Below are 259194 nucleotides of genomic sequence, written 5' to 3' on the forward strand. Positions count from 1 at the left end.
GTTAACGACACATTTATATTTACACGTTTTAACCCAAAAAAATCCGTATAATAGATGTTAAACTTGTTTGTACATTGGCTTTCACAACCAATGAATTCGTTACTTGTGTAATATCGTACAGGTATAACACCAATTTTTAGCTATACCCTCCACAACACAACTGCGTCGATCAAATAAAATTGTCATGTGGGGGAATATGCTATTTTTTTTACTGGAATGCTGAAAAGCAAACAATTTCTTTTTTACAATTTTATACCAAACTTGTTTTCTTTTAATAGATGTGCGAACGTCAATGAGGTAATTAAGAAATAAAAAAAAGTTATTTTCTTATTTAGGAACTACTGTACTTTGGACAAGTTCGTTTTTAATTTAGAAAAAAAACTGGAGAAAAACATGTACATTTCAATAAAAGTGTAAAAAAATGTTACACCATTGTCATCGCAGCACCAGGCCGAGTTGTCTTTATATAACGCCTTATGTTTTAATTACAGACACCCGTGGGAGACTTAGTCCCGAGTAAAGTTTGTTTGCTCCTCCCCTGTTGGAGCCCCAAACTTTCTATAACATGTGGGGAAAGCATTCCAAGGTTTCTGCCTGGTGCTGCCATCTGGCTAAACTTGTTTGAAGAAGAAAGAGATCCCTTGTGCTGCAGTCACTCGGAATGCTCAAAGCCCCCGTGAATTCCAATTTCGTCCACCGCATCGTCTCCTATGGTGGCAAAAAGTAAACCCACGGACTAAAATATTACTGAAAGCATCAGCATCTACTCCAACTAATTCCCCTTGCGTTTCCATAAAGTGATATTTTTGTCTCAAAAGCATACCAAGAGTTTATACGTCATGTTTTGAGTTGGTGGTTTATGTCGAAAAGGCTCACTTGCCTCTCTCTGCACAAGCAGCACAGATTTTAAATTTAGTTCTTGTGGTTGTGAAATTGCTCATCCTCCTGTGATTTTAAGGGAGTATTGAATTAGTTTTTTGTAAACAAAATCTGAACATTCATCAACACAACGCTGCTTAAATATGGGACATGCCGCAAGCCCAAAAACTTTACACGCTTTAGGGAAATATTTGTCGTGCCATTTATAGCCAAGACGCACCTATATACATACATTTTCACTGGCAGCTAGTATTAGACAAGGCAGCATGTTGCATCTCAGCTTACTTCCATGGTAAAAAAATGGTAAAAAAAACCCATGACGCTAATCTACTGCACCGTATCCAGTAGAATGCATTACATTGTGCAGGGGCTATCAACGGGAAAGCTGTAGAAGCCATGAGCTTCCTCCGTCTGAGCACGTATGAAAACGGAAAGAATTGCGAACACATAAGACAGCCTGCAGCCCATCCGGAGCCAAATAAAACACTGTAAAAACCGCACACATTTTGTTTGCATTAACAACACGGATATTTAAAGCCTAATGAGTGCTTTGGACATCACACGCTGAAATGCACATTTAGGAACCAATACTTTATTGAACATAGCTCCTTTAATTCGTAACACATCGCAAACATTATTTACACAAACTTTGAAACATAAAATACTGCATATAAAATATATAAAAATTGGAGTATAAATAGTTACTTACAGATGACAAACATGTCCTGGCAGAATAATACTGACTGTAGATGGAATATTACATATATACGTTGTCTAAATCGCAAAGCAATTTCCGCACGCTGAGTGGAGGGGAAAACACGATTTACATTCATACTAGAAATGCACAAGCAGCTGTTGAATTAAATCTGGCTTTAGGATCACTTTATGGCTTTAAGTACAAGAAAGTTAAAACAATAATCATGCAGTAACCGTTTGCAAATGAAACACTTACAGGTACAATGCAACTTAATGCAAAGCAGAGCTGTGGATGCAGAGTTATAAATGGAGTTAATTAAAACATTTAAAAAAGCTAAACTTGACTTCAGGTGACAGTCACCAGGCGTACTTCTGTCTCTTAATAAAACAGCCTCTAATCACATTAAGACAAAATACTGTATTACATTAAATGCAAACTTACTTTTTCCCTCTACTCTTTAGACAGAACAAAATGTGGGATTGACCCAAAGTTGTGACTAGGAACGTTTTGGGCCTCACTAAAGTTTTTATTTGCAGGGCTCCAAAGCTTTAAAAGGCAAAATGGGTATTTGAACAGTCAGGGTAAATTCTGTTGGCAAGTGGAATGTGCAGAAGTACATTGAAAGGGTGTACATCCCTAAAATGCCTTTTTGGCAAACTTTGTCAGCAAATGCTTGTGCAGGTGCAAACGCAAAAGGGAATCTGCGAGCCCTTGAGGGTGGCAATGGAAAGCAGGGGGGTGAAGCTTGAGGGGTGGCCCCATAAGGAATAGCCTAGGCTTGCTAGTCATGTGGATCCTCTGAAAGGACACTGAGCTTGGCGACCACAGTATAAGTGTAGATCTTGTTGTTACCTTCACTTGAGCGCATGATCACAAAAAACACATGCCGCCTGAGCCACATGGTTGCAAAATAAGAAAAGGGTTTTTCTTTCAATGACAATAAATTCCTTACTTACAAACTGTCCATTAACCTTTAAAGAGCATTCACATGACAACATCAGATGCATTGTTCTGCATAGTAGCACCAATAGCGCATAGGATTGTACACTATGAATCCACTATTGAAAGACAATGTTTTGGCAGCGACAGGATTGTTGCATTGTGTAGATGGGGTGTGCAGCAAATCAAAGTAGGATATCTAGCCCATTAATATCTGCGGTAAATTAGAATGAACACTAGATATTCAGATCTCTTAAAGCACTGAGTGACTTGTGCACTCCATATTCTGACCACAGATGCATAACATGTTGTGATTGGGTAGAACACCAGAGCTGTTTTGAAAAAAAAATGAAGGTCCGTTTGAAGAAATGCTAGCCAAAACATCTGGCAGCTGGTATATGCAGAATTAACAAAAGTGCGAACAATAAAACAAAACAAAACTGCACACTCAGATAAAGCGTGCTCTCATTTTTAGTAATAGGCTGCACATTTAACTATGTCCTGTGCTGATGTTTGAGCATTTCATTGAAATTTGGGAATTATGCATAAATACCATATTCATGTAGCACATCCGAAACTTCAAAAATGACACATTCCTTTGACAATTCATCACATTTAGGCAAACATGTGTACACATATATACTTAATTGCAATGCGACCGTGAAAGCAAATATAGTATGTTTTGTGCCAGTAACATGAAATCAATACTACATTTTCATTCAACGGTTCACTGCCCTATCTTTATCACCACCATTTGCTCCTATTCCATCTCCCTACTCAGAAAGCAGGTGTTTTCTTCTTATTATAAAAGCACACGCTTCTTTGAAGCAAAGCTGAACTTCATACAATCTTTGTAAAGGCGCTTGCACAACGAAAGCAGTATTATTTGAGTAACCCACCACTGACCCAAGACGTGTAACAGGGAGCAGCATGAACGGCTGTAAAACATGTGCGTGCACAGGCCGAGAATACAGTAAATATCACCGGGATGGCTTTTTTGCAAGTTGACTGGGAACACATCAGGATTGTCTTCAAGCTAAAAAGTTCTCGCTCTTCCACCTCCACGTCGCAAATCCGCAGGTAAAAGTTCAACACGATGGCCGCCAGTGCCTTCTGTTTAAATTCTTGTATAGTTTTTTTTTTTGCTTCTCATACTTTTAACTACATCTCACTCTCTGTAGGATCACATTCGAATCTCTCATCCGTCCATGCACTCCTCATTGCATTTGTCGTCCTGAATGCTCACCCGCGGCTCTGACTCAATCACACTTTGGTCTCGGGGAAGTCAGTCTTTGGCTTTTTAAAGGAGTCGCGTATCATGGCTACTTTGGATGCGCACAGGTGACCGAACACCTTGTTGTACCAGTCCAGCGATCGACCCCTGGAATGAGAGAACGCAATCCACCGTAAGCACTGGTAACAATTAAAAGTCAAACATGGCACTCGCCCACACAAATCTTTACTTTTCTTTGCCCACCAACCTGCTTACTTTCAAAATTGGTGTCAAGAATCAATTTCATAGAAATGGATACAAGGTAGAGCCCGGTCACATGCTGTGTGTTAATAATCATCATGTGATGTACATTTGGTTTCCAGGTGTTGTGCTTACAATCAAATACTAGATTTTATTTCTATACATTGACGTGTTACTCGTATTCTACTATTTTAACTAACCAACAATATTATGGGTGGAGTGGTGGTATAGTGGTTCACGCACAGCATTATGAAACTGGGAACATCAGTCGTAAGTGATTTCGGAACCAGTTCTAGGCTGCCCCTTACACCAACCCGCCCTGACAAGCATAGTAAAGTATGATCAATCAACCCTCATGACTAACATAGCATGGGAGACTTCATACAGCTATCGATTGACAAAATACCCCATTACAATACTTACAATACTTTGCTTGTGAAATGCAACAGGACATTTTTACGCAAGGGCCTAAGTTTAATTCCAAAGCCATTTGTACTAAGCGTGTCTCTACAAATACAACACGGCTTTAAAATAAAACATCTCTCAATGAGAGGGCACTCGGCAAGTAGGCCCTAGCAACCATGCTGGTGAGACAGGCGAGTACAGCCGAGCGACCGACCTGGTGTCGATGCGGCACACATGGGTGAGGCGGGATCGATTGGCTCCGAGCGGCTCGATGAGGTAGCGTGACGCGAGCACGACAGCGCGCGCCTCCCCCACACAGGGCACCTCTTCATGCTCCACGGACGTGGCCACGAGCACGCACGAGCCCTTGGGCAGGTCCGTCCTCCACGACCTGTGGCAACGCAAAGTCGTTCCGTTTCAACAGATCTGCTTGGCGAAGGGCAGACATTCGTCACTAGTACAGCACTGATATGTTTGGTGGTGCGTGAAAAGAAGGTGGACTGTGCTGGGATGGCAAATCTGCATCACCAAGGGCACTGAACAAAAGGAAGCAAAGTGCCCACCTGAGCACCAGGTAGTCGCGCGCAGGGTGCGGCGCCATGCTGTTGAGTACGTAGTAGAAGACCTCTGTGTTGGGGTCGAGTGTCTCCACCACCTTCCACTGCAGCAGATCTTCGTCCCAGAGGTGGCGCTCCGACCTGATTCGCTGCAGGACCCTTGGGGGCGGGGCTTCCACTTCAACGGTCGTCTTCCACAGACGCAGCAGGTGCCCGTCTCCGACCTGGCACGCGAAGGGGAAGGCGGGGAAAGGGTGCACAGCGAGCGATGTTAATTTCCTTCTCATTGGCGGAGACAACGCAGTCCCATTTTTGCCATATTAGCAATGGGACCATTCGAGTGGTGGGTTTTATAATTTCAAGTCTGTGTTTGGGGTATAGTTATAAAACTGAATTTAGAATAATTGTTTCTCAAAAAAAATGTATGAACACAATGTGTCATTCAGAAATGGATAATTATATAAGTGTATATTTTTACTGCAAAAAACTATATGACAGCCTCCTAGAAGTATACATATTATGGGTACTGTGTCACCCTGCAGTGGCATTTCGATCCTATACGAATGTATATTAACTAAAATTGTATAAAAGACACAAATGCTCACTTTGTGCGAAACAATCACACCACGAGGAGGTAAAGGGCCATCCATTTAGTACGTACGCAAAAAATCTGCCAAAACTTGACCCCTCCCCCTGTATGCACACGTTCTTTTTACACCCCCCCCTCCACCTGCTTACGTACGCTTAATGCACCCCAAGGCCCCCGAATCATATAGAACGGCCGATTTTTAATCCACGCAGAAACGATCAAGGATTAATAATATTAACGTGTTTAAACAAACAGATAGTCCACCGCCAGATTATCTAACTCATCTGAAGGCCAATGTAGACAAATTATTATCGAGGCTTCACCCCCCGCCCCGCCCCCCCGTTCCCTAGGCGTACATTGTCAGTAGACCCTCCATACGCAAGCGTACCCATTTGGGTTAACCCCCCCTCCATGTGTGCGTACGTACTAAATGGATGGCCCCTAAAACTCGGTCATAGATAAGTGAATACAACAGCGAGTACATGACGGCACCAGTTCTAATGGGCACGTGCCACCCGCACGTCACGTGAACACGAGAATTCACACACCTTCTTGTAGGCCACCTCAGTGCTGCTCTCCAAACTGGAGCACGTGACCCAGCCCTTGAACTTGTCACGAGCCTCCTTGAGCAGCCCTTGTATGCAGCTCTCGAGGTGAGCCTGGTAGTCGGGCCTGGAGATGGAGCTCGTCGAGGAGGACCGCAGCTCCTCAGGGCCCAGCACGGAGCTCTGCGATGTGGACCGGTGGCTGGGGCTGGCCGGCGGGGGGCCTCCCCCGTTGGTGACGGGAGCGCCGAGCTCAGCGAGGCTCATGGGCTGCGTGTCGTGCTCCATGTATGAACTCCGGCACTGGCTCACCATTTCCTCGGGAATCTGTGCGAGCAAGTCCGTGCACACGTGTTGAGACACGTTACAGCCCTCCCTCAGCGCCGAGCGGTTTTCCACCGTTATATATATATATTTTTTTTTAAGAGGTGAAGACTTAAGCGTGTAAGAGCAGAACAATTTCAAGAATGTACGAAGGCCCTTGACTTTAGCACATCTGCCTTGTCAACGTAAACATCCGGTTGTAGCTTTGCCCCTGAAACAATGGTACCTCTATTAATTACTGTCACGCACGAGACGACTTAAATATCGTGTATTACAATGAGAATTGTTGCTATTGCTATTAGTTTACATTTGTAAGCCATCGTTCATACGTTATCCAAATGTCATACATTTTTCTATTATTCTTTTTTGTCATTTTAGTTTACGTACATTTATTTCATTATTTCGTGAGTTTGTTTTTGGGGTAAAAAAATAGAGTGAGTTCATTTTAAAACTATTTTGGACTGGTTTTGCTTAACACGATCAGGTTTCTTTACAAAAGACACTTTAACTCATAAATTAATATTTCAAATTCATTCCAATACTGACCTTGAAGAGCTTCTTGCACTCTGCAATCATGTGAGCCAGGCCTTGGATGGCAGCCAGATTCTCACTTAGGTCCTTCTGATCCGGCTTGCCTGTGCTGTACTTCCTCTGTCGCACCCTGACAATCACATGAATTTACGTCACTCCCTTTGCACTGCAACTCCACGGCACTAGCACGAACTAAACAAGGCAAACGTTTAGAATTTATCTAACAGTACTTGATCATTTTAGCCACAGCATCAGCACACAGTGGCCAACCCCTTTTTAATTATGCCCACTGGATCTTTAACATCTGCAGCAGCATGTGGGCTACTGAATCCATGCACATAAACTCCGTGGCCATTTAAGAAATAAATAGAATGCCTAACTGGGCTCCCCATGAGCAGTGTCACAACCCAGGTATGGTCGACCCATCGTAACCCCAGCTGCATTGGCGCTGCTGCAGTAGCAGAAGCAACTGACCTGGACGTCGAGTTGTCGCGCTTGACGGTGTTGAGGTGAAACAGCGAGGGTGCCAGGCACACAGCGAGGTTCACGGAGCTCATCTGGTTCTCGCCCACGGCAGCCGCCACGTCGCTCAGGAAGTAGAGAAGCGTCTGTAGCGCCTCGCGGTTCTCGTCCGGCAGCAGCATCGTCCCGGCCTGCAGCGCCTGCAGCTGCTGCTCCTTGGGGACGTCTGTCAGGAACAGACACGGCGGTGGCGGCGGCATCAAGCGACGCTCGTTAAGAGCATCAGAACGGCGCAACAAAAAAATGTTTAAAAAAACAACCCTGGAAGCAACAAAAAATCACGGCAAAAACATCTACAAGGGGTAAATGGTTTCAGGCTACTAGGCCGTGTTACTCTATTCATGTACTCATGGGCTGCGGAAACCCAACACCACTTCAATAGCACTGTGTTTGAATGACGTTCTGAAGTTGGTGGTGCCATGGGCATTGACGCAATGCTATGTGGAATGATCGTTTTTGCCTGTGCTGCAGCAGATTTTACAAAATAAAGCAGTATGTATTCAGGTCAGGGGATCCAAAAGTTCTGTAACCTTCCAGACAAACCTCAAGGCTCAATTATACATTCGTATTTTTTTCTAAGCTTCTTAGAGGCAATACATTTCCAGAGTTTGCGCAGAGCTGCCTTTACAAATAAACCTGTGAACTGTGGCTTCCAGTAATTTTTTACATTGGACAAATTTTATTTCATCAAACGGCATTAAAATTGTCAGATATCATACTTTCATACTTTGTATTGTTTTTTTTTTACAAGACGCCACGTTTTTAAAGAAAAGTTTTCTCCCCAAAAAATTGCGTGTCCGATGTTGCACTGCTCCTACTTTGCCAAAAGATACCTCAACTTTTTTATGGTCTGCTTCTAACAGAATTTCACCCATGGGGGAGGGCGCGTCTCTCTCTCTTGCGTGAGAACACCGAGCCACGACCTTTTAATACTCCTTTGGCTAAGTCACGTGGCTCCTATTTGGCTTTTCGGACCAGCCACGCCTCCCCCAAGGGGTACACCGAGTGCTTGGATGCTCGGAGTAAATGTTTAGTGGGTTAAACATTCAACTTCAGCATACACCATAGGGGACTAAGAAAATGGGGAACGAGGGAAAAAAACTATCCTTGAACACACCTGCGTTCGTCCCTGGTATGTGTGAACTCTGTGGCTTCCAGCCCGTGTCTAATAGGAGTGCTGTTAAGAACCTGTCCAAGTGCTTTTTTAAGGAGTAATCCTTGTGGCTCGAACCTCTGAAGGCATAATCACACCCGTCCATGCCATATGTTGGACTGTTTTATCCATTTTAGGCCAACAAGTATGAATAATCCCGGCACTATGTGTTGCAGAAGTTAACATGCAAACATATTACAACTGCCGCAGATGACATCACTAATGGGTATGGGGATCCACCCATCATTCCCAAACTTTCTAAAAAACCCTTTTACTTTATCTTCATCACTGTGAACATAATAATCGATCACTGTGTCATTAGTCAAGTGCTGATGTTTTGAAATCTATTTCCATGCCGAGGCAAACACTTTCGGGGAGACAATGGTGACATTTGAATCACTACAATTGGTAACCAAATGCCAAAATTTTACGCTAAAACCGGACCTCAAACACCAAAATGGAAACCGCACGCTCGCTCACAGCTTTAAGTTAAAATGCGAGGCAAGCTGCGCTCGGAGCCAGCTGCATAAACGGTTTGTGCACTCACATTGATAGATCTGCAGGAAGGTGTCGGCCAGCTTGCTGGTGAACATGGGCTCAGGCAGGTCCCGGAAGTACTGCTTGAGCATGTCGGCCACATCGTACGCCGACTGACCCTCATAGTTGACGCTCTCGGCGCCGGACTCGTTCATCTCCCGCAGCGCCTGGATGCGGGACTTGACCCCCGACTTCCGGAACAGGCCAACCTGTTTAGTAAGAAAATTACAACAACAAAAAACAAGTGAGAGGTTTAATTACATTTCTACATCAATCGTGCTAGGATCTCCTAGCACTGACGGTGCCAGTGGTAGAAATACAAAGCCAGTTAATTTTGTTATGAGATGTATGACCATGTGATATAAGGCCAATCATTTTTAAATGCTAAAATTATAATTATACCTAAAGCTGGTGGATACATTTCTTACATATGAAGTGTATTTGCATATTTATATTTTTTAAAAATGACACTGAACGTACAGAATGTAACAGGCTAGTAGACTGGGTGCCATTTATAAATACATTTACAGCAGCATTGTTAGACGAAATTATGGATTACACATTTAGAAAGTTTAATTGTAATGAACCTCTGGGTGGTCTAAAGGGCAAGAATTGAGGCCAAGCACACACAGGCCAATCTGGGGTCTCCAAGTGGCGCCACCTGGGCCTGTGTTTTAAGCCGACGCGGCATCCAGAAAAGCGGAGAGAGCCCCTCACCTGGTCGAGGCACTGGCTGCGAAGGTAGCGCATTGCCTGCTGGATGCTCTGGGGCAGTGGCTGGCCCGTTCGCTGCACGTTGAGCAGCAGTGGAACGCCAAACACACTGCGGTCCTTGTAGTCTGGAGTGCGCATTCGCCGCATGAACTTGGGAACACCCCTGTCAGCACAGGAGACACAAACCAGCCGCTCACTTTAGCTTGTGACGCGAGTGTCCGTCGGTCCAACAATTTCACGTTAAACTAAAGTGAAAATGCAAGATTATCTTAAAATCTTAATTTATTAATGTTCTTAGAAACTTTGAATGTATCTAATCTCTATGTATATAGAACGTGTATATATATATACACAACAGCGTTTGTGATTGCATTCACTGCAGTTTTTGTAATTGACTGTTACCATGGTAAAAAAATATTCATGTTAACAACAAGTGTTTAATTAGCTTAGTATGTGAACCCCACGTCGACTTGTGTTACACTCATTAAGATGGAATTATAACATTCAGCAAATGTTAATAGCTTTTTTACGTAATTATTGGTTGTTTAACAAGTTCTCACTTGTTACTTTTTTTAAATATTGGTTTTCAAGTTTAACTTAAAAGTGTTTTTGTTTATAATACTGGTGGTATAATATGAAATTTAAAAGAGAATATCATTCATTCAACCCTTTTATGCTGACAACATTATCAGGCAAAGGAGGCGGAAGAGCACGTGACTTTCCCCACGTAAATCAAGGAGTATCATAAATACTTTTCGCAAAATCCGATTAAGGCCTTTTTGAGGTCCTGATCCTTTAATGCAGACTCTTTCCAGAGAAAATAATAAAAGTAATAATTTCAAACTCTCCCTGGCAGCTGCGAGTGGCTTAAAATCTCGTTTAATTTCCAGGAGCCGAGGGGAAAGCCGCTGACCCTTCTTGACCAACGGGACGGGAAGTGGCGGCACCCCGCGGAGACAGCATTAATAACGGGACTGGGGCAGGCTCATTAAACACGGTCACCCCGCCAGCCAGGGGCGGCACAGCCCAGCAGGGCCACCTGCCACAGGCGCCGCCGCCACCGCCACCGGTGTCGTTTCAAGTCGGGGTAATTAAAGTCGACGACACCGTCGACAGCACTGAGGGCAAGGAATCGCGGCCCTTCTGCACTAAAGGATCAGAAACCAGGAGTAAAAGCCACGAATTAAAATTGACGATGCAGAAAAGTGAGCGGTGCCAGAGGTTAGAGCAACGCACGCACTGTGAATACAGTGACCGAAGTTGAGTTCCCGGTAACAGCTAGCATCAGTGACGGAGTGTAATCCGAACTGTTCCTGGGCTCCCACACCCTTCACCAACCTGCACTGACAAATATGGTGAAGTATGCACAGAAAAGCCCTTTTACTGACACGGCGTGAGGAGCCTATCATCCTGCAGTGGATTGATAAAGGAACATAAAACAAATGTATGTATGTTGAACTTTTTTTGCAGCGTACATAACGAGCCATGCTAATAGAAAGTGCAGGGGAAGGACAACGAACTTAACACAAGAAGATATTTGTCATCCTCTCATCAACAAAGGAAAGACTTTTCTCAACTGCTTTTGAAGTGACGTAGTTGCAAATGAAGTACATTCCAACCAGGAATTGTACATTTTTATCATTGCAAGTATACACTTCAAACTGGCTGATTAAATTAACGCACAGCTCAATTCTGCATTCACGTCCCTAATCACAACGTGACTGACTGATGTTTGTGGGTTTTTAGGGAATCCAATTACTCGTTGTGCCTTAATGAGAACCACTGGTGTAAAAAAAATATAAAAAGAGCTATAAGACTCGGAGGTGGGCTTAGGGGCCATGTGCTCAGCGATCCGTGCTGGATAAAACCCAGAACATGGCTCCGGTAATCAGTCAAGTGGGATGAATTCCAGAAGGCATCTGCAGTAACAAGAACCAGGGGGGAGAGAATTTACGCGCACATGTACACGTTGGCGCATCCATGTGGATGCGAGTGCACATGTCGGCGAGTGATTACATGTCCAAAGCGTCAGGTTGGACATTTGCGAAGCAAAACAATTTTCGTAAAAGGAATGCAAGAGGTTTTCCTGAGCAGCCTTCCCCATCCGCTCCTTCTCGCTCACTCCCGTACCCATGTTCCATTATATAACGTAAAGTATTAGCGACTCAATTTTTACTTAAAACTTTTGTGACTGCAGGAATTTATATTCTTTGGTTCTTTCGGTAAAGTGACATAGATAGAAAAAAACATACAAGTAAATTAAATAAAAACTACGACGTTTCGATCACAACACAAGCAATCGCCTTCAGGAGGATGACAATCTTCAGGAGGAAGACGATCGCATGTGTTGTGATCGAAACGTCGTAGTTTTAATTTTATTTACTTTTATTTTGTTCTATCTACGCGGCTTTACCGAAAGAACCAAAGAATATTAGCGGCTATTTGAGATTCCATGAGCAACCAGTTTAATAACGGAGCACCCGGAATGCGTCGTCAGCCATGCCAGCCACGAATGCAGTCTCGATTATAATGATACTTCAGCATTGGCTCATCTTTTCCCCAATGACATTGCGCTCCAACTGTCAAGGTAACAACATGTACCAAATATGATCAAATATCCAGTTCGCTGTGCAACCTGAATAAATATTTGAGCCAAATAACAAATAATCTAAGTGATCCCCATTAAAGAAATTAGCTGTCAAATTCTGATGGTACGCGAGTGTGAACTTTGATTGTGTATTCTGTAATCCCAAAATGTACTTTTTAAAATTAAAAAAATTTGACATGAATATAAAGTGTATCTAAATAATGTAAAATGTACTCGTATGTATAAACACTAGATATGTGAAAAATAATATCCGCCAGAATACAGGCCGACTAAATTGTGAACAACACTTTAAAATATCCTAATCTTTTGGATGGTTTGCAAGTATCCGCTTGCCACCTGGTAAAAAAAAAAATATTTTGTGAACACAACAAGCTGGGCCACTGCTACTTTTCCCAGATAGTGAGTCTTAAAATAAACTAACAAATTAATTAAAAAGTAACTGGATCAATTTTTCTTTTTTTTGCAACGCGATGCCCCTGGAGGAGAGGCTTGAAGTCGGTGAAGGGCCTTGCCGCCAGCATTCCTCTATGCCCCCCAGCTCAGACGGCTCGGGCCAAAGAGAGCTGTTATGCAGCAGGGCTAATGAAAAACAGCTGCTCCAGAGCCTGGCTGCACTTCCCCCTCCCTCATTCACAGCCCCCTACTAAAGCCCCCAGCAGTTACACCACATCCCCCTCGCAGAAACTCACCCACCCACCCCCACACCAGCACCAACCACACACTCCTCACCCCCCCCCCCCCCAATGTGTTGGGGCAGAGTTATGAAAAACTTTTAAGAAGAATGAAAAGGGAATTTGAACCCCCCCCCCCACACACCCAACCCTACCCAAAAGGCATATTCCCAAATCCTTGTCTGGCCAATGGAGCTAGAGAAAAGGGCAGGCCTCGGAGTTATTTTTGAGGGATTCACCATGTAAGACCTTGCTACACACTAGCCTCTCAAACTACTCTGCCAACAAAATAAACAACAGGTAGAAATAAGGATGACAAAAACTGTCTATGTAAAGTGTTTTTTTTTACATCCATTATTGTCGTGCTACCACCATTCATCATAATCATTATTTCCAAACCTGTTACACTACAAATCTGTCCTTTTAAAATAACCAATTAAACACTCATGGAATTTCAGCATATGGAATGCTGAGACCAGTTACTCCCCCAAATGTGGGTTCTCGATGGCTACTGCGACTGAAGAAGCCAAACTCCTTCCCCCGAGGTTCCTGCGGCATTCACCTTGTGACTGGCGGCCTCTGCCGTGTCGTGCACTCTTTTCACAATTCTCGCGTCTGTGTAAACAACGAAGATCTCACCAAGGCAACCGCTGATGTGCCCTATTGGGCCACGCAGCCGCTGGTATTATCGAGGAACACATTCAATGCCCAGTTGGCATATTTGATGTGTAATGGACAATTGACACTTCTCCACCTTGCCCCGTCCGCCTCTCCAATGTCGATTGTAAGAAGTGACAAAGGCCATTCAACCCGGGACGCTTGTTTAACCATGAATAAAACCACCGGATGCACATAGTTTGATGTTTTACAGCATTAACTCATTCTTAGAGCAGTGAATAAACAGCGTAACATTAAGAACAGTCAGGCTTGAGGTGTAAATGTCACCCCGGGTTATATACTAGCATAATATCGTGACTACTCTTGCATGCCATTGGGTTGAGCAACCACCCACCACATTCTGAACTCTGTACACACATAAACCCATAGGAGTGTCTGGGTTCATAATCATCATCGCCTGCACTGGAGAAGCAGGGTAGGAAGATGCGATTGGTCCCCAGGCAAAGAGAAACTTAGAATAATAAGTGATGATAATGTGAGGGCAGCGATGCAACCTTCTTGTTGAACGCATTCCAAGTTCCCTTTTTCGCTCACCTTTCTGAGTCTGTAAGCAATCACAATGCCCTTCTCAAAGTCCTTTCCGTTCCAGCATAACTGTTAATATTTAGCCCTCTTCATGTGTTTTTTTACGGAACGTTGTTTTCTGGTGCTCTTGACTAGAAACCACCCTTTACTTAGCTAGGGGCCGTTGTGGTGTGTCACTGGGCATTCCTTGTTAGGCTCAAGCTTCTTGAAAGACCAAAGGCAAATAAATAGAATATTAAAATAAAATTTCCATTCCCACAGGACGATGATAAATTTTCCTTTAAAATGCAATTCGCCCGAGTCAGAAGCAATGCTTGCAATAAAATGAATTGGATCACACAGAGCACACATGGGACACAGCAGCGTGACTGGTGCTCACCACCTAAATGAAATGTAACTTCCGTCCAAGCCAAAAAACCTCAACAAATATTTGAAGCAAACGCTGTAAATAAACAACCGCAGAGCCACAGAAAACATTATTAAATGTGAAGTACTGACTGGGTTATATGAAGCCCCACATTCATGTGGCTCACATTCCAAATGTTACAGAGTTGGCTTTTTGTACTACAAAAACAAGAACAGATTATTTCCCAAAGGATTGCTGTGCGTATATATATATTGCAACAAGTGTGGAATTTATATAAAACACACCTAAAGGTAAAACAAATATATAACATACACAGCACTAAGCCAAAGATCACCCATTTAGTTCTAAAGACTACTGGGGACGTTAGGAGAGCAGCTTCTATGGCTGACATGGCACATGGGCGAGTGGTGTGGCCACAAACACTCAAACCCACCTTTCTCTCTGTTAACATGGTACCATGTGCTTGTTTTTGGCCGAGACCACAGAGGAGAGATCCAAGCCAAATCAAGAGACGAATTGCCACTGCTGTGTAAAGCCACAAATGGAATTCGTTTTGCAGATATAGTTTGGTAGTGCACTAATCACTAGCATATGATCCGTGGTCACAATTGGATTCAAGAATAATTTTTTAACGTAAGTGGTGCTGTCTCCTTTGAATTGTTTGTCTCATTTGTTCTACTTTGTTCCACTTAGTTCATTCCATGAGCTTAAAAGGCTAACATTAGCATATACATTGCATGAATCATATACAATTAAACCGTTCCCACCCACATGAAATTCTGCACACATTATTCACAATAATTGATATGAATCACTGAATTGATGAATCATTACATGCCTACCATACGTACACATATAGAGCTGTGAACCGCACATCTGTATGTACTGTGCAGGCAAACGGTGAATACATGTTTTGGTGGATTGGACTGGTCTGGCTTGAGTTGGGGATAATTGTGGGAAGGAACCATGTCCGGCACACTGGGAAGGCAGCTCACTCGCTCTATAACAACGTGAAATCGGAGACGCTCAGAGCGAGTGATTTGGGCAGGGGCTCCGTGTGAGCCAGGGGATGTGAGTGGAACAAGCGTTCCCAGAGAGAGACTGCGCATTTACTACCACCACCACTAAGGCAATTGCTCTCAGCACAATCACTACCACCCCTCATCAGCACCACTCAAACCACCATGACAAACATCACTAATATCGCCATCACCAAAATCACAACCATCCACGCATCTGACGTCACCATCACAATTACCATCACTAATATTGTTATTACCATCACTAATATTATTATCAACATCACCACAATCATCATCACTATTTTCACCACCACCAGCACCACTTAAACACCACCACACTACTCGCATTCTACAAAGCACCATCATCACCATACCACGATCACTATCACCACAATCGAAACTAACATCACCACCGTCGCTGCCCTGCCAACACCGCCCGCTATGACGATCGCGAAGGCTCACGCGAGGAATCTCAGTCTCCGAGGCTACAAGGGTCATCATCAAAGGGCATGGTGACCAAAACCAGCAGGAGCGTAAAAGGCGGACGGAAAAGGAGGGAAGAAAAAACCAGGCATGATGAACTGTCGCGTCTTTGCTTTGAAGTGGAGACAGCTTGACTAGCACCAAACGTCCCGAGGTAACATTCATTACGGCCTGCCGGGGCCTGTTTCCACATTTCCCAACCCCCGAACGGAAGAGCCTGAAATGTGCTCCTACTTGGGACTTATCAGTGCCCTTTCTTCTTCTTAATTTATTTATTTTATTGTCGCTTAGAACACAACTATGAACAGCTGGGAGCTTAACAACTTAGTGCTGATGATGGGTCGATTTTTCTCTTATTTTTAAAGTGTAAACATCACGTTAAGTGTAACAGCAGGCCACATGCTTCACCACCATGTGAAAAAAGTATAATCCGTTTGCTTACATTTTGCTCAGCCTTTTAACATCTTAAGATCATTGTTTTAAAAGCTTGTATTTGTGTTAAGACAAATACACCTAAATCAAGACCGCCCTGATTCATTACTCAGGCCAAAACAATGTAAATTAAACAGCTCTTCTTGAAAGACCCACCATCTTTGTTTACACAGTGATAAACCACAGAAAAAAATAGCAAAATTCCACAAGGAAAAAGGCACGAATCTACACACCGACACGAGCAGGGGCCATGTACAGCAGCGTCAGAAAATCACCACAATTGGCTCCGCTCTCTCACCAGTTCCAGCCCTGCTTGTTGGAGGGCGAGTACCGCTCCATGAGAGCAGTGAGCCGCAGCAGGGAGAACTTGCGCACCAGGCTCATCTGGGCCACCGACTGGCTGTTTATCTGTAGTGATGCCGAGTTGAGGCTGGGCCGGTGCGATGTCTGGAAGCTGTGCCAGCGCAGTCGCTGGCGTCTGTGGGTCCAGGACGCAAGGTGGGGGTCACAACGGGGTCAGGCGATTAACGGTGCCGAGCACGGTACTAGCGAGTCAACGTGACAGTCGACCGATTTTTTTACGTTCATTTTATTTGACAGCACAAAACTTCAATGGTGGTGTATGTTTATGAAAATTATTCTCCACATTTTACGATTACTGTTCATGATGCGCTCGAAATGGTGATGGTAAAGGTGCACCCCTGCAATTACTTGCTCATGCTACTGCTGGTGGAAAAGCCTTCAGCAGAGGGATCTCTAGAGATCTCCTCTCAAGAGTATTTTGGCCTACTCGTCCACGATAGCCAGATGTCTTGGAATAAATGGGAGTACCCACACTTTACCCCACCACACTCGACATGTCAATAAACTATGGAATACCCATTTACATTTCTGGATGGGCATAGATGGGGGAGGCTCTCATTCAGCAGTTGTTTGACGAAAGTAGTAGCTATACATGTCTCATGGTGTCAAACCATTTGTACTACGGATTGGATTATTGTGTTTGTGGCTCCTCTGTCCACAGACTCGCAGTTCCTCACGAGCAACGGCGAGTGGATTGACAAAGGTGCTGTGCACGTGTGTTCATGCACAATGCAGCAGCACTGCGTGCCCATGTGTTAAGTGGGGGAGCGGTGCTCTTGCTGACCGATTGGGCCTGGCCACGGACTGCCCGGTGCTCGACTCGCGCCGGTCCTGGATGCCCGAGTCCTCAGAGTCGATGAGCGACGTTCCCGTGCTCTCCAGGTCGCTGGGCGGCGTCGTGCGCCCGCTCGTGCTGCGCGACACGACATGGTTCTCTCATTTAAATCACCGTCGCCCATGTGAAAAACACTGCTGCTCAGAAAAGTAGCGCTCAAGCCAGTGGGGAGAGCTAACGTTATCCCTAAAGCCAATGCTCTCCGGCAGCCTTTTCATTGTGAAGCTTACGACCTGCAACTTAATTTTCAGGGCCAGGTGATGCCTACCGCTTTGAAATGGTCCGCAAAACGTAACTTATCTGTCGCTGTAAACGTATGAACCACACTAATCGGGTACTCGAGAGGGTAATATATTTGATCACCCTCTCGACCCCAAAACCAATTCTGCTTGGTGGCGGTATTTACTTTACTACAGCATCATGCGAGGTGAGAGAAGTGCACTTGGTTGGCTTCAAGCATGGATGGCATGAAGACAACCCGCCCTTCCTTCAATGACCCCCATAAAGTTTACAGAGCCATTCCTCGTGTCTTTTTTTGTACTCTTCGGAGGTCACACTCCAAAAATGTTAAACGCCATCAAATGCTAAGCACGTCGCTGTGGTATGTCGCTGTGGATGAAATTGCGATGGATAGGCGTAGGATAATAATTGGATTTCTGATTGTGCACCTTGGGATGGATTCCAGACACTCACACGAGACTTCCAGCTAATGCTGGCTAAGTGGTTGGCATGAGGCGTGTCAAGTCAACCTGCTGGTATGCACACCAATGCAGTCTGCAGATCTCTGAACTATGTGAAAGGTGGCATTGCAAATTTGCTGACGTGTTTGTGCTTTATTCCATGACATCCTTTTCTAGCGATTCCAAGTGCCTCACCCCCTTGGGTTCGTTGTTTTAGAAGCCTGTGCGTGCGTGTGTTGTTTCTAAAGACAAACACGCCTTAAACAGGGCTTTGGTGATTCATTACTGAAGCCAAAACAGCTTGAAGTCAACGGCGAGCATACGTCTCTATTGATACAATGGTAAACACGTGCACGAACATTAAGCAGCCCGTGGATCTGAGCTCTCCTTTAAGCCGCGTGTCCTTTGCCGTAACCTATGCCCACCCTACACTGTTCTTCATCCACCCTTGTCGACTTTGCCACATGACCCACTGTAACCTGCACCCCAAACCCCATGTTCTGTACCAACCAATGTCTACCCATGACTCATGCCTAATTGTACTCGCTCATACAATACTCGCCCTCACATGCTACCTGTGTCTTATGACCACCACGTGCTGTGTTCCCAGCTATGCGCACCCATTCAGGGTGCCCTCCTATGCCTACCCACAACCCCGTGCCCACCCTTACCTGTTGTACGCGTCGCCATCGAGCTCCATGTGTTGGTGAGGTGACGACGCGGGCGAGTTGCAGGTCGAGTCTCGAGCCGAGTCGGAATCCTCGGGCTCGTCGGGCGAGAGGCGTTCCGTCCAACGGCTCACCATCTCCTGGAGGCCATTCACCTGTGGCACCACAGGGGCATAACCGGTCAGCGTGTTCAGCTCGTGTGCGGTAGTAACAATCACGTAAATAAGAGGGTGGCTTTTGAAATATCTCATTACCTGCTGAAGAATGTCGTCGAGCTGCGAGAAGACCCGTCCATTGTTCCCCGCGTCGCCATCACCGTCCTCAGCCCCCGAGGAGGAGAGGTCCCCGGCGGCGGCGAGCAGCAGCAGCTGGGAGGCAGGAACGTTGTCGTAGACGCTGAGCCGGCTCGCCATGGAGCTGCACGAGTTGGTTCTCCGCCGGCGCTCTCCGCGCTTCGGCTGCTGCTGCTGCTCGTCAGCGCCAGCGCCGCCCTCGCAGGAGGCGCGACTGCCCGAGTTGAAGCTGCCCGTGCGCCAGGTGACGGACGAGAAGCTGTCGCTCGTCGCTAGGCTCTCGTTGGACAGCGTGCGTGGGAACGTGCCGGGCTTGTGATCCTTAGGCAGGTGGATCACCACGTCCTTTGGCGAGCGCGGCGGCCTCGCAGCCGGGTCCTCGTCGCCATCACACAGGTGGCCCGTGAGCGCGTCGAAGTCTCCCAGGTACATCCCACCACGCTTGCTGCTCGCCCCGCGGCCCCGCACCGACCCGCTCTGCCCGGCCACATAGCTGCTGCTCCTCGCCGGCAGCTGCGCGGTGCCATTGCCGTTACCGCCGGTGCCGCCGCCACAACCGCCAGGGCTGTGTAGGAGGAAAGACGACTCGCTTTGGCTGCGGTCACGCGCCACGCCGGCACTCTTTGCCTCGGCGATGTCCACGCAGTTGAGGCGCCGCAGCGTCTCCTCGGTGGGGCCACCCTGCAGCGACACCGGCCCGCTGATCACGAGCCCCTCCACCTTCCCGCCACTCACGCGCCTCTTGTGGCTGTGGCCCTTGGCGCGGAAGTTCTCCATGCGCTTCAGGAGGCTCTTGGTCCTGGAACGCGGCTGCGGTTTATCGGCAGCCGGGGTTGGGACCGAGAGGGTGAAGGCAAGCACCGGGTGGTTGGTGGCATCCTTCAACACCTGCGCCGCGTCGGCGGCCTCCGACGGCCACTTGGAAGGGTGGACGCCCGCAGCCATGCCGGCCCCGGGCCCACCCTGGTGGCCGAAGCGGCAGTCGTCAAGCAGGCCGTTGTTGCTGCTGCTGCTCTCGCTGTGGATGGAGGTGACCTCCTGCTGCTCGCTCAAGTCCGTGAGGAGGCTCTCGTGGCTCGGAGACGAGTCCTTGAGGTGGCCGCTCTCAGAGCAGCTCACGTCCGAGGACAGCGAATTCTGCGAGAACACCTCGAAGTCCTCCAGCCTCGACCACCTCCTGCTGGCCCGCTGGAACATCCACTTGTCACTGATGGCGCACAGGTCCTCGTCGTCTGAGTCCTCACTCTGAAACAGCAGCAAAAGAAGCCGTCATTCACTCATAATGGTGGTGGTGGTGGTGGTTCTGCAAAGCTTCCAAAACATTACTGCAGGCTTTTACCTCATCAGAGACACCAGCCTGCAGTCTCGTGTTTTATTCAAAGTTCAAATTAAAACGTAGCCACGTGCTCACACATCACTAAGATATTTAAAATCGAACTGATCGATATAAGCTCAAACCAATCTTTATGAGAATGACAATTAGATACATTTTTTTAATAACAAAATCATAACATTTGCAAATCTTCAAATCTAAAAATTTGCAAATGAACTTTGCAATGTATCTCCGTAGAGACCGAGCCTGAACAAGCTCCGATTTTATTTGGCCGGATTGGAAGCACACGTGTAAGGAGGTAATGCGTGCTCAAGTTAAGCACTCGGTATTTACCCGTTTTCTTGGCGAGCCTCGGTCTAGCTTCATGGATGCACAGTTGTTGAGGGTATTCAACCTCCTGCAAGAGAAGGAGATGCATGATGAGTCTCGGGAGAGAGTGAAGTAACTGCTTACGGACTGGTCCATGCAATCACAGGTGAGACTCGCAGGTTAAACTCATCACACCAGTCGATGCATCGACGGCCTCTGCAGGTTGCTTTTGTTAGGCGAATCAAAACGCTGTGACGTGTGGTGCTGCGGTCGTGGGAGAGATCAGCCCGACACTGTAATAAAACCCCGACTGAAGCCGCATCGCTGCACAAACGGGCATTCGCACCAACAGCTGCCCGCACATGGTGCTGGCATCAGCTCACATCACTTCTGTAAACACCATCCACACACCCGTGAAGCCGCGAAAACCACATTATTTAACAAAAAAATATATACGCGACTGCAAGAAAAACGATCACACGTGAACGGAGCCTCTATTTCAAGACGAAGGACGTCACTCATCCCTAGCGCCACGAACAAGGCGTGTTCCAAACACACGCCCGTGGACGTGTATTGTTTTTCCCGACGGAATTTTGGGACGCTGTAAAGGGCACGCTTCGCGCTAATGAGCCACGCTCGGAGCCCGGGCCGCCAAGCGAGGTGTCTCTCCCACCGCGCCGAAACACACACCAATCACGCTGCAGCCTTCGGCTCGGAAAATGGAGCGCTCGGAGCGTGCAAGGAATGTAAATATGGCCCTGACGAGAGAGAAAGGCCTCCAGTGGGTTTAGAGGCCCCTCTCTCTCCACGGTGTCAACGGCACGTCCACACGCATTCCCCTTTTCTTTTAGTTTCCAAGCTCCTCCAGGCAACAGCCCCAACGAACGAGAATCCAAGCCTAAAGCAAACACGGCGTGCATTTCGAAATTCCAAGGCAGCAGTGGCCTTTATTTCACCCAAGCAAAATGTGGACATAGAAACAATAAAATATAATAAACTAACGCAATAAAACCTGACACAATATATAACTTACACCACGGTGTATGACAGCTGTATAGTTAAGCAATGGTGCTAGAGATGGGGGAGATGATAAGTCTTTCCTGTTAGCTATGCAAAGAATCTTTATGCCTCCACCTCTGGCCCCTTGTGCCCAGAGTAAACCAGTGCGGCACATTTGAATATTTATGCTGTAAACAAAAGGCGAATAAATGCAGTTACCATTAACGTGGCTTACAAAAGGCTCCTGCAATACTTGAAGAAAAATACTCTGCAGATTTTATTACGCAGAAAGTTGTACCACCTGTACTCAAACAAAATGTGCTTTTACCTGTGGGCAGGCTATTAAGATTCACAATTGAAATTCCTCTAGGCAACCTATGTTACTGCTGTCAAATGACTTTCCACTGGGTCCAGGACACAGCAGTAATTTTAAACCAATCTCTAGTTTTTCCCACTTACCATAAACAAATGTGCCGACTCTCAGAAATCTCAGATAATTTCATTACTCTCTGCGGTTAAATTTTGCTTGTTATTTTTACTCTTTACGGATGTCTTTGTCTTTAATTCAATTCCAATTCATAAGTCCCAAGGCAGGTTGGGCTAGCCAGCCAAAGTTGAGATCGAAGTAAAAAAAAGGGGTTTCCATTCGCAGCTGTGTTTGTCTGCTTAATGTATGCCGACTTTCTCCGTGGGTATAAATATTTCAGCGAGAGCTCTGCATTTGACGTGCGCACCTGCAGAGGGCCTCGATGGAGTCGCTGTCCAGAAAGTCGTGGTCCTTCACCACGGACCTTATGCTGATGGGGAACTGTGAGTCTGTAGACAGAATAGCCACAAACACGACAACAACTCGTTAGATATGAACGTTGTGATGTGGACAGAAAGGCAACACTATTTGTATATGTACAGCCACTTTTACGCTGCTGCAGAAGGGCCTCCCTCCATGCTGTGCGGGTCATGGAGGTTACTGGACCGTACTTCACCACGCTGCTCAGTGCGGCTTGGTAAACCAAGAGAGCATAGATGCGTGAGCTATAAGAATGTATTTTCTGCACTGCCCTCTGCTATCCACAACATAGCTCACAAAGCGTACAACACCTGTTATGGATGATGTTCGCCCATCCAAGCACTATCCAGGCTCAAGCCTGTCTAAATCCTGACATCTGACGAGATCCAGCGCATTCCTGTTGATATGGGCTATAGCTCAAATACTATAAACTTAATCTAAAAGACAATTACATAATGATACATTCTTTTGTTTTTAGTTGTATTGAGCATGCGAATCCCCGAATTAACACATCGCAGCTCCAGTGCTGAAAGCTTTGTTTTGCTGGGTCATCATTGCTCAGTCAATCACCGCAAGCTGTCATGCTTGTGTCGCCCCGAGTGTGTTACCGTGTACGTTGCCGCGCGTTACCACGTGCGTTGCCGCGTCCACACCTGCACATGCATTACACGAGCATGCTTTTGTTTGTGTGCGCATCTTACCCTCATACAGCTGTGCATACTGGGGAAACCCAGCTGCTCTCAGCCAATCGCACGCCTCCTTGGCCTCCAGCTCTGTAGGCACAAAGAGACAAGACAAAGATCCCCCGTTTAGCCATTATGCTTTCACAGGAGATGGTTTTAAAGAGCACTTATATTAAGGGCTGCGTGGCATGAGGGATGTATGGCCAGCATTATGTACTCCTAGCCACATTTGCATATCCCATTCTAATGTCGATCAAACTGCCCAAAACACTCATTTCAAGTCTCACGTGGGTAGAGAAGGTCCCCCAGTTCATAACGGCATGGTCCCGTTCACAAGGTGGTAAGAGAAAATATTCCCAGGCAGCATTAATTGGTGCACAAACCTCTGTGTAAAAAATAATGCCCCAGTATTAACCCAGCAGACGACCCACGAGAAAATGTAACTCTTTGAAATGAAATGGGACATTTTTAGCCAGCTTGTTAGCTCCCTTGCAACATTCCTTTTTTTCTCCCTGGGTACAGGACCCAGCACACTTGAGATGCATGGGTGGCACATGGAATATATTCTCATGCGCCGACTTATTTACACAATTGCCAAGTGCCAGGCGAGGAGCGGCATTATTCCAAGGTGACGGCAATGTTTACACACAATGCAAAAGCCTTTACATGGGCATAGAAGAGAGGGGCAGTGCGGGGGCGTGATCCTCATAGCCAGCATCCCTACTTTAAGCAGGGCAGATTGCAATCTATAAATCCATTATGCACTTCCTAATAAACAAAGGCTGCAATGCTAAGCCAAACAGTACAGGGGATATTTTTTTTAATCTAAAAGTTTATTTTTTCCAATTTTTTGTAGAAGGAATTGCGCTGTAGCAGCCAACCGCACAACTACTGGTCCATGGTCACCCGCCCCCCCCATGTCCCCTCCCTGCAGAGGTTGCACCCCCCCCCCCCCACCGCGTCCCCGTTCTCTTTTATCCTGGCCCTGCCGGCAATGTCAGAGTGCGAGTTTGAAGATCACAGCGTTGACACTGCCGTGCCGATGGGTTGGGGTTGACGGTCATGCTTCACTTTACTGCGCTCCCGTATCGAAGCCCACACAGCGCACAGCTCGAGGGCAACTCGCAGACAAACCCGAGCCATGGTGACCCATGAGCTTCTGAATTTTCAAAACAGCCGTGTCATTCAGGCCCATGTATTTGGTTAGTAATGGATGCAATAAAAACAGGAGCCGGTACATGAATGGCTTTCACGCGAGCCTCTGCGTTTAGTGGAATTCACTACGTCGTGTCCGATTGCGTTGTGACCCTGGAGCCATTTAATTGAAACAAAGCGTCGCTTTCAAAGTGGCAAGCAGAGCACTTAACGTCGATGCCAATGCAGCTCGCACCTCCTCAATAACGAGGTCGTGTCAACAGCTGAAGTGACCCACATGTGACTTATTGCATAATATACACTGTGCATTTGAAAGGTAAAGGTGCAGTCCTGCAAAATCTCGCTCAACTCACTCGTGGAAAAGGGCCTCCACCAGAGGGAGGTCTATAAAACCCCCTCTGGAGGGTGTTTGTCTACTCCATGCCGACCAAACGTCTTGGAAGAAGTGGCAGTACCCACACTTTACTCCACCACAAGGCCTGCCGATTTGACCATCTGTGGTGTACCCTATTTCTAAAGCCGAGCGGACGGAGGTGTTGGGATTAAAGAAACTTGCCCCATTGTTTCGACTGCTGAGGGCCCAAACTGTTCAAACCGGCAACCTCTGGATTGCAAATGCAGTGTTAAACATTACACCACGATAACATACTTACTGTACGTACGCGTGCATGAACTTTGCATGTTGGTTACACAAAGTAAATGCATGAGTGCATAATATTCATACAAATTTCTCTCGCTTTTGCCACCATTGTAAATCTATTCAAAAATGCTTACTAATGCGCCCATTAAAACAAACAGAGATGGCGAGATGGGCAGAGAAAGAAAGGAAATAAAAGGAAATCTAAAACAATACCAGTTAAAAATGTAAACGTGAAACATGCCTTTGTCTCGCCGGCTCTACTTGTGGCCAGGACCTCCGTGGGTAAAGCGTTCAGACCGAATGTATATTTTTTCCCGCCTGCTATTGTTCAAATGCTGTTATTTTCTGCCATCCGGCTGGCGCTCTGGAATGTCTCGCAGGAGTTTTACTTAAAGAGGAGAAGGAGGAGCTTGGGAAGATGAGAGAGTTCACGGAGAGCTGCCCGGAGAGAGGCAGCAGTTCACCCCGGCCCAGCTCCACCACGAGCCAGGGCACAGGGTGTGTACGGGGGGGGGGGGGGGGGGCAGCAGGAACCGCACATAAATCACATCCAGGGCAGGAAGGTCGACCACGGGCAAAGAATTCCATCATAATAAGACATAACCGAATTAAATAATTAATGGAGAGCAGGAAAGAAATTTAAATAGGGAAAAAGAGTAAGAGAATAACAAGACGATTTCAAACTCGGCCTTGTAAGTAGAGCAGGCCAAGTATTAGCAAGTGTGCGACTGCCAAAGCACACACGTATTGTTTCCCATATTCAACTGCCAATGAGTAAAAATGAACAGTTTGTTTTTAAACTACTTGCAATCGAGAAGGCTGAACTTCAGAGTTCGTCCGTGAAGAAGGGCAACGATGTGAAACATTGGCATTCATTTCATAAAATATATTCAACATTAATGCGATGCTGGTGGCAGATTTCATGCGTCTTATATTACATAAACTGGCACAGACAAAATAATTTAAAAGTGATAACAATACTTTTTTTTAAGCTGCCAGAAAAAACAAGTTATCTGTGCAAAACAACCAAATCTGGACTGGTTAAAAGAGCGGATTCTGTCTTGTAAATGAATATGGATTGTTGAAATGTCATCATTGTTATAAGGCCAATAAATATATATTGAAGTCAAATAAATAGATCGGATAAGCAATGGGGAAAGGGCCCCAGTGGTTGCTCATTTCAAACAGCGTCACCCTGCGCTGCGGGAGGGCCCTGACAGGTGCAGATGTCAAGTGACACTACTGGAAAGCAGGGGCCCCCCCGACGACTGCAATCGAACCGAGATTCATGGAATCGAAGCTCACAGTTCAAGGGAGAATTTCATAGGATTAAAGTAAAAAAAGGAAAGGGACTGCTGGCTCGTGGCATGGACAGATAGTGTGGAAAGAGAATGCATTCCGTGCTCTGGATAAAGAGACACTAATATACGTCTCAGTCTGTCCGACTTTGAAAGGTGCACACTTCAATGAAAACCCACTTTTCCCCGTCGAAAATGAAAACCACTTGCGTGCGAGCTGGTGAAGGACTGCCGGTCTGGAGTGCGGTGGAACGTTTAAAGTCAAGTGAGCAACGAGGCCCGGTAAAAAAAAAAAAATTGCCATAAAACTGTCCACAGCTTCATTAAAAAGAAACTGGAATGTGCCTACACAGTTGAAGTTAAGAATTGAAAAAAACAATTTAAGACGTCAAATTAAAACTGCATTTATGGGTTCGGCAGCACGCGGTGGAAAGTTTTAACGCAAAAACACGTTGACTGAAATGACGTTGAGTTTCAGTGAAATATTTCAGTGTGAGTTTGGCCTGGCTGCATGTGTCATTATCGTGCTTCCTCTCCTACCTACACAGCTCATTTATCATGCGTTTCAAAGAAGCTCCATGGCATCCGCTTTCTTATGGCCAGTTTGACCTGAAATTCCCAAAATTCTTATTTTTTTCTTGGATATTTTTTAGGGGGGGGGGGGTTCCAGAGAAAACCCATTCAGGCATGCACTGAGGGCAAGTAGTAAGCTTAAAGACTCACGGAAGGGTGGTGGCATTAGAAGCACATGTCCATTGGCGTGAGTTGGTGAAAAAAAATGCTCTTTGCAATGTAAACAGCGAGGTGGAACAAAAAGGAGTACTCAGCCAGAGGAGAGGCTCCGGACGGGGCATTACATATTTTAAATGCCTGCCACGCACAGCTTACAGCGCCCGTGTGTACACAAGAGTACTAATGCACACTCGCAAGAACACAAGCGCACGGGCGTACCAATGTGCGAGTGCTTGCACGCCCGCGAACACGCACAATTATGCGAGTGCACGTGTAGTGCTTGCGCACGTATGGCTGTAGGAATGTATGTTCAGACACACAAATGCTGCGTTACGATCGTGCGTTGTTTTTTGGAAAATTTACAGAGCTGTTCCAAAGGCTTGGTCGTTGTACTCTCTTAAATGGAGACCAACTTTTAAAACGTACACACAATATGGTATTTAGACTATGAGGAATGAGCGAAATGGTACGTAGAAGTTATGCATTACCCGAACTTGGATGCAATGCCAGAAGTACTGTACATCATCAGCCAGCACACACATCGTTTTGATTATATGCAGGCCAAAGGCATTAACAAGAGATGCTTAAAATCTAGCGGTCAATGACTGATGGGGGTTGGTGGCTTAAGGGGGATGAAACACCTGTTTGGCACATGGAAAAGAATTCCAGACGTTACCAAACTCAAACCTAAACACTGCAAAGCACATGGTTACAAGACGGCTCAGAAGCCAATATATTTTACTTAAACGCTAAATCACCCAGAATTTCATGTGTGTGACCTAAGGAGATTATGCCCCATGGAACTACATTGATAAAGACAATGATCACATTGCCTTTATCAATCGCACATTTATTATTTACAAAGCTTTCAATCTCAATTCACCATTAAAATTGTCATAACTTGTATAACTTTAACATCATCATCAACCTAATTCTAAAATATCATCAACAGAAGCCACTATTTTCTATATACTATGAGTAGAAACATTCTGCAAAATATAATACATCAATCCTATTTTTAAGGATGCAAGCTATTATTTTATGAGACAGCACATGAGAGACTGCACAAGTGCATTATACACATTTTTTACAGATCCTATTTAATACCATTCACCTTGGCTTTTTCGTTGCTCATTTATAAAACGCCAAAGCAGATGTTAATGTACAAAACGATCTTACGTCTGTCCTCGTGTGCCTCCGCCGCCAGTCGCTAAGAGATCCCACCACCGCATACAAAACAATGGCACGATAGCAACCCAATGATGCCACGTGTCCTCCAGTTCGCCATCCACCCACCTGCTCACTCCCTTTTACCACTCACTTTCCCATATTCTACCTCAGATCTGGCTCAGCCCCAAACAAACAAACCAGAAGAGAAACGGCAATAAACCTGACCGACAGTGTGCCGCCCATCCGAATCTTAGGAAACGTCCGAGCCCTCTGTCAAAGTACACGGTGTTCCATTCTTCATACTTTATTGGTGCAATTATACTGTCATGGGGCTGAATCAAAACACCCCTAATTAAAAGGCAGCAGGGAGGGAAAGAAATGTGAGATGTATAGGAAAATTAATAAATATAGTTTTCTGCAATCAAACTGTAAATTAAGAATATTGGGCTTCAGCTCTGATATTCCAACCGCAGAACAAAATGTTTGAATTTTACAAAGCTGTAATGACACATGCCAGCGAGCCACAGGCATTTTTATGTCAACAGATATGGGAAGCCAGGCAACGTGTGTGTGCTCTCCAATATAAGAATGCTTGAATGGTGCCAGTTATGGCAACCTAAAATATGCATGTAGAAATGAGTCCCAATTTTAGCGAGTCGACAAGCATAAAATATTTATTTTGGAAAGTACTCTATTATGCAGTCACTATGGTACATAGTGTCAATTTGTGAATAAATATATAAACACCCCTTAAATTGTTTCAGATATATGGATTCACTATTAGGCAATATTATTGTCACCTACAGAACATTCTTGCACACAGAATTGTGAATTATTTGTTAGATTTGAAAAGCAGATGGGTGGGCAAGAAGCAGCTTAGAAGCCTCCCAAAGACAGATCTCTGCTCTTTCACACGAGAGCAAAAATGCAGCACAATGGCAAGAAGGCCCAACATTGTGGCACTTAAAACCGCATCTTTGGTTTTATTCGATAACTTCTTTCATTTTTAAAACTCTTATCTTAGCTTCCCTGTAGTGGTCAAATATGATGGTGGTCAAACTGGACGGTCAGGGATGAAATGAGTTCTGAAACATTCATAGGTTCCATTCGCTTACCCAGTTATTCTTTATATTATTTAAAACAAATGCGTTCTACACATGAGACGAGCACAATCATAGAAAGCGAACCGCCGTACGCAGAAAGCGTGCGATGTGTGTTGCGCACTAAATTTGTAGTGAGGCCCCTACGACCTCCTCCTGCTGTCGTGACACACCAACCCCAGAATCCTCCTCTCTGCTTGACTACTCATCACCGGTGGTGAAGCAGGGCAAATACGTGTAACACATTAACACAGAAAAAACCCAAAACAAACCCTTCGCTATGTTTCTAGTGCAGAGGCCTTGGCACCAGCTGAGCAGTGATCATCACAATTGGTGGCCAATTAGATAATTGGACATTCTGGAAACCATGTAAATGTATTTCCTTGATCGATCATTGCACATTTTAGATGTGTTATTGTGGCTACATAACACAGACTTGGAGGTGCAAATTGCAGTCACTCAGGAATTACATTACACGGGTCTCAAGATTTTTACACAGTTTTTTATTTGTATTTAAGAACAAGTTATTGTTGATCTCATTTTCAGTAAGTTCTGCCGTGGGTTTTGTGTAAATAATTGTTGTTTCCACTCATGTTAGTTTGCACATTTTCCCCTTGCAATGTGCTGTACCTGTCGCCACCACCGACAACCTTGTGCTAAGGTCGTCCTTGTGAAAGAGCTGCTAAGCTCAAAGGATCCCCCCCCCCTTACCAGCTGAAATAAGTCAAACTCTGAGTCTGTCTCAGCAATGTGGATTTCAGTTTTTTTTCCAAACATGTGGTACGAATATGTTTTTGTATATCATAGCAGTAAGCATAAACCCAGGCAGAGCATTTTCTCTTTTCTCAAGCAGTGCAGCTCAATTGTTGCTTATATAAAAGCCCCAAAAATAGGGCAGCTCTGGCAATGTTTTCTAAGACAAACAAAAAAACACGAATACGAATTCTTCTGTTTTGCATACCTCCCACCAACAAAAAAGGATGACATCACCAAACAGTTGCAGCCACAAACAGGTTTGTCAAAAAAGATAAATAAACAGCACAAACAAAATGAAAAACAAGACATGAAACATTTGGGCAAATGGTGAACAGATGTCTGCAGGCGGTTTCTGTCGATAAACCCTCAGGCAACAACCAACAACTCAGCCCAGCCCACCACCCTCCCTGCAACCTCCCTTCCTCAGCACAGCTGACTGCCAAACCTGGGCGCCCAGCACAGGAGGGGGGTCAATTAGTTCAGCTGACCCCACTGAGAGGGAGGGGCAGGGGGGGGGAGCCACAGGGAGCGAGACAGGGCAGACACCAAAAAAAGAGGGATTAACCTTACAAAATAAAATAAAAATCCTAAAAAAAATTGGGGCAAAAAGCCCGTTATGGGATAATGAGGTTGAGGTTGGCGTGTGGCGTTGTAGGGGAATCGGCTAAGATAATTGGGGTGTGGTGAAGCGTGTGGCATTTTGATTGGCTCTCTCATAAGTACGCTCCACAATGCTTATCTCCAGCCACTGTCCGGAGTGGGTATGGCGCTGGCACAGAAGCGGAGGTCAGTTGCCAGCGGTACGCAGCAGAGACGACTTGGTGCCATGCCGCAGTGACACGGCAGAGTGCCGCTTTGTGGCACCGCACAGTGCTCGCCACGAGTTGAAAAGCAATTGGAAGACAAAGGGAGACATGAAAGTTGGAGATGGGGGGGGGGAGTTTGAAACAGGGATGGTAAAAGGCATGAAAAAGAGTTGGCTGACATTCCATTTTACAGGCGTTACAGCCAATTAAAAATACGCTAACCAAAGCCTGTCAACACAGCTTGGGATGTCAACAGCTGCCCGTAATGAGCACTTTTATTTTGCACTGGTGCAGCTGATAAATTTCAGGATCAGTGGTGTTTGCCGAGGTCCAAGGCTGGTGCGAGTCCCGTGCTCCGAGACTCTACCTTGGTGGTTTGCGGCCAAACTCGGCTGAGACTGTGCCGTCTCTCCAAGAAGGAGGCAGGGCCTTCATTTACCAACTGCCAATGGACGTTATTGCTTTCACAGCTTTCCTGCAGGTAGAACGCTATGTGCTGAATGCAGTCAAAATCCACCCCCAGAAAATGACTTGTACTTCCTGAAACATGAAAAATATGGTCTGCGTGTGAAGCAACTGTGTGCAGCCTAATCCATCCACGTCCAAAAAGCCATAAAATTAAACAAACATGTCTACCTAATAGACAGACCCATAATTCACTCAGCACATGACAGCAAAGCAGGCGCATCAAGAGTTATGATCCAACTCCCCGCACCTTCCCACACTACCTGTCCCTTCTTGTTCACCAGTATTCTGCACCGAAATATAAAGTTGGCAGTGAAAAACTGCAATATTTTCTTCATTGGTACGCATAGAAACATAGGTAATTTTATTTAGTTTTCATGTGCAGAAAATGTGACAATCAACTGCTGGATAAAGGCATTCTCACACCGTGTCAGTCACAGAGGTTGCTTAACCATACTTCACCGCACCGATTAGTGCGGGTTGTTGAAAGGCAGGCCTAGGACCGGTTCAAACATCACTCACCAATGATATTCGCCGTGGCTGGGTTTATAGCATAGTGCGCTAAAAACTTGTGCCACCACATTACCACATTCGCTAAACCGGTGGCAACTTCACAGATGCAGCACAGTGTCTGTACTGCTCTGCAATGATCGTTGTTTGACAACTAAATGTCAGCGCATGCACGAGTCAGAAGAACGCACACAAAATATGCAAGTGCTCTGCTGAATGCAGGGCGAAGGACACGCCACCAATCCAAATGAAAGACAAAGGGGAACAAAACCATCTGTGTCACTGCAAGGGGCCACGGGACAGCATATGGGGCAATGTCACCACTTCCAGGCGCTCTGCGCACCTATCCCTGCATGTCTCACGCTATGTGGATGTGCCCCCTTAGTACCGGCTACAAGCCACGAAAGCTCAGAAGAATCCAAGGAACCTCTCACGTCACGATTGAAATGTTCCTTTGCAATTGTTATATTTTTTTTATCAATACACGAGATTATTGAACTGAAATATATTTTTTCAGGCATGTACAGTTTTTGCTACAGAGAACGAGACCACCTGCAGTGACTAATTGGGTTTTTGGGAATACGGTTTTTGGTGATTATTTGTTCAGCTGTATACAATGGGAAGTGTGTGTTTTTTTGTTGAAGCTTTACATCCACCAAGCTTCGGCCTGGATGTTTTCAATTGGACATCGTGACTTCACTGCCGCACCATCTGGTGACTCCCTTCACACACACTGGCATCCCCTAGCCGGCCCATCCGAGAAAAGCATTCATCACTGCATGTGCTCACCACATACTCGCACACAGACATGCTTATACATAGATCCCTCGTTCAGCCTCATACACTGTTTGGACAAGTGAGGTTAGGGAGCACCTATTAAAGGTTAGAACAGCATATGAGGATGTGGTGTGACCAGTATCACAACAGGCCACCCTTTGTCTCTCTAGTGCCGATGTTCACACATTGGTATCAGGTACTCATTTGAGGTGGAGTTGACCTTGGGAAAGTCTAGCCATGACAGGAAATTGAAACCGGATTACCTGTTTTCGTAGTGCAGTGTCTGAATTTCTGAATTACTGAGCCACCTTTCCATACATACACACATATGTTCGTAAGCACACATGCATGCGTTTCCACATTCCCTCATATTAATTTACATACACTGAACAAACCTGCATTAAACCAGAACAGATACAGAATATTATGTATTTACACATGAATGTAAATGTATTATTATGTACACACGCAAAAATTACATAAACGTGCACAGGAGCACACACGCGATATGACTCGGGACAAAGCAGCTCAAAGAGCAGAGAGAGGCAAGCAGAGGAAATTAAAGATTCACAAAAGAATGCTGGGGAGATCAAGTGAACTACAGAGGTCACCAATAAATCATTACATGCTGTGGATTAAAAGAAAATCCCCTTGAAAGTGCAGTAGAGAGATTCCAGATGGCAAAGACAACCAACGCTATTTAAAATTCCTGCAAATAATAAAATGTAGGAAATATAACAGAGTATGGACGAACCCATATAAGAGAGTGTTATGTAAGAGCAGACACTACTTAAATGTAATCCTCTCCCTGGTGACAGCTCAATGCGCAGTTTAATAATTTGTCTATACAATAGTGCAATGAAAGTAAAAGTACATTCGTTCACAGAGGCAGGAATGCGCTAATACGATTTGAAACATTCCACACAGAAAGTGCCGCCTGCTTAGTTACTATTCCGTGGCCTCATATTTTTTTTCTCTTCCTCTCCTTCCTGGGCACGTGCTGGGAGCACAATGTCTAAATTAACAAATGCAAGAATGAATGGCTGATTTGGAGTGAAAGAATGAATGACAGAACGAATGACTGAATAATTGAATGGACTGCTAAACGGCCAGAGCCACGGCAGGACAACGCAGGGCACAATGAGCAGCTCGCCCTGGAGCTTGGCTGTCCAAATAAACAAGCTTTCTTGCTGAGCTCCCGACAAAGCCGAAGGATTTGTTCCTTCTCCACACAGGAGGGGAGAGGGGATGTAGGGTGGGAGGGAAGAGACAGGCAAGGCTAGGCCCATCCTAAACCCCATGCTTTTTTTGTTAATACAGATACACTCACAAATACCGCAGCAGCAAGGCCCGTGGACCGCCGTGCCCTCAAGTCCCCCTGCCATTGCAAACCAAACAGATAAAAGCGGAAAGGATCAGCCCAACAATTGTGGGGCCCGGAGAGCAAACATTCCGCGGCTCGTGATGGGGCGTGCAGCGGCGAGTCTTTGCGCAGGTGGCGCGTGAAGTCTCGGCGTCCAGCCAATGTCCAGCCGTGCTGCTGCGCAAGCCCACAAAAGCCACCCACCCGCCCGCTTGCTCATTGAGAGACACACCAGAATGTGGCTGTGCTGGGCAATTCTGAGATAACTTCTTAGCCCTCCCTGAGATAACCTGACCCTATCCATCGTGGAGGAGGGTACATTGTGTTGACTCGCTCTCACCGTTATGGTTCACGCTGTAATTTGGTGGCTTGGTCGTTTTTTTTTTTAGCAAAAACGACAATAATAATAATTTGCTTTGACTTTAAAAGGCTGCGAGGATAGACTATGAAGACAGCTACTCAAACGTTACTTTTTGTATCGGTAAACTAATTCACAATATTCATGCACAGCCAGAGCCCGTTTTCAATGTCATGTCAGTGAAAAACAGATATTATTTTGATGGGGTAGCACAAAGGCTTGTCTTGCGCTAAAAAAACAAGCACTCTGCTAAATTACGGGTTTGCGTAACTTGAGCGTGCTTTGTTGCTTGCAGCTCACTTACAGGATTAATTTCCGATAATTACCACTGCGCCCCCCTTCACCCACATCTACTCTTTCTGCACCCAAAACACCAAACGCTGCTGCCAATCTTATCTCGCCATCTTCACCTGCCACCCAAGCCGGCCTTCCCACCTGCCAGCCAACCAACCCTCCTGTCACCTCCTCCCTGTGCTCAATTCACAGACCGTCTTGTCTTCTCTTCAGTTGTCCCCTTTAATTTACCTGCTGTATATTTTCCCCTACAACCGAGTGATTGATATTTAATTTGTACCCAATTTATTTCCCTGTTCCACCCGTCCCGACTCCCTAAAGTCCTATCATTCGCACTGCCTTGGACACTGCCAACACAAGAGCCCTGCGGGAACTTGATTTGTTTTGCAGCCCAGAATAAAACAAACGAGATATTCTGTGCAGTGTGCGGAGTTGTTGTTTTGTTTGGGATTCTGTTGCAGACATTTTGTGTTTGGCCAAACGTCAGAAAATGTGGTGTTTTGCTCGGGGTCAAAATGTTTCACGGTCAAAATGATCGCCTTATATTTATTTATGGATGAAGCTGCCCAAATAAGACTGAAAACATTTCGAATGTTTAACTCTACAGAGATAAGGCACCACACAGGGAAAGACAAAGGGACTGTGAGAGTTACATGTTCTGCCTAGATGTGACTGCATTCCAGCACCCAGATATCAATCAGAATAGCGTTTGCAATATAAACACAAAAATAAGACGAGAGAAAAAAGGAAAGAAAATAAGCACTGGCAATGCCACGGAGGGGAGTAACCACATGTTGCAATCAATAAATGCATCTGTCTCAGGATTATTAGCATTCAGAAAAAATGCCCGAGGCTCATAGGGCCAGACTAAGGCACGCTAACGTAACACAGTGGGGAGATTGAGACTCTGGAGACAAAGAACTCATGCAACCAAAACAGGCATCATTTGTTTTGAACTCCTGCACTTATTAATGTATGAACACTCTTTTAGGTTCCAATGCAGACTACTGACGATTATAAAAAATAAAAAATCGAAATAAGTATGCAACCTTTACAAGTGCAGTATTTTTGTTTGGCTTTAGTGCATGTTCTGTATGCTCACATCTGCCTGAGGCAGGCGAGGTTGGAGAAATAGATGGGATGGATGATTTTAGCAAATGTGAATGACCTCTATGCATTGCAAGCACAATAATGTGATCCTTGAGTATATGAACTGTAATTCTAAGTCTCTTAAAACAAACTGCCTACGGGCATGTACACATGTCACACACATCAGACTACGCTCATGAAATATGTTAACACCAAGCAAAGTTGAAGTATAACTTAATACAAATTGGCGCAGTTTAAAAATAAATACTGGTGCGGTAGATAAATAAATGCCCCCCCCCCAAGAGTAGTTCTCCTGGACAATGAGAGAAAGTGCTTCGAAAAGGCCACTTGTTTCTCAGGCCAGCGCACACAGGGTGGGGGGGGGGGCTCGGTAGTGAGTACCACGCCCAGCCGTCTTTATTGCCTTCCCCACACTCGCAGGCACCATCGCACACTCATTTTGTGCCAGACACTGGAATGCATTTAAACCGTTATCATAGGGGTCACAAGCAAAAGTCCCCAAAGCAGACGAGGCAATTACTGCAATAATTACAGTCTCAGCCAAGCCACTTTTTATACATTCTCTGCCCACTAGCCCGGGTCAGATCTGTGCTAGTACTGTGAGTGCTCTGATGCCCTCAATGGTGTTGACTGATAATGAATTGATTTATTTACTTTTGGGCTTACAGGAATGCACGCTCCACAGATCAATGGCCCTCCATCAAGTGTCCCTGGCTAAGCAAAGCAGGGCAGCTCCACACACGTGCAAACATACAGGGGTTGCCGGCATGGGGTCCCGCTGGCCGCGGTGCGCTGGCCCGGATATCAGCAGTGGTGGCGTTGGCTACCCTGACGCAAGCGCGCCGCTTATCGCGAACATCTGGAATCCGGCCTGTCTTCCTCCCACGATTTCATGATGGCAGCGGCTTTCGGCGCGGCTTCCGATCCGTGGCGTGCAACATCGCATCACCGCCCCTTCTCAACCACCCCACCCTCTGGCCCAGCAGCGGAACCTCGGACCGCACACCACCCACCCTCACCGCTCACCACTCATTCGCACCGCTCGGGCCAACCCACTTGAACCGCACACCACCCGCACCACTCACCACCCGCACCACTCACCACCCACCCGCAGCGCTCACCACCGACCCGCAGTGCATTGCCTGACAAAGATACCCCGTGTACCGTTTAGCAACTGTGGGGAGAAATGCTGTTAGCGAGCACCTATTAAGGCTGGCACACAAGGGGGAGGAGTAGCAGCACCACCCACGCCCACCTTTGTCTCCCCAATGCCGATGTTCACACACACAAAGTAATTAGGTACTCGTGAAGGTTAAGTTAACTTAGGAGATGCCCAGGACCGGTTCATCTATCTCTAGCCGTGGATGTAAACCATTGTTGGGATTTGAACCCAGGATCCTCCTGATAACCAATGCACACCAGCCCAAACATACCCAAACATATACACACACACAAATCTCCTGCACAAGACACTGCAAGCTATGCTAACCCTACCCCTCTGCTTTTCCACAGAGCAGATCCAGCCCACATCACCGAGTCACATTCCAGAGCCCATGAGGAAATTCCTCCCTGCTCCTCAGCCTGATGCTTGATAGTGGTTTTTGCCTTCAAAGACCAAGTGTAATTAAGCTCATTCACTAGTGTACAGTATATATACACAAATTAGTCACATACTGGAATGCCCTGTGCGTATATATATTTACACTATATAGGACTGTAGTTCATAAATGTAATATACTGCGCACACACACGTAGATTACGTAATATCCTGTGTGTACATATATTCCATATACACGCACAGGTCATGTGTCCTATATGTGTACGGATATTTCATACACACAATGGATGCTGGAACACATTGAGAGATACTAAATTTTACAGAAGGCTTAAAGTTAAGCTTTGTTCAAAGGCCTCTTATTAACCAAGCATTCGTATAATAGAACGAGTGCATTGATGATGATGATGCAATCCAGACAGAGGTTAATAGGTTTACACATTATACCAAAATGTGGAAATTAGAATATCCTAAAGTTAAAACATTTTCATTTCGACTCATTTACACGCTCATTACTGTATCTGATTTAAACAGTACAATGTTTTTATGAAATGTTCCCACTGCACACAGTAGCCGTAACCCACTCATGGGACAAGTGCTGTTAGTGAGCACCTATGAAGACCGACACGGCACACGAGGGAGTAGGGGGTGGCTAGCACCACGCCCGGCCGCCTTTGTCCCAGGATTGGTTCAGATATTCGTCACCGATGTTGGCAGTGAGCGGGACTCGAGCTCGGATCGCCCGGTTCGTAGCGCAGCGGCGCTAGCCGCGACACACGCAGGAGGGAATACACCCAAGGGGTCGACCACTGCAGAGATGGAGCCGTGACATCAGCTCGTGTGCAGGAGCGAGACAAATCGTTGCATCGCGAGACGATGAGAGATGGCTACAACTTGGGACGGGAGTCCTGTATCCAGCAGTGGATAGATCAAAGCTGATGATTTAGATCGTGAGTATATAACCCATATATTGACACCTACACGACCACGCATTACGACATCAACAGGACTTGCAGCAGGACCAAGCCCTCCCCTTAAAACACCGAGGAGCACAGCGAAAATAACCATCATTAGATGCGCTGCACCATCACGACCTAATAACAGGGTAGACGTCTTTGTTTCTCCTTCTCGTGCACCTTCTGAGCGACGTTTATTTATTGTTCCTTTTATCGCTAAATTCGCACTTCTCCACTTTCTTCACTGCTCGGTTGATTCACCACAGAGGGTTCTCACAGAAAAGAAGGAGCAGCAACTGAAGGGACGGGGAGGGATTGAGGATCTAACAAGGGTGAATAAGTGATGAAACGGTGTTCAGGGGACCATTAGGATGTCAACTCCCACTGCACCGGGGTTCGGTTACACTGGGCTCGGTTTATCCTACCTCCTCCTCATGGCTCGAGAATCGCCAGCATGACAATCGCAGCTGTACCAACGGGACTGCGCCCACAATTGTAGCAGCAACAAAATAAAAGCTACCAAGATGTGACTTGTGAGTGAAACGGATGTGGCTGCAAATGCTCTGGTGGTATAAAAACACACATTGTGTTCAACTGAACGCATCATTATCAACATCAGCAGCCATGGTCAACCTTACTGCTGGATAAAGGCCTTCCAAATTCATCACGATCACTTAGAGATTAGCGATATAACAATTAATCCAGTACCCATACACAAGCTGAATGCATTGCTCAATTGATGAACTTTTGGGACACGTTCCATTCCTTGGCTGTTACTCCATAAATATTCCTGACCATCAGCCATTGACACTTCGTGCGATGAGTCCTGCCCAAGCTTACGACTTACTTTTCTTTACAGTTTGAACGTTGTCTCTATCCTGCACAAGTTCTCTAATCCGCATGTTTCTCTTTCTGTCACTCAGTTTTAACTCCAAGCACGCATCTCTCCACGCTTCTTTGCAGAGTTGTTGAATTGCTACTTATTTGCGTTCTTGCCCGCTTTTGAACGACGCATTTTGCGTGAAATTCGCCGAGCAAACCTAAAGGGTTTGTTTGGCGTAAATAACAAAAGGGACTCTTGACCCAAAGTCAATTCCCGACGTGCCACTTCTGCGCTCCGTGTGCTTGCCCGAAGACAGCGGCCGTGTGGCCACGCACGGTCAAATCCCAGAGGTCACGTCCCCACCCCCTCCTACAGCCACCACACACAGGGTCACGTCCCACGCGATACCGATCGCATCGAGCAATTTTCTCAGAGGAAGAATTTTTTTTTTTCGAAAATTACAGCCAAGTATCTGCGCAATTAAAGCGCTCACAAATTAAATAGTTTTTTTTCCCATCGCATTTTTTGGACGCTTTCCCAACAAGTCAAGTTTTTTTTCAAAGTCACTTAATTCAAATCTGTTGAATATCAATGACTGTACTACACGCTTTGTGAGGCAAACTGCTGAATAGTGAGACAACACAACAGATGTTTTAATGTCAACATTTAAAGTGTTAAAAGTACTTACAAGGGACAGAAAGTCGATTATATTAACGTTACAAGCCCCTTACATTACTCGCAAAGGGCCATTTCTTAACCGTTGATTTTAAAAGTCTCATTAGACCTTAAAATAACGAGTATTGAACTTCACACATGAATTCTTGCACAGAACATTGCTGGCAAGCCTTGCAAGACTAAACCCACCGCCCCCCTCGTTGATCCTTTAACGCGATTAAAGTGAACGGTATCGCGCTATTTCTTAACTTTTATTCGCCGCCCCCCCCTCCCCGTGCATCTTGACAGCTGGCGAAAGGCACATCTTAAAAACGTAGTAAAGCAAACACACGCGCACACAACAACAAAAACTCCACACACGAAACTAAACAGTCGGTCAAATCGTGAAGGTTGGCCCCATCGCGAAACATTTTGGGGTCCCAAGCCAGCAATTGTTACGGCGAAAATATCCCAAACTGCACCCCTAAGCACCACCCCTCTCCATCCTCCCCTCTAACCCCTCCATGACTTCAGCAAGAAGCAAGAAACACAGGAATAGAACACTCAAGCATCCTGTTAAGAGATTGGACACGGACCCCGAGCGCACGAAGGCCCTGTGGGGTGGAAGGAAACGGAGGAGGAGGTCACACATCAGTATTCTTAGGTTTTTTCGGTAAAGTCACGTAGGTAAAACATCAAAATTAAAAAAATAAAGATCACGACGTTGCCTCCGAAACGTCGTGATCTTTATTTTATTTTTTATTAATTTTGATGTTTTACCTACGTGACTTTACCGAAAAAACCTAAGAATATGAATCCTTGCAGTCACGAAAGCTTCAAGTCTAGAATGTCACACATCAGCTTGAGCCCATGAACGAGATGCTAATAACAACGGGGCGGTTAAAACAAAAATTCGTGATGAAGTTATGGGACTCGAGCAATGCGGAGGGGGCTCTTACGTGAGTTTGGAAGAATCATCGCGGAGCAGACGTGACCCAGGGAGCGTGACCTCCTCACGCAGCCGTGAGGAGAGACGAAACCGGCGGATAGCAGGGCTCCGGCAGACATTCACTTGGACTCGCTCGTGCCCCTCTCTCCTTCCCACCACCAGAAGCCACCGTCGGAAACGCTCCCAACACTGCAGCGCTTCCCAGCGCCACGACCCCAAATCAAAACCTTCGCCCTCTCGAGATGAGGATTGGAGGTGCTTTTGCAAAAAATATTCCCAAGTCTTCAAACGTTTTCCATCGCAAGGCAACTTTTCCTTCTCAGTTGGGACTGGTTTAGGTCGGGGGTGGGGGGGTGTTAGTATTTACTGCCTTTTCATTAAAAGGATAACGAATGTTGTTGTCCCCTTTGGGGATTTATGTATTTTAGTACTTGGATTTAAATCAGAAGCTGCATAAAAATCTTTACATAGAGGCAGTCACACGAATAGCGCAGCACACCCTCCGCACGGCTTGCCATCTGTCTCTGATCTGCGAGTTTGTAAGCCCAGCGAGTGATAATAAAAAACACCGTGGGCCATACCAAGTCCACACTGCAGGGGTGGTAAGTCAGAGAGCTAAACTTATTTCAAATTTCAGAACACAAACATATGATGGTAAATTATTTTCATAGGCGTACGGATAAAGATAAATACCTTACATATGTTGATATTTCACGTGTTTTCAAACAAACTGACATTTCTTTAAAATGCATTTCAGACCATTCTACCCCCTGCTAAGGAATGGTATAATCCACTACCATAGCTCAGAGCACGCCCCTCTAGCTGCCCTTCAACATCTCTCCTCCTCCACCCCCACCGCCGGTCCTCCCTCCCAAAAAGTGAACGAAGATTGAACAGGAAACAGCCTTGAGCTGCATACAGCCATGCAGCAGTGTTCAAATGAATATATTACACATTTCATTGTGAAGCCAGCAGTCGACTAACGCGAATAGAGAACGGCGTAAAGCACGCGAACAAAAATAAAGTAATTCTAGATTTGAAGCTTTCGTGACTGCAAGGATTCATACTCTTTGGTTTTTTCGGTAAAGTCACGTAGGTAAAAAATAAAATAAATGAAAACTAAATTAAATCACGACGTTTCGGGCTCAACACAAGTATAATGATGTATGAACGAATTTTCATCACCATCATAATATCGATCAGGTATCAAGGTGCTTTTGCCTTGAGGAGAGTCCCGCTACATTGGGATGTTTTGCCAGTTGCGATAATGAGTTTTTGGCTTCATGTGGGAGGAAACCGGAGTAAAGTGTGGGTGGAGGAGTGAAAAGGAGGATGATTAAGATCCACAGCTCACTCGGCGTTCACTTATGTTTGTTTGACCTGGCAAGAGGGCACATTGTAAAACTGCGCGTAGTTGGGAGTAAAAGAGGTCAACATTTAAGCCTTAATTATTACACGCTCTGTTTTATGATAAATGCATTAATATTTAGTAGCGATGTACTACTTTAAGGTGTCCATGCCAAGCTAGCATCAAGTATAACCCAAAAAGTACAGTATTGGTTGTGGGAAGTCATGTGGTTCTGTATTAGTCGAGGCTCACTTAACCAGCAGATTTAATCGAAATTCACTTATATTTAGGCAGAGGTGGGACAAAGTCATTGTTATGCAAGTCCAAGTCGAGTCTGAAGTCATCAAATTCATGACTCGAGTCTGACTCGAGTCCAAGTCACATGACTCGAGTCCACACCTCAGAGGTGGGACAAAGTCATTGTTATGCAAGTCCAAGTCGAGTCTGAAGTCATCAAAATCATGACTCGAGTCTGACTCGAGTCCAAGTCACATAACTCGAGTCCACACCTCTGCTATACACTACTATACACTACACTATACACTATTATACACTACACTATACACTACTACACACTACACTATACACTATACTATATACTACTATACACTACACTATACACTGCACTACTATACACTACACTATTCACCAGAGGTGGGACAAAGTCATTGTTATGCAAGTCCAAGTCGAGTCTGAAGTAATCAAATTCATGACTCGAGTCTGACTCGAGTCCAAGTCACATGACTCGAGTCCACACCTCTGTATTTAGGTATTACATTACTTATACAACAAGGCATCACTTTAAATTCCACAGTACTGTATTACTCATTGACCATAAAGACACAAAAATACCCATCTTTTTTAAATACAAATCACCTACACAATAAGACTTGAGCAGCAACAAAAAAACTGGCATTCCAAATAAAATCCGCTAAACACACGAATAGTGTGCATGTCCCTGCTGCCAATGTAAACTTACTCTGGAGGACAATGGGGCCTGGTTTGGCCTCATTAGCATTTGTTAAAGCACAGGTTACAGTTAATGGAAGGCTGCAATCGTATGCAGTGCGCTGAATGCATGTGAGTGGGTGGAGGGGGGAGGGGGGCATGACTAGCAATGGGCTCTGCATTAACAAGGGACGCGGTGGCCCAAAGGGATATGTCAATTGCTTGGCTGTGTATTTGTGGCAATTTGTTTATCCTCGTTAGAATCCCCAACAGCTGTAGCATGCGCCACTGTGGAAGCCTCTGAGAAATGGGACGCTGTGACACCCGCTGCCTTGCATGTGTTATGGCCGGATCCGAACACATTTGAGCGATTTTTTTCCAACTGCGTAGAAAGCCCTTTGGTTTGGGTGAATTTGGACCTTATACACGGACAAATATCATTCGTGAGCACAGACTCATGTATGCATGTGGGGAAAAACTGTAAGCAACTGGGATGTGTGTCACATTGAGTACAACATCTTCTGAACACACTTGGTTGTGGAGCCTGACATCCCTTGGCAAGAGCCTTCCAGAAAAGTCTTGAAGACTCAACAAACTAAACAGATTCATCAATAACACTGTCCTGAAGAGTAAAACCGACATTTAATAATATGTAATTGGTGACGTTTCAGCCAATAACAGGAGGTAGATATTTAATAATGGGTAATATGCCAATTATAACACTGTTAATCACGAAATATTCTTCAATTGTATTTCTATTAGGGTCCTATAGTATGTATAGTGTCGTCTACAACTATTAACCTACTCAACATTTTGAGCCTCTCTATCTTTCCTGCTGAAGGGTTATTGCCTGAATTGTCACCTTTTATAGAATGTTCAACTTTAGGGCAGAATTACTGACGGATTGTATTGTGCTTGTGTTATTTTGCTTGTGCACCAGTACCAATCCAGTATCACAATAGTTCCTAAGACTCGGTGAGGCTTTCCTGTGTGAGGAATTCATTTTGTTGTGGGTGCCACCAATCGAGCACCGCTTGCAGTCTCCTTACGAGTGTTTATAAATATTTACCCAAACGTCAACGACAAAGGGAATAAAGCAACACAAAGGGAAAAAATAGTGCACAATAACATTCCAGAGGCCAACAAGAACAAGAGGCATCAAGCTGGAAATATCAAGAAACATTCAACTCCCACAGTCTTGTTACCATTACATGTTGTGCACCATGTAACTAACCCTAGACGTTGATCGGGACACCATTTTAAAGGGCTTCACGAAGAATATACGGAATGTCATGAACCAAAAAGGGCTTGTCCTTGAGCAGCTGAACATTGCATCTTACTTGTTTAAGTGTCATGTAAATCTCTAGTACATTTGCTTATCTCTTAAGTGCCGTCTTATCAAATGGAATGTGACCCTTAGACAGAGATTCAAAAGCATTGTAGACACAGGCTGCATTGCACTTGCATTTCTAAATACATTAACTCTTTAGTAAGCATGGAAAATGTACGGCTTGACCGCAACAACAATTCCGATCACTGACGGATTGTAACAACGAGATGAGCTGCTATATGTATGCAAAGATAAGCAAAGATAATTAAAAGACAACACAAGCTCACATGGACATTCAGAGCGACAAAGACACACACGCACGCTTGAAACAGCTTGAAACAGAAGTAAAACAGTGATGCTCATGAGCAACGGTGATGGCGAGGGTCAATTAGCCCAGGCAATCACGGGCTCGTATTCCTTCTTCTCGGCAGCATGTTAAGGACACCGCATTAAAAAAAAGAAACCTTTAAAGAAATTCCTCATTTATTTAATGAGTGAAAACATTTGGGCATCCCTCCATCCTGCTAGGTGCAATTCACAGACAACAAACACAACTTTTAAAAGGAGATTAATTAGCGGCCATTCACTTCAAGCAAGTCGCTCAGCCAGCCGGCCCTGGGGCGTCCTCGTCACTTGTGCCCCGCTCGCTCACTGGAAATCGGCGCCCTCAAGCCACTTTCACGGTCCCGTGCTAAGGCGCTGAGCATTCACAGGCGTCTATATTACTCCATAAAAGCACCTCCTGCCTCGGCGTAAATTTGGTGATTCACACGTTCAGGCGCTCTGAGATGCGGGGAGGGCAGTGCATGGGGCCAGCGTTTTTGCATCTCACTACTGCGAGCCTTGATCATTTTCTACTTATAGGAGTACTCAGCTAGGAATAGGAATTGGCCCAGTGTTCCAAGCAGGAGCCTCTTGAGAACTAAGTGTGGGGAAGTGGTGCTTTCCCATGTGCAGATTTAATCTTGTAATTAATATTGTACAAAAATAAGTAATGTATTGGCCTTAGTCAATTTACTGCTTAAGAACGCCCTCCCCAAACCATGTCATGTCGTCCCAAACCATGTCATGGGGGGTATTTGACCATCCCTCATCGTGATAATGAATGTAGATTGGTGAAAGGGTGAGTATAGAACTGGTTGAGACATCAACACTGATGTTAGTCATGAACGGAAATCGAACTAAGGTGCCCAGGTTCATAACGCAGTGAACTAACCATTACACCACCTCTCTACCCCAATACTGTAAAATTAATCATACTTGATTAACTCAGCGAGGTCTTCATTATTCTCGAACGTCCTTGTTGTTTTAGGGTCCTGTGGAACATTTCAAGGTGCGGAGGCTATGCGAATGTCATTCGATATGCGGCTGGATACAAAATGTTCCGTTCAAAAAAGTTTTAGTAGAGTTAAACTACATATTTTCAAACGAATTTAAACAAATTACATACCGTTTATAGAAAATAACAAGTAGAAATTATAAAAAGGTGACAACACATCTGTTAAACGGATGGGATGTTTTTGTAGCAACATAATCGTGCCTTGTCCCCTTCTCTTCCACACAATGTTACAAAAGAAATTGCAATGTTAATTTCATTAATTTGTTTGTGCTTGCACAACTATTCAAGTACGGTATTATGCGCAACAAAATGGGTGCCATAGGAATTTGGGTCTCATCGGCATTCCAATCTGGTTGGCATTTTCTCGTTTGTCGGACCAGAGACCACGCAGTCTAGAGTTACCGCTGCCTTTTGCCGACTCCTGTAATTCGGTCTTACAGGCACAGTCCCGCCTATTGTGCGTTGCCACCAGGCGAAAGCAGCCCCTAAAGCCAGACACCTCAGACAAATGGCGCTATAATGCCGAACAGAAACAGGACCTTGATAAACAATGGCTAGGGGGCAAAGGCAGGGATCCAGCAACAATGTGCCGTACCCCCCCCCCCCCCACCAAAAAAATAAGGACACTTAAAATAGGCAGCAATTAGCGTTGGTGACAAAAAAACGGAGGCCGTTTCAACAAAGGGAGCTGGTACGGTACGTCCGCACTGACGACAGTGCGGACATGCGAGGGCATTCACGTGGGCAGCTGTTGGCCCCATGCGCTCGCATGCAACAGTGCGGTGCTGTTGTACACATCAGAGTTTTTTGTAATTTGTTGTTATTTTCTTTGAACCTATCTAGGTGACTTTACCGTAAGACCCAAATAATTTTTCTTCATTAGATACCACAGAGAAGCCAGACTTGTAAGTCATAAATTGATATGTTAGTGTCTATATATTAGTTCAAGTCAAAGCAAGGAACACACCCGGGAGGGCAACAACGCAACAACCGCAGAGATGGAGTAATACGACGAGCTCATGTGCAGGAGCGAGATGGTTTGTGATGCATGTGAGATGGTGACGGCACGGGAAGACCTTCGCCCAGAGCATTGCCGAGGAGTACGATGACGTTCAAGTCAGTTTCTCTGGCTGCGTGTGAGCCCCAAGCAAGGCACCAGATGTGAAGGGCCATGAAAACGCATGCCATGAATCGCGGGCACACGCCTGCCATCACCACTCGACCGCCCACATGGTAAACAAACAAGCAGGCAAAACAAACACGCACCGCTCACTTCTCGCGCCAGTGTGCTTCACCTGAAACACCAGCCCACCTGCTCGGGGTGCACAGGGCGCAGACCAACTCTACCTCCAGCACTGACCCACCAGCACTTACCCACTAAAGTAAAAACATATATGAAGTCGCACATCTAAACAACTGATCATCAATTAAAACATTTAGGCTTCCATTTGCTTTTTCTGAGCCAACAAACATGACTGGTAAATGTTAATTAAATTGACAAAACGTGCCTGTAAAACCCTTTACATAAGATGACTTCTTCTGGGTTCTTTCGGTAAAGTCACGTAGAACGGAAATAATAAAATAATAAAAATAAAACATAATTAAATAATTCGGCCACAACACAAGCAGCCGTCCTCAGGTGAAGAACAGGTCTGTCGAGAAGACAGGCAGACTCTGTCGTTATTATTTCCACTCTACGTGACTTTACCGAAAGAACCAAGAAGATGAATCCCTGCAGTCACGAAAGCTTTAAATCGAAAATTATAAGATGACTTATGGGCATAATTTCCAATGTATGGTTAAGCTACTCACCACCAAAACCCTGAGGTATTCAGATGGTTAAGTAAGTCAGTGGAATACGCGTGTAAATCTCTCACAAGCGCTTGACGGTTCCTTGAAGCTGGCAAAATAAAATCTGTGGGCTCAAGGTCCGACTGTACCTTGTCTGCCAGAATGTCCTGTGTGGAAAATGGGGCCCCTCACATTCTAAGAAGAGCTCAAGGCCCCCCTCGACCACAAGCAACTCTATTAAAATACACCGCAAGGTCACCTCTTGATGACTCTAGAAAAACAACAAGGTCACTTGCTGCTATTTGTAGGTACAAGCTTAGGATGTATAATTATTTACGAGTAAAATGCATGCATATATGGATTTTTAAAAATAAAGCACTTAAATAGACATCAGTCTCACTTCCTGGGCCACAGTTATGAAAAAGTGAGGCTGGTAAACTAGTTAGATTAATTATATTACTTACAAATTCAGCACCTCCGATTAGCATGGTTGGTTAGGTACAGTGTGAAAGAAGTTCAACATACAATCTAACGACACATATTTACACGATCTAATCCAAAAACCCTATATTATGGATACATACATTTTACAATACAATCTGAATTTATAAAGGGTCTACATGCAGCTGCATCTCCAGATGCTATACATGCATATGGGCCCAGTGATACACAATCAGGATCAGGAGAAATCATGTTTCTGACCTGAAAAAATGCCTGTATAACACAAGACAGTGTAACCCAATGAGGGAAGAACATTTCAGCTCACGGAACTCCAAGACAAATCTGGAAGGGCTATTCTGGCGAGCACGCTCACTGGACAAATTCGCCTTTTTTTTTCCCAGCCTGTATTTAACTCCCTCATTATTCGCTCAGATGAATTAGGTTCAAATGCCGTGAAATGCAGATGCAAAAAAAGGGCATAATTTCTTGTTGGCACTGCAATGGATATGGCAGTAATGAGCAGTCTGAACAGAGCATGGGTTATGCCCGTGTGAGGGATACGTGTGTTCGAGCCACGCGTGTCATCCCACATTTCAGGACAAATGCTCAGGAGGCGAGGTCACACAGTTTCTTGCAGGTACGAGGTGGCACTATTGCCTTACATGATTGCATACCCTGTACAGTGGTCCTTGGTTAAGTATATTAACTGGTTTCATAAAAACCATCGTTAATTTAAATTATCGTTAATAAAATAGAGGAAATACATGTGAAAGACTTAATTTGTTCTAAGACGATCGGAAGTTGATCATTTTCACCCTAAAACATAGTTTGTAACATTTGAATAAATAAACGTTACAAGAACAGATTAGGAACACTTGTTTTTACACCTCTTTCGTGTTTTTCAATAATTTCCTTGCTTATTTTTCACACTAATTGTTTTCCACACTTTGTTGTTTTCCTTCACATTCATTTCATGGGCCATTGCTATTGATTTAACCTGAAGTAAAACACACGAAGTATTCAAGAGAGACGTTTCCATAATCAACGCACATCAAATTGAAAAGCTAGCAGCCAATTGCTCTCAAAACGCTCATAAAAGGGCGTCGCTGATTGGCTGAGGTCTGCTGAGTCCACTCAGGAGCGCTTCGATTGGTCGAAATTGGCGGCCGCGTATTATCGTAAACATATCGTTAATCGAAAATGTATCGTTAATAGAAACAATGTGACCCTATGGGAGGTGGATCGTTCATCGAAATATCGTTAATGGATGGCAACGAAAATCGAGGAACCACTGTAGTTGTAAAAATATACTCTTTAAATAAAAATGCATGAATTCCAAATTAATCCCGATAACACTTCAACCAGTTGACAGCGAATTGAGACTCATAATCTCTTTCTCAAGGGCAGCATGCGTGACTGAAATTACAAAGAGACAGTTATTTTTCTTAATTTGGTGGCAGCTAATTTTTCAGACGTGACATTATGAGCACAGCGAGGCCAACTGGAGCATTCATACGGCGACTGACATCACACATTCTTTTACTTTCCCCTCACTGCAGTAAGCACACATTGGTAACACCTCGTGTAAATTACTGACAACTGAGCCTGCACGATGACTCGAGATAGCGAGTGCGCTGGCCACTAGCCTCACCCTGCTGACCACACGCACTTAAATAATACACTTCACGTGCGGTGCCCTGCGAACAGACAAAGATCCCCCGTGTAGCCTTAACAGACTGTTGGGGCAAGTCCTGTTAGCGAAGGTCGGCACGGCACACGACGGGGTGGGTGGCCAGCACCACGCCCGGTCGCCTGTATCTCCCCAGTGGCGAAGTTTACACACCGCACCAGGTACTGAGTTGAGGCTGAGTCGACCTAGGGGATGCCCAGAACCGGTTCAGATAATCACCGGTGGTTGGCTGGGAATCGAACTCGTGTCATAGCCGGGCTCGTAGCCTAGCAGGGCGCGCTACCACACCGCCGCGACGTCACACACGCGCATCTCGAGTTGCTCGGGGTGGCACGTGGAGGGGACATCGCAGCCGCGCGTCAACACCTCGACCGGGCATTGGTGGCCACGGCGTCACTGCCACGGAAATTGTACCACAGGTCAACACCTCGACCGGGCATTGGTGGCCACGGCGTCACTGCCACGGAAACTGTCCCACAGGTCAACACCTCGACCGGGCATTGGTGGCCACGGCGTCACTCCCACAGAAACTGTCCCACAGGTCAACAACTCGACCGGGCATTGGTGGCCACGGCTTCACTGCCACGGAAACTGTCCCACAGGTCAACAACTCGACCGGGCATTGGTGGCCACGGCTTCACTGCCACGGAAACTGTTCCACAGGTCAACAACTCGACCGGGCATTGGTGGCCACGGCGTCACTGCCACGGAAACTGTCCCACAGGTCAACAACTCGACCGGGCATTGGTGGCCACGGCGTCACTGCCACGGAAACTGTCCCACAGGTCAACACCTCGACCGGGCATTGGTGGCCGCGGCGTCACTGCCACGGAAACTGTCCCACAGGTCAACAACTCGACCGGGCATTGGTGGCCGCGGCGTCACTGCCACGGAAACTGTCCCACAGGTCAACACCTCGACCGGGCATTGGTGGCCACGGCGTCACTCCCACGGAAACTGTCCCACAGGTCAACAACTCGACCGGGCATTGGTGGCCACGGCGTCACTCCCACGGAAACTGTCCCACAGGTCAACACCTCGACCGGGCATTGGTGGCCACGGCGTCACGGCCACGGAAACTGTCCCACAGGTCAACAACTCGACCGGGCATTGGTGGCCGTGGCGTGACTGCCACGGAAACTGTCCCACAGGTCAACACCTCCCCCGTGGCCGCGGGCGACGCGTTGCGTGCGACTCTCGGGTGACCGTCTCACGAGCATACGATTTCAAGCACGGCGCGAATATAAATATCTCAATTCCCCGAAATGTATTCTGGGCGACAATCAATCGGTGAATTATCAACAGCGTTGAACCGCGTCGGACATTTGAATCGGAAAAGATGGCTTAAGTATAAATAGGTCATTAACAAAAGCCATGTACACAATAAACTCACGTAGAGAAAGACACAATGCACTTCAATGAATGTTTACCGTTGCTACAACACACTGCAAACTGGCGTTACAAAAAAGGTAAATAAACATTTGGTTATTTTGATCAAGAGCCACCAAAGTATCAACGAGATTGTTTTTCATCACGAAAGCATTGCCAGCGTCATATACATAGACAACAACTCGGGGGAGGGTGGCGAGATGGAGGCTAAGAGACTTTAAGATCGAGGGCTCAACAACTTTCAGCCTGCCACGCAAATCATGAGCCACGTGCAATGACTTCATGTTCATTTGTACGGCGAAAACCGCGAAATCGTGGACATCAGACGCGAGCGCTAGCTATCAAGTTGGAGAAGCTCTGTTCTGAATGCCGTGCGGCAATGGGGAAGGGATTACAGGAGGGGGGTGGTGGTGGGCTACAGGAGACGCCGATGGGAGGAGAAGCCGAGATGGCTGAGATAATCGCCGGGGAAAGGCAGCCGGCTCCTCGCAAAGTCACGCACGGCACGACGCGAGTCGCCACCGCCGCCGCCGTGCCTCGGCAGATGGCTCTATCGGCGGAAGAAGACGCGCGGCAGCTGTCTCACTTCAGCCACGGAACACTTTGTTCTGGGTGCTTCAATTAAAGAAGGGGGGTGTGGGAGACAAAAACAACATGAGAAAAATAATCCTCGCCTCCCCCACTACCGCCGCCTCTGTCTCTTACATCGCCCTGCCCTGCCGCATTGTTCCTCCTCCTCCTCCTGGGCGCAAGAATGTTTGCGATTGCAAACGAGGCGCAAAAAAAAAGAAACCCTTGGGCACATAAGGGCCTTATCGGGATTCACATTTTTGATAACGTTACTGTGTCGGGGATCGCCAAACTTTCCTTTGATCTCGCATCCGTGGTGTTTATTTATTTACTTGTTCACTCAGCGTTGTGGGCAGACGCGGGCATTTCCCCTGCGCGGTTGGTTCGCGCTGCGCATTTATTAAATACCGTCGCGCTGCCCGAGTCATAAAAAGGGTATAAAATTGTGTCTTCTGTTGACCAGCGAATAATGTCACTGGCAGGCTCTCACGCCACCAGATATAAATCAACAATGTGAACACATTTTACGATGCAGCCGTGAGCGCTATCGTCCAACGGAAGGTGAAACCTTGGCAGCGGCGCAGAGCGGCACAGGCAGCAAGGACGAAATAGTGACATCTAACCCGACCTCAAGAGGACTTAGTAAATCTAGATTTGAAGCTTTCGTGACTGCAAGGATTCATACTCTTAGGTTTTTTTTTCGGTAAAGTCACGTAGGTAAAAAGAAATAATAAAAGTAAAAATAATAGAAATAAAATGATAAATCACGACGTTTCGGAGGCAACACAACTGATGACGGAGACTTGTGTTGCCTTCGAAACGTCGTGATTTATAATTGTATTTCTATTATTATTATTTATATTATTGTTACTTTTATTATTTATTGTTTACCTACGTGACTTTACCGAAAAAAAACCTAAGAGTAAAGTTACTAAAAACATTACCATAACACCTATTTCTATCCATGCACACACTGTTCCTAAGCTGACGGGTATACTCGTCAGCCGGAGTGGGGACACTGGTGCGTTCAATGCGTAAAGCGGCGACGACAATTGTACCTCGAAACATTATCTGACGACAATACGGCGAGCAAGGAAAGTAACCGATGCCAACTAGACGCCACTTCCAGCCGCATCCAGACGGTGCAAAGTGATACGCAAGTGTCGACGGCGCTGGAAACGCATCTATCTGCCCAGCGATTTGCTTACTCCTCTCTCCGTGTGAGCTCGGGTTAGGGTTGGGGGTTCGATGGGTGCATTACGATTTGACGTCCTGCATTGCAGATTGGCTCCGTGTATTCCCGAGGGAAGGGGGGGTGGGCTCCTATCGGCACTGAAATGTTTGCTTTTTGTCGAGTCTCGCATGAAAGCGCCCGCATCGCGGAGAGATGAAGAGATGGGTGCTGCAGGAAGGAGGTCGAGCAAGGGGAATACCAATGGTAACGAGCATGGGAGACGCTGAGTGCGAGAATATCTTTAAGCTTGGCTCGCAAGTCTCAAACTTTTAAAATGACCGAATGACAACCAACAGTCGGTCTATTGTGCATAGCAGTTCAGCTATATGTGCATTCTCTTTGGTTTTTTCGGTAAAGTCACGTAGATAGAAAATTGATAGATCTATTCATTTTCTATCTACGTGACTTTACCCAAAGAACCAAATAGTATGGATTCCTGCAGTGAATAAAGCTTCAAATGAAGATATATGTGCATTATATACAATATTTTTTCAACGATATTGTTTGATTCCAGGTCTCGTTTGAAAATAAGAACATCTAACTCCTTAAATATCTTTATTAAACTCGACACATTCACCAAACACGCGTATTGATCGATCTGTCTGGCGGCTGACTGACAACTGCTTAGACAAGAACCCACACCGCGATCCACCACGGATTTCTCAAGGCCACCAATGTAAAAATTCTGAAAGTGGGACGCACAAGAGAAAAACCGCACAGACAAGAATGTGGCGGCGGCGGTGGTGTTGGTGGCGGCAGCGGCGGTGGTGTTGGCGACGGTGAAAATCGACTCACCTTCCTTACCACCCCCACCCCACCCACCATCATCATCATCATCGCTGCCGCCACCTCCTCGCTATCAGCGTTCGCGGTCTCCGTGGCCACCCGGCAGGGGGCCCAGTCCACGCGTGCCGCGCCCAGCCCGGCGACCGCCAGGCCGGGCGACCGACAGCCGATCTCCACCCGAGTTATGACTGCGGCGTCTCCGCGCGTATCGCGTCCCGGCATCAGCGCACGCCACTCGCCGCCGCAGCAGCCGCCGCCGCCGTGGGATTTCAAACGTAAATAAGTTGTTTGCTTTGTTTATTTTTTCCCCCTTAAAGAAACCCCACGTCGACTACCGCGCTGCGGAACATCGCGTCGTCATAACATTGGGGACGAGTAGGAGGTGGAGGTCGCGCCGTTGTGGATTTTTTTTCCCCCTCTCTTCGTTTGGACGATAAAAATGACGGAACAAAAACGTATTTTCGTGATGTGCTTTGATTGTTCCCGTCATAGGTCAATGCATACCCAAGGCTGCTTTTAATGTTTGAATATATATTTTTTTTTCATGCAGTATGTGTTTATTTTTAAGTTATTTCCCTTAGCGTGACTGAAGATTTGAGATGCAATTGCTAAGGAGTGTAAGGCACATGCTGTTCACAGTACAGATGAAACATCACTGTCATTATGCGTGTTGTTACGTGGGCCACAGCGTTCAACTGCCAAGAAAGCAGGAGAGCGCTACGAACACATTAAACTAGTATAACTTTATATCCAGGCATGGAAACATCATCATCATAATCAGTCATGCTCGATCCACTGCTCAACCACTGCTCATGCTTTCGTGATGCAAAATACCACCGAGCACCTGCATGTGAGCTGATTTCATCACTCCATACCCACCGTTGACAGACTCAAGTGGAGTTTCCTCCAAATGAAAATTCCATGTCAACATTTACTGAAAGTTAACCAAATACAAAATTATTATAAAGTGTGGCAAGGCCAACATGCAGCAGTAGATTTACACAAGGGCTCCACGCGTCCATATGTGTGTAACACATTTAAAAAAATGACCCACACAGAAAGAAACCCATTGTTACCCTCGCTACCTTGTCACAATCCCGAGGGACCAATACCCACCAGGAGCTGGCAATTTCCCGAGCGCTGGTGTAGTTCCCAGTGGGGTCCGGCGCAGAGCGGCACAGGTGCCGGAGCACGGTGAGCGATAAGGAACCGAACCAACTTTGCTTTTTCTCACTCGACGCAAACTATCAGCCAGCGATCTCGCCGCCGCCACCGCCACTGCCGCCGACGCAGAGCAGTGTCTGTGTTACCGCTTGTACCGCGCTCGCCCACGAGCCTGGCGAAGCCGTCCAGACGCGGCAGGCGTCTGCTGTGTGGCGCTCGCTCACAATGGTCGGTGAGCATCAATGGGCATGGACAGCGCGGGACACTGTCTTAACAACAATAAAAAATCATGATGACAGTTTAAGGCAAAGTGTCTCCCTATTAAAATGTGCATGGGAATGTGTTGGGTGGCCCTGAGCCATAGGTGGAAATTCCACATTCCTATGGCGAGGGCTAATGTATGCATAGGATGACTGCTTTTGAATTACCACAGATAGTGTGTACATGTAACAGCCCTTGTGTTGATCCATTGATAGATAAGCGTCTCCCCACCACGTGTGCTATTCACACTGTGTGGCGCTTGTGGTCAATTCACAACCTGGCATGCATGGTGGTCACCCAACCAGGGACTATCCAGGCATAAACCTGCTTAGGTTCTGAGATCTGATGAGATTAGGCACATTACAAGGGATTTGGTCATAGGTGCCCAAAAAGTAATTATTTGCTTACCCAGTCAAACGCCTCTGTCCCTTTATGCATAACCATTTTGATATAATTTTTTCTAAATTCTGATTCCCTCCTTGACGTGGATTGTAATTTTTTTACCTTTAGAGAAAAAAATATTTTAACCTTGTTTTACATGAATGGTTTATTAAAATCAGTTGTAGTGGAATGGGTTATTTCCCTCCATGTAAAATGGGTCACCGAGTGTCAAGACTTTCCCAGGAGGGTCTGGCTCGGGATGTTTGTGTGTGGGAGGACACAGCCGGAGAATGCTCATGCTGACTTCACAGACACGCTGGCACACCATGGTTTCAGGTCTATTTTTGTCTTAAATACTTTGGCATCAAGGAATAGCAACCGTTTGAGCGGAGCCATTTTCTGACATGATTGGAGGTGCCGAGATGAACTTTAACGAGCCCACATTAGATTTTTGTGAGGCTTCCTCGATTGGGGTTTCTTCGGATGTACTGTACACCACCTCATCTGGCCTCAACGCTGCCCCCTTTCTCTCTCGAGCACTCCCGCGCAGCCGAGTTCCCACCCCCACCTTGAAGTCTTGAAGCAAAAACAACAGCTCTTCCCCTAATCTTCCATAAACTAACTTTTTTTCTCTCTAGAAGGACCCTCTGGACAAACAAACCCTAGCCCGATCAAAGCCGCTGGCCCCCTTTGAGCAGATAGCGTTGCCTATCTGGCGAAAGTCCATCGAGAGGGCCAGGGATAAAGCGCGTGCCCTTTAGGACACAAGGAGGCCCCTTTGAATCTGGGCGCAAGCATTCCTGAGCAGTTGGCGCAGGCTCAGCTGAGCTCGCTGTTCCTTGGACAGGACGTGAAGCCGGATGTCAAAAGTCACGTCCGTTTGCGGGCCCCCCTCCGATCCCACCGTTGTGGCCAAATTAGCAAGCGGCCTCCGTGAATGGTCTGTCTCTCCCTCCCTCCCCCACCACCACTGTCGCCGCCACCATGCAACCGCTAAAAAACACAAGCCTGGCACAAACACGCTGCCTTGTCTTGTCACCTCCCTGCCCAGAGTTCAGACTGGTAAGCATCGATGAAGTACAACATGCAAAGAATAAGAAACAATAAAAGCGGTGACGAAATAAATTATGCATTTAACAAACAATTATTAATTCTGCATGCCACTGACAATCCACTGCTGGATGAAGGCCTCCCCATGTTGAGTCGGTCATGTTTTTGTTTTACCATACTACACCACATCGGTCAGAGTGGGTTGACAAATATAACAATGTTATTACTACAATAACTATATTTTCAAATATAAAATTAATGCATGTATTTATTTCAAAAATATATAAATTACATGAACAGCTAATCACCTAATGAGCAAAATATTATGGTTACCGTTCAAATTTGCACACACACAAACATACGTATCCATGGAGACATGTACATATAGATGCACAAAACTTACAAAGATCCCCTGTATAGCATTTTGCAGGCTGTTGTGACAAGTGCGGTTGGACCAGCAATTCAGGCTGGCATGGCGCATGAGGCGGTGGTGTGACCTGAAGCACGCCCAACAACATTTGTCTCCCCAGTGATGATGTTTACACACTGCTCCACAAACTCAATTAAGGCTGAGTCGACTTAACAGAGGACCAGGGCCAGCTAAGATATCACTCGCCCCTGATGTAGAGATGCAAAGACTAAGAGCCACCGTATAGCCATAACAGACTGTTGAGGCAAGTGCTGTTCGTGAGCACCTATGAAGACCGGCACAGTACAAGAGGGGGTGGGTGGCCAACACCACACCTGGCCACCTTTGTCTCCCCCGTGCCAACGTTTACACATTGAGGCTGAGTCGACCTAGGGAAGGCCCAAGACCAGTTCAGATGATGGTCACTGGTGTTGGCCGTGAGCGAGAATCGGACTCGGGTCTGCTGAGTTCGTAGCGTAGCGTGCTAACCGCCACACTATCGCTCCCTACAGATATGCACACATGGACACACACACACACAGGCACGAAGTGCTTTGATCACTGTGAACCATAGCTTGGTGATATTTGGGCCCCGTCCATGTGGCAAGCGAGCACAAAACATGGAATCCAGGCCGAAGTTGACCTCTGGGAGGCAATCCCACAATACACTGGACAGATATATAAAGACCAGAAAGCACAACAGAACAGGAAACTTGAGAGCATGCTGCTGCTGCTGCCTGGACACCAAGGCACCTTGCTGCTTGCGTCTTGGGTGGGAGGGGCCACGGAGCTAGATGAACGAAGGAGGGGCTTCGGGAAGGAGGGGGGAGGGGTGATGTGTGTTGCTCACTAAAGGATTTGTGAATTTACTGCAGAGGCTCAGCCAGTGAATTAAAGGCATAATTTATCGTTGGGTTGTGCCCCCACTGCCAATGCGGGGTCAATCGCTGGCTCAACCTGGCAATGCAAGTGGTTCACTCCCGGTCGCTTAAATACCTGCGGTTTAGATTTGTGACCACAAAGTTCCTGCAAAATTGGGGAAAGCAACCGCAGGGTTTAGTTTCAACATCTTGGCTTGAGCAGCTCTTAGCTGCATGCGTCAACGCAGGTCCAATTTGAACACAAGGGCTCCCAGCTGCTTATCGCTTTGTTTCATCAGCGAATATAACAAGTGCTCTTGCAAAATAAAAACAGCGATGGCTCAGCCTGAGGACGATCCCGCTTGTGAATAGGATCCAAGCGATGGAGATCACGTGCGTGTGAGTGTCTGTCCGCCCCCCCCACCTCCTCCTCCTCGGCTCTCCGTAGCTTATTCTTAAGCGACAGATGGTATACGGGGCCTATTCGTGGTGCTATTTTAGATGTGACATGTTCGCCATAACGACCATGTCAGCTCAGTCTGAAGTAAGTAGGACGAAAAACAAGGACAAGCATTTAAAAAGTCCAATTCTTGAACTTGTTCTGCCCCTTTAGAAGAGTAGGACAACACCAAGGTTTCAGCCCGTGCGGTAAGATTAGTGCATAATGGACAGGCAACCTTGAGAGGCGTGCAATTCCGAGATCACAGTCATTTAGCGGCTAAGCTCATGTTTACATCGGCACACAAACCCCTCACGATCCACAACTCCACCACTTGCCCACTGAACAAATGCACCTTAGGAACGCAATTGTAAGCGCTGTTGACATTCATCGTTTGATGTGTTTTAACAGACGAGGATGTCCTGATGACCAGGCTTAATTCACATAGAAACGGGCGACATTGGGAAAAGCATGTCGTCACGACCGACAGTGTCCGGACAACACAGTAATGATGCCGAAAGCACCACGCATCAGGTAACAAACACCACTATCGCCAGTAGCGCCAACACGAGTGGTTGTGCCGGGAAAGGATGAGCATGGGAGCACTGATGCGTTTCCACACACCACTCCAGCAGTGAGATTGTGGAGGCGACACGGGTGACAGTGATGATTGGGGCACAAGGAGAATGTGTCGCTACTGAAAGTGACATTGACGCCAGGTGCCACGCTGTCATGGCTCCCAGCCTAACACAGCCATTAAAATGGCGGCAGCAGCAGCCAGAGGCAGCACGTTACCAGTCTCTCAACCTCGCCGACCTTGGGCGACGTTTTGCCCTCAACTCTACAATAAAAACGCGACATCCAATGCGCTACAACCCGGAGGCTGTGACCCTTCCTGACACCTGTTAAATTGACGAGCGCTGGAATTGAAGCTTTTCAGGATGATAGCTCATTACCCAATAGAGATGGGATCAGCGAAGAGTCACCTTCAGCTAAATTAAGTTCAGGTGCTAGATAAGACAAAGAGAGCCGTGGTGACATATAACAGCGAGTCGGAAGTGTTGGGCGACATTTGGACATACTTTTACGCAATGCGATAGCGTTGCAAGGCATCACTTTTGCATGCCGCGCGTGACCAGCGCACCCACGCACCATGTGACAGAGTATTCCCAGCAACAGAACAGTAGGTCCTGTTCTGTCATGGGGTTTTCAGAAGTATGGGGCGTTTCTTGTAAAATAAAAAACCCCAAGCAATTACCCATGGCAGACGATTGAGTTAATCCGACATTTGCAAGCAGTGCCAAACAACCCCAGTTTGGAAAATTAAGTCAACGAAATGACTCGGGTGAAATTGAAGCAGGACACTGGTGTGCTTCAAATTTGTAAAAACGCAGAATTTTCGAAATGTTACGCAAGTACTGGAAACAGCGGCTTCGCATTTATTACATTCCGTTTCGCAAAGACACATTTAGCCACTGTGCATCATCCCGCCCCCAGAGATATTGCATCGAACAACGTCGGCATTGTTTGTCACCAAATTCAAATCAATTGCCCACAAGCCGATGTGTTTCAAATTCCAGGCTCACTCAGAAGCACTCGGACCATTAAAATTCTAATAAATAAAGAAAATCACAATAATTGATATCCCTTTGTCAATCCACTGCTAGCTGAAGGCCTGCCCCGCCATGCCAGTCATAGGGGTCGTTTTTTTGTAATCAACCTTCACTACGCTGGTCAGTGCGGTTTGGTGAAGTGGACGGAGGGACCCAGGACGGGTTCATATTTCACTCGCCTCTGATGTTCCCGTGGCCGTGAATCAACACGCAGCACAGTGCGCTAACCACAATGGCGCTGTTCTCCAGAGCCATTTGAAAGCAGTATGCAAGTTATATAAGAAGAAATGCGATGAACATGGAAGCACTAGACCGAGTTCAAGTGGCAGGGCCGAGAAAGAAAAGTTTTGTTTTGAAGCGGTGAATGAAGGTATGAAGGACTGCGGAGTGTATGTGGAGATGGCACGGGACAGAAATGAGTGGAGGAAGAACACGAGGAAGGCAGACTCCCACGTGAGTGGGGAAAATTCCAGGAAGATGGAGAGGAACATATGAATGTTAAAATACATCAAAGATGAGCATCTTCATTTGTAGTGTTCTACCCACTGCTCGATAAAGTAACCCTTATTCTGGTAACGTTACATCTTTCACTAGAAAATTACGTACCTTTTATAGAAATCAATATCACTTTCTTCTCGTGTATATATTAGAAAATATAGTGCTTTAAGATAATGGTATATATGTATGACCTAAGAGACAACCAACGCCCGTTATGTTCCGTGCTCTCAGAAGAATTCGCTGCGTGAAAACGCGGCCTCCGCTGACGCCATGCTAACCGAATCGGACTGGACACAAGGGCGCACAGTAATGCTCACAGTTGCGACCCCAAAATCTAGCAGGCGAGTAAGTAAATAAAGAAATAAGCGAGACCGATTTATTACAAACAAAGGGACGGCAGCACAGACAATAGAAACGCACTGGACAGTCCCCTGTGGGTTGCCCCTTTCCTGTTTTTAATGTCGCGCCAGCTATCCCAACGCCACTCTTCCCGTCTCCCTGCCCCCCCCGCCCCCCGACATTTTTCTGTGAGCAAGTCGCCTTCGCTACTGGCTCTTGACGCCGGTGTGGCTTAGGTGGGCCAGTGGCAGAGAAAGAGGGAGGAATTAATACAACACAATGCAATGTGGATTTGCAGAGCGTGTAAACGCCGCAAACGCATCCCACGACGCTGTGCACAAACAGTGGGCATGTTTATTTTACAAAGCAGGAGGAGGTCAGTCATAGGAAGGGGACAAAATGAAAAGCCTTGAGCCTGGACATGCACAGGGGCACGAATCAACAGTAGGGTTTGCTGGGTGAAGGGAGTTCCAGACAGCAGAGGAGAATGAGCAACCTCCCACTGAGTGAAGGTTGACTGGGTGCTTCAGTCAACCTGCTGCAGTAGAGAATACAATGGGGGGGGGAGTAGAGTGAGCTGAGAGGGGATAAGCAGGTAGAGGTAATTCCTTAAAGGATCGTGAAGATGGTGAGTGCGAAAATTATCTGAGATTGTATTGGGAGCTGGAAGTAGACATTCAACTTGTGCTTGGAGATAATGGTAATATTAAATTTGGATGCAGTGAGAAGTCTGGCTGAGGAATTCTTGATCATGTGGAGTTTGTAAATGAGGGATTTGGGAATGCCACAGGGGAGAGAGTTGCAGTCGTCGAGTCAGGATGTGATGAAGGCATGGACCAGGGTCTCATTGGCAGCTTGGGTAAGGAATTGGTGGATATGGTCGTTGTGTGGATGGAGGTATGGGGTCCTGCAGAGTTTAAATATGTTGCAAGAGAACAGGGCAAGGGATTCATTACAACTTCAAGGTGTTCCACAGTCTTTGCCAGTGTGATGTCAGTATAAGAGGTGCATGCCCAACCTGGAGTGTTTACCATCAGCGGAATTGTCTATGGTGTCAAAAGTAGCCGAACGGTCTAGGACAAGTAAGAATGGCAGGGATCCATGGTCTGAAGAGAGAAGGTAATTGACCATAAAGAGGAGAGCAAAATGACCTTTGTGGAAACCAGATTGTACTGGGTCATGGAGACCATGGATCATGACTTTTATGAGGAAAGGAAGGTTAGAAATAGGACACAAATTTGCAGGAATATTCGTGTTCAGTGTAGATTACTTCAAGACAATTAAGTCCTCCATTGTGGGCATGTGGTCCTCACAAATTCTGGCCTTGGTGTGGGCCACAACTCTATCTGACTAAATTACACAACCGATAAGAATGTATTTGTTCCATGTTTTCACATGCTCATTCACTTACTTCTGAAGGTACGGTTTTACAAGCAGTTGTAAATGGGTTGGAGCTGGACTGTAACCGCGCCAGGGTCAAACTGAGCCAAACCTGGGCCAAGCCATGTCCTCATTAAGTTGTGTAAAATACACTCAACTGGCACTGCTGAGATCCTGGAATTGAATCTGGACAACCACCCATAATTAAATATGGTTCTCAATTGTAGTGAGATGACAGTATTAGCCCGGTTACCAATTAATGCACCAAACAAATGTGCGTTTTTTTAATCTTCATTTCATTCAGTTTATCCATTCATGTATGTCAACGGTGAGAATCAAAACAAAAATCAGCTTGACTGACATGTAATGGCAACTATTTGCAGGGCATATAAACTCTATGCCCCAAGCGTGAATAAAAAGGCCCGTTAAATTTGAATGTCTCAGTCTTTTTATGCAATGCCATGAGTACAATTGCAATAAAAATTGGGGGGAAAGCCCCCACCCCGCACAGGCACCACACACTCTTCCCCACCAGAACATAGACGTTAAAACTCGTTAAGAGAAAAATGAGACACGATTTACTTATGAGCCTTACTTGTAAGTAATGATTCACCTATTGAGCAACCGTTCCTGCTTGCTAGCATTGGAGCAGAAACTAGGAGAGCATGCCAATCCAGGCAATGTCTCAAACATTCTTTCGAAAAAAACCCATCCAAATCATAAAAAAGAGTCCCATAAAAAGAAGCATTAATAACATCAATGTTTCCAAACATGCTAAACAGTTGAAACATTCGGTTGGGCTGCCTTGTGTGCAATGGTTAGGTAGAGGGATTATGCTCAATTAAATATAACATTCTTAGCAGAACGTTGTTTACAAAAAAACACGAAACGTCGTGTTTTTTTTTATTTTGATTAATTTTAAACCTATCTACGTGACTTTACCGAAAGGCTCAAAGAATAGGAACGTTGTTTACTTGTACCATTACACATTCGGCATGAATATTAGTCATTGTAATTGATCATCAAAGTGTTCTGATGATGCGGATTACTATAACGTCTGTCAACACCCACATCTTTAGCAAATAAACATCTCAAGTGGTCACCTTTTTAAATTCAACAAAAACAAACTCCTGTTGATGTCTCTGTATGCGTGCGTGCCTACGAGTTTGTGAATCGGGTGTGTGGCTGTGTGTGTATTGGGAGTAGCAGTGGCACGGTAGTCTAGCGGTTAGCGCGCTGCGTTACTAACCTGGTGAGCCGAGTTAGATTCCCGCTCATGGCCAACACCAGTGACGATTATCTGAAGCGGTACTGGGGCTCCCCTAGGTCAACTCAGCCTCAAATGAGGACCTGGTGCGGTATGCGACCATCGCCACTGGGGAGACAAAGGCGGCCGGGCGTGGTGCTGGCCACCCACCCGCTCGTGTGCCGTTCTGGCCTTCAAAGGTGCTCGCTAACAGCACTTGCCCCTACAGTCCGGTAAGGCTACACGGGGGATCTTTGTCTTTGAGTGTGTACGTTTGTGTATGATTATGCGTAGGAGAACGTGTATGTTAGTGTTTAGATATGAGGGTTCGCGTGAGGATGTGTACGGGTGTGTGTGTGTGGGTATGATGGGGAGCGGTGGTGTAGCGGTTAGCACGCTGCGCTACGAACCAGGCGACCCGAGTTCGATTCCCGCTCACGGCCAACACCCAGTGACGATTATCTGAACCGGTCATGGGCCTCCCCTAGGTCGACTCAGCCTCAAATGAGTACCTGGTGCGGTGTGTAAACATCGCCACTGGAGAGACAAAGGCGGCCGAGCGTGGTGTTGGCCACCCACCCCCTTCGTGTGCCGTGCCGGCCTTCATAGGTGCTCGCTAACAGCACTTGACCCAACAGTCTGTTCAGGCCATACGGGGGATCTTTGTCTTTGTGGGTATGAGGGTGAGTGCGGGTGAGTGCGGGTGAGTGCGGGTGAGTGCGGGTGAGTGCGGGTGAGTGCGGGTGAGTGCGGGTGAGTGCGGGTGAGTACGACACTGCGAATGCACATTTGAAATTGGCACAGTTTGGGAGAAGAGGCCCAGACGCCCATTCTCTCTCTCTCTCGCTTTGTGCGGCGATGCTCACGTGGAGTGGGATGAGCTGTGTTTGGTCAGCTGCTTGACAGGGCTTGAGGGATCGCCAGCTAAGCAGTCGTCGACCTCATCAAGGACATGATGGGAATTGGCCGAGGCTGCTCCAAGAGATGTGCCCAGCACTAGCAATTCATATATGCAGCATCACTGTCATTCTATCCCTGGGTGAACGACTCATCATTCCACAAGTGATTGACATTGAACACTTTGCCCTGGTTGCATGTCTATCATGGTAGCATGACCGCTATATAATGAGGTGATGGATTTCAAATAATATGGTTATAATTAGGTGATATAATACTGGCAGAAACCATAATAAACTTCCATAGCCATAGGAATGTTGAGTTTCCAGTTCTGGCTTTTTTTAAGCTGCCAACGTGAGATGAGTACCAGGCTCCAGTGAGGAGAGCGGAGAACCACTCTGATGTTTATGATAATAATACTTGTAATTACAAGTCATTCGATTTTTCATCTGGAGTAATGGTATACATGCACACACATATACATGCAAATATGAATGTACAATTCAGTAGATAATGCTTCATTGATCTATAATTCCATAACACATTTTTTAAAATCACAGGCATTTGTCCCATAACTGAGAGAAAAATAATATTCTAGATTTGAAGCTTTCGTGACTGCAAGGATTCATATTCTTAGGTTTTTTCGGTAAAGTCACGTAGATAAAAAATTTAAATTAATAAAAGTAAAATAAAAATTAAATAAAAACGTCGTGATTTTTATTTTATTTTCATTTTACCTTTATTAATTTTTATTTTTTGCCTACGTGACTTTACCGAAAAAAACCTAAGAATAAGAAAAATCACATCTTTATCCTGCAAATTTGAATAACAGAGAAATGCAGCAAGTCCAAAACCATCTCAAATGAATCCATCGATCTATTCTTGTACCTCAGTAGACTTTGCGGCTAATCAAGCAGCACCTAAACGTGCTGCTCGCGATGCCCTTACACAGCAAGCAAGGAAACGCACACGCGCGTGCACTTGTTAAGTTTTACGCGACTCGATCATCCACATACCCTATGGAATGGCCCTTTAGAAGCAACAGCCACCTCTGTTCCGGCAGCACATCTCAATGGGCGCCATAAATGTAACCTGCAGCCAAGCGCAAGTCCCTTCCATGTAAGCCCTGCCCAGTGATTTACTCCCAAACGATCGTCGCCACAAAGCCTGCTCTCATTCACGGTGGCGCTGACCAACCACCCCTTTGGTCAAAGTTACCGCAAACAGTGGCCACTGTGCGGCTCCGACTCGGCCCGCTTCAAACAGGACGAACACTACTCACATTATATCCGCATCTGACAATTGGGAGCGGCACCAGTTCTTTAATCCGCGTGCTAAAGCGGATGCCCGTGGCAGTGTTGGCACGGCGGACGATCCTTGAAGCGTTTCGGCTGTCTCTGATGTTCTGCGACGAGACGATGTGCTTCACGAGTTAGGCAAGAGAAAACAGGTTGCCGGTCAAAAGAGTAACTTGTTGCGCGTGCCGGCACCCTAGGGCACTGGAAATCTTATCAGGCCGCTTATTTGCCCGTGTCCTTTCATGTCAGAGGAACGGCACGCGCGGCGCACCAACGACCTTGTTTCCATATCGCGCTCAGCAAACAACGCTCGCTGGGTCCAGGAGAAAAATGCGCACGCTCTGCCAATTACATTCAAACATTTGTGCAGATATTTTTACTACAATGGCGTACGTACGCGTTCCATTCAGTCGACCTTGTTTATTTATAGCGACGAAAGGGCTCAGTTTTGATAAAGGTAACAGTCAATGTGGCACGACACGAACCGTTATAAAACTTTGTTGCAATTCCTCTGCCATTCGCTGTAAATAAGTTAATTTATAATAATGCTGCACCCACAATGTTGTGGCAATGAATGTGGTTTTTATACAAACTTGGAATTAAAATATTTTAATTGCAATATATGAATAATTAAAACCCCATGCAAAGAGAGAAACAATGAATTTGGCCAAAAGGTCTGCAGTCAGACATGACTTAAAAAGCACACTCACAGACAACAGTCGCAATGCAGACAGATCAAGAACCTACTTGATGTACTGCCTCCTGCAGAAACCTTCATGGCCATAAAGATGGTAGACTCGTACTAATGCTCCCTGTGCAACGGTTTAGTAGTTTTTACACTGAATGTCAACCACTGCGAATTAGCAATAAATGTACAAGAAAATCCAAGGCAATATTTTTATTTATTAATATAGCATCTGAATAAAACACGGGAAAATGGGCATCACAGGGACACAACGAAAGGTGTGTGAAGAGATTTAAGTATGATGCAGTTGGAATCTCACTAGGTGTGCAGCTACGCAGAGCAGCAAGGCCGTCAAGTGTTTAAAAAAAACAATTACACATGAAAAATCTCAAATTTAGGCTCTGACAGGTTTTGAATTTCACTATCTCCACGCCCATGACTAACTCCCACGGAATGCACTCGATCTCGTCAGACCTCAGAAGCCAAAGCAGGATAGAGTCGTGACTGCTTGGATGGACAGTGTCAACAATGAAAAGCAGATTGTTATAGTATAACAAACTCAATTTATTGTACTACACGTCTATGTCCCCCGCCTTCACAAACCCGCACTGAGCAATATGCTGAAGTACGCTTTTTAAAAAACCCTACAAGCCGTACAGCACGGGGCAGGCGTCGTCAAGCAGCCGACTAACAAAATGGCTGTACGCACGTGCCATCTGTGGCGTGGCCTACGAGCAGCAGCGGCCCTGCGATGACCGTCTATCCACAGCCACAGCAGAGCAACAGCAGGTGAGGTACACAGCTGTTGTCAGGCGTTTACGAGCGAAGCGGGCGGACGGGGGGGGGGGGGACGTGGGGGTGACGGGTTGACGTGGGTAGCGTTGGGGGTGACACTCCAAGGTTACAGAAGGAAGAGTTGTGTTTCACCGGAGCTGGGGGCTGGGAGGAAACCATGCAGGTGCTGTGCTATTTATCACTCTGGGTGTTGGCATTGTCACTGTTGTTGTTGCTGCTGCTGCTGTTGTGGTGGTGGTGGTGGTGACGATGGTGATGTAAACAATAATAATTGAGATGAAGGAAATTGCTGCCAAAGAACAAATCATTTTTTTGTGTCTGATCTCGTCGTACCTCGGAAGCTAACAGAAGGCTTAAGTCTGATCAGACTTGTGTGGGAAACTGCCCGGCAATACAAGGTGTTGTCGTATGCTACAAGGTGGCCATCAGATAGCACTAAAACAATGCATTTTTTAATCTAACTGTGCAGAGGATGGAATACAACCACCTTTTGTGTGGTGAGGTTTACACATTGTGTAGCAAAATACTTGCAAAAAATAAAATGTATAAAACATCCTGAGCAGGAGCCTCTTTAAAAAAAAAAACTAGACACTCAGTTAATGGTTTCCTATTTAATCGTAAATGAATATAATTTTTTCCAATTGCGACCTGTGTTCTTCACGGTCGAAGGCCACCGTTCAAAAACAACCTGTTACCCAGCAGCGCGTGAGCGAGCGGCCATGCCAACGGAACGCCATCACATCCGGACGTCTGCGGTCCAGATGGCCCCTTTTGAGCCGCGATTCTAAAAAAAACGTCCCGTAAAGTCAGCCCGAACGTCCGTCGCTGGCGAACACGCATCGTACTCCACCTTACCGCTGAGGGGGGGGGGCAGGGGATGGATTTTCGCATGCCACCCCAAATGGGCAGCTCCACTTTGTTTTCTGGAGGGCAGCGTACTTGCAATTCTTCGCAGCCAGACGCATCTGTTTATTGTGAAATCAAACGCGCGCATGTGTTTCGAATGCGGGCGTATGCCTCGGCTCAGCGGAGGAGAAATTTACTGCGAGCGCTTTATTTGCAGGAATTCCATTCAGAGGCCGCAGGGGCAGGCAGGAGGAATCCCAGTGATATCTGAAAGGGGATAACATTTATGAAAACGCCCTTCACTGCTCTTGCCAAGTTCTGCTTTCTGGCCTTGTCTTTCATTTTGAAATACAACCATTTATTGGTAATATCTGAAAAACGTGAATGGAATGTTTTTACTGTCCAAAAACTACTTTTTTTACTATCCGAAAACATGTGCACTGTGATATATATACACGAACTTGCATTTTTGACATTTACAAGCGTGAGCAAGTCTTACTTAACTCAAAGCATCAAATGTTTTGAATGCTTACACTATTACAACACACATATATGAATGCTTGTCCAAGTGTTGACGCTCCCACCTGATCTATCCCTACGTATAAGCTGCACAGGGCCCTGCAAGTAAAGAGTCTCACGCATAAGGTCGTAATGCCCAAAAGGCCATCCACAGTTTGCTATTTTCAAAGGTTTCTATAAAGAGAGTTATACATGTGGAGTGAGCAAGAAGGTCAGAGCTCACTCCGAGAGACAGTATGCTCCATGATTATTGGTTCACTGCACGGCACAGATGGAGTGGTGAAGGCTCGTACCAATGAAAGTGAATCGTGTGGGCGATGAAGTTTTCATAGTTAAACCTGTCTCATTACTCAGCTTAAATTGACACATGCACACTTGGCCGATCAAACCGTGCCTTCCCTTCAAACTCTTAACATTTCAACTCGACTACCATGCAAGGCGTACTTACAGAACTGTTCTGTACATTTCTAAACCCAGGTTTGTTTTGGTGAAATATAAGTTTTAAAAAATACGCGTTTCACATTTTATTACACAATGGCAAAAATAACTGCCATTTTCCACTACATTCATCAAAAGAACCACGCAAATGCAGCCAGAAAAGTTCAGCGCTTGCCCTTATCTCGTGCCATCGTTAACAAAATAGACCACGTGATGTTGCAGCTTTTAAGTTGCTCTGTGCAAAGGACATATTGGGAAAATTGAGTTTGTGGGAAAAAAAACAGGGGGCTTTCTGTCCGTTGGACCTCATTTCCTTTGGTAATTGTTTCTGACCTGTGCTGCCCTCCGACACAGCAGGCCCTTTCATTGCTGAGGGCACGCGCAGGCCGGACGAGGTCAATAAAAATCCACAACTCCCGCTTCATTCACTCGAGTTTTGTTGATTTCTGGGAATGATGCTCTTTATTTTCCAATTTTATTTATTGCTCTTTTTGCTGTTAGTTTTAAAAACCCTCATTAGGCCAACCCATTCAAGAGTCAGGCTCATAAATAATTCCGATTGCAAGTGGTATGCCAGTTTTAAGTTTTAATATTTCCCTGCTTTGGATGTCTGATTTGTAAGTAAAACTCACTTGGCTGCATATAAACTAGACTTGAAATGTTAAGCAAAATGCAATAAATAATCACCTGCAATTGAAAGCAATAACATGTTCAACACATTTTCGACTGACAGTAGATCCATGTTATCAGATATTTCCATAGATGTGGATAGGATGTGTTTTATTTGATATCATAACTTGCACTTTTATTAAATACAAATCTATGTTTGTCACCGTGACCCAACATAAACAACAGTGACATTTTTAAGCACGAAGAAATACCAATGAATTACAAACCATTTATCAGACATTGTCAAATGCCTTTAAATAAAAAAAACATACAAACGGGCTCCAATCGACTAATTTATTGGTACTCCATAAATGTGCCATTTGCCCTGAGTGAGAAAATTTAAGAGCCACAATGTTAGTCTACGAATTTTGTTGTGTTGATGCAGTCACAGTGCCGTGACACCGAATTAGCAAGGAGCAGGGAGATACGGGGAGGGGGCTGTTTATTTTTCCGGACAGGGAGGGGCCCTGGGGCTGCAGGTAATATCCTGAAAAACTTGCAAACAGATACCCACAACAGATAAACAACGAGAGAGGTGGATAAAGGACACCAGGGGGAATTCGTTGGCAAGATTCGACCCAAAACACAACAGCCCAACGCAAGCGAGCGGAACCGCCAAATTGCACGTCAACACGAAACCGTTGTTGTGCGAGGCATCTGCTTCTTCCTGAAGGACCCCACACGGACTGGGATCTGCTCAACGTCGTGGGCGATTATGAATTTGATGAGGTTGTAAAGCAGTATTTCTGTAAACAAATCACCGAGAATGTGCCCAATCTTGTCAAATCTCAGATGTTAAGCAGGGTTGAGCCTCAATAGTGTTTTAATGAGCAATTCCTATGCATAGCAGATGTTATAGGATATGTGGCTACATGGTGGGCCACAGATGTGCAATATTTTCCATTGTTGCTCAAAACTTCTATGCGCTTACGTCGATGCTCCACACCTTCCACAAAGTGCATTGACCAGCGTGGTGAAGTACGGTAAAATATCCCCTACGGTCCGCACGACGTAGGAGACGCCTTCATCGGGTCTGCCAAGCAACGTGCAGACACTGCTGCAGTGTTATAGGGCAGGTCATAGCCTCGACGGCGATGCACCACCAAGGCTTCGTTCACACACTTATGCATCTCAACAGGCGTTGCAATGCAGTGAGACATCCGTTAAACTATGGCAAGAGTGAGCAGAACGTTGAACAAGAGGAAACCACTATCAATCTTCATCGGAGTCTGAACATTTTCATCGGAGCATGCCGATTATTGTAGTCCAAACCACTGCCGAGCGTAGATAACAACTTGCAAGCATAGAGGATTATATGTAAAGCCATGGTAAACCGTGTAGAATTTGTGTAAGTCGTATTAAACTACAGCTTTACGATCAACCAACCATGGCATTTTAATATTAAGCTGATCAAACCAAAGGGTTGTTTTCCTGGAGTTTTCAAAAAATGCCGAACTTTTTTTGTCCTTTAAGGATTCCTAAAGCAGCAAATCGGTACATTCAACGTACAAAGTATGCAGAAAACACATCGCCATTTCAGACCTAATATCTCTGTGGTTCAACTGTCACTTAACAGATGCAGGCTGAAGCCTACTGAATAACCTTTCAAGTGGTAAAATTATGACAAAATATTAAAAAAATTCATTGTCGCATAACAGCGCATCCGAAATAACCATGCGAGTGTGGCGTACGCACAAAGGTAAAAAATATATAATTTTCCTACCACAAAACTAATAATCGGTGTAAAAGCACTAATTTCTGATGTCTTCTGATAACTTAGAACACCTGGACTCGTCTTGTCCTGATGTTATGAAACAACAAAAAACTATTTGGAGCTGCACTGGCATAACAGTGCAAACACAACTCTAAAGCACCTCATCACATCCTTCATTAACACAGAAGATAGGCAACTACACACCTCCAATTAGCACGGTTACCTCCGTATGGTGCGAAAGAAGTTCAACATACGTACGTACATATTTTCTGTTTGCAGGCAGTATAGATTGATGATGAGAGAAAAACAATGTGTTTTTTTCAACAACAGATATGCGGTCAGGTTACATTCACTTGCGATGGAAAACACATGCAGCCGATGATCACCGTTGCCTTGCCGCCTCTGCAGACAACTATCATGGTGTCTGGCAGGACCTGCTCTCTCCTGCCATCCTGGGTGGCTTTTTTCACCGTGCACTTACCTCCACATCCAAGGCTCGTCTCGCCGTCAGCCCACCCAGGTGAGCCGAACGGTGCGCGCTGATCTTGCGAAGGGAGCTGCCTGCGTTTGCTCGCATGATACACCCCGGGCTCGACGCCGACTAGCGATCTTCGCGGCGTTGGCGCACCATGCGCCGCTGCCATGGTCCAGCGAATGCCTTTAGGGCTTCGAGTGGTCAGGAGGAGCACGCCAGCTCCGCTAAGCTGATCGGCCATGCTCGTGACAGTTTTATTTATTTTGCACTCAGCGAGGGAGGATACGTATACGCTTCACAAGCAGCTCGGACTATATACGTGAGCAATGCTGCTGTCACATCCAGCTCAGCTGTTAGATTAGCGATGCTCACCACTGTGTTGGGTTGTGAGGTCAGGCTTGTTCCAAGGTCAGCTGAACCTCGTCAATATCGACTGCCCTGAATTGGCCACATGAGCCTGTCCGTTGAAGCTCCATCATTTGGTAGGAATCCAAATGTAATGTGTGATGGAGAGACTGGTGCCGATCATAGTAACGTGGAATTACCAACACTGTTTAAAATCACCAAAGAAAACGAACACCTTCCAAGGCTCATTTGACCACATGATTGGGGTGGGTTATCACATAACTGAAAAAACAAGTAGCTCTTGCAACAAGAAAGGCATGTGTGATCATTTCTAGTCGACGATAATGCATGGCCTTCCAAATATTCAGAGAATGGTCCTTGTTGCAGACGGGGAGGATAGCCCAGCACACAACGAATGGGAAATTTCAGTTACAATCACTGTGGAATCTTTGAGAAAACCCCATCACCCAATGCAGATTATGTGGAGGCGGTGAAGTTTCGTGAATCGTGAAAGTATGGGCGGAACGCAGGCAGTCGGGGCCAATTGGCAACGCGGTGCGTGCGAGCGAATGCGACAAAACATTCCGCACATTCTGCAGCTAATTTACACCACAGCAACACATTTATCTCAATTGCCAGCTCCACCTCCCATCAGATGCCTATGTTGGCAATCACAAAGAAGAAACCCAGCAGCAAGCCGACCATTCAGGGTCACGGTCAAAGTCGTATCGTAATAATGCCCACTAAATACTATACTGGGCTAGTAAATGGGACCACAGGGCTTCTGTCCTAATGAGCAGCACACTGCATCATGGCTACTCCCCTGCAAAGAAATCTAGAAGTCCCGAGACTATTTAAGAGTTATGGTCCTGCTATTGGATGTCTGACCTATTACTTTTTGAGTGCATTTTTATAGAGAGGAACCCAGATTCCCTGGAGAAAACATATATACGCACGAGGGTACAGCACTCGGAATTAAAGACCTAAATGGGCCTAACCCGAATTACAATCCAACGCTAAATAGTCGTAAATGGCAATAGCATTTTTCCACAAGGAGCGACTTTAAAAAAAATTATTGTGTCTGTTTTTTTTTTCCCCCAAGCCACACAGCGAGTTGGCGGCAGGGCTCAACGCCTCGCCTGGCAAACCTCAGAGCTCGCGCACCGACGCTCTTTTGGGGAATGTGCACAAAAAAAGCCGTGGCGTGTGCAGCTGTACAACCGTCGGGCACCAGAGAGGCAACTCCACCAACCTTTGGCAAAAATAGGACAAGCCGGGTCACAGTAGTTCGCTGACGGTGTGTCTCTCGATCATACGTTGAACGCTCTTTGCCAGCTATGTGCCCTCCACTTCTTGTATTTCAGAGAAAATTACACACGAGGTAGGTGGTTCAGTCTGACTGATTTGCACAGCCATCTTCCCCTTGAGACTAAGGCACGTGCTTAATAACGACAGGCCATGAGTGAGAGCGTTTCAGTGCCCAATGGCAGGATGGTGCTTACCTCCTTTGTCGATCCCAAGCCAATCGCGGATATTATTTCACCCTCGTATGCCCAAGGACCAAAGTCTCTGTAGAACAACCACTGTTGCTTTCTCATCGAGGGGCATAAGCCCGGTGGTACTCAATCAACTATAATACCGGAGATAGATAATTGACAAGCACGCTTTTTTTTCCGGCTTATCTCAGCTTGTTCGTTTAATACCAGTAAACTGTTCCAATCTAATAAGACATACGCTACCTCGTTATGGCTCCCCGAGCCAAGGGCAATATGCATTGGATGCTGCCACTGTCACGAAATGCCAGCTGCAACGCGACACAAGATAGGCCCATGAGCTGCAACTCTCTGGAAATCCGAGCTCCTCCAAGCCTGCCATCCCAGATGCGACTTATCTCGAGGCGAGCATATGGGCCGTGCTGGAAGGCAGCCTCCATTTGTTCCCCCGTTGCGAGAGAGAGAGAGCGCGCGCTGAGTGGTGCAGAGTGGCACGGCGATGATGTCGCTTTTCACCACGGGCTGCGATGGACGCTCCCGTGTTTGTTTGGGATCGAGTGGCAGGTAAGTGACCCCCGTGGGGTCGGGGGTCAGTGCCTGAGGTTAAAGGGCGGTAGAGCCATGCAGCACCACGCGCGCCGTTTTGATGTCAGATACCCGAGCGTGCTTCTGTCTGTATAGCATTACGCCGATGTCTGTTCCGGTGGAGACTTAAAATTTGCGAGTATGACGAGTGCTGCTGGTTCCTACGGGTCACATCAACACAATCCCGTCTGTCCTCGTGGCCTAGCTTGCCACACAACAACCGACTGCTGCCAGGACTTCAGTCATCCCATCAGGATTGGTCACGCAGTTTGGGAAAGTCCTGTGAGATTTGGTTTGGGGTTTATGATGATTAGGAATGAAGTGATGTCAGAGATATATTACAATCGCGTGAGAATTATGGGCTGGATATATACTTAAACGTGATCCAGAGTATATGGGATATTTATCTTAATGCTGCCAACAAAATGAAAAACCTCGTAACTTAAAGATGGGTCTCTGCCTTCCTACTCCTTTGAAGGTATTCCATGAATTTCATGGTAATGCCACTGCTCATCATGGTATGGTGACAGAATTATACACGAACATGCATCGACTGGGTGGAGCGGTGGCACAGTGGTCAGCACACTGTGCTATAAAATGGCGTCCTGAGTTTTATTCCCAGTCACTGCTATTATGTAACTTGCTGACCCATCCCTACTGGACATTTGTGAAAAAAGAGCTTCATAGTTCAGTCTAAATAAATATTCAGACTCAGTGGCGAGGAATATCCAAATTAGAACTGGGCAACCTCAACACCTACACAGTAAAGTATGGTCGAACAACTCCCATCACTGAGACTGCTTGATGAAAGGAGGCCTTCATCAAGCAGTAGATTGATATTGGGCTGTAAATTATTAATAATTATTATGCACATAAGCCATCATTAACGTTACATGAAATAAGCAGATTACAATTAACGCGCGTGTGTCATTTACTTAATTGGTTTAACCCAACTGAGATTTAACATCGTTTTGAATTTGAGAGATCAGAGTTGTGCAGGGACTATCATTGAGCTTGACGCTGCAGTTGTGGGTAATTTAAGAATTTTTGGTGTGTGAGTTATGCCCCACGGTATCTTTAAGATGCCCTCCAGAACCCTCTGGTTCATTATGCCTTTATTAATTCCCTTTATAAACTCCCTGTTCTACTATTAGGCAGGGGGACAAAAAAATTAACGTACTGAACTTTAATGAAGTCATTTAATCTTCACGCAGGAATAAGCCTGCACTTAATAATGTAAAGATACAATAGTACATTTCAGGTTTAATATTAAGCGAATGGCAGTTATAATCGTTAAAAGTTGCAGTGCAAATTATAAGGAATTTGGTGAAGAGTATCGATCCTTAACGGGGTCAACCGATCCAAACTGAATCCGGTTGTTTGCGTTACCCAATGAACAAATGCACAGCGGTGTGCTTCTTGGAGTTTAACGATAGAGATTGCATTAGCTCGGAGATTAAATGCCGTAGCAATCCAGAAAACACGGACCACCAAAAGCATAAATGGGGAAAAAAGCAGAAAAAGACAACAACAAAAAGCGCGAGAAATTTGAGACGACACAGGAGCGATAAACAAGAACGACATTTGCTCACACACACACAGGGGCTAAACAGCCGTCGAAGTTTAGTGCCTTTATGATTGGAAAATGTGAGCCAATTTTTTTTTATCCCTGACTGAGTTTGGTACCATGAGACATGGATAAAAAGACCTGTCTCATTTTCCTTCACATTGCGAGCTTTTAGACATATATAAAGCCTGCTAATGCATCTTAAATAACAAAACATTTCTGGGTAAAATACAGTTTCTGTAAATGCTCAACAAAAGTGCTGCACGTGTTGTGGTGGTAGTTATATAAGCCTGTAGCTACACTATGGATGGATACAGAACCATCTGATAAAAGCCACCACATGAACGGACTCACGCACGCCTACTGAAGTCATAAAGTGAAAAGACGTTTATCTATTGCTCGTCCGTGACATTTTCAGAGGAGGAATATAACTTATTGAATGGCTGAACAAGAAAATGTAGCGATTGGCAAATACAGGCTTTGAAAATAAAAATGGCAAAGAAAACTAAATCTACGAAGGGCTTCCACTAGTGGGAGCTCTGGAGAGCCCCTCGAGAGCAGGAGTCAGCAACCTGCAGCTCCAGAGCCACGTGCGTCTCTCTAAGGGCTGCTTCGTGACGTTTTATTTTATTTATAAAGATCATCGTCTCGTATTGACATGCATTGCGGCTCTTGAAATATCGAGATTTTTTTTTTTTACGAATTCGCAAAAAAACGGCTCTTGTTTTTATTTTGGTTGCCGGCCCCTGCTCTAGAGGGCATTTTGGCCGACACTTTCACACTCCAAAAAGTTGTAAAAGGTGGAAGTACCCACACTCAACCCCACCACACCGTGACCTGCAGATCGACTGACCGCGGTGAGCCCATTTAGACTGCTGGGTGGACAGAAGCGGAGGGATTTAAGAAACGTACCCATTGTGTCAACTGCCGCACCAGGAGATCGAACCGGCGACTTCTGGATTGCAAGTCCAGCGTGCTAATGATTACACCGCGGCAGCACCCCCAATAATATTATCATTAAAAACTATAAGCTGAGAAAAGAAAAGGTTGAGTTGGAGCAGCCTGTACCATCACGGGCCGGTGCCACCTCAAAGGAGACCACAGAGAGACAAGGAGGAGAAGACAAAATTAGAGCTGTCAGTCATTTTCACGAGATTGCCAAGAGCATGTTATTGCAGGCACCGGTGAAAGAAATGAAAATATTTAGAGAGGAGGCAGCTATGAGACAGAGCTTCTGCCACATAAACTTCTCTAGCTCTGGCATAGCCTCGAGTGGCATGCAGATCACCGGGCCCTGTGTACACATGTGGGCCGCCCCTAAGTTCCCTTTTTTCAGCTCGTTTTGCTTGCTTAACCTCCGCTAATAGAATTAGGCACCGAAAGTGACAAATGGGTCGCAATCACAGCAAGCAGCACGCCGCGGGTTCAGGAGGTCACAACGCGGAGTGCTGTCGATAAGCACCGAGCTACTGCGAGCGTCGGGTTCACTAGAATAAAAAATGATTGAATAAATGTATAATAGAGGTTTTTGGGTTAGATCGCGTAAATATATAAATGTGTCGTTAAAATCCGCCACCACCCGACACAGCCAACCAGTAAGGGTTGTCACGTAAACAGAACGTGCCAATTCGTCACTAGTACAGCACACCGGTGTGTTGGAGAGCCAAGCCACAACACGTGGCTTGGCTCTCCAACACACCAGTATATTTACGTGATCTATCCAAAAAACCTCTATTATGGATGATATTGGTCGCGAAAGCCGACGTGTTAAACTGAATAAATGTAATATAAAAAATCAACAAGGCCTAAGATTAGGGTCGGCTGTCGGGAAAAGAGGCTTGCAAAATGAGCTGCTTCACAAACGATGCCAGGGCGCTGGAGATTGAAAGCAGGTGCCACGTAGTTTTTGCTGAGACGCGCGTTCTCCCGTCAGTGCAAAGTCCCTTTCTCATCTGGCCCCATTTTACGCAGCACCGCCACACCGTACCAGGACAGGAAGCAAAAAGCAAATTGGTCGGAACTGAATCACAAACAAACGTCGACTGCTGTGCCCTACAAATCCGAGAGCTTTTTTCTCTTTAAGCTTTTGTTTTGTAAGCGACGTCTCAATCCACACGTCGGGCCTTTATGAGGGCCGGCCGGTGGCTGAGTGACACCCACTTCCCACCCCCTCAATTTCCAGCTGCGCCAGTTGACGTGGTCATTCGGCAGGACGCCCCTCCCTGCCGACGCCGCTCAAGACTGACCTGGCCTGCTGGGTCGCGACCCCCGGCCATTTACGGGGACTTAATTACGAGCCCTCCAATGAGGAGGAATGTTAAGCCGAAGCACGGTCAAGACACAGGCCCCTAAGCCACCGACAAAAGATAAAGGGTAGCGAAAAACAATATGGCTGGGCGTGCGCGGTGGCAGGGCAGGACGCGTTTCGAAGGCTTTGATGAGTGCGCGCGCACCGCGTGTTCCTGCCAGGAGTCGAATCGCGCTTTATAGAGATGCTGTTTGTTTCAACACTGGTAATTTACTGCCCACGATTGGTGTGCACGGAATGCAGTTTGATCTCCCAAAAGGGGGTGACTTGTGGGTCAGACTCACGCACGCACATGGTTCAAAATCCAATTCCACCCATGCTCAGAAGTGTGCAAATCACGCACGCATGAACCTGCATGACCGCACACGTGCTGTGGCTAAAATGCCGAGTGTGCTCTGTGCGCAGCGTGAACCCAGCCCACTGGGAGTTGGCCTCCCCTGGGCTTGCTGACCTGCACTTCTCTCCGCACCCCTTCTCCCCTCCCATGAGGCTCTCCAATACAAGCGTCGTGCTCACATGGACGGGGCTACATGCAGACAGGTGTGGGGCGTGCTCGGTTAGGTCAGCTCAGAGGAGCGTTCCATTAAGATTGTCGAATGGGAGGGCAAGGAGGCGAAAACAGGCACTGGGAAATCCATCCGTGGCAGGCTTGGTGAAGGGGGACCGGTGGTTGTGAGTCACATTGGACGGTAACTTGGCAGCTGGTGTTACGGTCCTAGGAGCCAGCTGTGCATGAGTGATTGGGGAAACCTGGAGTCCCAATGTTGAGTAATGTGCACGCTTTAATATTATATTCCTGAGTCACCAACGGAGAGTTCCCAGCATTGGTGAGGCATTGTGACATAGAAAGCTGGGTAGCTTCAAAGGGTTAATAATTAGCACACATTCTTTCCCAGGATCAGTTAATAAGTCTATCTGTTAATTTTGCACTCCTATAGCAACCATAACAACAACCCTAATGAGGGAAATTCACATATTTTATTCATAAAATGTAATCAAAGTTAAATACTTAAAAATTACACACAAACTAATCTCCATCGGCATCTGTACTTCAGTTATGATCGTAACTTTGACAATAAATACCCTTGAAACAATCACAGTACCGTCGTGTTAATAGTAAACGTGAACCACTCACCAGCCTTTTCCTTGTACAGCCTCACAGCCAGAACCTACAGGGAGCAAACACACAGCGGATGTTGTTAGTTCGATCAAACTTATAAACCGTTTAACTTTTGAGGCATCTCAAAATGTGATACAAAGCAACCATAGAGAGGACTGCAGAGCTTGGGCAATTGTTGCCAACAGCTCACCGCGTGGCTGCTGCCTTCCAGCTCGCCTGTGATTCCTCGGCGATTGTGAGATGCGGTTTGCATGGACGATGACGCTTATATAAAACTGAAAACAATATTATTCAAATTAACCATACGATACACGTAGAAAAATACGGACAACAACAAAATAAGAAAAATCAACAAAAACAAGAAATGAAGCGGTGGCAGCGCACACCACGCCAGGATGATGCCAAGGGTACTCAATGGGAAAGGACAGACTGATGCAGCAACTTCCCGACGTTTTATCAGATTGGTGATTGGTGGGGGCACTAACTAGAAAAGGGATGGGCTGGGAGTGATTTGGATGGGGGTGGGAGGGCACAAAGGTGGGACATTTGTGAGAGAACATTGCAGTACTAGCCTTTTGCCCGCCCAAGGACGGGTGCGTTTCAGTAAATCTGAAACTTGCAAGCGAAAAGCAGACCGCCACGTGATATCCATTGCATCAATTCGTGTGCAATTTGTAATGCTGCGGTGATATAGACCTATTTAATTTAAAGGTGATAATCCCTTGTTCATCATGACGTCCTTTTTACTTCGATGTCTCAACAGCGTTACGGAGATCGCGTGACGTGAGGGTTCTGCCTTTGTAGTGAGGGTTGTGAGTTGAAGCCGAGGAGGCGCATCGGCCCCCCATGTGGAGTCACGTCACCCGCTAATTATTATTAATGGCGGGGGGGGGGGTAATTTGGAGGACGTCACCTCTTCATGATTATTAATAAGGGGGGCTGTTTGATGTGGAGTGACGTCACCTGCTCATGATTATTAATGAGGGGGTGGGGGTCCATGTGGAGTAACGTCACCCGCTCATGATTATTAATGAGGGGGGGGGGGTGCTACATGTGGAGTGACGTCACCCGCTCATGAGTATTAACGAGGGGGGCTAGTTGACGTGGAGTGACGTCACGCGCGGGACACACAGACATTATTGGCTCATTATAGTAGTAAATGAGGGAAGTAGCTACTAAAATCACACGCTCTCATGCCTGAAGAACATGTGCCGTCAGTCTACACTGCGGAGGCTTTCGCGGTTGTGCCGTACAGCTCACCTATGTGTTTTCAGGTTTTACGCGTGTTGTTTTCCGTATGCCGGCCAATGGAATTCACTTCCTGAAGAAACTCCCATTGTGTGGAACAAAACGTTTGGACGGCACGCAGAGCGACACAACCCGAGAACGCACCGGAGAACTACACCGTCAAGTCTCCGTTGCGAACTGTGCAATGAAACACACTTGGCTAAATACATCAGTATTTTTTAAATTAATTAACATCAAAGGATCCCTGCAGCACCCATGTGTTTCAAGTGATCGGAAACCTTATGGGGGGGGGAAAACCCCGTGAGATTGAACGCGCTGATGTTTGTTCGTGGTCTTGTGTGTGCGTGTTTGCGTGCGTGTGGCGACTCACATGCCAGTGTCAACACTTAGCAGGGAGATAAAAAAAAACCTGGAAGAAACCGTGACATCTTGGAGAGATTTTGACGTTGCCAAGCCACCTCTTACATCAGCAATATCATCCTCACCCATCCAACTCTCACCCAGGGCCCCTAAGCAGCCCCCCCCCCCTCCCCCCAAGCAACCCCTCGTGTCCTTTTCCCCGTCTTCCTGTCCCTTTACGACCTCCTCCGCTCCAGCAACAATCCCTGCGTTGGCCTCCCCTTCCTCCCACAACGCCGGCAACTATCTGCCCTCAGCAGCTCACCCGAGACCCAGGCTCGAGAGTGAGACGCACACAGAAAGACAAAGATCCCCCGAACAGCCTGAACAGATTGTCGAGGCAAGTGCTGTTACCTTGCACACAAGGGGGTGGGTGGACAGCATCACGCCTGGCTGTCTTTGACTCCCCAATGGCCATGCTTACATAACCACACTCGGTACTCATTTGAGGCTGAGTCGACCTAGATAAGGCCCAAGCCAAGACCTGTTTAGATAATCGTCACTGGTGTTGGTCGTAAGCGGGAATCGAACTCGGGTGGCCGAGTTGGTAGTGCAGCACGCTAATTGTTACACTACTGCTCCCCACACACTACCACACACAGACAAAGATTCCCCCCTATATAGCCTTAACAAAAAGTTGGGGCAAGTGCTGTTAGCGAGCACCAATAAAGGCCGGCATGGCACACGAACGGGTGACAGGCACCACGGTCGGGCGCCTTTGTCTCCCTAGTGCTGATGTTTTTACACACCGCACCAGCTACTCATTTGAGGCTGAGTCGACCTAGGGGGGGGGCAGGTTCGGTTTAGACATTCGTCACTGTTATTGGTTGTGAGTAGGAATCAAACTCGGGTCGCCCGGTTCATAGCACAGCACACTAACCACGATGCCACCGCTCCCAACAACCACTATGCCACCGCTACCACAAAGACACATATATACACAAGCACTGATCTCCTGTCCAAGATCCCAGAACAATAATAACAATGTAACTTACCTTTGCAGGAAACCGTGACTAAGTGTCAAGCCTTTTTCAAGAAGGTACTGACTTGGTTGGGATGTTTGGCCAAATCCTTTTTGAACTAAGCACGGCATGTGGGTGAAAACCAGAGGAGCTGGGGCTGAATAGAAGCCACGTGTACGAGGGCAAAACACTGGAACGTGTCCCTGTTTGCCCCAAGCTCACACGCTGCATTCCGTGTGCGCGGTTTGTATAAGACCTGTAAGTCGGTTGCAAAGAAACACCTGCTTTATTACCAAACCTTCCCGCTTCATGTGACAAATATCGGTAATAATGTACAGTCCTTGGATGAAGGCCTCCCCATGCCATGTTGGTCACAGAGGTTGATTTACCATAATTCACCACGCTGGTCAGTGTGGACTGAAGGTCTAGATTTGAAGCTTTCGTGACTGCAAGGATTCATATTCTTAGGTTTTTTCGGTAAAGACAAGTAGGAAAAATAATAATAATAATAATAAAATAATAATACATGAAAAATAACTAAATTAAATCACGACGTTTCGGAGGCAACACAAGTCTCCGTCTTCAGGTGGGACCGTCACATTTAGATAAGCTCCTCCCCCCTCCCCTTAACCAGTATTTAAGATCTTGTCTCTTGGATTTCTCTTCACTTGATACAGTAAATTTAGCTGTGACGGTCCCACCTGAAGACGGAGACTTGAGTTGCCTCCGAAACGTCGTGATTTAATTTAGTTATTTTGCATTTATTATTATTATTATTTTATTATTATTATTTTTACCTACGTGACTTTACCGAAAAAACCTAAGAGTATGGACTGAAGGTGGTGGATCTGGGATCGGTTCGGATATCACTCGCCACTGATAAGTCATGGCCGGTAATCAAACTCAGGTTGCTACGTTTAAAGTGCAGTGTGCTATCAACTGCCCGACTGCTACTCCATTTATATATATACTGTGTATATACAAGGCAGTAGGTAAAGATGCAGTCTTGAAATTGCTTTCTCACGCCAATCTTGGCAGAAGGGCCTCCATTAGAGGGACCTTAAGAGAGCCAATGTCCAACTGGACATCTGTGAAAAAGAGCTTCACATCTCATTGGATTCCTCCAGTCTAAATAAAGATATTCATTCTGATTCTGCCAATCTACAGGGTTTTCTGGCCTACTCTTCCATCATGGGCAGACACACATATATATTTGACAACCGAAGGGAAACTTCCACCTAAAGGGTTTTTTGCAAGCAGATTCTGGTCTCTCACTGGCCCCCTGAGCCCCCACCCTCCATCTCCTCTTCCTCACACACCCCCCTCCGTGGCACAGCAAACAGGAAGGGGACCCGGCTGGTTCATCGCCGTGAAGAATGATCCTCCGCTCCACAGCGGTCCCCTCTGCTATAGCCACGCACGAGTCACAGGTCCCCTCGGAGGAGGGATGACCGCAGTCCCAGCCACGCGAGTCTCGTCAAGCCGCCCAAGCGAGGCACGAAGCAGCAAGAAGCAGCAGCTGCTTTCGGCTCACAGCAAGGCGACTCTTGCATTGAATCGTGGAAACAAAACAAAAAAGCACATTTCGGAGGAATTGAACATTAGACGCCAGACGGGTGGATCGAAAATGTGTTCTAAAAACCCGACACTTGCAGGATTAGTTCAGTTGCTATGCTGGGCTTAGAGGCATTCATTGCTGCTTGGCGCGAGTAGAAGAGACGAAATGAAGTTATGCACGGAAAGAGCGATTCACGACGGGGGAGCAGGTATATTTATTTAGTTCGATTTAGATACGCAGACTAAATACATTTACTTTATTACGAGGTGGCGGTGCATTCAGCTAGTTGCTCTTTTCACGGATGACCGAAGAAGGTAAACTAATAATGAATACGACGAGCAATCTCTATTCATAAACATCAACGCAACAGCGAGCGAAACGAACTTTCACAACAACACAACGTCATTAGGGCAGCATGGTTTTGCAGTGGTAACACTTGTGTCACGCCAAGGGTTCGAAGCCTGACCCCGGCGCCTTTCTGTTTGGGGTTTCTGTGTTCTCTCGCTGTTCTGCGTGGATTTCCTCTGGTTCCCCGGTTTGCTGCCAAAGCAAAAAAATACAGCGTAACTGGTAGTGACCAAACATCCCGATGCTGAAAAACAATATCTACAAAGTACTATTTGAGATTACGCACAGCAGCATCGCCCCCTACTGTCAAAACTTGGCAGGACCCATATGAAATTTGAGAGGCTTTCCCTGGGGATACATGCATAATATATAAAAGTAAGCAATTACTTTTATAATATTCATATAATGCTACTGTCAGTTTCTATTTGGCTCACGGTGAAGGCATTTGCTGCCTCCAGTTGAGGTTTTCCACCAGGTCAACTGAACACCGTTTTAAATATAGATTTACATTTCAAATCTAGATTTAAAACTAATTTCTTTAGAACTGCTTTTTGTGTTTCGTTTGTTATCGTTTCGCCGCACCTCCGACGAGTACGGTTGGCTACTACGTACAGCGCGAAAGAAGTTCAGCATACATAGCGTGCTGGAATCACACAACTTACAGATATAATTACAACAATACACACATCCCCGAATTGCTTTAATGGTGCAAACTGCACACGTGTTTTCTATGTATGTAAATTGCAATTTTACAAGACGTATTTTTCCAATTCTGTTCTGGTTCTGACTAATGGAATATTGCCCATTTAAAGTGGTCAAAATCTCTCGCAGATTCCACGGTATGTTGGGGCAATGCCGTGAAGAAGAAGGCATCTCGCAGTTGATATTTCTGCCGACTGCCATCCTCGCAGCCTGTGGTCACGTGAGACACGCCAATAAGAATCCAGCACGTGTTAGCCGGCCTTTGCAAAGCCAATTGCGGGTCTTGTTTTGTCTACTCTCTGGGTGCTCTCACAATAACGGGGCCCTATAAACAAACTTGATAACTTCTCATTGATAAGGCCCCCCCACCCCCTCCGCCTGAGCAGTTCTGCACATGCAACACAGCCGTCTATTTTTACTGCTGGCCGCCCTTTGACAATGGCATGCAACAATGGAGTGCAAGCTTGGCACGGAGGAGCGGTATTGTTTCGAGCAGGGGGTAGGCTCGCACTGCGAAAGGGCTGCTGCTGCCTCGGGGGGGGACAGATGATGTTTAGGACGGCTGACCTACTGTGACTTTCACTCCTTTGACAAAACGAATGCAGCCGTTGCAACACAGTTAATGTCTGTTGTAATATTGAGATGCGTTAGCTAAAAAATAAGGGCTATCGAAATGAGACAAATGTAATCGTCGCCGATTGGCTCAGAGGTAAAAAAAAAAAAGCATTGAGTTGGTAATATTGAGATCCTTGGTTCAAATCTAGATATCAACTTCCCATCATTGAACCCAGGTTCGCAAGTGTAGACAGTTAATGGTTTAGTAAGCCTTATCCACCAAAGCCTGCACGTAAACATAATCATGTTAAATTCAGTTTTTATGCAAATTGGGAAAAACATCCAGTTCTGAGAATGAATATTTTAGTTTTACTGCCACCTGACAAACATCTCTAAAGCAGGGAACGTAAGAAAGTGCAGCGCACCTCGTGTACATAAGCAGTCATTTGACGAGATCTCCGACGTAGTTTTGTGATATCACCTTCCACATGCTGTTCTCTAGCACGGAGCGATGCACTGTTCTGTGCGAGTTCATAATGGACACACGTGTATTCATGTCGTGAGAGGACATGGCCGAAGTAGCACGACTGGAATAACACTGGGAAAATACAAAACAAAAAAATCTGATAAAAATGAGTAAACATTAAAGTTGTAGGATAATAGAATAGTGTACAGTGTGAGTGTGATGTGTATACATTAGAAAAAGGAACTAAAATTGAGGGCACTGTCCACGTAGTAATTGAAGACTTGGAATAGAATACAAATATTTTAACAAGTATACGATCCTGACTATGGTCGTAAAAGCATTGGTTTCATTATGTAATTCAATTATGAACATAAATAACATAATCGAAAAACATAAAAATGTCATGCAATAAAAAATATACTTTTACTACAGCAGTTACAAATGTCATTTGTACATTGTCTTTCTGTTCTGCTTTAGGGAGCATCTCTAGTGATGGCCAAACATGCCCGACGCCGAGTAATCGGATTTTTACAACCTACGCACGCTCCCCCCCCCCCCCCCCCGATAAGAAGCTTCTCGTTAAAATGCGCCAGCACTTCAGAGGAAATTCAATTTAGCAGCCATCGCGTGTGCCAGCCGGGGCCTGTTACTCTGCGCCGACCTTCTGCTGCAAAAACAAAATGAAATCTGAAACCTCAACAGGCCCGAGGGATACGAGAAAAAAAACTAAATCGCGAATATTCGGTAGAGAGTTCTGTTTGATTTAATCCTCCAGCCTTAATGGCCAAAATCGCTCTCGTGTGCATTTATTATGGTCGCTGTAGACAAGCCCGCTGACATCTGCATCGAATAATTCGCAGATAAAGGAGCAGCAAGGAATGTTGGTTTTCCCCGAAAAAATGTAATAAGCGAGTGTGTGGTTTTATTCTCAGGCTGAGAGTGTCCTTGCAAATACATCTTTCGCAGCAGACGTAGAATAAAAATCATCTTTACGCAATTGTTTTTGCTTTATTTTCATCGCATGTGGAACGCATCTCTGTATCAATAGAAGTAATCGGATTGATGGCACGGACCCACCAACACTGACCGCGTGCGAAGACTTCAGGCAGGGGTGATGCAACTAATGATTGCAAAATATCCATTGCCCTGAACTAACTTAACACTCCAATACAATCCATCTTGACACTCTTACTCCCTGTCTTACCGCCCATCCACACACTGAACCCCAAAACCACAAATATTTCAGTTTTTAAAAAGCGACTCAAAATGTTTAATATACGTTTTGTTTACGCAGAACAACCTCGCCGAGTCCCAATACTTTTACAAGAGGATCTGCTTTGCAAACTTTTTCCAACTCCTTTTTTGGTATTTTTTGCACATGGGAGGAAACCACAGCGCCTAGAACCTCTTCCCCCCTCGCCCCCCCACGCCACTCCACCCACCACCACCCAGCCCCACACAAAATATAGAACAGCGCTCAAATGCTGCATGCAAAGTGCAAAACATAGTTGCCGTACTTCCCTCTCGAGATATCAACTCATTGGCCTGCAGATAATAAAATCATGATTCCCACTGCTCACCGTTGCATGAATTGCAACCGCATTACTGCCAGTGCTGCTGCTGCTCACGCTTTTAAACTACGGAGAAATGTTTGGACTTGGGGATAGACTGCGATCAAAACTACAACTTAATAATTTACAGCTCTCTGTTAATTTACTGCTGGATGAAGGCCTTCCCACAACATGCCAGTCATGGGGGCTGTTTCGTCATACTTCACCATGCAGGTTGGTTATGTCCGGGATTACTTTGCACAAATAAAATAAATAAATATACCTGGTCCCCCATCGCGAATCGCTCTTACCGTGCATAACTTCATTTCATCTCTTGTACTCACGCCAAGCCGCAATGAATACCTCTAAGCGCAACATAGCTCCTGAACGAATCCTACAAGTGTTGGATTTTTAGAACAATTTTTCGTTCCATCCGTCTGGCGTCTAATATTCAGTTCCTCCGAAATGTGCATTTTTTCGTTTTAAACTGCATGTGTTGTACGCACATGTGTAAATACCATTGCGCGTATGAATTCCAAGAAGACTTAGACACGCTCTCAAGGGTGATTTGAGCTATGCCTTCCAGAGGGCTGAGAATTTAGTGCTGCCTTAGAAAAATAAGAAAGGGAATTCACATCGAAGGAAAAAAACGACTCTGCCAAGAGCTAACCTGCTTGATCAACAACATTCGGCACATGACCACGTCACCCACAATACTAGCAGAAACCCTGCACCTCACTCAATTATCATCCTACTTACTATTGTTTCTTGCTGGTTATCCGAATGGCATTCATCATTACTGCTTACACTTCATGTCGGTAGATTTCAATGTAGGGGTACTCATGGTCCACCCTAAATCGCAAAAAAAAAACATGGCGTATGCAGATTCCTGATGCACAAATGGAAAAGTAAAAACTCTCCAGTGTGCGACTGTGGTCATCCAGTGTATAACGACGCATTGCCCGATCCCGAAATATACGAAGGAGACATCACAGCAATACACTCGGCTGATGCTCTGCATCTACATCAGCCATACAACAGAATAATACAGGGAGTCACGTGACTCCATTATCTCAAACATACAATGTGAAAAATAACCCGATTCTTTGACGCACGATTTGACGTGTGGCTGAATAAGACGATAACCGTGAGAATTATGAATTGATTTCGATCAAGGAGTCAATGTATCTTTACACACAGAGCGCTAAGTCAATCATGGTTAAATATTGACTTCAAGCTTTCGTGACTGCAGGAATTCATAATCTTTGGGTCTTTCTGTAAAGTCACGTAAATAGGTTAAAAAAAATAACAAAAACCTACGACGTTTCGATGTTGTGATCGAAACGTTGTAGTTTTTTGTTATTTTCTTTGAACCTATCTAGGTGACCTTACCGAAAGACCCAAAGAATAGCAATCATGGCTGCCCTATGAAGACCAGGGTATTTGCCATAGATACGTGGATTTGACACAACTTGCTCAAGACCACTAATGGCGGCAAGCACCTCCGTTGCCTGTTTTGAGCATGGATTCTCAGTGAATTGCTCGGACCAAAGCTTTGTTGGTCGGTAAGAAGGTGAAGTAAGTACTTATCAACATATGGTTCACTCGAGCTCACCTCCTGTAAGAGCTGCACCTTCAGTGCCACAGTGGCGTTCACAAGTCGCGAGACCTTAAACCGACGTGGCCACCCCACTAAGGGCAGCTTGTTCCAATCAACCACTCCCTCCGCTGGCCCTCTTCCCTATCACTCGGATCTGCCTCCCGTCCCCCGTCCATGGCACCTCGCGTGGCTCACGCATACATAACACGAGCCTCACACATGAGCAACCTGAAAATAATTCAAGGGGTGGGAGGGGGGGTACTTAGCAACGAGAGGCAACTTCACATCTTTCAGAGATTGCGACGAGGTGATCGCAGGTATATCACATCTGTCTCCATCACAGCCGAAACCCCCAAACCAGGTGCCGGTGCGTGGGCGTCGATTACATTGGCCACAGCTGGCGCGGGTCATTTATAAGACCCGTGACAAATTACTGGACAGCTGCCAAGAGCCAGCACGAGTTGCAGCTCAACCACCACGTATACCCCGACCAAAAACCACACCGAGGGGGGGGGGGACGGCAGGCCGGTGAGCATACATGAACCGCAAGGACCGAAATAATATAAAATTTAAAAAGGTCCAATCTACAGCAATTTCAATAAGTGTAACGATAAATAAGCTGCAGCTATCCTCATGTTGTCTCTGTTACGGGTGCAATGTTATTGCTAGGGTCTTTGGGACAACAAACTGTCACACCGGCTCCTGAGGGGACCTTTAGACGATTAGCAAGTGGACCAGACTCTCAAACGCAATGTCAGTGAATATACCACGATCTTTGTTGGAGGGCCATGCACGTGGAAAATATAAATATAAAGGGAGCACCAAAAACACCACATTACGGCATCGGGATGCAATTTTTGGCACAATTGCAAAAAAAAGTCCGGCTATTTTAGATCGGGATTTCACGGCGCCCGCCGTCACTTTTTGTGCGTCCTGTGTTTGAAAAAAAACGCATTTCCAAACATTTCCTCTGCTGTAAAAAGGCATCCCACAAAATCGGCGTCTAAATAAAAAATAACAACTGGGACAAAGGGGGGCACAGATGGACCTCACACAGCAACATAATTCCGTCGCCAGTCACTCGTTGGGTTTAATTTGCCGCAGTTATTGTTGTTGCTGTTAAAGAGGGTGGCGCTGACGAGCATCCCCGTTGAGGCTGGGAGCTGGTGGGTGCTGGGAGGACAGTGGAGGAGGAGGAGGAGGAGGAGAGGGGCTCAGAAGCACAAAGAGTGGAAGTGCTGGCGACGAATGCTGCTCGCACCTCTCCAGCGCGCCACGCGGCTTTCCGGACCGCCGAGCACCGCCAAGATGCTCTAGCAGGGGCCTCGTTACGCACGAACACAAGCATGTGTCTGCGTGTGTGTGTACGTGCATGCTCTTTGTACACGAATAGGCGCTGTGCAGCTTGTGTACGGGTAACTCATCGGGTTTGGCAGCACTGTGAAAACCCAGGATGAATATATTTTACAGTGATCACAAGCAACAAAAACGTCTCATTGCAAACGAATATATGATTTGGTTTGTACAGTTGCAAAGTAGTTTTTTTTCATTGAATGAAGATGGTGGAATGTTCAGCCTTAATACGTACAGACGTTAGACCGGTGGTACAATGCGTGCAGGCTGTTGGGAAAGCCAATTGCGGAAATGAAATACCCACCCCAACACAAAATGTAAGCCTGCTATTTAAAAAATGCATTCGCATATATAGAATGAGAGGTCACCACGGCCAGCGCAGGTGATGCCATCGCTGAAAAGTGCGCAAAGAATCATGGAGAGGTATATACTTGGGATTATGCTGAGTGATCTTAGAAGTATAAAAATACATTAATAAGCATACAAAGGTTATAGATATAATATTGAGCGTTCATATAAATAAATAATAAATAGATTGGCTTCGGCAGGACCCGCTGAGAGAAGGGATGATGGCCGGTGGTCGAGACTCACTACGGAGTGGCAGGTAAAGGAGAAAACGCGTCTGAGAGGACGTCCACCGAGGAGAGTGAGCAATCAAATAAGAAGCTAGATGAATTGTTATGGCTCGAGATTGTGAGAGCTTGTGGTAGTTTGGGCAGGCATTCATTCCACAGCAGCAGATGATGATGATGACAATGAAAGGCATGGATAATAGCAGTTATTCTCACAAATAATAATGAATAATAAGACCTTCCCACAGCGCCTCCCCATATCACAAAGGATAAGGCTACTTCGCTGTAAATTACTTTCAGTGCCTACATTAACAACAAAAGCAGTTGCCATTCGCTAACAAGCAGCTGTGATGTTACCACAATCCTTGGTGCATTACATTAGACACACACACACGCATATTTTACGTGCTATTTTTGAGCTGGTAGTTTAAACAATAATATAGCCACACAATTAGCTCTCTTTGAGCTGGTGGTCTAGACCAGGCCGAGATCATTGTACATTGTACCTGCAGTGTGGTGGTCACATGCATGCAATGCATGATGGGAGCAGTGCCTTCCTGCTGTTAGTGAGCGCACCCTTGCACGTTGTTATTTCGACACAGAGGTAACCCCCAAACGCAGCGCAGGCGAACCTTGACACAAATTTGTCCGAGTGGACACCGGAGGAGCTCAGAGTTTGGAGCATGTTCGGCCTTCGGGGCCCCAGTGATTCGCGGGAGAGGAGCGCCATGCGGTGCGGGCGGTGGCGCCGACGCGAGTAGATGGGAGGATGTGGCCCCTCCGAGTGGTGGGGCGGTGGCCGTCCATCACGCGCGTCCCCATTGTTGTGCGACGCTTGGCACTCACGGGCGCGACAGCTCCGGCTCCCGCCGTCCCTTCCTCCCACCCTGCGTCCCAGAATAGACGCCCTGCGCTCTCCGCCTCTCTTCGTGACCCATTGTGCACTCGGTCTTTCTTGTAAAAAAAAAAAAATTGCTAAATTATTATTAGTATTTTATTAAATTAATATTGGAAGGATGACCAGGAGATTAGTTATTCTTAACACTGGAATTTTTCGTGTTTTGTGTTGTTTGGGGTGAAAGGGTGAAGGGTTTTGAGGGTGAGATGAGACTTCCATTGTCCACTTGATTTACGTGTGTTTTAGTGAAAAAGCCCATCTCCATGACAATCATCATCTTCATCCATGATCAGTCCACTGCTGGACATAGGCATCTCCATTTCTCACGGTACTGCGACGCAGAAATTAAACGAGTATCTGCATACGAGCTGAATTCATCGCTCCATCTCTGTATTTAATCTGGGGACCGTTCCCTTACTCGACTGGACTTCAGGCCATAACCCTGTCCTGCAACTTATCCTACCCAAGGCCACTGACTTCTCTTAACAGTCACAATGACGTATCTAACCTGTACTTCCAAGCACTGGCAGAGCCAGCGGGGGGGGGGGGGCACGTGCCCCCCCGATGATCCGATTGAAATCCCTAATTTCGATCGGATCATTGGGGTTTATTAGTAATACATCGGCATTTTGCGACCCCCACTGCCACTGTGTAGCATATTATTACGTGCCAGGGACTCTATGAGATGATAGGACAATAGTCTGAGTCCATAATTGGCAATAAGTCACGGCAAAGTAGTTATAAGTGACTCAGAATTGTGCGCAGTTGCGTATCCAGTACACGACTTCCCTGAAGGCATCAACACCTTCAGCGAGCGCGATGCCGATCACACACGCGGTTCGAATTCGACCCTCGATCGATGGCTGCGCCATCGCCGTACACGCGTCGAATAAAAAGCAAGGGACAAGTCCTTACTAACAACTCCTCTATCATTTTTCATTGCAGGAGGGGTTGCCCCCTCCTACCTGAAAATCTCGGCTCCGCCATTGGTTCCAAGCATGCATCTCTCCATGTTCAGTTGTGCACTCATCAGATTTTGTTCCATTTTCACCGTTAAAGTCAATGTTTTTAATTCCACGTCATAGCAGTTAATACGCACTGATTAAAAACACTCTTAATTTGGCACATTGATCAGGTTCAACTTTCCAAAAGCGCTCCAACCCACTCTCCACCTCAATTCACGCCCAAAAACAATACGCCTGGGTTTTCCCATTCAGCCTTATTGAAAGTCGTAAAATAGCGCGAGGGAAGTGACACACAGTACGGGAAAGTCTATCTGGATTTCTTGTCAAGCTAAACACAGACACAATGAACCTCGTGCAGAGGTGTGCCCCTGAAATCCACGGTGACTTGGTGGTGGGGTTAGCGAACCGTGATGGGATGGGGCCCACACAGCACCGCCCACCTGCTGCGCAATGAGGAAGCAGGAGAGCAAGTAGGTGTCAGACAAACAATACCCCACCTTGGCGGATGGGGTTTGAGTGATTTTTCCTTGGTTTGTGTGTGTGTGGGGTTTTTTTTTCTCTCCCCCTCCTGGAATATCCTCGCACATGAAACAAAAATACACTCTACTCAAAGAAGGATGTGGCTGCACACACTGAAAAAAGGGTTTACTCAAGTGGGGCTTCTTTTGGGGAATAAAAAGTACGTATATCTTTACAACGTACATCAGTATACAATGTACATGTGTAGCTCTTTTGGTCAAACCTTTGCTGGTCGGAAGGGTTGTTTGACCAGACGGCGCCAGTATGCGAGGAGCATACATGTGGCAGCATAGGGGAGTACTGTACAACAAAGTATGTTACTCTTCTGCCCTCTGCCACTCGCCACGTAGTCCCATAGACGCATGATTAACATACTTTATGAAAAGCATCTTATTTTTCGATTTAAAGCTTTCGTGACTGCAGGGATTCGTCTTCTTGGTTCTTTCGGTAAAGTCACGTAGAAGGGAAATAATAAAATAATAAAAATTTAACATAATAACGCAAGCAGTCGTCCTCAGGTGAAGAACAGGTCTGTCGGAAAGACACCTGAGGACGGCTGCTTGCGTTGTGGCCGAAACGTCGTGAGAATAGTATTTTATTATGTTTTATTTTTTATTTTATTATTTCCCTTCTACGTGACTTCACCGAAAGAACCAATAAGAGCGTCTTATTTATGACCATGCAACGAGCGTGGCTCGTTTTGTACGGCGCTGAAATCCTGCTGACATAAACAGAGCCATCGGAGTTCGTAAGCAAAAACCAAAACACCGTCACACCGCAGCTTAGTGACTTCCACGCAGAGGCAGCTCTGTTATCCAGGTGCCCTGACAACGGCAACCAAACGCTCACGACAACCCACGGCTGGATCGCGTGTTGTCATTCGCATCCCCGGCCTGAGTGACAAAATGCCATATCAAAGTTGCCGTTAAAAAATGTTTACAGCGGCGAGTGAAAAACGGCCACACTCAACTAAACCTGCCAAACGCGACCGCAAAACCCACACAGCCCCAAAACGTCCCTGCGTGGCTGTCTCGCCACGGGGGGTCAGGTGAAATATCGCTCCGTGGCGGTGGCGGCAGCACGGCACGTCGAGCCACGCCACGGCCGGTTGTTTGGACATGTGCGGCTTACGGAGACGTAAATGTTTAGGTTTGGCCGGGGTCAACAGATGGAGGGGGTGAGCGGTAATGAGGTTACTTGAAACGTGCCCCCTGTAAGCCTAGCGGCCAGGTTCCCTGGCTCTGACTGGAGGCCACGTGCCCCCCTGGCCCGTCCCTTCTGCCGGCGCAGCTTCCATTTCATAACTCCCACAGCGCCCCTCTGCTGCTACCGCTGCCACCGCCGCGTTGAACGCCAGATCGATTCCAATGGGCGCGTTGGATTTGTTTTCTCAACTAATCGTCGCACCGAGGACAGAAGCGTCCCTTTGAGCGGGTCCATTCTGCGAGTAAGGGCATCAATATTTTTCCCCAGAGGTGGCGCTGCAAAGCCCCGTTTTGGGAATTCTGGAGAAGGGATTCAGGCGGGCGTCCCAAGAAGTGAAGGATTTACTGCTGCCCCCGGTGGATGAGAGCGGCAGGATGTGGAGTGGGGGCTACTCAGGCAGAGGCACGAGGCAGCGAATCCAGCTGTGACATCAGGCGCACGGAATCCACGTAATCTCACGTGGAAAATTCGCTCGGGCTTACCGAAGATTGTTTTTTTTTTAAAGCAATGTGGTCTGGCTACGGGATGATATTCTGAGCCATTATTTAAAAAGCTATCATATTTAATTTAGATATTAACTTAATGTAATAAAGCGATGCTAAAATTGCAACACAAGTCATTGTTCCTGGCCATTTTCAGACAGGTTTTTGGTTCGTAGAATTGTATGCGCTGCATAGCCTAAAGGAATCAAACTTTCAATGTATGCAAATAAAACGGAACAAACAGTGGCGCAATGGTCAATGCATTGCATTGTGAACCTGACAGCCAGAGTTTTTGCCTAACATCAGTGGCTCGAAATATCTTAAACTGGTCGTGGGAACCCTTCACCAACCCATACTGACCTGTGTAGTCAAGTATGGTGATACAACCCCCATGGCTGACATGACATGGGATGGCTACCAACCAAACAATTTTCAATTTGGAAGAAAACCTGTACAGTTTCTATATATTGCATAAGCAACTGTGCAATAAAACACAACTACAATTTCATAAAAACACATTCAGTAGTATTTTTTCCTTAGTTGATAATGCCATACTTTAAATATTACTTTGTTTAGTTGGTCATTTGGCCCTTAATCGGAACGTTTTTTGGACGGGATTTATACATTATACAAAATTAATATATACACGATTTCCAAAAATGCCGAAGTGATGGTATTAGGCGTGCGATGAGACACATAACAGGTGGGCTGTATGAAGGCTACCATCTCCCACCCAACCACAGTGGTGTGAGCAAGTAATTTGAGGACTGAACCTTTACCTGTTTTACCTTGACATTCCACAAAAATTCATTTTTCACAATCACGTGCGGAGCACGGAGCAAGGAAGGATACATTCAAAACACTAATTTCACTGCTCTAATTCGCACTGGGGATTGAAGCAACGCTATACATCTGGGAATTCCTGGCCAGTGCCCCTGGCTGTAAGGCTACACCAAATTCCCACAAGGGGTCACGAAATCCCACCAGAAATTCTATTCTCAAGGGCTGGGACAACATCGGGAATTCTAAAATTCCGACTTGGGTCACCACTAAGGAAACCCACCACAGGTGGCTGACCGACCTGTAAGGCTAGGATTTCAAAACACGGGAATAATACGTGAATATGCCCTCTCCTATTTATTGCTGTGACTGGCTTAGTATTTTATTAGCAAACCCATTAAGGCGAGTCCCGCTCGGAAAATTCCCTGGAATTAAAACCAAACGTTATTTTCCCGTCAGGAGCCAATATCCACCTCGTATGACGTTTCCACCGTCTGCAACGGTGTAACGCACGAGCCGCTTCCAGCAAAGGTTGTCCTGGCAACCGTAATATTATGGGATGGCTGTCTATATGAAAAATGAACAGCCTCAACAAAGCATTGTGTTTAAAAGTCATTTACGCTGCCTTAATAAACCAAACGATCTCTGTGTACGTACACAGTGCACGTTTCTATGCGAACGGCGCCAATCTGGTAACGAGCGGGGCGCGATGCATCCCTGCGAGCCGGCTCAGCGTGGGCGTCTTCAGAAGACGGCACCACACAGGACCCATCGTTCCCCCGATCGTGAACGTCGTATTATAAAAATCGAAATATCCCCATGACTAATAAATGAGTATTGGGCCGTGCTGTTGGGATATTGGAGGTCCTGAGTCAGTGGTTGAATGTTCACATTACTGTGGCGGGAACCAGAATGTTTATGGAAATGAACACTCTTCTTGGTTCTTTCGGTAAAGTCACGTAGAAGGGAGATAATAAAATAATAAAAATAAAACATAATAAATAATTCTCACGACGTTTCGGCCACAACGCAAGCAGCCGTCCTCAGGTGAAGAACAGGTCTGTCTTGTTTTATTTTTATTATTTTATTATTTCCCTTCTACGTGACTTTACCGAAAGAACCAAGAAGATGAATCCCTGCAGTCACGAAAGCTTTAAATTGAGAAATGAACACTGTTGGCTTTCCGTGTGCCAAGCGGTGCCACCTCACCCACCGATACTCATTTTACTAACCACACAGGGTTGTTGATGATGATGATGATTGTGACAGGATTAAGTTGGCCCTGGATGGGTTTCATTATCGGGAGACGTACTGCCACTCTCAGCCCATGAACATCATAACTAAAGTAATGTATATTCCATGTTCAATCAATTGCTCTGCGATTAAACGGCAGTAATCTCAGAAATCCTCAACAAAGCTTAGGCTCCAGTTTATGATTTCACAGATTTTCACACGTGCTGTAACAGATGCCAGATTTGTATGCTTTAGTGGTCTTCAGACTGATGCAAGCATGTGGGAGCCACATAATCTACGCGTTCAAAAACACTGAAGTAGGATTGGCTACTTGTATGCACCGTATCATGAAAGGCAATATTAATAATCATACCAGATTTAAACATATCAGCATAATGAAGTCTCTTGAAGAAATCATTTACGTTGAACTTCTTGGCCAACCGTACTAATCGGAGGTGCGATTATATAATGTAAATATATTTTGATATGACAAAGGTTAAATTCCAAAAGTCATAGGAGAGTAGGTAATGACCCTCAGAAGAGGCTCTCTAGTAGCGATACCCATCTTGGTGTTCCTTCCACCAGCAGTGATATGAGCAATAATTGCAGGGCTGTACATTTACTTCTAAACTATTAAACTAAGAACTTTTTATTTTACCAGGTAAGGCCCACTGAGCTATATAGATCTTTTTAAGAAGCGACCTGGCCACAAATGATAGCTCAACGAAGTGGCTTATCGCGTGGAATTTTATAGCAGCCAAATACTCTAAACTCATGTTTCTAAAAGTGGAGGGAAAAACTTGAGGACCCACAGAAAAATGCACACGACCATGGGGAGAAGATGCAAACTACAAATATACAGGCGCAAAGGTCGGGATCGAACTCACGGACCTCCTGCATACCAGTTGCATTTAAAACCAGAGCCTCAATATGTGTGTTGACCAAAAAAAATGTCCTCCCATCCCTTCAAATTACGTGAGTAGCCATCGCCACTGAAACCCAATAACACTGGCTCATAATCAAAGCACACGCATTTTTGAGGTGAAAACCCATCTTGCTAACCTCCTAAAAACTGGAAGACCCCTCGGAACATCCAAAAGTTATTTAATTAGAAGGTATGGCTAGAATAAGTTGTTTTTGCATTGCGTGTGACGAAATGATCTCACCATGAGCCATAATATTTCTCTAACTTCACGCAGTTGCTGTGGAAACGATGCAAAAAAAATGTATTTTGGGTGAGAGGAGCTAAAAGAAATAAATTATGAAATGAAAACGTACGCTACTGCCGGGAAGGATATCACACTGCGCTCATTCTGCTAATCGCTGGAATTTTGCCACAGCCATGAGAGATACGTTTCCAGCTCTTATGACGGGAGCCGACAGGAAAGTTGAGTGTTATCAACACTGCTGTGAGCGCGCACGCGGCTCTGTTAATTATAGTAGCTACACGGCTGTCTCAACAGGATGGAGGACCTGGAGGAGACAAGGTCAAAGGTCTTGTTTCGTCTACAAATGCTCACCTCCCAAGGAATCTGCTGTTTTGGTTTAAATTAACAAAAGCAGTATCATTTTCAGTCCTCAGCACAATAAAAAGAGAATTGGCATTGAACATAATAAAATAAAATAATTCGTCACTTTGTTTTTGATTTACACATATTTAAAAAAAATCCCACCAAAGGAAAGATTTGTGTCTGTCTAGTCACGTGGCGCAGGGGTCTGTTTTCAGTATGTTTTTGTACCCAGCAGTGATGATATAATAGAATTTTTAAAAAAATATTTAGTTTAAGTATTTTTTCTTGAGTAAATGGACTTGGGAGGTAGAAAGCGTGAGTGTGCAGTCCTGCTGCCCTTGCTTGGAGCAGTGAATTCCATGCCCACATTCTCAAAATAACCTTTCGGCACTTTCCAAATTAACCCTTTTCATGCCATATTAATTTGGAATGACAAGAATACTGCATAAATTAAGGGAAGTGGAACGTGAACCCTTTTTAAAGCCGATGCAAGGATGGGACCAGCCACCAGACTTGCAAAACTGTGAGCTCGGTTTTCCTGTTGACATCCAATGTGTGCCAGCCCAGCCACTGCGGAAGCTAGGAATGACAGATCACAGAGGGCTTTGAAAATGCTGGCTGAGCAAAAAAAACTAAACAGAAATGATCACTACTCAATTAAGATTTAAGGGTTGGAGCACGGGTGCAGTGGCTAGCAGACTGTACTCTGAACCGGGAAACCTGTTTTTAATCAAGGGGCAAGGTTAACATCAGTGGCTAGTGAGATCTGAACTTTACCAAACTGCACCGACCAGTTTAACGACGTCTAGTCAAACAAACCCCCTTCACTGACAAAGTCTTTTACATAATTACAAAATGTTGATGATGATGAATAATGCCTTCATCTGAGTTTAATCTGAGCTTGAAATTCACACAGCGTCTTAGCAGAACTGGTCTGCAGACACCAACCCAGCAAGCGTTGTACTATTTCTAACCAATGCTGCCACATTCGAATAATCACGATCACGTGCTGCCAAACAATGAAGAAACCGAGGCATGCTGCACGAATGCGCAGGTTTTCAGTTGTGCTGTACAGCTCTCCAGTTGTGTTTGCGGGCTGCGACCGTGCGTTCTTCAACACAATATCCGATGCAAACTGAATTCTTCAGAAGCTCCCTGCAAGTGGAGTGGAACATCAAACATTGTGCCGAACAATACGCCGCGGTGCAGCCTCAAGAAAACACATCCTATGCATGCACGTATGTACGTTGAACTTCTTTAGCACCGTACGTAGCCAACCAGCTAATCTGAGAGCTAAAGCAGAGCTTGTCGTCCACGGTGGGCCGTGTGGGCCCGAGCTGCCACTGCTGACACGGCGCCACCACGGCTCAAAGGCGGAGCGGAATAACCACACTCGCTTCTGCATGCCCATTAATCGTGACATCGCCTGGCGGCCGACACGGCTCTGTCTGGCAGTACGCAGCCGGCTTTGAAGTCGGGATATTCTCCCTCCCCCTCTTTCTTCTTCTTCTTCTAGCACGGACCCTCCAACTCCACCTCGGGAGCAGATGCGCGAAGTAGAGACGGATGGCAGCGGGCGACGCTGCGAGTGACACCGCTGTGCCGTGCCCACGTGGATGCCTCCAATGTCTCTGATCTCTGGGCGACCCCGCGACCCCGAGGGAAGGGGGGCGCAATGGCGCAGGCGGCACCAGGCACCAGTGAGAGCTCTTCTGAATTTCGTCCAATGATGAAAATGATTGAAACATTAGCTCTCAGATTGGATTTCTGGTTTTACCGCGTAGTGTTGGGAATAATGTCTGACGTTTCAATCCACGTGCTGGGAGTTTCTGACAAATGCTGTTTGGTACAAGCAGTTATACAGCACAACTGCAAATTTCAACGCAGCAGGATTATTTATACATAGTTTACTTTTTATATCTTATACAGTTGTATTTGCTCCATCACCCAAAATGTAACATTATATAATTTCCAGATTATTTATATGAAATGTAAATACAGGATTCCCTCGCTTTGTGTGTTTTGTTTGTGCGATTTTGCGTATATATGCGGCAAACCTATTTCTACCCAAACTTCTCTATATGCGGTTTGAATTCCCTCATATGCGGAACAACCTTGTGTGTGTACTGTGTGCACTATTCGGCAGGCAGCCGCCCAGTGCATTTTGTGCTTTGTGCACCCTTTTTTTGGAACACATCTACCACATAGAGGGAGGGAAACCTGTAATTGATTCTCACATGCACCATTTGTTGCATGTATCGCAGAGTTCGCAAACGGGTTTTGATTCCTTACCCGTACCTGTACCCGGCCGCACCAGGGTCGCAAATGGGTACCCGTACCCGTACCCGACCGGGTACGGGTACCCGTTCCCTACCCGTACCCGTACCCTACCCGAAATGAGTGACAAACGGTTACTCACCAGTGACTCACGGCCTACCCGTACCCGGCAGCACCAGGGCCGCAAACGGGTACCCGTACCCGTACCTGGCCGGGTACGGGTAGCCGGGTATCGGGTAGGGTACGGGTATCGGGTATCCGGTTGCGACCTCTGATGTATCGTGATGATAATAAACTACAGTATTTTAATAGATGCATTGTAATATTAGTCTGTTATATTACCAATATAAGATTTACATTTAATATAGTAGCATGGAAATCTTCATACGTAAATTCCTACACGATACATTGGCCTTTGAAAAACAGCATGCAGCCGATGAAGGAGACAAATGAGTGGGAACACGGGTAGATGCTGCGGTGGGGAGATGTTATCTACCTCACCTGGGATACAGGAGGTCGTGGGTTCGATCCTGACTCTGATGGCTGTATATTTGGAGTTTGCATGTTCTCCCCCGTGGTCACGTGGGTTTTTCTCTGGGTCCTTCGGTGTTTCCCTCCACATTTAAAAACATGCGTTTAGAGGATTTGGCTGCTTTAAATTTCCATGTAATAAGCTACTTCGTTGAGCTAGTATTTGTAACCAGGTCGCTTCTGAAAAGTAGTTATATCGCTCAGTGGGCCTTATCTGGTAAAATAAAAATAGTTTAAATAGTTCTTTTTTGTTTAGACACCGAGACAAACACAGACAGACACATACTCGTTTGAGTCCTTCATGCCGGAGCATGTTGTGGAACATAGTTTTTAGCGAATGCCCTAAAACCACTCAACGAGCAACTACTCTACAATCACTCATCTTCAAAAATTCAGGGAAGCCGTTTCATTCGTAAAAAAAAAACACTTTTCTCGAGTCGAGTCATATTTTCCAAAAAATGAAGCGGTCGGAAAAAAGCAATTTTGATTTTGTAAAAATAGAAACTTTTCTTCACATTAGCCCTTTGGATAAATACGAGTGCCTCATTACCCGTTCACACCCCCTCACTCCTTTCATTCAGCTCCCCTCCACCGGCAACCCTCTGCCCCCTGCACTGACTGGTGAACTGTGTTCAAGAGTTGTAATTGCAGCCCATTGTAATGTCAAATACTACGCATTCCATACCATAATGCACGCTTTTACCGCTAATGAACCTCAACTAAAGCATTGGTCCCAGTGGTTCTACAATCAACGCTCAGTGAAATGAAGGGTGGAAAAACACGCAAAGGAATTACGTAGAACTAGAATAGAAAATGATATATATTTATTTATTAAAGACATGCTCGCACCTGGCTGAGGAGGCCCGGTTGAGGAGGCCCCTCTCAAAATGCCTCACTCAACGAATCGGAGTGAGGGGCTGTAATCGCCGCTTCACGCTGACCGGACAAAAAAAGCCATGCCCTCTACAGAGTCCTCGAGACAATGGGGAAAACTCAGGGGTTAGGGGTGCCCCGTTATATTCATATTTCTACAAAGACCGAATTATTGCACATTTTGAGCTGAACATTGCATTTATGTTGCTTTTATTACATTAGTAAGATATAAAATGTAGCAAAAAAACAAAGATCACTGAAAATCACCCGTGTATTCTGGAATGTACAACCAATGCTACAGCGGTTAACGTGCGGTACGATCAGCTCAAAATGAATTGGGCCTGCGTGGTGTTTCCACGCTGCGCATGGAGACGCTGATGACAACACGGCGGCCTTTTGCGTTCGGGCGCTCTTCAAGCGTTGATCTTTGGGAGTGTAATTATTAAAGAAATATAACCCAGTTATATAACCCAGTTATATATTTTTTTTGTTTAACCCTGACGCGATTTATTTTCCTTCACTTCTTTCAAGTACAAACTGTGTCAGCTCCTGAAGTACCATGTGACCAATAATGGGTTGTGATTGGTTCTCGATGAGAGAACGAAGATTAGGCTGTAATTACTTTCTCATGACAAGTGCTTGCTAACATCACTTTCATAACCTCACCTATTCCACAAAGACAGGTAATTAATTTAGACGATATAACAAAGAGTTTGGGTATGATGTGTATGGTTCTGTGTGTGGTTCTGGTCACCCACCCCCTCGGTGCCGTGCCAGCCTTCATAGGTGCTTCTCGCTGACAGCACTTGCCTCAACAGTCTATTAAGGCTATGTGGGGGAACTTTGTTTTGTATATGCATGTATAAAAAAATTCCTCATATTGGCTGACCCAGCCTGAAATACGTTCCTGGTGCAGTGTGTAAGAACATCAGCACAGAGGAGACAACGGTAGCGGGTATGGTGCTGGACACACCACCTCTTCATGTGCCATTCCAGCATGAATAGATGCTCGCGAACAGCACTTAGCACAACAAGCCCCTCGTGCGCCGTTAAAATCCTTAATAGGGGCTCACGAACGACACTTGACCTGACAGGGTTCGCAAGTCTAAAGCGGGACTCTCCGTCACTGTGTGCAGAATGAATACTTTATAACAAAACAAAAAAAGTATCAACGCGCTGTGTCTCGCCCACACATTTAATGGGAATGAGTGGCACTCGAAGTCAAAGTAATGGGCTGTCAGTTCAGTATTTGCTTTAAAAAGAGCCCAAGAATGGCCAGGCCGTTTTTTGAAAGGCTCCACGGCTGCCACCGCACGCCGCCGCACGTGTGTTCGTCCGAGTGTTGCTGGTGGGGGGGGATGTGGTTGTCGCCCGCCGCGGGGGTCGGCCGGTGGGAGGTAGGGTTATGCACACAGAGTTGCGGGATGGGGGGGGGGCATGGGTTTTCCAAAAAGAAAAAGCAGAGGCACGTGTGTCAAACGGCACGGCCGCCAATTCGCCAGGTTATGCGGCTGCAGGCCAAACACACGGAGGCCAGGGACTGCTAGGGACAAAGGCAGGATCAATTAGATTACACGGGTGGCTGGGCAGGCTTACTGCCACTCTAACCCGCACTCCTGCAAGCCGGCTCGCCTCCCTCCCTCCTCTGTCCCCCGCTGCATGAAACCAATTCCTCTCCATTCCCCGGGCACGTCAAAGTGAGGAGCGAGCGCGAGCGGCTGACTTTGCCCACCCCCCTCCGCCGCCGACTTTTTTTCTCCTTTATTTTTTTTCTAAAAGGTTCCAATTGCTGGCTGCACACAACAAAAGGCGGCACTTGTGTGGCAACAAAGCGAGCGTGTCCCCCGCACGCCACGCTTCATTCCGCGCCAGCGAACCAAGCGCGGCCGCCCACCGCGCCGGACACAAGCATCGCCGCTATGCTGCGGCCGCCGCCGCCACTGCCACCACTGCCGCAATGAAATAATCGCTCCTCTGCCAGCGGCTCTCTCGCCTGTGGGCACATATTCGTGGGTGCTGGGAGGACCCAGAGGTGGTGATAGGGGGAGGGAGGCACCCCTGATGAAACAGGAGTGTGGATTAAATCATGAAAAGCATTTGTAATAAATTTCACGGCCACATCGCCAATCCATTTGTTGGATGAAGGCCTATCGATGCCGTGTTGGTCGTAGCGGTTGGTTGACCGTACTTTACCACGCTGGTCAGGGCAGATTAGTGAAGGGTTGGTGGGGGGGGGGCAGTCTCATGACCAGTTCAGATGTCTCTCACGACTCATTAGCCGTAGCCTGGAATCACTCTCAGATGGATAGTTTTATTGTGCATTGCGCTAATTATTGAGCCATCACTCCACCCCCCCCCCCCCCCACCCCCTCTGTATTTCCTCTCATGTGATTTGCCCAGGAAAGACTAACTGAGTCTCAAGACTTTTTTTCAGAAGGCGACTGCAACTGGCATGTTTGGCCAAATCCATTTTAAGGAGTGCTTTGTGTGTGCATGTAAATTGGAGTGACCAGAAAAAAAAAACCCATGCATGTGACAGGATAACGCTTAGAAATCTGCAAGGATAGGTCACGCACTACTTGCTGTATTGCCATATAACGGCCACCTGGCAGGCCGAGGAGGGTTTTATAATTTCACAAAATGTTTCAGTCGATCACGTAGATTTGTGAAACTAGGTGCAGGTGAGTGCCACCATGCTTTGTTCTAAATTTCTGATTCGTTAACATACATATTAAGCATCTGTAAGCTTTAATAAGCATGGAATATTTATCTAGGTCATCCTGAGGCAATTATGGAAAATTCCACATTCCTTTAAATCAGATCAGTATGTCAATGATACAACCACAGATATTTGGTGGCTGAGGCTCTATCATTAGTTCCCGTCGTAAAACTTGAAAACTCTAAGATTGCCGCTGTCCACAACATTCTTCTGAATCTCAACAGACGTTTATTGCTAATTTACGTGAAAATTTGCATTTTGCTGTTTGCATTTATGTAACATCTCAGATGCATGTACAGGCTCTGACGTGCTAGAGAACCAGTTATAATTTTAAACGCCATCGTAAATGTTTGACAAGTTCTGTTTTGCATTAACGGGCTCCCACTAAAGTTTCACGGTCAGAAAATAAACATGTGCCCATTGTTATTCGGTCAGCTTATTGTTCGTAATCTTTCCACAATAGAGGAACGGTGTTGACATGTCGTCAATGAGGAAATATGCCACTCATGCAAATGAAACGATGGAACAGCATATTTTACATTTCCAGACTATTTTGGAAAACTGAAGGTAGAAGTGTAATTGCTTCAACAACAAATTCTTTCCACCGTGGAAATCACCAAAAATAAAATAACGCCACCTACGCACTGTGCCCACGGTGTGAATGAATGTATTGTGCCACGCTGGTCACCAGAGAAATGCCTGCCCGTCCGTTAAAGCCACGATACACTCAAGCAATTTTCTGGGAATCAATGTCGGCAACAGATGCTGTACCATTTTCTAAAGTGAAAAATGTAGTCATTCAAATCTGGACAAACTGGTCGCTGCTCCCCTTAGTGAATAGTTGGGATGACAACTTCCAATCAGAACACAGACAGAGCTCGCCGGACTACCCAAGGATGTGTGCTCTGCACACGATCATTTTTCCTCAAACAGATTTTTCAACAAATTCTGTTTTCATTGGGTAAACAGAACTCCGTCACTCAATGGCACTGCCGTACCAAGTTGCCCCAACTGCCAAAGAACTTCCCAAGCGTATCCCATCCTCGAATTATCGTGCAGGACTGTTCTGTTCGGTCGGTAAAACTGGCGCCATCTCATCTTTGCGAGCTGGTTACCACGGGGTGTCCCGTCACGTCACCCACGAGGCTTACCGGCGCCTTGGGCCTGGCTCCTGACGCTTCGGCGAGCGACGCGGTTGGCGGCATTGGCACCGGAGCGCCACCGGGAGGGAGGCCTTGTCGCTCGCCCTGAGGCCCCGGTGTAAGCGTTGTGTCTATTTCGGACTCGACCTGTCGGCGCGGATGCAGCAGAAAAAAAAACAACGTGTCTTTTAAATTTCGATTTAAAGCTTTCGTGACTGCAGGGATTCATCTTCTTGGTTCTTTCGGTAAAGTCACGTAGAAGGGAAATAATAAAAATAAACCAATTAAATAATTCTCACGACGTTTCGGCCACAACGCAAGCAGCCATCCTCAGGTGAAGACCAGGTCTGTCGGGAAGACAGCGTCTGAATGAAACACCACCACGCTGTTTTATTTTTATTATTTTATTATTTCCCTTCTACATGACTTTACCGAAAGAACCAAGAAGATGTCTTTTAAACTTCAAAGTGCAACTTACAAACGCTCTGCAGGTGAGCCGAATATATCTGCTCTCATCGAGGTGCAAGGTTTTTTCTGTCCTTTCCTAAAGAGAAAGTTTAATATAAAGCTTTATTTAAGTGCAATGTCAAAATATAAAAGTACCTCTAGTGGTTTTACAAGAGCATAACAACATGTTACAGATAAAGTAAACGCAAATAACTCAGATGCATAAAAAGGAAAACATGTAAAGGGAAAATAAGTATAACCCGTAAAAACAAAGTTTTTCACTATAAATCCTTTATATGCGTGGCGGCTAGAGTCCTCTCGTCCTCTGGCTTGAGATGGCTGCCACCTATGGGTCAGATGATTGTCAGTATTAAGCAATTGGTAATTAAATATTTAATTTGTTTTCCCTAAACTGTAACATTTTGGAAAAATTTTTTCATGAACATTAATTGTCTCGCACAACGAGTCTGTGTGCAAAATGTCAGCTCGATTGGATCACGGGAAGTGGGTTAAAAAACGACCGAAAGATTTGCACGGTCGCAAGCAAGCACGCACGCAAGCAAGCGAACTTAATATAAAGGATTTAAAAAAGCTGCTTTTGTGAAGCAATCTGTCGAAACATTTCCAGCAATGTGAGCCAAAGCGGTTTGTGTCCCTTCATAAACGCAATGCTCTTTTTTTGTTTATGGAGACTTTAATCTTTTATAAATAACACTTTGGCCTCAGCCAAATCCACATGCATATTCTCTGCTTGTGGTGCCTCAATAATGCCTCAAGTTGGCAAAACATTACTGGCGGCTCAAGAGGGTTCAACGAGCGAGTGGACGTCACAAAGCGCTCCGTCAACCGAGCATATTTTAGCAATAATAAATAATCCCTTGCCAGCAAACCCGTACGGCAACTATCCCACGAACTTTGCTCCCGATTAAGTTCGCGGCCGGAACAGGGTCCCTGGCCGTAAACCGCGCGCGGCCATGTGATGGGACAGAGACGAAAAGCGCCCGCAAAGGATGGCAGGCGCCCGCGCATCAGGGAGCGAGTCAGCGGCACTCACGGAGCAGTGTCGGCGCTTGGGGGTGTTGGTGGGCGTCGAGGACGAGGAGGAAGGCCCGGACAGACCCAGCGGGGCCCCCACCTCCAGGTCGAGCTGGGCTAGCTTCAGCATGAGCGCCGTGAGGGAGTCGATGCGCGGATAGCCTCTCCCCGCGGAGCTCATCTCCTGCAGGGCGCACAGCACCGGCACCACCAAGGTTAATTCACGGCTATAATAATTTTTAGCGTCTACAAGAGGATCTGACACTCACTGATTTGCTGTAGGCACTCTTACTGCGTTTGGTCGCTTCTCTGTCACTCTTTTATCGCCACTAACACGGTCGTTGTTCCCTTGAATGTAAGGGCATAATACATCTGCCAACATCAATGACTTGTTCTGCTGGAATGGCCCTTTCATTTCATCGACTCATTGTGTTCATCGACTATATTGCAGGACAAGGCATTTATTTGGATCTCCCCCCCAATTGCCTCAATAAGTTCTAATAAACTTGCTCAATGTAAAAAATGTGTGCATTCTTAACTGTTACACCACCATTGACACTCTAAGTTACTGGCTGCTTTCTGTTGTAGGCCTTCGCGCCTGCGCTCAGCACCGTCTGTGCATCCACATTTAAATAAACCCAACCATCGCATCAACGTTGCTACTTCAACTGCAACGCAGCAGTGGCTCTGCCTCAAACGCTCGCCCACATCGAGAGGTACCATCGCGGCTGACACCGCGTAGGGCCGTGACAAGGCGCAGTTGTTAACTTTTCCACCTTCAATTCCCTGAATGCGGGGGGAAACTCAATCGCGGCATTACGGTTAGTCAAGCTACGTTTGTGCTCCATAAAAGCTGACACTGTGACAAGTTACTTATAAGCTGAAGTGCTCTGGTAAAAATCTATAAGTGGTAACCAATTCAGGCTGCTTTTTTTTGCTTCACTTAAAGCAACATCAATAAAGTGTATTATGAACCAGCTCAAGAACACTTACAGCCTCTTCCCGGTGGGGCGAGACAAGGGAATACCAGCAAGGGGTGGCCGGAAAGGTGAAATGGAGAGCTTTCGCCAAGCGTGTTGGCTAAAACGCAAAATAACCAAAAGCTTTCGCACAGCATATTCATAAAAACTTCATATTTTTCAGCTGCGATGATGTGGAGTAAGTAGAACCCCCAATCGATGTTGGTGGTGAGTTATAAATGCAATTTATGCACCACTCCCAGCCAACATTTCTCATAAAGGGTGGTCTCCTGTTCTAAACAGAAACCACACACCTTGCTGGTTTGCATTTAACCCAGTCACCTCATCATGCCAATGACCGTCCCTATAAACTTCACTCTCTGAGGGACGTACTACAAACGTCGACATCGATCTAACTATAGGCGCAGAACGATGCATGAATTAATCCATTAAAATCCCATACGTGGCAATCAATTTCACATTTGGGAATTAATTGTTCACGATTTATGTAAATTATAAGGTTTTACAGTTAGGATAATTGAGCAGACGAAATTGCACAGGTTTAACAGAAATTATTCGAACCAATACAAAAAATTATTGCAAAAACTAAAAAAGATGTTGATTAGGCAACACAAATTACGACCTCGACTCGTAGCAATTGACCAATGTTGCCGAGAGGAGTGAGTCATTACATGCATACCCACAGAACCCTGCCACTCGTCAAAAAACATGGGACGCACCAGCGTGAGGGTGAAACCCACTGCTCCGTCTCACCGAATTGGGCTGGGAAATTCACATGAAGAACCTGTCTGCTGCTCTGGGTGTATCCGTCACCGTTTTGCAACGCAGGTGCGTTTTGCAATTAAGCAGACGCATATAAAGCTCAGCTACATACACACAACCTTCTCACGAGCAGAGAGTTTTGTTCATCAACTGTTGAGCCCATTGCAGCGAAAAATGGCAGTAAATGTGGCATGGAAACCTATGTTTTGCGTCAGCAGTTATACAAGCCGACAGCACAGCACAGTCGACCATGCGCCTGGGATTTGGAAGTAAATAATCACTCATACATCGGTCGTGATTGGGCACAGTACGGGGTGTGTCTGGGACTGCCATGGTCCAATGACAATTTCTGTCGCAGAGCAAAAACGCTGTTTTAACATGCGCCTTTCAGCCCCGAACAAAACACAAATATTGTATCGCTAGGCTACTGCAGTCATGTTACTCCAGGGCAAAGTATAAAAATGTAAACGTTTAAATCGAAGGTTTTTTTGCAAACAGTTTAAAATGTACGTACATCTCACGAGGAATACAGTAGAATTTCTGCTTCGGTGGACATATACGTGGAAACGCTGGTTATAATAACTCAAATGAATAACTTGGTTTTCTGCAGTCACTGAGAAGAAACACCTTCATATTTTGGCTAAGTACCCATAGTCAGGTGGTTTGCAGCAAGATAGTTGTAAATGTTGTGGGTTTACTCTCCAACACACCGGTGTGCTGAATAACGAATTGGCATGTTTTGCCTACGAAACAAACCTTACTAATTGGATGTGTCGGGTTGTGACGGGTTTAACGACACATTTATATTTATGCGATCTCACTAAAACACTCTATTATGAGCAAGATAGTCATAAACACTATAAAGTTTGAGTGTACAGATGCTTGGATTGATCGATTCATATCGGTTCTCAAATCTCATGGCACACAAGTCGCATTGCATAAGAATCAATGTTTCTATTGGTGTATGGTGTAACTGGTTCTTGTGACCCTGCAACAGCGAGAGGCCAATCCTTTCTTCACAAAGTCAGAAAAAAAGGTTATATTCTCGGAAAAAATCGTGGCTCAACTATATTAAATCACTGGGAGAGATGAATTGTTCTAACCCTATGAGTAAGATAAAGCCAAATTAATGCAAGTTTGCAAAGGGGTTCTGTTTGATCCAACTACATTTCGGTGAACGTGTACCATTAACGATGAATGATATACAGGAAGGGTAATTCGCCACGGACACCAAGAACACACTGGCCTCCTCTTCCAACTCTTAGCATCCAGTGTAAGAGGCGACACAAAGAGTTCTACCAAGTCACCATGGCCTAAGGACACGAGTTTCAACACAACACAGCGAGGGACACAAGGTGCAGACGAAACGTGCAATAAAACAAAGCACAATGATGTTCGGGCCAATAATTTACTTGAACACGACGGAAAGCTATTCTGCAGTTCTTGACGACAGACACAGGAGGCCTTTCCAATGCAAGAACACCCCTCCATAGACGGTGGTGGTACACTCCCATCACTAACAACCAACACGTGCGTGTCCCCGTTCGTGCTGGCGAAGGCCACGCAGCCGGCAACAATCATTGCGGACCACTTCACGGCTCATAACGTGGGAGGTTCTGAATTCAAATTTAGCTTTGGATAGAATGCATTCCATTTGTGCCAACCAATGCAGCCAACAGAGCACGTCAAAGAATACACATCAAAGAGTTCCATATTCGAAGAGTTCCATATTTCAGGGACTTTTAAAGCTGAACAGTAGGCGGAAAATTTGCTCGGTTTCAGGGTGCCGCAGCCCCATGTCTCCCCGTATAACATCCCCCTTCCCGCGCCACCACCACCACCACCGTGCAAAATGGATTTAGTAATCGTGGAGGCTATGCAAGGCCACATCAGGCGCCTCATTGTGAGGGATCTTGTAGACAAGGAGCAGCTGATGGAGCGGCCACTTTTGTTTCAAGAGGATCCCAGCTGAGCCTTTGAAGCCGCACTGATGTCGTGGCGTTTAGCGCTCTGCAAAAAATGCCACGCGTTTTGCAGATGCTGCAGTCTGTTGGCTGCCAGCTCGATAAGAGCCACCGATGCGCAGCGCTGCAACTGGACGGATGGGTGGAAATGAGGGCTTTGTGAAGGGACCCGTGTTTGCCGCCCACCCAAAGCCAGCTCCGACCGTGGGTGCTGTGGCCCCCACGGCTGTTTTCTGCTTGTCAGGCAGTTTCAAAGTGTAGCCCCTTGTTTAGGCGCACTCAGGACCCGAAGGTTTCCGAGGCTGTTATAATCGAGCCGGCACAGCCGGCCCTGCAAAGTGCACTCAATTTACCGATGTTAGCATGAGCTGATCGACGATTACAGATCTCATTTGCCTCGTATGAACATCCTTTTTTTGACACGTTTTTATTTAACTCGCTATGCCTGTTGTTGTTGTCGTTGTTAAATCTAGATTTGGAGGTTTCATGACTGCAGGGATCCATACTCTTTGGTTCTTTCGGTAAAGTCCTACGTGACTTTACCGAAAGAACCAAAGAGTATGTTGTTGTATCCTCAAATCTTGTAACTCAATTTTAACCCACTTCCAAATGTGGTATGGACTGCAAACTTGGTATACTTATGTTATACTGATGACAATACTATATTCTATCATAAATATTTTTTTTTTATTTAATTTTTTTTAAACATTCTTTTTTATATGTTATGTTTCGGCTTTGGTCTAATTGTCCACGGTCAACTAACGTTGGCTGTAATTGCCCACAGTCCCTTACGTTATGGCAAGCTTCGGGGCCACTTCCTGGAACCGTGGAGTTCTTCCATTACTACAGTACATTCATGTTTATGATGTGACCATCGATCTACTGCTGGATGGAAAAGCGTGTTTTTAGAAAAGTTTTTTTAAATATATATATTATTAGATGCTAATTCACGGGAAGTGGCTGTAATCCAGATATTTTATTGTTTGCTGCTGAGCACTGCTAACCAAAAAACCTCCCAATATGAGGAACCAAAATATAAAATTGTTAACTTTCTTCTTCATCATCATCAGACATCTATCTACTGTTTGATGAATACCTCCCCAAGTAATTTCATGATGCAACAATCCATCAAACTCCTGCACACGCGCTGATGGATTCATCATCTCTGATCTCAACTCCTTCACTCCTCTCCTCCTCCACATGGAAAAGAAAATTTATGTATGCACACTATTAGCTTACTTTGTTCCACTGAGTCTGAATGCTAACACAAATCCCACCTGATTCATTTATATGGCATGTAACAATGCACTGATTCATCAATTAAATTTGAATCTATTGGTATATTTTGTTCAATGAAGCAAACAAAACTATACAGCGAAATCGAAAAAAAGGAATCAATATTAATGAGACAGAAACGAGCCGAAAAAATAATCCAATCTTTAGTGGCATCGTGACCCCGAAACGTGGCATTTCATGGGAATCACTGGGGTGTGTGAAAGTTTAAATGCCCAGTGTTTACACAGCAGCTGTCTGTACTTAAGAGTTTAATAAAAACCCAAGCCGCAAACTGCGAATATTTCACTCAAACAGCAAAAGCCGATGCAGCGGCGCGATTGCTGCCGTGCTAACAATAAGGGAAGGTGCCAAACTCTGATCACCTCCCGGAGGGACTCTGTGGTAAATTGGTTGAGGGTCAGATATGCGACCTTCTGACTTGACCTTTTGGAGCCGCCCCCAACGTTAGCTGCTGGGAAGGAGCTGGCGCTGCAGTTTGGACCGGCGAGGTTGAGTGGCACGGCACACTCCCGCGCGGCTGAGAGGTCGTCCTCTAAGGCTCCACGACGGCTTACAACTGCAGCCCTCACACTCGCCGTGCCACCGCTCTCCAGTCGGCCACATCAAGGCACGCTCATTCAGAAAATACACGTGGTTGTGTTGAACACAAGCTCCTGCAGGATTTGTCTGGCAGCAGGAGTGATTGAAATTGACCTAAATTCCTACAGGGCCATAGGAGTCACCAGATTAGTGTATGGGAGCGTTTAGAGTTATTTAAAAGTCAGTAAGAATCTCACCTGAACTAACGCTTCAAGCGTGCGCACGCCAGGGAGTGTGCAGGGGTTACCGTTCCTGCGTCAGAGTGGCTGTCACATGACCCTTGCTCTCTACAATAGAGCAAACTCCCTCTTATCCACGGTGACATGGCAGGGGATTGATATTGCCGTGTTTGCGGAAATTACTCCTGTTATCCACATGGCTATTTGTGGATAAACAAGAACAGGATACATTTTTCTGGAATTTCTGATTTATGGCTCTTTTCCACCAAAACAAATATAATTTTCCATGGATCGATTCGGACACGTGGATAAAAAGTAAGATAAGTGGAGGTTTCACCGTACTCCAATAGAGTGGGGCATCTTCAGACTACGGTTGAGAAGGTCAAACTGAAAGGATCATGTTCCTGATTGAGGAGCTCCCTGCTGAAAGTTTTCGGCAATAACAGAATCACCCTTCTGGTGAAACTGTGGATAGGAATTCTGCAGCATAGGAACCCACGGGATTTTGCTTGAGAGCATGTCACGTGGTAATGTCATGCCTGTCGTACACTCACAAGTGCATTGGGAATGCTGACTAAATTCCCCATTTCAGGTCAGTGCAGTTGGCAGTACCATACCTGAAGAACAGAATTGTGGACTGGCAACAGACGTCAGTCATATTACTTTAACAATAACGCAACTACTAACTTTATTAGTAGGAAATAAAAGTCTATAAAAATGATATGACCAGTATCACATATTTTTCCAATTATCTACGGCCAAGTAGGTGGTGATTTAATGCATTTGCGTACAGTACTTATTTTGTTACACGCGATATTTTTTGTTTACACTTTTGAAAGCCACTCATTTTGTTAGACGCACAAGAATGAGAAACAAAAATGTGTAGAGTTATATTGCAAACAAGAAATGTGTTTACAATTACTGACAGCCACGTAAGCACTCGGTTACATGTTTCGTTGTTAATGTCATGTATAATATTTGCTTTTATCGCTGCAGAGTATCATCGAGTTTTAAGGATTTCAAGAGGGTACAGTTCACGAAGTTTTGGCCAACTTAAAAAAAAAAAACTTTGATGCGTAGAAGAAAAATCCACAAATCCCAATAGAGCATTCTCACTCTCGACACAAAGAGACACACAGCTTAGTTGGTGTACTCGCATCAGCATTGGCACTTGATATTCCTGGTACATTATCTCTGTGCGATTCACCAACACCACGTTCCACTCTCTGAACTAGAGGCATTCACCACTACTTCCCATGTTCGTTTTCCTCGTGAGCCAGACTACGGTACTGGCCCATGCTAGCTCGAGTCTCGCCTTGCAAATGGCCATTCAGCTTCCTTCTCTGCTCAACAACGCGTTCAACAAAATGGACCGGCATTTCAGAACTGAGAAGGCCACCACTTGCCGCCAACTTCCTGCAAATGCCCCCCCCCCCTCCACCGCCCTACCCCGCAATTTATGGTTACACGGAATGCGGCAGAATTATTGCATGTTAACATATACATCGGTAATTTAGCGAGCGTGGCCGGTGCACATACGTCCTCTGCTAACACGCGATATGCGAGTCGCTTATTAAAACAAGACCGCTGCCCTCACCAACCGCTTTCCTGTTCCCATTTATCTTCATTTTTTGGCACTTTTTTTTTCTTATTCCCTCTCCTGACTGCAGGCCACATGGAGGCAATTATTCGTGGTCCTGTGTTACGTTTCCTCAGGCATTCTGACGTCTGGCGCTATGCGCCTTTATGACAAGGCCCCCTGCACTGCCACCCCTATACAACCACCACCTATGCAATACAGCCCCCCGCTGCTGCCAACTCCTATATATACTCCTATATTACCTCCCCCGCCCCCCGATACAGCCGCTCCCTATGCTAATGATGGCTCTGCCGCCAATCCTTACACTGCCACCCCCTACACCACCGCCACCCCTGTGGGTTTGCCCGTTTCTCCCCATGGAAGCTCAATCAATTTTCCTTGGAAACTTCTAATCCATCTAAGTCCGATCCATGGCCCCCATTTCCCCGGTCAGTCTCCCCTCTCGCGTCCCTCAGGCCTTCGCAACAACCCTCCCCACTACTTACCCCCAGCTTCACCCATACCTTAGCCACGCCGTCTATTTTTTGTGATATTAAATAATGAAACTATGTGTGTGTGTGCGGTTAGGGCGATTATTATTGCTGCTGCGAGTAAATCCTGTTTATTTTCCAATTTTTAATTCAATTTGTATTTTCTTGGGATGATTTATGCACCAGCACGGTGTAATTTTTATTCGTCCTGCACGGCTGCATTTTTTTATTGTGCAAAGCTGGAAAATTCTATTGGGAATCCATTGCTCAAAATGCTAGTTAGCGCAGTCAGCTAGAGTAGCATTTTTGTGACCTGGTGCTGAGAGGAACAATAGATTAAGCGAATAAAACATTTAAAAAAACATTCAACGTTGTACATATAATATATTAATCGGGAGCCATGAAAACAAACATTTCCCAAATGTAATTCCGATTGTGTTCTCGGGGTCAGGCCATGACACCAACCATGTATACAGATCTCTTGCGGCACAACCCTTCATGTTAAAGAATGGCCACAGAAGCAGATATTAGAGAACTACTTCAAAACGCCTTTCAAAGTCACCTCTGTTCCACACTGCAGGGGCAGCACTTTTCCACTTGACCTTCCACTGAGAATAATGTACATCGCACAACAGTCTACAAACTGATATTTTTGATCTGCAAAGCTGAAATTGTATCCCAATTAATCGAAAAATGACAGACACCGGGCATGCGGCCTCCAAACCACAGGAAACTCTCCGCAGTGCGCACAAAGCATGACGACGCAATAAGGACGAGTGATGACAACTATGGTGTCATCAACGTCAAATAAAAGAAGACTGGGAACTTTATCGGCATTCTGCTGCCATTTAAAAACTAAATGCTGCATTAACAAGCACCTACAGGCCAGAAATGACACAGTGAGACTTAACGGGGATTATATATAGACGATAATCAGAAGGGCAGTAACAAAGCGTCTGTTGATCAAACATATATTCATATTCTTGCAATACACGCACATAATTGTGCATGTAAGAATTTTGGTTTTTAATTCATACACGTTGCACTGAATAAAAACACGTCACCGCTGCAGCCACCAACTGGAGGCACTACCATTCACTTCAATCTTAAAAAAAGAATCGATTCTTGGAAAAAACGCAACCCTAAATTGCGACAATGAATCAATTGGCTGACAGTGAGAGGAGGGGGTGAATCGGTCCACTCCCGTTGCATATCGGTACAGCTACAGCTCCCTAGTCAATCCACTGCTAGACGAAGGCCTCCCCACACCGCACGGCTCATTGGGATCACGTGACCATATTTGATCATGCTGGCATTGTGGGTCGGTGAAGGCAGGGATAATAGAATTGTGTAGTGCAGCACAATAATATATTTTTCTGCACTGCCCTCTACTGACAACGTAGCCCCACAGCAGCCTATAGCATCTGTTTTACGTTCAGTTGTCACCCATCCGAGCACTATCCAGTCTCTAATGTGGTGATTTCATCCCCACTAATTATACAATTGAATTGCAATTGAATTGCGTCTGATTAGACGTAAGTCTTGAGAAACAGGCCCAACGTTTGAATAAGTAAAGCAACCTACAGTGATTGCCTGCCAGCTCACGTTAGCCAAATACAACCTTGGCCAATTGTGTGAACCTAAATGGCGATTAAAGTTAACTGTGTCTAGGGGTCACTAAAGTAGGTTAACATGTTCACAAATTCCTCTTTTGTTCGCGCACAATGCTCTCATTATGAAAGGCCACGGCTGATTTCCCAGCGGGGACATCAGGCTCTGGTTGCGAGGAGACCCAGGGGGCAACATGAATTTACTATTTTTAAGATAGTTTCTAACAATGAAAATAAACCTTTATTGGGGGGGGGGGGAGTAGGAGGAGGCGGTGTTATTTTTACAGCGGTGCTGAAATTTACTCAGGTTATCTGGGACGAGCAATTTACAGCTGTGGCTTGTGCTTATCAAATCCACAAGAGTCACAAATGCCGTGGCCTTGATCTCATTCAAATTAGCCGCGGTGTGCGTACGTACACGGATACCCACATTCACTCAGAGGGTCTGGGTTCAAACTATGCTGTTGATTCATTAGTTCCGCATTTCGTTTATTGTTTCAAATAACGCTTTATGTGCAAAGTGCTCTGAGTGCATCGGAAGCTGCCTACGTTTCTGCTTAAGCTCTTAGCGAGCACACGCGCACGCTCAAGATTTGTCCAAACAGCGTTTCATTTCTTCAGGATGTTTATTCAAGAACAGTCCAACTGTTCGTTTGTGTGTTGGCGCAACATTTTTTGTGACGCACGGTCCTGCTTTTCATCTCGAGATGGTTTTTGTAGGAAGAGCGGGAAGAAAGCTCATTCAGGTACAAAGACAGACGCGAGGGGATGCGCGCACATTCTGGAGCGGCACTTCAACTTGTGACGCCACAACCAAGGCCCAAGCACGCAATGATAAAGTCATGGCTCTGGAAGAAAATATGCCCAGAGTTGTTATGATATACAACACATTAATAACAGACATCCCTTTGACAATCCACTGCTGGATGAAGGGCCTCTCAATGCCATGTCAGTCATCACACGGTGAGCGGAGGAGTTTGTGGTAGAGACCCAGGACAGAGTCGAGATATCATTCGCCACTCTTGTTAGCCGTGGACGGGAATCAAATTCAGATCACGTGTTCATAGCGCGGGGCGCTAACCACTGCGCCACCGCTGCAAAATAGACAGTCTTAGTACACCTGGTTAAATAATAGTCATGATGACCTATCACGTGCTGATACCGAAATCATCCAGGACAGGCAGGTGTTGGCACGCCGCTTCAAACAATTCGCCAGGAATGTCAGTCTCTCGCGAACCCCATTCCCAATTATTAGGCTGTAATGATGCTTTGATTCATGGATTACAATTGATCCCTTGACTGGAAATACAGGCGTGAAATAATACGTATAAGATACTATTCATAATAACAGTTTTTGGTTTAGCCTACGTGTTAAACCGTATAGGATACTATTATTTACAACGTACGCATTAGGTTAATGGGACTAATAAGCAATACAAACGAGATTGTAAAAAAAAAGAGAAACAACTAAAATTATTAGATTCTTGAATAAAAAAAATAATGGCCTTGAATCGTGACAATTCATTAAATTGCTGGGGGTTTGGAGGTGAATCGTTACATAGAGGGGGAGCCACAGGGTCCTAGTCCGCTCCCTGTGAACGCACTTTTGGGGCCCTCCGCCTTCAAGAGTTGGGGAACTTCTCACGTCAACAGAGCAGGGGGAAATACGCCACCTGCTGCTCAAGAGGGCGTACTGCTACCGGGCCTTCTGTCCGTGACACAGGCGGGTAATTATGATTCTTTATGTCTCCGTGTATAATTATTTACTGTGGCTCTGTGGCTCTGACCAAAGGGGAACTCTGTGGCCACTCGCTTTGCTTGGGGTGTTCAAAAGACGCTCAGCGTGACACCGTCACGGCAGTGCGCGACAATGCGACGGGCAACGAAATGTTTTGACAACCCTGGACGCTATAGAAAAAATGTCTGTCTGTTGTAAAGTTGGGCATATTGACAACACATTTTGATGTACCGATTTTAAAGGATTGCAATATAGAAATGACTCCTGGGATTTGGTAAGCCAAATCACTCTAACATGTCAGAGTCTGTTCTAATAATGCCCCATTATTGAAACTCTCTGGTTATATTATCACCGTCATAACACTACAATCGGTCTTAAACTTGTAAATATGGTGTATGAACGTAATCATGAAAATCTACTTTTAAAGGTGATGTCATTGCGACATTTATTATTTAATTCCAGTATTAGTCGACAAATCAGCAGCTGTAGAAAATGAGAAATAACAGTTACACCGCTTAGTTTGGCGGTGGCATGCTGCAGAAACATTCAAAATAGTTCAAACTCTCAATTACCCATCGGTGACAAAAAGTAATTTTGGCGAAATGTTGTTTACAATGGTCAAAAGCATCATTTATAGTTTTAATTCGATTAGCCTCCCGTCATCATTTTGCGCACCGCCAAACGTTCTCGGTTTTTTTCTGGTGACTTTAAACCGCGCTCAGAAACCCAAACCGCGTCGTTCACAGACACGGGAGAGACAACTCCTCTCGCGCGAGTGTCACGCGCGGGTGGACGCCGCGACACGGGACAGCTATTCCATGCATCACCTGCTCGGGCACACATGTCCTCCGCTCCTGCACGTTCCTGCAGCGCCTCTTCAGCCACGACACCAGCACCGGACGCGTTCGACCATTAAACACGCGATGCGGCTAAATATTAAACTCACGGTCGTCGTCGTCCCCCCCCCCCCCTCTCTCTAACTAACTAACAACAAAAACTAAAAATAGAGCCCCCTAAAAAAAAGCCACGATAATTTAACGAAAGTGTCGACATAGAACAACGCTGAGGATGAATTCGCCTACGTTAAGCGTGCGAGAGCGTTCGCGGTGTTCGAAGATAGAAGTTAAGGAAGGTGCACCGATAACGCGTCGACGAAAGAAAGGAAGACTGCTATGTGGCTTCGCTTGCCAGGGTAGTGAACTTTACCCAGCAGTTCTAAGAATGCACCGGCGAACAATAAACCCCAAGACTGCCTCAGCCGCCAGCCCCTCGTGATTGGGGGTGCGGGGATCGTGAAGCTGTTGTCTCAACAACACCTTCCACGGCCACCCAATAAACGACAACCAGTTGCACAAACCACTGCGCTCGCGGACAGCATGGCTGTGTACAGAATATTTCCCCATTCAAGGTGGGGTTTTTTTAGACGGATTGTCCCCGAGACTGACAGTGAAGGACCGGTTAAGTGAGCGGTTAATTGATTGGTGATTTGACTGCCCGGCTGATTGATTAACTGGCTGACTGAATGACTGCCTTGTTAATCGTTACAAGGTATTTGTGGTCTCTCATGAGAGCAGGAAGTTCTCTAGTTTCATGGCGACGCAGGAATTTGGTGTGTGTTTACACTAAAGCATTTGTTTGTATACACATATGTGACCAGCATTGTTTACTTTACACGTGTATCTGTACGCACAAAGGGACAAGACGGTTGAATAAATGTATGGATGCAAGCATTGCTAGCCTAAACAGTAACCCTACGTCATAACCCAAACCCTCGCCTAAACCACAACCCAAGTCTAATCCCTAGCTTACAACTTAACACGGAAATAGAATCCCAGCCCTTACCAAAACTGTTCGTCTTTATTCTACAACTGGCACGAACCCTGTCACTTAACCAAAACCTTGGTCCTCATCCTGACCCAAACTCGAGCTTTAGTTTTGGGTCTAGCCTCAACCCGTCAGATTCCACGGAATGTTTCCCAAAAACCTTTGGTACTACAGAAAATCAGTGCCAGCATCTGCTACCGTTACAGATAAATAACAAGGCTCTGAATTTCGATTTAAAGCTTTCGTGACTGCAGGGAATTATATTCTTGGATCTTTCAGGTAAAGTCACGTAGAAGGGAAAACATAAAATAATAATAAAACAGCTTAAAAATACGCTGCCAAGCTTAGCGGTGTTCATTGGGGCGCTGTCTTTCCGATAGCTCTGTTCTTCACCTGAGGACGGCTGCTTGTGTTGTGGCCGAAACGTCGTGAGAATTGTGTTATGTTTTATTCTTATTATTTGATTTCCCTTCTACGTGACTTTACCGAAATATCCAAGAAAACAATACTCTGATTAAGGCACCACAAAATGGCATCATGTTTTTTGTTCATATTTGAGTTAAATGTCTTTTCCCAAAGTATATATCTAACTGTGCCATGGAATCGTGTCGTAAGTGAATTTCCATTTTGAACTCTCGCAGAAAGCACTGCATCACCCCATGGTCATCGAACGACTTCTGAGATCCATTCAATTGCATGTTATCCACACGAGGAGCATTGCACCTTCTGGCATGCCCTTGCTATCGAAGTGTTCATCACATGGCAATCAAACCGCCAATTATTTTGTTGTCAGAGCTTAATTTTATTTTGATTTAAGTGAAATCTAAACCTTAACACGACATTATTTCGTGCAGTCATTGATGACCACGCCGAGACCATCAAACCGCTACGCACGAGAACCCAGTGGAATAATGCTGCTTGCCTGGACTTGAACCCAGGGTATCAGCCAGGCTGGCTCAAGTTCTCCGACCTGGCACACGAGTCCTGTGAACCGCCCAGACACATCGCCATGTGTCAATGGTGACCGGCGCGTCGTTTCCCTCCTCCCCACCCCCCGCGCCTTGCACGCAGATCATCCCACCATTGCGAAGCGCATGCACGCTAATTTGAGGATTGGGCAATGGCAGGAACGCTATGTGGAGCGTCCGGGAATCCAGACAGCCCAAGTTCAAATGGCGGTTATGCAAACACCACGAGATAACTAATGGCACGAGGAAGAGGAATGGCGTCGTGGGTGATCTAAAATGAAGGTCTCTTTGTGAAGCACGTTGCTGTCTCTGAAATGGATTCTTGATTCATTCCACAAATTGGATTACACCCCATTCATAATGGATTATAACACATTCCACCAATTCCTTCTCTTCTGTCGAACTGCACGAGGTGTATCTGACACATAATGGGTAAAATGTGCCATGCGGGCAGTGCCCGTGACAACGACAGGCAAAAGCCTTCTCTTCTAAATGGGAATGTAATCGGTACTTTTCCAGCTGCTGGCTGGAGTTGGACTTACCCACCCTCCACCTCACCACACTTCACTGGACCTCTGCAGCTTCACCCATTCATTGCTGGGGTTACAGGGACAGCATCAGGCTATATTCTTAGGTTTTTTCGGTAAAGTCACGTAGGTAAAAATTTTAAATTTAAATTAATAAAAGTAAAATAAAAATCACGACGTTTCGGAGGCAACACAAGCTGCCTCCGAAACGTCGTGATTTTTATTTTTATTTTACTTTTATTAATTTTCATTTTAATTTTTTACCTACGTGACTTTACCGAAAAAACCTCAGAATAGGAATCCTTGCAGTCACGAAAGCTTCAAATCTAGAAGCATCAGGCTAAGTGATTTTTCCCTGAAGTGAACACTGCCCTAACCAAGTTGAAACCTCAACGCTTCCTCGTGGCAACGTGTCGTGATGCATCGATGCACATCGTCCTCAGTCGTAATCAATCTCAAGATAGTGTGATGTAACAATCCGTCAGTGTATATATTCAAACATGAATTCATTTATACATACATGCATTAATTAATTCACTGATATACTGTACGATATATATTGTACGCTGCAAATCGAGTGGACATTGTAAATAACGGAGATTGTCACCTTCCTTAATAAACTACAAGATACGCTCAGCCATAAAGTGAGCCACACACAAAGATCTCCTCCTATGGACTGTTGGGGCAAGTGCTGTTTGCGAGCACATATTAAGGCCAGCACTGTATGTGGCCAGCACCACACCCGGCTACATCGATTACTCGTTTAAGGCGAAGTAAACCTAGAAGAGACCCAGCAACGATTCAGATAATTGGCACTTATGTCATCCATGGTGAGGGAACTGAACTCAGGGTGCCGTGTTCGTAGCGCTGTGCGATAACCACGACACTACCGCTTCCCCGCACACAACAAAGAACGTGAACAGACTGTTGGGGCAAGTGCTGTTAGCGCGCACCTATGAAGACCGGCATGGCACACGAGGGGGTGGGTGGCCAGCACCACAACCACCGCTCCCCACGGACACACGGACACGTGGGCGCGGAGGAAGAATCGCGTGGATGGCGAAACAAATGGAGTGTATATAAATACATCGGATGAAGGACAGGCAGTGTAATGTGAGCGACACTGCGAGGCGTTTACAGCGGTCTCTGGGGGGCATCGGGGCCGTGTTTACGTTCGCCCTGGCGGACCACACACGCACGTTTACAGCGCACCGCGTCGCGCACGGCGCTCGGATCTGCGCACTCGCGCGCGGAGCCTTGCGAGCCAGGGGACCATCGGCCACCGACCCAGAACGCGTAAACAAACACAAAGCAGAAGCCCCCACGCGCTCTAAATCGCCGCGTAAAGACGGCCTCGCCACCAAAGCTACGAGGAATGAAAAAAAGAGCCCGGCGTGGCCAATTTATTTTGCCGTGACCCCGTTTTGAACAAGCGTCTCTAAACTCCCCCATCTCTCCTGCGTGGCTCAGAGTGGTGATGTTTAGACCGCCGGGCGTCTGACGACCAGAGGGGCAGATGTGGAAACGTGGCCGGGGATTGGACCCCCCCCCTCTCCTCCTCCCCTTGCCGAGGATGGATAGCCTCACCGCCGTCTCAACGCACGCACCTTGAGACGTAGTTTACGGAATTAATGTGAATCGCGATGAATTTCGGTCAAATACGTTGTTAACGTTTGTTTATTACCCCAACCCCGCCCGCCCGCCCGCAAGGCAACCGCAAGCGAGTCCCACAAACGCACGGCAGGGTTGGACCATGGTGTTCTCCCGCAGAGGAACATTGAAGTCCAACAAACGTTCATAAAACGTTTATATAACCCCCCCCCCCCCCCCATTTTTGTTGTTGTTATGTTGTTGTGCAACGCTGCGACGCCCACGTTCAAAGTAATCAAGCGCTCGCAGCGGTGCTGTGGGGGGCCACCCAACGTCTCTGTCATCTTGGGGAGATCCCACGAGAAATGGGAAATATTTCGCACTGCACAAATCATAACAACTCGTGCGCCTTCTTTGGAGCGAATAGCAGGCAGAAAGGTCGACTGAATTATACCGGGGAAACGCGCCGGACTGTGGAGTGCGGCTCTCAAAACCAGAAGTTCTTTCAGCCCTCTATCCGCTATGAAGAAGGGCCACTTCCTGAAACGTTGGCCTTCTATATTTTTTTGTTATAAGAGTGTACATGGCGAAGCTGTAAGCACGATCTTAGCTTGTGTTCCACTGCCAATTGTCTTTTTTTTTACTTGCTGCACTAGCAGGAGAGCAATGCAGGACAGTAAAAAAAAATTTACATCGATATGCAACCGCATCTCAAGACCCTACGTACAACAGTGTGATACGGGTATCCTGGGTAAATAGTCTTATTTATTTTATATCGAGAAAGGAGTTTGTCATTGGCTCAGGAAAATGTAAAGATTGTGAGCCTGGATTTTACCAGCGTAAGGAATGGGGGAAGGGAGTTCCAGACCGCAAGGGCAGCAGGGGAGAAAGGATGGCCTCCCACTGTGCGAAGATTGACCGTGGGCTTTGAGTAAAAATCTTGGTTGGGGAAGTGGAGAGTGCATGGAAGGGAATAGAGTTAAAGGAAAAGAAAGAGGTACGCGCAAGATAATCCATGGAGGTTCTGAAAAAAGGTGAGTCCGATCTTGAAATCGACTCAAGACTGGATTGGGAGTCAGTGGAGGGATCGGAGGACTTAGGGTGATGCGGGCATGGGTGAGAATTCTGCCAGTGGCCAGAGAGAAAATAAATGTGCAGCGATCCATCTGTTCAGTGCAAATTTGTCTCGAGCTATTCACTTGCCTCACAGCTCCGCATCTCATTACTTAAAGAAGCCCCACGTTAATAAACATTTTGTTCAGCAGAGTTAAATGCAGTTAAACAAATAAGTCAACGCCTGTGTTGTAGCCAGAAAAAAGGGGGAAAACCTATTATCAAACAAGTCAAAGTCGTTACTTCATCCACAGTGAAGCTGACAGGATAAATGACCTAGCGTACATGTACACGTACTCACTCAGCTCAGAATGTTTTAGCTGGGATTATGGCATTGGAGGACCCTGCGCAACGTCAACGCTGGCGGCCACGCACAGCTCACACGGGAAAGGTCACAAGACGGCTCAATAAACGTGCAGTGCCCCGCTTATCAAGTACTGGACTTTGGGGTCATTGGAAGAGCAGGTAAAGCAAACAGGGCAACAATGCACAATGTGCTGCTATGTGATGCCACCCGTGCCTGTCCATTATTGGCCCAGTAGTGTCGGTAGGCGGTTTACAATTCACGATTTATGGCCAATAACTTTTTTTCCCCACTGCAAAATCTGCCACTGGTTATAGGCCAATAAGAAGGGATTTTACATGTGCAAACCCATACATTTAGTAGGTCAGCAATTAAATTGTATATTTGGCGTGAGAGTGTTATTGTGCGAGTCCACAGTCAATGCCACAATAACATTTGTGAATGTGCAACATATCTGAACCAAGCCCTTTCGTTAGAAAGGTAACGCGCATTACTGTGTTTACCAAAAAATAATTTGCAATTGCTATGCAGGCATTTGTGGTCTCTGGTGTGGTTTTTTTCTTTTCAATTGCTTCATGAAACCTGCCATCACAAAATAAAATGTGATGACAAATGCCAGACGGTAAATATTTTACATGTAATAATAAATCATGAATCATTCATCATTGTCTATCAACTGCTGGATGAAGGCTTCACCATGCCATGGTCATCGTCTCTCACGATCTGCGATGCGACAATCCAACTCGCTCCTGTGTATGAGCTGATCTCATTGGTCCCTGGTGGTCATCCTCTCGTGCGTGTTCCCTCCTGTGGTTGCTATTCCATGACTAGTCTCGCATTCATTTTACCTGTATGTGCTGTACAAGCCCAAAAGCTTGTATTAACATTTAACAAGATATCGCTGATATGCATTTTCTCTCCGATCCACGCGTTTCTCTTTCTATCTCTCCATGCTTTTTTGCGCACTTTAAAGTTTTGTTCCACATTCTTTTTGTCCATGTTTCTGATCCATTTCATGACAGATAATATGCATCGATGAAAACTTGTTGTTGCTTTAAATGATCAAATTTTACCGAAACCACTCCATCCTTCTCTCGTTCACCTCTATATTTCATCACATTAATTCCCGTGGGATCGATCCCGACCCTGTTGCCTGCTGCATATTTGGAGTTTGCATATTTCTCTTCCCGTGGTTGCGTGGAATTTTCTCTGGGTCTATCATTTGTAGCCATGTCGCTAGTGAAAAAGAGCTATACATGTATAGCTCATTGGGTTTACCTGGTAAAATACAAAATTGCTTAACTAAATAGTTGAATATTTTTTATTCGGCTTGTGCTTATGAGAGCTTGGATGACGACAATTTTCCTTTGAAAAAAAGGAATGAAAATGCCAAACAAAACAGAATACACAGAGTTCTCTACAACCATAAAGGAAAACATATATGAGGACAAAACGGAGAACACAACAAAGTATGATTGAAGATGTCATAATGAACAATGGGAGCAGGAAAATATAAAAATAGAAGCTAATATTGGTAAATTAAGATGGAAGCATAAGGCATGATCGAGAGAAAAATCATAAAACTAGTAGAGGTATTCTACATAGAACTTTATGGAAAATAACTAAATATATACATCTGTAGTGATATATTCTTTGGGTCTTTCGGTAAAGTCACGTATATAGGTTCAAAGAAAATAACAAAAGAAAAAAACTACGACGTTTCGATCACACATCAATCATCAAAACTTTGACTATGAAAACTTAGACAGGACCCTCCTGAAAAAGAGTCGTGAGATTCAGTGAGGCTTTCCTGGGTAAACAAGCATAATACATCATGTTGTGAGCAATGGCCCTTATTTACATCCTAGAATTCAAATACACTACACTATATGTCAGGTTGTAACAGATTCTTTGGTTTAAGGGCAGTGTTTGTAAATGACATCATTAAAATATAACTTTTAGCTAAATACCAAAACATGTGAAATAGAGCTCTCTAAGGACACAGAAAAACCATGACCGAATGGTCTCTTCCGCCCCGCGCTCACAAAACCCTCCCCGAACATCTGCACATCAGAGCGGGCGTGCGTCCGTGATTGTTTTTAAAATGATTTAAGTTTTTAACGGTCAGCCAGACACCAGCATTCATTCTCGAGCGGAACACCAGAGAGGGGGGAAAGACATGCGCTACCCCACACACTTGGGAAGGCGCATGATCTCATTAAACGCGGCCTGAGCAACGCTTCTCATGGGAATCACACATGTTGGGCATGAATCACAGATAACCTAAACATTGAGCAGTGCACAGCTGACGGCTAGATGATCATAACTAATTGGCTGCTTGCGAGCGGGTGCAACGCAGCCGAGGTGCCTGCCCGCTTCCCCTGCTCTCCCGCTTCAAGTGAGTTTACGTTTCACGTTTTTTGCCGACTCGTGTTGTAAACGCAACTCGGATGTCCCCCGAGCGGCGTGAGCACTCCATCAAGTGGCTCTTATTTAGAAAAACGAGTGCTCCCTAAATTAATCACTACAATAAAATGCTCCACTATCAAAGTGCAAAGGGCTTTGCCGATGATTTAGCAAGTGAAAACAAAGCTGCCAGACTTATTGAAGAAAACAAACCAAAGACATAAGACAATACTTGTCGAGTGACGTATATTGAGTCACTGGTGTTAGTACTAGCCACTGTGAGAAGAATGTAACTGTGCGTCTTAGAGCCACTCACTGTCACCAGAGTACGTATGGCATATGGGACAGGCTAGATGAACCCGAGAGGGCACGTGACCAGGAGAGGATAAGGACGGGGGCCAGAAGGGGACCGAGGGGACACATGATGTGAGGTCCCAGAACCTTCTGGGAAGATCCCGAAGGGGGCGTGGCCGAGGGCAGAGCAAGGCCACGATAAGAAGGGGTCCTGTGAGCCGAGTGGGGCTGTTCTCTGGGATCAATCCATCGTGCTACAGTCTTCGCTCTTCGGTCTTCGCCACGACATCGTGGACCAGGCAGCATGTTAACTGACCTGGTCCGATTATATAGTTATCCCGTTAAGAGTGTATATAATTACGTAGTTACCTTGTTGGGGTGTGTAATAAGCGTGTTGCCTCCAAGTTAGAAGTGTCCGCCTCCGTGGAACCCACTACATCTGGCGTCAGAAGTGGTTCAGAATAGCTCGGTGATAGCCCTAGTGTAGCGTTATGTTTACGCAGAGGAAGCAACTTGCCAGGACGTCTTCAGGTGATGAGGACGACGGGGTAGCAATCCCATGGACAGCCCCGGGGATGGCCACCCCGGAGAGTGAAGGCGAGACGGCTCTACCGACGGAGCAGCGATGAGAGCGGGGTCTTGCCGCGTCGCCGTCATCAGGAGAAGAGCGCTGGTCACGCGACGCCTGCCTCGCTGATGTTCAGTCAACTGTGGCAGCGTTGCTCACCGAGCTGCGGCTGGAGAAGCCCAGGGAGATGTTGGTGTGTCAGAGCCGCGGGAAGAAGGCTCCATTGTGGCTGTTTCCCGCATGCGGGAAACCATGGAGATGCAGCCCGCTCGCGCGGCCGCCATTTTGTTGTACAAGCGGGACGCGATTCCCGCCAAAACAGACCTCCCGCCAAATTTGCTTCAAGAAGTTCCCAGACTGAGGAAAAGGCTCCCTTTGTGAAGGAGTTTTCAGCTGCGGGTGCTGACTGGGCAGCGTTCCGCAGATGCTTCACCGCCACCTGCAATCTTGCGGGATGGATGGACAGAGGTGGAGGCGCTGCGGGCGCTCCCCACCTCTCTCGATGATGACGCCTTGGCGGCATTCAATGCCATCCCGCCGGAGGACAGGGGCACGCTGCCTCGGGCTCTCGCCGAGATGGGGGCAATTTTTGACCCGCCATTCAACGTGCGGCACAGGTTTACTGCGCGAAGGCGAGGGGAGGCTGAGATGCCCCTCGCCTTCCGCAGCGCACTTATGGGCTCGACTCCCTGGTCCTCGAGCACATGCTGTCGCTGGCCCAGGAATTCAACGTTGTCCTGCCAGCCACGGAAGAGGACGACTTGTCATCACTCAGAAGCGCACGGTGCCTCCAGGCACACTTCAATTTGAAGAGGCGGGCGAGCGTGGCTGCATGTGCCGGACCCTCGGAGGTGGCAGAAGTGCCCGAAGGCGCGGAGCCTTCCCAAGCTTGCACTTCACTCGGTGGCGGCAGACAGAGGAAGGACGAGACATGGCGACAAGGAGGGCGAAACCTGCCGAGGGGGACCTTTTCTTGCCCAAGGACCGACCCCGTCGTCTGCTTCAGGTGCAGCCTGCCAGGACACGTCTCAAAGGGATGCCGTGCCGAACGAGGGAGACCCTCCACGGTGCCATCATCATCTATCCGGGCATCCTCCACTCTACTGGGTCCTCGGGCAAGTCGCAGCACACCACACACACGGTCCTTCCAGTCACCTCATGCTTCGTGTTCGCGTCCGGATTTGCATGTTGTTGTTTCTCATCGAGTTGCGAAGCGAAAAAGTTCGATTTTGGCGGGAAATGGGTGGCCGCGCCATCCTGTTCAGTGGTCGGCGTTGGGCCACCATTTTGTTCCTGCAGTAGGGGGATCATCTGCCGTCATTGGTACCGTTCAGGGTGTAGAGGTGTGGATGCTCATTGATACCGGAGTATACACTACCATTATATCTAAGATGATTTTTGACATTTTGCCGCCAAAATCGTGTGCCATCTGGCCCGTGGAAATTCCGTGTTTTGCCGCCAATGGCGAGTCCTTGGAGATTATTAGTCAAATATCGACCACGATGTGCATTGGGGAAATCCAGTTGACAAGGCTGGTGCTTAATCCGAAATCCCTGGTCATGCCCTGCCTATTAGGAACTGATTTCCTAGGGAAAATGCCCCTAAAGATCCTTGTGGAACAGGGCTGCATGCATTGAATTGCCATAGGGCCGCTGAATGGCGTTTTTGTCCTCCCCGACTCGTATGTGCATGGCTAATGCCACAGTCCAAGCGCTGGCTGTGGAAACTGTGAAAATCCCCCCCCCCCCCCCCCCCCCCGGTGTGCAGATGCTTGTACCTTTGAGACTGCGGAAGCAGCTCGACCGAGAAGCGACCGCGGGAGGAATCCTCTTGGCCCACTCGAACAAGGCGGTTCGGGGCCTTACATTAGTGGGGGCACAAGCGCACAGGCCTTGGTGTCAAATGACCAGCAACCTTTTATTCAGGTTTTGAACGCTGGTCTGCATACGCCCGTCATACAAACTCGCACTGTTCTGGCTCGCGCTTTGATCACGTCTTGTGAGGTTGATGATGCGGGGATGCGGGAGTTGCGGCGACTGTGGAGCAGGGAGAAAGGTGTAATGACTCATGGTTGGAGGCGCTCTGCTGTGAAAGCCCCGAGTTGTCTTATGCACAGAGGGCTGAGTTGCATGCTCTTTTAATATAATTTTCTGATGTTTTTAGTAAGAGAAAATGTGATATTGGCTGCACAGCTCTGTTGCACCACCACATTGATAAGGGGAGTACCGCCCCCATTCGCCAAAACCCTATAGACTCAGTCCCAAGGAAAAGGACCACGTGCGTCAGGCGGTCGACGAGATGTTGGCTGCTGACATCATTTCCCCCTCTAACAGTCCGTGGGGGGCTCCCATTGTTCTAGTCAAAAAGCACGATGGGAGGCTGAGGTTTTGCATCCGTGGCTGAGGCATACCAGCTCCCACGAATGGATGACTCCTTGGATGCTTTGTCAGGAGCGCAGTTCTTCTCCACCCTTGCTTTGTTGTCTGGGTTCTGCCAATTGCCTTTGGACGACAGTTCTAAACCAAAGACTGCGTTCTGTACACCCCAAGGGTTGTTTGAATTTAACCGGCTCCCGATGGGGCTCCATTCGGCTCCAGCCACATTCCCGAGGCTCATGGAACTGGTGTTTGCAGGTCTCCAAGGGGACGCTTGTTTTATTTACCTCGACGACGTCATTGTGATTGGACGTATGTTTGAGGAACATCTACAACGCTTGCGTGCAGTCTTTCTCAAAATGCGGGCTGAGAACCTCAAATTTAAGCCACAAAAATGTCATCTGTTACAAAGGTCCAGGTCAAGGTATTTGGGCCACATTTTCAGTGAATTTGGTTATAGCGACGGACCCGGAAAAGACTGCGTGCGTGCGCACATGGCCAACTCCCAAGTCGGTAGGTGAGGTATGTAGCTTTGTCGGGTTCAGCTCCTATTATCGACGATTTGTACCTGGGTTCACCCCAATCGCTAAATCTCTCCATGTCCTCACTGCCAAGGGTCAGAGATTTCGATGGGGGGAGGAGGATGAGGCTGTGTTTGTCACGCTGCAGTGATGGTCTGGTCAATGGACCTCCCCTTCGATACCCTGATTTTTCCTTGCCTTTCGTCCTTGACACAGACGTCAGTAACACCGGTATTGGCGCAGCTTTGTCACAAGTGGCGGACGGAGTGGAGAGCGTGGTAGCATACGGAAGCAGAGTGCTGTCCCCGGCTGAGCAGCGCTACTGTGTGACGCGCCGAGTGCTATTGCCTATTGTTTATTTCACCCAACAATACCGTCCATACCTCTATGGCATACCTTTTTATGTGCGCATGGACCCTGCGGCTCTCCAGTATGCGTTGCGGATCGAGCAGCCATCTGGACAGCTCTCCCAATAGCTGGAAGTCCTTCAGGACTACTCCTTCAATATATCATACAGGAAGGGTGTTCGTCATGTCAATGCGGATGCACTGTGACGACTGTCACCAAGTGACCGCTGTGTTTGCCTTACGGGTGCTGGGCGGTGCAAGCCTGCTGAAGCGGGACCGTCCCCCACTGTGGTAGCTTCCGTGGACGTCCTATACACAGGGACGGCTGAGACTTTGGATAACACAATCGGCCTCACCCATTCAAAATGGGGGCGACACCAAGCGGAAGATACCTCCTTGATTAAACTGAGGCGTCGTGCCGGGAACTAAGAGGGTGGGGAGAGCCGATGAGGGTTGTCCCCTCTGATCCTAAAAAGGGGTCTGCTAATGCGGTGGGATGGTGAATTACAATGGCATAACATTGTGGTGCCCACCGTTCTGCGGGGCAAGGTTATATGGGCTGTGCAACGAGTGATTCACCTTGGTGTACGCAAAACATTGTCGACTCTTAAACTCGATTTGTTCTGGCCTAGGATGCGCGGAATGCGCCCGCTGAAAACCCCCCTCCCGAAAACTGATCGGCCTCCTTTGAAATCGATTTCTGTGTCCTGAGTTAACGAACTCATCGTGCTCGACGTCCTTGTACCGTTTCCCACCACCCCACGGGGTAACAAATATTTATTAGTAGGGGTGGAGTACCTCTCGCGTTGGCCAATCATGGACGCGTTCCTCCAGGGGGCCCCGGAATGCCTCCTTACTGACCAAGGCAAACAAATTTAATCCAACCTATTAAAGGAGGTATGCGATCTGTTGGGCACCAAAAAGGTTTGTACTTCGCCTTATCACCCCCAGACTGATGGTATGGTGGAATGCCTACACAGGACCCTGCCTTCTATGTTGTGTTAGCAGGTCAATGAGGCCCAGTCTGACTGGGACCTGCACGCTCCGGGTGTTCGTGCTGCCTATAGATCGGCCCCACACGCTTCTACCGGGTTTTCCCCATTTTTTCTCATGTACGGGAGGGAGCAGGACCCCCGATTGAGATTTAATTGGGCTCGGTGCCAACCAACAAAAAGATGCCTAGCCCCATGCGCCTTAACCTGACACGGTTGTCCAAAGCACGGGAATCTTCCCGAGGGAATTCCGCCTTGCGGCAGGCTGCTAACGAACGGCTTGTGGGGCTCCGAAAATCGGTAACTAAATGGACACCAGGTGATAAAGCTTGGCTTCACTGCCCCCAAGTTCCGGTGGGTACGTCCCCCAAATTGTTTAAACCATGGCATGGCCCGGTCGAAGTTGTAGAGGTTAGGAGTCCACAGTGTGTGCGAATCCAGTCCGGGCGCTGGCTTTGGTTCGTTTATCCGTCGCGACTGAAACTGTTTGTTCCGTCGGGCGAAATCCCTTCATCTGGTGTGTCCGGGGCACTGGGGCATGCATCCGCGGAGGTTGTGCCCCAAGGGATTTCTGATTCTGCGTCCACAGGATGCCAGCACATAGCACCCTTCGAGCCGCAGGTCGCACCGACCGGAGGTGGATTGAGGAGTATAGAGCAGCCGTCACCCACTCCTTCTTCTCTTGCGAAACTTCTGTCTACTTCCCGGGAGGGGCCGTACCCATTAGGCCATCTTCAAGTTGTCCCCGGGACCTCCTGGGAGCCCACACCCACCCCGTCCGGCGACAAGGACCCGTTCAAAGACCGTTCGATTTAAATGACTCTCCCCCAATGGGCAAATTGCCCCTAAGCCATCTGTTGGTGGTCACACACGCGAGCCAGATGGGTTATTGGATGATCCTGGCTCTTCTTGTGCTCGCGGGTGGTGACACGCATATGCTTTGTCTGGAGGTTTGGTCGGCCATTGTACATTGTTCACATTTTTCTTCTTTTTCCCCTTCTCCCTTTCTAGCTGATTGTACATATTGTTGTTTTCGTATTTATTGTTCATTCCACGGTTTTTGTTATTGTTGTTGTTCTATTTACAATTTTTGGAGGCTTGTTTCTGTTGATTTACAGCCCTTTGCTAATACACTGCAGGATGAAGGCCTCCCCACATAGTGTCAACTTGTGGTGGTCATTTGACGGTTATTCACCACGCTAGGCAATACGGGCTGGTAAAAAAAAGGAACCAGGACTGGTTAACATATCACTCCTAATCAAACTCAGACCATCAGGTTTATAGCACAGTGCGCTTGCCACTGTGCCACCACTCCACCCCACTAAGAAACTAAACAAATGTATATATATATTTTTTTTAAATCTACAGTAAAGTAGTGAAAATGATTTTTCTTCCAACTATGTATATTTATTTGAAGAACATTCCTGACCACCTGTGTCAGTAGCAGCAGGATGAGCAAGGCGCTGGTGGTTCATTTAGTCTCGTGAAAGTAACATTCCTCTAATCCTAAAGGGCCCCCTTTGTCTGCCTTGAGGGCCCGGGGCACGGCGCCCCTGCGAGGAGGACGCCTTCCCTCACGCCGCCACTGCCAACGCCGCTACAACCGCTTCTGAGAAACCCCCAAATCGCGCTTCTCCACAAAGAGCCCAGCGTAGCCATCGTGAGCAGTGAAAGGGCCCACCTGCCGTGAAGGCACGATTCACCGCTCCCCGCATACACCTCTCAGCGATTCAATGAATTTTCATGATTTGGTAGTTGTAAATCGATTAAGAATCGATTATTTTTCTTGTTTTTATTGCATTGTTCACAGGGTTTAATGTTCTCACTAGTAAACTGAAAGTAGTACGTTACCGGTAACTACAGCCATACCTTGAGGTGTCTTTGATGTCGTTTGCTGAGTGCAGAAATGTTTCCTGGCTTACCTACATGGATAGATCCAGCGGAATCAAGCTCTAGTTATTTGTATTGTTTCTTCTCGTTCATTCACGCAGTTTTGTTTGCTCATTTTGCCTAAATGTAACATTTTCAAACACGGCCAGCCACACTCTCGTCCCCATGGCTTGTGTATCAAGGACCACAAAGCCTATCAAGTCAATGTAGGGGTGGTCTGGCTGAGACTATGATTGGAGTTGCCAGAGTCCGATTAAATCACTTGGCTGGTAATTCCAGTAGGCATCTCACAGTTGGGCTTTTGCAGCCGGGTTTAACATCCCCCTCGACCCAAGTGTGACTCCAGGCCCATCACCAGGCCCACCATCAGCCCTGTGATCAAATCCATCACTCGGACCCATACCAGTAACCACCGAAGTACATGGCTGGGAACGGGGCCCGGGTTGGTTGGCAGTGCAGCGCCGGGCACCGACCACCCCACCCAATCACGACCGCAAAATCACGAGGACCGCACCACACAGACAATTACAGCCAGAGGACGCATTCTCCGGATATCTCGACCCACGCGCGCAGCCACAGAGGCGGTCTGCACCGTGGAGGATGAAGCTATCGCTGGCATTTAGGTTGGGCAGGATTAGTTGAAGCACATATCGGCAGCTGAATATCAATTGGAGCTATTTGCGTCTCCATTATAATGTGACAAAGAAAAGTCAGGGTGACCCAAAGAAGTTGTTCATTGCTCATCTATGTCAGGTCCTAAGCGACATTGCTATGACGGACAACAGTCTATCTGTAAGGCAAACACCGATGGCTTCCAATATAATTTCTTAACTGCAAGAGTAGTAATGTGACAGATGCCTTCGTACTATATGCAGGAGCAAGCCATTGAAGCCAGCATGTGAGCACTGCCCATGATATTCTCCCCACGAGTCTTGTAAAGCATCATATAATATATGTTTGTATCGTTGTCAGTTATTTTTATATTATTGGGGGTTGCAATTCGATTCAAGAATCCATTTTTTTAAACAAATTTTAACGTTCTCATTCGTAATGTTTCTTGTTTGTTCTGTCTTAATTCATGTCATTAGCCTCATTGTAACATTAGCTACGTGGCCTTCTGGGAGTGCATCTTATCAGCCGCATTGGTTCAATACATACAAGGAAACTGGGCTAAATTTGACACGGTGGTGTATCATTAACAGTCAGGTTTCCTTGAAACTATGATGGTGAAATGCCCAATGTTTATAGGTAAAGACTCTTTCTGTAAGTAATGGGTCCTTTGCGAACAGAGTTTGGCCTTTTTATGGTACAAAGCAAGGCTTTACACGACAAATGTTGATGATGATGATGATGATAGTGTAACTTGGTCTACGCCAATGGCTATAATTACAGGTTTTCAGTCGTGTAGCTAAAGTTCCCACGGACAAATACTCGTGTGAATTTCAACCAGACTAACACGGGTATCTCTGCCATCAGCAGACCAAACTCCCTGCAAGCATTCCAGCTTTATTGACTTACTATTAATTAACATGCATTTATTGACTTATTTACTAAGGAATGTTTATGCAGAGGTAGCTCTCAGCCTCAAACGACCACAGGCCAGGCCGACCGTCCCGGACTTGTACAGGGGCGCAGAGGCCACACACAGCCATACACACTTTCTACGCCGGCTGAGAGGTTAAGGGTCAGATAATTTTCCCCAAAAGCCCCAATAGCGGCTGGCTGTCTTTCTCACACAAACAACGCTGCATTCCCATCCAAGTGAGGATATTAGTCACCCTAACGCACACGCTGAGCTAACATTGGCAACAACAAAAAATCGCAATGCAAATGAATAAATTGAGATAATGGGTTATTCCCAGTTCAATTGACATTTTTGGTCAGCATTTTTCCCCCAAATTTGTTTTCCTCCGCACTTTTTTTCGCCTCGTGACACGAACTCAGCCGCTACAAAACTGCTCTCTCCCAAGGCACACATAAGCCTCCCCTTTCTCTCAGCCAGCGCTGATAAGCTGGGAAAGACCAAAAGATAAACAAACTATTTTTTTTAGTTCAGCACTACCAACTTTTACTCTCAGAACACAGATTTTTTTTTCTCTCTGAGTGTTCCTGCTGGAAAAAAAGCAGCCGGTCTGAAATTACATTCCAAGTGCACACAATCCTAGAAGTACATTTTTCCCAGAATAAAAAAATGAACGAGGAATTAATCTAATCCTTTAACCAATTGAGCTTTACATATGGTTGCAATAACTTTGTTGTTAGTTTAGGACGAAGAATAGAATTCCAACAGCAATTTAATTGAATTTTTTCGGAACAATGACGTCCGTTTTAAAAGCCCTAACGGAGATTTCACGCGCTCTGTTCATTGATTTTCCCAAAACGAGAAAGATGTGCTTTTGGGAGTCCCATCTATTCCCTACTTACGTCGCTGCAATATGAAGATATAACCTATATAAAATAACTTCAAGCCGATTTAAAATGAACCATATTTAAGATGTTTTTCAAAGCGTAAAATTAACAAGGAAGAAATGTTATTCATATGCTTAAGATTCTGTTAATCTTTTCAACATGCATTTGTGCTCCGATTACGGTATGCTATTTGCGATAATAAGGGTACCTTCTGAGTCACAAAACGTGATGAGATCACACGTGACACCATGGGGGTAAACTCGTATTGCGTGCAATATCCCGGTCCTGGCTGAAAAGGCTTACCCATTTCATGCTGGTATTTATCCCCAAGTGTTTGATGACCCTTTGATTCATATGCCCAGTTTTCTATAGGGTTACATCACTCATAGCAACAAAACATGAAACTAAAATGTAACTTTAATTGGTTTATCTTTAAGAGTTTTCATTTCCCCACGTTGCAGACAAAAGAACGGAGAGAGAGATAATTAATGAATACCTTTAGCCTTAGTTGGAAAGAGTAAAAAACAAGGGCAGTTAGTCCATTCTCCGAATAACCTCCGACAGTGTTTATCTGCATCGAGGGTACTGAGGCATTGCTCCTAATTTCCACATTATTATGGCAGTAACCCGCCAAGTGGTACCTATTTTATTCAGGAAAAAGGGATGATGGGCCGAGTTGACTTCAAATAAGGTTTAAAATTTGAATCTCACGAAAGGTTGTGAAAAACTTAAATACTCGACAAGAATTCACGAACGTCATTCAATTATGATGATGTTGAATGGAAAATAGTAACATGTTATAGGATGACATTGAGTTTCGATATGCAGTGAAGAACTTTGTGAGATGCAGAGTGAATTATTGTGCTTCTTGGGTATGAGTGCACTGAACAGTTCTTCAACTTGGTGTTCCACTGAAGATGTTCACCACATTTTCAATGTGGGGTGACCTTGAGTCTCCCTGTGTGCATAAGGTATCCATAGCTTCCATGTGATTTTTCATGTGATATTAGCTTTAAATCGATACTAAAGCATCCATCACCTAAAACAAAACTCAAACTATAGAAAGGCCGTCACGACTCGAAACAAACATACTGCTCTGAACCAATGCTACAGAAACATGCATGTGTACCTTAAAATAAGCCAATAAATTATTCCGGGAGCAAGTGCTGATAATTACCAAAACTTCAAACAGAAAGAGAGAGGCCGCTTGGTCGAGCGTGGGCCGCTGGCTGAGTTGGCGCCGAGTCTGGGAGCGTTGGGGTGGGGCCACGATCGGGCGACCACGGAGCCGTGGCTCCACATGGGATGGACGGGCGCCCATTCTCCCCCCCCCCCGTCCCTGGCCTCCACAGGAAATGGCCGGAATTTTTCTGTGCTTAGAGCAGCACGGTGAAACGGCGCGGTGAGACGCTGTGGTGGCTTCTTTGCCACGCGCCTCCCGCTTAGGCAGGCCAAAGACTTTCACAGCATCCACACTTCAAATCCATCGGCCGTTAAGCACGGATGTACGCGCGCTTGCAAATTAGCGGCTTTTTCCAATATCAGGAAAGGCAATACATGCCGGGTGGTTCAGGGGTAAGACAGCTGAGCAAGGCACCACTGTGATCCTAATGTTTGAACTTGGGTTGAACCTGCTCGTGATTACATTGGGTTCTCAATTCGAGTGGACAGATGGTCTCAGTCTGTCCACCAATGACTACATCTAAGTTCCAGCTCTCAGGACTGCATTTTTTGATTTTCACTCCCATGTACCAAACACTGCCCCAAGTGTGACTAAACAATATCATCTGAAGCCATCGCAAATGTAGTTCTGTGATATCTCCTTCCGCGGGCCAGTCTCTAACACACGGGTTTAAACACTGTTCTGCAAGAATTCTAAAATAATGATTCGTCTCATGACATGGTGACGACAGCAAGATTGGCATAATAGTGGGGATAGATGAAAAAATAAAATATTCTCTCAATATAATTCGCATTTTACAGACCAAAAATAGTTGTTTCTTTGTACAATGCAAATACTCATTGTTACCAAAACTCATTGGTTTCGGGAACACGGGGTAAACTTAAACCACGGCCGAGTTTGATTAAAATGCAGCTGCAATGCTTATCCCGCCAAGCTCTCTTTCGCTCCAGACAAGCCTGTCTCGACGTAATTGAATTACATAGTTCAGACAACAATGAAAAACTGGCTTTCGTGTTACGAAGTTTCCTTCAGGTCAGCAGTACCTGAAGGCGACAAACAACAGGGGACACGATACACCGAAGTGGCAACTCTCCCACGTACACGAGGCTCCGCCACTGACCCTTACCCCTCTCCTGACGACCGCCGCCGTACGCTGCTCGTTGGGCCCAGGTTCCAGCTGCACCGGCTCCTCCACGATGCGGAGGGCACTGCCGTTTGTGTTGCTCTCGGCATCCGAATCGCCGCTGCTCCACACCACCACCGCCGCCGCCGGCGGAGGAGGAGACTGAGCAGGGAGACGAGGGCCGCCACCGACAACATCTGATTCCCGTGCGCTTTCGATTCCGCCGGGGCATTCGGCACCCCCACAATGCGCACCAGCCAGGGCAGCGTCCGTCATGAAATCGTCAGAGTAGCCGGTCATGTCGGGCAGGGGTCTCTCCTTTCTAACGGTGGCATCTGATTTGGTGGGAGCTGGGGGGGAGCCGGAGCCGTCGTCGAGAGGGCGAGGAGTGGCCGCCGCCTTACTGCGGTCATTGCGCCTCCTCTTGCGCGCCACCACACCTGTGTGGACGATCTCGGCCTCATCGCCCAGCTCCGCAAGGCTCAGGGTCTCTGCGATGTGATCACCTTCATCCATGCCAGCCTCGTGGTGCCCGCCGAAAATGCGTTCCGGGCCCTCGCTCCTCGCCTCCTCAGGGATAGTGTCCAAGCAGAAGAGCTGGCTCACATTGGGTGCCAGGGACGAGCCTGGCTCATCCGTTTGCAGCAAAGCACCACTGGCCTCACCCTGAGCCCCCGAATCAATAGAGGTTTCTGTCATACATGCCGAAGGTGTCGGACTGGTGACGTCAAATTCAGCTGTGACGTCTGGGTCCTTCTCAGTGTCGATGGAAGGCAGAATGACTCCACCCATGCTGACGGGCAGGCTACAGCTATCTTTGTCCCCTTCCTCGTCTGGGCTTGTCGTCCCGGCCACACTTTTGGCGATCAACTCGGAAGCCTGTCCATCTGTTGTGATCAAACCCGCGCCTTCGGTTGGGAGGTCAGGGCCTCTATGGTTACCGTGTAGCTCATGCCGCCCATTGGCAGTCACAGCCACATTGTCAGCGTTTCCCGCTAAATCCGGCACCTCGTCGACGGGAATTGCAGTGTCGTCTGGCTGATCATGACATTTTTGCCAGCTGGGATGGCCGCTCTGCCGTGATGTTGTGGAGGCACTGAGAGAACAGTAGTTGCCCTTGAGTGGGGCCTCTCCGCCAGGGCCCATGGGGGCTTCACCTCCTGCCGACGCTACCGAAACCACCGCCGTGCCTCTGTCGTTCAGCAAATCCTCGCCGCCTTGGAAATCCAGGGGCCATGCAGCATTGGGAAGGCGTCCAGACCGAGCGGCCGGCGTATCGACGCGCGCCCGCGTGAACTCCGCTCCGTTGGTGGGCCCAACAACATCACTGCCGCTCAAGATGGCCGCGACCTTGGCGAGGTCGGCGCGTGCCGCCCCGCCCGCGTAGCCCCGGCAGCAAGGTGCATCGTGGGAGCTGAACATGTGGTCACCGGGCCTCATGGCACGAGCTGCACGCCTGATGGAAGTGACGGGACGGCTCTGCTCACTCCTCTTAGCCATGAGCGGCCATCGCAATGGTCGCACCGATGCCTTCTCCTCTTCCTCCTCTCGCCGGCAGAAGCTGCCCTCCCTCCCTCCTCCTCCTCCTCGTGCGAGTCTCTATAGCAATCCGCGAGCGAGCATCTGCAAAAGATTTTACAGAAACAGCCACTGGAAAAGTAGCAAACGTTGCAAAAAAAATACATTTGAATATGAGCTGTGTTTTACGATGACATGCCACAATGAGTATTGCAAGTCGTGAGAAAACTGATTTATGTAGCAGTGGAGAATTACTTTAACATTTCTTTTTTTCCATTCTGTAAACAACTTTACATCTGTAATACATACAAATTATAATGAAACATTGACTTTTTAACTCCAACCTTAAAAGATATAATTTACGTGTAATCTATATTTCACACACATATTAATATGCATATTTACATGTATTACACTGTTTGGCCAAAATGTTAATTGTCCCAAATATAATCCGTGAAATCAGTTGCATTATTTCCCAAAGAGGGGCTGGGTAATGGATTACTCATGGACAACGCAATGAACCATAAGTAAAAGATAACTTTTCACATAAACCACCTTATTTTCTGCCGTGGACAGTCTCACTTCAATAGTAACACTGATGTTGTCACTTACGAAAATGACAACAAAAACAAATTAATCTCCTGACCGTTGAGATATGCACACTAAATCCCAACGTCGAGACTCCCATCCGCCAGGGTTATTTTGTAAATGCCATTGCAAAATGCCTGCCTTCCAAAAGCCCCCATTTCCCTATGTTTAAGTGCATCAACTCTTTTTTTTGGACAGGATACAGTTTGCATGAATTGAGCGCATGGAGGCTCCCTGCACATAAAATTTCCAAGAACCCAGGTGCTCGTCTCTTTACTCGCCCCCATATTGAATGTTTTCCGGCACCGCAAAGAAAATTTATTTCCTTTCGTTTGGCAGGTCAATCCCTTGCACGAGCAAACAACAACACCCTCTCCCAAAATCCTTAGCACCGCAAAAGGCAATCGAGACTCGGTATTGCCAAAAAAATAAATGCTTGTCGCCGTTTTTTCCTCTTTCTCATTTTGTTTGTCCAAATTCCCTGTGTCCGCCCGTGTCCGGGAACACATCAGCGATACTCACAAAGGGGGGGGGGGCGGGTAGAAGGGGGATGGAAGTGGGGGGGGTGCAGTTGCCGATCGGAATGAAGCACAGCGCCGATGCGGGATGAGGAGTGTGGGAAAACATCGGCGGAAGAGGAGAATGCAGGGGCGAGTGGCCTCACGGGGGAACACTGTGGGGGCCCTCGGCAGAAAAATCAAAAACTCCCATCCAGAAAGGCTCATCAATCCCAGATGTGCGTGGGGCAGTGCTAGGGGGGTGGGGTTAAAGAGAGGGGAGGTGGAGTGGCGGGGGGGATGAGTGGCGAGGGCCCAGAGAGGAGCACTGGGGGAAGATCGCGGGAGTTGAATCGTGGTACGTGCACGGGTGGCCGCGTGGCCGCTCGGTCGTGGCACGCTCGCCCCCGAGGCCCTCCGTGTGGGCGTCGATGGTTGGGTTCTCACTGCCACGCAGTTCAAGTTCTGCGGGTGTAACAAATCTGATCGAACGCTACTTTGAGAATTCAGTAATGTTATTTGCAAGAGCAGAGTACTTGGATGCAGGTATTGAAATATACATCGTATATTTTCTTGGTTCTTTCGGTAAAGTCACGTAGAAGGGAAGTAATAAAATAATAAAAATAAAACATAATAAAATAATTCTCACGACGTTTCGGCCACAACGCAGACTCTGCCTTCTCGACAGACCGGTTCTCCACCTTAAGACGGCTGCTTGCATTGTGGCCGAAACGTCGTGAGAATTATTTTATTATGTTTTATTTTTATTATTTTATTATTTTCCTTCTACGTGACTTTACCGAAAGAACCAAGAAGATGAATCCCTGCAGTCACGAAAGCTTTAAATTAAAAAAATACATCGTATATTTTAAATACGACACGCAACTAAATAATCATCGACCATCCTCCATTGATTGTTAGGCGTAGGACTCCTCAAGCCATCGCCCTTCCACACAGTCTCGTGACTAGCCTGTAGCGTAGGCATGTCGAACGTGAGCGTTGTACGACCGGACTTCAACACGCCGGTCAGTGCAGGTTTGAAGGGAGCACGTTTAGTCTCGCCTCTTGCCGAGCATCCGACTGCCGTAGGGGTGCCTCTACCCGGTATCGAGGCGTAAAAGCTCCCCTCTTCTTCTTCACCACGTCAAGGCAGTTGCCCCCACTGAGGAGGACCCAACGAAATAAAACACAAAAATTAACAAACTGTCTCCATGTAGCCACAATCCCCGTGGAAATAAAAAGCAGTTGACAACCCTCTGCGTGCCTCCCAGCTGGTTAAATAAAGGGCCGCGCTTGATAGAATCGTGCATCTGAAATGCATTTGGGTATCAGCGTTTGGCAGCAGAAGGAGAGTGAGCAGGCAGAGAGAGAGAGAGAGTAAAAATGTTTCTGGGGAGTGAGTGGGAGGCAGGGTTTGAATATCGGGAGTTGGAGAAGAGAGCGGAGCTCTGGTCTGAACAAAAAAATATATAAAAAATGAAACTTAAAAAAACCCGTCATGTGAGCGCAGGCCGGTGTGACGCACGTGTGAGCTGGGGTTTTTTTTAGGCTTTTTTTGTGCCACCGCTGCCTGCGTGGACATCTGCACGTGGACCATTACCTCACCCGTGCCAGACGCTGCGCAGAAAAGCCACGCACGTTGCTTTAATGAGCGACTACTGCGCGTACGTGGATGGTGGGTGTATTACACGTAGAACTTGCTCGTTTGGGCAAAGCGTGGTACGGATGCTGAACCTTGTATCATCACTGAGGACGGACGAGAGAGAGAGGACCCCTGGCAAAGGAACAGTGAGATTGCCTCCATGCTTTGGTTTTGCTTTTCATTTGTAATGTTTTTCTCGAAACATTCTTAAACTAACTCAAAACAAGGTCGATCAAAAATGTTAAATAAGCTTTAAGAGAGTCGTTGCCAAGTTGGGGCCATTTAAAGCTCTTGTGCAGTACCCACAATGCCCAGGGGATTCCGATCCCTCTCTCAACACAAATAATTGCATTCGTTCAAAATGTGGTGGTAATTTTGAGATTTTTTTTTGTTCAACAACACAAAGTCATCCCTCTATCTAATCACTTCCAACAGTTTTTCTTTCATGCTATCTCTTTATGTCATACGTTCTCTTCGCTGTAATAATTCAGCGTCAGCTTATCGCTAACTTTTACAGGCTGGCACTTGAGCCAGGTGGTTTCGGCTAAGCTCAGGATAACGACGGCAAATGAACGATCGTGTGTTTGAAGGAGGTCCCGCGTCTTCAAAGACACCGATCTCCATCAGCAGATTCCACGCTTGCACGCACTCACAATCTGCTGCGTTATTAATTTCACCTTCACCGCACGTCGCTGCGTGGGGAGAGTCACAGCCCCGTTGGCGAGAGAGCCAAGCGGCAGAAGTTGTTTTCGAACGACGGGCCCTTTCTGCCGTCTCTCACGACCGGCAAAAGCCAAACCCCAGCCAACAACACGTGGAGTTTTCATTTCTCCATTCTTTCCTCCTCCGCATCCGTTTTTTTTCCCTTCCTTGCCGTCTCCTTTGCTGGAGGTGGGTGGGGGTTGGGAGGCGAGTGATGGTTCTTCTCTGGTTGGATTTTTTTGTTGTCAATGTCTGGTGTCTGGAAAAGCGAGACAGTGTTGATGTCTCGCCGCACCACTCCGTGGTCGCCTTTTAGCGTTGGAGGCGGCCGCCTAACGCCGCTGCGGTTGAGGCAGCGGAGACTTGGCGCATTTCACCGCTTTTCGTTGGCCATTGGTATTTCTTTTTTTAACGCTCCCACCTCTTTTTTTTGCACACGCGTGTCTACATGCATGACGGCGGTTGCCTACCCAGCGCCACGTGCCCTTGCTTAGGTTTCCAATATCTCACGAGGTCAGGCACATTCCGGACGATTTGGTCACATGTGTGTACGGTCACGTGTACATTCATGCATATGTGACAGTCATGCGTGTATGACTGCTCATATGTGAATGCCTGCTGGAAAGCAAAGTTAAAGACCGAGTGACATCATTTGAAGGTGTAAGAGTACGCTGTTGTGTCACCAGGAATTTTGCCCTTTCATATGTGACACTACCAAATATTCTAGATTTGATCATATTAACCTGTTAATTGAGGTTAATATTATATAACATTCTCACTGAATTAAAGTAACACATTTAAGTGAGGTATACATAAATGGGGGAGTGGAAGTGCCATGGTTAGGGCTTTGGGCTACTGACCTGGTGGCCTGAGTTTGATTCCTTTCCAAGCGATATCTGAACAAAGCTGCCTTCCGCTCCTTGCTGCTGTATCACCAGCCCTGACCACCCAAGTACAATTAACAAAAATCCCTCAATACATTCGCCATTAACACTGTGGCCTTAAAAGAACAAAATATTTAACAGTGTACGTTTCAGGCAATGGCTCTAATTCATAGCACGTGTTTTTGTTAACTGTGCTTGTCCATGACTGCCAGTGCAGGATCACCATATAATTGTGCTCAATTTTGATGACCATGGTAAATTATGAGGATATAATCCCCTCGCCCGACACGGGGAGGCCTATCATCCAGCAGTGGATTAATAAGGGGGGGGGGGGGGGCTATGAATTTGCGAGCGATGGCTGCGTGTCGCTATAACAGACACGCCGCAAATTCACCCTTCCCTGCGCAGTGCGGCCACGCAACAATCCACGACACGAGCACACAGCGGCGGCGCCGGCCGAGGCCACAGCAAACCACGCCTGGAGCAGCAGCAACAGCAGCCTAGAGCAGCAGCAACAGCAGCCTGGAGGAGCAGCAGCAGCGTAATTTGGCTCCGGTCGTTCTTAAGCGCAAAAACGTGGACGGCTCTGCTTTATTTCCCTGCGCAGCTGCTGCGGCTATTAAATCGAAATTAACGAGTCTCAGAAGAAAATTATTTTGGAGCAGGATCCGGGATTGAGACACAACCGGTAGGCATCTCACACTCCACATCGCCCCTTGGTATTACACATGGAATAGTCCACGGCCAAAAGCAGCTCATGCACACACGAAGGATGTAGTGGAATGTTCCAATCCCTGTGCGGGGGTGGCCGTGACATTTTCATTCTACATCTGCACTTGGGTGCTTGTTACCATGTGCGCCACGGCATACAAACGTATCCAGCGGAGGGCTCTTGGAGGGCCCTGTGGCTCGCTATCCATCTTGAGCTGGCTCAGCGCCACACATCGCAGCCGCGTGCTGCCTTCACTCCAGAGCCGGCCCTATGGGCACCCCAAAGCAGTGCAGAGCAGAGGTCGCAACCGGGTACCCGATACCCGTACCCTACCCGATACCCGGCCGTGAGTCACTGGTGAGTAGCCGTTTGTCACTCATTTCGGGTAGGGTACGGGTACGGGTAGGGAACGGCTACCCGTACCCGGCCGGGTACGGGTACGAGTACCCATTTGCGACCCTGGTACGGCCGGGTACGGGTAAGGAATCAAAACCCGTTTGCGACCTCTGGTGCAGAGTCTAGCAGCAGAATGCAGTGTTTGGTGGTGAGCACGCACAAGCGCTGGGAGTGGGGAACCTACAACGAGGGTTGCCACCTGTCCTGGTTTTCCAAGGACATTAATTGTGATTAATTGTTAGTTGTGCAATATTTGTTCTCTGCATTATTGATGTGTTTTTGTGGCTGTGCTAACGCACAAAATAACCGGGCAACTGGCTTAACGGGGCCATCCATGTAACAAATAAAATAAACTTAAACTTTACTAAGCCATCCTGTGAAATCTCTAAGTCTACCCGGGACGTTAACAGTCACTGGCATAAAATACACCACTTCAGACGATGCATTTGCATGTGGTTATCCCCTCTTCTAGTATTGTGAAGATACTCGTGCCCATGATATGTCTGGATTCTTTGTGACTCATAGTTGCAACCCTAAACCTATTCCCGTGGCCACGTCATTTCATGGCCTCGAGGCCTACTACTTCGAAACAGCCCACAAACGATATTTATCCATCACTGAAAGGAATTTAGCGGAGCTAATCGGGTACTGGGAGTAATCTTTTTGACTGGGCAACAATGGATTTCTATGTTTCGAGGACTCCATCACATGTTGTCTTTCAAGTGGTTCTAAGTACAATCCATGCGAAGAGTCCGAGCATGATCAAAGTTTTGTGTCGACTAATGTGTGACCTGTCAATATTATTTCAACATCCTATTTGGCCCTGCACTACGGCAGGATCAGTCCCATTGACATCTCTGCCCAGGGATTGAGTCTGAAATAAAGCAACGCGAAATTTCTGCCACTCCTCAAGACGGTCGATAATGTCTCAATCATGAAGCACGGCTCCCACCCTCCCTCCCTTCCGCCTGCCCGCCCAGACTCTCCTCACGACCGGGAATTTCCTACGTTCTGTGACACATCACCAGTCCGCACGCGAGCGTGCGGGTGCATGCATTTGAAAAAAACGAGTCAGCAATTTCACCATGCCGCCGTGTGACCTAAATCAAACGAGTCTAGGGCGCGAGACACACCATAACGCAAGGAGAGGCTCCCTCCCCCCAGCGGAACTGCAGCCAGAGCTCAAACACATTGGCTTGAGACGCTGATGAAGTGTCGCATACCATTTCCTGTATTAATGCACCATCATGTTCAGAGCATGGGCCCGTGACAAATGCACCCGGAATGCACCTGCTCTCGTCAAGATCGCTGAAAGCGAAGCAGGCTTTAGTCTTGTTAGTGCTTGGGTGGGCAACCAGTATTCATGGCGTGTTATCATATGGCTACTGCAGGATCGTGCTACGTCGAGGGCATTAGAGCAGCAGTGCAGCAAAATCCATTGTTGTTATGTACTTGTATGCTCTCGTGTCTATGCTCCCCGCTTTCAACAACCCCACTGGCCAATGTGGTGAGGTTTGTTCAAATAACTCCCGTGACACGCATGGTGTGGGAGGCCCTCATCCGGTCGTGGATTGACAATAATGGCAGAACATGTGCATACGGGTATATTTTGAGATACCTTTATTTACATAGGCCATAATATTCCTCCTCAGAGTGTAAATTGCTGGTTAATCAAGATGTAACGATGCGTCGAGTCATCAATTAACACAAATTATTGTGCTCGCCAGTGTCGGGCTGGCAATTACGAGTTATAAAAAAAAACTGTTGCGGGTTTCAAAAATAAATATTTTCACAATTTTATTCCAGGAGTTTTATTGGATTCACATCTCTCAATGAAAACATTTCCATTCACAACTCTCACAGCGAGCATTCCACCACCCCGTGTCATAGAACAGCCCCGGAAGATAATGTCACCAGGCTCGTTCTGAAATCACCGAAACAAGCCTCTCTATCCAGTCTCGGGACTCACCTTTTATGCCCCGTGGCATCAAGACTCGTTAACCCAAAATGCGTAATACTCCACTCAAGAGCTGAATAAGCCAAAATAATTTGTATACGATTTTGTGTACAGTCTCCTGATAATCAGTCTGAGACCATCAGTTTACTGAAATCCGGATTAGGACTCAAGTTATAAGAAGTGCCAGGTCATTGCTTTGACACAGTATTAGCCCACTGAGCTACTCAGTTGTAACATGTCTGACCATAAGTCTCATAGGCAGAGATGGCAATCCTGCTGTCATTTGAGCTAAACCAGGAATCCCTCTTCCAGTAAATTTTGGGGCAAAATGCAAAGTGTTTGAATCGCAGAACGTTATGAGGGCTTCCTAAGAATGTCTAATTAGAGGTGACCATATGGCTCAGGGGACAGAGTTGGTGTCCCTGAAACCTGGGTTCGAATCAGTATTCGTAGGAATAAACCATATTCTCAAGTATACTGAGTTGATGTTCTCAACTTGATCACCAATAACTGCACAAAAAACCATCACGTTACATTTTGTTTTCACTTGAGTTGAAAAAAAGTTTCAACTCTGACAATAAAACGTTTGGTTGACTGCCAGATGACCAATCAGCAGGGCTTATGGATACAAGATCACGTGACAAGATCTCAGAAGTGGTTCCGTGTTATCACCATCTGCGGACCGTTCTCAAACAGGACAATGCTCGTCTCTGTAAAAGTTTGGCATAGACATTTCTTCGTCTCATTACACAGATAGCACAACTTAATTGAAAATGAGATAGAAGTCAACAACGAGATAAAAATAAATAAAAAATATCTAATGCCACAAAATCTAAGCGAAGACACCCTTCAGGTTTTGATGACTCAGAGAAAATACCTAAAGCTGACACGGTCAACCCAAGGCCACCTCATGGAATTTGACGCAAATGCCTGGTGCTCATAGAGCCCAACTGAGCTATCCCTTAAGATTAGTACCATTCAGTATAAATGCCTTGGGCTCAGAGAGCCAAATTAATGTGCCCTCAGGATTCAGTTGAGATGTCTAAGCCTCAAGCATTCCACAGTAAGGCACCTTAATGCAACGCAGACGCAGCCTCAGGCTCGGTGGGAGGTGGGTGGGCAAGTGGGAGAGCGCACTTGTTTTACGCACGATCGTAAACGACACCGACGCAACGTCACCCCCAGGCCTCATTTCCCACGACACATGCACGCACCGCTGGAAAAAGGGGGCAAAAAATCTAACGGGGCTTAAAAAATCAAGCCGTGCGGATTCATACGCTAGGCACGAAAGCTAAAATTTGAGCGGTAAGATAAAACCGAAACCGGCTTTAACGCGCACACTTGCAACTACTACACGGCACACAAGCAATTGCTACACGGGACTTTTTTTTAAAAAAGGTTCACAATAATAAAGTTGATGACGCACCCTTGCATTGCGTGCATGAGGCCAGAATAAATGTTTCAGCAGAAGGGTTTGGCGTGTTTTTTTCTCTCTGTGCTGCACCGGTTGCGAGGAGCCAACATTTTTCAGGCCGAGCGGCTGACGTCAGACGGGAAAGGAGGGATGTGGGTGCCAGGGGGGCGAGCCCGGAGTCCAGGATGGGGCTTATGATGGCTTCCATCTGCACACAGGTTAGGGGTTAATCGAGATGCCGAATTTCCACATCGAATTTGGAAGCATTTGCACCGGAATTTTTCTCAAATCCGATCGATTCTACCGCGTGATTTTTATGGCCCTAAGCGCTCGACAAATGAGCAATTGAAATAGAAAAACAGACAAAGACACAGACGTGTAAATATCCACATGCAAAAAAAACACAAAGATTCCCATACAACCTTATAGAGTGTTTGGGCAATTTCTGTTAGCAAGCATCTATTCAGACCACACATTTAATACTTTGAATGTCTTTTTTGTTCAGGAAAATTATTTCACAAGCACATATACAACTGCACACAGGAGGAGCACTTACAAAGTTGTGTGGTAAGATAAATAATCGCTCACTAATGCGCGAATTACATTGCACTGTGTGCATTTAATGCCACATCAATGCGTGGATATATGGGATCTGACCTGATTCTTCCCTCGGCCTACTCAGCCTAAAATGGGTGACCTCATATAATCATCAGCCGTCGAGAAACAAAGGTGGCCAGGTGCATGTGATCCTGGTCAAGCCACCTTTCCATGTGCTGTGCCACTCGTCACAGCGGCTTGGTAACAAATAGCGCCTGCCAGGTCATAGGGCTATAATAAGAGAGATCTCTGGTGATTGAATATTAAACAAATAATGTGCTAAATTATTTAGAGCCTTAGCCAATTCACTGCTGGATAAAGCCTCATCCACGCGGTTTTGGTCAGTGTGGATTAGTGAAGGTGGTGGGGCACAAAACCAGCTCGGATATCACTGGCCATCGACGTTTTCCACAGCCTGGAATGAAACTCAGGTCACGGGGTACATAGCGCATTGCATTAACCACTGGGCCACTCCATCCCAAAACGTTGTGTGCATGTACTGATCCACAAAATAAACATCTTGTGAGTGAGTGGACTGTACATAAGCAGCTTCTGTCTCTGCTGCTGCTGCACAAAACAGACAAGCGAGTGTATTATTGTGCCTCCGTCGCCGATGCATGTGATTGACGTGATGGCGATATTTAAAACAAGCGGCGAGTGCTGCCAGAGAGCACGCAGTCTCATCTCCATTTAGGGCACGTGCTGGCACAAGCCGAATGGAATCCGGCGGGCATGGCCACCCTCCCCGCGTCTACACGTAACCCCGGCTGCCGAAAATCACGAGTCCCGATGCTCCGACACGCACATCTTGTGACACCAATTACCCCGTCCAAGTCAATGCTCGTTTTTGTGAAAGCCTAACGGGCTGAGGACACACACAAACACACGCGCACACAGAGAGTCCTTCTACTCGGAATGCATTTATTCGGCACGGCAGCAAATTCCGGACGCCCACCTCCGCCCCACCACTGGACGGGCAAGACGGGGGAGCTGCGTTTTTCAGTCCTTTTCAGGAACCGGACCGGCGCGCTGAAGCCTGCTCCGTCCTCAGCCGCTCAGAGAAATGCGTTGCAGATGCGCGACGCGGCAACGGCCGGGAGTCGCGGCGCGATCAGGGGCCGAGAGGCCCAAGCCTCGTTTGTCATCCCTGACAGCTCCGGCTGCGCAGAACGCAAAACAACGCGGCCGGGGACGCGAGGCTCCCTCGCGCCACATTCCTCCGGCTCCTCCGCCGAGCACCACTGGCTCACAGTGGCGGTGGCAGTGGAGCCTCGCGCGGTGAATTTGGGGAGAGAAAAACTTTGCTCGCACGTACGTAGGCGAGAGTTGAGAACCGGTCGGCGAACCGTCGGGCGTATTGAGAGGCTGTAGTCCAGTCAGTGACTTGGCACGATGATAAATGTGAGAAAATTATGCGATCACCTCCCAGGGTGATTTGCTGGTGGAGAAGGGTTGCAGAAATGTTAACGGCTCAAAGGCCAGGTGGGGGATAGGGAGGGTGTGAAGGTGCTGATCCAGGCTCATAAACCTCAAGACATTCGCTACGGCAAAAGCTCATTGACCTTGACCCTCCCAGCCCCCCAAAAAAATCATTTACCAGAACACGCTCCCCAAAAACTGCAACTCGGCAGACCACGGCCCCTCTTGTTGAGCTGCCACTGGTGTTCAGGACATTCCGGCTCCCTCGTGCATTCCGCCACCGCAGAGTGAGCGACTTTTGTTTTTCTCAAGTGCCAGTGAAGTCAACCAGTTCGTTGGTCCCATGGCCGACGCGTCATCAGCAAGACAGAGAGAGGGAGAGCAAGCGACAGGCGCGTGTCATCGCCCCCGATGTCAGCTGTTTGCCGGCACCCCCCCTCCACCCACCCCCCTCGAGCCCCTCCAACCTCGCTCTCAACTCACCCCCATGGACATCGGCCGCACTGCTGGAACGCGAGGCCAATGACGGTGGAGCGTGACCACGGCGTGGCCCCGCGCTGGCGGCTGCTGTTCGCAAGCCCCACTCTAAATTAGCCCCTCGTCAAGTGACATCTGCTCGTCATGGTCCCGGAAAAAAACATCCTCGTGAGAGGCACGTACGCCAGCAAAGCGATTTGAAAAACAAATGGTCTCACAGTTTGGTTTTCGGGCTCATTTAGAGCCGGAGGAGACTATGAGGAATGGTTGAGAGATTAATGCTTTCTGCCCGTACCTGCGTTCCCCGTCTGTTTCCCACATATGCAGATTGGATTGCTGCGTGCAATGTGCGGGTTTTACTGCCGTTGTGTGATTTATTGCAACAGAAGAGCATTTTACTCTTGGAGACAATCCAAAGGCACTGCTCAGAAGCCACTCGCCGAATTAATTTCTAGTACGGACATCAGTATTCACTTTTGTGTCAATGGCCAAGACTCGGGTTATTTTGGAAGAGAAATCCCCCGCTCCTATGTGCAAGATCAAATAACTGCCAAGATCAACTGAGACTCGTCGTCAACCTCATATTCATCATCATCACTCCACGGCAGGTAAAATTAGCACCACGTGGTGTGGCTGCGTCCTATGGCTATACTGACTTGCCATGGGAATGTTGACTTCTCACCAATCACTTGGGATTGCACAAATATATGCACGTGGCCTCGCATGCATTTCAATGTGAGAACAATTTGCCTTTACGACTCTTGGATTACAAAGTATTTTTGAGAGCAACGGTAAATCGGATCGCTTTTTAGCACCACCTACAGGGGAGAGTAAAACTCTACGCAATTCGTGAATTCATTACAATTCACGACAAGGCAGTCTGATGAGTGTGCATTACCTTGCGTGTGTACCAGACGCGGCATTAAAGTAAAAGCCATTCTTGTTGCTATTTATCAAACGTGTTGGCAGTCGGCACAGCTGAGAGGCATGGCCTCAGTGAGGGGGGTAAGGCCGAGGCTACGCAGGGTCATGCGCCATTCCCCTAATAATACCCAGCGGGCAAGGACGACCACAGACCCCCTGGCCAGCTCCTACCACTTGGCCAGTTGCCCCCCCCCCTTCCTGGTCGTTGGTGGGGGGGGGGGGGGGCATTCAGACGCACGATGTATAAATATAAAAGTTAATTTGCTCTCAGCCGGGTGGCACCGTGGCAGCGCGCCCGCCTCACTTGTCGCAGGGTCATAAGTTCAAATCTCGGACGTGGGAAGACTCGACCCATCCATTGTCCATCCACGGTTGATCAAATTGATTATCGCCTTGTGCTAACTATCACGGTGATTGCATTGTAGAGAATCTGCTTCGTGTGAGAGGAATGTGGAATTTCCAACACTGGCTCAGGAATGACGGTGAACACGAGGACAGTACTGCCCAATGCTCGTTTGAGTTTGGAGATGCTGACCTCATTACGCAAGAAAGACTGACTGTAAAGACGAATTGTCATAGCCATCGCATGCCGCTCTGAAATACTCCACAATGTTCCAGTGGTCGGGTCTATAAATCACGTAAAAACAATAATGCACATTTGCTCAAAATAAGATGCCTTGTTGATCACTTTATGTAATAAGATGTGAATGTGTTGTGTACCGTCACACAAGAGCCCATAACACATAAATCAAAGACCTGCTTTGTCTCTTGGACCCAGGGCTGCATCCTTGGGATAACGGTCTCATGCTGTGGAATGTTTTTGCCAATTGAAGCAAAATCAGACGTGTGTGTGCGCTCCGTAGTAGATAGACCCCTGTTGATGTCGGTAGTGTAGTGCGTTCTCCATCACGCCATCACTTTGCCACTCAGTGGACTCTTCGTGGGATACCAAGCGCCTGCCATCCACGCTCGCTGCTGCATTTCCATCGTTTCACCAACTAGTGAAGACGGCTGCTCGGCTAGCATCAAGCAGTCCCACTCGCACGGGGTGCACGGGGACGAGGGCAGAGTCTCCTATAACTCAAAGCGACTCCTGCAGCCGACAGGAACAAGTCATGTCGGACATCCTAGATGTATGACGACATGGGCCAGAAGCCTTATGTCCGATCGCCGCATAAGATACGGACGAGTTAGAGCCAGGGGTTGAGAGGCACATGGAGCCACTGGCAGAGCAAGCGCTCGGCTGTCGCTGCTTCTCTAACGCGTCCCAGATGGATCTCACCGTGGATATCGATCACACCGAACAATCAAGGACTGACCAATGGCATATGGCACTAACAGAGGTGAGGGGGAAAATAACCATGATTAATTCATATTTATAGCCTTTTTGGCAATCTACTGCTGGCTGGACGAAGGCCTACCAACGATATGACCGTCATGGGAGTTGTTTGACCATACTTCACCACAATCCTCAGTGATGGCTGATGAAGAAAGCCCATGAACGGTTTCCGATTTCACTCATCACTGAAATTAGCCGTGGCTGGTAATTGAACTTAGGTCACCGGATTCATTGTGCAGTACGCAAACCACTGCGCCATCACTCCAACCGAAGGAACAATTACATATTCCAATAAATCTATACCATCTGACCGTTATATAACAGTTCTATCTTGATTTGAAGCTTTCGTGACTGCAGGAATCCATACTCTTTGGTTATTTCGGTAAAGTCACCTCAAGCCTAAATAACCTCTTGTTGCAGCAGCTCTTTCTCCTGCCTCAGCAGTTCTCCTGCTGTGTTTGTCTCACCTGATGACGATTGGTTGTGTTGCGATCGAAACGTCGTGATCTATAATTTTTCTATCTTCGTGACTTTACCCAAAGAACCAAAGAGTATAACAGTTCTGTAAGGCGATGCCGCAGGCAAGTTATAATATTTACGAATACGCTTTAGAATTGAGAACTAGGCAGACCGTTCAGTGCCTACCTTCATGTAGATTAGCAGCGGAGTCCGGTCCGTCACGCAGCTCGCTCTAAAGAGCGAAAAAGCGCGTTCCCCGTCTGCTGCAAGCCACGCGCCGGCACCGCGTTCTCTCCTCCGCAGCAGAGGTGAAACGGTACCAGGTCTGGAGAGTCAAAGCGCTCTGTCTGATTTGACACGGATTTGTTTCCCTTCTCAGTCACGGCGCGAGGGAGAACTTCTCTTCCAGTCCTCCTCGACGACCAAGTGAGCGAGGTCTTCGTCTCCTCCGCAACGAAGCGAGTCCGTGCCGGCGCCGGCGAGAGGGCGGTGCGCTGGAAACCCAAACCACCTCGGCCACCACGTGTCCACTGCAGACTCGGCGGCAAGCTCCCAAAAAACTCCCGTCCGTTACCTCCCCGTGGATAATTTCATACAGGCCGCCACCGCCACGAGCCCCATCGTGGGAGCACGCCCTCCTCCTGCTGCTCCTCGCTCGCTCGTTCGCCTCCGCCCACTCGGCATGCGTTCTCCCCACGCAATCCCCCCACCACCACCGCCGCCGCCACCAACACCGCCGCTGCCACTTTCCTCGGCGCCTCCAAAGTCCAGAGATGCCCCCCTCCCCTCCTCGCTCGCCGATCCCAAAACAGCCGCTCCACCCAGCGCACTCCCCACCCGCGCACGGGCGCCCAGCACGGTCGCGCGCCGCCGCAGCTAAATGCTGTTTTTTGTTAGGGCGCTCAATAAAGCATCGTTTGTGCCACGCCGAGGAGCGCGAGGGGAAAATAAATAAAAACGGGCCCGAAAAAGTTTTGAACGGGGGCCTCTGAGGCGAGGTGGAAAAATGCCGGGCGCTTGATTTATATTTATATCGCGCGCCTAAATACCGCGCCGTAATAAAACACGCGCACCGAGCAAACTCAGGTAGCGGCTCGCCCATTAAGCGCATAGCGGTGCGCAGGTGATACACATTACCCATGGTGCTCGGGGATTCTTGCAATTAATGCCCGGCGCTACCCGGGGGCCTTTTTTTTTTTGAAGGAGCCCTTTGTTTATGAATTTTACAAGCGTCATAAAAAATACAAAAAAAATTATTATAACATATTTTAAAAGGATCCTGCTTCATTTTTCTAGCGGGGAGCAACATTAAGTTGCCCGGCTGAAATGCGAACGATCCTGCTTAGAAAGTCAATAGTACATTGCGCTGAACCAACCATGGAACACACGTTACAATGCTGCCATTCTGCAGCCCCCCCCCCCCCACCTATAAAATTAATACGAAGACTGCGGCATGCGGGGTGGAGCCCAACTCAGCAGGGCCAGGCGCCAACAGAGGGCCCTCACAGCACCGTGTCATCAAACCACCACTGCATTAGCCCATACCGCTCACTAACAGTGGCCCCCAAGTGTGGCACCGTTACCGGCTCCCCAATAACGTGAGGCCCCCCTACAGCCCCACTTAATGAGCATCCCCTTACAACGGAGTAACAATGTTATCCAAATCTCAGGCTGTGCTAATTCATCTTTTTTATGGAGGTCTCCACAGCATGGGGGAGGAAGGCTGTTTCCTGTACAGATCCCAGGCGTGATTTGTGGAGGGGCAAGGTAAAATTGGCTAAACTGCAGTGATGATCCCGAATAAGGTGCTCTCTAGAAAATCGTGGGGAATTTGTGGATATTTTTTGTTGTTGTATATGATTCCTAAATGGTGCACCCTTTCAATGCCACATTGCTTCACCGCCACAAATGTTGTAAAGGTCACGCTGTCAGCCTTTGCAGAGGGGGAACCCTCGGGAAGAGGCTGCTTCATGCACACACGCGCCCTCTGCCGACTCGCGGATATTCTGGGTTTTCCCATGATGCTATGCAGCCGAAATAGAGTGCTTCTCCGATTAACACGGTTGGTAATGTACGCTGGAAAAGAAGTTCAACATACATACATTCTCATATCGGTGAAGACCAAAGCAATACACTGCATGTGCCCCTGGGAGGTGGTCAGCCCCGGGCATTTCCCACGAGCCACCGTCACAGTTTTTTATGATTTATGCCCGGGGCAGTGCTGGGGCTCAGTTTGGTTTTTAAAAAATCCGTCCAGAAAATAGGGGCGATCCTAAAAGAACAAGTTATTTTTCAGTTATTTTTCATTTTTCTTGATTATTTTGCACGGCAGGACAAGAAAAAAATGAAATAATAATAATAAACGCCAATGACACATTCTGAAAAGTCTGTGTCCACGACACTTTTTTTATGGAAATGCATTTCAATTGTTTCTTTTTTACGTGCTTTATATACCCAAAAAAGCCTCACTAAGACTATTTTCAAGAGGGTCCTGCATTGGAATTATTTTGCCATTTCCCTGAATAAGCTCTTTATGGCATGTGGGAGGAAACCGGAGTACCCGGTGAAACCCCACGCATATGAGAAGGCAACTTTCCAGAGCTCCACACAGATGAACTCAATCCACTGCTGGATTGGGATCACCTGGCTACCTTACAGACCAAGCCGACAACACCTGGTATTCTCATCGACGAAAATTAAAATACAGCCTTGATTCACTTTGCAGGAATACACTACACCTCGAGAAGCTGTACAGAACAGCGGTCACCGCATCGCGCACCTTCAGATGCGCTTCTGCGGCCGTCTGGAACGCTCTTCCTTCCGATATTAGGAAGCCACTGGACCTATGCACTTTTAAATAATCTAGATTGAAAACTAATTTCTTTAGTACTGCTTTTTGTGTTTAGTTTGTTGTCCTTCCCCCACACCTCCGGTTAGCACGGTTGGCAACGAACGATGCGAAATAATTTCAACGTACATACATATTAATGAGTACCAATTAAAGCCAGCGCGGTGCATGCGGAGGTGGTTGGCTATGACCATGCCCGACCACCTTTGTCTCCCGAGTGCAAATACATATTATTTTTTAAATGCACTCGATTGGTTCGAGCACCACTTGCCAGTGATGTTAGCTAAGGCCAGGAATCGTACTCATGTCGCTGGGTCCATAACGCAACACACTAACCACTACATCACCACTCGCCACTTGGCTACATGTATGTTTAATGCATGCACGTTATGTATATAAGTTGAAGTTCTTTCGCACCGTACACAGCCTACCGTGCTAATCGGAGGTACGGGAAGGACAATATATATGAAGACACATACATAAATACACGTGACATACATAGAGACACGACACATGGCACGCATATGCACAAAGATGTTAATACAACATTTCAAATCCCGAACGCTTGGCTACAATTCCACGGGTGCCTCTATTACGGTGAATACAGCGGCTAGGTAATGGGAACCAAATGGCTTTTTAACGCGCGCTGTTTTCATACCGGCCTAATGATGTTATTAAGCGAGAACACTGGCAACGGCGGCCGACAACGCGTCACAAAGACCTAACGGTCACCCTGCGTTGCACGAAGAGGCCGGGCTGTAACGAGCCGTTAGATTATGATCCAACGACGACAACAACATACTTGTGCACTGCAATTACAAACTGGGCGAAATGATCGTGTCGGTTAGCAACTCGGCCAAGGTTAGAAATCTCGGGGAGGGGCGGCGAGTGAGGTATGGAGGGCAACACCTGACGAGACATTCTATATAATTGTGTCAATAAAAAGTAGATCTAGATTTGAAGCTTTCGTGACTGCAAGGATTCATATTCTTAGGTTTTTTCGGAAGCTTGTGTTGCCTCCGAAACGTCGTGATTTTTATTTTGTTTTTATTTTACTTTTATTAATTTTAATTTAATTTTTTACCTACGTGACTTTACCGAAAAAACCTAAGAATATCAATAAAAAGTAACCTACGAGTTAAGCCATGAGCGTACACCACGCAGGGTGACCTGGCTGCAGTGAAGAACGGTCAGAAGATCTCGAGTCTGAACAAGGGCCCCAGCCCGAAACATCAGCCGGCCGCATATTTTCCTGTTGCAAGGCAGTGCTGATGACGAATGTGCCGATGCGTTATTTGTTTGTGCTTTCGCACTGCTGCCAAACGCATACCGTTCATTTTTGTTGTCCTATTTTGCTCGCCATATTCACCCTCTCCCTGCCCATATACACATGAACCCGCCTGAACCCGTTTCGCGAGCTGTTTACAATTCTACACCCACAATTTGCCTTTGTTTTCCGACACACGGACATCTTAGAGACGCGCGCACGCTTGGAACATGACGTGGCGTTGCAGATCGCGCCGTGTGCCAGGGTGCAGGGTGACACGTGCGCGGCGGGTTTCCGTAGATTCGCACTGAGCCCTGCTGGAATCCCGGCACGTGTTCATTTAGTCAGCATTTTTTTTTCTGCAGCCATAGTCTTAAGTTTTTTGAATTTAACCTGTGGGATTTTCAGTCAGGTCTTTAGTCTGTGGAATTCATTGAATAAATCAAATATTTAAATATTTAGTCCACTAGTAATTGTTAAATGTTGGTGTGTGGTGCGTACAATCCCACCCCGCCCCACCCCCCAATATTATCAAGTCAGAATGAGGGCATTAAACTGTTTATATTCATGTATAGCCAATTACCAATTGCGATCTTCCTTCCTGCACTGCAACCTCTAACAGCATTATTAATGGAGTTAATTTCATCGTCAGCCATGCATCGTCACTCTTGAGTATGTCTATCAAATTTATTTTTTTTAATACGCCATTAAGAATTGCCTTCGACAATAATTTCGCAAAGAAAAGTTAACACCGCATCTCGGGAGTGAATCGTTGCAAGCCGACAGACGTCCGTCCCGCCCTGACGTGGCACAGACGCGGGGCCCGGGGCCCGAGCGGAGGTGGTGAGAACTCACAGGCACGGCGGCCACGGGAACCCCCTCCGCCGAGGAAGGAAGTAGAGGGCCTTATCGGAGAGGAGGCGAACGGAGGCCGATACCCTGGGACAGGAGCAGCTCCGCTCGGGACGCTTGAGCGAAAACGCTTCGCACCCCAGGAAGGCGGTACAACGGGGCTCTCTCACAAGACGTTTCGCTATGAAGCCCGGTAACGCGACCCTGGGGCCCAACCCACATTGAACAGTGGGGTGGAGTATGGTCAAACAACCCCAATGACTGACAGCATGGGGAGCCCTTTATCCAGCAGTAGATCGCCAAAGGGCCGAATTTTATTTTCGTTACGATGATTTTTCCTTAAAACTGTGTTTCTCCATTAGACATGTTATTCCTGACGTAATAACTCTGGAACACAACATTTGAAAAGCATATATTTAGAGTTGAGTCATTGGCTAAGTGGACTGAATATGTTTGCTGTAGATTTGACAATTTCTTTTTACATACTTATGTATATTTAATGCTTTTCTCATGATTGAACCAACAAACCCAAATTAGGATATATGTCATTGGAGTATTAATTGTAAATGTGTAATATACATTCAAAAACTTAAAGTAAAAACCCTTTAAAAGTAACAACGCCGATGATGCTAATGATGATTTCCTCCGTACAGTTATTATTTTCTCCACTGCCATTCAAGAAAACTTCCCACCAGCCTGGGCACAATACAAGGCTGAGAGGTTTGTAAAGTCAATCGATGGAGGCAAAGGTGCAGCCCTACAATTGCTGGCTCGTGACACTGCAGGCAGAAGAGCTTCCACCAAAGGGAGTCCCTTGGAGGATATTTGGCCTACTCTTCCACACTGACCAGATATCCTGGAAGAGATGGGAGTACCCACACTTTACCACACCACACGCGACCTGTCAGATGGACAGAGGTGGGGGGGGGGGGGGATTTAAAAACGTTGCCCCATTGTTTCGCCTCCCGTGCTGGGAATTCGAAGCAACAATCTCTGGATTGCAAGCCTAGTGCACTATTACACCAATTCAGCATCCCAAGTTAATTTAGTGAGATCATTAAAAATTCCAGAGACATATCTGCGCGCTCACCTCCCCTGATGTCCAGCACTTGTGTAGCCGCTAAGCCCCACATGGTGGGGAGATGTTTAGCTCTTGATTTTCCTTTGGAAAGGGCAGAGGAAAACGGAGGCACTGCCTGTTTACGGGAAGACCCGTCAACGCAGGAAAACCGGGATCTGTTACATCTGGGAGGAAAAGGAGCGGCAGACGTGATGTATACAGGTAGCAAAAATGAGTAGGTGCCTATGAATGCATGCTCAGTATGATGTTTGTAACATTTAATGCAATGTAATGTACAGCCCTTTATCACTCCACTGCTGGATGAAGGCTTCGCCACACCGTGTCGGTCATGGGGGTGGTTTGACCATACCTCACCATACTAGTCAATGTGGATTGGTGTTGCGATGCCCAGGACTGGTTTAGCTATCACTTGCCACTGTCGTTATATCCATGACCGAGAATAGAACTCAGGTGGGCCAAGTTACTTTGAGCAATGCGCCGACTGACAACTGCGGCCCCCCGCTCTATCCCCACGTGTGTAATTTACATGGAAGTAAATAATTTAGGTAATTTGTTTGTAGATAAATACTGTAATGAATATACTGTAGCCAAAATAAGTTACAATAACATATGTTAGGCTCTTGCGTGTAGCACAAGGCAACCCGCATAGTTCATTGGACCACACTGGAATACATCTGGTCAACACTGGTGCAGGAGGCCCCGATAAACTTAAAACGTAATTTGACTTATTTGGTGTTGAAACAGTCCCTGCTCTTATTCTTGGGTCTCTCGGTAAAGTCACGTAGATAGGTTAAAAGAAAATAAGAAAAAAACGTTCTTGTTTTTCTCGGTAAAGTCACGTAGATAGGTTAAAAGAAAATAAGAAAAAAACGTTCTTGTTTTTTTTCTTATTTTCTTTTAACCTATCTACGTGACTTTACCGAAAGACCCAAGAATATGAATTCCTACAGTCACGAAAGCTTTAAGTCAAGATTTAGACCCTGCTCCGTATTAGGAAGCCATCGGAGCTATGCACTTTTAACTCACTTCTTTAGAACTGATTATGTGTGTTTAGTTTGTTGTCCTTCCCCCTGCACCTCCAAATAGAGCACGGATGCATATGTACGGCGCGAAAGAAGTTCACCATACGTTAGATTGTATATGTAGGTACATATGCATGGCCATGTGTACTGTAGATAATTCCACTGACACTGACACGCACAATTTACTTTTCAAGACATCCCTAACATCAGGCCACTTAACCCATCACAAAATCAGCAGAAAACGATGGAGATTTAAAACAAACCGCATGTGAAACACTTCTTTATTTATTGTTATAATTGTGTAATTGTACAAATAGACTTTTTTTATATGCCTAACACATGTTAGTGGAAGATATTTTCTTAGTATCTAATGTTCACCCCGTTTGAGTGGCTATGCCGTGTTTATTTATGAGTGTCGCTGACATAATGGAATCAGAAATGGGACCTTGTCAACAAACCTAACGAGGACTGGCAAGACTTGTCGCATTATCTCACGTTCAAAGCCCTGTTTATGCCGTTCCCCGAACGTGCGAACCACAGTGTTCTACCAAGACGGTTGCAATCAAACGAACAATTTGTTAAACGAAAACAAACACGTAATTATCCTCGAGTATCTCGTTGCCGGCTCCGTTTCCTTCGCAGTCAGCAGAAATACAAAGGAATTACGGAACGCAAAGGGAAGCGCGCTCAGCGTTTTTGGCCGACGGGAGCTTTTTCATCGGGCGCGGCCTTGGTGATGAACAAATAAGCTTTTTTTCTGGGAGGAAGAGTGGGCCCTCCATGGCAGGGAGAGAGAGAGAGAAGGTGGGGGTGGGTGGGTGGGTGGGGGGAGGTCCAGCGCAATGTGGAAGAGATTAACCCAGCGAGCGAGTGGCGTGCGCGTGGATTTAGAGGCACGCGCGCGTGCGCTCCTTTTAAAGGCGCGTCGGCCGCACGAGGCCCTCCTGGCAGCGGAGAGGAGCGGCGCGTCGGCCGCACGAGGCCCTCCTGGCAGCGGAGAGGAGCGGCGCGTCGTGCCGGAATCACATCGAGGGCCAGTTCCGGCAAAGCGCCCAACATCCAACGCGGCGGCGGAATTCCTGGGTGCTGCAATCGGAGCTGGCTGTCAACTCTTCCGCAAAATTGCTCTCAAATATTCATACTCTTGGTTTTTTCGGTAAAGTCACGTAGGTAAAAAATTTTTTATTAAAATTAATAAAAATAATTTCAAAAAGTCACGTAGGTAAAAAAAAATGAGATTCAAATTAATAAAAATAATTTCATTTTTTTTACCTACGTGACTTTACCGAAAAAACTAAGAGTATGAATCCTTGCAGTCACGAAAGCTTCAACTCTAGAATTGCTCTCTAGTGCCGGTTGTCAAACGGTCCGTTCGGTTTTGCTCCCCTTATTAATTAGGCAGTCCTTGGTTCAACTCCCGCCTCCACATTTGCACATCTTTTTTTTCTTGTTGTATTACGTTTGAGCCCAAAACATAGCCGAAAGTGAACAGTGTGGATTTGTTTTTTTGCTGATAAAGTTTCTCTCGATAGTTAAACTTACGGCCCTTTGTTAATTCACTGCCAACCACGATATCTTTCGATCATGGGGGCTATTTGATCATACTTCTCCGTGCCGGTTGGTGAAGGTGGGGGTGAGGGAGGAGCAAAACAAATTTAGATGTCACCGATGTCTGCCACGTTCACCGTGGCTAGGAATCCAACTCAGCCGAGTCACCTCACCACACGCGTCACCTCTCAGGGGAAGAAATCAGATTAAAGCTATTATGTATTTAATTAATGGATTCTGTTACATGTGGATAAAAGCGTTGATGACTATATCTAATATGATAATTGTTTTTTACCCTTTTATCTGGCGCCATCTGGTCCAACACCATGTGAGACTAGGCTCTAAGAAAAGCTGTCTCGGGTGTGGACCAATCAATTTCAAGGACAGTGCATACATTATCAGAGTTGTGTTTTTGTTTGCATTTCGACCGCAGGTATTGTGGTCAATGCAAACATGACTCCTTGTAAAAAAAGGTGTCAGTTTTGTTGCCAGGTAAAAGGGTAAAAAAAACAATTATCATATTTTGCTACTGGCAAAGGAGGTTCCAATGGTGACTATATCTAAATGTACAATGTCATTGATATTATATAAAACGGTTAGGTAACATAGCCACAGACATATGCCAGGCAAATTTCAAACACGATTCAAGGGGCACACGATATTTTGTGAAAGCGCAATTTTAATGACATTTTTTTTAATTTGGCCAAAACTAGTTCTCAGGGGAGGGGAAGAAATTAGATGAAAGCGATGACCTCCGAGCAGAGAGGTCATTGCTCAACCTCGGGTTCACCCCCGCTACTTGGTACTGCTTTAAATATACTGAAATGTTTTTTTATATTCGCAATGTTTTCGTGCGCGCGTGCGTAATGTTCGTGACGTCGGTTGTGTTCGCGTGTGCGCTGGCGTGCGCAGTCCGCCTGGCGTGGAGATCAGAAGGCATGGCTGAGATGGGAGGGGGCGTGCGAGGGTGGATGGGGGGGGGTAGAAGGGGAAAAGCATCCCCCTATAGCTTCCCAGCATCGGGGAGAAAATGTAAGCGGCTTGCGAGATGAGACGTGGGAAAGTGGTGGGGGGGGGGGGGGGTGCACGATGGCTGGTCACTGTTCTTTATGTCCTCCTATCCTTCCTATGTAACTCGCCGATTGTGAGTGGACGTACACAGACACACACATGCACACACAAAAGCCCTCTCTGTCCATTAAAAACAAGGTTTGCCTGTTACCCGTCCCAGAACGGCACTCCCAATTCCATTGGCATGTTGGCACTCTCCAATAAAAGCCCTATACATTGTGACTTGTATTTATAGCAGGGTTGTTGTTGTTGTTATTAAGTTTCCATTTATTTTCACGTAGAAGCTGTGGCACCACCACCACCACCACTACCCTGTGCTCCGCGAGTAATTCCCCGCGTACGTGTCGTGCGTGCCCACTCACGTGGGCCACCGCGCCCAGTTGTTGCGTACTTGCGAGCAGGCGAGCGGCGAGCCCGCTCGTTCGTGCCCGCCCGGACACGCACGCGTGCCACAGCGCCCGTGCCCACCAGCGAAAACCGCACGCCCGGTCACAAACGCGTCTCCTCTTTTTACCCTGCACATCTGGGCAGCTGAAACAGAGGGGTCATTATATCTTGCTCTCCAACATCGCTGTGCTTGTATATGAACCAAAAAAAGGGACTATTCCCCTGGTGCAGGTCTTGGAACACCAAAAATGAAAAAAGAAAAATCTCTTTTTTCCCCCCCTTCTCCTTTTATGGGATGAATGTTTCCAAGCTAAAGCATCCCAATGTTTTGTTAACCTTTTTTTTCACCTGAACAAATACATATCGCTGTCCTGCGATGACAGATGCATATCTGCAGCCACGCGCCAACTTTAGATGTGAACATCTGCGCAAAAGCAAACTCGACAATGATTCACTCTCATGTCAACGAAAAAACTGTTTCAAAATCCGCGGGCCCCAGAATATTGGCTGGGCAGCTTACGGTGCAAAATATTCAACAATGTATTTTTTGTGTTGACTCTGACGTTAAAAAGACAACCCTTTAACATTTCAATTCTCCCCTCAATATATATTTTTAACGAAGACGTATCTTTTGGAAAAAATATAAATCTCAGTTTGAGATGTAAGTGCATGCGTATTAAATAGACACATGCTGGATAAATGAACACGTTCAGTTGTGCACCCTGGTCGCAGCTGGTTTGCCAAAGATCTATGGGAAGGAGTATAGGTTCGGAGTAAGTCGCGGAGAGTTAAAGTTATGAAGAACTAAGCAAAAGAACGGCGGTTATCGAGGCTGTTGTTAAATCAAAATGAGTCGAGTGGAATTGGACAGGACACGTTATGCTGACGAGAAATGGGACGGCAAAGAAGCAGAGGAAGAGATGGCAAATGATATCAAAGCGTTTGGAGGCTACGGCTGGACAGGAGCAACAAAGGAATGGAGAGAAATTGGGGAGACGTTTTCCCAGCAGTGGGAAGCTACAACGATAGTAACGACGACAGCACAACTGAAAAGGTAACTCCTTTAACCGTGGCCGCTCCACTCCAGCTCTGCGCAGGGATGTACGCAGGTCACGTCCAGCCTCCATATCCGCATGACACAGAGCCGTGCGAAGGAGTCACCCGAACTGTGGTCGCGCAACAAGTCGTTATTTATAGTGCGCATCGGCGGTCCGTCCGACACGGTTCACAGAGGTAGAGCTTAGATTAGTCTCAATCAATCCTTGGGCGTGTGTAACCACACACACACACACGACAGCTCTGTAATTTGTGAATGAAAACTACGCTGACCCTTATAAATCAAGAAACCAGTTCACGTGTGCTGTAGTTCAAAAAAAGATCAGACAAATTATTTCAACACCCAACTGCACATATCACCGCATGCAACGGAGGGGTGTTTCGCTGGTGTAATAAAGCTACATCAATGCCTCAATTACGTATGAGGAATCCGTTTTAGCATTTCCCTGCCCGTTTGTCAACCACTGCTAGATGAGGGCCTCCCCAAACAATGAGTCATGAGGCTTGTCTCGCCATACCCCACCATACTGGTAAGTGCTGGTTGCTGAAATGGGAAGCATAAAAAGGCACAGTACAAACATGAATATTGTTGCAGAGTGCTCCACCACATGGGAGGAAACCATAGCGCACAGAGAAATCCCCGACACACGAGGGAGAAAACACGCAGAAACTTGCACACAATCTCTAAAAACAATCTGCTTTCCACAGACTACCTCTTCGGCCATCATGTGGGTATCTCTGAGCTCTTCATAATCCACTAACCCCGGCTGCAGAGGGTTGATTTCGAGACGTGGGCCGTTGCGTCTGGATAAAATAACGGCGTGGGAAGTGGAGGATAGGCCTGGCCCCTGGACCCAGTCGACATCTGGAGGCTGCGAGCAGCTATCGGGAGCATCAAGACAATTAGCGTTACAAGGCTTCCGACCACGACCCTGGTCTAAGCCACAGCAGGAATCATTTACAGCGGCAGACAGCGTTTAACATAGCCCACCATTTCATACAGTGGCTCCCCCTCGTAAATTTTAAGCTCTAAACTGCATGGGTTGAGATCTGTGAATTGGCAGATTTTTATAAACATGCTGGCGATATCTGAATGTTCAACATTGTTTAGTTAAACCCACCAGTGATGTTTGTGCATACATACATATATACGGTATGCAGCCTACAAAGCCATAGTCAGTAATGGCACTGCAATGTATTTTGTGACAGAGTACGGTGCTGGAACAAGCCTGACAATTGAGCTCCAAATAAACAACAAACGTTTTAAAGGCCCTCTCCGCGCCACGGGCGGCCACCCAGCCTGACTCCGTCTGCCCGAGGGAAGACCCGATGGTCACGAGCCACAGGATTTTACAAGGGACCAGGACTGCAGGGGTCAAACGACCAGGGAGGGCGGCTCCCACAGGAGATGGACGACTTCAGCCAGGGAACGAGGCGGTCCAGTGGGTGGTGCCAGTGTCAAATAAAACATTTAAAACCCATGGTGGGGTGGATGGGACAGGATTTGGAAGGCCCAAAGAGTGGAGGAGTAGGAGGCACAAACAAATGGGCTGGGGTGGAGGAGGAAAGGCAGGCAAAGCAGGGTAAAGGGGAGTTCTGGGTTAAGAGGGCAATACTAGCAACTTCCTGTGCTTGTGACTCAATTGCAACCACATGGCGGACGAGGAGGCCATGCTCCACGTATTAAACCCAACACTCAGGCCTGGCCGCCCACCATCTGCCCACCATCCACACACGGGCTTCCGTGGCCTGCAATTTGGAGCAAGTGCAGACTTATAATAATCACGCATTTTTTGTTATCTCCCAACATGTGAATTTTATAAAGAGGAGTCCTCGGCCGCAATTACAGTGTTAAACACGATGCTTGTCCTTGTGTCTAATACCAAATCACTGGGAGTGCACTTGATCTCGTCAGACCTCAGAAGCTAAGCAGTGCTGTGTCTGGATACTGCCTGGTTGGTAAGACACCACCATGCACACCAGGCTGTCATAGACAGCTGCGTGGTTCAGTTATGTTACGGGCAGTAAAGGGCACTGACTGAATGGTATTGGTGTCCTCTACGTATGTATGTTGAACTTATTTCGCACTGTACGTAGCCAATCTTGCCAATCGGAGATGTACAATGCCCCCATGTTTATGGTCCCCGTCTTCACCAACCGACTAGCGTGTGGTGAAACATGGTCACATAATCTCCACGACTCACACAGCATGGGGGGTATGGTTGCCACCCGTCCAAGTTTTCCAAGGATCATCCTTTTTTAAAGGTAGCTGTCATGGTAAATTTGTACGCCTTAGCAGGACATTAAAAGTCCCAGTGTTTGTCAATTGCGCCATATAATACACCACTCAATGCAATTGAATTACATATAGCTCTTCCATTATCCGTTATTGTGAAACATTCTTCGCATGATATGTCTCGGTTTTTTTAGCTCAGAGGTGCCAAACCAAGTGGGCAGACCCTCAAGAAATAGTAAAACTGACAAAAGGGTCCCGTGTATCGTTTAAGTCCTGGGATTCTGAGAGCCGGTCGCGCGTGACAGCGCACGCAGTGCGAGTGGCATTTTACCATTTTTAGGAATACCAGGATGCAGTTGTGCTGTTGCTTCTGGGTTGGAATGCATGCAGCCAGCCCACACATATTAATTTATTTTAACCGCTTACGCACATGAAGATCAGCACAGAAAATAAAGAACGATGGAAAAAAAGGAAATGCATGCTACTTTTGTATTCCACGTATTCAGGGAGTATTCGATAATTTTTTTTACATATATAAAAGAGTATAAATAAAAATTGGGAAGGAATCCAAGAAAGTACAGCTTCAATTTTTGGAAGGCCACCAGCACATAGAGGTACAGTGTTCACTCTGTACTCACCATTAATACAAAAAAGGTTGTTCTGTTTTTTTACCACCCACCCCACCCGCTCCCAACTGCTGCACCCGTCAGCCCTCTTTGAGTTATGCTTGGGTTGTTCATGAGGAGAAGGGCCTCTCTGCGTTGCTCCACAATGCAATGCACATGGGAGGGGTTGTCGTCATGAGTGCGCAACCGTTGCTCCAGTACGCTTCAGTAAAAGCGGCCAAACACGCAGAGACTTCACGAAACGCGAAGTTTCACACACGTGCCACAACACCAACATGGCACAAACTACTGTAAATCTGTGTCTAAACCAAACAAAAACAAAACAACGGAGAGCGTACTGAAAATAGAGTTGAACATTTTTTAGTTTTTCGTCAAATCCCACCTGCAAATTCCAATAGATTGTTTTTTTGACCGTGTATTTCTTTCACTGATTTTAACTTAGGATTTAAGCTGTGTCATTTTAAAATGTTGTGATGCAACCCAGAACGGTGTGCATTACAACATACCGTGATACTGCGAGGTCTCTTATGAAGAATTCATTTTCAGGGAACAAATATATCGCTTATATAGTAATAGATATTATTTCAATTGTAAATCTCCCTCCCGACATTCATTGAACAATGTTTCTTATGTGAATTTCAATCATAAACCAGGGGACAAAATAACGTCCTTTTGATATATATATTTTATAGAAACTAAAAGCCAAAAACTCTTGACTCTGGCCGCCAATGAATGAGCGATTCACACTCAGGGACTCGAGGATGAAATCCTCTCGTGGACTTTCGCTGAAGGATGCCTCCTGGAGGAAACACTGACGAATTATTTTCCATGCTCTTATTTTTGTTACGGTTTTCACAAGCGCTGACTCGGCACCACTCGTTATTAATATACTGCACGAACCAGCAGCACCCGGGATCCGATCCAAACCGCGTCGCATGAAGTTGTGCATTTAATTTCAAGGGTTTAACGAGATGATACTGATTTGCAGAAAATCTGATGTAATTGCAGTGAAATATGAAAATGATAGAAACATTTTTATTCATCAGTACTGTTCGAATGTTTTTGAGCACTGCCAAGTCTAAACTACAACATTCTGGCATTAGGCTAGAGTAGCGTACTTGACGATGCAAGAATCCCTGCGCATTCTTATATATGCACCTCATGCAGGTTTCAGGTTTAATGTGTACACTCTATTTTGATATTATCACCAATTCTATCCTAATTGTATTATCAGCCAGGGGAAGGAATACGCCTGAGAGGACATCCACCATGGGGATTGAACAGTGATGTCAGCTCGTGTGCAAGTGATACTGAGGATGGATAGTTTGCACCACAGGACCATGAGAGATGGAGATGGCTGAGGGAGGCCTTCATCCAGCACCGATGATGGTGTACAATGTCATACAATGTCAGGATTTGCAGAATTGTCACCAAATCTTCACATCTTGCCAATGGATGGTAATGGAAAACGACACCACAGAACTTCTGTATTGACGTCATGAGGCCTCTTCACCCAACTATATAGCGCGTTGTAGGTCTCCTTCACGCTCTGTAAAGAATGCTTCACCACATGTCAACCATGTGTTACATTACATTTATATATTTTAGCCCTCAGGAGATGCTTTAAGCCAAACTAAGTGTAACAAAATGCATTGTACTGTATTGTACAGTCAATGGTCACTTCTAAGACCATCAAACCGACTACACTTGATAATATTTTCATTCTAATAAAAAGTAGTGTGCTCACGCTCCAAACTTTCACGAACGCAAATAAAACCAAATATATAACAGAATGGCACTATCATAACAAACTGAAAACCAGTGATTCCTCAACTAAAATCAGAAATAATTAAATCAAACAGAACACGTTCATAGACTCTATAAGAACTGCTCAACGTCAAGGTTACTTTATCACTTGTTTTTCTCTTCCAGCAGAACATCCTCATTTCCTTTTAAAACCAACAACACAGCTATAAAGCCTCCTTGTGTTAACAAGTCCCAAACACATGACTACGACAATTCGAATTTTAAGACCTTTTTTAATGGGGCCCCTAAGAGCCACACACACAACTGTTGAACAAACACAACACTCCAATTTACCTGCCACTGACTAAACAAGTAGAACGTTAGCGTCTACGCTTTATTAATAAAACCCGTCGACCCATTTGCCTGCTGCGTCAATCAATCATGCTGAATTTGAGAATTTGGTCACAGCAGCACATGGCCACAATGGCAGGCAGCAGTGGTGGGTTTTTGTGTGTGCTGAAACCCCGTCTGCAGCTGGCTCTAACATCTGGCTCTGGTCTGCACGAGCGCTTGCGTGAGCTCCCACACGCAGCCGCCAACCACAACCAAGGGCCGCAGATACTGGGAATAGCTCCTTAGAAAGGCGCGGCAAAAAGTACATAGTAGTAATAATAATATTAAAAACTCCGGTAGTGGTTGCATGCGGCCGGCAGATCAATCAAAACCTCCTGAAGCCATGCCACGCCACTTGCATTGCGGGACCACGGTTGGGTGAAGTTTCCCCATGGCCCATGAAGTTTGCCCATGGCCCAGGATGATTCGGTTGGAATTTGGTCTCCTCGTTCCCACGAACGATGATCTGTACATGGTCAATGACAATTCTGAAGAGTAATCCTGAAGGGTTCCAAAGTGCTCCCAGGCTGGTGAAAAGGACTCATTCCTAGGTCTGGGTTATGGTTTCTAAATCAGACTCAGTTGCATGTAGAGTAATAAGCCATACCAAAGGCAACATGTAACTCTATTCGGGCTCAGGTTAGCATAGGATTAAAGAGTAGGCCAAATACCCTCGAGAGGGGCTCTTCAAAGTTTCCTCTAGTGAAGGCTCTTCCGCCTGCAGTGGCGTGAGCAAGCAATTGCAGGGTTCTGCCTTTATTATCTACCTATCAAAAAGTTAATTTGCATCACTGGCACATAGCCCTAATGTTACCAAACAACCCTGGTCAGGCCAGGCCATTCCCAGTTTCAGAAAGGGGTAAACCGAAGAAACTTAAAAAATTGGGATTTTTTTTCGTGGTTTCAAATATTCTGGCCTCATGCTCAACTCATGATGCGGGGGGGGGGGGCATGGCTACCCGACTAATAGACGGGCGTCCAACGCCAGACAAAGCTGAAAGCACTCAGTGTGGATGGGTGTGGCTAGTGACTGAGTGAGTGTGGCTATGTACAAATTTAGTGGGACTCATGGTAGGTGGGGCTGCTAATTCACCATGTCCAGTTACTCCTCTACTTACGAACGAGTTCGGTTCCGAGGTCTGTTCGTATGTCGATTTGTTCGTAAGTCCAACTTTATTTCTGTCGATTCCAAACATGTTGAACGGCATGTACACTAAACACGGGGAATGGCTTTAAAAGTTGTTCAATCTCCTGTAGATGTAGATGCCACTGGTTCTTCATGTTCGGTAGATGTAGGTGCCACTGGTTCTTAATGTTCTGTAGATGCCACAGGTTTGGTTCTTCATAATCTGTAGATGAAGATGCCACTGGTTCTTCGCGTTCTGCAGATGTAGATGCCACTACCGCCATCTATTGCGTGGCGGTTGGAATTACGACTCTCGGTCCGAACAGGCAACTGGACATACGCACAGGTTTGTTCGTATCTCTAATAGTTCGTAAGTCCAATATTCATAAGTAGAGGAGTCCCTGTAACCCAGTTGAACCTGCCAGATATTAGATATATTTATCCCTCCCATTATTTATAACCTCTACACTGGTTAACAGCCATTTGATTCCAGATTATTATTGTGTCACTATAGTGCATGTCTATCGTTCACTAATTAGTTTATGTTCACCAATATTCGTACAATAATCAAAAATGCAGGTAGTCAGTTGGTACACGTATGAAGGAGCTATGAAAGTATTTTTTTATCATACAAATCAAATTTACCGGATGAATCGATCCACCAATGCATTGTGAAATGACTAACGATTAAACATCGACCCGAGCTATAAGTGTTCTAAAATGAAAAATAAGAATAGGTTTTACCCTTTCTGACAATAAAACAGGTGTTAAGATGTCCAAACACCAAATAGTTACCTTTTGCGAAGAATCAAGTCTGCATTAACCACAAGTACTTGTGTTGAACATGCAAACGTGTGCTTAATGCAGACTTGATTCCTTGCAAAAGGTAACTATTTGGTGTTTTAACATCTTAACACCTCCTGTTTTATTGCCAGAAAGGGTAACACTTATTCTTATTTTTCATACTTTGTTACTGGCAAAAAAAGTCCCATGGTAGGTTCTGATACTTGCATTGTCTTTGTGCTGTTCGCCTTTTGGCGTTCTCTGGTCTAACACCGGTGGTGAGGCAAGGCCATAAAGAACAAGGCTGCCTCTGGTGTAGGCCAATCAGTTTTAAACTTGTTCATGTTTTTGTTTGTTACGATTGCACCCGATTCAAGAGTCGAATGGCTCACAGGACCATACCAAATAAATGAAAAACTGAAAGACTGCATATATCATCAGAGCATGTTGGTTTGCGTTTTGCCACAAGTATTTGTGATTAATGCAGACTTAATGCCTTGCAAAAGGTATCTATTTATTGTATGAACATCTTAGCACCCTTTTTATTCCCATAAATGGTAAAACCTAATGTTATTTTTTAAACATCGATCTCAATGACCAACTCACGTGGACAGGCTCGGAAGCTAAGCAGGTTTAAGCCTGATTTGGTTATTGACGGGTTGACCAGCAAGCGGGCCAGGTTTTCATCGGCGGCTGTAGGGTCATGTACGCCATGTTGTAGTAGGCAGCAGAGGGCAGTGTTGCAAACCCCATTGTTGTACAGTACTGTATTGTGCTTCTATGCTCCCTCGTCTTTGCTCCCCGTCCTCACCAATCCGCACTGGCCAGCGTGGAGAGGCCTTCATTCAGCAGTGGATAGATGATGACTGATGACGAGTGCCTTCGTATTTCTCAACTCACTCCCTTCACCATAAACCATAGCACATCATACAATCTTTCTAGTTTTAGGACTGATTAATTCACAGCTTTTGTAAATCCACAGCTAAATGAACTCTCTCCCCCACGCGTGTCGGTCTCAACGGTTGTTCGATCATACTTCACCACGATGGTCATTGCGGGCTGGTGGAGGAGGGCGGTGGCCAGGAAACTGTTCAGATAACAATTTTCGCCACTGATGTTAGCCGTGGGCGGGTATCAAAGTCGGCAAAGTTCATAGTGCAGTGCGATAACTATTGCGCCACCACTCCCACGCTCTAATTGCATTAAGAATACGAATAAAAAACGTGCGTCAGCAGTTCTCCTGCTGTGTTTGTCTCATCTGATGACGGTTGCTTGTGTTGCGATCGAAACGTCGTGATCTATGAATTTTCCATCTACGTGACTTTACCCAAAGAACCAAAGAGTCATACGAATGGGATTGTCTAACGGCCATGTTACAATATCTAACAATGGTTATCTATAAGTAGTAGTCGTACAGAAATATGTAACCTATTATAATACCTTACAGCAGTCGGAGGAACACCACTGGGAAAGACAACAGCGCCTATGTACCTTGGACAGCTACTGAAGGAGGAAAGGGGATGAAATGCTGACAAAGTATGTAGAGGCAACTTTTGGATAATGAATGCTAACAACGCAATGTGCCCAGAGGAGATTAAAATCGGTGAGTATTGCCTGCTGCTACATGGATCATTGAACGTGTCTGTACGCTGGCGCTGAAGATGATTCAAAAGCTGGAGAGTGAGCAAGAGAGAATGATGGACAGATGCGTGACTTAGGAAGATGAACACACGGATTAGACAACATATGATCTCGAAATACTGCCTTGCCATGTATCCCAACACTGCGTAACAAATGCCAGTGCAGTATGTGTCCTACACTCTCAAGTCCCTTTACATGAGCCACATACAATGCATATTCCACAGTAGTGTACACAAATACGCTTTGAATTTCACGTAAATAGTGTCCACTCTTGGAAGTTCAGACAATGCAAGGTTAGTAATACTCACTGGTCTGGGAGTCAAACTTAATATACAGCATCTTCACTGGTTTCCACGTGGCCGGACAGTCGGCGGTGTGATTCTTGTGTTTCACCGCAATGACTGTGTGACTGATGCTTCTTGCGCAAGATTAAAGCATTCCAGCCAGCGCATTACCACGTGATTGTGGACATAACCCTTAAATGTAAACACGTTTTTATAGCCGGTGATGAATCACAAGGGTCCCAGAGACGTCAACATTCTCAGGGGTTGACCATAATGTTCCTTGCCCCAAATTCCCAAGTTATTGATTACAGCAGCACTTGCATTATTTGTTTATTAAAGAATACCCAACATTGTCTTTTGCTACAGGCTCCCAGTTTTTCCGTGTCGAAGATAAAATATTTTGGCTTTCGTCTTGATAAAGGTGGAATCATTAAAAAAAATTAATCAACAAAAAAATATGGTATCCATATTAAATGTAGTGGTTCTCTTTTATCCTATTGGAGTATAGTGATCGTATGACCGTTCCAGCACAGCATTGTTTTTACACAATTACGCTATAGGAAACTGGACTGTATTCCAATTGTGCATAATGGGTTCATGTAATGAGATGATGGAATTTCCATTCTGAACTCCAACAAAGCAGTGCAACATCACCCAATGTTAGAGTATGGCCTCTTCAGGTTAGCGCAGAAATCATTCCGAGGTCCTTTGAATTACTTATCTACACAAGGTGATGGTGTAGAGTAGTAGGGTTTTCGCCTGGACCCAGAGAGTCCAGTCATTAGAATGTGTCCGGGTGGCACCGTTATTGTGTTGAACTTTATTCAAGTACGAGCCTTTTGCCCGTCCAAGGACGGGTGTATTGCAGTAAATCTGAAACTTGCAAGCAAAAAGCAGACCGCCACGTGATATGCATTGCATCCATTCGTGTGCAATTTGTAAGGCCGCGGTGACACAGACTTATTTCATTTTAAGGTTATAATCCATTGTTCATCATGACGTCCTTATTCTTGGGTCTTTCGGTGAGCTCACATAGATAGGTTCAATGAAAATCATTAAAAAAATAACAGAAAACTACGAAGTTTTGATCGCAACGCAAGCGGCCGTCTTCTGCAAGACGAAGGTACTTTGCAAGCCTACTGGCCATCAACAAAGATTCGTTCATGAAGCCATCCATATATACAGACACAATTTCAACCCGAGAGGATGGTTATAAACTCAGCAATCATTGGAAAGATGTCATCAACCACTTTGGGTCATGACTTTACTTGTGTATTCTTGTCAACCTCCACCGTCAGCAGTGTGGGTGTGTGGAGCAAGGTGCAATGATTACCTGGCGGCCCTTTGATTGGTGTCGACCCACTGGCGGTGTCGTTGTTTCCTCCCACATTAACATTAGCTGCCCATGCTGCTGATACACGTGGGCTACATTAACATCAGCTGCCCCTGCCCATGCTGCTGATACACGTGGGCTCCGTCCATCTCTAAACCTTTATAAACAGTTTGCCTTTAGAGGCTAACCCCTCTTTTTTCCTGACAAGCGATTGTGTTGCGATCAAAACGTCGTGGCTTTTTGTTCTTTTTATTTTTTTTTATTTTTCAGGCTACAGTCTACATTATAAACTGCCACTACACTCACCGAGGTTAAGAACCAGGCTACAGTCTACATTATAGACTGCCAGTACACTCACCAAACTTAATAATCAGGCTACAGTCTACATTATAGACTGCCAGTACACTCCGATTAAGAAGCAGGCTACAGTATTATTCTTATTATTTTTATTCACTTTTTTTGTATTTTTCTATCTACGTAACTTTATCGAAAGAACCAAAGAATATGAATTCCTGCAGTCACGAAAGTTAAGTCAAAATCTGTTCATGATTATTAACGAGGGGGGCTGGTCGACGTGGAGTGACGTCACGCGCGGGACACATACATTCTTGGCTCATTATAGTAGTAAATAGTACACTGCACAGTATTATTGATAGACCCAAGCTGACTGAGATATATTTCGGGGTTTGGTCTGTGGAAAAAGTGATAACCCCGTGTACCTTCTCACATGCCCTCATTTACACGTGTTCACTTCATGGCAATGCACGAAAATACATCTTCAGAGCCTGAAAATATACAGAATTAAGTAAAACCACATGCCATTTTTTGTCATTGGTGACTGGGCTGAGGACATTAACTCACTACACCAGAGAACGACGCTTAATCACAGAATGAATTCCACCTATGTAAATTGTTGGTGTTCTAAATGTGCAATATCCACATACGATCATGTATGTGTATACACTTTACAACACCGCATCACACTTAACTCCATTGGGTGATTTAATTCAGGCACGTATTAAATTCAACAATAGCATCTTTATTCAATCAAAACAATAATTTAGAACACAGAGATAAAATTACTTGTAATACTGCAAAAAGGCACACACTCTAAAATCTAACCAAGATGGCACAAATACGTTTCATCAGCATAATTTAAAACAGAAACATAAATAAATTACAGTGCGCTTAAACTCACGACATCTCACAATCAAATCAGTGTAAATCACTATTGCTATGAAAGCACTTGGGACCATAGGAATGTACTATTTGCATATTTAGAAAGTAAATTATTATAGGTGGCTGAATAGACATACAAAACGGGCCATTCGTTTGCTTATACTGGATTTCACCAGTTATTGACAATAATTCAGGTTGTGTCTAGATTTAAATACATTTACAGTATTGCTTAATGATCTAACCTTCGACATTTTTCTCGACATTTCACAATGCGAGCTGATTTTCGAATGAAAATATTTTCTATCATCGTTACTCCCAGGCAGTATATATTGTAAGGCCCTCAATTTTGACAACCCTAGGCAGATCAGTGGAATTTAATTTCCTCATTCATCGCAAGGTGGGTTTGGTCATTGATCTTAAAACAAAGATTTAATGAATAACGACCCAGGGGCTCAACCAGACACGAAACCACCAGGAACTAATCTGGACAATGCTGCATTTAAATTTCCACTGAAAACTCGCTTTGGTCTTTTCCCTGTGATACATTTTGCAAAACAGTATGCATTCGTTGAGGCCACAGTCAAACATTCAGATAAAAGGCGCCCCCTGCTGAAAATATGTCATTCATGATTGCGGCTGCCACGTTAATTTACTTCATGGGCCGACAACAATGCAGCGAGTCATTGTCATATGTTTAGCGACCGATTCAAGCATGAATTTGCTACAGCCTGCCCGCTTTAGGTGATGTTGGTCTTTTGCTCATGAGTACCATTAGAATATGACTACCTGCCTGCAATGCTTGTCCAGGATAACACCGCCGTTCGCCAAGGTATCCTGGCACAGGGTGTGCAGACGGCTGATAGAACAGCTGCAGCACCCACCTGGTCAGTAAGTACACTCGGAGCAAAGCAGAACCCCTTTGGAAATAACCAAAATAAACGCTGACCAGGCCCACTGAGTTCTGAGATTAGAACGAGCGATTCCGACGACTGGAGTTTTGTACCGTAACCCTGCTGCAAGTTTTACACAGCATTCCTTGTGCAACCCTGCAGTGTAGGTTCCCTACCTTCCTCGGTAAAATTCAAGTTAAGTCACCACACCTTGCATGAATCCGATGTGTGAAAATTAAAAACCGAGCCATAGTGAAGGCAGGAGGAAGTGAAGTCTAAGTATAATAAATGCAGGATTATATTTATGCAGTGTTGGGATGGGTGTTTGGATAGGTGTGAGAGTGGGCGTGGCAATGGGTAGCGAAATGTGTGTTGGAATGGGTGCTGAAATGCAGATCGGGAGGGGTACTGGGAGAAGGGCGAGTATTGGAATGGGTATTTGGTGCTCCATTGGGACGGGCGTCAGAATGAGCGGAGGGCACCGTATTGGGCTGGACATAGGTGTCATCTCCCCCCTCCTTCTGGGCGATGACGCACCAGTTTGCATGATCATAGTAGGTGCACACAACTCGCAACCCCGCTACGTGCCGCTCAATCATCTGAGCCAGCTCTCCCTCGCGAAACACATGGTAGTAGCGCAGCCAACGGGGTTCTTCCGGTGTTTCTCCTCCCTCTGCCCCGCCGCCATCGCCATCACCTTCCCCATCACAATCGCCATCAGCATCATCATTACCAAAGTCTTCCTTGGTGCCATTTGTCAAATGCTCCCCGTTCTCGGTTACGTCCGGGCTCTCTGGACGGCCCCATTCACAGCTTCTGGCAGTACCATTAAATAACTCAGAGTCATTCCGCACATGGCTGTCGCTGTCACCCTCTTTTAAAGAAAACCGGAGGCCAGCAGAATGACTTTCTAAGGGCTTCTTGGTGATCTGTGTCATCCCCCGTCCCGCGAGCGTGCAACTCCGACGCGGCGCTTCTACAAGATCTGGAAGGCAGACCTTGGAGCGCGACGTACTGGCAAGGACCTCCACGAAGCGAGAGACCTCCTCGTGTGATCCCAATGCTCTCCGTGCAGGTAAGAAGCCTGTACGATCGCCGACACTCACGTCCATTCCGCGCAGGCGTAAAAATACATCATCCTCTTCGTCTGAGCTCTCCGTTATTCGCATCTGTTCAGTGGCAGGATCTTGGTCTAGATCATCCAGTCCCTCTTTGCTAGAATTTTGGGTGCTTGGCAGATGGCTTGGCTGGAAAAACCCACAATTGTTGTGCTCAAGACTTCGGTGCCTTGTGGGCTCTGCGCTCGGGCGGGTAGCTGACCCAGATGACCCTGGATGATGATTAGCACTCCTGGACAGCGACTCATCCAGCGACCGGGAAAAGAAGAGAGATGCGAAAGTCTTCTCCAAAGCTGTGTAGAGGCGGCTCGAGCTGGACCTATCGTCGATGCAACACGAATCACTTCTGTTTCCCATGTGGAGGTCTCCACCACTGGAGCGCTTCACACCCAGGTCTCCGACAGAAGAAGAGCTACTTCCACGGCTACCACAACACGAGCTCCTGCACCGGTTGCCGTGGTCGGGGCTGCCATTCACTAGAGATGCATGTTTGGTCGGTTCCCTGCTTTGGTGAGGCGTAGGCGAGGAACCGCCCCAGGTAAAATCACTGTTCGAAGAGGCAATTTTGTTGCAGATGTACCTCCTCATATCAACACCTCCATTTTCACAGTAGCTAGACTCCTCTGCATCACGTCGCCCAACATCATTTTCCGAGAACCTCCTTGCAGATTTGTAAAATTGGACGTTGGACAAATCCTCGCTCGACCGACGGCAACCGTCACCATCTCTCATCGCGTGTCCTGCCAAGAGCCGTGGAGACGATGCCGTCAGGGAGCTTTGCCGTGGGGGCGGTCGCTTGCCGTGTACGTCGACGGTGGAAACGCCAAGTGGAGCGGACGGGTGCCAGGGGATAAAGATGTCCTGCTTGTTGAAGCGCCGCCGAGTCTGCTCCATGGCCCACACGTAGACCATGATGCGTCCACCGGGGCGGAGGGTGCGTGACATCTCGCGCAGGGCACGAACACGCCGCGACTTCGTACAGAAGTGGTGCAGCACTGTCAGCAGCAACATCACCAACAACAATAATAACGTAATTTGTTAATTCGTCTATTCAGCTATACAATGAGATTAATAATGACATGTTGAATGTATCATCCAGGAAAGTATAAGAAAACGTTAATTAAAAAACACAAGTTAGGTCCTGCATTTGTGCACTATTTGTTACCAAATATATGAATAAATGTTTGTTCTTTCTAATAAAAAAGAAAATCTTTAAATTGAGTGGTTTCCGATGATGGGTACGTCTTTAAATATAAGAAGTTGAATCAAGTTGTCAATTAGTTTTTTTTTGCGCAAACATTTTTTTAAAAGTAGTTGTTAGATAAAAATTGTTAAAAAATATTACCAGGTTAATGATTGCCTGGCAAATACAGGCTTTATGAACCAGTGATCATATAAGCACAGATTGCCAACCGTGCCTCAAAAGGCAATGGATTATAGTTACGCGCCAAGCCCAACCCTCTCCACGACACCAGTACACCCAGCAGCACAACTTCTATGGCATAGCGATGACAGCCATTCTTTGATAACGAAACCAAGTGATGTTGAACCTGGTCTGAGGTTGAAGAGATTAATAATGAAACACTCCGAGAAAATGTACATCTGGAAGAAGCCCAAAGGTTATTTTAAAGTCATTTTGCTTCAGCTAGTCATTTTAACAACCGATGAAAATTAACGACGGGAAATTATGCAAGGATTTAACAAAGCATACTGCAAAGATGAGCTATACGAGTTAAACAAAAGTCGCAAACATCAAGTTCCCCGAGCAAAAGAAAACACACTACATGTTTGAAGTCCAAATCTGAAAAAGACAACAGAGTATATATAGACAGGGAACATATTGAAGGTGGCCTGGGATCATTGATTAAATAAATAGGTAAGAGAGTGTAGGTTGGGGTGTTTTTGGAAAAAAAAAATTTGAAAATAAAATAAACATAAACATACCAGTGTGTCTAAAGAGGAAAGCTTGCAAAAGCAGGGCCTAGTTAGTGCCTGTTATAACATGGATTGCAAAACGTGATTCTGACAAGAAACGTGGAACGCAAAACAAAATGTACACAAAGAAACATGGAGAGAATGCATGTAAAAGATATTACAGAGAAAGAAAGAGGAACAAACGGATAAGATTTTATAAAAACATCAGAGATTCCGTATTCACTGTGAATGAAAGTTGGCTTAGGCATGACACATCGCTCTAAGGGATGGTGGCTCGTGAATTAGACTGATGAAGGAACGGTAGCCAAAATAGGGAACATATGCGTGTAGATGACCATGACATAGATGGGAGCAACAAGATCAGCAGCAAGATGGATTGAGGCATCCCGAGACTGTGGGAGTTGGTGATGGCTTTGTGAGGCCTTCACCCAGGAGTAGATTGAACATGGCCACTGACGATGAAGGTTGAGTGATTTACTATTCGTACATCAACACCGGCGGCGAGCAGACCAGGAATGGGATAGACAAACCTGCGATGGAGATGACAGCGTCAGCACAGCCGTCTCGTAGTGGCAGACGCAGGTTGTCCGACACCATCACCTCGTGACCTTTGGCACGGGAAGCCTGGACCAGTGGCAGGCAGTAGTCGCAGCCCAGTGTGAACGCCTGCCCAGTTCAGTGCCAGGTACTTTCCATTGCCGCAGCCTGGGGAACGGGAGAGTGCGAATTACTACGCGCACCTGCACGTGTGTGCATCTGTGTGGTGCGTGCACGTTTGTGCATTGTATGCGTGTATGAGTAGTAAGTGCCAAGGTCACAGTGTCCCCGTGTTCAAAACACGTGCCGTGTAGGAGTTCATGTTTCCTTTAGAGATGTTGAGCTAGCAATAGAAAATCACGTTCCTCTTCCGAATACATTTACGTACAAGTTTAATATACGCTGTATTGGTGGATTGTGGGGAATAGAAAACAACTTAAAAGGAGCCGGGCAGGGCAGCAAGCTAGGACATCAGATGACAGATGTGCAAAATGAACAATGCCATTGAAGCCAATGGATGGAGGAAAAGTTAAGTAAGAACATTTGACATTGCACACTCTTATGAGTCCAGTCCATATTTCTACATATTTCCAAATTGTTATAAAAGACAAATATATAACAGGCTAGCTATAATAGTCAACTTTCCTCAATGTGTGAACATGCTGGGCTGGGTGGCTCAGAGGTCAGAGCACTGAGCTAGCTAGGCACGAAAATCTCCACCTCTAAGTCAATGTTAAACTCTTTTCCCTCTCTCTTCTCTGAACGATGGCCACTTAATAATATAAACGCCCAACTGTATCTATCTGTGATGAACATGATGAACGCTTGAGAGGGAGAACGAGGCGATTCGGTGTTGACTTTGCCTTTTGTTTTGCGACGACGATAATTTACCATTCTCCCCGTATACGCCATCGCAATCAACAAGTCACAGGGACAGACGCCCCCCAAACAACCTAGCGTATTTTATATCGTTCTATTACAAGAGTATTTACAAAAAACTGTGATTTATTTGAGATTTGTCACGACTAACCATGGAACAGCAAAATCTTGGACGGAATATTTTGTTGTTGTGCTGTGTGCTTGTTAGGCATTTAATGATTCACCCCCCCCCCCCCCCCCCCCGTAGAGATTCTATGAATCGCACTAATTGGGGTCATGAATCAATACAGAATCCAATTATTTTTGTCTCATTTTAGCGGTTTCTTATTTTTTGCCTGGATTATACAGTTTTGTTCGTCCATGACTCAAATGTAACATAAAACAATAGTTTGCAAATAATCTGCATGGATAATAAATAACTGATACTTACATGCATTGTCTATTGTGAATTTAAGAATAGATTTTAATAGCTAGATATGTACATTATTTTAATCTGAGTTCGTTGTCATGTTGTGTGCGCCTATTTCATTGTGCATGTGATCGTAACAGAAATTTGTAAATAAAATCCGAATTAGATTTATGTGGCATTAAATGTGATTGTATCCCATGACACTGAAATAAAACAGTTGGCATATTAATTTTACAGAAATATACAGTTAATCATAAGGAAAAGGAAGATAGAAAGGTCTCAGGCCTGGACTTAAACAGGGGCAGGGAGTCAACACCATGGATGGCTGTGGGGAGTTCCAGACTATGGGGGCAGCAGAGGACAATGAACAATCTCCCACTTAGTGGGACTGGTGGGCTTCGACAGAAAGCCTCGAAGTTCTTGCCTTGGTTGCAGCAGAGAGCGCGCGTCTAAACAGAAAGCCTTCGTTGTTGGATGCGTGATTGCGAGCACTAAATTTCTCTACACTGCGCCGCATCACATCGTAATGCATCGCAACGTATCGTGGCGCGAGCGCTCACCAACGTCGACGATGACGCTCCCGGGCGGCTGTCCCTGCAGGAAGTGGCGCACACGCGGCCAAGCTCCATAGCGCGCGTCGTCAAACGACGGCGCAATCTGCGCGTAGATGGCGTGCACATGGGCACGCTCCAGGCGCCCAGCCTCTGCCAACTCCATGGTGGCACTCTCCTCCCGTCAACCGCCCTCAAAGCAACAGCAACAGAAACTAAACAAGTTAGCAAAATCCATGCGTCCGCGTGGATTACTTAACGCTTTCTAACATTAAACATTTTTAATTTGCAATATCGATGCCGACAGGTGGCTTTCAAGGTAAAATTCATTCGTTTTGAGAAACCCTTTGAACTATTTGGCTGGTTTTCCATATGAGCTACAAACCTTAATAATACACACGTTTGTTCACATTTAATCATCTCAGAGATCATTACGGACGAATGGACACAGAAAATGCAGAAACGCTTTCAACCTTCGTTGGAAAGTGTTTAAAACAGTTTGACTATTTGCATGCAGGATGCAATGCAGGACATGGTGGTGCATGTCTGTACACTAGCTTTTTTATATTAGTTCTTAGTGGACCATCAGTTTTGTCGATCTGAAAAAAGTTGCTGGCCTGTGAGCTAGACAGGTGATGGCCATATGACAGGTAGGTTCGTGAACCCAAATATACCGACGTTTGAATGTTATCCCCTCGTATGTGTGCGTGTGTTTTCTCCAGTGTACTTCAGGCAATCGCGTCTTACAACAGAAATAGTCAAATTACGAAATGCAGATCTTTGCTGAAAAAAAATTGTCTTGATACTTAGTGAGAATTCCTGGTTAACTAAATGACATTATCACTATTTATAATCAGGTAAGCACTCACTGGGACGTGTTATTTTAAGAATGGAGACCAGGGATAATAATAAATATAAAATAAACCAGACAGCAGATTTAAACTTGCATCCATGAATTCATAATAAATAAGGCCTCAGTTGTGAAATCGTTGGCATGTATTTTACAAAACACGCCGATGCATTTTCGAAAATATATTTGAAAATTTGAATAATATAATCAGCCTGGCATGCTGTTTGGCCTAAAGTGTGATGCTATCAATAATACCCCCAAGCCTAACCCAACCCATGAATATGAATCACCGAGTGGCTGGGCGAGCCTATACTTATGCCGAACAAAATCCTGTAACGCAGCTCCACTGATTACATGTTTTGTCCCAAAGCTCGTCTCCATAGTGTAATATAGGGCCAATCAATTCCCACCTTCAAACAGGGGCATTGGGATTCCTGATGAGATGATTTAACACTTACACTGTAGAAATCCCACTCACTGAGCCGCAGCAGTCACTGCGGAGATGGCCAGGTGAACTGTGTTTTGTATCAAGGCTGTCTCTCATTTCCAAATGTTTAAAAATACAAGGGTGGCTGGTCGTACTATTATTTGGTCTTTAAAGCAATAATTCAAGAACAAACTGGTGTGGGGAAGTGTTAAAATGTGTTAAGAATAAAGGTTTAGAATTCAGAGCACGTGCACATGAGATGCTCCAAATCCATGGGGACAGTAAAAAACGTGGTCTATGTGCAGTCCCAATGCTCGCAATGAATATTATAGTACTATATAGTGGATACAATGCACTGAATAGAATCCATTCATATTCTTTGGGTCTTTCGGTAAAGCCACGTAGATAGAAAAATAATAAAATTAGCACGACGTTTCGATCGCAACACAAGCAATCGTTATCATGTGAAAAAATATAGTGAGAGAGCTGCTGAGACAGGAGAAAATACAGCGGGAGAGCTGCTGAAACACGAAGTTATATAGGCTTGAGATGAGATCAGCCCAAGGGTAAGTGGGCGGGGCTAGAGGTGGTTCGTTTACATTGACATGCTAATCTCTCACAATACAATGGCCACCTCCACACCTGCATCGTCGTCGTGGAGGTACATCACCGATCTAACATTTACGTGCAAATTCCATGTTGCCTCCTGTCTGCGCTACAAATCACAAACGACTTCTCATACCTCATTCGAACCTTGCTAAACACAGAGATCCACGCAAAGCCATTTTCACAAAGGTTACACACATTACTTAGTTTGTACACAATCCTGATATCTTAAGTACACTATGATGAAACATTGCAACATCACAATAGAAATGTTCGTCTGTTTGTAAATCTATTTTATCCCTGTATGTTCTCCTCCACACTTATACCATCATGACGAGCACCAATGACATACCAGCAATTAAATGTGCATGACACCCATCTAACGCTTTCAGCATTGTCCTCTAATTAAAATCCCTCCCAGGTGTGCATGCATCATTATCACGTGGGATAAAGTCCACTGGGTTATCTCAGTATCCAGTTTTTAAATTATAAGCCACTGTTTTTTCACCAAATTATATTCAAGGCTTTACTCCAGCACGTTTGTGTTTTCCGACATTTAAAACAATATCACGCAAAGCGCAGCCTTGGTGATGCTCTCCTGGGTAAACATGTCAACACTTTTATTTGTATATGCTTAGTACTGCATATTTGATTTAAAGATGATTTACAGGAGCTTTACTGCTATGCAAGAAGTGTGAACCGATTATGAACCTTATGGCGGGATCCCAGGGTCCCGAATAATCGGAAGTCAAAATCAATCCTCTCGTTCTTCACCAAGCACCTGTCGTTGCCAAAATTGCCGTAGTCATAAACAAAACTTTGACTAGCACATCATTTAGAGCTCGTCGAGAGGAATAGATTGCCGTATGGTTCGCCGTCAACAGACATAAAATGACGTCGCAACACAGTTTATGCAAGAGCCGGGGGCTTAAGCGACCCCACAGTCCCGCCATGAGGTTCATTTGATGAAAAACTCATCAGACAGAAAAGTGGTACAGGCTGGAGATTATTTTACATGCATTGGTGTTTATTTGTTGATGTTGTATGCACTAATCAGAATGCAAAACACTAAATATTTGCGTATATGTTGTAGCCTTACAGTTCACGCCATGGTCATGGACCAATCAGAAGTTGGCATCCATAAAAAAATGTAGGATATACGGGAGAGTACCAAGGCCCAGGTGGTGCAGTCAGCAACGCAAAACCATTGTAGCCTTCCTGCAACAAAAGCAGCAAAAAGACGACACTAACAACATTCACAATTCATCGTCCTGACCATGCAGCGATGCCTTAAGCTAACCATGATTCTCAATGTCAGACAAATGACAGTCCGTCATGTCCGCTCGCAAGCCCAAGCTCCTACAATGCAGGGGACAATCCTTAACGCAGCGCTGTGGAGGTTGGTGGATCTTGCAAAGAGTTTTTTTTTTGTGCTGTGAAACTCCCACTCTGCTGGGCCTCAAGATGGTTAAGGGACGGTGGTAGTACAGCAAAATTATTAAGGTTTTTTTTAGCGTTTTCTAATCTTATAATATGGTTTGCTCTGGAAACTCTGTGGTTTCCACCTATATGAAATTTAGAGTGGAGTTGGCCAATCATCCAACATAGAACCCAGACGAAAAATTTCTCTTAATACTCTATAAGGCTTTCCAGCGTAAATACCTAATTTAGTAACAACACGTAATAATAACACCATTCCAATTTTGTGGAATTGTTGTGATTGTCAGGTTTTATTAAACAATGTCATGTCATGTGAACAAGCCTGTATTAATTAAACAGGACAGAGCATCAACAGTAAGCAAAAAAATTAATCCATACCTTAGCTACGGCCACCGAAGCCCGATCAATGCATGCCGAGCACATTAAATTCACACAATGACCTTGCCGCCTCCAATCAGGCTACACATACAGTACAGCGAGCACCGCGTAAGGTTATATTGTGTGGTTCTCAAGAACAGCCCAAACAATCAAATTGCGCAATCCACACACCGAGTAATCTAACAAGAGCAACTTTGCGCTGTTGTGACTCAGCGACGAACCATATATTTTATAACACTTACCAACATAACTAGTTTAGCTCTGTTCCTTTAAATAAAGCAGACGAAGACTCACATTATGTTACTGTTTTTCAAGAACGATCCATGAATTTTATCTTTAGACACAATTGTTCCAAAAAATGTTAAGTGACAAAAGGTAAATGCATGACGCACCTTCCACAGCACTGATTTAAAAAAAATCAGTGGGAGCAGTAAATCTCACCGCTTGGCATTTTACCCTGCAGACGTTTGCATGAATAAACCTTGTACATTAATTCAAAGCTTTGCTACAACCAGACTCCCTCGAGAGGCATCGGAGGACGGCAGCAGCAGCTGCAGTCGCCTCGTCCGCTGCGCACTTCTTGTAGCGTGGTTTAATTGCGAGCAGATGTCTGTTCATTCACGTTGTGTCCTTTTCCCAGCCTTGTGTAAGACGCCCACACGCAGTCGTAACATCTTAATTATTACAGCCCCCATAGATCTGGCGGAGTAGCTCTTACCTGTGCACGGCTTCAATGGTCCACGCCGGCCAAGGGACACTCGTTCTGCTGCTGTGACCTGAGGGGACACACACAAGGCTGACCTTCAGTCCTCAATGAACAATCGGGTGTCTGTGCATGCGTGCAGCTCTGGGTCTGCAAGGAGGAGCTCTGCTTGCGTTGTATCAGACCCCCCCTCCCCACCATTCTCCCCACGTGCCCCTCCTCCTCAAAGAGAATCCTCTCCGCCCCCAAGGCCCTCACCCCACCCTATTCTTCCCCGTCCTCCTCCACCGCTCCCTGCATGTCTCCCTGGCAGGCAGCTGCACCTCCATGCTCATGACAGTGCAGACGCATGCGCGAGTGTCTCATCCTGTGAGTGCGTGCTGTGCATTCTCACATGGTAGAGAAGTGAAATTATCACGTGAACATGAAAACATAAATCTAGGCTGTGCAGTCAGTCAACCTTTATTTCAACCAAGTAACCACCCATTTTAGAATAAAAGGTCTGTTATTCAAACGAGACCTGGCTCTCCAAAGGGTAATACCAGTACGAAAAAGTAAATTGTACAACAAGAAAATCAAGTGTAACTGTATTACTGTATAAATAAAAGGAAATGAAAGCTAGATGTGTGAAAGAAAATAACACGAATTACATAACGTGAAAAACGAGGTACAACATCAAAGGCAAATTCCTATCACGGATTTTTGGTAATTAATCCAGTTTATCATTGAAGACCAAGAGGGAACGGATGTGCGCTACAAGAGAGACACCAAATGATTCCACGTTCGCGAGGCGTCGGGAACGAAGGAACACATTCTCCCAATCTCCAGTTCATTCTTAATGGCACACAACAAGAAACCATGCGCTGCATCTAAGACTACGGGGGTTTGTATCCAGGATGAGAAAACAAAATATAAATAGCAGATCCGTGCGGAATGCTTTCAAGACGAACGAAGGCTACGGTAAGTCGAATCCCCATTAATAGTGGACGACAGCCTAATTTAAAATAGCAATGACAAAACCTGCGGCAGCAGTTAAAAAAAAGCACAGTGGGAGTTTCTAATTCCTGTGGCGAGGGGGGCATGAGAGAGAACAGTTACTACTGGCCCCCCATGAGGTGGTGCACTTTCACCAATTGATTAAGACCAAGCTTTAATCTGTCAATTAATTTAACTTTAAAAATATATATAAAATGAGTCAGCTGAGCAGCTGCAGCAATGCCCCTCCATGACATTCGGTGTAACGTGTCGTATTAGCGGGAAAGACTGCAGATGAACTATCCCGAGCAGCAATGATGATCTCCCACAGCCTTCACCGGTTGTTTTTAAGCTGCGGGCCGGGGTGAGTGTTCCTAAGCATGCAAGTTGAAGAGCATAAAGTACACATCCGGCTTACCCACACAGTCTGTGCCAGGCGAGGGGGAGGGAAGAGCAGTCTCGGGTATTTGGTTAAAAAAATCCAATCCTTCGGAGACATCAGCTCACAAACTCAACGACGCACCCGGTCTGTCACCGTATGGGGCAGGCTGCTGTTGTCAGGGCTAAACACCTGTAACAGCTAACCATGGCACATACCTGACTGTTACAATGTGCATCCGAGTACAAATTTCTCTGATGATGATGACTTTGACATTAATGACCGTGATAGAATGATCATAATCGTGATTCAGATAATGTGATATAATTGACTCGATGATGATGATGGTCATGACTTTAATGACGATGAAGAGCGCAATAATTAATTTATACAAAATCCGCAATATGTAATCACTGGTCACACTTTAAAGTAATACAAGCCTTGGGTTATTGGGACAAACACTTCACACTTACCGTTGTGCATTTCAAAATCGCCACGTGCTAGTAAAGCACGCGCACGCAGCAGTCACTGAGAGCATCTAGTTCACTGTTAACGGAGAGAACGAGGACACGCGTGTACAGAGCTACATCAATATTTACCTGGGGACGGCAGGTGGGCTCTGGATTCAGACTCCGGGTGCCGGGTTGGAAGATTCTCTTGGGCACACGGTACACGGGCACCACCGCAGCACAAGATGTGCCGGCTCAGTGGAATTACAGATCCTTACCAAAGTACGACGTGATGCTGACGGACATACGGAGAGATGAAGGCTGCGCCGAGCAATCAATTTAAATATCCAGCACCTGCGCTCACTGCACGCTTTTTGTGTACGTTTAAAAAATATATTTGACCTTGAGCAGTCACCTGTCGAAAGGCTATTGTTCTTCAAATATTAAATTAGAATAAATGACATTAACAAAAAAACACGTTTTTTTGTGTTTCTTCCCATTTATAAAAGAAACTCAAAATAAAAAAAGGTTGAACACACTCTCCACGGCAAAGGGTCTCGCGGCTAAAAGAGGATTTTTGCCCAACGATTAAAAAAATCAAAAAAACGCACAGCGTTAATCCGTTGTTAACCAAGATTGGAAATGCCCGCAATCTAAACCCAAAAACGTCGAGTACCGCACAAGTTGCGGCGGTGTCATTGAAAGCGGCGCGACAGAATAACGCGGTCTCTGTCTGCTCGAACTCGGGGGTCCCCTGCCGTGTGTGCCGCCGAGCAGGTGGTGGTAAGGAACTCCGCCCCGGCAGGTTGTGCACGCTTTGTCCAGAGCCGGTTCCCATCGGCAGCTCCGCAGTGAGACAATGAGCCCGATCTGTTGCCTTGGCTGCAGGGACAGTGTGGATAAACCGGGTTCTTGATACGTCATGTGGTAGGCAAAGCACGCCCGGACACACCCTGCACAGGTCTGAACCTTTTTTGGGAAGAATTTCCAATTTGGATTTTCTTGCTTTCATTTTTGAGGATTATAAGTCATTGAAACGTCTTTCAATTAATCAACTACATATCAAAATCAACCAATGACGACTAATGAGTTGAAGAATCAATGTCTAAGAATTTTAAAAATAGATTCTAGAAACAATATCTCATCTTAAATGGTTGTCTCTATTTTGCCGTGGGCAGCGACGCAAAATGTCACGAATTATGAGGAGTGACTACTGCAAACGAGACTCCTTGGAAAAAAAGTCTTCACAGGGAAGTGCTTTTTAATCGACGCCTGAGAACGTCCCACGCAAAATCCCCTGCAGGGAACACCACCAAGCAACCGCGATCATCGGTGACGTGGTTAACACACACACGGCTGTCCCAGGAACACGCGTGTGGATGCCCTTTCTTAGAGTAGATTCTTAATATTCTTGGTTCTTTCGGTAAAGTCAGAAAGAACCAAGAATATTAATCCCTGCAGTCACGAAAGCTTTAGATTGTTAATCTTTAACAATGATCAAATTCTACCCCCAAGCTGGTGAAAATTAAAATTGGACGAGTGAGAGTGACACCCCAAGCTTGGCCACCCTCGTTCGTTTGAAACGAGTGGATTTTTTCGTTAAGCGTCCATGTGAAAATTGGCGACGAAATGTCAGGCTCACAAGCCCGAAGCTCTCCTGTTTTACACCGAAACAGGCACTCCCATGCGGCGCTGTGGGCTGCACAGACTTGTCAAGACAGAGTGCAAAATGTATTAATTGCATGTTTAAAAAAATAACATGTTTCTAAAGGAAGATGACTGTCGTACATTTCACAATGTAGTTCCCCAGGAATACAGTATTGTAAAACGTGGAAACTCACTTGGCATATGAATGGTGTTTAATTTGCAAATACTCGGGTAGATATCATTATAACACAATCCTTAATCGATCATTAAAAACATATTTAGACATTTCTGAACAAAGTACACACAATAATGCCACGCATATTTATATTGCAGTGGCATGTAATGACTCATAAGCTTGCAAAGCCTTTACTTCAAACTAAGTCTGGCAGCAGCACGATGCTCCCATTATAATTTACAGATGGTCAAAAAGGTACTGCAGAAGGCCCTTTAATTTATTTTTTAATTTTTCCTCAGTTTTATCCTGATTGTGTTGTCGGTGTCAAATCATGGGACAAAACTGAACCTTGTGGTGGGACCCCAGGGTCCCATAAGCCCCCAGGCTCTCGCATAAACTCCGTTGCGACGTCACTTTATGTCTGTCGAAGGCGAACGATACGGCAATCTATTCCTCTCGACGAGCTCTACACGATAGTGCTAACCAAAATTGTTTATGACTACAGAAATTTTGGCAACGACGGGTGCTTGGTGAAGAACGAGAGGATTGATTTCTGGTGGGTCGCGTCGTTTATGTGTGCGGTGGGACGGAGTCGCCAAAAAAATACATCAATTACGATTTTGACTTTCGTTTATTCGGAGCACCGGTGTCCGGCCACAAGGTTCATAATCAGTTCGCACTTCTTGCGGAGCAGGACAGCCCTTTTAACAGCCCACAGAAGCAGATGCCACAGAGCTACCTCTGTCATCCCTCAAATGACCTCTGGCCCAGAGAGTAGGGGGCAGGAATTCCCCACCTGCTCTTCGACAAATAAATGTTCGTCGCATGACAGTCAAACTGAATTTTTTTTTATTTTTTCGGAGCAGTAATTTAGCCAGAATTTAATTTAACATTATATTTTTGTACAAACTTTGGTGACCAGGCTCACCACACTAAAGAACCCAGTTTAATTACAGGAGGCTGCCTGGATTCCAACAAATCCAGGATCTCTTAAGATGTGCTAGCTCAGCGCTCTTACCTCTGAGCGAGCCAGTCACTCGTAGTAATCATATATCAATATGCACACAGTATAGCTATCAACTTGGCTTCACGACAACTGGAGGTAGAGAAAGAGTCCAGTGTCACCATCGGCGACGGTTGAAGCCACACGAACAGCTATCCTGCACCAACGGATTAACAGAAGTGGTGTGGAATAGGAAAAGAACAATGAAACTCATGAAACGTGTGTAGCTTTGAAGCGTTTAAACAATTACGTGTGTTATTTATCAGCTCTTACGGTTGTTGAGCAAGTACATTTTATGCCAAGAAAAATACCCAAGGACAAATCCAGATCAGGCACTTTGTTATGCAATTAACCATAGTCGCTTCCATTTGTTTTACACGCCAGACAGAACACTGTAAACCATATCCTGCAACAGAGCTGCACATCGTTGGGTAATAAAAAAAAATACCAAAGCTCTTATCTCAATCCTGAACGAGGCTGCACACTAAAAGCATTTCATTATAAAGCAGTTACGTGATTCATACACATTTATATGGCCCAACAGCTGAAACTAAATCATAATTCAACATGACATGCAATCTAAACCCAGCAAAACCAGAACCCCTCTTTGAAAAGCACTTTGTGAACAATAAAGTCCTTCAAGCCCAAGCAATCACAATGTATGTAAGGCAGGCGACCACCGCCACACACCTGGTATCAAGGTTTACCAGTTCACATCCTATGCCAGACAGGCCCAATAATAACGGACGGCAGCTAAGTTGTCACATGTACATCGTTCCTTTGGGAAACCATTTCATACAAGTATTAACAAGCAACAGAGGGTCCGAGAGTGATGGACTGTGGCTACAATTCAGGGTGACAAAATCCACCTGAGGTTTTCCAGTCTCTGGCCACACATACTGGTGGTTTAATAGAAGATGTAACTTGACTATAATGACAGTGATTGCTTCACAATAGTAATGCCCTTTATTTACCAAGGGTAGCCTTACCGAGTCTTGAGACTCTTTTTCAGATGAGTCCTGCATTGAGATGTTTGTCCAATCCTATCGAGTGTTTAGCTTCATGTGAGACCATAACGACAGCTCCCCATAGATAGATTCCAAAATTCATTTGTGTGCGGCCATCTTCTGGCCACTTCAGAGCCCAATTTTACAAGGCCTCGTGTTCCCAGGCAGACTCCTATCCAAACACTATCCAGACTCACACCTGCTTAGCCTCCAAGATCTGACCGAGATCACGAGCACTCAGGGTGATCCGGGAATTGGTTTCCTCCACTGGATGACAGCGTTTAAACCAATGCAGCTTCCAGAAAGTTGTGGTCTGGCAACCGTAGCCCAACTCACGTACCAACAATTAAATATTCATTGGGCTTCAATTAGGCAGGCTAAATAACTAGACATATTTAATAACAAATTGTTCTACTTTCATTCTTATAAGTTGACTAACTTCGTGGTTTCTAAAATAGGCATTAATTTTTCTTAAGCGACCACAGGCATCAGTGCACTGCAGCTATTGACTCCTGATATCATCTGTTCATCTATCGGTTATTGCTTCGATTAAACGAACAAAAAATCACGATACAAGTTCCATATTATTTTGCACAAATAAGAAATAATGTCCGTACACAAGGCTCACAATGCATTGTTAAGCACACAAGGCAGGCAGGGATCATCATGGCGCCATGCTGGGCGTGCACTGCAGTAATTTTGCCAGCATTTGAAGGAAGGGATGCTCAGAGGCAACTATTAAAAATGGCTGCCAATTAACTGATCACAGAATGTTTTTTATAACTTATACCAATTGATTAACCTATTGCTTATGACCAATCACTGTGATGTATGCATTGTAATTTCCATTACAGTATATTTCAGATTGGAGCTATTTCTCATTTACCATGCATTCGTCTTGGGAAGCAGGACAAGTATTTTTTTTTAAGAATTTAATTGAAATAAACAGCCTAAGGCCACTGAGCAAATCACCAAGAATGTGCCCAGAAGCTAAGCAGGTGTGAGCCTGGTTAGTACTTGAACAGGTGAACACCAGGGCTTGCCAGATGTTGTGTCACTCCCTCACATGTGAGCTTTCTCTGGATTATTCCCACATGAAGCCAGTCATTTAGAGTATTGGTCAAACATCCCGATTCAAGACCATCCTTAAAACAGCGTCTTGAAACTCAGTGAATTAAATAAATAAGTGGGATGTATCACTTACCAAAGCAAGAAAGTAAATTGTTAAACTGGCAAATGTTTTTTTCATCTCAGTTTTCAACTAAAACTAAAGTGCATTGGGGGAGTTTGTCCGCCACAAAGTGGAGCCATGAGCTTACCACTTTCTTACACGTTCCTATTATCTGTGCAATGCTACCTAGACAATGACCCTGCAATAAGAAGGGGAAAATATAAAATAGGTGGCGTTTTGGGCAATGACCCTTCTTCATCTCTCCTCCATTAAACGAGGGGCCACACCAACATGCAATGCCAATCGTTTTCCTTTGAAGGCAGCGTGCTTGTGTCGTGTTATTGACGAATGCGTAGAGTGCTTGTTATGTGTGTGTGTGCACCATTGCCAACGCAGCATCACGATAAACCTGTGCCGTTTACCTAGATAATGACTGCTGTGCTAATAGCAGTCCCCCCACCCCCATCATTATCTTTGCTTTCAAAGGGCTCCTATTGTGTGCACGCAGCTGCCTGTTTGGTTGAATGTTGCATTGTCTGAGACCGGCAATGAAATGTCCCCTACTGACCACAAAGGGACTTATGTTGTCGTGTCCTTACATTCCCCTTTCAAAGGCATTCTTGACATTAAAGCTGCTATATACAATACGTTGTTTTTGATTCTAAAGTAATTTCTCATTCACTGCTGGATGAATCCATCCATGGCTTGGGGTTGCTTGACCATACCTCCCCAATGTGGCAGGTCAGTGCGGGTTTAAGGGTTAGTTTTACTCCCTGGGGGCGCAAAACTGGTTCGGATCTCACTCACCACTGGCGTTAGTTAGCCCTGTCTGGGAATTGAACCGAGGTGGCCGAGCTCACACTGCAGTTTGATAAGCACTGCACCACCGCTGCACTCCATACAACACAGAATATATAACAGAATATTGTAGAGACACAATGTATGGTGTACTGTGTATCAGATGCAATACTAAACACAATGTGGAATGAATGAATACATTACACAAAGACTGTGTGCTTTATACAGTTCATGGTGGCTGGGTGTGGGAGTGGTGGTGTGAACTACAGCCCCGAAATCCGGGGCTGTAGTTCAAGTCCATTCTCACCACGTGCGTATCTGAACTTGGCTCGTCCCACAACTAGGTGGGTTCAGCCTAAAATATGCGTTTACCTGGTGTGGTGTGAAAAAGAGCTACTTGCACACTGTATATACCAAAGTCAATGTAAACACAGCAGATGAATAAGTGTGCGGTGCTGGCCAAAACCAAACATACATTTAACATAATGTTTTTTCCCCTTTTTTTCGCAACAAAACTGAAGCCTTTTTACAAAGAATCATGTCTGCATTAACCACAATACTTGTCATCAAAATGCAAACAAAAAAGACACTCTGTTAATATATTCATGATTACAAACAATTGTAAAATGGTTTCAGTTTTGTTGCCAGAAAAAAAAGGGTAAAAACCATATTCTTATATTTTGGTACTGGCAAAAGGAGATATAATGACACATTTATCATCACAGTGCTTTACATCGATGAGCATTAATGGGTGCTCGCAAACAATGCGCGTTACGTGTGTTACTGTGTACCTGGCTCGTGCATTGCTTAAACATCCTCCACCTTAGCAGACACGTGGCTGATCCTACCAGGAATATAAACAAGAGAAAGCGTAATTAATCCTGATACAATTAAAAGCGGACACGTGTTGACTGACGAAAGTTAAGTACGGCTAACGCAACGTTGACCAATGCAGTCGATGGGGCTTACATCGTGGCACGCGGGCAGAAAAGTCATCTTCGCTTTCCAACAGAACGACTGAATTAAATTATGTTAACAAACAAACGTTCGATTATAAACGAACTTCAGTAGTAATGCTAATCATCATTACAACTCGCAGAGCCGTACACTGCCACTTGTGCACCAACACCACTCGTGGAATCTTCGGTGCCTCGGTTCTGCGATTAAAAAAACGCGATTACTCGTTAAATAAATTAATATTAGAACCCGAATCGGCTCCCGTAGCGGTGACGCAACCGCGTCAATCCGCCGTGGGGGGTTTATATCGCGATAATCGGCGTCGCCGAGATTTGAAGTTTTCGTGACTGCAACGATCCATACTCTTTGTTTCTTTCGGTAAAGTCACGTAGGTAAAAAAAAAAATTATGATTGAATTTATTTGTTTTCATTTTAATTTATTTTATATATTTTTACCTACGTGACTTTACCTAATCGTCTTATCGTGAACAATTTATATCGTATCGGCAACGCAACCACAGCACAAGCGACATCTGAGCAACAACAAAACCCGACACGTTTGTCAATAACTCTGCCTGAAAAGGAAACATGTACAATGTAAAAAATATAAAAAATATAAATGCTTGTGTGCACACTTCAAACCTGGTAACCCCTTGTCAGTGCCCTATTACAGACCAATTCAGACCTTTATATTGATCACCCTGTGCCCTTATACATCTCAACGTTCATCCCACAAAGTCCCATCACAAGAGAGAAACACAAACAAATAGACACACAAAATGTTTTGCCCGTATTGAAACGGCTGTACGCCGTATGGACCTGACAATAATCGGGCTAAATCGTGTGGATTGGCAGTATGCCACTTTCGGACAATACCAACATCACGACCCACTGTTTTTGAAGACTTTGCTGTTTTTTTCATGCATTTTTCTGTTTGCGCTTACTCACTTTAAGATCTTCTTGGTTCTTTCGGTAAAGTCACGTAGAAGGGAAGTAATAAAATAATAAAAATAAAACATAATAAAATAATTCTCACGACGTTTCGGCCACAACGCAAGCAGCCGTCCTCAGGTGGAGAACAGGTCTGTCGGGGAGACCTGGTCTTCACCTGAGGACGGCTGCTTGCGTTGTGGCCGAAACGTCGTGAGAATTATTTTATTGTTATATTTTTATTTTATTACTTCCCTTCTACGTGACTTTACCGAAAGAACCAAGAAGATGAATCCCTGCAGTCACGAAAGCTTAAAATCGAAATTCACTTTAAGATGTTTTCTTGTTCATGTTTTTGTTTGTTGCGGTTGCATTTAAAGGTGATAATCCCTTGTTCATTATGACGTCCTTTTACTGGTAGGAACCTCCTGGTTACACCAGCCCACGGGATTATTGTGTCCGTCCGTCGTGCAGGATGGGGCTGGGTGGGGGGTGGGAGGGGAGGGGCTGGGTGGGGAGGGGAGGGTGGGGAGGGGCTGGGTGGGGAGGGGCTGGGTGGGGGTGGGAGGGGAGGGGCTGGGTAGGGGGGTGGGAGGGGTGGGGCTGGGTGGGGGGTGAGAGGGGAGGGGCTGGGTGGGGGGTGGGAGGGGTGGGGCAGGGTGAGGAGGGGCTGGGTGGGGAGGGTGGGGCTGGGTGGGAGGGGTGGGGCTGGGTGGGGAGGGAGGGGCTGGTCACCCCGTGGTGCCCTTATAAAACTCAACGTTTGAACCTACTCACGCCGGCTTGTGCCCGCCCTCACAGTCGGGCATATTTGCGGAATACACCACGCCGCCGTTGACCCTGCAGGCCATTGACCGAGCAACCCAACGTTCCTACCAGCTCCCTCCGCAGGACAATGTGTTTACTTTGATGTCTCAACAGCAGCCTGACGGAGATGGCGTGACGTGAGGGTTCTGCCTTTGTAGTGAGGGTTGTGAGTTGACGCCGAGGAGGGGGGAGGAGGCGCCTCGCTCCCCCCCCCATGTGGAGTGACGTCACCCGCTAATTAATATTAATGAGGGGGGTGGTGTCCATTTGGAGGACGTCACCTGTTAATGATTATTAAAGAGGGGGATGTTCGATGTGGAGTGACGTCACCTGATCATGATTATTAACGAGGGGGGCTGGCCGACGTGGAGTGACGTCACGCGCGGAACACACAGACATTCTTGTATCATTAAAGTAGTAAATCATATAAACATTTGTCTTTCGCGGATGACGTCATCTTTCTAAGCAGCAGAAACGCGATCCGTGACGACGTCATTCCACCGTTTCGCGTGACGTCATGTCTCCATTTCTCGTGACGTCATTTCTCCGTTTCGCGTGACGTCATTTCGCGTGACAACGGCGGCTCTTCGCTTCCAGCGAGCCGAGTCGAGAAGGGCCGCGGCGTCGTCCAACGTCTCCGGTAACGACCGCAGCAGGTGAGGGCCTCTGCCTCGTCTCCGCGGCCTCCCGGCAGCCGGCGGCGACTGTGCGGGTAGTTGGGCCCCCCCCCCCCGGGCACAGGGCAAGCGTGGGATCCGAGAGAGATGAGGAGGAGGAGGAGGGGGGGTCGCCTAGCGGGAATTTGCCTACGTGGCTCGGGGCGGAGGGAGGGCGACCCGGACCGAGCCGTGCCAGGCCGCCGTGCCGGGCCCGATCGGACCGGCGGCCACGCGTTTCACGAGGCGTGCGACGCGAGATGTTGGTTGAAGAAGGAGTTTGTGACGTGAGAAGCGAGGCGGGCAGTCGCACTGCTGTAAACTCCCGACGCATTCGTCAATAACACCGTGGCCTTTATAGGGAAACGCACTAAATACAGAATGTGACATTTCGGATGTTGGCCCTCCACACCACACGATGCGCTGTAAAGAATGTGTTGAGTGTGTTATTGTTTGTGTTTGTGCACCACTGACGTCTCAGTAGCAGCGCCTAATTAGGTCCTGTATTGTATTACACTCGTGACATATGCAAGGTGACAGTGGCTCGCCTGGTTTTTCTGTATTTAAAACTCACCATTAAATATATTCCTAATTTCTTACATCCCTTTGTTGGGAGTAAACCGAGGCGAGTAGCTGCTATCCATTTTAATCCGAGTTTGGTGCCCTATAGATAGTTCGCGCCATGGGAATATGGAAGGGTCCAGCTTTGGTGACAGGGCCACAAAAGGAAATGAAGGTGACACGGTTTGTTGATTTGTGGCTGAACATCTGGTGATGAGGAACCAGGGTGAGTTAGCGATTACAGCTTACTGTAGTAACATTACAATAACTGACATTGACTAATTACAATTGTTCGTGTGACACTATTAAAGAAAAGTTATGAATTAATGGGAGCGGATAGCATTACAGCCAATTTAATCCCAAAGTGATTTGAAGTAATATGAATGAAGCGGCTCGTGTCGGAATATAACACGTGTTGATATGCATCGAATGTGTGGTGGAGATGGAGCGGTGGCCGATCCCTTACCTCCCCTTCCTCCACCAACCTGCACTTACCCAGCGTGAGGTGCACTCAAACAAACACTCATGACCGACAAAGTGTTGGGAGACCTTCATCCAGTAGTGGATTGACACGAGGATTTCCATTTACTTCATGTATTACATATTTCTAACAACCAATTTTCTTTCCAAGGCAACAAGACGAAGACTAAAAATGTCCAACTTCGGCAAGCCAGAGCACATCGCCACGGACTTCTACAACTCCGAGTACAGCTACGAGGACCAGGGCCAGTCCTTCAACTACGCCCAGGGTGGAAACCAGTATGAGACTGGGTGCGTGACCACAGCTCCACCATGTACTCATCCTCCCTGCAGCAGCATTTACCCTCATACCAATTTTCCACTGGCACATTCGAGCTTTGCCAGCGTGGGGCTCTCACAATGAGTAGTTTTTCACTGGCTGTTTGCTGAGCTGTGTCAGAACCAAACTGTGAAACTCTGGCCTCACAATACATTGAAATCTGTCTCGGGACCAAGCAGGACAAGAGGCGGGATTAATCGTTGCATGTGACTTGAGTGGCACAGCTTTGGTTCTGCACTGGAAAAATAACCTAAAGCTTCCTGAGCTGCTTTGCTGGGCTGGATTGGCATGAACCCGATGTGGTGCGGTGGTATAGTGGCAGCAGCCTTAAGTGTCCCACTCAAGGTGTGATACACCAGGGGTGTACCACACGTTTGGTGAGCCACACAGTAGCAAACACCTTAGCGTTATTCAGTTAAAATGAAAAACATGGCTTCTCACGATTACTGTACTAATGCAATGCATGAGCCTGCTCTTTGCCACTAACCCGCTGGTGTTGGGTCGCAATTCGCAATAACAGTAACACCATAAATCATAGAATATAATTATGTATATATTCACTTCACTGGACATTGTGGGATAAACCGTTTGTGAAGTGTATTTATATGTATATCTGCTATACACTGTGATCATGATAATTACACAATTAGAAAAACAATTAAGGTGGCTGAGAAAAAAAGATCAGTTTTGCTTGTCACGGGACAATTATTACTCTAATTTGGTTGGGCAGGTGGTGAAGTGCTACCGTGTTGTTTGGGGTTGTTTGACCATACTTCACAATGTTGGCCAGTCAAGGTTGTGGTGACGCTGTATAATGCAAAATGGAAAAAATAGGAAAGTCGCGAGGTGCAGTGCTCTTGTGTGCAATCTTTCCGCCGGTGGGTGCTGTGTGCATTGCAGTGTTCCCCCTGGCGCGTACGCGTACGTGCCTCCAACGGGATACGTTCCCCCATCCCAGCAGGCTTACGCAGGGCAGATCTTCCAGCCGGCACAGCCATACACGGCACCTGCGCCCCTACAAAACACATATGGCAGCAGCTTCGACGACGAGCCACCTCTTCTCGAAGGTGAGGCCCTTTTACACAGCTGGGATGTCCCTGGATTGGAAATATAATTCGTTCATTAATTCACCCATTTTCATTGATACTTATCCTTAAGAAACCTGTAAGTCACGTACAAAAGAAATTATTTCTTACAAAGTATGCCAATTAAAGCAGGTTTTTTTTGGGCTCATGGTGTGAACTAGACAGGACAAATGAGAACAGTTAGAATATGCAAATCATATGGTGTGAATGAGACAATCGTTTTTTAATATGACTCCAAATTCTGACAATTCATTAAAGGATGACAGGGGTGAGTTGTTACATGTGTAGTGTCCTCGGTGTTTGTGTGTAGCGCACACTCAGTCGGAGATGAGGTAGTTGCAGGAGGCACCTTCTCTCTATTTCCATTACACCAACTCCGGCCGTTCTCATTCACACGGATCGCCTCCTCTCTCGACCACGTTGCCGTACAGCCCGACCTAGACACAACCCTGACCGCGTTGCACGGACGGCGTCGACCGAGACAGCCAACTACTGTCCGACCGCGCAATTATCGGGCGAAGGCGGCAGCAATGACGAAACGAGTTCACTCCCCGAACCGGCATCCCCGAGCTCTCGCTCTCCGCTGCTTTTAGTCTACTCGGTGTGGCCTGGCTCTGCCCTGGCTGCACCTCCCTTCTCGAACCCACGAGGGGGTTCCAGGGGCCTCCCGATGAGGTCTTCCGTGACCCTTGCCCCAGTTCCTCAGTCCTGCCGTGTCTATGCTCGACGGCGTGTGAGCCAACTGTTGTCGCTGTTGGACAGCAGGCGGCGCTGTGGCACTACATATGCATGTGAAATAGCTCAAGCTGTTATATATATTTAAATGTAATTGTTAGTTAATTAACCTGGAAATCCTCATTGCATGATAGGCGTAGAGCCCGACATTGACATAACTCCCCTCAAAAGAAGCTCAAGAATCAGGGAAGAAATTCTTGGAGTCAGTTTCAACATCGAACGATTGACAACCATTTTTAAGCAGACATACTTCAGATACATACATAATAATATAATTTCCATATCCAGAAAAATCTGAGTGTCAAGATAATTTTTCAGGGGGTGGTCCTGCGATATGAAGTTTGATCATTCCTTTATTTATAAACAAAATAATCTTTAACAAGTGCTTCATTTCATGTAAGAGAAAACTTCCGATACTCAGAAAAATGAAGAATATGAGAGGATAACACTCAGAGGTCAACACAGACAATGGACCCATTTTCTTTACTGCCATTTGCCCACATCACATTTGAGAGTTTCACAATTCTAGAATTGTTATAGCGTGTGCTTTACCATCATGATAATTCCTTTATTTATAAACAAAATGATCTTTAACGAAGCCTAAATCTGACGCTCCCAAGCCCTGGAAACAGCCGATGTGTCTAAAAAGAAAGATTAGAGATGTTTTTTTGGATTATATTTTAGTCTGAAGCTGTTATGCACCTGACCACTGGCCAAGTCGGGTAGTCTTCTTCTCCCACCCGATTGTTACACTCAATGTGGGGTCTGCTATCCTTGCCAACCTTCTCCATGCTGCCCTGTCCTGCGCCATCTCTCTTTCCGCTCCTCGAGCCACCATGTCCGATCGCACCACATGGCCCCACCTCTTCTTCTGCCAAGTCGGGTAGTCACATGTAATGTTTTTCTTCAGAGGTTTTGTCTGATTGGCTTCTTCCCACTTGACCCCTACACCTGCGACTCTAGAGCTGGGAATAAACTTTGACCACATCTGGCAGAAGACGTTGACAGTACTGAACCCGCTCAAGATCGCCGATGGCAGCATAGTGAACGAGACGGACATGGCGGGGCCCGTGGTCTTCTGCCTCGCCTTCGGGGCCACATTGCTGCTGGTGGGAACACTCGCCATTCCACTCATGATGCACATCTGCTCAGATAAACCTCATAATTAGAGATTATTCCTAAGAAGACTACTATTCGAGCAGAGTGCCTTGAAATACACAGACGTGGAATTCAATGTTTTTCTATGATAGTGCCACATTCATATTTCGACATGAAAGCTAAAGCACTTTGCCTTGTGATTTTTCCCATTAACAGACATTGACATGTTTTGTAAAAAATTGCACAAAAAGCAACATTCACCAAAACGGTAATGGGGCCCATAGACCATGTACTGCAATACAAAATGCACCTTAAACTCCACCAAAATGTACAGAATTGAAATAGCTGATCACCAGCATTGTGGTTTATTTGGTTTCCTCCTGTAAATCGGGGTTAGCTAATATTTTATACTCTTTGGGTCTTTTGGTAAAGTCACGTATATAGAAAAATTATATTTTAGCTTATTCATAATGCCTCAAACATATAATCGTAAAAACAAACAAGGAATTGGATCTGTTAGGGTGTCCATTTGCTCAGTTTTTAAGTTAATCTTTCTGTAATGCACTGCAATGAGACAGCTCCGCTGGCCCACAATACAAATAACGTAACATGTAAACAATGAGAATGCTGACATTGTGTAAATGCTTTTTTTGGTTCTGGACCCGTGTGTGCGGTGGTGCTGTCACAGGCTGGCAAGGTGCAGTTTGGCTATGTGTACGGCATCAGTGCCATCGGCTGCCTGGCCGTCTTCTCTCTGCTGAACCTCATGAGCATGACGGGGGTGTCATTTGGCTGCGTGGCCAGCGTGCTTGGCTACTGCCTCTTGCCCATGGTGCTGCTCTCAGGCTGCGCCATCCTCTTCTCGCTCAAGTGAGTGATCCGCTGCATGCCCCCTCTCAGATGCACTTACAACACCAGGCCAGGTCTCCAGTCTGAAATACTGAATACCTAGCATTCAACGTTTGGCCTCCCCTGCGATTTGATGACTTGCAACGATTCAGGGTCATGATTCAAAACTCTTTGTTTCCTGTCTAAGTTGTTCCATTAGCTGAAAGTAAACCTTTTAATATCATAAAAAAAATATGCATTCTTTCACGCATGTGTCAGGAGCATAATAGATGTTAATTGATGTTTTGTTATATGCCTACTGGATTTTATACCGCCTCATCAACTAGAATGTTTTCCTGAGTGTTATCCCAAAACACACTCATCCTCGAGACCCCCTCTTGCGCAGCTTTTCTTGATTGCCAAGCATGACGTGCCGGCAATATGTAGCAGCGTGATTTGCATTTAAATTTAACAGAATGGCAATCACAGAAAACTACACCATGGGGGGTCATGAGGACTGGAGTTTGAAAAGTACTGAATCTAAATATATATAGACTCTTTAAGGTGTAAGTATTTCAACCTTGAAAAACATTATTTGTCAAACATACAATGAGGTAGTTATCGTTATTGCTTGGACTTTCCTGACATTCAGCTGGTTGTAATAATTATAGACGTGATTTTTGTTATTTTAGCGGGGTGTTTTTACCCCCTTTTATCTCAATTGTGCCAATGGTGTCATAACCGTGTCTATTCAGACCTCTGACAGAAAACCACGTTTGTTTTAAATGAGCCCATGGAAGCATGTACCACAAAGCTTCCTCCATTGGTGGAGATTGGGGGGGGACAGGAGGGGGCAATGCCCCCCCCTAAACTGGACGCATTTATTAATTTGTTTTCAGTAGTTCACAATTAAGATATAAAAACTAAAATTACATGTGCCCACAATTCCGAATGTGAGAGACAAAGCAAAACCCTGCCCCCCCCAAATATACAAGTCAAACTCTGCCTTTGGCTACCTCTGACATCCCTTCAAGTGACCTCTGGTTTATACAGCAGGAAACAGCACTTTCTCAACCAGCCTTGCACAGTAAATGTTTATGGCATGACAACGCTAGAATTCAAAATGAGTGCAGAACCAAATTTAATGTGATGGGTTTTTTGGAGTCGAAACTCACTATATTTGAGAACCTGGTTTAATCATAGGTCACTAAAATCTAAATTGAGCCGATGTCTTGTTTTGTACTTTGCGTGGCTGTGCTGTGTGCAGGGGTACGGTGGGTGTGGTGTTAGCAGCCGTGATTATTGGCTGGTGTAGCCTATCGGCCTCCAAGCTCTTCATCTCAGCCTTGGCAATGCAGGGCCAACAGCTCCTGGTCGCCTACCCATGTGCCCTACTCTACGGTGTCTTTGCCCTGCTCACCATCTTCTGAGGACCAAACACAGTCTCGACTCACTCATCAACTCGATCACCTACTTTCCAGACCGTTTTCCTACTTTGAAAACCACCGTCTTCATTAGAACACTACACAACCTCAGAGCTCACCCTCAGTCAAACTCCAGCTAGCTGTCCAAGCAAAACCATACTTCTATTCATGTTCCACACCAATGAACCATTCACTTTAAAATTCTATTTACATACCCTTCTGCTTCTCACTTGACAAACTATTCTCTAACCTAACATTTCACTCTCCAACACACCGTACCGTTCCAAAAAACTACCAAATGTATCCGATCTGCCCCCTCAGGCCCATCACCACCTGCTTCACAACATAAATCATGTCTATTTCAAGTCACCGGCTAGCATCGTGTCCTTCACCCAGTGGGAAAGCTGTTCCTGTTGAGTACCTGCGAGCCGTCTCAATGAACTGTGTAAACCACGCGCACTAATGAACAGTGGTGGCGTCAGGAAAGGCGTCTCATGCAGCGTACGGTCAAACTACTTTTTTATTTTTAAGAAAAATGTTGCAATTTGTGCATATTAACAAAAGTGTTATTGCAATTATTACTTTCGTTTTTTCTGTTTTGTTTTCATTTTCTTTCACCTCCCTTAAAGAAGCCACACAGTTGCAATGTTGGGTTTAAGTAAATATGCACTTTGGTCTTCGAGGACAAACCTTCAGGAGTAAATTAAGACAAATCATCAGCTGAGATGTGACCGCCTCTACCACCTGAACCATCTTCCATTTGGCCAGGTCATAGTTTTAATTTTACAGAACCTCTGATACTGTTAGTCGAAGGGGGTGGGCGGCGATCAGATACGTGGACTTAATAGGCTGACCCGTGTAAGTAAACTTTTTTGTCAGCTTCAGCGCCAAAGAGTGCATTTCACGGTTTCAGACATTGATGAAAGAAGAAACTGAACCCTTTGCACTGTGGAAAAATGCGTTCTAGCTCAGGTTTTTCTGCATTGACATGTCATGTTCATAGCTCACAGGACAGATTCAGTGCATTGTACCCAGAAAAATTCTGTAGGTTGTGGAGTAAAAGCATGTTTTGTAGTTTATTGAGGTGTGTTTTCATTGCACCCTTAAAGAACAAATGTAAGCACATAACCTTTATTTACTACATAAGCCACTCCAATAGGATTAGTCAGAAGGCTGTTTGCATTAATGGAAGGAGACGAAGTCCCAGGATGAGGCCTGAGTAGACATTTTTAAATATCAGGTGTTTACTTCCTGATGGACACATGGTTATGGTTAGGGCTGCTAACATTAAATAAATAGCATATTCCTAAAAAAAAGACCGGTATAAGCAGTAGGGTCACATTGCCTGATCTATTGGCCATTAAATGGGACCTTACACCGGGTTATTTTTCCCCATTGGCTCACAATTTGGGTGAATGATAGAATTGTGCATTGAACCCAGGGCAAGTAATGACTGCACACCTGATGTGAGCCACTGGGTGGCCAACAAGATAAACTTGTATGTTGGGGTCATTTCCTTGGGCATCCACCTGCATATTGGACAATCGAGGTTCTGCTGTAGTTGGTCTTCGAAAACAGCAACACTGCAAGTAAAATGTCAACTTCTTTTGTCAAACAACGGCTTCACCTTTGCCTGTGTAGAAAGATACCTGACCAACATCAGAAGCTCGCTCGCCTGATAAAATTACAGGATAAGGCAAAGCGTGTCGTGGAGGATTGATGTTTTTACAGCCTGGATGAAATAACATGTTTTATCGTGAAAAAAATAAAGGTTGTTTTTGTACACAAGTGTGCTGGTGTCTTTTTATAGACTTATGGGTAACTAAAGAAATGTGTAGATCTTTTATAATGTCCTGCATTGGAATATTGGCCAATTCCATTTTTATGTGCACGGGAGGAAATGAGTACCTGGAGAAAACCGTGCTTATTAGAAGGTAGTATCAGATCCCTTTTTCATAAATATAAAATTAAATAGTACCCTACCACAAACAAGTGTCTGGATAGATGAATTTAACAACCCATTTACTGTAATCTGGTAACCACGCAGAAAAAGAGGTTTCAAGTGTTCACAAATCTGCATTATTCACAAACCTTTGCTACTAAAGCACTGGATCACCTGTGTGGCACCTTGTCTTTGAAAACTAGTCGCCATAACATCAACATTGTGCATGCACCGCAGCCTTGACTGGGATTGACTTCACACTTAAAACATTATACCAGTCAGAACTGATATAGCACATCCTTTATTTAGAAAAATTTGATGTTGGAGATTGTCTTCATTGTAAAAAAATACATACGTGAAAGAACAAGTAAAATTCCCAACTCGGATGCATGTAATTTCCATACTTGGGATTTAGACTGCCTCCGACACGTTAAATTATGTTAGAATAATTAACATCCACTCTACATCATCGGAGCCTCCGCTTAGCATGCTTGGCTACGTACGGTGTGAAAGAAGTTCTACATACAGACTGCATGCTGTGGCAAGTCTATACAAATGACAGTACTGCAATTGAAAAAAAATGCCTGACTTGGTACAAACTGATCAGGAGGTTGGCTGTCCAGGGGAGTGCATTTTAATGGTAAGCTCACCATGTGCTTACGGATAAAGCAGACGGCACCATCAGGTGGACTCCTATCCCTCCATCCCATTCGTCGAGCAGTGAGGGATGGGACCCTCAGGTGCAGGTTCCCCGGAATACATCTAGCTGGTGCAGGGTGGAGCGCAGGTTGACAGTCAGAAACACCTGATGTGGCTCGGCTGTGCGCAGCATCTCTTGCAGCTGGATGTGAAGGGAGCATGCCTCGAACAGGCGCCGGTTAGTCCTGCACAAAAGCACACAGATACATATTTAAGCAGCCAGCTCAATTGAACAAGTTATTTTGATATCCTGGATTTTATTCTTACTGGATCTTGTGCTCAATATGATTAGCATAGTTGCAAGTTAAACATATCGATTTGCTAAATGTGATAATTGTTTTTCAACTTACCGGTGAGCTGAAACAATAATGGACATGTTAAATATTTTTACACGTTACAATTTAATTGGTTTTGCTATGTGTGGTGGAGGCTCTCTTGACACATTTGGCAAAATTATATGGCCTAACAAATAAATTATGATAGATACTCCATATATCTTTCATACACTAAACACAAGTGATGTTAGCAAGCATCTACTAACGTTGGCATAGGCTATGGGAAGGTGGTTTGGCCAAACACACACCCAGCCACCATCGTCTCCCCAGTGCTGATGTTTCCAGAGCTTGACAATTTTCTAATTTATTGCTGGGGGGGGGGGGGGGGCAGGACCCAGTAGCACTCGGGTTTTCTCTGACGTGTAAAACTCAAATATTTGGCGAAACATCTAAATCTTTTTTATGCACTTTTAAATCTAGATTGAAAACTCATTTGTTTAAAACTGCTTTTTGTGTGTTAGTTTGTTGTCCTTCCCCCACACCTCCAATTCGCAGTTGGCTATGTACACTGCAAAATACGTTCAACATACAATCTAGGACCCTGGAGACAAATTCTTGAGACTCCAGGAGGCATTCCTGGACAAATAAATGTCATTATTCTTTGACTGAAGTGACTGTGTATGCATCTGAATGTTACAAACAAGATGTTATAGAAATACTGTCTGCTTCATTCATACACTTCCGTCAAGGAGCACTAACTGAAAATGAGCGCTCTATGCTTTGTAGTGTGTCCTCCAAGTTGAGGGCACACCGGTTGGAATCCTGCTTCAACCCCTGACAGTGTGCTATGCAGTCCGACCCCCGTCATGGGTCGTACTTGATCTTGGAGAGCTTCTGCAAGATGACACTCATCTTCTCTGGGATTAGCGGGTCAAGATGTGGCGTGCGCAGCAGCTGAGAGCATGAGCGGAACCACACCTCTGTGCTGCACGCCGCCAGGAACTCCTCCACACAGCCTGAACACGCAGACATGCACCAGCACACGTATGAGCATCTACATTTACAGCCCTTTCTCATGAACAAAGCTTCATACTTGTCTTGTGCAAATGAGACCAAGCAAAAGGATTCACATATTTTTTAAATGCATCACAATCGTGACTTAATTACATGTTTAATAACTACAAGATAAGAAGAATGTGTTTTTTAGGTGTTGCTTCTTTCTTTGACTCAAGACTGTAGCTGGGCGGCCGCGTGCAACGGGAGAGGGGGGGATGTGCTGTACCGGAATCTGTGCTCATCGCTAGCAGCAGTAGGACGCCCACAGCGTCGCCCAAGAGCCCCCTGCAGGGCGACGTCAGCAGCGCCGTGACCACCGCCACGCCGCCGTGCCTCACAAAAAGCCGCTTGCTCTGCTCACTCTGCAGGTCTGAGCATACGCTGTCCAGCACCTGTGCCAACACGTCCGCTGTGGACACCCGCACACATCACACACTCTCCGAGTAAGCTGTGGGTTGTTATACAGTTCCAGTCATTTGCCATTTTATAAAGATAATATTTAAGTTTGAGGTAAGGGATATTGGTATGGTTAAGGTTTTAAAGTTAAGTATTTTGAATAGCTATATTAAAATGTGGTTGTTAAAAACGTAAAAAAAAGGGCAGCCAATGCAATTGCTTGCTCATGCAACTGCTGGCAGAACTGCCTCTACTAGCGCAAACTCCGGATGGTATTTGGTCTATTCTTGCACGTATTGAATGAGGGTGTACCCCACACTTTAGCCCACCACATGTGACCCCCCGCTGATTGAGTGTATACATATTTATACTGCTGGGTGGACAGAGGTGGGTGGATTTAAGAAACATTGGCAATTGTTTCAATTATTGATCCAGAAGAAGGAATCTAACAGGTGATCTATGCATTCAGTTTGTTGTTGTAACTTGCTGACCTGCCTACACTGGACATCTGTGAAAAAGAGTTTCATAACTCAGATTCCTCCAGTCTAAATAAAGATTCTGATTCAGTGTCCTGATCATTATATCGTAGCAGCTCCTTGTAGTAAATGCCATGATACATTAAGGCTACGATTGGGGTTAGTGTTAACGCTAGGGCAACAGCTAGTATTCCTGTCATTAAGATTTTCCAATGTACTATCCCCACCGACCTATCCCCCTCTCATCTCTACTCCACTCCACCCTCTCTATTACAGAAATCAAGACCTTGTCAAAACCCCCATACAACTTTTTCAAATGAAGGCCACCATCTCTGCTGCCCCAGTTACCCTCACAACCCTCTCCTTAACTGTTGGCAATGTCCAGACCCTTCCCACATTCAAGTCTTCGCTCAAGACCTTCCATGACATGTCTTAATTCTCACCTCACTGTTGTCTCGTCTTTCTTCATGCCGCAGTATCTTTTCCTACCTTTTCTACCTTTTGAAAAAAAACTCACAAAAAGACCCTCTGTTCAACATGCTACCAAGATATGCACATTCTCCCTATTTGCTCAGCACCATGAGATATATCCAAATTGTATTGAATTGTATTAGGGGTCAGGGTACTATAAGTATGGGGTTATTGCTGCGGTTGTATAAGTGCTCTGGGCTCTCGTTGAAATTGGTTCACACCTTGCGAGAGGGTGCGGAGGATGACGAGCGAGGAGAGCAGTCGAACCTCGGGCTCCGAGCTCCTAAAGAAGCTGCCCCCCAAATGGGGCTTGAGCTCAGGCGACGACTCAGCCGACCCTTCTGCTCCGCGCGTGCTCCCGCTCGGCTTGAACAGCTCCTCTCCCAGGCGCCGGTACGTCGCGGTGAGTGTCGTGTGCTGGAGCCACGAGGAGACGAGACAGCACATGCACAGGCGTAGGGGAATCCTGACAGAAGTCATGGTGATAGGGATAAAAGACAGAGGTAGTGCCATGGAGGGTGCACGCTACCTGTGAGGTCCCATCCATGCGGCCCAGAGCCCAGAGCACAAAATTGACGAGTGGCAGCTGCAGCCTCTTGCTCACGGATGGCACGGAGGAGAGCTGCTCCACGACCAGTGTCAGGGCCTAGTCAGCAAGAGGGTGGCGGTTAGTGAGGCAGCAGTTGGAGGTGCAGCAGATAGTACGGCAGTAAATAAAGGTGCAACAATTGGATGGGCAGCAGAGAATGTTTCAAGCTCGACATAGGGTAGTACAGGTAGTCCCCGACTTACGATGGAGATGCGTTACGACGACCCCATCATAAGTCAAAAATATCGTAAGTCGAAAATATGACCTAGCCTACCTAGGAGTCTTAAAGAATGGTGATAATTTAGCAAAACAGAGCAATTTACAGTACCGTACTGTATAAACTATATGCGTACAGTACATCCCGGCAGCGTCCCAACATACAGTATCGTACCTCATACGCTGCTGTGTTTGCCTGCCGCGCGAAATGTAAAATATTTTACAATTTTGTCATATCGCTATCGCCATCGTAAGATCGAAATATCGTAAGTCGGACCATTGTAAGTCGGGGACTACCTGTAATTATGGTAGTGAGCCCGGAGGCAGTGGTAAAGCAGTAATTTGTGCAGCACGCCGTGGTTCAAAAAAATAATGTGAAGCAGTCAGTGACAACAATTAGTAATGACTCGTGTTTACAATGGTTAATGGTGCAGAAATTAACTAGCCAACAGTCAGTCGTAAGCAGGCAGTGATTAAAACAGTGCAAATAATAAGCGACTCGTAGTAATGATTGAAAGCAAGCAATGGTTATCGCAGTGACGAATGCATCACATTATGGATCCCGCTCTCATTTTAACAAAGCTGCCGCTGTAGCCTTTTCCCCATGATGACTGAAGGACCTCGATGTGTATGTATCCTTCAAGGCAGCTCAACCATTGGCACAGATTTACTAGACTTCCGTATTTACTTTAACATTTGTTCTGGTGTTTTGTTGATGCTCCCTTTTGCTTGGAAACTCCAAGAATATAAAAAAATCATAACCCTTGAAATGTAAACGGCACACTCTATGATGACTTAATCTCTACAGCAGTCTTTACACGGTCAAACATACAGGATAAAACACAAGCAGTGGTATGTATATATATTTTTTGTATATCTTCCCTTTGTCATGAGGGGACATGCTGTCACTGTCTCAGATAGTAATGCTTTTGTAAAGTCATTGACATGAGCTTTCTATAGTGTTGACATGAGAAGGCAATATCTTGCTAGACCACTAAGTATTGGTCCTATCCGCTTAAAGAGTGAAGCAATTCTACTCATTTTCATATTCACGTAGATATATGAAAGAAAAGTATTATTTGTATTGTGCTAAAACGATTCCTGATAAAGTGTCAAGGTGATTAAGCATACCAAGTCTGTTGGTCTCAGCCTCGTCATGATGACGGCACAAAAACGACACTATTTGTATTGGTTCTCACCTGGTTAAATAAAATGAATCAACCACGAATACAATTAATTTTCACTTAAATTGGAATATTCTAACTTTGACGACCAAACATTATCGGATTAATTGCCACATAACAAACACTTCCATAGTAGGGAATGTGAAAAGGTGGCACTGTATAGAGTGGACTAGAGGCAAATGCCGAAACTTCACAACTAGTTCAGTGATGTCAGCTTCCAAATGCCATTCTTTAACATGTCATAGTTATGAATGAGAATGTTTGCAAATCACAACATGATGCTGGCTACACAAATGAAACATATTTTAAACATTAAAACCACAGAACCCTAAAATTACAGCAGCTTAGAATTCAATATCATGCCATGATCTCTTTAACAATCTTGAAGTATTTTATCTTCAGGGCTTTATTATTAGGTGTTTATCTCTATGAAAATGGTAAATAATGACAGATCCCCAGCAGATGCATATATGTGCAATAAGAGGCAGGGGGACTACAATGAGTGATTTTGCAGGATTCCCCTTCTCATGGCACCATCACTAGAAGCAGTAAATTAATAATCAGGGTATGCAGTGTTGATGGGAGGTGGGCGCCACCTTGCTGCATTTCTCCAGCGAGAGAGCGACGTTCGGGTCTGGTGAGGGGTGTAGATCCGGCACCCACAACAGCAGCAGCCCCAGAAGCTCACAGAGCCCCACACTTGCTTGCTGGCGACCAAAGCCCACGGCAAAGACACAAAGATGCCCTAGTCATGTTCATCTGCTACATGTAAATGACACTCTCGTCAGCAAACTGAATAACACGCACAATCTTTAAAAAGAGGGTGCCATGAGCAGTCAACAGGCAAGTGATAATGCAGTTTAATAGATCAAATTGATTGTTACACTTACAACACATCTATCCAATGTTGTGATAATTATATATTCCTGAATACTAATTTCTGCTAAATGTATACATTTACATGTTTATGGTATAAATACAACTGTACAAGAATAAAAAAAAATCACACAAAAGAAACATAAAAAAGAGACCAAAGAGAACAGATTCTCGAATCTAATCACAACCACAAATCGTGACATTTATCAAATCACAGTGGGGATTCATTGCTACATACTTGGCAGTCAGTGCACTGTGTTGACATCATTCCAGGTTACCTTGACCTTGTGAGGCTGCAGTGGCGGCTGTTTGTCTGGCTTTTCCAACGCTCTCCGCAACTGGCCATTGTGGGCCTGCGTGAGGAGCACAGTCCGTCCTTTTTGCGCATGCTGGAAGTCAAACTTCCTCTGCAGGGTGCACCAACCGTGACGGCACAATGGTGAATGTGGATGGACAAAGTGCCAGAGGCAATGCACACAACGCAGCAAGGAGTGATGCTCCAATTATTCAGGAAAAGATGCACAGATTTCCTTACCAGCCGTTACGTGAAATTAATCCACATTTTGCTTTGATACTTTAATGCAATTCCTTCGCATATCTTGATTTGTGATGCCTGCTGTTACCTGCAGGTTTTCCAACCGCTGCTGCACGCGGTGTGACTGGGTCTCCAGCCGCTTATTTTGATCCGTCAGCTCACTCATCTGGGGCAACAGAGAGAGGGGTTGAGGTGGCAGTATTGAAGCTATTTTGAAATCGGCCACAAACCCCCTGATAACACACTACTCTCATATATAAGTATCTAAAAACCAAACAATCTATGTTAAAACCAATATTCCCTCCACAATAAAAACCAAAACAGATCCTGATAAAGGGGAATGTAAGGCAGGGATCAGCAACCAAAATAACAAGAGCCTTTTTTTTCGAATTCGGTAAAAAAAAATACGATTTTCAAGACCTACAATGCACGTGAATAACGTCACGAAGCAGTCATTAAAAGAGCCGCATGCGGCTCTGGAGCCTCAGGTTTGCCAACCTCTGGTTTAAGGCCTTACTGTAGACAACTGCTAATTCATTTACTGATGTGTGGCTGGGGTTAATAGTAGATGGACATAACCGCCTTGACCCACTGCTTTTACAACAATATTCGTAATCAACAAAAATAAATGTCTCTTCAGGGGATGTAGACAATACTATTTCCATGATGACTAAGAGACAACAGCACTCAAAAAAAAACAATCTATGAGAAAAAAATGAACCTTATGGCGGTACCCCGGCTCTCGTATAATATCCTTGGTACCCCCAGTCGCGGAGTTAAGTAAACCCCTGGAAAAAAAATGTCCCAGAAATAAAATATTTAATTGTCTCGGCCATATTGTATTATTTGGTACCCCGGGGTACCGCCATAAGGATCAAATGTGAATTGCATTTTACTGTTAAACTTACCTGCTTCTTTAGGGAATCGTTCATATCCTTCAGTGTGTCAAACGAGGCTTTTATTCGCTTATTCTCCCGGGATTTCTCTCTCAGTGCTTCGCTCAGCTCCTGCACCTCAGCAGCATGTTGCTGTGGGATACGGAAAGCGAACGGCTCACGAGCAGCTTTCCAAAGGTTTGTCACCTTGACAGTCAGACACGGGTGTGTAACGCATATGCATAATCCAGCCAGAGCCTGGGTGGACGACGTAATGTATTGTTGCTGGACAAGAGTTTAACCGTGTAAGTATGCGTGTTGTCTCTAGAGGAGCAGTGGTCAGTACACTGTGCTACTCACTTAGCGACCAGAATTATATTCCCAACCGATTTAACCTCTCCTGGTTTCCTCTCCATCAACTCAGACTTAAACGAGTACAAAATGCAGTATATTAATAAAAACATAATCAGCAATAGGGAGGCCAGGCTGACCAGTTGTGCCATGCTGGCCTAATAGGTGCTCACTAACAGTATTTTCCCCTATATTCTGTATAATTATAGATCTTAATTTGTTTAACTAAGCATAAACAAGTTTGGCATCCATGGTGTGCGAGAATATCTTTGACAATTTAAGTAGAGTATTTGGCTGCTATAAATTTCCACATGATGAGCCACTTCGTTGAGCTATCATTTGTGGCCAGGTCGCTTCTAAAAAAGAGCTATATAGCTCAGCCGGCCTTATCTGGTAAATAAAAATAGTTTCAACTGTGTACCCACCTGTCGTAAAGCATGCAGCGTGCCCTGCACCTGTGCCTGCACCTCACGCAACTTGTTCAGCGCGCCACCATGCCGCACTGCCACCTCCTCCTCACGTGCCGCCAGACGGCCCTCACGCTCAGCAGCCCTCACCGCCCTTTCCGCCAGCGCCGCACTCTCCCGCTGCAAGACAGACAGGCAACAAACGCCGGCATATAGGGGAAGTCGCTAAGCACAAAAGCAACACCGTCTTTCCTGCCAACCAATGGTGCAATCAACCGCCAGGGCGACCAGTTTTAGTGCAGAAAGGGTGAACGGAACCATAAGGAGACAGTGAAAAGGAACCTGCAGTTTGCTGTGGATGGCCTCAAGCTCTGCATAGACGTGTCGCAGGTCCCCCAGCGAAGAGTCAGCCTCCTTCCTCTTCCACTCCGTGGTACTGTCCCATCTCTTGTCCTCGCCATTCTCAGCAAGACCATTGTCAACACCATCGCTGGCTGCGTCATCTTCAACATCGTCGTACTCATCTTCATCGATGTCTCCTACAATAGTAAGGGGTAGGAAACTTTAAGTGAACTATGAGTGGACTGGGAGTGCCTATAAGTCACACACAACTTTGTGTTCTTCCAAGAAGAACACAAAGTCAACTACATGGCACCAGCCTCAATTGATCCACCTATCCCACGTCCAAGTCAGTCGATTACAGGAATACATCCCCATTAAACTTGGAGCATCCACATCAATGCACACCAGCACAACACCAATGTCAAACCTGAACATTCCCACGACACGTGGCTTGAGCAAGCAGGGTCCTCTGAGCAGGGGTTGCCGTGGATTGCTCTCCGTCCCGGTCGCCTTGCCCTCGTGTGCCGAATCCCCCAGCTCTGGCTTTTGCGGCGGTTGCGTCTGGATGCCACCCTGCTCGGCGAGGTGAGACGGGAGTCCGTGCCGGGTGGGTGCGTGAAGCCAGGTCTCGCCTTGACCAATTGTGATGTCAGCGTCACGTCTGTGTTGGAATTACACAGATGCAAAACTTTGGAATTACGGTACCATATCAATGCAGATTATTATCATTAAAATGTGCACATACAGAATGGATAAATCAAACGGTGTACCGAGGATCGGAGAATCACTTGACATTAGAGGGCTCTGTATCATACGTATGTTACAGACACCCTTGACTCAAATAAATAACCATATTGTATAACCCGATCAAATATTTCACAGGTGATGTTCCACTCAGACGCTTTTGCCAACACTGCAGTTGCAATAATACATTACTGGTATTGTAGCCACATTACTGAAAAGTGGGCAGAGTTGATACATTTATAGATTTTGCCCTGTAAGAAGTTGTGGCTTCAACTGTTTGGACTTTGTACATCACTATCTCTGCAACATCTTATATTATCTGCCTGATGCCACCCTCCACGACAGGCTACATGGTCTGAAGTGATGCTGACTGACTGCCGCCCTTACCAGTCTCTGTGTAGGCATCGTGTGTGATGCGGCTGTGGGCTGGCTGCCCGTCACTCTCCCCTTCACCACTTGTTGCCTCTCTGGTCCCCCCACCTGCCGACCGGTGGCCCGGAACCCCATCAAACCTGTGACACGCACGGCACACAATCACACATCCATACACACAATATATGCATGTATATCCCTTTTGTTAATCCACTGCTGGGTTGTGAAAGGTATATGACCATACTTCACCATATTAGTCATTGCGGCTTGGTGAAGGCGATCAGCACAGATTCGGGAACATAGTACAGCAATGGCTTTTGCTGCATTGCTCTCTGCTGCTCATCACAGACCACACAGCCCCTATAGCAAACAGTTTTATGCATGGTAGTCAACAGTTAAGATATTCACCACTAATGTTTGTGGTGAGCGAGAATTTAACTCGAGTCGCCAGGTTTGTATCACAGTGTGCTAATATCTACTGCCGTATAGATTTACAAAAACAACACAATTAGCATTCAGGTACTGTATAAGTTGGTGTTACTGTGACTGGAAAGTAACCAATGATGGCTCTGGACACACGTACAGGCGTGTGTGCATCTTTATGAGGGAATGGAGGTCTTGTAATGCCCGCTCTTCATGCCTTATTCCGCCACACTTCGCGGACACCCCTGGCTCCTGGAGAGTGCCCTGGGCCACGCTATCTGGAACGCACAGCATCGCATCACGTGGATCACGTATCTACTTCTGCCTTTTATCAATGTGACCAAAGCTATTTGTGTGTGCACAACAAAGCCTTCAGACTCACCAACACACAGTGGTTCAGGGGGTTTCACATTGTTTCCTCTGTCCTGGAACAGCACACAAATCCAGAAACACCACAATTGTGAGGCTTACAGTCAGTCAGTTCCCAAAAACATTCCTTGATTTAATGCGATGTTATTATATATACCCTATCCTTCAGTTAATAAGGTGAAAACTCGTCGAGTTTTATTACTTCCAATAGAGCCATGAAAATTAAGGACAGTAATAAGGTTCATATTCGTGGGTCTTTCGGTAAAGTCACGTAGATAGGTTCAAAGAAAATAACAAAAATCTAAGAAGTTTCGATCGCGGTCACTTGTGTTGCGATCGAAACGTCGTAGTTTATTTTCTTTGAACCTATCTACATGACTTTGCCGAAAGACCCAAGAATATGAATTCCTGCAGTCACGAAAGCTTTAAGTCAAGATTTAGGAATAAGGTTCAACAACAATGTGCTGCAATTGAAAGTAATATTGAAATTTACAGTAACCAGCACGCATTAAGAGTCGAGTGCAGTATTTAACCCAGTGAGCTGTCACCGCAATTCACTGTGATTTCATACGGTGGTTGGCGATTCTCAAAATTGTGATTTGGGCACAATAAAGAAACAGTGGCCAGAATGCCGTGGCTTCTAAGTCTCAACTCTTAAACAAACAAGACGCAGTGAATGGCGCCACGGGCCCATATAAAGGGCGGTAAAGATGAACTGCTTCACTTCAACTGTAGCAGCCTCTTATCAACTGTCTACAACAGGTCCAACAGCAACACCTTGTGTTCAACTATCAGTACCTTCATGTCAAATGCTCAATATTCGTAGATTATGCGTAACTTATTTCGCACGGTACATAGCCAGTCTGTACTAATCAAGGGAAGGACACAAACCAAACACAAAAAAATGTGAATCAAAGTAGTGCACTGTGCTACGTTACATTAAGTACTGTAGTTTCTAAGATGAATGCCCATATTTTCCACATGGTACTGACATGAAAATGGAGGCCTTTATTAGTAGATTGACAAATGTCTGTCAATTATTATTTTATCATAGGTGTGTACTCAATTTGGGAGTTAATTTAATTGGGCACCAATGTGGATGTTGAAAGGTCATACATGTTAAAAGATCATAATTGTACAGTATACGAAATTAACCTCAGATTGTTCAAACATCTCAAACAAGGAGACACACTTTCACCAAAATTATTCAGTGATATTAACAAAATGTCTTCTAAAAACTGTACGCATAAATGTATAAAATAGGATTAAGTCTCAAAATTGCTCACCACAGTAATTACAATAAGTAAAAATTATCAACGGGAAATTATTGAATAAATTAACAAAGGGTAACAAAAGAGAAAATCTCAAAAGCATGAAGAAACGAATGTTCGGAAATAGAGAACAAAAAGCAAATACTGTAGAGACAATTACTGTTACGAAACAGCATTTGGGCTTGGACAGGACACATCACTAACGAAAAGGGATGACAGCACATGGACGTCTGAGACCAGTGACGGAGTGGCGAAGGAGCAATGCATTGGAGAAAACTTCAACCCCAGAGATGGAGCGTTAATCAGTTAATGTGCCGAGGTGAGATGGGGCCCTGTGGTGGCATCAAGTTCAATGATTAGGTATAGCCCTGTTAGTCATTCGGCTCTTGAATCTGGTGCAACCGCAACAAACAAAAAACATGAACAAGAAAACATATTAAAGTGACTATGTGACTAAGTGCAAACAGAAAATCCAAGAAAAGACAGCAAAATATTGCAGAAAAAGCACCGTACACCCACGCTGTGTGCACAAATCCCAGTGCGATGCAAGTCAAACAACAACCACAACACAACTTAGATTAAGGCCATCGGTCTAACTCCGTACTACAACAAACATGGCCAAACCAAAAAGACTTTTCGAAAATCACCAAAATAAAGCCATAAAAGCAATGAAACAGTGATCATAGGAACAGTTCAAGTTGCATTGATTAGGTATAGCCCTGTGAGCCATTCGGTTCTTGAATCGGGTGCAACCGCAAAAAACAAAAAACATGAACAAGAAAACATCTTAAAGTGAATATGTGACTATGTGCAAACAGAAAATCCAAGAAAAGACAGCAAAATATTGCAGAAAAAGCACAGTACACCCACGCTGTGTGCACAAATCCCAGTGGGATTGCAAGTCAAACAACCACAACAACAACCACAAGACAATTTAGATTAAGGCCATCGGTCTAACTCCGTACTACAACAAACATGGCCAAACCAAAAAACTTTTCGAAAATCACCAAAATAAAGCCATAAAAGCAATGAAACAGCATCACAGGGCCACGAGAGCCCATAACGAATGGGCATGGCCCTTCCCACAGCAGTGGCGACATCAAAATTTACCATCAACGAGCTCTCTCTCTATCTCGTGTGTTAAATAAAGCGCTGCGCTGTAAATTGACACGCGTCTCAGACAAAATCACCCCGAATTCGTCCGATTTCGCTAGACGCTGGGCGGGTTTGAAACTGGATGGTGACATGTGTGGAGCGACCACCAGCAATTCTAGATTTGAAGCTTTTGTGACTGCAAGGATTCATACTCTTAGGTTTTTTCGGTAAAGTCACGTAGGTAAAAAATGAATAATAAAAATAAATAATAATAAAATATTAGAAATAAAATAATAAATCACGACGTTTCGGAGGCAACACAAGCTTCATTAACACAGCAGGTGGAGGAAGCCAGCGGGGGGGGGGTCAGTGTTCGTTAGGCCGAGGGTATCTACAGAATAACACACTGCTGTGCTGTAACTGTAACTTCTACACCACCACCCCCTTCACCACCACCACCCCCTTCACCACCACCACCCCCTTCACCACCACCACCCCCTTCACCACCACCACCACCCCCTTCACCACCACCACCACCACCCCCTTCATCACCACCACCACCTTCACCACCACCACCACCACCCCCTTCACCACCACCACCACCCCCTTCACCACCACCACCACCCCCTTCACCACCACCACCACCCCCTTCACCACCACCACCACCCCCTTCACCACCACCACCCCCTTCACCACCACCACCACCACCCCCTTCACCACCACCACCCCCCTTCACCACCACCACCCCCTTCACCACCACCACCCCCTTCACCACCACCACCCCCTTCACACCACCACCACCACCCCCTTCACCACCACCACCACCCCCCTTCACCACCACCACCACCCCCTTCACCACCACCACCACCCCCTTCACCACCACCCCCTTCACCACCACCACCACCACCCCCTTCACCACCACCACCACGCCCTTCACCACCACCACCACCACCCCCTTCACCACCACCCACCACCACCCCCCTTCACCACCACCACCACCACCCCCTTCACCACCACCACCCCCCTTCACCACCACCACCACCCCCTTCACCACCACCACCCCCTTCACCACCCCTTCACCACCACCACCCCTTCACCACCACCACCACCACCCCCTTCACCACCACCACCACCACCCCCTTCACCACCACCACCACCACCCCCTTCACCACCACCACCACCACCACCACCCCCTTCACCACCACCACCACCACCCCCTTCACCACCACCACCACCACCCCCTTCACCACCACCACCACCCCCTTCACCACCACCCCCTTCACCACCACCACCACCCCCTTCACCACCACCACCACCACCCCCTTCACCACCACCACCACCACCACCCCCTTCACCACCACCACCACCACCCCCTTCACCACCACCACCCCCTTCACCACCACCACCACCACCCCCTTCACCACCACCACCACCACCACCCCCTTCACCACCACCACCACCCCCTTCACCACCACCACCCCCACAGTGACCAGGGTGGTGAAGTATGGTTCAGTGCTGTGGAACTGTGTGTGCACCGCGGGTCTCACCTGGCCCAGGTATTTCTTCTTGAGTCTCTCCACAGATTCACTCACCGCGCCAGACGCCGCCATACTCGAGGATTTAAGACGTCCCCTATCTAACACCTATAATTGTTAACTATGATGATGATGATGAATAGTGTTTACACGTTTATATTTATGAACGGTTCAGGGTTTAGGAGCTCTCCGTTGCCGTGGAGACGCCGCGGCCGAACACCGCGCCGCCATTTAAAATATTCGTTCAAAAAATCTCCCCAAAGTCTCGCGAGACTTGACGCGGCTCCACCTCCTTCGCGAGTCTCGCGAGATTTGACGCGGCTCCACCTCCTTCGCGAATCTCGCGAGACTTGACGCGGCTCCACCCTCCTTCGCCAGCGCTTCGCCTTGCGAGAGTCTCGCGAGATTTGGTTCTCTCGCGAGATTTGGTTCTCTCGCCCCCTCCGCTTACATTTCGCAGTCAGCACGGGCACGGGCCATCGCGTTCCTCGCGCTGCGATTGGTGGAGACGGCTCGAGGGATTTGCGGGCTCCGCCAATCAGGGGCCGGCAACGTGCTCCGAAGCGCTGTATACAATTAAATCACGTGAGCCTATTGATGCCAATGGTGGAAGAAACTTGTTCTTATTTATAGCCTTGATGATGGCTTTGGTAAATTTTTGGTAAAATTATTTTGGGACATTTAGTGTCGAAGTGTGTCGAGTAAGCGGGGGATGCTTCGCGTGGAGCGTCTGCGGAACGTGTTCGCTGCTTTGGTTCGTTCCCGTTGCCACTCTTCAGTTGCCGAAGGTGAGGATTTGTATTGAGGATCGATGAGCCCAATGTGTACATTTATTTACTGCGGTATAAAACTATTCGATATGCCCGTGTAACATTATACGTGCTGTGTCATGTACTTATTGTGTGATGCATGGGCAGCTCCGCGGTTTAGGACGCACATGCCAGCACACGTCGTAGATGTGAAGTAATCATCATTAATCATCATTAAGCTGTCTGTATACGACTGCGATACGGCTCATCTGTGCAGCTTTCTTGCTCATCGCGAGAAAGACTCAATGCCAGTGTCGGGCGCACTCGGACAAACTCACTTTTTCATCCACGCCTGGGATAACGCGTGTCAAACCCATCGACTTACTAAATACCTTCAAAACTTGCCTAATTTGTGAAACTACCCACATGTGAGTCATACATTATGGATAAGAGCCGGGCACAGTCACGAAGGTCAATAACCTAGGCACATTTAACAATTTAGTGTGCGTTAAACACACCGTTAAGGTGTATAGTACAATGAAAACATTCCGTTATGAATGCTATTACTAGCACATACATACTGAGTGCAATGATCCACTAAACTGCAGAATATACAGTACCTTAATACCACTTAATAATACTGTCTGCTGGTGACCTTTGTTTACCACCAAAATACGTACAGTACAAACGCCGTGTATTTTATGACGTACACTATCACTGCGTATTTAATTGGGGAGACAAAGGTGGCTCAGTTTTTACACGTTTTTTTTACCATTATGTTGCAACTTTCGCACACGATTATGTATGATGCACTGTGTGAGGGTTATCGCCGTTGTTCAAGCCACTCGGTGTAATGGAAGAAGTGGTCGCTATGGATGGACTTATCCCCGCTGTTGTGACTTTCCGACACTGGTTGATGCCAATGCAACTCTGACTGCTATCATGACAGTTGAAATTACTCGCCCAAATAACGATAGTTGTCCTCGAAGTTACCGCGGTCCCTGCAATACAAATGAAGAATTTCCACTACCGCCATCGGATTGTGAAATTTCCATACTCGGCGCCACCGAAGATGACGCTCATCAATTCTCTTGCCGTTCAGCCTCCTCATTGCATTACCAACAGCGATTGCTTCTGTGGATAAACCTGTCATCATCCTGGGAATCTGCAATATCCACCAGAAGTATATCGTCCGGCGTCGGGTCTCGGCACAGTTCAAGCCGCATTCTGCCGAATGAGAATTGGCGCTCTTTGTAGATGGACTTGTCATCGTCATGAGAACGTGGAATTTCAACCTTGCGGCGTTGACATTCTGCGGAGAATTTGGGACCCAGTGTGTGCCCGTGCTGTACCCTCGGGCTGTAATCCGCGTGTTTGTTTACTTCGTGACCCACGTGGACTGAACCCACGTGGACTCCACCCACGTGTTTCTACAACTCCGGTTCCGCCGGAACCGGAACCGTAGTCGAACCCGGATCCACAACCCGGGTCCCGCGGCGTGAACGCGGGAGAGGGGGTGGAGCTTATACAACTAATTTGCAAAATCTTCACTTTGGCTCCGCCTACGTTGACGTCCCGCAGCTCCCATTGGCCACCGCTGAGAGAGCGTGCGCGCTGCGTCGGCCAATGAGAGCGCTCGTGCGGCAGTGGGTAACGCCTACCTTCGCTAGGCCCCGCCCATCCCTACCCACCCGCGCTGTCGCCGTGGCTTTTGACATGGAAACTACTTGGAATGGTCGACGTTTCGGGCACTGGCCCTTAATAGATAAATAGGCCAGAGATAGTGCACAATAAGAGTTGGATGCTGCACTTTGCACTATGGGTCCTCACGATAATTATATTCTAAATCTCTTTAAAGTTTGCTATGCGAATAGTTGGCTAATAGCTGTTGAGTAACATTAAGTCTCGATTTAAAGCTTTCGTGACTGCCGGGATTCATCTTCTTGGTTCTTTCGGTAAAGTCACGTAGAAGGGAAATAATAAAATAATAAAACATAATAAAATAAATCTCACGACGTTTCGGCCACAACGCAAGCAGCCGTCCTCAGGTGAAGAACAGGTCTGTCTTTCCGACAGATAATTATTTTATTATGTTTTATTTTTATTATTTCCCTTCTCCGTGACTTTACCGAAAGAACCAAGAAGATAACATGAAGTCCTCGATACAAAATGTACGTATTGATATTCTTTGGGTCTTTAGGTAAAGTCACGTAGATAGCTTGTGTTGCCATCGAAACGTCGTGATGTTTTTATTAAACTTTATTTTTTGTGAGCGTCGCCGTTCTGCCCTCCGTTGTTGCTGGAGGGCGACTGCCCCCCCCCACATCGCAGCCCCCTCCCCACATCGCAGCCCCCCCCCCACCCACATGGCAGCCCCCCCCCCCCACATCGCAGCCCCCCCCCCACATCGCAGCCCCCCCACCCACATGGCAGTCCCCCCCCCCCCCACATCGCAGCCCCCCCACCCACATCGCAGCCCCCCCCACCCACCCACATGGCAGCCCCCCCCACCCACCCACATGGCAGCCCCCCCCCACCCACATGGCAGCCCCCCCCACATGGCAGCCCCCCCCCCCCACATGGCAGCCCCCCCCACATCGCAGCCCCCCCCACCCACATGGCAGCCCCGACTCCTCCCTCAACGTCATCACGGCGAGCCACGCCCACCCCGCACCTCATGAATATTCAGTAGCAGCCCCCCCCACTCACATGGCAGCCCAGACTCCTCCCCCAACGTCATCACAGCTAGCCACGCCCACCCGGACCTCATGAATATTCATTAGCAGCCCCCCCACTCACATGGCAGCCCCGACTCCTCCCCCAACGTCATCACGGCGAGCCACGCCCACCCCGCACCTCATGAATATTCAGTAGCAGCCCCCCGCCCCGCCACGGTTCCAGCGCCATTTTGTGGGACCGCGCAAGGAGCCGAGAGCCGCGGAACCGGAGCCGGAGGATTCGATCCCGGGTCTGAGACCCGGCACGGAGGAAACCCCTCACGTGTGTGTCTCTGTGTGTGTCTGTGTGTGTGTGTCTGTGTGTCTGTGTGTGTGTCTCTGTGTGGTGTGTGTGTCGGTGTGTGTGGTGTGTGTGTCTGTGTGTGTGTGTCTCTGTGTGTCTGTGTGTGTGTGTCTGTGTGTGTGTGTCTGTGTGTGTGTGTGTGTCTGTGTGTGTGGTGTGTGTGGTGTGTGTGTCTCTGTGTGTGTGTGTCTGTGTGTGTGTGGTGTGTGTGTCTGTGTGTGTGTGTCTCTGTGTGTGTGTGTGTGTGTGTCTGTGTGTGTGTGTCTCTGTGTGTGTGTGTGTCTGTGTGTGTGTGCCTGTGTGTGTGTGTCTGTGTGTGTGGTGTGTGTGTCTGTGTGTGTCTGTGTGTCTGTGTGTGTGTGTCTCTGTGTGTGTGTGTGTCTGTGTGTGTGTGCCTGTGTGTGTGTGTGTCTGTGTGTGTGGTGTGTGTGTCTGTGTGTGTCTGTGTGTGTGTGTCTCTGTGTGTGTGTGTGGTGTCTGTGTGTGTGTCTGTGTGTGTGTCTGTGTGTGTGTGTGTCTGTGTGTGTGTGGTGTGTGTGTCTGTGTGTGTGTCTGTGTGTGTCTGTGTGTGTGTGTCTCTGTGTGTGTGTCTGTGTGTCTGTGTGTGTGTGTGGTGTCTGTGTCTCTGTGTGTGGTGTCTGTGTGTGTCTGTGTGTGTGTGGTGTGTGTGTGGTGTGTGTGGTGTGTGTCTCTGTGTGTGTGGTGTGTGTCTCTGTGTGTGTGGTGTGTGTGTCTGTGTGTGTGTGTCTGTGTGTGTGTGTCTGTGTGTGTTTGTCTGTGTGTGTGTGTCTGTGTGTGTTTGTCTGTGTGTGTGTGTCTCTCTGTGTGGTGTGTGTGTCTGTGTGTGTGTGTCTGTGTGTGTGTCTCTGTGTGGTGTGTGTGTTTGTGTGTGTGTCTCTGTGTGTGTGGTGTCTGTGTGTGTGTCAGACGGTGTGTGTGTCTCTGTGTGTGTGCCTGTGTCTGTGTGTGTGCCTGTGTGTGCCTGTGTGTGTGCCTGTGTGTGTGTCTGTGCCTATGTGTGTATCTCTGTGCCTGTGTGTCTCTCTGTGTGTCTCCGTGTGTGTGTGCCTGTGTGTGTCTCTGTGTGTGCCTGTGTGTATCTCTCTGTGTGTGTGCCTGTGTGTGTCTCTGTGTGTGTGCCTGTGTGTGTCTCTGTGTGTGTGCCTGTGTGTGTCTCTGTGTGTGTGCCTGTGTGTGTCTCTGTGTGTGCCTGTGTGTCTCTGTGTGTGTGTCTCTGCCTGTGTGTGTGTCAATGTGTGTCAAGGCTGTGCGCCCGTGTGTGTGGGGTGAGGCTCGTGGCTCGAGTAAACGGAGTGTTCCATGAAGTGTCCCCCGTGGTGGTTGACGAGCTTGTGAGATGGAGGCCGCTTAGAGAGTCTTAGCCGCGTGCAGGTGGCTGCGTGTGCGGTGCACGTGGCTGCGTGTGCGGTGCAGGTGGCTGCGTGTGCGGTGCACGTGGCTGCGTGTGCGGTGCACGTGGCTGCGTGTGCGGTGCACGTGGCTGCGTGTGCGGTGCAGGTGGCTGCGTGTGCGGTGCAGGTGGCTGCGTGTGCGGTGCAGGTGGCTGCGTGTGCGGTGCACGTGGCTGCGTGTGCGGTGCAGGTGGCTGCGTGTGCGGTGCAGGTGGCTGCGTGTGCGGTGCAGGTGGCTGCGTGTGCGGTGCACGTGGCTGCGTGTGCGGTGCAGGGCTGGTGCGGCAGGTGGCTGCGTGTGCGGTGCAGGTGGCTGCGTGTGCGGTGCAGGGCTTGCGGTGCGGCTGCGTGGCTGGTGCGGTGCAGGTGGCTGCGTGGCGGTGCCGGTGGCTGCGTGTGCGGTGCAGGTGGCTGCGTGTGCGGTGCAGGTGGCTGCGTGTGCGGTGCAGGTGGCTGCGTGTGCGGTGCAGGTGGCTGCGTGTGCGGTGCAGGTGGCTGCGTGTGCGGTGCAGGTGGCCTGCGTGTGCTGTGCAGGTGGCGCGTGTGCGGTGCGGTGGCTCGGTGCGGTGCACGTGGCTGCGTGTGCGGTGCAGGTGGCTGCGTGTGCGGTGCAGGTGGCTGCGTGTGCGGTGGCACGTGGCTGCGTGTGCGGTGCACGTGGCTGCGTGTGCGGGCAGGTGGCTGCGTGTGCGGTGCACGTGGCTGCGTGTGCGGTGCAGGTGGCTGCGTGTGCGGTGCAGGTGGCTGCGTGTGCGGTGCAGCGTGGCTGCGTGTGCGGTGCAGGTGGCTGCGTGTGCGTGCAGGTGGCTGCGTGTGCGGGGCAGGTGGCTGCGTGTGCGGTGCACGTGGCTGCGTGTGCGGTGGCAGGTGGCTGCGTGTGCGGTGCAGGTGGCTGCGTGTGCGGTGCAGGTGGCTGCGTGTGCGGTGCAGGTGGCTGCGTGTGCGGTGCAGGTGGCTGCGTGTGCTGTGCAGGTGGCTGCGTGTGCGGTGCAGGTGGCTGCGTGTGCGGTGCACGTGGCTGCGTGTGCGGTGCAGGTGGCTGCGTGTGCGGTGCACGTGGCTGCGTGTGCGGTGCACGTGGCTGCGTGTGCGGTGCACGTGGCTGCGTGTGCGGTGCAGGTGGCTGCGTGTGCGGTGCACGTGGCTGCGTGTGCGGTGCAGGTGGCTGCGTGTGCGGTGCACGTGGCTGCGTGTGCGGTGCAGGTGGCTGCGTGTGCGGTGCACGTGGCTGCTGCTGCTGCCACTCGTGCACGGCAGCATCCACGTGCACGTGGCAGGCTAACAGTGCTGCGTTTATCTTTGCGTGGTTTGCCAGGTAACTTGTTCGCATGCGTGTTGAACTTATAGTAGTAGGTTTTTACCCTTTTAAACTGGTACAAAACTGACAGCTTTATTCAAGGCATCATGTTTGCAATAACCACAACACAAGTAGTCAAAAAAGTAAAACAAAAATAAGCAACTCTGATAATGATAATAATATGCACTGCCCTTGAAGTTGATTGGTCCACACCCGAGACGGCTTTCTTTAGAGCAAACATGATGCCTTGAATAAAGGTGTCAGTTTTGTACCAGTTTAAAAGGGTACAAACCTACCACTATATTTTGCCACTGGTAAAAGAGATCTCGTAGTGTAAACGTGTTGAGCTTCTTTCGCTTGTTGTCGGAGGTGCGGTGGAAGGACCGCAAACCAAACACAAAACGCAGCAGTTCTAAACACATCCGTTCTCAGTCCGTATTTAAAAGTGCGTAGCTCCAGTGGCTTCCTAATAACCCGAGGGAAGAACGTTCCAGACGGCCGTGATCCAGTTTGTTGGATGGGTTGCAGGCAGAAGCCCCTTGACGAGATTAGCGAAGTGTCGTGGTTCGTCTGTGGCCAAGCGCTTGGTGTGTGATGAGTGGAGGCCTCCGATGTGTTCGTTCAGCAATCGGAAGCATATGTTGCAATTGAATCGTGGTAAGCGCACGTTTTGGTATGTGTGATTAGTGGATGTGTGTCTGCGGGCATGTGCTCATAGTACAAGTATCTTTAACGCGCTCGTGTCTGTGCATGCGTTATTTGTACGTGTCTTCAGTGCGCATAGTCTTGTGTGCGTGTTCAATTAACTTGTTTTGCGTTGGTGCATATCGTGTGTGCAAGAGAGAGAGAAGTTGCAGACGTGTGTGTAGTGGGAGGCGTGACCAGCGCACATGTGCTGAGTGTGGCGAGTGTTTAGTGTGGCGAGTGTTTAGTGAACACGTGTGTTTAGTGTGGCGAGTGTTTAGTGAACACGTGTGTTTAGTGTGGCGAGTGTTTAGTGTGGCGAGTGTTTAGTGAACACGTGTGTGGCGAGTGTTTAGTGAACACGTGTGTGGCGAGTGTTTAGTGAACACGTGTGTGTAGTGTGTGGGGTGTTTAGTGTGGCGAGTATTTAGTGAACACGAGTGTGGCGAGTGTTTAGTGAGCACGAGTGTGGCGAGTGTTTAGTGAACACGTGTGTGTAGTGTGGCGAGTGTTTAGTGAACACGTGTGTGTAGTGTGGCGAGTGTTTAGTAAGCACGAGTGTGGCGAGTGTTTAGTGAGCACGAGTGTTTAGTGTGGCGAGTGTTTAGTGAACACGTGTGTGTAGTGTGGCGAGTGTTTAGTGAGCACGAGTGTGGCGAGTGTTTAGTGAACACGTGTGTGTGTGTAGACAACAGCACTCCAGGCACTGACTTGGAATCGTAGCCTATTGTACGTTTAACCAAGCAAGTCTCAATTTCGTGTGTATTCTACAAGACAGCATAGTATAATACTGTACAATACTACAATATATGCATGGCTATATCGGTATATAATTGCTTTTTGTGTGTTAGTTTGTTGTCCTTCCCCGCACCTCCTATTAGCACGGTTGGCTACGTACGGTGCGAAAGAAGTTCTACATAACTGTGTACTTTCACTGCAATACTACAGTAATAATACATGAGTAGTGGTGTCAAGCTCATTGGCCTGATAGGTCCGTGCATACCCACACAGAAAGAGGGGGCATTATCCGAAACCCTGCCCCACGTGTCCACGTTTTGGAACCACATCATGCAACCATGACCAGCCTCAAGTGCTACTCCAAGGTGTGGGAGGTGTTTGAGACTCCCAACAACATCACCAAGCTGGCCCAGTGCAAGCTTTGCCAGAATTTTCTCGCGTACCGCCAGAGCACCAGCAACCTGCGCAAACACATCCGCTCCAAGCACCCGGCCGAGTTTGAGAAGCTCTACCCGCCCGACGAGGTCTCCTTCGCCATCCAGCACCTGTCCACCAAGATGGAGTCAGGCGACGGCGTGACCGAGGGCGTGCAGTACGTCTTCGAGACCATTGACATCCCGTCGGCCAGCATCCTCACGGCCGCCACGCAGGCCACGGTGCACGCCGAGGCCGAGGCCGGGACCGTGGTGGTGGAGGCGATCGAGGACAACGAGGAGGCATCCAAGTCGGGCAAGAAGAGGAAGAGGCGCCTGCAGCAGAGTGTTGCGCAGACTTGCGCCAAGCGACTGACCTTCACAGGTCAGGGGAAGCGGAAGGATGGAGGAAGTGCTGATGGTGGTACCCACATGAATGAGATGGGTTTTGCAAAGAGCATTTTGCTTTGAGGTCCGAAGCGCGCTTGATCCACGTGCTTAAGATGTGGCACACAGTTTTTGTGTCAGCATGGAGTAGACAAAATTGAGATCCCAGGTTGATGAAATTCCAGCCACCCCTGAGTAAAACAGAGTTCTGAAGCGGTGATGGTCCCACCACTGGTCATCAGTAACTTGTGCAAAAACTGTGCAGTTATTTTAAATTCGTTTACCAATTTAGCATCTTTACATCAATTATATTTTTTTACTCAGTTTTCCATGTTATTTAAATATGCTTTAGATGTTGTACCATCTATTAAGGAGTATATGCATTTAAAGGAACCTAAGAAATAGTTATGTCATAACAATACTGTAATAATCTCCAACAGGGTGTGCATGTTTGTGTCTATGCCTGTAGCTGTGTACATGTGTGTCTGTATTTGTCATGGACGGTAGTGGGGAACAGCAGTGCAGCGGTTAAAGCGCTGCGCTACGAACCCGGCGACTCAAGTTCGATTCACACTCATGGCCAACACCCAGTGACGATTATCTGAACCAGTCGTGGGCCTCCCCGAGGTCGACCCGGCCTCAAATAAGTACCAGGTCCGGTGTGTAAACATCGCCACTGGGGAGACAAAGGCGGCCAGGCGTGGTGTTGGCCACCCACCCCCTCGTGTGCTGTGCCGGCCTTCATAGGTGCTCGCTAACAGACTGTTGGGGCAAATGCTGTTAAGTCTATACGGTGGATCTTTGTCGTGTACAGGTCGCATGGCGAGCCCTCTGGAGCAAGTACGAGGCATCATCCCTCCGCTCTCTCCCACAAAACACAAAGGCCAAGCCGGCCGCATCGGAATCGTGGGCGGCTCACGGGAGTGGGTTCATTCAACTCGCACACGTCTCCGTCCGTTGTTGGTGTTGTCTCACTCGCAAAGTTCAATCTTACCCGCCCCCCCCCCCCCCCCCCCGTTTTACAGACAATCGTGCGACTAAAACGTAGATTTTCGTAGCCATATCTATGATCCATATTTGTTTTTCCGGGATGAAAAACAAAGGTGGATTTTGTCGTTACGAATATATGTCCCAGTTTACATTCTTTTAGATGATTAGTGGAATGAATGACTTTTGTCAGCAAGCTTGACCCTATGGCAGACTATCACTGAGTTTTAAGTCTACTTGTGAAGCATTTCCTCCAGAGACTAGTCTCAAAAGTAAAATACAAATACCATATTAGACACTGGTGACATTTAATGATAAATTACTCTACTCCCCAACGAATTGTTAGGATTCAATGTAGAAACCAATTACTGTATTGTCTTATTTCTGCTGTGCTGTTTGTCTCATGTTAATGTTTTGATCTATCTAATTTAATCCGTTCCATTATACTTATCATTTGCATATATTTGCTTAAATCATATTTTCAATTATTTGATGTACAATATCATGCATTTATTATAGTGAGCATAAGAATTAACGTGAACAAATTGTTGCATTTTTGCTTTCTATCATTCCAATAACAGCTTTTCTGCCAAATATGTTGAACCTAGATATTGTGGTATGTATACAATTGACGTTCTTTTGTCTGTGTATCCTACAGCTATGCTGGAGCGCCGTATTTTGCTGCCATCTCTGCTTTGAAAGTGGTAATAATCTTTGCGCGGCCACTTCCACCTCCACCAGTTGACCCGGCATGGTACAACGTTGCAATATCCGACTCGCTAGGGACTGAAGTATAGGCGGAGATTTGAAAATGTCGGATGTCTACAAATATTATGTCTCCGTGTAAGGGTGGTTAATTGGTCAGAGTGGATATGTAATGTTTGAAAGTTTTGCAGAGCCTGCCAACAGGACATGTGTGTTATGTTTTACAACTGTGTGACGGAACTGCATGCTGTGCGGAGCTATATGTAAGTGAATACATGCATCAAGTTTATAACCAGGGGAAAGTAAATTGAGACATCTCATCCGCAAGGGAGGCCTGGGGTGCTTAATACTGTATCAAATATCTGCGCTCAGGAAAAAAGAACAGTACAACCACAAAATTCAACGTACATATTTACTCGCAAGTGCACTGTTGACATAGTTATATAATTGTGCAAACCTCATGCATGCAATGCTTATAGATCACAAGAAACTAGAATAGGCAATGTCAATTTGTCATCCAATCCAGTAAACTTAATCTTCAGCTGAAGGGATGGTCAACTTCTAAGTTATAAAAGCAGACTATACAATGACCTGAACTGTGGCGGTTTTAGTAAGCCAATCATAGTGGCACAAGCCTGAAATCTATTGCTTTGTAGGAAAGAGATGGGTGGAACTACATAGGATTGTGAAACTCCTGCTGTGCCTTAAGGTGGCCAGGAGATGGCAGTACAGCAAATGAGTTGTGAAATTGTCAATGCAAAACTTTCTCTTGTCTCTGGATTCCTCCAACCTCAAACTTAATTCAACATTAATTTGCCAAACTTTCCAATGCAGGACCCACCTTGAAACTAGTTTTGAGACTCCGTAAAGATTTTACGGAGAAATAAATGACATTAAATATATTGTGAAACTTACACAACTGTGGTGGTATGTGTTTGTACGAGCAAAGTGTGGATCTAAAATTGAAGGGCAGGGTGGTGTAGGTCTGTACCAAACCGGGACTGCATGTCCATGCTGCTGCCTGGCAGTGTCTGATCAGTGCTTCTCTCCACACCGTACTAGTCTCACTTGTCTCTGTGTGCGTCGCTCCCAGGGAGCCGACCTCTCCCATGTGTTCTGCACGAAGGACACAGCGGTGGTTATCAAGTCCTACAGCCCCGAGCTCATCGTTCACCCAATCCTGTAAGTGGACCTCCATCACAGCCTGGCACCTTCATGATCCACACACCGATAAAGCCCCTTGAGCAACTTGACAATGGCATCCCAATAATTGAAGAGGTCCTCATTGACTAGTTTGGACATTCAGCAGTGGACGAAGCCAAGAAATTCCCTTGCATTATTTCATTCGTCAGGTCTGGAAGACCCATACAAGCAAAATGTTACTTATGGATTTTAATATGTAGCAAGATGTTAAATGTCTTGTTTAAGGTCATGCAAGAGCATGTAACATGTAAACCAAATACATAATTGGTAGGTGTCGTGGTCCCAAGGCTGCATCCTAACTGGTGTTACAAGCCATGAGATAATAATAATTCCTCTTGTTATCGGGGGAATCGCTCCTTCGAAAGGCTCAATTGCAACTTGTCGCAGGAGGGTATCAGCCACAGAACGAAAAGTCCCTTATAAATGTGAAACCGATATAACATTTGCCAAATTACTTCATTGCAATGTCATAACAAAGATGAGTCGGCCTCTTTAATGCTCGTGGTTAGGAACCAGCTGCAAATAGCAAATAAGGTTTTGTGAGTTTTTTTCTTATGGTCCCTTGCAGCTTAACTCCATTATCATCAGACGCACCTCCGATTAGCATGGTTGGCTACGTACGGTGCAAAAGAAGTTCTACATACGTACAGCTATGGTTAATCCACTTTTGGAAGAAGCTCTCCACGAGTCACTGCCACCTCTCTCGAACTTGTGATGTAACAATCACTTAACTATCGCATCTTAACTATTGTATCAATGATTGCATCTTAGCAATGACGAATAAATTAAATTCACCACCATTCCACTCATCCTTGCAGCTTCACCCACGGTGTTCAGTGAAGCAACGGTGCAGTGTGCGCACGAGAGTAACGTGCGTGTTTGTGTGCTCGGTGTCATATTGTGTAGGGACCACGAGAACATTGGGCAGGAGATGGACACATGGTTGCCACGTCTTAACTCCCTGGTGGTTGGACCAGGGCTCGGCCGTGACCCCGAGATCCTGGAGAATGTCAAGGTCAGCCTTGGACTGCCCGGGAACACGCGAAGCAAAATAGAAAACCCAGCGAGGAAAACACTGAGCGTCAGCGGCCACACAATGACTCATGGCACTCGGTTACTACGATTCTTGGCCTTGATACGGAGATAAGGAGATTTATCTGGGCTCACACTTTTATGAGTCCAAGATGGTGACGTGTATCGGGTCAGGTACCCACGGGTGACCTACGAAGTGGGTCACAGCTGTTTTTAAGCTTTCCTATTCAGATGCAGGCCGGACATGACGTGAACATGAGCTAATGTGTACCCTGAAAAATGGCACCCAACTAATGTAGGACTCTAGTCCAGAGTTCATATCATGACCTTGCCCATGCATGATCACTTCATATGGAAACAAGTGCGTTGAAACCCCAACGATTTCCACTGAGCTCTTAATGACATAGCTTGATGATGCCGACAAACAGATGTGCCCACTTCATTACATGCAGGTCAGTAAAATACTGGTCACTGGGTAAAAAAAGGCTAGGCAGGTTGTCTTACAAGTTCAGTTTATGCTTGGTATGCATGTTTTTTTTCAAAAAGGGTGAATATCAACTATACAATCCTGGTAGCATTTTGCTCTGATGTGGACATGATGCACCTTTTTACAGTTGCCAGGTCTCTCCGGATGTATTGGGAACTGATGCTCTTTTTCATCCATTTCTGAACAGATTATTATTGAGAAGGCAAAGAGCAAAGGAATTCCTATTGTCATTGATGCTGTAAGTACACAATCTGTTATGCACACTCCCACATGTGTATATTGACCATATTTAGCTGCAGCCAGAAGATGGTGCAGAATTCTGATAACTTTGTTATGCTGTGAATGAAATACATCAAACTAATATAGCTGTTTAACTCATTGGTGCACCATGAATGCAATTCAACAGGTGATGTAAAACTATTTCCTTCAATTACAACAAATATGAAACACAAGTGGACATTTTAGCATAAGGGCACTCCCATCAGCTTGCTCTCTCCCGTGGTATTGCTTGTGGCGTGCACTCAGGATGGCCTGTGGCTGGTGACACAGAACCCTGCTCTTATACATGGACACCGGTGCATCATCCTCACCCCCAACGCCATTGAGTTCAACCGGCTGCAGCAGACGACTGTGAGAGATCATGATGATCATGAAAACGGTTACACCCATTATGAAGTTAATCTGATTATTGCATTTTGTAATGGTGATGATGTGAAATGTTGACAGTTGATACAATGTTGACGATTAAGATGGCAATTAGGTTTAATAAGTTGAAGGTGATGACTAGCATAATGATCTGGACTTGAACTTGCCATCTCTCAAGAGCAATGCTTCTACCAATGGAGCAATACTCAGCAGTCATACTTGTTAAAACTATAAGGCTACTACCAAATTCCTTGGTTTGGCCAAGACAGACCAGGTTTCAGAAAGCGTGTCTAAAAGCATTTGAAAAAAATTCGGATTTTGTTCCATTGTAAGATTTTCTAGCCTTATGCTTGACGCTTGTTACAGGCAAAGGGTGGGGCTATCTAAGTAGTGAATGGATTCACATTTGGTGGGGTCAAGGTCAGAAAGAGCAAGTGGTTAATTGTGGCTATGTAAAAGTTGATGGCTGATGGCCCGGAGAAACTACCATTATGTGTTCCAGTTGAGCCTCCCATGAACTTGGTAGCTATATAATCCCAGCGAGAGGGAGTGTACACCGGTGACGGACAGGTGTGCATCAGTATCGCGACGTCGGACATGACGCCATCCTTTGTGGTCATGCTGAGTCTGGCCCACAGCTGGGAGAGGGCACGGCTGTGCAAGGGAACAAATACGCGGCGCTCACGCAGCTGTGCCTCGCCCTGGGAAACGTCACCATCGTGCAGAAAGGGCAGGAAGACCTGGTGTCCGACGGGGAGACCGGTGAGTTACTGTATTGCGGTTGAGAGGCTTCAAACCTGAATGGCACTAAAAACCAGAGGTGTGGACTCGAGTCATGTGACTTGGACTCGAGTCAGACTCGAGTCATGAATTTGATGACTTCAGACTCGACTTGGACTTGCATAACAATGACTTTGTCCCACCTCTGAGGTGTGGACTCGAGTCATGTGACTTGGACTCGAGTCAGACTCGAGTCATGAATTTGATGACTTCAGACTCGACTTGGACTTGCATAACAATGACTTTGTCCCACCTCTGAGGTGTGGACTCGAGTCATGTGACTTGGACTCGAGTCAGACTCGAGTCATGAATTTGATGACTTCAGACTCGACTTGGACTTGCATAACAATGACTTTGTCCCACCTCTGAGGTGTGGACTCGAGTCATGTGACTTGGACTCGAGTCAGACTCGAGTCATGAATTTGATGACTTCAGACTCGACTTGGACTTGCATAACAATGACTTTGTCCCACCTCTGCTAAAAACTAATGTTGTTGAACCAGCAAAGTACACGACAGAAGCAGTTTGGTCCTTTCTTTCTAAACCACGTGCGGTTCCACCAGTTTATTATTTTATTATACAGTGACCACTGCGCCCACCACAGGCTGTAGAAACCTTAAAGATTTGTTCACCAAAGTTTGTAGTTGGATGCTACCTCCAAGTCTGAATCAACCGTGATGTCATACATATGCAAGCATATAAAAAATATATATACTCTTGAAACTGGATATCTGTGAAAGAGCTTCAAGGCTCATTGGATTTCTCCAGGATAAAGATTCTGATAGCTAAAATAGCAGCTGGTAGTGGTTTAAAATTACACAGATATTTCTTTACACTGCGCCTGGTGCATGTCACTTGCACTGCTCAGAAGCTGCCATGCTGCAAAGCAAATGCAGCCGCTCGTGTCTGGAGGAAGTAAATGGGGGCTCCACCCGTGATCGTGCAATTCCACGATAACACATCGGCGCTTTGCCCTGCGCCGCTTATCTCCATCAGTGCTCGTGTGCGAGCACGAAGGCAGCTACCGCAGGTGCGGTGGCCAGGGCGACCTCCTTTCTGGTGCCACGGGCATCATGGTTTACTGGGCCCTCGCCGCCAACCCCACTGTCTCCAACGGGTAATGAATGTGCCCCCATATCACGGACATTTCACACTCGCAAATACCAACAAGATACAGCTGATCAAGCACGCATTCAAGTCTAAATTGTACAAGACTTGTGTCATCTGGTTTCAATTAATTTAATTTCTAAGTTAAAATTATAACTCACTGGTTATATTATAAAAGGTTGATGCACCCAGAATTGTATTGAGTTCATTAAATGTTTTGTTATTTAAAGTCTCGAACAGTATTTGACAATAAAAAAAATTGCTCAAAGCAAGTCTCGCATTTACTACTTTTTAAGTAACTTGCAAGATGCCCTCTCCAAATCTAAGTTTGTTTAATTATTCTGGCCGCCGTCTGCCCTGAAGAGCACCCTTGCCAAAAGCATGATTATTGGAAATGTTGTTTTAAAAAGATAGCACTAAGTAATATTCAAGCATTTTGTCTGTTCAAAGCAATGTTTTAATATATATTTTAAATATCCAGTGTCTTGTTTTTGTTCAATTGTGCAACCACAAAGCCACAACCAGCGCGTGTGTTCCCATAGAGTGAACCCAACGCTGCTGGGGGCGTACGGAGCGTGCACTCTCACGCGGCAGTGCAACCGCCAAGCCTTCCTCAAGCACGGCCGCTCCACCACCACCGTGGACATGATTGCCGAGATCGGGCCCGCCTTCCGCATGCTCTACGGGGACTGATTGCGCACTCCCGCCTGACCTCCCACCCCATACTGCTCACCCAAGCACATTGGGCAGCCCCTATCAAACAGCATATTAAATCTTTGCTTTTTTCTTTCACCGAGTATAGAAAAGCACTAACCTGTGCTGTGTAAGGATGACATTCGGGGGTGAAATGGTTTCGTTCAAAATTGAAGTGCCACCCTTTCTAAGGAAAGTGTGATGATTATTTAACGTGTAATTGACAGACACATTTTTTCCCTCCTACAATATAAACCAGAGCATTAACGGCAGTGTTTCTCCAATCGAATTGATACTGTGCACAAATCCCACAGGATGTGGCCATGCTTAATTATAACTGACAGCAGGATTTAAAACATTCAAATGGATGAAGCAAGCAGTGCTAATGGTAAGAGGGCACCCTTCTGAGAAAATGATGCCTTGAGTCTCGTTGTGTTGAAGGTGGGAGGGTGAGCTTGATCATTAGTGGAAAACTGAAATAACCTGCATCTACACAGCCGCTTTTGAGAGGTGCAGTTGTTTTTACATAGAAGTAAACAGCAATTCGGTTTGGAAAATTATGTTAAGGTTTTGCCACACCTTTATCAACACTTATGATTTAAATTTCGATTTAAAGCTTTCGTGACTGCAGGGATTCATATTATTGGTCCTCTCAGTAAAATCACGTAGAAGGGAAATAATATTTGTATTACTTTATTTCCCTTCTACATGACTTTACCGAAAGAACCAATAATACTTATGTGCAAGATGTGTTTGGGTGTGGTGATTAAATACACAAAATGATGGCTACGTGTTTATAATATGCCAAACAATGGGTACTATTAAGGCTGTCTTATAACCCAGATTAAAAGTTGTACAAAACTGAAAATAAATGTTTTGAAAATCTAAGCAACCATCTTGATTGTCCCTGCACCTATCACCATGGTGGTGTTTGCGCTATTTAAATGTTATGCATTGCCTCCTGCACACAATTATATAATTTGTATGCAAGAAATAAGTTTGTTAAAAATATTTGTAACTAGGAGCAGAGGCGACTTGCATATAGCTCAAATTTAGCTGATGGCAAGGATAAGGATTAATCCCTCTAATTCAATACTTTTTTATATGGATGGTAGCATTGATTTATTCATCAATTTGCTATTGTGGTACATGTACAATCGATAATGGCTTCAGGATCTTATGAACCAATCAAATTATACATGATTCAATGCACACATTAAGAGGGTAAAAATCCATCCATGAATCATTGTTCTTGTAAAGGATTTTGAATTATTTTATTTTATTAACATTTGCCTTAACTGCATTGGTGGACAATGTGGGTATCGTGTTATTCACCTGATGTAAGCAACTTCGTGTTTATTTGAGCCCAGCGACCTAACTGATGAATAGACATGGGAAGTAGAGCCTTTGGCTGCCACAGCCAGGACAGCACCGCTCCACGTGCATCACACGAACAGGTTAATAACAAACACGTGACTACGATCAACAACACGTGCTGCAACAGCGGTGCGCGTCACTGCACGGATTGCATCGTATTTACAGCCTCGCCAATCCCTAACGAGATTGAGAATTACGTGAACATCTGCTCGCTTTCCCGTAATGAAATCACTCAACACTTCGACGTATTCAGTCCATCCCACTTTATAAACCCCCTTCCAGGGAAAGCAGAGTCAACATTTTTCAGACGTTCATAGCAGGTCGTGCTAATGTGTTTGGCTGGCAGCATGAAGGGGAATTTAATTACCGGCCGCAGCACGAGCCAGGATAGAATCCACCTTGTCAATGCAAAAAAAGTAATCTGTTTAATGTTCAATTGTTGCTCTGTAGGCAGTATGCCCAGCGACATTAAGTAACGTGAAGAAAAACGTAGGGGGTGAGAATCAAGGCAGACTGTAAATTTTAAAAGCATTTGTCGGTTCCTCGGGCACTAATCTGGGTCAATAAACACAATATGTGGGGGAGGGAAAGTTTAAAATCGGATTTCCTGTCAAAACTTGGCAAGACCTGAGCCTCGTGTGATACAATTGGGCAACGCTCAGTGCAGTGCCCATCCATGGAGCAATTGACAACCTCGCCTCTGCTGAGACTTGGGAGCCACAAATTGAAGTATCGGCACCCCGACAAAAGCAATGTCTTGGCACCGGAGTGGCACCCTCAAGGCAAACAAGCCTCGGCTCTCTTAGCCGTAGTGCATGTGATCGTCCAGCAGAGGACCTCTCGTCGGGTCTCACTCGAGACTTCCCCCATGACGGAATTGAGCCGAGGGGCTGGGCTCCGCTCCAGGACGCAGGTCCGACCCCGGACCCAGGATTCACCAAGGTTGAAGCACGCTCCGTGCGATTCAGCAGAGACTCGCTCGTGCTCTGCTTGGGTCACTCGCACTCTCCCGCGCCCCTGTCAGTCACCCCCGTCTCCGTGTGTCTCCAAGTGGATGCGTTTCCCCGGTCCTGTCGGAACGATACAACAGCAGATTTTATCAGCACAACTCAAATATGACCATAGCCTCTACCAAGATCGCCAAAGGGATTGCGCCATCAACATCGGCACTGAAGGTACAACTTGCAAGGACTGTATTGGCAGTGTAGACCCAGACTGCAAATGCTTTACTGTCGATGCTACGAGCAACTGAAGCACTTCTCGACACGGCTCGTACACTTCTCAGTTATAACCAAACGGTGTTTGTCAATGAGGGTGTTAACATCTTATTAGCTTGCATCTTAGCTCAACAAACTCGTCAAATTCCAGCTGAGAAAATATTTAACAAAAAGACTGGTCCATAGGAGAAGGGAATTAAATATACACGCATTATTTGTGTGGTGCAACAGATACTTGCCTGCCTTAATTTATCACCAACAATCCACCACATCCAACTGTACAGTTTACAAGGCATTTAACTGCCCATCTCTGGTGGGAAAGAAACACTCGACTTGTTATTTGCAACGTTTCCTAGCAGTAATAAATGGTAGCATTTTAAATGTCACTGCAAAGGCATAAACTTTAATACAACATCTATTAAATCCCCGCAGCTGTACACACACTTGGGAGTCCAGAATAATCCCGGCTCACGTCACGGCGCCCACCTTGAGCTCGATGCCGCAAGAGGCGAGACGCTCACGCAGCCGGTCGCACGCGTCCAGCAGCGCGCGACGCTCAGCCCGGGCACCTCGGCGCTCCTCCTGCACGACGTCCCCCGCCAATGCGAAGTCGCGCACCTCACTGCGGAATGCCACCACGTGGTCCAGCACAGCCGCCAGAGGCCCCGCATCGACCGCCGCCACCTGCTTGCCGCGGTGCCACCAACGTTCATAAGGGACCTTTATAACCTCACCGACGACAGGTTTAACAAACGAAGAGGGGCATGGGACGACTCGCACACCACATCCCCTCCCCGCGATTTGACAAATTGTGGCGATTCTGGGTGGTCCTGCGATTTATTAATCGATTCTGTATTGTCTGTTTTTACTGTCATGATATTCTCTTTGTTTCAGTTGTATTTGTGCAGTTTAGTCCATTAGCCTGTATGAAACAGCATATAGTTTGTATAAATAATATAGTCTCAAGCACATGATTCAAGTCATGCAACGTCATTACATGCCTACAAAAAACTGTATGTCGGTCCTGTATGTGAGCCTCTACACCCTGACAGACAAATAACATACTGTCACCATCAACCATTATTTCACCATTACATAGAAAGAGGTAGAGCAGTGGTTCCTGCGCTGCGCAAATATTGTACACATATACCCATTTTGCCAATCCACTGCTGGATGATGGCCTTCTCACGGATTGCAAGAGCTATTTGACCATACTTCACTACACGAGTCAGTGCTGGTTGGTGAATGCGGACAGCATGGGTCTTAAGAGCATACAAGCACATTTTCAACATATTTCAGGTATTGTCGTTTGCAGCCCATTACAAAGGCTCTACAACCTATTATGCATTGTGGTCACCGGTCGGTCCAGGCTCAACCTTGCATGGCTACTGGACGATTTCATCATAGGCTTAATTAGAGTACATTTAATTTGCACGATAACCAAAGCAACAACACTTGCCGAATGACAACAATCCCCCATGTAACCTTTAACAGACTGTCGGGCAAGTGCTGTTAGCGAGGACCTGTTAAGGATGGTACAACGCACGAGGGGTGGTATGGCCACCACCACAAACGACTGCCTTGGTCTCCCCAGTACTGATGCATCGCACCAGGTAATCATTTAAGGTCGAGTCGACATAGGTGATGCCCAGGACCGGTTCTGATTATCGCCACCGAAGTTGGTCATGGCCATGAATCGAACATGGGTATCTGATTTGGCATTGAAGTGCGCGGACCACTGCGCTACTGTTCCCCACACACAAAAAGACTACTCCAGAGAGGGTCAAACCCTCACCTGGTAGCAAAATGATGTTTACAATGTGTACAGTGCACTTTACATCACACACAACCCTATAGGGAGGACATGTTCTTGAAGATGCCATGACCTATACAACAGCACATTTATAAAGTGACCATTTGTTTGTTAAAAATTGTGTCAGATGATAAAATCGGCCAAGTACACACATTGCAAAAATGAGGATTTAATGACAAATTTGTGGTTAAATCTCCGCTGTATGTTATAGTCCCCAACACTCAAGAGTGAAAGAGAATTCAAGAGCTGTGTATTGGGGGTGATTGTGGCACCTGTGCGTCATGGAGCTGGAGTCCCCACGTCTCCATCATCCGCTCGATGAACGCAGCGATTGCGCCCAGCACGCTGGGGCTCCGTACTGCCCCCACCACCTGCAGGACAGAGCGGTGACATCATCCAATCTGAAAATAATCCAGATACCATCTGGAAAACGTTCCTGAAACAGTATATAAACTTAGGAAAAGTACAAAAACAATCTGGACACAATAAAGAAACAATACAAAAACAATCCAAGCACAATCTGGATTTACGAAGGACAGAAACCATCCTGATTCTGTCCTGATACAAACCAGAAACAATCCATATGTAATCCAAATGCAATCCAGAACAATTCTGACCGAATGAAAAAAACTACGTAAAATCACTCCAGAAACATATAGTACCCCGGCTCTCGCATAATGTCCGTGATGCAGTCATTTTTAGATTGTTGATGGTCAGCGATGCGGCAATATTCATCTCGACGAGCTGTACACGATGCACTGTGGTGCATACGAGCGTTCAGGGTTTTAGCGTAATCGTCCTCGCTGCGTTTCGACATCGCGGAGTGGCACCGATTTCGGATTGATTGGCACCCCAGTCACGGAGTTAAGTACACCCCTGGAAAAATAGTGTCCCAGAAATAAAATATTTCATTGCCTCGGCCATTTTGTATTATTTGGTACCCCAGGGTACCGCCATAAGGATCCTATAATAATATCTAGACACAATCCCAATTACACCAGAAGAAATCCGGTAACAATCCAGAAAGAATCTGGATATAGTTTGGGAACACTCCAAATAAAATCCACAAAAGAATCTAAACACAATCCAGACATAACCCAGCTCACCAGTGCTCGCTTCGGATTTGAGCTCGTCCTTAGCACGTGCACTGCTATTGCTGAATCAAGACCACTGCGAGTAGGTGAATTGGCTACTGTTAAGTCACAGGGATGTGCTTACTGGTCACTGGGTTGCTGGTAGGCAAGTCGATGTGATTACCGGGCTGGCTGTCTGCATCTGCCTGTGCGCGTGCTGCACCAGCGTGATGAGGGCACTGATGGCGCGCGGTGTATCCATGTCGTCAGCCAGTGCCGCCCGCACCGCGGTCCGTGCCTCCGCCAGCCTGCACGGGACACATGCAACACACGGTCAGTCAGGCTAACACGGCCGCTTATCTACAACGTCAATACCATCACGAGCAGCACAGTCATGATCACCAGCACCATCACCAGTGACACTAACGCAGCCACCAACATATCAGCGTCACCGCGGACACCATCACCCTTATTGACATACAACACAACTACCTTCACGGTCACCATCACCGCTGATGCTTACACTATCATCACCGACATGACTGACACCAAGCCCAGTACTCCATGTTAAACTGTGACGCCTTAACAAAACAATGCTCTGATTAAAACCAGGTGAGGGGCCAGTGCAAGCAGGTGTGTCTCCTACAAGGGAGACCTGGACAACATGGATGTTGTGCTTTCTAGTCCCCACTACTGGCAACAGCTGAAAGGATATGCTTGAAAAACCAGTGGTAAATTATCCTCACTTAACTCTTTCATTAGACTGAACCATACTTTGCCTTTAAGCAAAAGGAAAATGGGAACACACCGTTATTATTTAGATGTATTACTGCTCGTCCTGTGTTACTGGAAGCAATTTGTGCTACCAACACTGGAAATGTCCTTTTCATAACCTTTGAATAAATTAAATGACAACAAAAATACAATTATGAAATGAAGATGCAGCCACAAACAAAATAACATAACATTGAATTTCCGGAACAGTGCCCCGCTGCTATTCCAGGATTTGAGGAAATCTCTGTAATGCACTCTGTTTCATTATAATCCCACACCTTGGTGGAAATAAAACTACCAAAATAAATAAATACAACTTACAATATGACACTGCACAGTGACACTCGTTTATGTGCCCAAATTAATGCGAGAACGGTCCTCCTAATAACTTCAAATTTCCATTATTGCCAACACTAAACAAACCAAATTCAATTTCCAGCCAAGTCAGAGACGAACCACGGCTGAGCGGAATGCTGTGAGCATCACTCCCTTCTCAATATTCGGCATTGCCTTTGTATTCTAATAAAGCTCACTCCAGCTCATGCACTAAAGTAGACACAAAAACAAAAGCCATCAAGCAACCACTGCTTGGCCCGCCCAGCGGCGCAAAGCAATCGGTGCCTTGATGCACTTTGCCATCTCTGTACTCATTTAAACAGACCCCGATGAGATCATGACAAAGTATCAAATGTAAATGTAGTTATCTGTGGAAATGTTAACATTTATGATATTGTGAAAATTTACTTTTTTTTAAGTATGAATAACTTGTAATAAGTAAGACTTTGCTGCCGCTGTTGTGCTCTGGCCGAGTTATCCTTGACAGGGATCTGTCGAGCTCAATGGGCTTTACCGAGGAATTAACTTTTCATTTCTGTTCCGCCTCCCAGCGTGCAGCGGACCCACATTTTCCCGAGAAGTCACAAAATGCGGTGAAAGCGCAACCAGATGTTTGGATGACACTGCTACGAGCCTCAGGAAATAGAATCACCCATGAACTCCGTTCAGTAGAATACGTCTCGTGACACAGGAACATTAATTTAAGGCCACCGTGCGTAATATTAAATGACGCGTTTTTTTCAAATGAGTTGATAAGCCACCAAAGTTAAATGCCTTGCCTGACGATGCTCCAGAGTACACGGTAGAATTCGGAAACATCAAGTATCATCAGAGCTATGGGACTCAATTCATCCAACCCCTGGTAAACTGGCGCAGTGACAAACACACCAACCACCAAGTCATGCGCGTGCAGTAATTACAATTCCCACAGGTGACATCGAATATGCTGCACATGCACTCATAATTTTGACAAATGTCAGAACTTCCAGTAGTTTGCTGTTGTGGTTTAGAAAATATTTTTAGGCACCAACTGGAAAATGTACTTATTTATCTCTGCACTCATTCATGCGACATGCAGGCAATCAATCAACTTTACCTAATTCATGAACTGTTTTATTAAACAATCCGTATGCAGACATATATTCGGGCAGGGATCTCATATTTATGTCAATCTTCTTCGTCCACACATTAATTCCAAATATAAGGTTTCTATCTAGTCGAAGATATTGTTGTGAAATGCATAAAATCACACCTCACTCATACATGTTCTTTTTACGAAACTGTGATTCAAAAATCCGATTTTACGCTATCGTTAAAAAAACAGAGAATCTTCCGCAAGAAAACGCCAGTGGTGTAGCGTGCGAAACGATTACACGATACGCATCATGCAAAAAAACAGCGGTACACATGTTAAGACGCAAAAACATGCCCAATAACACTACTACCACGAATAACCATTAGATTTAATACACAAAGAAAAATATACATTTTCCGTAATAGTGTATTAAAGGACTGGGCATCGCTGCAAGTTACCAAAGTCACACTCGACCATGTTTAGAATTCTTAAGACTTAGGTGTAATTTCCAAAGTCTCAAATAGCTCAAGAAAAGCAACTTATAAAAGGACTTAAGAGAAGCAGGACAAACGTCCAAAGTCACCCTGCTCAGCTGCCTTTTTAAGGAGTGCCTTGCATGAGGGAGTAAACCAGAGTATCCGGAGAAAGCTTATGCATGTAAAGGGATGACACTCGAAGAAACATACAGACAGGCTCATGAACCCTTTTGCAAAACTTCCATCTACTGGCCACCTTACAGCCCAGTGACTTCTAGAGTTTCACTACTCTGTGTTGGCCACCAACTCTTGCCTCCAAAAGCGCTAGACGACAGGGTCTGTGCCACTACACCTGGCAGTTTGAGAACCCAGCACAAGTTTAATATATTACAAAGTGGGTATTCTCCAAGAAATCCAGTTGCTTCCCAAACACAATAAAAAAACTGCTCCAAGAAGACATGGCCAAACATATCAAGCGTGGCTCAGGTAGCGTTAAGCACGCTGCGAGTGTAGGGCCAGCTTCGCTCTGAGGTGTGGGGCGTGGAGGCGGTACCTCTCCCAGAGGAAAGCCTCGTCGATGGGCCGCGTGTGCAGAGTGCCGGCAACGTAGGCGCGCGCGTCCGACAGGAACGAGAACAGCGAGTCCAGCACGTCCACCGCCGCTCGCACGCTGTCCTCGCTGTACTCCACGGCTGTTGTGACACCACCACCACGGACAAAAGCAGCAACAGTAGCCAGCACCTCCGATTAGCGCGGTTAGTTGGCTACGTACGATGCAAAAGAAGTTCAACATACATCACCGCAACAGTAGCAGTAGTCGCAGCAGCAAAAGTATCAGTAACAGTATCAGAAGTAACAGCATTTACAAAAGCAGCAGAAACAGCATCAGTGGGTAAGCAACAGCAGCAGATCTACAACATCAGTATGTAGCATAAACGTTTGGTCAAAAGGGAATTAATAAATAACAGCAGTCATTCGCCACCAAGATACAGTTAAGTAAATGCAGTGTCTGTGCCAGGCGAGGTCGTAAGAGACAGGACTTGGACTTCAAAAAAGGTGTTATAGGGTAGCAGATAGAGGAGACTGGCAGCAGCAGTTACAACTATGCTCCCCACATAAACCAGGTTCTCAAGTGTATCAGACGTCGATGCTCTCAGCCTGATCACCAATGACTGCACAAAAAACCCATTATCTTACATTTGGTTACACATTAAATGTCTCTAAACTCCAGATCTGCTAACATTACTCTGTCAGAAATAGTAGGAGAGTGCTGCCCTCTACTGTGCAGAACAGAGGTCATTTACAAGGATCTTAGAGGGAGCTCTGTGATATTCGCTTCCGTGGGCCATTCTCGAACACGAAGAAGGTTTGTACAACTCTCCGAGAGAACCAAATGGATACTTTGTCCCATGGCGGAATACGAAGAGAAAAATCGGAATAAAGCTGGGAAAAATAACTAAAAACTGCTCCCCACTGTGCCAACTCAATAAGTTTTAGCAGAATCCAGTCAACAACCACAGCAACCTTTATTCACTCAACCACTTCACTCACAATGGAAGTGGATTTTGCAGCTCAAAAACATAACCTTAGACTTCATTACACTCAGCGAATATTGATAAGGAGATCAATTGATCGGTAATAGAAAATGTGAAAAGTGTTCTTTAAAATATATGGATAACAAAAGTACAAATTTAAGAAGCGATCTGAATTTATTGTATGAAAAAAACTGCTAAATATCTGTTACAGTACTTCGGTTATAATGTGTCTGTGTTTTATTAGAACAACAAAAAAGGCAAAGGTCCAGCCCTGCAATTTCTCGCTCAAACCACTGCTAGCAGAAGGGCCTCAAATTGCTGACCCGACGCCCATACTGGACATGTGTGAAAGAGCTTCATAGCTCATCAGATTCCTCCTCCAGCCTAAACAAAGATTCTGATTCTGAACATGAGGGAGCTCTAGAGCCCCTATAACAGGCAATTTCACCTACTCTTCCATGCTTGCCAGACGTTTTTAACTCGAGTACCCACACTTTTTACCCCAACACACGAGATCTAATTCAGCTGGGGTGTACATATTTTATACTGCTGGCGAGGGGTATTTTAGAATCCAGCGACCAGTGGATTGCAAGTCCGGTGTGTGGACTATTACACAGTGGAACCATCTCCTTCTTAGAATAATAACACGTCTTATTTCTAAGAAACACGATAAATGTCGACTGATTTTTGGTCTTCAGAATCCTACTGGCACCAACGAGTGCAGCCGGTTTCATCAACGCGTGACAAATCCACTTCATGATTGAATACTATTGGCAAGAATGCATAATGCTCTGGCAACATAAAATACTGAAGGCACAATCACTTTTGGAAAATATGCATTTGGAAAGCTAGCATTGATAGCAAACAGTACACTGTGCCATCTCCAAACTAAACTGACAGCCCTTCAGATATGCATTACTCAAGCACGACTGCCAAGTTCGCACTGAAAGCCCAAGTTATGCAAAACAAAACCAATTAACAAGTGAAATGTTTCCAACATCAGCAATATTAACATTGCTACTACTTTAAACAGGCTCGTAATTATGTACAACATACTCAAGTACTATGCACCTCCGATTAACATGGTTGGCTACGTACGGTGCAAAATAAGTTCAACATACATGTTAGGCATGAGCATATATGTATACTGTAAATATATACAATTGTGTATTTATGCATGTGCATTTTCAGTTTTAACAATTGTCAGATACTTGTGTGTGTGTATGTTTAAAGTATATGTTTAAAAAATCAATAAACTCACGGGAACGGTATCTGGACATCAGACAGAACATGCGGAAGTGATTGGCCGTGTTATTCTGAAGGAACTCCTGGAAATCATCACACGCAAACCAAGAGGGCGAGAAAGAGCGAGGCAGTGAGACGGCAAGAGAGAGAGCGCGCAGGGCAGACAACGCTGCCAAACAATGATTCAACCACGAGGATAATACCACGTCCGTCAGCGAGCTGCATCGTATAACCAAGTGGGAGGCTTTCCTCCCCATGCCACGCTACGATCCAACTCGAACATCCCCAACCCCACGCTACCAATTCAGCAGAAAAAAAACCATGGCATTATCCTACTCAGAAAAAAACGCCACGTTTATTAAAAAACTATAATGCATGTGCACGCTGAACTAATTCCAATTTTCCATGCGCGCTCGTGCGTGAGTTACTACGCCTGACTGGCTTTGGAATCCCACGATCCCCAGCAAGCCCTTTGTCTTCTGTGTAAAAACTAAGTAGCTTTGCAATAAAACAACCACTTTCTGAGAAACAGTTTGTGGTTAACCAATTAACAAAAACACACTTAAAGTAAAAAGGCTTAAAGGATTGCACCTACTTTTGTGATACACATAAGCAATGAGTGACGTGATTACAAATAAAATATTTGCAATAGGCGCTGAACCAACTATGTGTCAAGTACTGGTAATGTGGCAGGCAAGTTTAAATGTAAACGCTCGCACTGAGTAAAGAAACTAGCCCACAAGGGTCAATCTACCTTGACGGTGATAAAGTTCTTGAGAGACTTTGACATTTTCTCCTCGCTGCCCTTTAGGTGCAGATGTCCTGTGGAGGTGGAAGGCCACAACACCACACATTCAAACACATATTGATGTTGTTATTTATTCAGGAAAGCCTCACCAAGTCTCAAGACTTTCAAGAGGGCCCTGATTTAGGATGTATGAGCAGAATCCATTTTTGAAGGAAACTGGAACATCCACAGAAAACTCCCTTGCCAATAAGGAGAAGAAGAAAAGTCAGAACAGATGTATTTTATGAACCCACTTCCTGCAATTCCACCTCCTGGCCATTTTGCAGTACAGCGGATTTTTGTATGTTGGTATGTATTGGTATGTATGTATACAGTAAAACCTTGGATTTCGAGCAGAATTCATTCCGGAAACGTGTTTGTAATCCAAAGCACTTGTGTATCAGTTGTGATCACGTGACGCTCGGCAGACAAAGCGTATACGTACTACTCGTATTGCAAAACCTCGCTCGTTTATCAAATTCATATTTCTTTAAAATTTTAGCTCGTCTTGCAAAACACTCGCAAACCAAGGTTTTACTGTATATGTTTAACTTATTTCACACCACACGTAACCAACCATGCTAATTTCACAAACCTGTGATCCACCAAAATTTCCTCCAAAAGTGTGACATTTCACGCATTCATCGCCACTACTCGATTTTACAGGATCACGACAGGGAGGAGGCCTTTTCCCAACAGTGAACTAATCATGGCTGACGATTATAACGATAAAGATCACTTACGTTCACGTTTTCCAAAAACAGCGGTTTAATTAAAAGCGCTGTAATGTGCTGATGACAGAAGTCGCGTGTACCGGAGTGCATGAAGTAGTTGGCCCACTGCTCGCAGCCGTGATACGCCTCACTCTGAGCTATCTCATTCTCATGGTGCGGGAACTCCAGGTCGATGCCTCCCGTGTGGATGTCGAGCTGGCTCCCAAACACCAGGCTGTGCAAAGATAACAACCGTCATCTGGCACGTGAGTCCCACTGCCATGTCGCACCACCTCACTCAAGGAGCTTGTCTACCATGCCCATTGCCGATTCGCAACAAGAGGGATTTGCGGGGCAAGGACCGTAAGTCAACACGATGCTGGTCCATGCACACACAGCACTTCTCTCTCACTCACGCCTTATGGTATAGTTTAATCAACTTTTTCTCATACTCTTTGGTTCTTCGGTAAAGTCACGTAGATATAAATTAACAGATCACGACGTTTCGATCGCAACAACTGCGTCAGCCGTTCTCCTGATGTGTTTGTCTCACCTGATGACGCTTGCTTGTGTTGCGATCGAAACGTCGTGATCTATTAATTTTCTATCTACGTGACTTTACCGAAAGAACCAAAGAGTATGGATTCCTGCAGTCACGAAAGCTTCAAATCAAAATTTTCTCAAAAACAAACTCACTTTAAAGTAGGCTGAACAATAAATTTAACACTTATTAATAAAGAACAATTTCCAAACGGTCTACAATAATGTGTTAAATTCACAGGCCTATTGTGAACCTCCTCCATTCAACACAATGAAATTTACCATCAATACTACTCACATTCGCTCTGTGCCCCTAAACATTCACCACTACTGCCTGTAGATATCGAGTGTCCACCAGGCCCAAGTGCTGAGCTACAAAAAAGAAAATTGGGCATGGGGCTACATTGAATTATTTGCGCCAAGGGCCATACCAATCATAAAAGCCACTGCACCACTAATTAAACAAATGAAATCCTTCAATTGAACCAAATGTTTTATATAACATTTTTAAACAATTTCTGATGAAAAAAAACACGTTATTGACATTTTAAAATATGAGAATGTCCAAAAAAAAAGCAATAAAAAAATTAGTCAAAGACATAGTATCGTTGGCATGGGCGCTGGTGCAAGGAACAAAATAGAGCCTTTTGAATTTCTCTCCATCACCCGGCACCTGGGCTCATCCAGCCCGTGGGCACCGGTTCAGTTGCGTTATCTGCACACTCCATAGCTATTCCACTGCCAAAGACGGTGCCGAGCTCTGACCGTGTCTGCAGGTTCGTTTAATTGGCGAGTGAGACGATGCGCGGGACCATCGGGTGCGATTCAAACCAGACCTAGCGATGGCCGAGCACTCGATGTGCCACCCAGGTCGGCCCGGCCCCCACGGCGAGTCCCAGGATGGCTCGGACGTCTTCGCCGCTTTCCACAGCGCAAAGTCTCTCATGCCACGTTTCTCGCCCTCCTCTGTGGATGCACGAGAACACCACACGCTCTATGAAAATTGGACCCCAACACCGACGACAAGGGATGAACAAACCAATTTGACACAACTTTACCTGCCTCGGGTGTGACGTCTGTGAGAACCCTCCGTAGCCGTCCGTAGCGCTCCCCAATCGACTCCACGTCAAAGTACACAGTTACCTGCGCAAAACAAAGGTATAAACAGCTCAATGAAAGATTATTCACTTACAAATTGTCTAGGCGCTGCACCCTTGCAATTACTTACTCACGCCACTGTCGGCAGAAGGGCCTTCACTAGAGGGAGCTCAAGATCGCCTTTTTAAGAGGGTATTTGGCCAACTCTTCCACACTGGCCATGTCTTGGAAGAGGTGGGACTACCCACACTTTATCTTTCATACACGACCTGCCAGATGACTAACACAAATAACAGCAAATGTGTATTATTTGCGAAATAGTAAAGATACTTAAGTGTCTGTTAACGAGCAGCTCAGAGATACTGCGTTCAACTAAAACCACACAGTTGCACTCATCGAATTACTCAACATAACTTAGTTCGCGCTGGGCTGAGAAAATCCCTTTCCACCACGTGGAACGGTTAAGAGACTCACAACTACTTTACACCTTATTGACTAAACAAGGCGAGCAAGAAGAAATATTACATTCTTCATTCTTCTCAGTTTACTTAAAACTTTCCGTGACTGCAGGAATTAATATTCTTTGGTTCTTCGGTAAAGTCACTTAGAAAGAAAATAATAGATATTTTTTTTACTCACGGCATTTCGATCGCAACACAAGCGGTCGTCATCAGGCGTCGTGAGTTTTTGGTTTTTATTTTATTATTTATTATTTATTTTATTTTATATCTACGTGACTTTACTGAAAGAACCAAAGAATAAATATTTTTTTTACTTTAATTTTAACTATATCATTCAAAAGATAGCGGTCATTTATGTATCCACAAAAGTCGCTCATTCAAGTGTCCCGCAATCGAACGTTTGATCAATTGCTTTTTGATGAGTGTTTTTTCAACAAAACCAGAGTATGTGGAGAATTGCCATGCATAATAACAAATAATACTTCAAGGTCAACAACCAAGTGGGTTTCAGAGTTTCACAAAACTATGATCCACCAACACTTGACTCCAAAATGCTGACTATAGGCATGCACAATCGCAACTAACCTGAAAACATTCAACGTAAAAAGTAGCAAAACATAAATAATAATAAAATATATTTCTTAGTCTTTTCAGAGACCTGGCTAACTATAATGCAGTCGTGATCTTGAATATTATACGCGGATATTATAAGTACACATATAAATAGTTGAGTATAGTAATTGTACGTCATTTGCAGCAGCAGCTCCCATGACTTATCCAGTGGGCCTTAATTTGTAAAAAAAAAAGCTTCGTTTTATTAGTATATTTTTTAAGTGGTTTGTTTACATTGTATACAATTTGCACTCCTAAAGTGTTTTTTCATTATTATTTATCATTGTAACGTTCTGACCTGCCCCTATTGGAAATCTGTGAAAAGGGGCTTTATAGCTCATCGGATTCCTCCAGTATAAATAAATATTCCGATTCTGACTGCTGGATGAAGGTGTCCCCACACCGACACCATGCCTTGTGGTCTTAGGATGCCACAACCCATCTCACTCCGGCACGTTAACCGATAATCTCATCGCTCCACCTCCATGATGGTCATCCACTTGGGCGAGTTTCCTCCTTTACCTGCTAATGTCTACAGTCTCCTATGTCCGCAATTATCCTTTCAAGCAATGTATCCTGCCCAAGCCTACTTACTTCCCTTAACAGGCAATATGAGGTCTCTAATTTAGATTTGTTTCCACAAGAGTTTTTTTTTTTGGGTTAGAGTGCGTAAATATAAATGTGTCGTTAAACCCGCCACCACCCACAGCCAATTAGTAAGGTTTGTCACGTAAACAAAACGTTCCAATGAGTTACTATTTCAGCACACTTGTGCGTTGGAGAGTAAACCCACAACATTAACAATTTTGGTACTCTCCAACACACCGGTGTGCTGAACTAGAACCTAATTGGCATGTTTTTTTTTACATGACAAACCTTACTAATTGGCTGTGTCAGGAAGTGGCAGGTCTAACAACACTTATATTTACACGATCTAAACTAAAAAAACGATTATGGATGTTTGTCGCGAACCCCTACGTGTTTATTAAACCGAGATATTTGTTCATCTTGCTGAGTTTTATGTATTCTACCTTTTGTTAGGCGTTTTAATGCCTTTGGCATTTTCCGTTTTTTGTTTGGCATTTTCAGATGAATAATAAATTGTAATTAAAAAATGCAGCCGTGTCCATTGACTTTTGGATGAAGACCTCATCACGATACCTCAATCATGGGGTTGCTGACCATACTTCACCGCACTGGTTGTTGAATGGGGGAACCGTAGATTGAATCAGATATAGCGCACCACTGTTAGCCGCAGGCAAAAATAAAGCTCATGTCGCTGGGTTCAAATCGCCTTGCAATAACCACTGCTCTTATTGAAATTCATACGTACTAAACGCAGACAAAACCTACACCACGCTTATTTTTATTGAGCACAAGTGTTGTGCTTCTAAACGCGGTCCGTGTGTTTGCGTGCGCGTGTTCTCACCTGACGGTGTGACGTACGCGTGGCCCTTCGCCACGATGCGCTCGATGAAGCTCACGATGGACCCCACATTGTCGGTCACGCGCATGTACACGGCGGGTGGCAGCACCTGGACCACGCACACACACAGACAGGCACGTACACATCGTTCCACTCCAAAAGCAGCTCAGTGTTTAAGGGATGATGTGTGACCGGAGTCTACATCATTGAATGAATGACTAAACAATGCCCCTTGGAGCAAGTGAAGAGGTTGGCTGTAAAATGTATATCAATACCCAGTCAACCTCTGTTAACTGGAAGCAGTGGTCACTCACCTTCCCTTTGGTGCCCTTTATATATGGAAGTTGATTTATATGTATATCTGCACTGCTTACACTGACCACCAGTCAAGGCTTTATTTAAGACTATTTTAGTATTCATCTTCTTGGTTCTTTCGGTAAAGTCACGTAGAAGGGAAGTAATAAAATAATAAAAATAAAACATAATAAAATAATTCTCACGACGTTTAAGCCACAACGCAAGCAACCGTCCTCAGGTGAAAATCAGGTCTGTTCGAGGCGACAGCGTTTTATTACTTCCCTTCTACGTGACTTTACCAAAAGAACCAAGAAGATGAATCCCTGCAGTCCCGAAAGCTTTAAATCGAAATATTTTAGTATTCTTTGCTTCAGATTAAGTATATCTCAAATTTTAAACAAATTCCATTATTAATTAAAGCGTTTGTCTCTACTCCAATCTCTAGACACTCTGGCATATGCAATTATCAACAATATACGATAATAAAACCGACATTTACATATGCGATCCATCAGCTGTGAGACACAAGGACAGGCTCATCCAAGCATCTTACGTTGAGAGAAGCCATATCCTGCTTGAAGTCTTCCTCGTACATTCGAGCTAAGACGTCCGGTGTCATGTCCAGCTGCACACCACAAAACAAATTACAGCAAATTAGTCGCACTATGAAAGGGAGATCTTTAAAACTACCACATTTCTGAGAGGCCCAACCAGGATACGTTGCAAGATAGCAGCTGCTTCCTCCATCAGCCGCGAGTACTTTTACATAACCATGCCCACTCAATCACTGCACCCACCCACATTGAGCATCTCAGCTCATTCTGACATCAGCCCCGCCTAGTAATCATGGGCGCCCCCTACTCATCTGCCAACCCCACCCACTATTAAGGTACTCCTGCCAAGTGCCAATAACATGAGTTCAACACGAGGTCAAAACATTTGAACGTGTGATAAATAAGAAATATAAAAAAAAAACTTTTTTTTAAACACGCTTTAATGAAATGTACCGTACTAGTAATGGAAGAACTCCACGACTTCAGAAAGTGGCCCTGAAGCTTGCCATCACGTAAGGGACCGTGGCCAATTACAGCCAACGTCAGTTGACCGTGGACAATTAGACCCAAGCCGAAACATAACATTAAAAAAAAATGTTTTAAATGTTTTAAATTTTTATGATAGAATATAGTATTGTCATCAGTATGACATAAGTATACCAAGTTTGCAGTCGATACCACATTGGAAAGTGGGTAAAAATTGAGTTACAAGATTTGAGGATACAACAGAGTGAGTTAATAAAAAGCGTGAAAAATAACTAACTGTGCCGACCAGACCAGGTGTGTTTGTCAACTTTTATGTTTTTTGACAACTGTGCAGTGGTCTCGACCAGCCGAATCAGTTATGCAGCTCAGCATGTCGTGACGAGCGAAGGCAGGCAGGCCCTTCCCATAAATCGCGCATGCCCACACACCTCCCGCGCGCGCTTGATGATCTTGTCATCGATGTCCGTTATGACCATCGCCATGATGACATCGACGTCGAATACAGCGGTGAGGATTCTCCGGATGATGTCAAAACGCACGTACGAGCTGCATGGGGAACATGTCCCAAAAGTTAAAACCTCCACAAGCAGGACTGAATGTGCGCATGCACCCTTGTATTGAACCTACTACCAAACCTATTGTTAGCACCAAGGGTAATTGAGTTGTGGCCATCTTCTGCACAGAGAATGTTTTTCAATGATGACAACCAAAGAACTAATGTTCATCTCCCCCTGATGGTAAAAAAAACATGTTTTATATGGAAGATGCAGATATGGACTGTTTTAGTTTCCTTCATGCTCCAACAAGTGTCATAGATCTGAACAGAACAGTATTGGAAAATATTTCATGGGTATATGTGCATATCTCCTAGAAACAATGTATAAACAGTCAAGGTGAGGACAACAATTTACAACTATACTTTTTTGTGTATTGCATTTTGTATGCAGTACATTTTAAACAATTTTTTTTTAATTCCTATAATTGGGGTCATTACCTCTAATGGAAAACCTGTAATGGAGACGTTAACATCAGGGCATTGAACCAGGACAGATCCTAGATTTGAATTTGGGCTCAAGCCACCTGTAACTAAACTGGTTTCTCAAGTGTGGCCTGGTCACCAATGACTGCACACAGAAAATGCATCACGTTAAATTCAATTTATTCAAGTTCTGGAAATTTAACATTTTGGTCCGATTGACTTGCACTAAACTCTCTATGCAGGGCATACCAAATTTGGGCCCCTATAGTGTGGATGCATCGGTTCGAAAATGGGTGATGATGATAGACTGCTCTCTCGCTGTGAGAGTTCCAACATGAACTTTATTTATCTTTACAATGCAGATAGGAAAAAGCTTGTGACATAGAGAAAGGTGAGAAATGTTTCAGTGAGAGGCACTACCATGCGTGTCCCAGGTGAGCGTGGTCGTAGACTGTGGGCCCACAGCTGTACCTGTCACACAAAGATCCACCTTTAGCAATGCGGACTCTTGAGGAAAGTAACACAGATATACAGACACGCAGTCCTGCACCTGGCTGCAATAGAAGTAGCTTCACGCGTTCTCAACAAATGTATATTATCCATGCACCTGATACTTGTAGCTTAATCTTATGTTATTGTGCCTTAATAAACATACACAATCCATTGCTGAATAAAGGCCTCCTCACGCCATGTCGTTGATGAACATTGTTTGATCATACTTCACCATGCTGGTCAATACGGGTTCAGACTCTGTCGCCTCGACGGACCTGGTTTTCACCTGAGGACGGCTGCTTGCTGTTGTGGCCGAAACGTCGTGAGAATTGTTTTATTATGTTTTATTTTTATTATTTTATTACTTCCCTTCTACGTGACTTTACCGAAAGAACCAAGAAGAAGAACAATACGGGTTGTTGAAGGGCCAGGGAGCCAAGACCAGTTTAGACATCACTTGCAACTGATATTTGCAGTGGATGGGAATTTAAATCACGTCACTGAGATCATAGTTCAGGGTGAAAACACTCTACCATCCCCCCTTAATGTGCCTTAAAGTATGGCTGTAATTAAGTAAACTAAATCAGCTGAGGACTCGTGGGTAGAGGTCACTACAGAATATTTGGTCTGCAAGAGAATCCCAATTGCCTCCCACAAAGTAAAACAAAACAACGCACTTCTTTATGCTACACTTTCTGGGTTTCTAAGTTATTTTTTTCTCTCTCTCATATAGGATGTCTATGACAGTCAACACACTTTGAATAATGCAACACACTTTTCCTTGTCTGGCCTCAAATAAAGCCTCCTGTTGTGATGGGGTTTCCCATCTTAATTTTAACTCCTTTACAGATTTGAAATCGCAGTAATCAAGGCTACCATACAGGAAGGTTTTGGACGTGTCTGCCTCCTACTCTTAGCAATGCTCGATGTTGTTTATGTTTGGCTGTTGGACTGACATCGACAACACATTTAAATGTCCGACAGGAAAATTGCAGCAACCAAAAGCTATTAAATACATCTTTCAACGTATTTTCTTAAACCAATTATTACAATATAAACCGAAAACTAAAAAAATATCGATTTATGAATCATATCACGACTAAATCTTGATGGTTAAACCAAAATCTGGTGCAGTGAATCACTGCATGGTTGCCACAAAATTTCTCATTGCAAGGGACTTTCGGAATTGTTGGCTTGATGGGGGGGAGGGGGGGCAGCTTGTGACGTGGTCTAGATATCCTCAACAAAAAGGGAATTCTTGATTAACGATCTTACAAAGGCTCAGAAAGCGTAAAAAGGCTTGACGTAGGGATGACTACTTGTTTGGGTGGCGACCATGAATGGTTGTTATAGGCTGCGGGTCTGCGTGGTCAGGCAACAAGAGGACGGGCAGTGCAGCAAACCCCACCGCTCTCCTGGCGGACACGCGACCCACGACCGGGTGTAGCCCCGACCCCTATGGGCCAGGCGTACTACTTCCAACAAACCGCGCTTCGCAATGACCCCCAAACACGTGGGGACACCCTTTTAAACACGCGGTTTGGAATGACGTTACGGGAGGGAGGGGTTTGGGGGGAGGGGGGGGGTAAGAGGAGGGGGTTAGTACCACGTGACGAGCCGGTCTCGTTCGGAAGGGGGTCGGTGGGGAATTGGGTGGAGGAGGGGGGTTTGGAGGGGGGTTTGGAGTGGGGAGGGGGGTTTGGAGGGGGGGTTTGGAGTGGGGAGGGGGGTTTGGAGTGGGGAGGGGGGTTTGGAGGGGGGGTTTGGAGGGGGGGTTTGGAGGGGGGGTTTGGAGGGGGGTTTGGAGGGGGGGTTTGGAGGGGGGGTTTGGAGGGGGCAGGGGGGCAAGGGGTGGATGGGGAGGGGTGGGATTTGGGTGGTGGGGAGGGAGGGGGAAGATTT

The 259194-nt window shown here is 46.1% G+C and overlaps 7 protein-coding genes across 17 annotated transcripts; 2 read left to right on the forward strand and 5 right to left on the reverse strand.

Annotated features, from left to right (window-relative positions):
- Positions 1 to 1451: 1451 nt before the first annotated feature.
- On the reverse strand, positions 1452 to 155082 carry LOC133342906 (rho GTPase-activating protein 7-like). Of its 3 annotated transcripts, XM_061552281.1 has the most exons (20): positions 154588 to 155082; positions 138880 to 140499; positions 107284 to 107448; positions 105792 to 105929; positions 79349 to 79382; positions 23621 to 23692; positions 22867 to 22948; positions 21158 to 21221; positions 19453 to 20736; positions 19202 to 19353; positions 17800 to 17928; positions 16951 to 17130; positions 9870 to 10029; positions 9163 to 9361; positions 7415 to 7628; positions 6956 to 7070; positions 6089 to 6412; positions 4958 to 5175; positions 4609 to 4785; positions 1452 to 3896 (listed from the first exon to the last, which is right to left on the reverse strand). In XM_061552281.1, exons 2-20 carry the CDS (start codon positions 140374 to 140376, stop codon positions 3779 to 3781), a joined length of 5322 nt encoding a protein of 1773 aa, XP_061408265.1. In that variant the 5' UTR covers positions 140377 to 140499; positions 154588 to 155082; the 3' UTR covers positions 1452 to 3778. The 3 variants fall into 3 exon arrangements, with proteins under 3 accessions (XP_061408265.1, XP_061408266.1, XP_061408268.1); XM_061552282.1 differs by lacking the exons at positions 138880 to 140499; positions 154588 to 155082 and adding an exon at positions 119270 to 119410; XM_061552284.1 differs by lacking the exons at positions 79349 to 79382; positions 105792 to 105929; positions 107284 to 107448; positions 138880 to 140499; positions 154588 to 155082 and adding an exon at positions 41084 to 41590.
- Positions 155083 to 176719: 21637 nt separating this feature from the next.
- Positions 176720 to 196363, reverse strand: TRMT9B (tRNA methyltransferase 9B (putative)). The gene is given in 8 exon segments (XM_061552285.1): positions 176720 to 179883; positions 181354 to 181495; positions 181497 to 181528; positions 183209 to 186300; positions 187619 to 187676; positions 189557 to 190288; positions 195999 to 196051; positions 196177 to 196363. Coding segments are annotated over 4 exon segments (2142 nt in total). The 5' UTR covers positions 183366 to 186300; positions 187619 to 187676; positions 189557 to 190288; positions 195999 to 196051; positions 196177 to 196363; the 3' UTR covers positions 176720 to 178072.
- Positions 196364 to 198435: 2072 nt separating this feature from the next.
- Positions 198436 to 206870, forward strand: YIPF5 (Yip1 domain family member 5). 2 transcript variants are annotated; one of them, XM_061552289.1, is made up of 6 exons: positions 198436 to 198557; positions 199750 to 199889; positions 200818 to 200984; positions 202701 to 202846; positions 203524 to 203705; positions 204931 to 206870. In XM_061552289.1, exons 2-6 carry the CDS (start codon positions 199771 to 199773, stop codon positions 205091 to 205093), a joined length of 777 nt encoding a protein of 258 aa, XP_061408273.1. In that variant the 5' UTR covers positions 198436 to 198557; positions 199750 to 199770; the 3' UTR covers positions 205094 to 206870. The 2 variants fall into 2 exon arrangements, with proteins under 2 accessions (XP_061408273.1, XP_061408272.1); XM_061552288.1 differs by lacking the exon at positions 198436 to 198557 and adding an exon at positions 198714 to 198844.
- Positions 205212 to 221834, reverse strand: CCDC138 (coiled-coil domain containing 138). Of its 2 annotated transcripts, none has more exons than XM_061552286.1 (16): positions 221599 to 221834; positions 217699 to 217741; positions 217477 to 217594; positions 216909 to 217033; positions 216205 to 216438; positions 215778 to 215974; positions 215454 to 215615; positions 214711 to 214830; positions 213891 to 213968; positions 213546 to 213674; positions 212988 to 213098; positions 210932 to 211048; positions 210624 to 210819; positions 209286 to 209468; positions 208881 to 209019; positions 205212 to 207913 (listed from the first exon to the last, which is right to left on the reverse strand). In XM_061552286.1, the coding sequence occupies exons 1-16, from the start codon at positions 221659 to 221661 to the stop codon at positions 207766 to 207768; spliced, it is 2163 nt and encodes a 720-aa protein (XP_061408270.1). In that variant the 5' UTR covers positions 221662 to 221834; the 3' UTR covers positions 205212 to 207765. The 2 variants fall into 2 exon arrangements, with proteins under 2 accessions (XP_061408270.1, XP_061408271.1); XM_061552287.1 differs by having other exon boundaries at positions 212988 to 213094; positions 213545 to 213674.
- Positions 221835 to 222120: 286 nt separating this feature from the next.
- Positions 222121 to 238814, forward strand: NAXD (NAD(P)HX dehydratase). 6 transcript variants are annotated; one of them, XM_061552290.1, is made up of 11 exons: positions 222121 to 222374; positions 229761 to 230285; positions 231102 to 231210; positions 231933 to 231978; positions 233073 to 233161; positions 234089 to 234197; positions 234889 to 234939; positions 235227 to 235331; positions 235985 to 236108; positions 237123 to 237243; positions 237776 to 238814. In XM_061552290.1, exons 1-11 carry the CDS (start codon positions 222299 to 222301, stop codon positions 237924 to 237926), a joined length of 1506 nt encoding a protein of 501 aa, XP_061408274.1. In that variant the 5' UTR covers positions 222121 to 222298; the 3' UTR covers positions 237927 to 238814. The 6 variants fall into 6 exon arrangements, with proteins under 6 accessions (XP_061408274.1, XP_061408279.1, XP_061408275.1 ...); XM_061552291.1 differs by lacking the exon at positions 222121 to 222374 and adding an exon at positions 225226 to 225303 and having other exon boundaries at positions 229631 to 230285; XM_061552293.1 differs by lacking the exon at positions 222121 to 222374 and adding an exon at positions 225231 to 225303.
- A 93-nt stretch (positions 238815 to 238907) lies between these two features.
- Positions 238908 to 252025, reverse strand: CARS2 (cysteinyl-tRNA synthetase 2, mitochondrial). Of its 2 annotated transcripts, none has more exons than XM_061552296.1 (10): positions 251950 to 252025; positions 251724 to 251853; positions 250449 to 250582; positions 249602 to 249669; positions 248864 to 248930; positions 246621 to 246759; positions 243591 to 243714; positions 242606 to 242704; positions 241007 to 241207; positions 238908 to 240373 (listed from the first exon to the last, which is right to left on the reverse strand). In XM_061552296.1, exons 2-10 carry the CDS (start codon positions 251831 to 251833, stop codon positions 240299 to 240301), a joined length of 1017 nt encoding a protein of 338 aa, XP_061408280.1. In that variant the 5' UTR covers positions 251834 to 251853; positions 251950 to 252025; the 3' UTR covers positions 238908 to 240298. The 2 variants fall into 2 exon arrangements, with proteins under 2 accessions (XP_061408280.1, XP_061408282.1); XM_061552298.1 differs by having other exon boundaries at positions 241007 to 241204; positions 251946 to 252019.
- On the reverse strand, positions 252014 to 258581 carry LOC133343111 (probable cysteine--tRNA ligase, mitochondrial). The gene is made up of 6 exons (XM_061552617.1): positions 258568 to 258581; positions 257221 to 257271; positions 256250 to 256367; positions 255335 to 255406; positions 254488 to 254593; positions 252014 to 252030 (listed from the first exon to the last, which is right to left on the reverse strand). The coding sequence occupies exons 3-6, from the start codon at positions 256301 to 256303 to the stop codon at positions 252014 to 252016; spliced, it is 249 nt and encodes an 82-aa protein (XP_061408601.1). The 5' UTR covers positions 256304 to 256367; positions 257221 to 257271; positions 258568 to 258581.
- Positions 258582 to 259194: the final 613 nt, after the last annotated feature.

This window comes from Lethenteron reissneri, chromosome 16 (genome assembly GCF_015708825.2).
Source record: "Lethenteron reissneri isolate LAM-NWPU_2019-01 chromosome 16, ASM1570882v1, whole genome shotgun sequence".
Lineage (NCBI taxonomy): Eukaryota > Metazoa > Chordata > Hyperoartia > Petromyzontiformes > Petromyzontidae > Lethenteron > Lethenteron reissneri.

Coding starts and splice junctions, on each gene's coding strand:
- NAXD (XM_061552290.1), top strand. CDS start 222,299: ATGCTTCGCGTGGAGCGTCTGCGGAACGTGTTCGCTGCTTTGGTTCGT. Junction 231,979..233,072: donor CCATCTCTGCTTTGAAAGTG/GTAATAATCTTT, acceptor CGTCGCTCCCAG/GGAGCCGACCTCTCCCATGT. Junction 233,162..234,088: donor CTCATCGTTCACCCAATCCT/GTAAGTGGACCT, acceptor CATATTGTGTAG/GGACCACGAGAACATTGGGC.
- LOC133343111 (XM_061552617.1), bottom strand. CDS start 256,303: ATGGCGATGGTCATAACGGACATCGATGACAAGATCATCAAGCGCGCG. Junction 255,407..256,249: donor TCATCAAGCGCGCGCGGGAG/GTGTGTGGGCAT, acceptor TGTGGTGTGCAG/CTGGACATGACACCGGACGT. Junction 254,594..255,334: donor AGGATATGGCTTCTCTCAAC/GTAAGATGCTTG, acceptor TGCGTGGTCCAG/GTGCTGCCACCCGCCGTGTA.
- YIPF5 (XM_061552288.1), top strand. CDS start 198,818: ATGTTGGTTGAAGAAGGAGTTTGTGAC. Junction 198,845..199,749: donor TTGAAGAAGGAGTTTGTGAC/GTGAGAAGCGAG, acceptor TTTCTTTCCAAG/GCAACAAGACGAAGACTAAA. Junction 203,706..204,930: donor GCCATCCTCTTCTCGCTCAA/GTGAGTGATCCG, acceptor TGCTGTGTGCAG/GGGTACGGTGGGTGTGGTGT.
- CCDC138 (XM_061552286.1), bottom strand. CDS start 221,661: ATGGCGGCGTCTGGCGCGGTGAGTGAATCTGTGGAGAGACTCAAGAAG. Junction 211,049..212,987: donor CGCTGGAGAAATGCAGCAAG/GTGGCGCCCACC, acceptor CTTGCTGACTAG/GCCCTGACACTGGTCGTGGA. Junction 207,914..208,880: donor CAGAAGCTCTCCAAGATCAA/GTACGACCCATG, acceptor GCTTTTGTGCAG/GACTAACCGGCGCCTGTTCG.
- CARS2 (XM_061552296.1), bottom strand. CDS start 251,833: ATGAGAGACTTTGCGCTGTGGAAAGCGGCGAAGACGTCCGAGCCATCC. Junction 250,583..251,723: donor GAGTGCTCGGCCATCGCTAG/GTCTGGTTTGAA, acceptor ATCTTTGCACAG/CCTGGTGTTTGGGAGCCAGC. Junction 241,208..242,605: donor TCCAGCTCCATGACGCACAG/GTGCCACAATCA, acceptor CACCGCGGCAAG/CAGGTGGCGGCGGTCGATGC.
- LOC133342906 (XM_061552281.1), bottom strand. CDS start 140,376: ATGGCTAAGAGGAGTGAGCAGAGCCGTCCCGTCACTTCCATCAGGCGT. Junction 105,930..107,283: donor CCAAGCGCCGACACTGCTCC/GTGAGTGCCGCT, acceptor CCGCGCCGACAG/GTCGAGTCCGAAATAGACAC. Junction 17,131..17,799: donor TCCGTGGCCAGGCCCAATCG/GTCAGCAAGAGC, acceptor CTGGACCCACAG/ACGCCAGCGACTGCGCTGGC.